We start from the raw sequence: 265324 nt of genomic DNA, 5'->3' as shown, positions 1-265324 counted from the left end.
CCAGGCAGTGAGGACCACTTTGAGCAGTACAGTAGTCCCACTGAAAACAATGAGACGTATTTGTGCCGCGTGATCAGGCTTATCAGTACAAAAAAACATTTTGTTTTTTTTAGCCCAAGGACAAGGATTTCGTACAAGCCAAAATGCTGGCTTAGTAGAAGTGTTATAAATGTAAGGGAACAACTGGAAAATGTATACAGAGATACTGACCTCATCACAGGACGTATATATCTTCTAATACTGACAAATCCCCAGGCTCAGGCAAGGTGAAACATCTATTCTAAGGCACACCCCAATAAAGCCATGGTCATAGGTATCAGGCATAAACTTTTTGTTCTGTGAAACTTAACTTTCCAGTTTTCTTTCTTCCTGGATTCACCCCTCCCCAACTTTGGATTTGTCTTTAATGACAATTTACATTTGGTCCTCAGTTATTCCTTCAAATGTTATCTACAAAATATATCCAGAAGATCTGATAGCATGAACATCTTTGGTATTTGATAAGTGTCTATTCTTGAACAAATTACATTCTTTTATGGGTACCCTTTACAAGACACATGGATGATATAGGAAGAAGGAGGCAGCAGAAACCCTTAAGATTGAAAGGTGATTTCTATCCCTCATATAAAGAAACTGCAATAAAAATAGGAGATTTATGATTCAATTTACTCCTTCATTAAGCAGCAGACATTGTAAGTGTCAGCCAATGGCTGTAAGAATTTCAGTATTGGTTTTGCCTAGTGTCTCATTAAAAACAGATAAAAACCAGCACTCTAGCTTAAGCTAAACCTGTTATTTTTAAAAATGAAGTATGCTGTCATATCCTTACAAATTAGAATACGTACCTACTTGGATGAATGTGCAACTACTGAGAATTGTAAAAATATCATAGTGAAAAACCTGTTAAGTCAGGTGTGTGTAATATGCAGTGAAGTACAATGCTTAATACTTTCATCACCTGGTGAACCTTTTCTCTCCTGAGAAAGGTGTGATATTTGACACATCTCTGGGGGCAGATTCAATGAAGTATGCATTGTCCTCTGCCATAGCCTCACAGCTGATTTCCACAGTCCATATTCTAATTTCTGAGTCACAAATGACTTTGCAGTCAATCTACTTTTATTATTTTGTCAGATAACTGGGCTGATGTATAACTCTGTTTCTATAAACAGGCTATTTCCTCATCAGGAATCTGAACTTTATCAAATGTATCATTTATCAAAGGAAGTTCTTCATACAGACGTGGCTTTTTTGTTTTGTTTTGTTTTGTTTTAAGAGCGGTTTGTACTTGAAAAAGAAGTTCACCATTGCGATTTTTTTCCCTGAAAATAGTATACATCATTGCATATAAATTCCTACATAATGCCACATTTTCATATGAACACACTCAAGTTGCATTTGTATTGCAAATGTATGCAGGCAAGATAGTCATTTGCACAAGTGAAGTAGATAAAGGATTGCACAAATTCATGTCTTTTGGCATAACTTATTTTGGTTCTCTGTATTTAAGCATCTAGCCTCACACATCCTAAATATAATGCAGTTTATGCTGACTTTAAAATCTGGGACACTTACTGTGAACCTTCTGTGCCATACAAAAGGAAAAAAAGAGATATATAGCCCCCAAAAGTTCACTTTTCAGACGGTCAAAAGGGCTTTGAAAATTTTGCACATCTTACCAGCGAAACGTGAGGATTTGGCATATACGTTGCCTCTGGGTACTTGCTGTGAGAGTCTAGGTACAGTAAACCCTTCTGACCTCTGTAGGACTTTACTGACACAGTTCTAAATTTCACAGAGACACAAGTGAAGAAGAATCAAGGGGTGTCTAATGAACAGCTAAGTTTTCAGTTGTCCAAATATCAATCTAACTACCATTGGCACTTTCTTTAGGGCATGCAATGAGATAAACATCAGCAGAAATAGTAAATGCAGTAACAATAATCAGTTGTTCATTCACATAATTGAGACTGGATAGAAAGAGTGTATGAAGATTTGCCAGTTATGCTTTTGAATAAAAGTACTGAAAAAAAATATATTCATCACAGTCAACCAGCTGAACCCCTTACTGAGAGTATTTAATAAAGAAAGCAGTTTCACCTTGCAAAGAAGCCTGAGTCTATGTACAATACTTCAGACAAACTAACCCCGAACCATACAGAACCATGAAGATTTCTTACTCCTGGAAACTTCCAGTAGCAGATATGGTCTATCAGTTTACCTCATACCTCTCTCTTTTAATACATTAACTTTCTGGCCCTGCAGTCCATGCTTTTGTCTTTTAATCCCAACAGAGGCCTGATTCTCTTTAAACTTTTCAGCATCTTGGCCCAATACTCAGGCAGCTTATTGCCAGATTACTGATGAGGAACTACCTAGGTCTCCCAGAGGCCATTGCTGAACTGCAGCCTTTAATGACAGTTGTTAATAGCCACTGATTTGGCTGAAACTAAGGTTACCACTCATATTCAAGATGGTTACTACACAGGTTTTCTGAATCCCTACCACGATCTCTGCAAGCGTCTCTGTTACAGCAATGGAAAACTAATACTGAATTAGTAATAAAGTCACGTTCAGTCAAATGTTGCTCCTTGCATTGGTGAATATGTATGTTATATATGTAAAACTGAATCGTGACAGATTATACCCACAGAAGAGAAAACAGCTCTTCAAATCAGAGCTTCTCTCCTCAAAAATAAATAATTGCATTGTGATAACAGGTTTTACCATCAGTAAGACACTGAGGCCACATGCTGTGCTGTCTTGATTTCTGGATAAATAAACCTGTGCCCTGTTGTTTTTTCGATGAATAAGCCTTTGGGACATGTGACAGTGTACGACTGGAACACAGTGATTCAACGTTCAGGCGTTTTTAATCAACACTTTGAAAATTAAAATAATTAATACTTGGTAAACATTATGTAATTGAACCTTACAGCACCTAGCTACTACTATGCATACTTCGCAGATACCAGCCCTGCAGTTAAACAAGCTGCTTGCTGCCACCAGTGGACTTGATATCAGAGCCACGATTAGCACTCCAAAGTTCGTGACTCACGGTGCAGTTTCATGTTACAGTGAAAGTAATCTAACAGCAAGCTGTGACTGAAAACAGAGGCCTGTCCACCAACTCCCCCGTGCCTCTGCTGCCCATCTTCAACTAGATTTAGCAGACTTGCAGCTACACGGCCATGCCACATGCTCAGCACCAGATGCCTCGAACCTACTGCAGTTATACGGGGATCCTACCTCTCAGGGAGACTAAATTCACCATACGTGCTATGTGGCTATCTCCATACGTCAGCAGCAAGTCCAACATGTTAGACCTGTTCATATGGGTGGAATAAGGAATGGGCAGATGTTGTGTCTAGAGCCTTGCCAGCCCTTAGGGAGGCCCTGCGGGAGAGCCACATTTTCCTTACCTAGAAAAGGTTCTGCTAGAAATCAGCCATCTCAAACATAAGGTGTGAAATGTCTGTAGGCTGACAGGATATCTTTAGCCCAGGGTTCTTAGTAACAGGTTTCCTTTCTGTCTTACTTTCGTTAAGATTTTTGAAAGAGTAATTATTATTTAGAATTGTTAATAATCTTTGTTTGATGAAACATAACTGTTTTTTTCCATTACTTTTTCAGAGTAAACATTTTAAAACATTTTATTGACTGAAGAATTCACTTATTTTCATTTGGTCATGACTTAGTAATATATTGATATATTGAAGTTAAATTTCATTGAGAACAGAGGAACAGTTTGTGTTCCAAAATTTAGCTCATATGTATATACTGGTAATTGCATATTTAATGGTCAGGCTGTAATTAGGATCATTCCCACAGTTCAGGTTATTTTTAGCTATTGTCATAAACATACGCAGTGACTCAACCAGCCATTGTAACTCTTAACCACTTGTTTGTCATTACTAGTTCTATTACTGGAAATAAGTTAATTAAATGAAGAGTATGTATACTTGGTCATCTGGATGCAACCAAGAGTCTCCATGTTCCTACATTAGTTACCTTTCCCTCTCTAAAACTATATGACTCTGGCTATCAATTTTAGCTTTTCTTGGGTCAGTAGATTTTCAGACCTTTCTGTGGCTATCTTTGGAGAAATTGCCTCATCTACACGGTGATCCCTTAGCCCAAGCAGCAGGCAGAGTTCTCCCACTCGTGGCCATCATGTAAACCAAAGAGAAAGCACTGAAGACCTGCTCAGACCTTTGGACTCCTAGCTCACAGAAAAAACTGATCCTGCTGATCTGTAGCTGCTCGTGTTTTCTGCTTTCCCCATCTCTGGGGAGATCTCTGGACCTGCAAGCCATCCACATTTCCAGATTTTCAGAAGGCCATTCCAGCTCTTTCACATTGGTTTCTGCTATTCATGGCAACTGCCCCTCTCATCATCATCCCTCCATGGTGTGCCCCATGAGCCTGCCATACCACCTTGCCTTTCTTCACTTCTTTTTGTTTCTCTTTCTCATACATCCTGACACATTTGAGCAACTCTGGAGCTACGTAATTAATAAATCGATGGTAATATTATCTGATACTTTTAACTACCTTAGAAAAATCCCTAGGCCAACACAACTTGTACAGGAACACAATGACTCTGCCATGGCAATTTTTCTCGTGTGTTGCGATTTCTAGAACTGTTACAGGTACGAGGAGCAAACAGAAAACTGGAGCATGGAGGAGCCAAGTTACGGCTGTGTGAGCAGTTTAACGGCACCGTCGGAATATTTTATAAACGGTGGAGTCGATCTTTAAGTTAACTCTGAACTTCCTGGCTCGGTGTTTTTGACAGCTGTGGTACTTAAGGCTTTGCGCTGGCGTTTCTTTGAGGCTGCGGGGCGCTCCGCTCCCCTCCGCTACCACAACGGCACCGCACTCCCCTCAGCCCGACGGCCGCCATCCCGGCCGCGCCGCCATTGCCCGCCCCCCCCGAAGCCCCGCCCCCGGCCGCCATCACGGCCGCCCCCGCCGCCGCGCAGCCCTGCCCCTCCCGCCGCGCCGCACCGCCCCCTGCCCCTGCCGCCCGCCATTGGCCGGTGCGGCGGGGGGGGAGGCGGGGCGGCACGGCCTTTGCGCCGCGTCCTGCCGCCGCCGCTTCCCGTTTGCGCCGCTCCGCTTCCGGGTCGGAGGGGGGGGGGCGGGGGGCAGCGTTCGGCAGCCTCCGTTGGGGCCGCGGCGCCGCCCGGGCGAGCGGCGGGGGGGCGCAGCGGGCGGGCGGGCGGCGGCGGCAGCCGGCGGGGCGGCATAGCGCGCCGGGGCGGCGGCAGGGCCGCGGGGAGGCGGCGGCGGCGGCCCCCGCCGAGGCCCGGTGCCGAGCCGGTCCTCCTAACCGTCCGCCGCCGCCGCCGCCTCTCGGCCGATGCGTTGGCGGCGTCCGCCATGGACAAGATCCTGGAGGGGCTGGTGAGCTCGGCGCACCCGCTGCCGCTGAAGCGGGTGATCGTGCAGCGGGTGGTGGAGCTGGCCGAGACGCCGCTGAGCCGGGCGCAGTGCCGCGCCATGTTCGCGCTGGGCACCCGGCTGGTGCTGCAGGGCCCCGACCGGTTCCAGCGGCAGGTGGGCCGGCAGGTGCTGGAGGCCTACGGCCGTTACCACCGCGCCGAGTTCGAGGCCTTCTTCGACCGCGGGCTCGTCCTCGGCCTCCTGCAGCGCGGCTACGGCGAGCTGAGCAACCGCGACCCGGCCATCCTGGACTACATCCAGGCCGGGCTGCGCCTCATCATGAGCTGCCCCTCGGTGCTGGAGCTCTTCGAGCTGCTGCAGGTGGAGGCGCTGCGCCTGGTGTGCGAGCGGCCGGCGCCGCCGCTCTGCGCCCGCCTCTGCCAGCTGCTGGGCGACTTCCCGCAGTGCCTGCCCCGCGGCAGGAAGCTCTCGCTCGCCTTCTGCCAGCAGCTGGTGCGCAGCATCGCCCACTTCCAGAGCCAGGGCAGCCGGGAGGCCGAGCTGCGCCTCTACGTCTCGCAGGTGACGCAGGTGAGCGGGCTGCTGCGCAGCGTCTGGAAGGCCGAGCCCGACACGCTGCTGCCCTCCCTGCAGGAGCTCTTCGCCGTCATCTCGGCCGCCGGTGAGCCCCGGGCCCGGGAGGGGCGGAGCGGAGGGAAGGGGCCGCGGAGGTCCCGCGGCGGGCGCCTCTGGCACCCAGAGAGCGCTAGGATGCGGTGTCTGGCCACAGGCACTCCGGCTAGCCAGGGGTTGCTGAGAAAGAGCATGCGAAATAGCTGTGCAGGGCTCACGTTAACATCCAGCACACCAAGCAGTCGTATGGCACCGCAGTTTGCAGCAAAATGCATCTCTCAGCCACGGAGGGAGAGGGGGAGGAAGTTGGCAGGTTGTCACTGTCTTGTGCAGATACTGAATGAACAAAGGGCGCTGTAATTCAGCGCTCTTCGTGTGCTTAACCCATTGAAACTTCTCTCATTCCACCCTGTGTCAATATAACATTAGGTTTAGGCTAGACTTGTTTCAAAACTTCACAGCTGCAGTCAAGCCGTTGCGAAAATCAAGTGTAGTTTTCCTGCGGGGATTTCTGTTCATTTCTTACAATATGGCCTGTTGAACTATTGCAGATACTTCATTTGAACCCTCGGTTGCACTGGCAAGTCTTGTGCAGCACATACCATTACAGATGATTACAGTACTCATCATGAGCCTTACTACAGATCCGAATGTGAAAGATGCAAGTATGACTCAAGCGCTATGCAGGTACCGTATTTCATTGGGAAGGGGGAACACTGTTGACATTGCCTTTTTTGAAGTTATTTCTTGCTTCAGTTTAAAAAAAAAAAACAAGGTATGAGGACACTTCTAAGATGGCATTCAAAGTTACACTGTTTGTCATGTTAAACTTGTTTATATTGCTGATACCATGGATGTTACCAGCAAGGTCTCAGTTTAAGGTTACTGCCTTCATTGCTAGTATGGCTTTTTTGTCACACTTTGCTAGGACAGAATGAAGAGGAAGTATGAGCAGAAACTAAGAGGAAGCCTCCTGTGTTGCTTTTAAATTATATATTCTTTTTAGATATCCCACTTGATGGGAGACAGCTTAAACTAGGAAACTTGACGGGTCTTACTGTCAAGCTGAGAAATAAGGCCTTGTTTTCTGAAGATTAGCCTTTCCACTTTTCCAAGATGTAGATTGTCTCTCACCTCTTCTCCATCTGTAAAGAGAGGAATCAGAAATGATATTTACTCATTTCTGCTTAGCTATCTTTATGACTTTTCAGTAGGATTTGTAGGTGACAGCCTGTTTACATCTTCGCTCAAGTCTCCGCAAGTTTGACTGTTGTCAAAATGATGGAAGAATGGCAATGATGTAAAAACAATTGCATAGTGTACTTCCTGTCAATAATATAGACATGATTGCACATCAAGCTTAATAGCACTGTGAACATTGATTCAGATTGTTGTCTTGGCTAGTATCTGTAGAAAGGTGACAACTAGAGAAAAATTAAGACCTTGGTGATATTTACTGTCTTCCTACAGTCTATGGAGGAAGCTTGTGTTGAGCCCAGACAGAAAGATGAGTAAAGCAGTGTAATAGGAAGCTTTTAGAAATTTGTATTGTATTGTCTTTTAATACTGTATAAGTATCCTGTTTTCAAACTACATCCATGTGAATGTAGTATAGCGCTTAGATTCCTACAGTATAGTACTTATGTGTATCTTACTGAAATACTGAGGTTGTTTCTGAAAATAGTCATTGTGTTGACTTGAAATTGGGAAGCTGTACGTCATTTGAAAGCATAATATTAATACTGGTATTTAGAGACTTTAAAAGAATCACCTTGACTGAACAGACTTGTACAAAGGCGCATGCCCAGTCTAAAATTCAAAGCTGAGAAATTCAGAAGGTTTTGTGTGTACTAATAACTTGCCAGTAATATACTGGTGATTGATTTTCATGTTTGTGTAATTTTAATACTTAGTGTTATTACCTGCTTCAGCACAATGGGATTGTATAATTGTACTTCTAGAATGGCTTCTCTGTATGCCTCTGCTTAGGGAAGTAAGGCAGTGCTGAGCTTAGGGTATAATAGGAGCTGTTATTATCAAGAAAGAGCTGCCTTGTAATACTAGCTCTGGTTTTCATCTTGCTTTTGAAAGGGCTGTGCAGTCTTACTTGCCTTATTCATGGAACAAATGCTTGACATTTAAGAGTCTCGTTCTACAATCACAGGACTGACTGTTTGGGAACCCCTTGTTACTGTTGGTTTTTAGATACTGTTGTGTCAATGTTGTATCCAGTTTTGTTTTCTACCTCTGGCTACCCTTTGCAGTAATTACTTGCTCCCTTCTGCTTTAAAGGAGTGCTCTTACAAAGGGGGTAATGCTGCTGGAATGTCTGGAGCACTGAATGGCCATGTTGTCATAAGGCTTGCATCATTCCCAGGAGGTGCAGAACTCCAGGCATCTCAAAGCCTGTGTTGAGAGTCACCAGGGCTTTGAGACTGCAAATTAGAGGCCTGTTTACTTGGTTCCTAAGGGTAACTTTCATGACACTGCATAGCCTGTCTAAAATTGAGTACAGATTAGTAAATAATGGGTAATCAGCAGATAAATTCAGTTGGGGTGAGGGGTGTTATATCATGTACAGATGAGTATAAGAAAGGGTGCTGTTTTTTGGCACTGAGGTGTTCATAATTGACTCAGCTGCCTCATTAAATCTTACCTGAAGCATCAGTGCAGAGAAGCAGGAAGTTGTTGAGTGTCCTCTGGGATGTATGACTGCTTTGAGGGTTTACTTCAGAGGTTTCAGAGGAAGTTTGTTAGCCACATTCAGAAGCATAACAAGAATCATGCTTCTTGTTTGCACTGTGCCCCAAATATCTTTAAGAGAAACTGAATTTTGTTAGAGTGAAAATGTCTAGGTATGACCAGGCCCTCTGTCCCATTGGTCAAGATGTAAGAGATGTAAAGGTTTTTTTTTTTTTTTGGGGGGGGGTGTGGGGAAGATGCCGAGTAATTTGAGCTTTGTTGTTTTGTGTTAATTGTTTTTTTCTAATGTGAGAGATTTGCATCATTGAGTGTTTGTCTGATAGTGCTAAGAAGATATCTTTGCAAAAAAAAAAGATACTGTTTAAGGATGCAGAGATCAACATTTTATTTTTTCCAGAGATATCAAATACTATTGTGGTTAGGCACACATGGGTAACAGGCCTGTTCCTCATAGGGTGGTATGAGGCAGAAGGATCTCTCAGGGCCTTTAGGATGTTCTTTTGGTCAAACAAAAAATCTTCCATGTTTATGCATGATCACCGTGTCCCATATTAGTATCTGCCTTTGTGTTAAAATGCAGTAGCAATTGAGGAAGTGCAGCAGAGACTATCTAGTAACCTGAGAGTGTATCATAATCTACCAGATCCCAGATTTTGTTTTTAAGGACAGTCCTAAGCATGTCTGCAGGCTTACCCATGTCCTCTTTTGGCTTTTGTTTCTTGTCTTAAGAACATCAGCTCAACTTTCAATAGCAGAAATAGATTTTAAGGATGGGAGTTGAATTTGTTCAAAATTGATGTCTATCAATTACATGGATAATGAGCCTTTTCTTTGCAAGGTTAGTCATACTCAAATGGTAGCTATCGACCTATTAGTAATAGTGGTGAATAGCTTAATAGTTAATTATACTGAATAGAGGTGACGCAACATGGCAAGTCTTGTGACCAGAGTGTTGGGATGAAACACAAGGAGCCCCAGCTTCTGCCCAAAAGCAGTGTCTTTCATTTGGAGTTTGAGAATAAGTGTGGCTGGAACTGCGTATATTAGCAGGATGGTAACCAGAATACATTATAACCACTGTTCTGAAGCAGGGCTCTATTGAAACACTCTTTAGTTACCTAAAAAGTTAATTAAGAAAATTGAATATACTGTCATTAGTCTAATCGACCTTGCAGGTCTTTGTGTCACCTACACAAAGTGTGTCACTTTGAAAAGTACCAAGTCTACAAATTGAAGGGTGGGTGCTGAAGAGCACGATGGTATGTGACGTAGTGATCTGGTTTTTAGGTGAATGTTAATTCTTTGCAAGCCAAAGGAGTTTTGGCCTACATTGGATTCCTCGTTTTATAAAGCATATGAAAAGGCTGCTCACAAAAAACATTTTAATATAACATCCTGAGGAAATGGGAGCTTTATGTAAATTCAGAGCAAAGAATACTGTTGGCATGTTTCTTCCGAGTGTTTTGTAGTGATATTGAAGAAATACAGGTAGATCTGTACTTGATTCTTAAAGTAAACAAAAAAAAAACACAAGACAGCCTTAATGATTATCTTAAAGAAGCCTTCCAATGTCATGTATATGAGTAGTTCCTAATTGCAAGATATATGGATTTTGGGATGTTTGTGTGCTACACGTTTTTCAGATCTAACTTACAAACTAGATGTAAAAGTTGTTTGTTTTTTTTATGGTAATACAGCATGCCTGCAATACACGTCTGGTATTGCTAAACACTACTCTTTTAGCTTGCGATCTTAGGACTGAAACCCTGATTTCAGTTTGGAGTACTTCATTTGCCAGGAAGACCATAGGATGTGACTGTTTTCTTTCAAATTGATCACCACAAGCCATGTGGCATGGGTAGCAGATGATTTTCAGACTCCTTGTGTTGATAAATTCTCTTAGAAAGCCTTGCATGCAATTCTTCACCATAAAATTCATCTGTCCGGGTTTCAGATGACTGAAACTGACTTGAAACTAAATGCTAGAAGTTCTAAGATCTTACGTAATTTGATATTGGTTCCCCTGTCAGTAGTTTACTTTGTCTGAGTTTGCTACAACTTTGTACTTGGAGCAAAAAAGAAAAGCAGCTTGTGCTCCCTTTCTGTGTAGTGCTTATGAGATACCTCTTATCCAAAAGAAGCTATGCAGCTGTGCCATGTTAGCATTCTTCTACATTGCAAATCAAAACAGGGAAGATAGGACTGCTTAAAACTATTAGATTATCTTTGTTCCTTTTGGCTGCTGATGACAGGAGACAGTAATATGTAAAACCTTTTGGATATGTAGTGTGTGGCAGGATACATTCATATAGTGTCCATGTCTTTTCAGTGCTTTCTTCATTCTGTTAAATAGGCTAGAAGCCTGCTAAATGAACCTATTCATAGTGATGCTGACTGCTAGACTGGTTACTTGTAATCTGTTCAGCTCTGCTTAGAACTTCAACTCCTAAAAAAATTAATATTTGAGGAGCTTTTTCTGTGAAAACAAAGAAATAGACTTGTAACTTCCCTTTTTCACTGAATTATAGAACAGAATTGTAGCCTTCTTTAGATTGAAAGCAGCCTTTGGAGGTAATCTCGTCCAATCCTGCTTCAGAGTCAGACTTTGTTGCTCAGGGCCCTTTTCCAGTTAAGAGCTTTCTGCACAGATGGAGGTGCTACAGCCTTGCTGCAGACCTTGCTTCAATGTCTGGCCACGCTCATGGTGAAAGAAATTTTTCCTACAAGTCTGTTAGTGCTACTTTTCTAGTCTGAAGAAGGAGATCTTGTGGAAAACTAAAGATAATCCAAAACTTTTTGGAGCTGAGTCTTTAGGGGAGGGGACTGGGGAAGAAACCAAGTTTTGGCTGGCATTGCATTATGATAGCGTCTGTGTCTTAGACTTGCTTCAAGTAACATGCCTGTCTGCCTTGAGTATCAGTGTAAATTGTCTGCTAATTTAAAAGGATAGGAGGAGGTTGTTTTCAGCCCTTTGTTGCATATGTTTCATTGTATTTCCTAGGCACAGCTAAATTCCTTTCACACTTGTTTCTTAGCTGTATCGAAATTCTTCCTTTTGGGGCATGTGTAGACCATAGGCTGCTGATCTGCTGATAGCTATTATAAGGTCTTTGTAACATCTGCAGTACTTAACGTTACTAGATTTTGCCTTTTTTAACTTAGTAGTCAGTTTTGTTCTGGTTTGTGTGGTAAATGCTGTAGGAGGGCTGGTTGCCAATTACAAGCACTTTGTCATTTTCAGTTGTTTCGGCCACAAAATAAAAATTTTATCTTAATGTCTGTAAAAACTGAGTTCATTTTTTTTTAAATACAAAAATATGTAATACTTAATTTTATGTTTATGTATTTTTAATTATCTATTTAATGTATTAGTTGTTTATATAGCAATAAATTTGTGGAAATGTAACCAAAATTATCTTACGACTTACTAATACCCTTCCGTTATTTCTTGTGAGCGTGTGTGTATAGAATGTTTTTGTTGAGGTCAAAATCAAGTGGCATATTGTTTGTTTTGTTGGTTTATTTTACTAAATCATTTTTCATTATCTTTCAGGATGATTGACTGGTTGTCTTGGCCTCTGGCTCAGCACGTAGAAACTTGGGTGATTGCACTGCTGAAAGGACTAGCTGCAGTCCAGAAATTTACTATCCTTATTGATGTCACTCTGCTAAAGATTGAGTTGGTATGTTGGAAAAGAACAAAACTGAAGGAGAAGGAAAGCAATTTGTAACAGAAGCAACAACAGGCAATTGCATAGCTGTTATACACTATTTTATTGTCCTGCATGGATTATGTAAACTTGTAACTTACGGTTACGTGTAACTTTGTTTCAAATGGTTGAGGATTTCCAAGTCTGTTTACATTTTTACTAGGATTTCGCTTTCTACATTTACTGAAAATAAATGTTTCGTTGTTTTTTTAGGTATTTAATCGACTTTGGTTTCCTCTAGTGAGGCCTGGTGCCCTTGCTGTCCTTTCCCACATGTTACTTAGTTTCCAACATTCTCCAGAAGCTTTTCATTTGGTAAGTTACTGATCAAATGATTTTCAGTTGTTTTGAAATGTAATTCATATGGGCTTTTTAAATTGGGTGCAAAGAGAAACAGAATTGAAGTGCTTGGATTTCATCTTTGTTTCAAGGTTCCGGAATCAGATTTCTGTGGGTTACAGGCCACTAGGCTTTCTAGCTGCCAGGTTCAGCAACTCAATCTGTAACTGGAAACAATGCTTTGTTCTTCCTTGTATGTACATATTTCTGGCAGTAGCATCTGGGGACCACATTCTGTCTTTGACTATGTACTTCTAGAATGACATTTCACATGGTGTGAAGTCTACAGGTAAAGCTGGGCTGTGGGTTGGTCTTTCAGGCACAACTGTTTGGAGAAAACAGATAACCAGTTACATTGCCTGCTATATATGACCTAGTTGCCCTGGATAGATGTGCAAGAGCAAGTAGTTCAGTTTAAGAAAGTTATGTGATTGTGACATAAGTGTGTACAACCTGAAGGGCGCTATTTTTAATGGCCACTTCTCAAAATACAAGTCACCAGTTAAAGCAGTATGTATTAGGTTATGACAATGACTGTTTACATTTGTACAGCAAGATGTGTAACACCTTCCCTCTCCTCAAATTCAGTGCCTAGCTGGAAGTTGCTTTTAAGTGAAATATAGGTCTTTCAGGTTTGATTATAACAACATCGTGGCACACAGTTTCTTTAAGCTGTCCCCAGGGCTCTTAGGCTTGAAGTGATCTCAAATGCTTCGCTTTCATTGGTGTCAGAGTAATTGTCTTAATGCCTGTTAAACTTGTTTTAATAACAAAAGTGGTGACTTGCTTTTGAAGTCCTCGAAGAATGTTCTCTTGTACTTAAAATATGTAACTCAACCACAGTTTGTTCTGGAGTATGACACTTTAGTTCAACTTCAGCCGAAAGTGGTGCTTCTGTATATATACCAAGTGTAACTTTGACTATTATGCAGTGTGCCATAAGAAAGACTTTGATTCTCAATTAGACCTTTGGACTTCTACATTCTGGTCTTCCCACATGGCTTGTCTGTACAAAATTATCACATCTTTGGTTTAATTTATGCAAGTCTCATTCTTGGAAGTTGACGCTTAGTCGTTGCTGTGTATGTGTGTTTGTGAAGTGAGAAACTTTTAATTGCAGCTTTCACTGGTGACTATGTGGTTGATACAATAATTTATCTTGGTATTTTTGTTTTCAAAGAGTAGATATCTTGCTTGCAAAAGGAGTAGAGTTTGTTTCTGAGATATAAAAATATTTATACTTACAGAACAACTGCTATTTGAGAAAGTGACAAATGAGTATTGTGTGCCTGGCCCCTCTTAGTTTGGTGTTTTCAAGTATACTGGTTCATGTAACTTATGTACTTGCCTAAAATGATGGCATTCTTACTTTTTTTGTATACTTTCCATCTTTACTGCAGAACAGTTTTAGCTGTTCGTGATGGGAAATGATTGCATCCATTTTTTTCCACAGTTAATCCCATTTGATCACTTAGAAACAAAAAAGTGTCCAAAATATTTCGGTTCAGTGGTAAGTCCCTACTCCTAGGGCCCACACTGAAATAACTTACTACTTCTTATGTTTGAAGACTAACAAATAAGACTTTTTACATTAAAAATACAGACAGGACTGTGTTGAAGAGGGGGAAAGAGTTAGATTAAACATTGTTTTTATAATGAATTTAAAGTAGTAATGAATTTGAACTAATTCCCAAATAGGTTACTACTCCTATGCTAGTTTTTTTAGCTTGTGATAAATTATTTTGGTTTGAGCCCAGTTCTATCACTAGGTGGAGCTGCAAACCAGTTTCCGTCTCCTTAAAATCAGATGAACACCTTACCTGCTTGAGATACCAAGCATTAGATTCTGTTAAAGAGAAATTGAGACTTTTTTTTTAAAAACTCTATGTATGAAATTAGGACAGGATACTGAGCTGTTAATGGTGGCACAAAAGCAAAATGTTTGTTCTATTATCATTAATAAAATGAGTACTTTGAACATGACTGTTTAAAAACTTGACATGCATCTTCTGAGTTCATGAAGTTCCAAAATTTGGTATATGAGCAGAAGGCAGCACTGAATGATTGTGCTGTTTGAAAATTGTCATGGGTAAAGAATCATGCATGCGTTTTTCTGGTCACTGTTTCTCAATCACTTGTAACCTTAAGAACAAAATGTTCCCTGCCATTTAGGGTGTGGAAACAGTAAAGTTGTCTGTAGGAAAAAATTTGAAAATTGAATTGCTGTTTAATACTTTCTTTTTCCGTCCTTTAGGTTGTGCCACACGTGGTCAGCTTGGTTCACTCCTTCAAAAGTGATGGTTTACCTTCCAGTACAGCATTTTTGATGCAGTTGACTGAGTTGATACACTGTATGATGTATCATTATTCAGGTTTTCCAGAGCTCTATGAACCCATTCTGGAAGCTATTAAGGTATATTAGGAATGCAAAGATGGTGGGATGTTCCTGTTTTGTTTTCCCAAACATGAAAGCTATAATCTGACAGATCTAAATTGTTTAGAACATTGACTAGGAAAAATGAATTAACCACATAATCTATTGTTGATTCTAACTACTTGAAATTAAAAAAAAGTCCTGATTGTCCAGGAGATGATTGTAACAACCTTTAAGAAAAGTCCGTAATTAGAGCCTTTATTAAAAACATAATCTAATTTCTTCAGCCTCGTGTACCTAACAATGTCTTTGCAAGGTTTATTCTAGACAATGCATTTCAACTCAAACTAGAAGCTGTAACTATTCAAATATAAGTTCAGGCTGAGGGGTACTTGGAATGGCATAATTCACTCACTATTTCCAAAACTCCAAGTAAACACTACATCTTAATAGTGCAGTCAGTATTGCATGCCTCTGTTGGTAAAGGATACTGGCCTATACTGTTTCAAAGCCAAGTTTTGCTTTTTTGAGACAATGTTTAATTTACATAATACATATTTTTAATTACTTAAGAGAAAAAGTCATAAACTAGGGTGTTACTGCTTGATTTTATAACAGTGGTATTTCACTTAAATGTTTTGAAGCCTAAAAAACCCCCTATCAACTTCACTTCAACTATTTCGGACTCTTTCATTCTTAATTTTTTTTCTGATTTGACAGCAGGAATGTATCTCCAGAAAAGGTTATGGATGTTTTGAGGTTCTATTAATGCATGGAATTTGCAAGGTAGTTTAGAGGGGCAGGAAGGATTGTGTGTATGCAGATCAAAGGTGTCTACCAGTCCCTTATTCGTGTCACTTGCTAGTTGACAAAAGAAGCCCTGAAGAAGAGGATTCAAGGATTTGGTTGTTGTTGTTTGTAATAGGACATTTTATTAGCTTTTGACTTGCCAGACATTTCTGCTGTCAGTATTTTCAAAGACAATAGCAGCATGTATACGCTAGGCTAGCAGAGGTGGCAAAAGCCTGAAGAAGAAGTTAAGAGCAAGGGAAGATAAAAAAAAAAAAAGACTGCTGGGTGGCAGTACCTACAATAAAAGCAAATATATGAGTCTATTAAATGTGTGTGTTTCTTTTGTAGGATATGCCCAAACCCAGTGAGGAGAAGATAAAGTTGATTCTCAGTCAGAGTGCCTGGACTTCTCAATCCAGTTCTTTGCCATCTTGTCTATCTAGACTTTCTGGAAAATCTGAAACTGGGAAGACAGGTCTAATTAATCTGGGAAATACTTGCTACATGAACAGTGTTATTCAGGCACTTTTTATGGCTACAGAGTAAGCCCTTTTTTACCAGCTCTTTTCATTGCAAATTGATTATTGCAGTTTTCTTGCCTTTCCTTGAATATAAACATGTCCTGGGTTAGTCAGCTGCCTAGGGCTGGGTGACTTTCTTTGCACTTAGATGCTTATTGCTTTTCTAAAATCCATCTCTGTGGAACTGCAGTTTTAGCTGTTAAAAATCCTCATCCTTTCTGTCCATTGTCAAAGATGTATATGCAATGAACTAACTAAAGCATTTTAACGCTGACTCAATGCGTTTCTTCAGTGTCTAAAATGAGAATTAAATGTCTGTCTTCCAGGTCCTTTCTTTTCTTTGCTTTCCTTAATATTTTAAAAGTTTCATGGTGATGCTTTTTTTACAATCTGGAAGCTGTTGGGGGGGAGGGTGTTGGGGAGTCCTATCTTACACACTTAAATATATGAAGAAATGACTTTGTGCAATGAGCTCCTACTGTACAGTAGCTTCACACTTCTGCACTAGAGCAGAATTCAGGGATTGAAGGGAAGTGTTAAAGTGTTGTATGTTTTGCTGTCTTTCAAACTGAAGTAATTTGAGATGGAATGATGCCTGCATTGCTGTTAGAAAGCTATGAGGGAAACTAACATCTACTTCTTATTTCAGTTTCAGAAGACATGTTTTATCTCTGAATCTAAATGGGTGTAATTCACTAATGAGAAAATTGCAGCATCTTTTTGCATTCTTGGCCCATACCCAGGTATGACAGCTTTCAATTTTTTTTAAGCTTAGATTTGTATACCAAAATTTAGGAAGTGGCATCATGCCATGGGAGTACACTACAGTACATAAAAAATAAAATGTGGTAGATTTGTAGGGGAATGAGTCTGCCTCCAAGTGTTTAGATGACATTAATGGAATTAGAGTAATCTATTTGATAAGTGGAACATCCACTTATGAACAACCAAATGACAAAGTAAGTTCTGTTTTTATAGATAGGTTGTAACGTGTTTCCTTTCACAAGGCAAAATGGAAAAAAAAATTAACTAAGACCTGAATTGATATACCAGTTGATTTTATGCAACTTCATGGGATAAAGTTTTATAGTGAATTCTACGTTAAATTTTAATGTCGTTCAACTTCTGATTTCACCTTTATTAAATGAAACACCCAAGTGTTTTCCTAGTAATAGGAAGACAAAAGACATGGATTAATACCAACAAACTCGTTGCAAAAGTCATGAGGATGGATCACCTTAAAAATAAATTGGTACTAATGAAATACTGGCGTTCTTCTGAAGTATGTTTTCTTCAAGCTTGCCAGCAAGAACATTAACTTGATCTTAAACTTAATGTCTGGCTTATGCTCCCTACACATAGAATATTTGCAGGAACCACTACTTTTCTGTGTATTAGCGGTGATTGCTACAAAACTAATGGCTAATAATTGTTTTTCTCCTCCTATGATTAAATTGTTTAAATGTACCATGTTTCATACAATTCCTTCAGCATAACGTGGTTCAGAGTCCAGCTGTTCATATCAAAATGGTATAACAAAATGTTCTAGTTTTTATTTCATTGTCTGTTTATTTCGTACACTAACAGAGGGAGGCATATGCTCCTAGAATTTTCTTTGAGGCTTCCAGGCCACCATGGTTCACTCCTCGATCCCAGCAGGATTGCTCAGAATATCTCCGGTTCCTTCTAGACAGGTACAGTTATCATGCCATTAATGAGTAGGAATCTACAGCCCTATCACATAATGCTGAGCTTCTTATTAGGAGCAGTCATCTCATAGTTCCATTGCATGAGTGAAAATTGGGAATTTTGGGTCTGTCTCCTGACTGTGTTTGTCATAAGTAGTCTCTGAAAAACTTTTCTTCATGAGTTTAATCCATGATAAAGTCCAAATACAGTCCTCTCTACACACCATTTAAAGCAGGTTGTGTTGGTGGTGATGATCTTTTTTTTAAACGTGAACTTAAAGTTGGGTGTTAGTTATGTTAGCTGTGGTCCCGTTGTAAAATTCATGTGGTTGCTGAAAGCTGTTTAGTCACAGATCTGGAATTTCATCTTAGTGTAGGCAGCTATACTCCGTATAGATTAGATAAGTAATAAAGAGTTGTACATGCCTTTATAACTAGTTGTTTATAAACAAGTGAATTAACTGTGACACAGATAACACCCACAATTTATTTGTAACTTTACTTAATTTCAGCATGCTGAGTATTTTTACTGAGTTTTGGCTTAAGCAATATGCTTAGACATGTGCTTCTGGAGAATTTTATCTCAGTTGTGAAAGTGTCCTTTTTTCCCTGTCTTGGATTACTTTTACTACAGTTTCTGACTTTCTTGGGTGGAAAATCGTGACCTTTTCTTTTCCTTAGAAGTAGTCTGGCACTATATAAATAGCTACTTCTTCTCTTACAAAACCTGACATGAAGAACAAGTCAAATGGAGACTTGATTTAGGATGATAAACTACTAAACAACATTTTTATTAAATGCATACTGGTTCTCACAGTGTATTCATTGTGTTCAGTTATGTATAAAATTTGCACAAAAATCTTTATGGTTTCACTTTATAGTTCACTTTATAGTCCACTGGGTAGTACTGAACTGTATGGTTTGGCTTGCTTATATGAACGATAACAGTTTTTTTAATGTTTCTATTCACTTAACCATTGATTTTTTTAGCATAACTTGAAAGAAGTCTCAGATGTTGCAGCTGTATTTCTTTGAACAACAGTACCACTACTTGGACTTTCTTCTTTGTCTTTAGGCTGCATGAAGAAGAGAAAACCTTGAAAGCATTGTCTTCAGCGAAGGCTCCTGAAAGTAGGAAGAATGATGAGTCCCAGACACAAGAAACTGTCCATAAAGCACAGGTATTTGCTGAAGCACCTTGTATGGGAAGTGAAGAAAGAACTCTCATAGAGAAAATGTTTGGAGGGAAACTGAAGACTACTATATGCTGTTTGAACTGCAAAAGCACATCTCAAAAGGAAGAAGCTTTCACAGATCTCTCTCTGGCTTTCTGTCCTCCAGCATCCTTGGAGAATGTTGGTTCAAAATGTGTGGACTGTTCTGAAATGAAAGATGACTGTGGGGTGGAAACAAGTACTTCAGCAACTACTCCTGCTGGAGAAACGCCTCTCAGTAGCTTGGAAATAAATGGTGGATGCGATGCAGTTACGATTGAAGGAACCACAAAAGATTTTTCTGCTGAGCCAAACTCTGAGACTAATTCTGAACTCAACAGAAGTCAAGAAAACAGGGACATGTCTCAGAGGCTAGTAGGGAAAAACACCCCATCAGTTACAGACTTACTGAATTATTTTCTGGCACCTGAGATCCTCAGTGGAGACAATAAATATTATTGTGAAAAGTGTGCCTCTCTACAGAATGCTGAGAAAACTATGCAAATCATTGAGGAACCTGAATACCTCATTCTCACTCTTCTGAGATTTTCATATGATCCAAAGTGTCATATAAGACGTAAGATCTTGGACAATGTTTCTCTGCCACTTGTTTTGGAACTGCCAGTCAAAAGAGCAACATCGCCTCTACCTGTAGTTTCAGGAGGTTGGTCTGTTGATGGTGAGGTTTCTGATATTGGAGAAAATCTTGCTAAAAAGCTTAAGCCCTCTGGTGCTGATGAAGTGTCCTGTCCACAGCCGGTGCCCTACACGCTAAGCTCTGTGGTGGTGCACTCTGGCGTATCCTCCGAAAGTGGACATTACTATTCATATGCTAGAAATGTTACTGGTTCAGGGCCTTCAGGACTGCGTCATCAGTCTAAAGCTCTCTCTTTAGTTTGTCCTCAAAATAAGTTGTTGGCAGAGGAGAGTCCTTGTACTGTTATAGAAAATGAGCTGGACACTGATATGTCAAAAGAATGGTTTCTGTTCAATGACAGCAGAGTGACATTTACCTCATTTCAGTCAGTCCAGAAAATTACCAGTAGATTTCCAAAGGACACTGCTTATGTTCTCTTTTACAAAAAACAAAATAACACCTGTGGCTTCAACACCAATTCAGCAAATGGACTCTGGGTAAATGGAGACCCTCCCCTGCAAAAAGACCTCATGGATGCAATTACGAAAGATAACAAACTATACTTGCAGGTAAGTTTCAAGTAGTATGCCAGGAGTGGTCTCCTTAATACTCACAAGAAGCAGCTTAAATAAAAAGAAAAAAGGTAGCTTCTGAGTATTCTGGTACGTGAACTTGGTAAATCACAAATCTGTCTTCCATCTTGACCTGTACTATGAAATCTGTCTAGCAACTTGATCAGCTGTCACCATTAGGCAGGAAGCACAAGGGAAAATAGTTTAAACTGGTCCATTAACCACTTGTAACAGTATGCAGGAAGAGCTTGTCAAACAGTACTAAGTTGCATTGCCTTTCATAAATTGCAAGAATGGCTGAAGTATATTAACTTTTAGTGTTCTTAAGCGTGTTTTCATTTCAAGTGACATTCATACAACTGCGATTGCCTAAATGCTCTAACAATTAAAATGAAGACCAAGTGCTAGTGACTAAATTCTGCTTTCCTTTTGCTTTTTTTTCCTCTGGGAACTCTCCCTTTTTGTAGTAGCTGTGTTTTAGATCGCTGTTATTTAAAAAATGCTGTGCTCCACATTAAAATGTGGTTTGTTTTGAGCACCACTGCTATGTGTAGGCTGTCTAGTAGTAAGTGTTTTATTTTGTGTTCCTTGGGTTAAGCTGTTCCTGGGAGTTATAGGCCTACTCAAATTAGAAAAATGAGTCAAGTTCAGATTGGGAAAGAACAGATGAATCTTGCTGTGAGAATCTTTTATAATAGTCACAGGTATTTGATAAACTTTCAGCAATTTTCAGCAATTGTGGTGCTATTTTCTGACTACTTAAAACATTTGTGTGCTAACCATCTTTGTTTATATGCTATCTCTCCTCTTGCCTATACAGGGTGGCGTAAGGCTTAGCTTCTTCAGCAGCAGTTCCAAATAATATTTTTGGTCAGAAATGCTTTCATTTCTTTCCATTTAAATATGGCTGTGTTCATCACCAAACTTCAAACTCAAAACTTCAATGGGGTTCTCTAAGTTAATATTTTAAAGACCATTTTGAGTCAATTTCTAGAACATAGTAAAAAGTTAAATTGGTCTTTTTGAATACTGCTGTACACTTGGAAGTGGAGGAAAATCAATGTGACTTTGTAAAACCTAGTCACTTGACAGACACAAATATTGTTCTGAATAGTCTTCCAGACTAAAGCTTTCTCTGTAGAGCATGTAGCTTAAATTACGTAAAGCATTGTCGTCATCTCATGTAAGCTGGCTTTAGGTTCTAAGCTATTAGTGTCCTGAAAACCTTTCCCTTAGAACTCAAGTGTCCTTAAATGGAAAAGAAGTTGTTATTTTCCTCATATATAGTGTTTTTTGTTACTTTTTAAAATTTAGTCTTTTACACACATTGAAGTGCTGAATTCTTCCATATTAGCTTCTTAGTTCTTGAGATCCTGTCCTTTTCTCAGTTTAAATGAGACTGTTTAAAAATGCTTAGTTAATTTCTTTCTCAAATTAGGTCTAGTGTTGTGATCCTCTGAATTAGGTTATTGTACTTTTGAGAAGTCTAATTTCAGTGTTTGAAGTTCCAAACAAGTATTCTGTTAAGAATATACTTTCCTATTGAGGAAGACTTCACTTTTTTGAAACATGGTGTTTTTTAAAATCCTCTACCCTAGTACTTTACTTTTATTATTGCATACCAGTTGACCACAAGATAAAATATTTTCATTTCAAATATTATAACCTGCAGTATGAGTAGCTCCCACTCCAATTAAAACAAATTAAAAATTGCTTTCTGAGAACAAGTGGAAGGTTTTTTGGGGGGGAGGAGGGGAATGCTCTGCATTGTTCTCAGTCCGCAGAACTATGGTGACCATTGAGATTTGCTTAACTGATCTGGGTCTTTTTCAGGAAAGAAATGTAATTGGTTTAAAAACATTAAGCATTTGCTTTGTATGGAAACAAGGATATTGTGGAAGCTGTAGTGGTGTTTGCTATACTTAGAACAGCTAATACAGGCTAATATTAAGTAAGCATATGCCTTGAGAAGGAAGAGATGGGCCCAGTTAGCACAAACTATTAAACACGAATAAAGCATGAAAGATCTTAAATTGGTAGACATTTAGACATAGTAGGCATCAGTTGTTTTAGCACTGAATGCAATGATAAGGTGTAGTTCTTAATACTGTCAAGAAGCTTTAATTGGTAATTTGATCACTGCTCTGTATTTCTCATGTGTATGCATGCATAGAGATGCCTCCTGTCTATAATAGGAAATGGTTTTATACACCCTAGCAAAGAATTTAGATCATGAGTGAAGCTTATCCTATTCTCAGTGCATTGTGGCTGCTTCTGCATGTTCTCTTAAGCAATTGATAAAAAGCTCTGCTTGTTGCTGGCTTGTGATCTGCAACCAGTGTGATGCAGTGATGTGGGGCTCCAGAGCTGGGAGTCATCCCTTGCACGTAAGTCATGTGCAAGATATGATGGTGTTGTTGTTAGTGACTGTCACTGCTGGTAGTAGTGAAAACAGGATTCATCTCCTCTGCAAGGAAGTCTCATAATAGATTGTTGTGATCTGTATTGTGAAAGGTGCATAATCCAAAATAAGCATGAAATAACCTAGTAACTGCAGAAAAGAAAGTTCCATTGCAGCTAAATCTGACAAAAAAAAAAACACTCAGATTTAAGATGTTTTGAAATTGGTAGCCAAAAATAACACTTTTATTTAATATCAGGTAATCTGCAGACCTATTGCTGATGCTTATATTCTTTTTTAATCCAGTTTGCTAGATAAAACTCAACTACCTTGTTTTAAGGAGTGTGAAGTTGCCATAAGAGTTCTGTGGAGGAGGGAGTAAGGAAAACTTTTTTTGGTTTGGTTCCTTGCTGCATTAAAACAAACATGTTACTAACATTTCAGCAAAAAAGAAAAACCAGCCAAGGTGCAGTGTAGCAGTTTTCCCACTGTTAGGCTTTGAGGAGACATTCTGTCTGAAGTTAAACAGCTTTTTTCAACTAACCAGGCAATTTACACAAATCCTGCTACTTAAATCAAAATTCCTGTTGGTTTCTGGTATGAAAAGTAAGTTTTGTATTCCGTAGGTATTCAGTAGTCTTTCTTTGGTATAGTTAACAGATGAATAAGAATCCACATACCGTTGGAGACTGCATAATACTGTCTTTCAAGGACAGTGGCCAGCATATCTGTTTTGACAGCTTTTTAAAAATCTTCTATATGGTTCTGGAAATTAGTATGGTTTTTGGTAGCGCAAAATAGTTTCATACTTAGGCTGTGTTTTTGTAAGAGGACAGAAAACTGTCCCACAGTTTAAATCTATACATGCTATTTTTAGCACTTACAAAAGTGCATGGATAAGTCTGTTCAGCGCTTTCATGGTAGTGTAACAGTCTTTTAGGTTCTTGGCTCCATTCCTTGCTTTCACCAGGAGGTGGTGGAGAAGAAAAGGAACAACTGAAGGTGATCATCGTGATTATGAAAATCCTGTGAGAATGGCTTGCTATTGCCTGAAGATGGTGGTGTGAAATGACCAGCTGTCACGTGAAGGCTGCCAGTGTGATCCTTAGCACCTAAATGCTCTCTTTTTGTTTCTGAAATAAGTAGAGCTTTTATTTTTAATCTTTATTGTTAGTCTTCAAGAACCCTACTCCTGACTTCCTTCCCTTGACTTTTGAGGCTCTTGGCCAATTTGAGAAAGGGATACTTAGCCACAAGCTACTGCAAGGTTTGTGAAACTAGCTGGAGAGAGAAAATGTATGTTATCTCTGAGGGAAGAGCCTATGCTAATCCTGTTATTAGACATCTCAGAAGCCATGGAGGTGCGCACCTGTAAAACAAGCTGGCAGGAGGCTATGCTTTCTTACCTCTCCTTCTAATGCAGGTACTTCTTCCTTGGGTTTTCCTGCAGCTGATTCTCATTCGTGTTCTGGAGTATTTAAGAGTTGTGGAGACCTACTCATGTTAATACAGGGTTAGCATCACAGTAACTGTTGGAAGTTAAAAGTCCACATGGAATGGAAACTGAACGCTTGTTGGTCTTGTTGCATTTTATCTGAGTATGTTGCTCATTGATGCAATTGATTAAGTGGAATGAAATTGTGGGCTTAAAATAAATAACATTGATTTAAAGGTTTTGCATTTCAGTTTGGCAACCGAGAACAAGGGCATCTTAAAAATTCTGGGATGAAAGTTCATGGGAAGTGTGTATCAATTTAATGTTCCGTTAGCTTTTGATCAGCAGTCTAATCCTTTAGAAGCATCCCGTGTAACTTTACAATGTTTCTAGCTTAAACTTAAATGGATTTAATTATGATTCACATACACTTAATCATGTTCAGCAAAATTGTACCTGTGGGAATGGCTGTGGATGTCGCCTTCAGCTTGGATTTCAACAAGGTAACCATTCAGCCTTTAGAGTCCAGGAGCTAGTGGATGTTGCTTTTAAAGCTGTTTTTACTAACTTACTAGAAATTAAATGCTTCTTGGATTTTTTATAGTCCATTTTCTTTCATTTCAGGAGCAAGAGCTTAGTGCTCGAACACAAGCACTTCAAGCTGCTTCAGCCTCGTGCTCTTTCCGTCCCAATGGATTTGATGACAACGATCCCCCGGGAAGCTGTGGACCAGCAGGTGGAGGAGGAGGGGGTGGGTTCAGTACTGTTGGTAGATTAGTCTTTTGACTACGAAGAAGACCTGGAATACACTGGTTCCGAAGCAGCCCGGTAATGCTGAGGACAATTAAAATTCTGGAACGTTGTCATATATTGTACCAAGTTTTGAGACTTGATTCTTGTTCAAAAGCAAATGTTGGGGTTTTTTTGCTTGTGTTTTATTTGAAATAAATAAGCGCATAATGGAAAAAAACTACCTCTTAAAAATTCAGTTGCTTTTATGGTAAGAAACACTTGCCCAAAAGTCTAAGTGGAGATTTTTAAGTAGTTTTTAATGACACTGCATTAAACTCAACAAGTGCATGTACATCATTTTCTATTATCCTTATCCACTGAATGAGCAAAGTTCCTTTTGACTCTGATGGTGTTGCTTTATGTGGAAATGATTTTGGATGGGTTATACTGCATACATAGTTTCCCACCCCACCTTATTAACAAATCTGATACCTTTATGATTTGTAAATATGATGCAATCTTATAATGAAGGCAATAACTTAAGATGTGACATGCTACAATACTTTAAAAAATACTCATTTCCAGCATAAATGTAAAGAAGAAAAACATATAAATATTTGTTAAGATGTTTTCCAAAAGTGCATGTTCTGTAGGAACAATGTTTTTAAATAGAAGTTAACTTTGTAGTGTTTCTAATTTTTTGAGAATTTTAAAATTATTTCAGGGAATATATCTGCTGTGTATTTGAAAGAAAGAGATTCTGTATGTGCCTTGCAGTACTGTAACTTAAAAACAACTTTCTGAGGCTGCAGAAAAGGGACAATATGTTAGTCAATTTTTTTCAGTATTAGAAATCAATCTGGGTTTAGAAAGTTATTAGGCTTCCAGAAATTTAAAAAAAAAAAAAAAAAAAATCTGGTAGTTTGAAATGCAGTAAGTTTTTTCCATTATTTTTGATTCAAAAGGCTAAACCTAGTGACTTAATTGGTTAAGATGGTCGTATTTATTGAGCTATACTTCTGAAATAGCAGGAATGCTACCTGTATTGATCCTTGCTGAGGATCTGTGCTTCTAAGAGTCCTTTCAAGTTTGGCCTTCTGATTTTGCTTATAGAGAAATTTCTGGTGAGTTCAGGTTTTAAGTGTATGCAGAAGACCAAAATGGCATTGTCTATGGAGCAATGTTTGCGGGCTTGTTCTGTTAGTCTTGGCAGAAACAGAAGCTTTGTTTTTAATGTGCAATGAGGATAACAGAAGTAATGGAATTACACTGAATATGGTGATAAATTCTTAACTTGAATAATCTTATAGTGAAGTGTAAATTTATTTAAAGTATTTTTACAAGATTCTGCACTGTTTTGCTGTGTTTTTATATTAAGTGACAAAGCGTATCCTTAAAAAGCATGCAAACCTGGCAGGTGTTAGCTTAACTGTATAATTTTTTTCAGAAAATGCCTTTAAAAAGCATTAAATGAGTTTAAAACAAATTGTTCATATAATATCGAATATTTGGATTTTAGTCCATAGTAAGGTATCTTAGCTTGCAAACTATTTTTATATTATCACTAAAACTGTGTTACTTGCTCTGCTATAGGTTCATGTTACTGCTCAAGAAGGCTAGGGCAGGTCACCTTAATTTTTTTAGTAGGTTTCAAGCTCTGACTGTAGTACCTCAGCTTTGACCTGTGCTTTCATTGCTGCCTCAGTTGTAGGTCTCTAAATCAGGGGATTCAGCTGCAGAAATGGGGGATGTTATGAGACCAGTGTGAGGAATGTTCTCATTCAGTTTGGGTGAGGTTGTCTTGAAAGCTCGCTCTGTCTTATAATTCTGTAGCTTTCAGTCCAAGAAGGTTTTTTTAATTTCCTTTTGGGTTTCTTTGCCGGTTGGCTCTGGCTTCAAAATGTTCTTATGACAGGTAAATTGTTTTGCTCTTCCAAATTATGGAAACGACACTATAAAAAGCTGTCTATTTGTGTTACAGTGGGAGCATTTTCTCTCTACTTATCACTTTACTGTTCATTTTAAGACACTAGAAGTTAAAAGCAGGAGCAAGTGTTTTTACTCTATATGAAATCAGTTTTGTAAAGGTCAATCTCGTTTTTACGTTCTCAAAGCAAAAATGCAAATTATGTATCCCACCTAAAAAAAAAGTGTGGTATGACTCTTGTATACCTATTGTACTATATCTACTTCATGAGCTCTTAGAAGGCTTTCTATGCTCTTGTTGGCCTATTCTAACTTAGATGTTAAATATGGCAACTTTGTCAGAGGAATGCCATAGGGTTGGATCTCCTTAAGTGTAAAATGATGGTGTCTGAAACTGAAAATCTCCTTTTTTACTTGACTTCTGTTGATGCAGTTACTTTGGTTTTACAGATAGATTTTTAAACTCAAAATACCTATTTGCAAGTCTGCCCGTTGACCTGACAACCCTCGTAGGCAGATGGATACCTTAATGTGGAAGGTTTCAATAAAGCTAGTGAAAGTGGAGTGTTTCTCACTTTGAACTGTACAGATTTTCATTGTTTACAGTAATGGCACTGCATGTTCTGGACATTGTTCTTTCATTCTATGTACATATGGTACTTCAGTTTGTCTGTGACTGAATGCTGGATGGTTTGTTTATTGACCTTTATGGCTCCATTCTTAATTTGCTTTCCATCTGAGATGAATAAGTAGAAAGATACAAAATACATAATGCTATTTCTGAAGCATACTTTTTGTTGTTTCCTTTCTTGAAGGATATACTATTGTACCAAACTCAAGGATGGTATGTCTTTTAAAAATCATATTTCCTTATACTAAGAGATTGTGTTTTGGTCTTTGTTTTAATGGTCAGTGAAGTTGTATCAACTTTCTTCCATGCAGTTCATTTTCTATAGTTTTTCATGTGGAACTTTATAGTGGATTCCTGTGAGTGTCACCAGCATAATAAGTGATTACAATATCTGTGAATCTGTTTATTCAGAATGAGGAGAGAAAAGCTTTATTTGGATAGCTAAAAGAATCACAACTTATGGCCAGCTCTTGTTATTTTTTTCCCCCCTTGTTTGCCTACTCAGGAAAGTTAGATATCTCGTGTCCTCTGGAAGTTTGATTTCATGGGTAAGCCTTTTCTTTTTTTAACTCTGTATCAGTAAAAATTGTTTATGAAGTAAGGATACTTGTTAATACAAATAATAAGCGAAGAGTAGAAGCACTGTGGACCAAATGTTTCTTAGAACAAAAGCAAGTATAGACTTTGTGTGAATAAGTCTTAGATTGGAAATTTCCTAATTGCTGGGACTAATTCTGGAACAGCCTTACAGGCAGAGACCTGCTTTGAAGGAAGAGCCAAGTATATCTGTGTAAGAAATGAAATGCAAAGCAGTGTCTGAATAGTAGGCAACTAGACTTGATAAACCAGAGGCCCCTAGAGCTTTTTTCTTCTCTTGGCCTTCCGGTCTTGATGTTACCAATTCTGCTTTTAAGGCTCAGAGTAGAGGCAAGTGTAAACTAAGGGAATACTGAAGCACAGCATAACAGTAGGAATGAAAAAGGTTGAGTGCTTAATGTTGGCTGTACTTGGTTTCTGATAAAGTGGAATGAGGCATAAAAGTGAAGTAATAGAAAGTGGAGTCTAGGCAGGCCTGTGATCCAGAGATGTGTTCAGTTTCTAATGCAAGATTGATTATCCTGGTAATAGCCTACAGTAGGATGTAATGGGTTGTAGCACTTGATGGCCTCAGTAGGCTGTGATCAAATGTAAAATTAGTAATATTATTGCACTTCTTCAATGAGTGAAGAAAAGATCTATGATATAAACAAGAAGTTGGAATAGATAAACTTTAAAGCTTTCGTGTTCTTTACAGATGGTTGTCATATGTACACCTTAAACTAAATTTGTAGCTAGAGTATAATGCTTTAAAAATCATATAGGTATCAGGTCAAATATAACAGTTAAGAACCAAAAATAGTGGGAAGCTACTTGGGGCTTCTGTAAAACGTGAAGCTTATTGGGACTTCAGAACTAATGAGTACCCATGTTTCAGCAAGTGATTCAAAGGGACTTGGCCCTTGAGCTGAGCTCCAGCTGTGACCTATGTGTCAGCTGTGATGTGATGCACCACTGGATTACCACACATAGCTTTATTTTTTTACAATGCGTGCTCCCTCCCATTTCACTCTTACTTTTGCTTGAATGAAAGTATCAAAGGGAAAACAAACTCAGCCAGAGTGAAGCACAGGTAATAAAGAACTCTTTTAAATACAAGCTCCTGCTTTCTTAGTTCAAACAGAATTATTTCTAAGTTTGGATTCTAAGCAAGTATGTGGGTTCAGGTTATGCAGTTCTTATTCGTTTTTTTTTCCCAGTGCAAGTAATAAGATGTAGTGGATTATTAGGAACCAGTTGTGCTGGAATCAGACGTGTCAAAACACACAGTCTGCTGCTGCTCTCTGGTTGAGCAGCACGCTACCACATGGTGTGAAACACTGGCCTGGCAGCTGGGTGTTTGCCTCAGACACCAAGGGGAAGAGCAGCTGCTCTTTGCCTTGCTGGTGGCCACTTGGGACCTTCACCGTCCTCTCTGCACTCTGAGCAGCCAGAGGCAGCCAGCCCTATGGCACTCCCTCAGTGTGCCTGAGGGGCTAGGCCTGTCCTCGGGCCTGCAGCAGGAGGAGCCTGAGGTGGGGCTGTACTGCGTGTCCTGTCCCCAGCCCCCTCAGGGACACCTCCACACATGGAGCAGGTAAATCAGGACCCTGTCCTTGCTGACAGGCTGGCACTTGCGGGGAGCAGCCCCCAGGGTTGGAGTAGCTGTACATGGAGGTGGCGTGTGGGAAGTGAGGCAGCAGCAGTGAGGGAGAAGTGTTTTAGCCTGGCCCCAGCACTACCACACTACCAAAAAGGAAGGATGGCTCCTAACTAATTTAGCAGTCGCATATGTTTTGATGACAGTTTCACAAGTATCTGCCATAACATTGTAACTTCAGTGTAATTTCACCAAAGGGTAGATACTGTCAATAGTGTGTTGTTATCTGAGCCTAATCCTTCTACAGTTTATATATAATGCTTATATATTCTGTGTGGACATTTTATTATGTATATAAGAACAGACACTGAAAAATGATTAAAGATGAAAAAATATTTTCAAGTACTTATCAATGGCACAAAACCCTTTTTCCTGCTCCCAGGTGGATTTTGTGCACCCCCTGAGCTGCATGCACCTGAACTTAGAGACTACAGCTCCAAGCTGTAGTCTTAAAATGTCTTTTAATTTGATGTGAACAGGCATCAAAATTGACCTGATCATAATAATTTCTTTTAGTCTGTGAGCATAGGCTCCTGTCATTACATTACACTGCTTGACCATGTTTTTGATTTGGCTTTATTCTGAGCTAAAAAATTTGATGCAAGGCCTGTTAACAGTTTCACAATCTATTTTCCTGCAGTGTGCATTAAATGACGTAAAAAGAGGTGTCAGTCTTAAGTGCTTTGCAGAGATGCCAAGCCATTCCAGTTCTGAGGAGAGGGCATCTCCCTCGCCAGACAAAGGACAGTGTTAGTACTTGGCTTTAAAGGTTAGTATCATTTTTCAACTGACTCATTCGTTTTCAAGTGTACTCTAAAGAATTGCAGTACTTAACGATTAACTTCATAAAAGAACGTTATTTAATTTTCTTGCTGTTTTTCGTGTTTTCCCTGCTGAACTGCAATGTATGTCTTGGGTTTATTTTCATAGTGTGCCTGTTCTTAAATTTTGTTGTAAATTGGCACAAATATTTAATGCTATTTCTTATCCATTTAAGAAATGGATGGGGCAAATGAAAGTTTTATTGTACATGTATTGGGTTGTGTAAACAAGTCAGAATGTTTTTTTAGTGTCTCAGAGGGTATCTCAAAGTATCTTAATTTTTCATGGGTTTCAATTGAGAGCAAAGATCGATGTTCTAGTAAATTTTAAGTGGCACTTTTTTCTAGAATGGTAAATCTATAAATCTCAGCTTGAAGAAGCACACAAATACGGAAAACAAGTAAAAAGTGGACAGGTCCTATTAATCCTATTTTTGGGTACACTTGTGTGATGCCAGGAGTTGGACTCGATGATCCTTATGGGTCCCTTCCAACTTGGGATATTATATGATTCTATGAAGCCAAACAGATCCGGAGAAACAGGTACTGGCATTAGCTGAATTTCACATGTATTTCAGTTGCAATGATATAACCATGTTTCATTTGAGTTGTCTTAATGCATGTTAGCAATGCATACTATGCTTGTCCTATTTGAGGAAAGGGTCAGCCTTTGTATTTTTTCAGGCGGTATCAACATGTAACACAAACCATTATTGTTAAGTACTTGTTGAATTGAGATCAAACATCACTTGTAGCTGAACTCCAACTGAGGACAAACTGTAGGTTGCACTGGTTTGTGTTCTTCATGGAGAGGAAGAACAAACTAAACTTGGGAGGAGGCTTTTTTGGCTTGTGGGTTTTTCATTAGGTGTCTGCCAGAATTGTTCATTGGGTCAAGAACATCATCTAAATCTGCAGATATGTTTAAATCATTTTCCACTTGAGCATTTACTGAAGAGCATTATTATTGGCTGAAATGCAGCAGTTCTCAATGAAGATCAAAACTACGGCACAAATGTTTAGGCTGCCTATAAAGACAAAGTTTAGAGACTGCTTTCAACTTCTTCTGTATTTCTCCTCAAGTTTCCTGAGACTGCAAGTTGAAAGCAAGTTTTGTTTTTTTTTTCTTAACTGAAAGAATACCTAGGAAACTCAAACAATTAACAGGCCAGTTAATAGTCTGTAAATTACTCCTGGGTGGTGAATTGTGTGGGAAGGAAGGGAAAGGTTTGGGCTACCCTTGCAATGCTTATTATGAAGCTGAGTCTCCTCTAGTTGGCTGCCCACACCTCCCTCTGGCATTAGAAACACATGCCTTTATGTGGTCTCAAGATGAAGCTTGGTACTGGTGTGTGAGGATAAAATCGTGGGAACCTCCCCTTCATGCAAGACCGATTCAGGCTAATTGAAGAATTATCCTTGACCTGAGCTGTCTCAGTTTTGCTTTGAGTAACTTGAATCTGCTACCTGCTAAGGTAAAGGACAGATCAAGCTTTAATGTAACAAAGGACCTAATTGTAATTTAAAAAAAAAATGGCTTCAGTAGGAATTGCTAGTTTTTCGCTGAGCTGCAAAATCCCGGGGCTCCAAGGTGTGTTGTATTGATGAAACAATGGAAACAGCAGCTACGCAGAATTCACTGGGGAAAGGAGTTGGCCATAGTATTGAGAGGAACTATGGGGATGATTTCATCATTTGGGTTTGTCATCTGTATTCCACATTTGGCAATTGATGTGAGTAAAGGCATGTGTGAGGATAATAAGCAATTTGAGGAAGTGGAATAGAAAGCAAACAGTAGTTAAGTTCTTCAAAGCAGTTATTAGCCTTTCTGAGGAAGTAAGATCTGTTCCTGAAATGGGGATCCAAGGTCCTGTCAGTATGACCCTACATGACAGCCTACAAGAGCACATGTACTGCTCCTATGGTCTCACAGGGTGTGTTAAGAGATGGAAGGCATATATGGAAAGACTGCAACATTTTTAGTACACTTGGTCTGAGATGTACCCTCTGTTCATGTGCCACAGACATTAGTGTACTCATAGGTAAAGATGATTTTCTTTGACCACAGGCTTGGAGGAACACTTTTTGGAACTTCGGATTTTCCTGGATATTAATCTAATACAGTTAATACATAGTGATCAGTCTTTCTTCTCCAGTTGTGAATGATTAATGAGGCTACAAGTTGAAACAAACATCAAGTAAGATTGTAACTGGTCATTTGACAAGGCTGCTTTGGAACTCAGCTCATCTCCTTAATCTCTCTCTCTTGGTGCTATGGATCTGTTGAGCTGGGTAGACCGGGACGAACTGAAGAGCCGCAACTCTTTCACATTCCCCAGCCCACGCTATGGGAATGGGCATAAATCTCCAGCTTTGGAGAGGATTTGATGAAAGGAAAACAACCAAATGATTTTTAAAAAGGGGAGGGAGAAGCTGGAAAGAAGCGTAAGCAAGAGTTTCAGAGAGTGTGGGTATGCAAAGTTGTGGATTTCCTACTCTTTGAGACCAAAGAGAAGATGTTTAAGCAAAAACTTAACAACTTCAGATGTCCTGTATACATTAAAAAAAAAAAAAACACGTGGGAAAAATGTGTAGCAGCCATTTGGTCAAGTTAATTGTGACCTTACTTGTACTTTCATCATTATTTGAGCCAAACTAATGCCTTGCCTTCTGTCCATCTGCACTCTGCATTCAAGCAAATTTGTTTGGATAAAAGTAAGTATTTTGGGGTTTGTCTTAATCTCTCTTGGAAATAGCTACAGATTTTTTTTCCAAGCAACTCTTCTGCCTGAATATGCTACCCATTTTTTAAAGGATGATGTGTACTCTTAAGTGGAAAGGTGTGTGTAATACAAATTACTCAAATCCAGTGTATTATATAAGAGGAAGGCTGACAAATGGTGAACAAAACACTGGTAGAAAGATTGAAATTTTGCCGAGAGGGTAAATGACCTTGTCTTCAAATCCTTCTGAATCCCAGCATTCTTCGGATGATTATTCAATCTTGTTAGGTCCTAGTGATCGGTTGTTGCTCTTTACTCCCTTACGCATTTAAGTACTGTCATGGAAAACTGAGGGAGTGCAGCCAGAGACTTCCTGCATAAGAGAAATGGCATAATCACCGAACGGTGATATTACGACAGCTTCATCAGTGGTGTTCGGTAATGTTTTTTTGTTTTTTAGCAGTTGGGCCATGTACGTCAGGTAACTCTAATCTTAATCTACCTCAAACAATATCTGGGTGAATAAGTTACAATACTTCAGAAATGCTTCCTGTTAGGATTCCATCAGTGATCACTTCACTCTTCCCATCCCCTCCTCGTTTCCCTTCCAGCTGCCTTGTCTTCTCCTATGCTAAACTCTGCAGGATGCAGACTATGCTGCATGTGTGTAGGTACAGGGCTGTGCATAATGGTGTTTCATTCTCGGTTAGCTTTTAAAGGTTATTGTAAGGAATAAACTTAATTCCTGAATGTATCTGAAACACGGGATAACAGAAATGGAATTAAAAGGAACTCGTGTATCTGTATAACCTGACGTGACTTTGTGTAAAACCTGTGTTTTGCATGTGAAAATTCAGGCAAGTGGCAGTGAAAGTAAGAACAGGTTTGTGTTTCTTTAGCCCTTTAAGAGCTCCTGCTAAAAAAAATCTGTAAGCCCACTGGTAGAAGGAAGTAATGTAGTGGTAGGTATGCTTTGGGTATTTGTAGGGAATTGCATTATTAAGAGGTTCTCACAAAGGCCAATCACTTCTCCCTTTTATGCAAAGTCTTGTGGTTGCAGGTGCTTGAACCATCAATGCTTTAGTGCCAAATTAAGTATTTTGTGTTTGGCTGTAAGTAATACTGAACCACAGGGCAGTGCAATTGTTCTACTGCTGGTGTGGCTAAGTGCTGGCTGTAGAGAATGCCAAATAATGGGTTGTCTTATTCAGAGGGAGCCATGGGCACCAGTGTGTAGGATAACAGAGAACTTAAATTAATTTTCTTCACCTGGAAGTCACAACGAACTATGTGATGCCACTTAACGTAGTGTCTGACCACCAAGTGAAGCTTGCTAAGTGTGTGCAGGGTATGAGAAGTGACGATGATAGCTATTCTGTGACTTCCAAATGTACCACTATACCACTATTTTTCAGGGCACAGGAGCTCTTGAAATCTAACTTCAGTTGTTAGTTGCACACAAACCTGTGCATACTGGTATAGTATGTGAAGAATAGGAAGGAGAACTTACAGTTAAAACTACCCTGATCTGAGTATTTGTGCAATTTTTTGCAGATGTTTCTACACCCCTTTGTAATTGGGATACATGATGCGATATTATTTTTGAAGTAATTATGTGTTTATCCAGTAGAGAGCACTAATGATACTACTATCTTTTAGATGACATTGCAATAAAAGTATTCAGTGTTCTGTGCTTTGGAGCACTTGCTGGGATTCAGACTGAAGCTTTTTCTAATGTAGTGCATGGCTGAAACTCTGCTAAGTAGTCACAGAGGAAGGCATGTAAAAACAGTCTGCTGGAACTCCTATACTATTAGGAACTATTACTGTTAACTATATACTATTACAGCTCAAAAATGTAGCAGTACTCAAGTGTCTCCTTTGCGTGAAGGTTAACTTCGAAGTCAGCCAGCATCCTCCTTTGGCTCACAGCAGACTGAGTCAGGATAAACAGGTGGTGGTTGATGTAGAAGGCATCTTAAAGGCCTTGGGGAAGTCAATGGTATAAACACGGTGGCCTTTATTGCCTCTTTGCAGGTGAGACCTTCTACACTGATGTGGCAAAAAAGGCTTTTTTTATTAATAATGTTTTGGTGGCTCATTTCATTCAGAGGCAGGACAGCTGAGCTGGACATGAGATAGCTTACTGAAGTTAAAATGTTGGTCTTGATGTGTGATGTAGCATGAGAAAGAGACCAAGTTATCTTAGAGATGTCAAATGGGGTTTGTGGCCAGAAGTTTAAAAATAACAATCCCTTTACTTAGTTTGTGAGAAGGCTAGATGGAGTCAGTGAGAGAATGTAAGCACAGACCCATAATAATGGCTTCAAAATAACTTTGGAAGAGTATCTTAAATTCATGTCTTGAGTAAAACCTCTCGCCATGCAGTGCAACTGAATTTGTTGTAATAGCTCAGTGCTTGTGTTACCTTAGTTTCAGAGCATGAAGATGCTGCCCAGAGGAGAAGGTGTAAGAATTTTCCCTTAGGGTAATAAAATAATTTTAATTACATAACCAGTATAAATTAATCTTCTTAAATGTACAGGCAATGTGAAACAATCATGCTGGGAGAAGTATGAGTTACAGGAGTTCATTCAGTCTTGAATGAATTTAAGAATAACTGTCTGGAGGCAATATCTTTATTACCTTATTTTTAAGGACTTACAGAAAAAAGCAACAGCCGTGCTATGGAGCTGCGCATGGAGTCTTAATGTTACCTCTGGGCTTGTTGTATTCACTGATGTGTGGTTTGAACTCTGAGACTGCAGTATTATCTCAGAAACAATTTCTAATTTTGTTTGCTGCTTCTAATAGAGGAGACTGTGTTGAACATATGGGGGAAAAGGATCTGAGCGTGACTAAGATACCATCTTCTGTAAATCAGGGCTAACGTGCGCATTTCATTGCTCAAGTGGGAAAAATTTGTTACAAAAGATTGATTCAAAATTCTTAATTGTAAGCCATTTCTAGCTATAGCTGGTATACTGCTCTTGGGAACTGGGCAGCTAGCATGTGTCATTCCAGTACACCTTCAACAAAACATGGGCTGATTGTTACACATTGAGAAAAACGACATGTTTCTATGTTAAAGTCAACTTGGTATGCGAAGTCTGCTCAGGTAAATCTGCTCAGAAGAATTTTAGAGTTCACTAAATGAAGTGTACTTTTAGGAAGGTGGTCATAGCTGTTGCTGAGATGGATTTGCTTTGTGTATTGCTTTTTGACAAAGTGAATGCGATTTAACACAGCTATCACACCAGTTAATGCTTTTTTTCTGCTTATATTTGTCCATTGGTCCTCAAATCTACCATCTGGTAACAATCTGCATTAAAATACTGGCCTGCCTGAAATTAATGGGAGTCCTGCCATGGACTTCAGTAAGTCCAGGATTTCACCCTGGTCTTCATCTTGCATGACTATTGCTATTTAGGGTGTGGCAAATAAGCTATATTCTGAACTTTGATTTATGTGAGCATTTGCTGAGCAGATGTTAGGGAGCTAAACTTGTTCGTTTCAATCCATCTCTCTTATAGCAAGTGAAAAAAGGAGGCCAAATTGGTCTCAGGTGTGGTTCTGTTCACATGGGATGCTTACAGTGGTTATGCTCTGTGATGAGTCAGAAACGTCAGGCTGCATTTAAGAAACCATAGCTATAAACTAAACAAGTATTTATTACTTGTGTTGGGAGCTAGTTGCCCAAGCCAACACTCATGCCATGTGAGTGGCTTGGGGAAGGGGTGGGCAGAGGCAGGGTTAACAGAGCGGGGGCTTCCTTTGTGTGCTCTGCTTCCAGGTCAGCTGCTGATGTGGTGGGCTTCCTTCTCCAAGTCTTGGCCTCTCTCTGAAGTGGGGTTACCGCCTCTGCACCTGTGGCAGGGACAAGGCTTTCATATGTACAAAGCACTTGAGTTTGTATTTCCCAGGAGAAGTGTTGGTCTGCAGATACAAAACATTAGCCCTTACTCATTAGCTTAAAAGCACAGTAAGGAAAAACCCCCTTGCCCATCTCTACTTCTATCAGCTGCAAAATACTTGTGCTCTTCGGTTCAGTAACTCTTCGGTTCAGTAACCCTGGGAGGAGGGGTTGGAAATCCAGCTTACGATGGAGATGAAATAAGAACACAACTGGCACATCTTTGCCAGAACCCACTGCAGCTCCCACAGTGGGAGTAACTCCCACAGTTATGTCTGGTGCTCACCACCTCCCACTGAGCCTGGTATTTTCCCACTGCATTGTTTTTACTGATAGCTTCTGTTGAATAATAACAAGAATCTCTGAAAGGGTGGAAGAGATTAACGCTCTTTATAATTGATTAAAGAAGTGTTAGCGTGCAGCCACTGAAGACTGTGTAGCCTGTATGATAAAGGCACCTCATGGTTTTATCTTTTCTTTACTAAAAATGCTGAGTATTTGATACCAGTGTTCAGATACAGGACCTTTCCTGTTTTCAATCTCTTTTGGGGAGGAGTGGTAAATGAGGGCAGAAGACTGCCAGAGATAATTACTAAAATACCCAGCTCATAGATGTAGTCACGAGACTAAGCTGTACAGGATTTCATGTATAAAAACACAGAATAATTAGCCGTAATAGCAAGGGAACAAAGCAGTTATAGATGAATAAGAATATCCTTTTTTCAAGGAAGCCTAGTATGTGACAAACATTGTTTAAATACTATTGCTGCTTAGCTGGGAATTGACATAACAGCAATGAACAAAAACCAAGATAGATTGCTTGCTGGAGAAGTGTGCTTGAGAGAGCTTGCCTGCTATGTTACATCTCCCACTGAAGAGATGCTGTCAGCCCACGGCGTTCAGACCCACGAGACCCCCCCGCACACTGTTCTGTGAGTGCAAAAGAGCCGCAATAATAAATGTTTCCATCTGCTTCTGGTTAGGAGTTTGTCTCATCCTATCCTCCACAGTGATCCATGCACTTGAGACAGCCAGGCATGATTATTTCCATTAGCAAGGACCAAGATCACACCCTGCACAGCCCCATCTGGTCCAAACCTGCTGCGGATCGCCTGCTGAGCAGCACAGGTCACTGTAAGATGATCACACTCACATCCCATATGCTGACCGGGTCCCTGTTGCGTACGTTGGCTGTCTTTCGAGCCCCAGCACTCTGAGGATGCTCGTCCTTCTGCGAGTGTGGTTTTCTGTAGCAGTTGTTTCACTCTGGCTGCTGAACTGTGCAGCAAACATGAGATTTGCGTATAGGAGCCAGAGCATGTGTGAAGATTGGACCTTGGCTTTGGAACTGTGTGTCAAAAGAAGAATGAATGACCAAGAGCCTTTGAACATTCAGTGTGAAACCTTAAACTCATCCAGTGAGCTTCCCTCAGTTGCCCTGTTTCTGTTTCCCTCCCCTCAAGCCTGATCACCTAAGTCAGGTAATTTACGCCTACCTACTGGAAGTAAGGGGAGATGATTGATGGTGTTGTTTTTAGCTCTTGCAAGGTGCTCGGAGGCTGTGGTGGTGGTTGCCAAGAGAACCGAAGCCTACAAACACCTGCAGAATTTGGTCATGCCTCAACTGTTTGTGAATTCTCTGGGAAGATTAAACACATGGGAATAAAGCTACTTGCTACATCATCTCATTCCTCAGTCTATTTAATATTTGATTAATGCACAGATAGGAAGTCGGTGAATGCTCAATTTAATAAGCAGTTTCAAATTTGGGGCTAAAAATGCACTTCACATAGTTGTTTGACTGGGGCTGGGGGAGTGCCTCGTGAGCTCCTTTTTTTCTTTTCATAAACTTGGCAGGACACGGACGCATACTGCAATGTCTGACCAATACAGTGTTAAATATAGATTTAAGTATATCTTTAGTTTTTGGTGTGTAAAATCATGGTACTGGCGAAGTCAGTAACAAATAGTTCTTAGCATTGTAGTAACTGTGTTTTTAAGTACAAACTTTTTTTTTAAGCAGGGAAAGTTTAGAGTAGCATGCTAGTACTTGTATTAAGTTTTCTAAATTCCACCATGTATCTTTTGGTATGTTCCTCAGTCCCTTTACTGTGGACTCGTGGAGATCATTTGGAAGGTATTTCTACACAGTCTTTATCTGTACCCTGTCTCTATCCCATCACATTCTCAGAAACAAACCATGAGGGGTAGGGTTTGCATGCTGTCGAGAACCCACTCCTGTTTCAGAAGAGATGAGTCTATCAGTACATAATAAAAAAAAAATAGTTCTTGCCACTTTAAAGATAATTCATATTTCAAGTATAAGTCTTTAAAATATGTTATCAGTACTAAATGTAATAAAAGGGACAACCCTTTCTGCAGCTTGAGTGTTGAGCGGCACAGTGGAGAGTAACTGTGTATAGGAACTGCTTAGACTAACCCCAGTTAAACATCTGACTAATTGATGCTGTTAATGATTCCTAAGCCCACAAATGTGTCCTAGAGTCTTAAGATTAAGTTGCAGAAATGCATGTGCCAAATAAGCAACTCGTAGCTATCAGAAGAGGGTGATCTCTTGCCTTTCTTACCTTGAGCTGCCTTTGGTGCTCATGATTGCATTTGAAGTCAATTTAAAGCACTCAAATGCCTTTATATTCTGCTGAATGTTCCCACAGATATTCTGGCTTTCTTTCAAAACAGTGTGGGGTGGGGTTTTGGCTTTTTTGCTGCTGTTTTCTTGTATTTTTTTATAACTTTTGCTGGGATCGTGAATTGCATCAACCTACTCTGCAACAGGACAAGTGCTGGTGTCAGCACAGGGAAGGGGATGAACTGCACATCTGGGGAGTGAAAAAAATGGGTTGAGAAAAAGGTATTGTGGAAGGGAAATGGGATGCCTTCTGTTCCTTCCAGGCTGGGCATATTAATTTGGCTCAAATTGTTATCACCATGTCCTTCTGCGGACTATAGACATTGCTTCCAGAAAGCTAAAGGTGTGTGTGGAAGAGTGGGGAAGTGTCCTGCCTGTTAAATGAAGGATACAAAATCCTGTTACCTCATTCAAAAAGGAGATTGGCATGTCTTCGTCTCATGCTAATGTGTGAAGATGTTAAAACTTGCACTAGCAGACAGAAGGTACTATGATAATATTAAGAATGGAGCTGCAGTGATCTTGATTTATTAATGTCACCGGTGGAATTCGAGCCGATTAATCAAGATGAGACTTCGTCATGCTTAGTACTTCTACACAAATAGGCCATAAATCAATCAGTCATCAATTACATCTCAGTGCAAGTTACGTTGTCTTCTCGAATCCCCCATGGGCATAAAATATTGTTTTGATCTGTGTTCTTTTTTAATAAGAAAAGTCACGTCTACCATTTAATTTCTTTTTTAGGACTTCTGTCAGAAGGGTAGGTATGATAATAGTTCTGTCTTGGGGGGGGGAGGGAAGTATTGGAACACCCTAGATAGTGTCCTAAGCCTTCCAGTATTCTTCCAGGAGCTGGAAGAAAAAAACACAAAAGGAGGTATTTTTCATGGTTGTCAGGTGAAGAATGCAAAATGGATGTCTGTTTGGCTAGCACAATGTGAGGAGCAACGTGACAAAGGGTGGCTTCGGATTTTCTTAATTTTTTTTCTGTGTAGAACAGGAACCACCATTTCTCTGCGCCTTGCGTTGCGGAAATAGCAAACAAAAGAGGAAGCACCCAGTTAGAAATGATTGGATCAAAATTTCCCTTCCCTATGTCAAACAGATACATGGGGGATGGGTTGGGACTAGAGGAAAAAGGCTGCAAGAAGACAGCTGCAGATTTACAAGAAGCTGTAGTCCAGTAATGCTATGGCTAAATGCATTGGCACTAATGAAAACAAAACTATACCTGGTAAGGGATAGAGGATGTGACAGTAGACTTAAAATTAGTTTATAAAAAGGCAAAAAAAAATGCAAGCTAACACTACCCCAAGGGAAAGATTGCCCAGGGGGCTTTTGTATCATAATTTTTAATACCTCAAGGCAAGTCAGTGAGAAAACTGTTCACATGAACGCATGAAGGGTGGATTGGCAGCGTTCTTTCCAAAATATTATTTTTGGGCTGCTCATCTCTTGTGCCTGGTGACGTGGCTTCAGGGAAGGAGAGCGTACATTTGTATAGCATGCACGTTCCTGAAACCGTACTGAGCACTGGAGGCTTCTTTATACAGTAACCCAATAACCACAAACAAACAAACCCCCCTATGCTGCTAATAAGGCCAGTGTCCTGTAGGCACTGGTGGTTTTTCTGTGAAAATCTGTGAGCATTACAAGCTCTTTAAGCTATTTCCTTTACTTGGGCACTTCAGTGTGCCTGGCTGTCAGCTATCTAGGTAGTAGAAATGCTTGGGTTGCTTGCTCATAGTTGGACTGAAATGCCTTACCGCACTCTGAATCAGCTCTGGAAAGTCAAGCCATTTTGCTGTGGTGCTCAGTCTTACTCCGTAGGGTCTACCTCAAGGCCTTTTGCAGCCCTTCAGCATTGTAGGCTTTTATACCACACATTCACCCTTGCCTGATTCCCAGCTTCTCACGGCATTTTTTAGAAACTGTGTGCTCAGAATATTTTTTGGGGTTTGTCATTTCCTCTTTTCCAAATACTTCAGGAGATGAGAATGAACATCTCACTATAATATATTTAAAGCTTAAAATGGGAGCAAGGCAACTGTAGCCAGGAGAGGTATAAAGCTAATGTAAAGATGGCAGCTTAGACTGTAAACTTGGTGTGGGAATTGAGTTCATCTGGGCTCCCAGGGAAAGGAGAAAAGACATGGTATGGATCAAATTAGAGAAGGAAGGAATTAACTGTTGAGAAGGAGGCTGGTTACATGGAGCTCCTGGAACAGAACCCAACGTCACCTTGCGTAAACTCCTTGGGAAAGCTGCCTGTGACAGTTGTACACCCCTGGCTATGCATGGTGAAGGCAGGAAGAATTACCAAAAAAAAAAAAAGGCCATAATATGTTAAGAGAACAAGCATATTTTGTAACTCTTATAAATTTCTTTTTTTTAACACTTCATAAAATAACTTGTGAGTGGTTAGTATGGGCTTAAAAAAAGCCTTTTGTCAACAGGACTGAGCTGATCCCCTTTTTATTTTGGGTGTTTACAGTAAGACTACACACAACAGTTTGAAATTACTGTAACCAGTAACCATAAAATAGAAAGTGGGAGCATGATGAGAATAAAATACTTTACCACCTCTGTAGCCACTGGAAGGGTTGTAGGGGGGGAGGGAGTGATGAATGGTCTTTTGAGAAGATCTAGAAACTGAAATGGCTACAATACGTTCCCAGGCTTGACCTTAGAGAAGAATGTAGGTGAACTATTTTTAGTGCCCATATCAAAGTAATTGCATGTCAGTGAGTAACACTGACTTAAAGAGTTGATTAGAAGTAGTTTCTGCGTACCTGGTAGTAATTTGGATCCGTTGTTTTTGCAGGACTGGATTATATATTGCCAAACAAAAATATGCTGTTAAGTAAGTTGTGTAAATGAAATGTGGCCCATTAAACAAGGCATAACATCTTCTACTTGGTGAAAACCCGGCCAATGAGCCATATAACAAAAGGCTCTAGGATTGCTTCAAGATAAGCATAGTCTACTGAGAGCACCAGTAAACACACTCTTTGATCATCTGGTTATCATAATTGTCTTATTGTCTGTTAGATGAGGAACTTAATAACAAATGGCTGAAGGTTTTCTTAGGCTTCCATAACAGGTTTTTTTAATTCTTTCTTTAGTGAGACATTCAAGAGAAAAGACTGGGGGGTGTGGGGAAAAAAAGAGTACCAGAAGTACAAAATTAGTCTTATCTTTCAGAAGTCTCCTACCTGTTTGGAACAATTTCTATTCTAAGACATGGCACCCATAACATTTAACTCAAAATCCATTCTCAGGGCAATGGCAGGGGGTGGTTAGGGCTGCACAGACCCCTCCCTTGGCAGCTCTGCTGGAAAGACCCATGCTGCTGGGGACCAGAAGAAAGGCACCTCCAACCGAGTACAGATACAGCTACAAAAAGCTGACTTTGTTTGCCTGAGAGCTGTAAAACCAAACATACTTACTTGTGTCTGCAGTTCTTACCGGGCAGCTAGAAGCAACACACAAGCGAGCATGCAAGTAGAAATCTAAAAGCTTTGCCAACGGTCGTGCCATTTCTCTACAAACCTCTGAGAAAAAACCATACTAAAGCCTCAGTGATCAATCTAAGCAAGGTAGGAGTTATTTGGCTGGAGCTGCTGAGTTAGACCTGAGGTCGATTGTGGTAAAGCCTACATCGCACGACGAAACAGGAGAGAAGTTACTGTACACACCCAATATCCCTGGGAAACTTAGATCAAGTGACCTGACCAAAATTGCGTAGCTGTTGGTTAAACTGGTAGTTGTGCTCTCAGCATTATGTCAACTGTCCCATGAAGAATAAAAGGGAAAGTGTAAATTGCCTATATAATGCCTAGTCGGTAATGAGTTATTTAGAAAAGAATTGCAATAAAAAGGGCCCTGGTGTGGGTGTAAAGGATGGACCTTTGAAGTCTGACTGCGATTGTAAGTTATGCATGCTTGTGGTCTGTGGAATCTTTTCTATCTAACATGTTTCCAAATTTCAATTTTTTAAAGACAGCTATATTTAATTTTAGAAGGAAGCTGTTCTGAATGCTTAAGTACTTATGTCACTCTCCTCATTCAAAATGGGATATTAAAGAAATAATAATGTAGGAGAGTCAGGTTGGACTGCTGGGCTTTTGGGTCCAGCCTTTGTGAACTTGAATCAAGTGACCACATGGTGAAGCAAGCTAGAAAGGTAGGATTCCAGCTAAGTCCTGAGCAAACCAGCTATCTACATATAAGCTGCTTTTCCTTCTCCTCAGTCTAGAACAGGGAATTGAATTTATTCCTGTATGACATATAAGTGCAGACAGATATGTATAGAACTTCATATCTAACCAGTTGGATTTACAGAAATTGAGAATTGAAATTATTTTAAAATCTTGATCTCCAAATGTTTTAACAAAACTTCACTACTGAAGTTACTAGATTTCTTTTGTCTATCTGGTAGATGCTCTGAGGGCTGAACTTCTGTTGAAAGCTTTGGGATTTTATGGTACTTACGCGTGTTGCAACCTCCAGAGTTGTTCTGCTATACAGGAGGAGGAGGAAATCTTGTCTGGTTCGGAGGGGAACTCACTGCCCTAGTGAGCTATTAAATAGTGAAGAAAATTTTATCTCATTACAGGGAGTTCTGTAAATCTACCAGTGATGGAAGTACTGTAGCGATGGCAAATAGATGGAGAAAAAATAGAGATGCGTTTCAGTAAACTTTTATTTATTGTAACAGCTTTGCTCACAGAAACACATTTGGCCAAGCCACAATTGTCCTGTTGACCTAAAACTCTAATATTTCTTATTATTAACCTTGTGTTCACTAGTTTACAATGTGACTAGTTACACTTTCCTTCTTTGGAGAAAAGAAAAATGCCTTTGAGAATGCCTCTTACCTAGGCTCGCATTTGTTGGATGCCATCGCTGAGAAGACCATTGCGAAATGGAGCATGGATGAGGAAGATCACTTCATTCAAGGTTAAAGTAAGGGGATAGCAAAAGGCATGCAACTATAGGTGTGCTTTGAGTTGTATTTCTGCTGTCTTCAGAAACCATAAATAGAAAGGAAGTTCAAGAAATGAGCATTTCTTACTAACAGAACTTCAAGACAGCATGTTTCTCTTATGTAAGCAACATGTTTTCCATAAATTGTTTCAAGCTGTACAAATGTGTTTGCCAATCCTCAAAGCAATCATTTGCAGCCAGTTTTTTTGGATGATAATAAGATTAATGATAAAATAACACTGAAAACAATTTTAAAATAACCTTGGGGATTTAACATAAATCCATAAAAACAAGGAAATTCTGAGGTAAGGCAGCCAGAGTGTATTTAACTTAGTCCTGTTTTGCTTCCCAACTGCAACACGTAGGTTTGTTCATTAGGAGTAAAGGGTTTAAGGCCACTTGATAAAAGTACAAACCATACATGCACTGAAAGAGCTGTAAGCACAGCAATATACAGAGGATGTTGGGTTTACCTTAATTATAAGTGGCTTTATCTGTGTGTTAGCATGGCTAAATAGTATTAAGGAAAATAGTATGTATTTTATTTCCTCTGCTTATTTTTTAATACTTCGTGACTAACATTTTATCTAGCGGTCATCCACTTTTTCTGATGCCCAAATTTATCATGTAATAGTGATTACTGTAGCTAGACTTCAGTTTTCCTGAAATGAAAGGTATTAATCGTTGTATAATACATCACATTGATAGGTTTAATCTTACCTTCAAACTATTATCTTTGTGTCGGTGTAACATCTTGATATACAAACATTTGCAATAATTACTGTGCTAGTAGTGGTTATACCTTTTCAAAATAAAGTATACTAATAATTTCAAACAACTTAGTTTATATAAAGGAACAAGAGAGAATGCCCACAGAAAAACTAAACTGATACTGAAATAAGTCTGTATAGTGGAGCTAATAATACTCACTTTGCATAGGCTTTGTACTGGTTGCTTTTGAAAACACAGGTTTTATGCTGAGTTTCTTAAGCTTATGAAAGATGTAAACAAGGAAAATTCAACTATGTAATTGTACTGACAATAAGAGGATTTATCAGCAGCCTAGAAACTTTAAATGTACTGCCTAGACCTGCAACTTGATCTGAAGGAGCAGTTATTAGCAGTACTAGGTTAAAAACCTTCCTGCTGCAGAAAAGCCTTTTGAGGGCTGGTGTGCTTGTTGCAGAGTGAGTCTCTGAAGAGTTGCATTATGAAGTTCTGGCAAGTCTCTACTGGACATGTGCAAAGTGCAGTTATTTCAGACGTTTGCTATAGCACTACAGCACTAAATTTTACTTGATTTTCAAAGGATAATCCCTTAACCATCACCTATATCCCTAACCCCAAATTTCTAGTCCTTGCTCAAAGCTACATCTAGGCTAGAGTTTTCATATGTGAGATTTAGAATCAGGACAACAGCATCTTTCTTCTCAGCTGTGTTCTTTGAAATTGGTAGGTTTTATGGTAGAAAAATTTATTTGTAAAAAGTCTGAAGCCTGATGGGATGAAAGAAGTCAAGTCAGAGAGTTCAAAGTGTAAGATTACAGACAATACAAAAAAACAGAGGATCTTCTAATGAGAAGGCTTGGGCAGCTAACATAATAATGATCCTACTATATTACTCTGTAATTAGGTAATTTCCTTCTGAGATGGCCAAGAAATAAATCCTATAAACACAAGCTTATATGACAGCAGTGACAAGATAATATCATATCTCACAGAAGTCATTGCCTGAAATCCAAAGATGTAAAATGTGTAGAAATACAAAATAACTTCACGGATATCGTAACCTTCTGAAGCAGGCAGCAGCTGAGGCAGAATCTCCTATCAGTAGACCAGCCAAAGCAAAATCCAGCATGACTGGATGACCATCAGGGGCTGGGTGTTTAAACACCTGAGTTACAGAAATGGGAGATGTATTCATCCTTTTCACGCTCCAAGGACACAGACATCTCTTGGAAACTATGGGCTGGAGCATGTTATTTCAGAAGAAAGTACTTACTAGCAGGGAGTAACCCTGCATTTTGATTGCCAAATGCTTTCCGCTGTAAAAAAAAAAAAAAAATGTCCTTTGACCTTTCTGGGAAAGCTGTGGTTCTCCCTTTGTGTATGGGAAGCCTTGGAAAGTTGTGCAGAGACAGCTCCTTGGAGCAAGAGAGGTGTCTTTTTCTGCCTGCTTCTGCTCAGCTCTGGCTGAGACATCGTTTCATGTAAGTTTCACTTGCATCCTTTCTAAAATGGTAGAATCAAAGGCTCAGTTTTAACCACGGAGGACAACCTGGCTGGGCAGTTCACAGCTGAGAAGGAGAAAGGTCTTTTGCCACCTCTCCCTTTCTTTCCACTACTGGCTATACTCGTCCGATGGTTCAGTTTGTGCCAACACTGGCGCCCTTATGCTGTGCCCAAATTCACTAATCTGGCAGAAACCTACTGCTCTGACAAGAGCATCACCAGGGAATGAGCTGATTCAGTTCAAGGCAAGATTCAGTATGGGGGAAAGCCAGTGTGAGGACAGGACTGGCGTCGTGTGGCTAGGAGGATGGAGGAGAAGGAGCAGCTATTCAGGGAAGAGCAAATCCTCCTTTTCAGTGCTGCCTTGGTTCAGCTCATCCATTTGGGAAGTGGTGATCCCAGGCTAGACCAAAACAAAAGCATTTATTCTGTTCTGAGCTGAGGAAATAAGCATCTTCTCAAGGGAGATGGGTAGAGAGAGCCAGCCTGGATGTCCTTGACAATTTATTCTCCTCCATCGCCTACATTAGTCCTGCTGTTCAATTATATTGCGGTGGTGCATATCAGAATCCACCCCTGTTCTTGATGGTGCCTTATTACTGGGTCTTCAAACATAAAACCAACAGGAAATAGCATTCAGAACTCAGATCATTAGATGAAATATATTTAGGAAGTGCTGAAATGCTTGAAAATGCAGCTCTCAGTGTTGTGAGCATCCTAATTTAGTCCTCTTCTCTTGTGTGCATTATGGTACCTTCAAGGGTGCGAGCTCATCATTATCTTTCCTGCCACTTCCCTTCATCTTGCAGTGAATGAAAATAGCAGAAAGTGTTATAAAGAAGAAATTAAAGATTCTGTGTAGGCTTTGGATGCTGGGTAATAAGTAGGTCAGTAGCCAAATTAAAAAACCTAAATATCTTACTGTTCAAAGAGCGTGCTATCTGTCATTTCTGTACTTAAATGCAGACTTTGGTGTAAAAAAAATAGCTTTTAACCATAAAACTAAAGATACTATCTCAATACTTACATGGAAGGCGGCTGGACAACAGTTGTACAGGCAACCTAAATTCTGGTAATACCTGACTTCAGCAGAGCTTGATTTTGCCATCTTAATTGTGTGCGTGGGGCCTGTCCAATTGTTTGTATGTCATTAACATTAAAGAAATGAATAACCATTCACAAGACCTTTCCTATGCGCATTGTGTTCTTTAGTCCATAAGGATTAACTTCTTTCTAGGCAAAGCTTCAAAAAGGAAAATTACGTACTATTAAAATAACTCATTTTAGAGCTTCATATTTTCACTTAGATCTTAATCAAGCTATTATTGTTATTAAAATATTCTGAAGTGAATTCAGATTTCATAAATATGGATTTTTTTTTGGAGCTGCTTTTGCGTGCAGAGCAAGTTAGAAATGAGCACACAGCCTCTAATGAGACTTATTAGTTCCCATAGCAGTTGCTTATAGTTTCTTCAGTGACTCAGCTGGAGACCCTGGTGCTCTCTGAAGCGTTTGCCACATTTATTTCCCCGACATCTCATAAAATCCTGATTGCAAGAGTCTCTTGCTAAGTCTTCTATGTACAATTTTATCAAGATCGTCAAAAAGGTACATTAGAAATCCAAATTAAATTGGCAAAGCAAAATGAAGTAGCTTGGGATAAAACTCCTAGTGCCTGCTTACGTCCCCTTTTGCTATGGTTAAGTATTGCAGCATTTTCTCTACAAGGGCAGATTTTTCCTTTCTTGCATATTTATTTTTGTTGTTAATTTAAAACCTTTTTATATGTTTACCTAGGTTTCTAGTACATCTGCTTCTTTTTAAACTGAGCTCTGTAATAGCCATCACCTGTGTCCTTATAAATGCAGAAATTCTCTGCTCTTTGCTTGCTTTCCTCCTTCAGTGCGTTGCTGAGTCTGTCCCATTTGGCTTTTCTCTGTTCTGCACTGACTGCCTTCCATTTTTCTTCTCCTTTAACCAGTCTTTTTTGGTTAGTACAGTGAGTAAAACGCGCGCGATCCTGACCTCTTCCCTCTAGGAGACTGCAGCGAGTCTGTAAGCTGCAGCAGCGTTAGAAAGATGCGATCGAAGAGCGATGTGACGTGGCTTTGGGATGTTTGGTAGCTTGTGGCTGCCCGCAGAGCAGTGTCTGGTGCCAGTGCAAAGCAGGGAAGCCTAAAGCTGTTTTTGGTTTTCCCATACACCCTCTGAACCTGAAGTAAGTGACTCCTGATTTATAGGGACGTGAAGAGGAATGGAAATGGGCCAGCAGCTGAGAGCTCCTCTTGCTGAGATGGGTACGTGTGCGCCAGTTGGCTATGGGGTTTCTTTTGGCAAGGACTCCTGCAACTGCAGAGTTGCTGAATACATCTTATGCACTGAAATAAGGTCTTTTAAAAAACTGTGGAACTAGCTTGTTGGAATTGCTGTCATGTTTAAAAACGCCAGGGATAACGACAGGATCTATGCAATACCAGTTTTGCTGCCTGAACATAAAGTAACCATAGAGGATAGTTGAGGAAAAGGATCGCTATGCTAATAAAAAATGCTGATTTTGGCTGGAAGGGAGTTTGTGTTCTTCATAGCAGCTGGCATGGCACTATGTTTTGGGTTTGTGACCAAAACAGTGTTGATAATGCATCTAGCTGATACTGGAGGGTGCTGATGGTATGTGGAGGCTATCTGTTTCTCACCCTGCCCCACCAGTGAGGAGCTGGGGGTGGTCAGGAGGCTGGGAGGGGATGTTCTCCAGACACTGCTTAAAACAGGACGGGATGACTTGCAGGATCACAGAGCCACTGAGGCTGGAAGTCACCTCTGGAGGTGGTCTAGTCCAACCCCAGGGCTGTGCCCAGTGGTTTTTGGTATCTCCAGGGATGGAGGTGCCACAACCCCTCTACCATTTTGTTTGGGAATGGCTTATAATGAGAGCTGCACAGTACACGCACAAACGTATAGTTTTGCCAAGAATTCAGGCAATATTAATTAATATATTTTTAAACAAAATCCCAACCTTAAACTTGCCTCAGATGCCCTATTTCAGCTTTTTGACTAATTACAGCTGGCTTTGTAATGGTAAGTGAAATGGACGGCAAAGTTGCTTCCCTATTCCCTTGCTCTAGCTGAGCTCCTCTAGGATAATTGTCTCCATTTTCTCTATCTGCCGTCTTTAGTGACCTTGCTTTAATGACCTGGGAAGTACGATGGGCCAAAGTCAGTGCTGTCATGCATGGGATCGGTGCCACTAGTAACAGGTCTTTTTTGCAGTGATCTTAACAGAGGCTTTGATCCGGTGTTTCTCAGCAATGCTGCAGAAGTTATGCACCTGCTCCCATCTTCAGTTCGTCACAGGCTCAGGCTTAAATGATGTATGGAGTGCAGAAGTACAGTTTTTTGGATAATTAAAACAAACAAAAAGAAGCATTTCCTCTCTTTGACAGATAAATGGCTAAGTAGATTAAAACACGGTTGAAAAAGCTTTTCTTGTAAACTAGAAATATGATTGTGGAGTATTTTGCCTATGAGTAATGGATTGGAATCTGTAACTATTGGCCACAATGTTGTTTTTGCTAATTTCAAAAAAAAAACACAAAACGTTATGATGGGGGTCCTGTTATGCCATCACCAGAGGAAGACAACTAGTTCCCCTCGCATCCCTCCCAAAAATCTGTTACAGTCTATAAATTAGCAGAGGGAGCCACATGGGGATATAAAATAAAGATTTTTAAAAAGATATAGGTCTTGTCAAGGCCCATGAGATTTGGATGGAGATTTTCCAATGTTCAGAATTGTTTTAGAGCTGAGCACCTACTTCAGAGCCACTCCTGTTTTGAAAATTTTCTTCCTTTTTTTTTTTTTCCCAAAGATCTTGCTAAATGTCATTAGTAAATTAAAACTAAATATTGCCAGATATACAAACAACTTTGTCTTTATGGATATTCCATGAATAACCTTTACTTAACTGAATAAAGCAGAAAAGCAGTAAGTTCAACCTTTCTTTCTCCCTCTGAGCAGTCCACTCCCTTGCGCAAAGTTCAGCTCTCAGTCCAGACCACCCACATCATGAATGAACGCTCTGATCTTGCCCTCCAACCACCTGGAACTGGATAACTGCCTTCCAAAATAGACTACACCCTCTTTTACTTCCTAGTGGCACAGGTATAGTTTTCAGTACTTAAGCACTTTACGGACAAGGGTGATATCCATTCTACTTCTATAATTATTACTAAAACTTTTACTCTCCAAGGAAAAGGAAAAATACGGGACAAAAGATACCAGCACACAAATTTTTCAGTGTACTAATATTACACCTCTGTCCATTTCTGTCCACTTTGAAAGTCAAGTTTGCAATAGGGAACCTGAGGAATCAGACTTGTAAAACCTATAATTCCTGTGACTCCAGAGCCTGGAGAAATTTGGGGGTACACAACCTCTTGTTTCAGACTTGGTGTTACCACTTGGTGCTTTAGGAGAAACTGTTTTTTTGAATCTGCACGGTGCCCTGGTGATTTGGGACTCTCAAATATGCAAATAAATGTTTTGGAGAACTTACATCTTTCAGGGGTTGTTCTCACTCACAGCACTGCTGGATGTTGGATGAGAAGCTTAAGTGGGCTGTAGGTGGGCCTCAGGCTGGGCGCATCGTTCTTAGGATCCCTGCTCTGGCAGAGGTAATACTGAAGGGAACGTCCAAGCTTGATGAGGAGAGGCAGGATGAGAGACCTGGGAAGGGCCACGAACTGTCAATGGAAGGATCAGTGAGATCTTCCTCTGTCTCACAGATCTGTGGGGGACTTTATCTTCCTAACTCCTCAGCATACCCACCAAGAACAGAAAACAGGATAGAACGATGTAACCACGATACAGTTATCAAAAGATAACTAAATGGCTCCTTCCCACCTGCCTAGTAGCTCCAGAGATGAGTTTTGGGAGGACAGTTACCATCTGCATCCTGGGAAAGCACGAACTTCAGTTCACATTTGCTGAAAGCATATCTGGCTGCTGGAAGGGCCAGAGGGAAGGGTCCTGCTGAAGAAGCCACAGGGACGAACTAGTGCAAACCAGCAGTTATGCAGAGGAATGCCATAAGATTCTGCCTAAGAGCCTCCATTTCTAGACACTGTCCCAGCATCTGCATCAGGAAATCAGCCCACTATTTATTTCCAACCTTTGTTGGGTTCACAGAAAACAGATTTTTTTGGAAGAAAATTTCTTCTAGTGGTATGCAGTGCAGAAAAGAAAGAATTAGGAAAAGAAACTGCTGATAAAGACTGCATCGAAAGCAGAATAGTGATCAACATCTAACTGCAGAAACAAAAGCTCATTTACTGTAAATGATGCACTTTGATCTTTGAGTGAAATTCAACCGTAGTGTAACGGCATTAATTGACCCTAAGGGTTTGTTTGGCTTTTCCTTTTTAAATGTTCTCATCTTGTTTCTGGAAAAAAATATGTGATAACAGATTTGCAATGCGCCTGATTTACATTCTTAACATTTATTATGGCCCAACCTAGCCCGCATTCACATTCCAGTGTCTCCTCCTGAATAAACCGAAGCACCTTCCAGATGTGGTTGATACGCTGATTATGTTTCTGTGCTGCAAAAGTTATACGAAGATTTCTTAACGACAGGCACAAGTTTTTATTTAATTTAGGATTTTGCCTTCCAGTAAACTCGTCTTTTCATAAGGACAAAGCCAGTTCTGCAAGGTTCAAACTGGAAGCCCTTGGTGGTTAATTTTCTGCCAGGATGGGAGGAGTCAACCACTGCTGTGTGAGCATCACTACGAGATATGGGCTGGGACACTTGCAGACCACCGTCAAGCCAAAGAAAGAGTGGAGGGAGACACCCAAGCAAACAGAATTTTCTGAATTAGTCCTTGTATCCTGGCTTGTCTGCTTTGTCTTTTAGATGAAAAACTCCGTGGGATAAAACTGCATTTCCTACATTTGGGGATTTGTGTAGCATCAAGCACGGTATCATCAAATGTAGTATAATTCATCACTGATGAGACAATGCCAGCTATGAATGATTTAGAAAGATTTTTTTCTTAATGCATCAGTACCTGTTTGAATGTATTTTAGATGAAATTCAGTTCCCTTCACAGTCAGGGCTTTAGAAAAATCTGTTAGCTATTCATAGGCCTAATATTTAATTTTTTCCTCTCATTGTTCATGCAGGAGGCTAAATAATATTTAAAAATGGGTTAAATAAATAAAGTTTTTGCTAGCATGTCTAAAAACATAACCTGTTGTCCTGGACTAGATAGACATTTATTGCAACACTGCATTTTCAGCCACATTCCACTGGTTGGAAAAGATCTCTAAGAAGTGAGAAATTCAAAAATGCTAGCTTCATCAATTTGTATAGCCAGTACGTTTCCCTTTGCTTCATGGCTGCCAAGAACTTTTATCCATTAAGGATATTCTGGCTCACATATATTCAGTTCTCTTACACAGATACATGCGTTCTGAGATAGCCAGCAGTTACCAGACTCCAGGATTTACCTACACAAAATGCTACTGAAATGAAAATATAAGTAATGAAATAAATAAAAGCTAACATATTGTTAGGCAAGCATGGTTAGATTAACTGTCTACTAAATGAAAAAAATATATATAAACATTAATTTAGCACGCGATGTAAATTTGACAGCCTGTGGTGTCTATATGTCAACCGCAGATGAGTCTGCTGATAAAATATCGTGATCTGATAAAATATCCTTTCTAATAACTGCAAGTCATTATATTCTTTACATTCCCATTTTCCTAGTGGATTGGTTTTCCTTTCATGTCACTCAAACATTCCCTATGCTCTTTCAGGAGTACTTTGCTATGCGAGCTGCACAAATATTTCGGATAACACTTATCGAGTTAATTGCTTTCACCTCTCTACTGATTGTCTCCTCATACCTTGCTGTGATCAGCTTCCCACAGTTACTTCCCTGGCTATGTCTAACGTAATCCAAGTGTATGTCCAGGGCTGCTCAGTGCTGGAAAACAGAGCCTACCTTTCCCTAGCAGTGTTCCTAACATTGTCGCTCTCCTCCCCTACCCAGCAGTCACACAAGGATATTTGCCAGCACCACGTTTCAGATTATTCAGTTCTCTTCCTTCCAACAACATTAACCTCTCGCAATTTGCATTTACAAAGCCCTGTGGGAAAAGAAAGCCTTTTGGTCAGACATTTTGAGATGTCATGTTTTTATTTTAACTCAGGGAAATTTTCATCAGGGAAAGTAGCTGAACATGCTGTTCCCAGTTTTTCCCCAGTTTCTCTGGAATGTCCTCCTTGGCTGCTTCGATGGGATTCCGAGCTGGCTGAGTCTGCTCCTAAGAGTGGCTTTTTGCTCACCTACTTTTAGTTAGAATAAATAGTTTGGCTTTTGTTTTTACCACAATCAGTGACGGTTCCTTGCCATCTGTTTTTATGGGCTCCAAGTTTTGTTGGGCTGTGCCAGTGACTGACAGACAGAATGATGCGCTGCTTTAATCCTGTAGCTTGCCCCTTTGCTGTCACCAGGCATTGCCTACACCGTGGTCAGCTGCTGGTAGTGGAGGCCTGTGATGAGCACAGTGAGACGCTTTCCAATTGCATCTGCCGGTGTTCTCCGCAGACAGCACAGCTTCCTTCAGACCTGCCAGTGAAACATCCCATCGGCTGCACTTCCTGCGATTTCCAGCAACATGATGAACATCTGTGATTTCCTAAGATGCACTTGAGCATGTCTCCTGATGGCGTTTGGGGTTCTGTTGGTCACTTCATGGTCTCTTGCGTGCAGTTCACTCTGCTGAACAGAAATGATATGCCTTCAGTATCAAGGAAATCATGCACTTACTACAGCTCCACTGTGTGTACCTCCTCAGGGAGAGCAACTCTTTTCATTCAGCCAATTTCCAGACACCTAGACAGCCAGCTGCACAAGACCAGAAGAGACCAATGTTTTGTTTGCCAAGAGCTATTAACAACAGCCTCTCTGGTGTATCCTCTGTGCCTGGTGCTTTCCCAGGCTTCCTTCTCAGCAGAGAACATACCACTTCCTCCCCCCAGATTTCGGGCTCATGAGGCTGCATCCAGCCCTGCTCTTGCTGGGGACCGAGCAGCCACAAGCAGGCCATGCTATCGATGGGGTGTAACGTACATCAGGCGATGCTAACGGTGAGCTCGCAACCCCCAGGCTTCCTCCCTCTCTCCTTCAGGAGATAGGTGTCTGGGCTGCACGTTCATGCTTCTCTTCCGACCTCCTATAGTATGAACAGTTCTGCTGAGATGGTCAAAAGGGCATCTCTGCACTATCTCCAAATCTCCCACTGAAGTCTCCAAAATAGTCTTTAAGCACTTGGAAAACCTTCAATTGTGGCACAGTGTTTGGTAAGAAACCGGACTGCTACATTTGCACAATTTCTTGCTTTAGGACGCCCTAGGTTATGCCCCTTCCCTTAACGTCTCCTCTAGTCTGCTGCTGGATCTGCATTATCCCTGTTTTGAAACTCTCCTATGTTCCTCAGTTTCCAAACCATTCTCTTTTTCTTTACTATTTTCTGCCTGCTCCAGCACCTTCTCATTTAGCCACGGTGAGGTCCAATGCTAACTTAACGGAAAGTGTGTGGAGACGGTTTGGAACAGTAAAGGGCTCTCTTTGTTCCTAAGTTTGCCTGGGTTTGTCTCTGTGCTCACCTCTGACAATGCCTCAGCCCTTTTTTGCCCAGAAACCAAATATTTCAGCTGATTCTAGAAAAAGTCAGCCAAAGCTGACATCCTCAACATCTTGTCTTTTCAACTTTCAATTTTGAGCTAGGAATTGACTCACCCAGAGCCTGCATTGTTCATTTAACATCTGATCTCTGGGGTTTTTATGTCATAACGTAAATGATTTAATTCTTTGCTCTGCTGTGGGGAAAATTCTGTACGCTGCGTAGTCTGGGAAACTCCCTAGGATATTGAATGAAAATGTAAAGAGTGGGTAAATCTGGCAATATGAACTCCACCAAAGGAAAGAAGGAGTGATTCCTTTAGGGGCTCTTCTGCTGGACACTGCCTGAGCTATTCTTCTCCTCTCGCTGTGATCGCTGGCTGATTTGACCACTCTCTTGGGAAACTTTAACAGACAAAAATTTGTCTGGTTTTTTTTTTTTTTTTCTGGAAATTTGATATAAAAACAGTGCACTGCCACCGTGCAAAATATAGGTGCTAGCTCCTAACGGCTATAGTACGTATACATTGTACTGAGGTTTACTATTTAAACACAGACCGCATCTGGAATTATATATACCTTGAACCTTATATGTCTGAAATGTTGACTGTTACTCACAGGCATCAGAAATCTGTATCTGCTTAATGTCACGGGTTTTCTAGCAAAACGTACTGAGTGAGTACAGTGAGTGGCCATGATTCCCAGTGGGACTGGACAGTAATATGAGCATTGCAGGGTTTGTGCCTACCTTCTTCAAGTTCTTCTCCTATTCATAATTAAATGTTGCACACAGCAGCTATAGGGCACATGAAACCACAGTGTACCTTCTTGCCTACCTCTCAACAGCCATATTTAAGCAAGATTTGCTAGAAGGATGCTAACGTTGTTTTGTTCACCCCACGGAAGAAACATGAAGGGCTTCTGAAACTTGAAAAAGCATGTGAGTCGCAGGGTCTGTTACATAAGGAGATTAGGAATGAAATAAGGACGTACTGTGTACTAGCCAAGCTACTCTTTATCGTTCAAAGAGACGTAATGAAATTCCCGAGTTTTGTAACCAAAATAAGGTCTCTCTGTCTCATGAAAAGGATAGATTAAAATGCTTTAGAGGAGTCAAAATATGAAATTGGGTTTCTACATTTCTGCTTAAAAAAATCAACAGGATGATGGAAGAGATATTTTTCTTTACTGGATTTCATAGCTGTGCTATTCGGATTGATCCAACTTTAGAAAATGTTCTTCCTTTAGAGAAAGCATTCTTGGCAATAAAATGTTTGTGCAAGCACCAATAAGAGAACATTTTCAGGTGTAAAAACTACAGACCTATTAGGCAACACAATGAAATCTAGAAATATGAGGATAATAAAAAGCAAACCTGTTGAAAATTTATATTCACATCAGAAAGATATCTTGCAGGAAAACTCTGGATACTAGATCCAGTAAAGAAAAGCCAGCATTAAGCAAAGCATTGGTGAGAGGAATGAAGAGATCCATAAAATCTTAGCCATGGCAATGCTAGAGGAATCAGGGTTGTTTATATATCTCCTATTGTGGCTTCAGAAAAAAGTGAATATGTTCTGTAATCTTGAATCTCTGTTTTACAGTATATAATAGACATCTTTATATAGCTATATATTCTGTTGGTTGTGTCTCAGTGACTCAGAATGCAAGCCTGCAAGATGGCAGATCAGAAATAAAAACATTATAGAAAGTCTTACAGCTTTTAATAAAAAAATGAAGACTATCTGATAGAGAACTGAATCCCTGAAATGGCGCACGATGGCGGTTACATCCAGATCACAAGCTTTTCCTTACTGAGAGCCACATGGGACTTCTGGCAGGTCATATTTTAAAATACACCTTGGTATTATCAAATATTAAGGCAGAAATATTTAGGGCTCACCTTCGGCCCACCAGAGTGATGTTTGAACCTCCAGATAAAATGTAACCCTTCTAAAACACTGAGTTGGTGCTACTAAGTAGGCTGAAGCTCTTGAAGGATTGGGATGGTAGGTTCCTGTGATTCCCAACAGAGGGAGGATCTACTGGTCCCCAGCAGCCTCTCTGGAAAGCTTGCAAGGAATTGTTCCACCTCATAACTTACCCTGGTACTGACTGCACAGGCTGGATGGAAATTTCCACCTATGCTTGGAGCAAGGGACCAAGAAATCTCTTTTGACTGCAGTTTAAGATGTGCCAAGAAACATCTCTCTGTCTCTGTAGGCCCTGTGTATATCTGCCTATTCCACAGAAGAAATAAAAACATGAACTTCCCCTGCCGTTTCCTCATGGGTCAACCTAGGAAGTCATCTTTGCCCTGATGCAAGGGCAGAGGTAGGACAGCACGGGACTGCACGTCTCCACCCTGTGGAAGAGGGCTGGGTCTCCCTCTCTGCACCCCAAATCGGCATGACTGAGACCCACTCTCGTTCTGCGAGGAGCACAGACAGCACGAGAAGTGGTAGAGGAGGAGAACTTGGACCAGAGGGGTGGCTCTTCCTTGGGCATTCCTGCTGCAATGCCAGCAGGCTCAGTTCACAGTTCTCCTTGCTTCGCCTCTTCCTAGTACAAAGCAGACTTCGAAGCACAGCATAATTAACCACAATAAGTAATGAAAATGGCCTAGTTTGGATGTGATCACAGTGTTTCCAACTTGGTGTGCTGGCTGTCCTTTCCTGGGGGGAAAACTCCTGCAAAAATAGCCTCCCTTGGGAAGACACCATTCGTCCAGATGACATACCCACTGAAAAATAGGAAATCCTCTCTCTCATGTAGTACAAAACCCAGATGGAGGAAATTAAAATATTTCCCACATTGTTGAGTGCGTCTGAAAGGAAAGATTTAACCTGCACCTGTCAGTCAACCAAAGAGGAAATCAGATCGCAATCTGGTCAGGTCACGAGTGCTTCTGGGCAGAGCTACCAAGTGCAGAGACAGATAAGGTGGCACCTGGGATCCATCAGCCCCAGGGTTCACACCAAGACTTACCACCCCATTCTGGAGTGGGACTCTCTCCTCAGTGCCAGGGCTGGGTGCGTTTCCGATGATCTTCCAAAACTGCCGGGACACAGTCCTGGGCAACCTGCTGGAGGTGGCCCTGCTAGAGCAGGGGGCTGGACCAGGTGGCCTCCAGAGGTCCCTTCCCACCTCAACCATTCCGTAATTCTGTGAAGAGGGTAAAGAGTGGAGACTGAAAGTGAAATAAAATGTGTAATAGGGCAGATGAACAAGCGAGGAGTTAATATGCAAGGAAGAGAACTGGTGAGAGAAAACAGGAAGACAAAGGGAGGGGTAAAAAAAAGGCTGCACCAGAAGGAAATTTATCCTATAGAGAATAAAAAAGAGTACGTTGGACCCCTGGATCCAGAAATTATTTTCATAGCCCTAGGGCAATGAAGAGAGTCAGTACATAAGAGTAGTGAACTGAAAAATGAACAAGGAGAAGTAATGGTAGTCTGAAAGTCTTAGGGAACCTCTGAAGTCTTTGAAATACTGGTACATTAAGTTACAGCTGCTCCAAACACGCAGGGCAGAAATCTTCCTTTGAGGTAACAGCCCTGATGTTGCTGCTCATTTCTTGAAAAATACCAGAAAGCAGAAAGGCTTTCTAGAAAGAGTTTTCTTCTATTTCATAGATAGCTGTACATTTAAGAAGAATTTAACATTTTGTAAAAAAAAAAAAAAAAAAAAAGAAGAAAATATATAGCCCTTATTTTTTTTTACTTTTTGAAGGGTCAGTTTTCTCTGAAATGAGTTAATCGGAGTCCAGCCTAAATACCATATGCTCACTCTTTAGCCCAAAAGTGAGAGGAGAAATACGTTTAGTTTTTGTTTGTTTGAACTTTAATGTAAGGGGTTCGGGGAGCCCTCTACAATGTCCCTTGGTGAAATGTTTACTCTGCCATTTTTCCACGGGGACAACTGTACACAGCTCATCTTTCCCTTCTAGGGAAAGGGTTTATTTTGAGGTTAAGGGAGACAGCTACTGGAAAAGAATCTTATTTAATAAAGAAATGAACAATTCATCTGGCAGAGCTGACAAAAAAGGCCTGACAAAGGAGCAATAATAGCGTTAACCTCAGACTCTGTGTGTGGTCCACAGATGAAGTGTTTTGAAGGCCATGGTTTGCCTGTCCTCTTTAAGAGAGAGAGAGAGAAAAACAAATCTGTGCCATTGCTGCCTGTGATTTTTTTTTGTTGTTGTTGTCTTGTTACAGGAAAAGCAAAGGCAACTGTGAGGCCAACTTACTCTCTGCTTGTGATTGAACATCCTATTCTTGTGGTCATGGCAAAACTAAGCAGTGGTTTGGACTTCCAATAGCCCCCACCCCAAGTTCTGGATTTCACTGAAAATACCCGGAGTTTGACAAACCACTTTGTTCCTTAAATCATTGTTTTTCAAGGGAAATTTAATTTGAAAGATGTATTTTTAACTAAGTGAAACCCTATGCTATGCAAACAAAAAGATTATTGTTTGAAATAATTCCCGTCTTGTTGGGACCATGTCCAGAACTCATATTTTCTCAGAGCCAAACTGAAATGGGACTACAGACATTCGGCTCCAAATCTGGTAATCCACGACTTCAGGGGCCAAATCCTGCTTTCAGCTCCATTGCTGTAAGTTCAAAGTTACTCCACTGACTTCACATTTGGCCCCATATGTGGAAAACAAGATTTCACCTCCGTGTCATGCTTTGCTCAATTTCTTCTTGGATTTCTCTTTGTCCATTTTCCTCTCAAATTTAAAAACAAGAATTTAATCCAGCCAGCAGATTAACTTGAGCAATAAAGAGCCAATGTAAAGTGGGCCAAAAAAAAAAAAAAGTAGAAACTGGAAGGTGCTGGTGCCTGAAACTGAGGTCCAAAGGCATGAAGTACCTTTTGCTCTGGCTGACAGGAAGCTGCTCCTAATATCTGTGTATTTTTGAGGAAGGGAGAGCATTCTAGTTCATGCTATTGCATGAACAAAAGTATATTTTAATTAATTCCAAACATCAGGCATTGTCAGCTTTAAGGATCTTATTACATCATGTTTTTCAGTAAATTGCTACCGTGATTGGTTCTGCCTGGGAGCCAAACTGAGCATGGCCCTTATGTGTGTCAGGGTAATGAGGAGGAAGGAATCTAAGTAACCAGCCTTTCCCTCGCACAGCTCACATAGGAATAAAAAGTTCAGTCCGTGGATTCCTCTCTTTCTTCCTTTCCTCCCTGTTGTGAAAAAGTAGACAAATAAATGTGTGGGAAAATAATTTTGATAACTTGAGGTATTCCAAAATCTTGAGATTGATTGAACAATAAATTGTAGATCCGTATAGGCTTTAGTATTCATCTTTCCAAATCTTTGTCTGCAACCGGGAAATCTCAGACCTTTTTAAAGAAAAGCAGAAGCTGGCAGTCTCAAACGTTCTCATGTTGACACGTCCCTGGAAGCACGAGCTGTGTAAAGACACAGTCAGTGTGAGATTAGGCAACAAAGACTGTTTTTCAGCTCCATGATAATTACTGGAACCAGGCAGACTTGCATGTGCAGGGAAAGAAAAGGAAAGTAATCCCACCCTAGGAAAGTCATTCCTTACATATGCGTGTGAACTCGGATCTAGGCAGAAACCTATGACATGGTTTATGGTTTCCTTAATATAAATTAAAACCATCGAACAAATTATTGCAAACATTTCTTATAGACAATAAAAGTAGATGTGTAGAAGAAACTGCAAAGGATTATCAGTGGTCAATATATTTAGTCTTTGAGAGTTACCTAAGCAAAATATGGTTTCATATAAGCACATTACCTCAGGGTTTACACCCTAACTTTAGTTTATATTGGGAGTGAAGATATGGTTGACCAAAAATGTATCAAGTCTGCGTTCCCATATCAAAAATATATTCCTCTCTGTTAACCACATGCCCATCTGCTTTTTATCCTGTCCCTGGTTTTGTTCTGTCCTATACAGCTTTAGCTTGCTTTGTGTAATTTCACAGGTCTGTTTATGAATGAGTTTCTATTTACTGTTATTATTACTCTTGTTGTTAGGTATATCTGATTAGGCTTTACTAGTCCTAAGGAATCCAGCACCAGGATGGAATTAAATGTACTTAAAACCTGTAGGCTACCCAGGCATCTGAATAGAAAAAAGGCTGAAATGTCCTCAGCAGCTGATGGCTTCACCATGACACTGCCCCATCCCCTCCCAGGGGCTCCACCTCACCCTTCACAGGCACCTGGCTCTCTGACCACAAGTGGGAAGCAAAATGGCAAAGTAATTTGTTCCTTTGCAGCTTTCCTGCAGCACAATCTGTACTGCTTCTTCCCACCTCTCCTCAAGAGCAAGGAGTCAAAGAGTTTGTTGTATCCCAAGGAGATGCCACAGGTGACAGCAAGCTACTGCTCCAGGTTTTGTCTGATGCACAAGTCTCTGAACATTACCTTCCCCCTGATGGCTTCCAAAAGCAAAGCATTCAAATATAAATAGCTGACTAGAGAAACGGAAAAACTTTGGGACAAGTAAACTGCAGCTGACACAGTTTTATGATCATTCTGCAGAATCTTGGATTGTTTGACTAGAAAAAAACTATTATTTTTAAAGCATCTTCTGCTGAAATTTTCTTTGCAACATATTTGTCACTGCCACTGCTTGCTCTCACATACAAAAGAGACAAGGACCCAACACCTTCCATTTCTCTGTGATCTATGAGATTTTTTATTCATTAGGGCATGCAGTACTGGTGTGATGCACAAGACAAGCCTGCATAAATGGACTTCATGTTAGCTTAGGGGTAGGAGGTAGACTGGTCCCTGGTTAACTGGGGAGACAGAGCATTGTATTTCAGTACATCTATAAGGGGAGAATGTGCCTAAAATGCTCATACAAAGCTCACCACTATGTGATTTTTGAAATGAGAAGTAGGTGATAGAAGTAGTAGAGAAATGTCAGGTAAGGTTTTAGAAGGAATTACTACTTCTTTAGATGTTTGTTTTAAATAAATAAAATTAACTAAATCCCTAAATACACACTTGCTAGGATGGTCTGGGATATTCTCTAATGATCTTCTATCAGGACCACTTGCTAATTATGCTACATTGTAGTACTAAGCAGGCATATCTTAGAAGGGCCTGAAAAAGTGTCTCCCTCTCCCAGTAAATAAATTCTTGCAGTGCCTTCTCTGGGCTGTAATAAATGAAGAAAGGAACTGGGAAGCCATTAGGTACTGCCTGGTACATTTCAGGACGAAACAAGACAGCATTATTTTTTCATTTCCAATACTAGCCTAAAATGAAAACTCAGGATAGAAAATGATACTACAAACATTCAATGATAAGACTATTCAAGCTAGATTTTCAGTCAGTTTAAGAGCCATGCCATAAATTGTTATAGAGCTTATCAAAAGAAATAGTCATGATGATTTAGACAAAATAATTGCCTTTGACCTTTCCTTTCCTAGTGAACAGTCCTCCTTCTGAAAAAGCAGGCTTCTTAATGCTGGCAGTTCTCCAAAATGGTATAGAAGTACTTATTCATTAATGACATGGAGTGGTTATCATTGGAAAATTCGTATTAGGTTGGATTCTTGCTATTTTAAATAAATTACAAAAAGCCTATTCCTGACTTCTTTCACATAAAAGAACAGTTGACTTGAATGAGAAAAAAAAAAAAAAGAATAAATCTATCTCATCAGAGTGCAATATGCACATTTCATGGATACAGCGCTCAGTGCTATAGCTGTGTTCAAGGCAGGTGCTCTTGTAGGAATGTCCCGTCCCTGGTCTCCCAGGCAGGAGACCTGCAGGGGCATGATGTGGCTCCTGTGCAGCTCAGGTGGATTTCCCTTCATGCACAACACAGCCTCGTGTCCTCACACAGATTAGGGATGTGACCAAGCTGTGTAATAGGAGCTGGAAAACAGAAAACACCACATATATACACAACTGTGTCTTTAGCAAGCTGAATACAATTACAGTGTTTTTCTTACTGCTCTGTTCTTACTGTAATTTGCACAACAAGAACCAAATGCTACTTTGGTGCACCAGGTGTTACAACATTATTGCCATGCCTAGAAGCCTTGTCACATCCCTAACTGGGGCATTGCTGCAGTTCAAATAGCAACAAATTACAGTGGTCTAAATAGCGAGTCAAGATAATGAGTCCAAATTGACTTCACTGCCATTGCATCAGTGCAACACTGGGTAAAATCTAGCCTTTGGGTGGAGGTAGCTCCTCTGGTGGAAGGTAGGTCAGTGTGCCTTGCCCTGCTCCTTCCCTCTTGCCAGAGGAGACAGCAGCTAGAGCCAGGGGAAGGTGCAACTTCATCCTCTTTTTGCTCTGGAAATTTTGGCCGTTGGGTGTTCCCTGTTTTCCTGCTCATGTTCTTCACTCGAGCTCAGAGGACAGATTTGCAGCTTGAACTGTCTGATTCCTCAAAAAGACATTCCTCTTCGGGCATTTTCCCCAAATTTGAGACTTCGTTTGTGAAGCCTTCTGTCCACAGGGGATTCCTCTGTGTGTAAATGCGTTGCCAGTGTGCACACTGAAATCTGTGTAATTAGTGTAACAAGGTTGTTTGTTTTTAAGCCTTCAGCTGATGAAACAGTGTATGATAGTGATAATTTTTGATGTACAGATAGTGTTATTGTCCACTGTCAATACGCGGTTCATTTGTGTAAAGCAAAGATATTTTTTCTTGAAAGGAAAGGAAAAGAGGAGAAGATTCAGATCAAAGCTGGTATGAGCCTCAGTACATAAATATTCTATAACATGTAATTGTAGAACTACCTATTATATGATATATGATACAGCTTATTGCTGGCTTTACAGAAAAGGTATAGCTCATGAGATAATCTTGAGCAGCACTTCAGGCTTGCCTTACTGTTTGGGAAGCTTAGTGATGACAGATACCTGAATCTGTCATAATACTAAATCAAAAGCTGTTATGGTATGGCTAAGGTTCATGATACAACTAGTGTGACATGGGATCAGCGAGATTCAGGGTCTGCATTTGGGACTGTCTTCCTTGGCTTCCTATTGTCTTTGGGTTTGATGGATCCAACCTGGGAATCTTGGTCTCATGAATGCTGTGAAAGCTGTGGCACAAGCTTGTGCTGGAGCACCTGCAGCTCCCCGCAGCCTCTGGAGAAGGTTGCTAGCCTCTTCTTTCATCAACTTGCCTCCTAGGTCCTATATGTCACTGTAGACCCCAGGGTGCAGGGAAATCAGTGGGACAGAGGGAGGAGGCCTGAAATTTGGGTGCAAAGGTAGCATGACCTCTATTCCCACTGCACAAGCAGAGAGGCTGTGTAGTTACCACCACCTCTCTTCTGTGCAGAGGGATCTACACTTAAAAAAAAAAAAGCAATGCAGAGCAATGCACAAAGCATGTCTGCATCAGCAGTAGCGAGTCTTGACAATTGTGGCAATGTTCCCACAAAGGCTTTGCAAATATTTATTAATTGTTTTAGTGTATGAGAAAAATATAAACAAAGAGTATTGATTATTTCAGTCTTCTAAGCTCATTATATCTGTGGATACTGCAAATGCTTTTAAGCACAGGAGATTATGCAGGGCAACGCTCCTTCTGCAATGCATTTGAAGATTACGGGAACGTTATTGATACACTCACACATGCACAGTGGTGCACCATACAGGCTTATAAAGCGAAGTGATATTTGCCTTACTTGATCTCTCAGAAAGTTGCTGACCTCCTAAACAGAGTTGTTTTGCTAAAGCTGTTTTGCTGATTCTTATGACATATGGTCTTTCCTGATGTGGGAGGTCTGCTTTGGCTGATGGTGGGCTATGAAAACTACGGTCACAAGAAGTTGGGCTGTAATTATATCATATGTACGCATACCCCTGCGCTCTGCAGAAAGGAATGTCAAACCACTTCAGTGTTTATCAGTTCCCTATCTACGGGTGAGCTAGGAGAGCTGCTCTTCTTATCTTACCAAGCCCATGTTTCTGGAGCTGAAGGTCACAAATTCCAAAAAGCTAGATCACAAGTTGGTGCGAGCTTGTGTTTGTGTCTGTGGCCTCTTACCAGTGGCATCTCATGTTTAAACTGAATTCCTGTCAGCATATATTTGCTGCTTTGAAGTGAAAAACATTTTCACCTCACTCAGAAAACTACCGTGACTGAAGCATTACACAGTTACTCGCTGCTCCCTGGTTCCTGTGCTTTCTGCTTTCTACATACATGCAGTAAATGAGAGAGGTCCACTTAACAACTGTCATATACCACGTTTATTATGGACTGCAGCTGTTGACAGTTATGCAACTGGGATGAAATGCATCCCCATAAAAAGCACTCATATGAGGCCTGTGCCACCACATAGATTCTGCCTGAACCCTCAAAATAGACCTCAGGTAGGCCCAGCAGCAGCTAGGGGTCTAAGTGGATGACAGCAATCTGAGGCACTTTGACTGCTCTCTATAATATTTTTAATGCATAATCCATCTACCCCAAGTTATTTCACTTCCCCATTTCTGGTGCTGTCTAGGCACTTTGACTGGAAAACAGCAAGCACAGCATGTTTCTCGATTTGCTCTTTTCCCTCAGAGAAACTTAGGAAATCACATTTAAAAAAAAAAACAAAAAACTGACTTACAGCTTGTTTACACCAAATATTAAAGTTGCACCGTGATATGGTCTCTTATTCAAATTTACACTTTCTTTTCCTGTAGCTTTGAAGAACATATCACACACTTTCCTCACATGGTGTATGTAGTAAACTGCAGAATTACTTCAATTCCCACTGGCTTCAGCAAGTTGCAGGACTTTTTTTTTTTTTTTTTAGCTGAGGTTTTGGCAGGGGCTTTGGGGAAACAGCAGTACAGATGTATGGTCATGTAAGAGCAGATTTATGATTGCACATGAACTCTTTAGTATTTCAACAACATAATGTTCCTTTACATTTAGGCCTTTTACAGTGTGTTATGGAGAATAAATCCATATACTTGCAAGCACATCTCTTTCAGTCACTTATGCAAATACAAAGCTGGCACAAGTTAACATCTGCTGCTGTTACAAATGGGCCTGTGTGCATACTGTTTGCTATGCACATATTCAGTGCAGTCCCCAGTCCTGCAAGACACACTGTGCTCCCCTCAAATCACTCAGATTACACCAGTAGAAGTCTGCCCATCTGGAGAAGTGGGACAGAGCAATGCATATCTGTGTGCCATACTAAATCTTTAATTAGGTTTGGAAAGGTCAAAAAGAAGATTCAACAACGTTTCTGAACTCAACAAAGCCTAGTTGTGGAACCTACCTGTCTTATCTTTAAGCATTGCCTGAGTTTTTTTCCAAAAATGTTACTATTCTAAGGACTTCGAAATCAGAGGCCACATTGCTATTGATTATTATTTGCATGCTTGTAGTGACAAGGACCAGCTCTTTACGGAGCTGGACAAACATGAGCAGTGTGAGAGCAGGCATGGGAAAACTTGGCAGTTAATTATGGCAAGAGGCTGATCTGGATGCAAAACAGACATGGTTTTATAGCGTGTTTTCTCTCTACCAGATCTCCGTAACACTATAATGAGCGTTGCTGTCATACTAAATTCCTGCTGTGAGTCAGAAAGGGGGTGAAGTGGAAGAGCCTCCAACACTAGCCCCAGTACTGTTTGCCAGGAGGCGCAGTGAGTACAAGCCCGCAAGGATTTTGCCCATGTCTCTTTATCCTAACATCCCTTCCATCCCCTTGGGAGGAAGTGAACAAAACTGGGTTTAACACCTGACAAGTCCTGGAATTAGAGCTCAAGACAAACTCTGATGAAAAAAAAAAAAAAACAATCTAAGATAATAAAAACAAACAAGCAAACAAAACAAAATGAAACAAAGACCCTGTGGGATATAGGCACTGCATACCCTGTTGAATTCCCCGCATCTTTACATCTTTACTTTTCATTTTTGATTTTTATTCTTCTTTGTCTCTGCTTGAGCAATAACATCATCCACTTGTCTTACACTAAATACAGCTTCCTTACTTGTCAGCAATGTCATATATCTCGATTGCTACAGAAAAAAATGTTAGAGGAAAATCATCATTGCCCATTAATATCAATAGACTTTAAAATTGATTTCTTTCATGCTTTCATGCTCTGTTTTTATTAGATGTTTAAGTTGCTGTGTTCTTATTAAATATTACAGGATGTTGCAACAAATGGAAATAGGCCATTGCAACAACATTGACATTACTAGTCAGTAGCAGTTCCCATTTCATAAACTTGTTTTATGGGAGCCTGTAATTATACATTCATAATAAAATATGAACTTTATACAGTTTGTACATTTATTTTCAGTATTCAGACAGAAAATTTTAAGAGTAGAAGCTAGATCATTTTCAAAGGGAAGAAAAGTGTATCGTGCTATATTGAACCAAGATACTCTGTTACACTGAAAGAGAATAACTGCACACCAAGAACAGAACAATTTCTTCTCACAAGTAAACCTTTATTGAACAAAACATCATGGGGCAGATTTTGTACTTTTGCATTGAAGAACCTGATTGCACCATGGAGTTGGAGACATATAACTACTGACTGACATAAAAGTGATCAAGGTCATAAAATACAGCTGAGATTATGCTACTTCTCCTCACCTTATCATGTGAAGGGATTTCAAACCACTTTTAACCTTTGGTTAGGTCCTAGATAGGCTTTTATCAAATCCGTACAGGCGTGCAACAAATTAGACTTTAGCTTATTATCACTATTCCTCTATCTGGCTTTGGTCAATTAGGTGTGTTGGGCATTTTTCAAATGGCATTAGGTACCTCATTTTTTACTACAGTAAACTGACAAACAGCTGTGCCAGGAAGAGAGAAAATATAATATTGCTTCTGACGGGACTGCTGCGATGCACTTTGTCCCACTGAGCACAGAGAAGGAACACTGTGAGTATTGGGAAAGGCACACAGAGCCACTTGGTTCCTGGAAGAGTCTTGGTACTGCTGAGTAAAAGTTGTGGGCTCACCTCCAAAAAAATAAAAATAAAAAATAAGAAAATTATCTTGCTCTCTTGAAGTATGTAGTTATCCAAAATTCTGACAGCTTGAGTTTTTTGGTTTTGTTTTTGTATTTTTGTGGTGTTACCTATCCTCTCTCACTATCAAAGATGTTTGCAGAAAGTGCGCTCTGACTTCCTGCCTGTTTGATCACAACACTTTATTACTTCTAATTTGCTGTATGTGGGAGGCCAAGGATTAGCACAGAACTAAGCATTGCAAACTCAGATCTTCCTGCTATCTGACTGCGGTATTACATACCAACTACATCCAGCTCCAGTTTACTGTGTTTGAACAGAGATGTTACCCTCATGGCAAGGCTCACATTCTGTGTTTATACAACAGGTTAAAATATGAGGGGCAGAACACGTTGGCTACACACAAGCGGTTGCCTCGAACAAAGGGTTGCTCCTTCCACGTCTGTATGCCTGGCTCCAACCCCCTCTTTTATCAGTTCGTGGCTAATCCTGCACGCCTGGCCTCGCCACACTCCTGCTGTCCACCCAAGCTCAGGACACCCCTCTGTCACTGTAACAATCTGAAATTTTTCTCTTACTCTCCAGAGGGGAGTGAGCTGAGGTGCCGCTCTCATTTCACACCCCTGGCAAAGCATGACCTTTTGATGGGATCATGAGTACCCTGTCATGCACTGCCTCCGACACTCAGTGCTGGAATTGTGTGGCTGATCAAGTAAGCAACAGTTTCATTTCTTACCATGCTGGATGACCTCAAATTTGTGGAAAAGGTGACGGCTTAGTTGGTGAGTTGGGGTTTTGCTTCCCTCAAACTCTACCTTGGTAGATGAGATGGGAAGTGTCTCATCCAGGGGAGAGACACAGAGCCCCTTCCCACACACAGTAATGCTCTCCAACCTCCTCAAACTTCTCACTGATCCTTCCCAACCTCCCGTCCTCATTTTGGGAAACCGTGCCACCCCTCCCACTAAAACAAAAGTTGTTACTCCTGAGGATGAAGATAATGTCTACAGGCAAGTCTCGAGCTGCTGGTTTGCGCCATTTTGATCCTACTACAGCAGCCTCCCAGCTCCCTGTTCCCAGGTAGGCCCACGTCACTGAAACACAGCTTGTCAGACACTCTCCAAGAATACTTTCTCCTCAGAAAATATTGATTCACGTTAAATATATTCCTCAGTTCTAAAATAGAGCTTCTGAACAACGTACAGGCATGATAAAAGGGTAAAAATACCCAGGAAAAAATAGCTAAGCAGTTCAGGTACTCACTCAGAAAGCAGAGGCAGATTCAAGTTCTCCTCCGTGTCAGAAAATGCAGGGATCAAAACGCACCCTTCCCACCCTTGCAGGAAGTGAGTTAACCACAGGTTACGCCATACTTTGCTGTTTGTAACCTTCTCTCCGTTTTTCATGACTTTTTTGGTTGGTTCACCAATTTCTCCCCCTTACAAAGAAAACAGCCAGCTTCCAGAGGAACGGGAATACTTAGAGGAAGGCTTCAAGCAATCTAAAAACATTAGGAGGAAGAAGCATTAAAAAATTGACATTTCAATTTTTAAAGAGAACACTATTATGCACTACCTTTGTATAAAGAAAAACTAAATCAGTACCCAGAAAAATTAAAGCTTTTTGACGTTCAAATGCTAAAAGTTGTATCTTTTCTCAGGAGAAAAACAAACAAACAAACAAACAAAAACAAACTAATAGTGGAACACTGTGAAATTTTCAGTGCCTGTGACGAAACACCTTAATGATATCTGAGGCCCACACCAATGGCCCCAGCATGAACCTCAGCAGAGTGCCTTTTTCCTACAGTGTTCGTGTGACAGATAATGAATGACAGGAATGTCTGCGACCGCCTGCCTGCCCCAATGATTGTTCTGGAACAGGCTTCAGTCCTCAGCAAATGAAGCAAACAAATCAAAATTATGCCACAGTAGTTATACCATACAATGAATCCATGAAGATAAGTATTCCGTTCCTGAAATACCAAATGCTTTACTAAAGACTTGAATCTCGAAAACCACAAAAAGCTATCTGTGAAAGCCCACAGTACATACAAATAACTTACAGTAGAGCACAAAATTTATATTTCAGAAAAAAATGGTGAAATTAATTCCTTTAAAATTTGACGTAATAGTCTCCAGTAGAGGAAGATGAATCAATAAGCAGAAAATATTTGTTTTGGTGTCAAATGTAGCTCTTCCACCTGGTCATGAGTTTTCTGTGAGCGGTTTAATTCATGGTTTTTGCAAACTGTGGCTTGCTAATGACTTGTGACTATCCACACATTATCAATAATCAATATCTGAGTTGTGTGGCTTGTCAAGTGAGCAACAGTTTTAGTTCTTACAATGTTGGATGACCTAGATTTTGTGGACAGGGTGATGGCCTAATCAGTGAACTAAGATACTGTTGCCCTCAAGGACACAGGGGCAGGTGGAGGGATAGAAATAGAAGACAATGTATGGTGATTTTGGGGAAATTTACATTTTTTTATTTAAATGCAAGTAGAACATTAAATACATTCACCCATAACGTGGAAATATCTTTTTCCTGTGCTTTGACTTCTTTAATTGAAAAACACGTTTGTGCCTGGAAGAAGCAGGGAAAGTGTGGTATTTCTGGTACATCACTGAGAAGCCGTAGAAGGGACAAAGACTTGTAACACTCAAGCTACACTGAAAAAATGTCAAAGAGGCATCATTTTGTGGCAAGGAGAAGAAGGAAAGAGTTTTAATCTTAGTGAATCTGACTGAGTTCCTCAGTTTTGATCTAAATTTTGCAGTGTTGGCAAGAATGAGTCCATAATCATCTTGAACTGTTCCCCTCACTGTCCCTCATACCCACTTCATTTTTCATTACTGAGAACTCTGATTGTTCTCCAGAAGTGCTGGAAATTATACAAGAGTAAACGAACAATCTCTCTAAATTGTGATCTGATCATTATTGCCACTTGTAAAGTTACTTGAAATTGTCTCATCTTCCTGTTCTTTATAGACTTAGCTTGGGACATCCTGAAAAAGCAGCTGTGACTCCACTGCCCTCCTGCTGCACTGTTTCTCTAATATGTTTTCACGTTGTCTCGGACACTGCATAACCTCAGGGCTAGGCATTTCTCTTCCCCTGACGGTGTCATTACACATGCTATAGCCTGTCAGTTTCAATCTGATTTTTCCTTTCTGGTTTGAGGGGTACAGAAACATTTGGAAGATGTAATTCAAACTCAGGCCATATGATACAGTCCACTCACTTAGCTGAGAACATCTGCTTTACTCTACTGCTGTGCACTCCTGACTAGGTAATAATTCTAGACAGAAAAGATCAGACTGAGCCTGAAAGAGTTCAGACCTATGGAAAAGAATCTTCTGATGAAGCCTGAGTCCAGTGGAAACTCTTAGCATTAAAGTAAAATAATGAAGATCTTGCAAAGAAAAAATGCATGTTTCCCTGTTTGAAAAGGCAAAAAATAAGTATACGTTCCTTCTCCACATTTTGGCATTTTTAAACATTTTAGAGATGTTAGATGTTGTGGTAAAGAGTAGAGGTTGATAAAGTAAAAATAATGGTAGCAACACGTTTCTATTTCCTTGGAGGCAGGCTGTGGGAATCTCAGGCCAAAGCACTGAAGGTTTTATAAGTAAATACAGAAAGACCATGTCTCTCCTTTTTGCTCTGCCTGGACAAGACTGTTCTGGCTTCAGTACAAAGTGTTTGACCCTGGAACTCAAATCTTTTTATCTAATTTGTAGATTTGGTAGTCTACCTATTCCTGCTATTGATAAAGGCTGAGGATCTTAAAAATTCTCAAAAAGGCTTAACTGAAATTAAAATAATGTAATGACTGAATAATAATAACTAAATAATAATGGGAAAAAATATATATATCCGTTCAGGACTGTCATTTACCTCCAAGAGTATGGTTACTTTCCTGACTCACATGCTAGGGTTTCATTTTACCTAACTTTACACATCACAAGCATGGCTATGTACTTCTGTGCTACTTGTCTAGACTCTTTTTATAGTCAATGGAGATAAACAAGCACTTCAAGAAGGCAATTCACCCAATCACCTTAACCATCTGTCTTTGGAAGGGATGAAATGCGTCCTAGTTGGTTATATCTCACCACGGACTATAAAGAAGTGTAGATGACTAGCTCATATGCAAACGACCATGCTGTAGATGACTACAGTGAGATGCACCCCAGCCTAGATGACTTGCACTGCTAGTTGGCTTAATGTAGTAGGACTCCTCTTTGGCTGATGCTGTAGGCAATTGCCAGGACTATCCCTGAAACTGTCCTTACTCCAGTAGAAAGTATTAGGGATGTGGAAGGCATACATTTCTTATTCTTCTAGTGAGTTAAAAGAGGCGTAAACATGGCTGTCTCGAGAGCTATTGTTTAGCATTTCTGAAGGAGGGGCCCCTAAGTCTGTAGATAAGCTACTTCATAGTGGTGATTTCTCTGCAAAGCAGCAGGTTCCAAACAACGTGAATTTGGGTCCTAATGTGTGACCCTGTAGTCTGAGAACATGTTGGAGAGGCATCTTGTAGCTGTTGTCTCTATCTTGCGGTGGTAGGTCCTCTTCTGTGACATCTTCTTACGCTGTCACTGAAACCACCATCCTGAAATGCTTTCTTATTTGCTGTCTCTTAGCCTTTAGCTGCTCCCCCAGTACTCTACATAGCAATAAATTTATTTTGGAGGGAGAAGTTCAAAACATCTTCCGCCTTGTGTATTTGGAGGACAAACCACAGCCAACCAAAACAGGTTGGGTGATGCATTCTTGACTATGCACAACATAGTTTGGTCTCTTATATGACCATGCATTACAATTTATCCTGAAAACACGGTCATCTCTATAGTAATTCATATTTCTATTACAGGGTCAAATCAAACTTGTCTGAACTGTTAAGTTTCCATTGTGTGGAACTTGTAAACTGCTTCCTGATTTTTATATAAAAAATTCCACTGATTTTCAGCACACTAGGATAGGTGCAAAGGTATCATCCTTATGGGGGGAAAATCTTGCTGATTCATTTTTAAGCAGTATAGACCTGAGGAAGTTTCTGCATGGCTGGCCAACCAGCTCGCCTGCTCCTTCTTTCTTGCTCAGTCTAGAGAGAAAAGGGAAATTCCCTTGCATGAAGTAGGGCATATAACTTATCCCATGGCAAAAAAAAAAAAAAAAAAAGGACAAATGGACAAACATTTACCAGTGAACTTCCATTCCAGGAGTGTGAAGGAGAATTTTCTACAAAAATCACAAAGGAGATCTCAATGTATTACAAAAACTGTTCCTTTTTTTTGTGTGCAAGTTCTGCAGTATACCCTTTTCTGTGTTTGCCTGCATCAATATTGAAAGGAAAAATAGAAAAAAGACAAGAGGTAGTTTAATGACCAGTAAACAACTCTAAAGTGTTTGGACATCAAGTCATCTCATTTAATTATGACTATTTTGTATTGCTCTTTCCTAAATCTCTTTTCCAAATAATATATATAACTACAAACTGAAAGAAAGAAATACTAAATAATGTAATCCATGGACTGCCAGAAGAATTCTGTAGGTTAATTTACCTAGGAATATTTCTGAATCAGAAGGAGAAATACCTCAGATGAAAACAAATTTCAACTTCATTTTTTTTCAAGCTTAAAAGAATTTTTTGCACCGGTTCATTGCTGCACAAATACCTAAAAATGTTTTGGGATGTAGTTCAACATGCAAAATGTATGTTTTTTTATTTGTGTTTTAAGTTTCTTGTGCCACAACAAAGTGCAAATTTTGTTTTAAAATGTATGGAAAAGGCACAGAAGAGTTTAGGCATCACTGTCAGGAGCCACAGCTGAATGAGGCTGCAATGTGAAACTACAGTGGAATAAACACACAGTTTTTCACATCACACAATACAAAGTCAAGAGCTGTAGTGAGCAGCGTCTTTTTATGCAAGTCCAGAATTTCTAAGCTATTTGCATGAGAAATTAGTATCATTTATATTTTTAAAAACAAATCCATATGAATTTAATCTCCTCATCTATCAGCTCCTGTTTCCTTTGTCAAGAGGGTTTGGCAGGCAAACCAGAGGCAAATGGATTTACACATGACCTACTTTATGTGGTGAATTATATAAATAGTCTACTCCAAAATTTTGGAGAAGCCATTTAGAACACTTCGGAAGGCACGCACAAAGGAACACAAAGTCAGTGGAGGAATGAAAGCATCTTTCACATGCTCGCAGGATGAAGGTAGCAATTGAGATGAAACAAGTCAGAGGAGCCTGACGTCCAAGGCAGTTAGCCAGCCTGTGGCAAAAGCCCCATGACTGTGCGTGTGGCAGTCACACACCAGGGCACAGTGTCACCTTGCCACTGGAAGTGCCTTTTGTTCACAGTTTTGCACAACACAGTTCATCGCGGTATCTGATCACAAAATGGATACTGCCTTGGACGACAACAGCTATACGGGATTCATAAATAGTAACACATGCAACTGTGCAGGAGCTGGGCCTGGAATTATGTTGGCATTAAAGCCGGCGGGAATTCTAGCCGAGCTCCGCTCGCTAGCGGCTCAGCTGGGCACATCCGCTCCTTGGCTGCACACAAGTGCCAATTGTAAGCTTCTTTTTTAGAAATGGAGAAAGCCTCCACCAACTGCAAAATGACTGGTAGCAGTTGTTTGTTTTCTTAACGCTAGTAAAAAAAAAAAAAAAGTCAGGATAAAGCAAGGGAAACTCGTGGAAAATAAGGCAGCGGTTCCTCGGGCATATTATGATTCGCAGAACAAAAGAGTAAGACGGATCTTAGTGAGCACAGTGAAACCCCTTTGGCTTTTTAGGCCATCACTGGTATGCTAGCAAGGCAGAGAAAATCCTTTTTTCCTCCAGGATTGCCCTTGAACAAAAACAGAGAAGACCTCCATAGTGTAATTAATTGACCTGAAAGGATCTTTATTCTCTGAGCTTCCTGAATAAGAGCACACTTGTATGGAAATAACCTGCGGGGTCAAAGTGAGGGGAGAGGGTGGCCTTACCCCGACATAAAGCCCCAGCGGTCAGTTAACCCAGCGGCAGCGTGAGCCAGCACCTCCACCATGAGCCCTCCCCAGCACGCTGAGACCGGGGGGAGCCTGCGCCCCCCAGTACAAGACGTGTGTCAGGAGAGTGACAAAATGGACTGTGCTTAACCTTGTTTAAGGTCTCAGAACCAAGACACAGCAGGAAAACTACCTGAAATGTTCATTCTTGGCAGAGGCTTTGTGATTCATAGGCCAATTTCAGAAAATTATGCCCTACCCTGACTTAGCTGAACGTAAGGAATTTTCTGCATGGCATAAGTTATTTCACTTGTGCCCACTAACCTCTCTTCAGAGACATGTTTACAGCTCTAACTGTGCAGATCCTAACAGTCAGACCTAAGTATTGCACTGTTTATGCATTTCATTAGAGTTCTTAATTGCTTTGGTTTCCTTTACTATGAGATATCTAAATTATGAACTGTGGAACCTTGCTGGTTATGCTTGGAAATCCACTATATTAATAGTCTTGGTTTTGCTAGATGTTAACTTACTTTGAAGGAGAAGTACTGCTTCATGCAGCCCTTTCTTGACATTACTAGTGAAAGTGCAGGTGGAACTGTGAATGGGTAATTCAAATAGCTGAGAGCAGGAAGGGAAATCCACTGTCATGATTAGAAAAGGAGCAGTCCAATAGACAAGATCTTAATTAGTCACTTGGAAATCTTTCTTTGATGTATTTTCATAAACTGAACAATTTTATAAGATTCAGCAACAAGATATGGTCTAAAAGAAAGTTTTTATTGTGTTCTAATTATTTATCATTATTGTTGACATTAACTCGTTTTCCCTAACTTGTGATTTATCATTATATGGCAGGGATGACACCTACACATAGAATTTGTCTCTGGACAGCTATTTTCAGGCAAGTAGATTCTTACCGAAGCTATATGGCAAACTAATGCTGGACTCCAGGCTAACATTGGTTTCAGGGTATTTTAAAATGCAAATGTAGTGTTTTGAAATTCGAACTCAGGGGCAATTTTGTGTCTTTGGGCCAGAAAGCTTGTTTGGTTGGTGCTTCCATAGCGTTTAAGCCAAAAGACTGTCTTTCTTTGATTAGCCCTCAGGATTGGGATTAATTAATGGGATTTAAATGAATGATTGGATCATACTTTAACATGCTAATGACAATGGTATTTTTAGTATGTTTACACCCATTCTACGTGATCGTGCTCTGATAATACTAAATAATACTAAATTGTCTCCAGGTTTCTAAAGAAAACTGGACAATTTCGTGGTCTTATCTGACATTTGGAAGTAAACTCAAATTTCAAGATTCTCAAAAAACTGCATTAGCGACTTAAGTGAGGTATAGTGAAACCTGGCTTGAAATCTAAACCTAACACTACAATTTCAAGTTATGCTACCAACTGCATGCATCAAATCACTTTCCTTATTATTCCTGTCAATAGCCCAATGAGGCAGTTGCAAGGATGTTGTGTAGAAATGTCAGTGAGGATGTTTTGTATGCTAGGATGTGTGCACTTCTTAACATTGACAAAACACATAATTAACCTATTTTCTCTTTTTAAATGTTTTTGGCAAAAAAAAAAAATTTGCTCGTTGATGACCTTTCTTTTACCACTGAATAGCATTTCACCTGTCATAACACTTCAAGAATTAATGAAAATAATTATGTGTGAAGATTTACAGTGAATTGATGTACTGGTTTTAAAGGCTTCAGGCTTTCACCTTTAATTTTCCTGTTATTTCTGCAAATGACCCCATTAAAACGATACAGACGCTGTTTTGCAACTCTTTAATGCGAAATACCTTGATGGATCACAGCAAGTGGAACAACACGCTTCCTTCAACAAAGGCACACTAGGGGGACTAGCTCTCTGTGGTGGAAGAGCACTGTGGCTAGCAAACAACAGAGCAGTCCCATCCCAGAAGGCTGCAATTAAATAATCTGTAAAATAATAAAGTAATAATCATAATAAAAGACTTTTTATTAGGAGATACTTGTCGGTGGAGTGCAAAAGACGGAGAGCACTATCAGCAGAGACTCGCTCTGGAAAGGAGCAGCTCTGCCGTTTGCCTTTTCTGCCCTCACAGACCACCTTTGTACGTGGGGATTTTTTTTATATAATTATTATTTTTTTCCGCCAAGGCAGTTTGAAACTTGCTACGAGGAGTTTACTCCTGCTGAAGTGCTTTTAATGCACTTTTCGTAGTTTTTTTTTTTTTTACTGAGGTGTTTTTTATGCCATTTTATAGGGTTTTTGTTTTTTTCCTCATCTCAAACGAACGATTTAGCGGTGCGTTTCAAAGAATTAACCAACACTTCGGCGGCAGCTTTAACATTTCTTATCCAAACTGCCGCTCGCCTCAGCGACCCGGCCGTCGCAGCCAGGACCCCCTCACCGACCCGCCGCTCCCCACGCCCCAAACCGGTCCTAAAAGCGGGCCGGCTGGGCTGGGGGCGGCGAGGCTGTGTTTGCTGGTGTATTAATGTGTTGGTTTATTGATTTCTCCCCTCAGCGAAGGGCCCGCGCCCCCCTCACGGCCGCTCCCGGCGGCGCCTACAGCTCCCAGGATCCCTCAGGGAGCTGCCGGTCCCGCCTCTCCCCTGCCGGCCCTTGTTGTTGGGAATGGCGGGGGGAGGGGGGGGGTGCCGTGCCCGGCCCCCTAATGGCCGGCAGGGGGAGGACCCGGCCCCGCCGTGCGCTCGGGCCGCTCCCCTCGGAGGAGGAGGAGGAAGGGGAAGGGGCGAGCCCGCGGAGCCGCTGAGGGAGGGGAGTGGAAGGAGAGGGGGAGCCCCCGGCGGGAGGGTCTCGGGGGCGGCGCCGCCAAGGCGGGGCGGCGGCTGGATCCTGCCCCGGGACGGCGGAGCCGAAGTTGTGGCGGGGCGGCGGCCGTCCCTGTCTGCCTGCCGCTGTTGGTGCGAGGAGGAGGAGGAGGAAGGGGGGAGCCTCCCGCCTCAGCCCCGCTGCCCCTCCGCTTGTTGTGCGTGAGAGACAGACACACACACGCCGCTCCCCGTCCCTCCCTCCCCCCTTCCCTCCCTCCCCTTCCCTCGCCCCGCACAGCCCCAGGAGGCCGGAGCGGGCGCGGCGCTGCCGCCGCGTCTCGGGGCTCCCTCGGCCCGGCTCGGCCCGGCCCGGCTGCCGCCGGAGGAGGAGGAGGACGAGGAGGAGGAAGAGGAGGAGGAGGACGAGGAGCGCCCCGACGGGCGGGCGGCCCAGCCATGAGCGGCGGGGAGGTGGTCTGCTCGGGCTGGCTCCGAAAGTCCCCACCGGAGAAGAAGTTGAAGCGCTACGTGAGTGCCCTCGCTTTCCCTTCTCTTCTTTTCCCTTCCCTTCTTTCCCTTCCCTTCTCTCCCCTTCCCCGTCCCCCGCGGGTCCCCCCTCGCCCTGCCCGGCCTCCGCCGCCCCGTCCCTCCCGGCTGGGCCCGGCGGCCAAGCCGCCCTTCGCCCGATCCCCCAGCCCGCCGGGCTCCCCCCTGTCCCTCTCCCTTTCCTCCCTTTCCCTTTCTTCTTCTTTCTCAACTCCCTTCTGCTTGTCCTCTCGAAACGCCGAGCGGTCAGATATTCCCTGCCGCGGCTTTATCGCCTTTCCCAGCAGAGTGGGGAGAGGGGCGGAGTTTTTCCGCCTTCCCCGGGGATCCGGGCTCGGGATATATCGGGGTTTTGCGTGTAAACGCTGCTGCTGCTGCCCCGGCTCGGCCCCGGGGGGCGGCCGGCCCCAAGGGGCCCCCCCAGGCGGGGATGCCCCGGGAGCGCTCCCCGCAGGGCCGGGGGAGCCTTTGCCCTTGGGACCGGAGCCCTGCAGGTCGGGTGGAGGAGGGAGCTGCAAGAAAAGTGCCTTTTCCTCGTGTTAACAGCTGCCCGCTGGTGCTCAGAAGGAAATATTTTAGCGGAGCTGCCACTGCGTTCGCAGGAAAATGGAGCGTGTTTGCTGAGAGGGCAGATTTCGTGACAGGGCAGCAGCGAGGCTGCTGGTGCTCCTCGGAGCTGGCGGAGACGCTGCTGTCAAGTCACGTAGGAGGCACGGGTGATGCCAGAAGTCATCTCTGCTCAGCCCTTTCCCATTGGCACCGAAGCCGCCTCATGGTATCTGTGTAATTGGTACAAAATGTTGGGGCTTTTTTTTTTTCTCTTTCTGTCTTTGTTTAGCTTGTTGGGTGGTATTTAAATAGAAACGGCCTTCACAGCTCGATGTCATTTTGAGGCAGCTAAACCTTTACTTGAGAATTCAATCTTAACGTAAGCGTGCTATTTTCCGTCAGTTAGCGATTAACGACTGCTTCTCGGGAAGGAACTGTTGCTGTTGTGGGCAACTTTTTAAATGGCAGGGAATTGATGAAATTGGCTCTTAAAATCAAGTATATTAAAAAAAAAAAAAAAAGAATAGTCCGTTCACCAGTTCCCAGTGACAAAAATCCTGTTCACGCCAAGGGCACAGGATCAGACTTGCAGAGAATGACCTGATGGGTCACGGGAGGGCTGTGTTTCCCCGGTGAATTGGACGCGGGCTGTATTTTTGGCTGAGCCTCTGTGTGTATGCGTAGGTTCACAGGATGCCATTTCACCAGTGTGCGAGAATTGGGAAAACTATTAATGTTTTTAAAGTTCGAATTAATTTCCCACTCAAGCCCTAAATCGTGTACAGTTACACTGTTAATGGAAGAAAGTGTGAGAGTTGGCTGCCCTAAATTAATAGCATAAATCAGTCCCTAATATGTTAGCTTTTTTCCTTGTAACTTTCTGTTCAGTGTATTTCTAGCTCTGCTTCTGTATCAGAATAGCATCAGAACCTTTGAAGGTAAAAGTGGCTGTAGCGTTGGTCAGGTGGATCCTTGTCCTAACAGAGCAGTTCCTTTATTTTCACTTAAAACAGGGATCTGCTTTTTGAGGAGGCAGACTATCAGTGATAGTATGGTCGGCCTGCGTTGGCAGGGCTTCGTTTAACATCTGTGTGCACCCAAGGCCATAAGGTCATAAGTTTAAATCCTGCACGCTGTTGCAGACGACTTTCTGCTTGTACTCTCATGTGTAAGAGAAAAGAGAGATTGTGTTTAAAGGAGGACTTGAAGTAAAATTCCTCTTTCTCCTCTGTGGTGCCTGATCAGTTGTAGGCTAAAGGGTCACGCTCGTTTTTAAAGGCATAAAAATGACCTTGACGTCGTGATCGCAATCTTTAAGCAAAGAAAAAGTTGACAAATAAATTGGAACTGAGTGCGCTGATTGAAGCATTGGCTTCTGCTCTCTGTAATTCTAAACTTATGCTAGGGCACAGAAAAGCTATGTTTTTAAAGCCATATTTTATCCTGGTGATATTTCAAGAGACTGCACCAGGAGAAAAGATGGGAAAGTGATTTCAATAGGAAACTGCTTTTCTGCAACGCATACTTTTCACATATATATATGGAAAATTGTAACTTCACGCCCTATTAGATTTTGCATGCGAGTGTTGGGGCAAATCCAGGTTACCATCTGGGAAGGGAGATAAAAAGTCTGAAATTGCAGTTAAATGTGGTTTCAGTTCTTAGGAAGGGTGAAAAGGAGCACTTTGAAGCTAGTGCATAGACATGTGTTTCACAGCGACTTCAATTTTTAGTTTGAAACAGTTGGACACAGTATTAAAGCTAGCTTACAATCATTTGGAGGCTAAAAAAAGAAAGTAAACTGTCCTACAGGTGGAAAAAACAGATTGACTTGGATATGTGCCTTAATGCCATGTATATTTTCTCCCCCTCAGAGCAGTTATATTTTGATGTCATGTTCATGTGTTTCAGGTGTGGAAGTAACTTTCCAATAACCATTTGCACCTGTTGTTCGTTCCCTGGAGCTGGTGTTCAGAACAGTTTCTTTGCTGGAATAGGCTGGTGGTTTTCAGCAGCAGATTTTGGGGGAGAACACTGTTGCTCCAAGATCAGGATGTGGATTTAGGAGACAAGCAGGGAAAGGGAATTGGGGCTAAATCCTGCACAGGTCTCTACAGCCTGTGCAATGCTTTCACGAGTAGCATGAATGGACTTGTCTCTGCATAGGGATGCAGGACCGCTATATTTCATGGCTTCTGTTACCTTCTGCATTGTTTCCTTTTCCAACTTCTTCTGTTGCCTTCAACTTTGGGAACTTCTATGCCCTTGTTCTAACCCGCTGTCACCAACTTGCACTTTTACTGCTCTTGTTCCCTTATTTTTAAACACGTAATTGGAAATCCACTTTATCCCAATTTGTACTTCAAAAATCACTTGCAAACCCTGGCTTCGTAGTTCTCTGCTACATTGCACATGCCAGCTAAAATAGCTCATTCTTTGTGGTAGCAGTATAGAGAATTTTCTACTGTCATTGTGTTAAGAAGCAACCAGATATTTAAACACAGCTGTCCTTGGTAAAGCAAGGAAGGAAAAAATGAAGTGAATGGGAGTAATCCTTCGCAATTCTCTCCTAGGACAGCTATGCTTTCATTTGGGTGGTGTCTGGGGCTCAGTAGGACAACCGAATATGCTTATAACCAGGATCTTAGCGTTGATGCTTGGTTGTAGCATCTACTGAGGTAAAGAGCAGCTAGGTGTCTTTGTGATTTTTTAACTCTAAGTGTGGCGTAGCTGAAGCTAAGCATTTTTTTTTCCATACCTGTACTTAAGACAGTATAGGTATGGAAGTAATAACAGTGGAATATTTTACTGTGGTTTTGCTTGGCGTTTACTCTTTGGCACTAATCACATAGGTACCTTTTTGCTCTTGAGTAATACTTAAGTGTGCTAAGATATGTAATGGTGTTAAGAAATGTTTTATTCAGCAGAACAGTTGTAATCTGGTAGAAGCTGAAGTGCATGACAAAAGCCCATTTTCTGGAAGGCACCTGTTTGTGTTAAAACCTTCTGTGATCTTGCATCAGCATAGTGAGCAAATCTAAGAAGCCAGTTGATTTACATGCATGAACACACACACAGAAAACACAACAAGATGAGCTTGTTTGACATCGAGTGCTGTCCCTGTAACGCTGGGTGGTCAAGTTAACTCACGGTAGGTGAGTGTAATCAGGTAATGTTCTGTGACACCTTAGTATTCTGAACTCAATTGTACTTGTGCCTCCTGCAGAAGTTGGTGAAGGTCTTGCAGGAACCAGTGCAGAAGTGTTAGTGCAGAAGCCTTATGTTCTGGACAGAAGTCGGTCCTTTCTCTTCTTCGGCGCGCAGTGTAGGAACCAGTATCTTGACTTGTGATATTTATAAACATAAGTTAGTGAACCCTAAACCACGAATTCGAAAGCACAAGTAAACATAATGCTTGCTTTGCTGATAGAAGGAAGCTGCATTGTTTTGTTTGCCGACTGAAGGTGCTAAAATGGATTCGGTTATAACTTTGGGGGTATACCTACCTTGCAAGCTCGATCTTTGGGCATAAATCTCACTTCTGCAGCATGGAACTCAATCTGCAAGTATTTATCCTGTACAGATGTGCGAAGAAAGATGATTTTCTTCCACTAGCTAGTCTGATTTTTTATGTAATATACCATACTGATATACACTGTGAATTTAAATGTTTCATATCGTGGATGGTCAGACAGCTAGTACCTGAACTGTTTGAGCACTTGTTTTCCTGGGGAAAGCATGTAGGAAAGTCAGACTGAAGTTACAGAAATTGTGCTGTTCCTCTTGAAGTGCGGGTGAACTGCTGGACATGGCAAAAAAGCCATATATTCCTAAAGATGTTTCTTGTTGAGAACAGTTTTTCTTAATGCTGTTAGATAGTAACATTTATTTTGAGACCAGAACATCTGAGAGAAGATGAAATACTCAAATTCTGACTTCGTGTTATTGAAGATCATTCTCAGTTGGATCTATAGCGGGCTGTGGATACCCTTTCATCATGGTTCTCTCTTTTGGTAGATGTGTTAATAAGATTTGGTGCAGCTAATCGCAAAGGATTACAATTCAATGAAGACTAACAGGGAGCAGGGGGAGGAAGTGGAAAAGCAAATTAATGTCTCCAGCTTTTTGTGATGCTGCAGAACATCTGCTATTCCACGTAAGCACAAAATCTTGCGGTGCTGAACATTGAGTTTAAGCAACGTATATATTAAAGTCAAAGGAAATCATGAAATACCATAAATTTAACTTCCAGTTTTATGCAGGTGACCTTGTTTTGCCTGTCTTTCAGTCGACTGTAAGCCAAAATGCTAGAGAAAGCAGCTATCTTAAATAAATGTGAATTGGATATCTTGAGAAAAAGAATGTTTTTACTGGACAGTTTAGTTTTAAAAAGTCTAGGCCGTGACTGTCAAAATGAGCATATATTTTGGAGGCCTCTGGAGTGCTTTATTACTCCCCAGTGTGTGCATAGCAGTGGTGTTATTTTTGGTTGATGAGGACACCTTTCAGATGGGATATAATCCTTCCATTTTCCTTCTGTTTTGGTATCGAACAGTCTGCTATTTAGAAAGGGGAGAGTGCTAGTCAGAAAACTGTTTCCAGTGTCCTTTTTTTCTCTGAAAATTATAAAATCTTGGAATGATGGCTTAGAAATTCTGGGGTGTGTGTGTTTTTTTTTTTTTAACTTTGCCAGCCTTTTCTTGACATGGCTTTTGGATCATACAGCTAGAATCAAATGTAATCTCATGTAAACATTTAAAACATTTATTTCTCGTTAAATTTGGCTCTTGGCTTTGACGGAAGTCTCACTTAAAAAGTGAAAGGAGCATCAGTGATTCAAGATGTAGCAGTCTTAATTAAGACTAATTTCATGTATTGTAGATAGCTTTCGTTTGGGTATTTCACATGTCTTTAGTTTTGCTATCCTTCTTTTCTAGTCTAAAAGTAGACTTAACCAAACTATATTAGGTAAATTGTTTTCTTAGATCAAGAAGGGGAGTACAACTGATGGGATGCAAGTTTTGTTTTTACACAGAGCAAATCAAATAAAGATACTATTTTATATTACCTTATAGTTTCATCCCAAAATCTATTTTTACCTTGTTTTCATCCAGACTTCTTCTGTAGTGTTGCATTGACAATGTCTTGGGACTTTTCTTAAACTGACCTTAAAATTTTCCATGCTTCAATGACTAAACATTTTATTGCCAATAGAAGCAATTTAATCTGTTGCAATTTAATTGCAGTATTTCATTAGGAGGGACAGACCTTGTGTCATGCAAATTACTTGAGCAAGGCAGGCAGAAAGATCAGACAGAAAGGGATAATCTTGTCAAGGCAGGTATGTTGTGTACAGGTGAACATGGTCAGTCCAATATAATTTGCTGCTGTTCTAGGGGCTCTAATGTGAATTAAGAGTCTTATATGTACAAACAAGTATTTCTAAGGCAGTACTACATTTCTCTTTTTGGGGGGACGGGGGAAGAACAAATTCTGCTATCTCCAGATCAAAAGGAAAGCGCTGTTTATTCGTAATTCCTGCTTTACCAATTCTTGAATAGGCTATTGCAGTTCTTTTTTATGGATTTCTGGCTTGTTTACTTTAGAAAGTGTTTGTAGTTGTACAAATAGTATTAGCTTCATGCTGGTTGTATTTTTTCAAAACTGGCTTCTAATAAAATTACGTAGTCTGTTTTTTGTGCTTGTGTTTGGTCTTGCTTCCAGCTGTTAACAAAAGTTTTGTTTCTCATGATTAACATCTGAAGCTTTTTGGAACATTCTGCACGCTTTCAGTTGTAGAAAATAATCTCACTTTATAGTGTTTGCCTTCTTAGTGGTATACATGAGGGAAGTGTTCGTAAGGTAACTTTAACTGAGATGAAAGAGACTGAATTAACTGCTGAACTCTCTAACCATCTTTTTTTTTATTACTTTTTTTAACTGAAGCCTCGTAGAGGAAGGACTGTATTTAACTGCATTTCTTTGCACCAAAATTACAACTTGAGGATCAAAATACCTGAGGCTACGGTGACGTATTTTCCTTCCTTTTTGCAGGTAAATGGCAGCAATTTTGGATAAATGACAACATGATAGTTGTCTGTCTTGGAGCTGGTGGTATTACAACATATAATTAAAAGTCAGGCATTTGTGTCCGTATGGCTTGTGTATTATTAAATATAATATCTGTTCATAATAATACAAGTAATTCTGTGTAAAAACATACCTTTAAGAAGTGCCACCTCTAGGAGAATGTGCCAAGATAGTATACTAGTCTGTCACTTCTGGACAAAGCTGAGTTTAGGCCCCATGTCAAAAATTGAATTAAGCGAGAAGGTTTTGCTGTTCGTAGTTTGTACAGCAATTTATTGGCAGAATGACTTTCTTTAAAAAAAAAAAAAAAGATTCATTTTTCAGGAGCTACCTTCTTTGAGAATTTTGGGCAAGCCTCAAGCTTTGACTTCTCTGCTTTCTCTAGAACAGGTAACTTTGGTCTTCTGCCAAACGCTGGTAAGCTTGGATTAGGGATTCTGGTGTTTGCAGATGGGGCCCTGTAGTTTTACCCCGTCTCTGCAGGTAGAGGTGGGTGGGAATGGCGGTAGGGTATGTGGATGACCTTGCCTAGCAGGAGGAAAGCAACCTTGTCTCTTTGCCTGTTTTCCACACTAGAGTTTCCCAGCAAGCTAGTTGGTCACATGTTGACTGTCCTGCTCTTTTATAAGTGAAAACAACAACAGATAAACCCTTCGTGGCAGTGGAGATAGTGGCTGTCACAAACTGAATCTGCTTCTCCACCCATTTTCCAGCACAGCCAGCCTTGGGGCAGGGTGATGGCAGATCTTCTGCCTGCCTTCCTTGAGGGTAAATCTGTCTCCACCCCAAAAGGAATGTGATGGGTTTCAGAGGTGCAGGCAAGCACGTTCCTCTCCTCTGGGGTTACAGCTACTTCCAGGCTCTTCAGTATTTTTGCCTCAGAAGAAAAGCAAAAAGAAAAACAACACAAAAATAGACAGACTTCAGTTTATTTTTCTGTGTTGTCTGGGGCTTGGGATTCAAAAGCAAAATAAACCTGTAGGTGTTTATTGCTGACAGTAGGAGTTCATGGGATTAGTCTTGGGGTATGGAATACAGGAAGCTATTCAAACACAGTTAATACCCCTGCCTTCAAATAGACTTTTGATATGACCAACACAAAAGAATTACGTTGCACTTGGAAGAGTTACTATAAGTGTAGATATGTACATGGTATCAAATGAAAAACAGGTTTTGAATTTTAAGATTTAAAGTAGAATGATAGCAGTTTATAAAAAAAAAAAATCTGAAAATAGTGTCAGTTTGTCGTCATCTCTTTGTATGAAGAACTGCACTGAGTCACGTAATGTGCTAGACAAATGTTCCCATTCACACTTAATGCATGTTTCTTTTACTGTTTTCTGACGCTTGTGTTTCCATGTAGATTCTTAAACAGGATCAGATGTAGTAAAGAAGCTGGGCTTGATTTTTTGGGGGGGATGGTGCAAAAAGAGGATTGACACTTTTGAAGGATTGCTTGTTGGAACAGCTAGATTTAGAGCGTGCGAGCCGTAGTTAATCAAGTCGGAGGCCATATGCAGAATTTGACAAACAGTTACAATTAAAAAAAAGCATATAAATTCTTAGAAATGTAGTGAAATACTGACAGTAAGTCTGCACTTTCCCAGCAAGCACTAAGAAGAAAAAAATGTATTAGGCAAGATCGTTGGGATAATTTATCAGATGCTTGTAGTGGATATTGTACAGATCGGTATTGTGTGTTAGTCAAGAAACAGCTGAGAGAGGATATCGGAGTCATGTGCGGACTTAAGGAAATGAATAGGCAATTTGTCTTTGCATGGTTCAATAAAAAAAAAAATGGAGGGGGGAGTAAGAATGAAGAGGGGAGGGTACTCAGTGCAGTTTGAGTCTGAAGAGGCTTGCCCTACCTGGAACGGGTTAGGCAGTGGAGCGCTCTGCCACACGGAAGTTTCAGAGGTAGGCTAGGGGTGGGATCCAGTCTGGCAATTCGGCTTTCCTAGAAAGTAGTGATCTGTATGAACTTGATTTGAGATTTAAGCCACAAACTAATAGAACTTTATCCCCTTTGATTATTTCACTTGTTACATAACTCCACGGGGTTTTTGGATTTTTTTTTTTGTGATGCTATGTTTCTTTCAGTTATATGCTATACTGAGTGATGTTCTCATGGTGGCATTAGTGAAAGTTTTTATTTACAAAATCCTTTTCTGTTGCTACGGAGATAACTTTCTTTAAAGAAGGAAGTGCGAGGGTAAGTATGAAGAGCAACAGTATCTTCTGGTTCTTGCACGTGCAAATGTCTTCTCAGGTATGGTATGCAGTTATTACTGAAAGTTTGATCGTGCTATGTTTTTTGCAGTCTAACGACTTGTTTCTTATCCAGTGAGAAATAACATCCTGAAAGCTCAAAGCTGAGGTTATGTCACGTTCTGAGTTGTGACCTAGAAGTTGTCTGTGTGCACAATTAAAGTTAAAATGCATCAACTTGTCAGCACTGTGAAAAGTAACTGAAGCTGCTGTTCGCTATTAAAGGTCCATCAGCAGACAGGACGCTTACACAGACTCCACAGTTGGTTCTTTCTAAGGTGGCACCTGTCTTCTCCTTTCTGGGGCTTTGGGAAGGGAAGAGAGATGTTTTGGGGTGTGGGTGGGAAGGGGAGAGAGATAAAGTAAAGAGTAGCATTTAAATGAGTTATTAGCGTAAATTGGGAAACATAGCCTTGGTTTCATCCCAGAGTAATTTTGTCCCAGGACAAGTAACTACAGAGTTTTCTGCTGTGGTGTGTACTTCAATGCTAAGTTAATTGTCTTTTCACACTCCTTTGCATTTTTCCTTGACCTGACATCTCTGTTTGTGAATCTCTACTGCTGTGGGATCAAATAAAAAGAAAAAGACAGGAATTTGTCTGATTTATAAAGAGTGGCAGGGATGTCTTTACTGATTATATAAATGAGGCACCATCATCATTACCTAAACTTGCTAGTGTTTTTTTGGTGGTGTTTTCTTGTCATACAGCGATAGCCGACTGCAATTCAAATCTTCCAGTTCGCTGTTTGAGCCTTGGAATGGGCACATGTTTAAATTGCAGTAATAGTCCACATAATTACACGTTTTTGCTGGACATGTACTGTTGGGAGTAGATCTAAAACTCTGTGGAGAGGAGGTGCGAAGTCATTAGCAACACTGGTGAGATGCCCGATAGCTTCCGAGGACTGCTGGCAAGGCAGAAGTGTTCCCTTTGGGGGTGCTTCTGCTCTCTGCTTACGGGAAGAGGTTTTCCTGTCAGCCTCTGTTACCGGTGTCCAAGAAGGCTGAAGCATGTTCCTGCCTCCCTTAGGTGGCTGGAATATAAGCCTCCTTTCTGGCGACCTTTTTCCCATGTCCTGTTGTTTGACTCCCGGCAAGTTGTTTCGTCTGCCTTACGTTTCCTCCAGTCCAGTGCTCCCTTCTTCTGCACTTGTTGCTTCCCACTGCGGGCAGCGTGGTATGGGCTGAGAAGGTGGCAGAGGCCTTTCTGGTGACCTGCTTCGTGGTGGTTTCTGTTACTTCAGGATGCCCAGTGGCAGCAGAGCGAACCCGAGTGTCGTGGCTGCTGCTCACATTCATGATGTGGTTGGTGTGGAGGGGAGAAAATGTTCACTTGAGAGTGGTTTGAATCCTTTGCTGCTGGTAGCTGTTGTTTAGAGGGAGGGCGGGATGGAGCGTTCCCCTCTGAAGTGGAACTGCTTAAAAGAACTAGGGAACAGGGAAGACTGTGATCCATCCTTTCCAGCTGGGCGACCGAGCTGGACAGATGTTTCTTACTCAGTGCTAGGGAGGAAAGTCCCTGGCCAGCAGCTCTAGGGTAAGGGTTGAAAGGTGAAGAAATCCTGTGGGGGGCCTCCTGCTATGATGATCGCTTCAGCCCTGCACAAGCGAGAGAAGATCCAAAACTTGTCTCTCGTGTCCTTTCCTCCTCCCTCCCCTTATTGCAACTATTTTGTGTTTATTTTCCTACTTGTAAATTGCATAATTTAGTCCTTCCTGTCACTTCCTAATGTCTGAATCATAGGTAGCTCTTCCTGCCTGCAGTAAACAAACATTTTACTCCTGGCGCTTTTCCAGAAGTTGAAATTGTATTTATGGAGGTGGGGGGGGTCCCCCGGCAATGTGCTTGGGAAGCTAATTCACTTGTGTACAGATGGGAAAAACAAAGAAATCAGCTGGCTGCAGAAGGGTGAAGTAAGCAGCTTACCCAGTCTTCTAAACTGATGTAGCTGTTCAGCTGATCAGGACAAGCAGGTGAATGGTAGCAGATAATAACAGGGAATAAACAGTGGGTTACAAGCTTCTTAAGTTAGTAACGTTATCAGCTAGGGAGAACTGCATCAAGGCTTCCTGCTGCTGCTGCTATGTCTTCTATCCAGTCACAAACCTTGCGTGTAGGTACAGTGCTGAGATGCAGGGTGTCGTGTCATTTAACCAGTGACTTTTGAGCATGTCTGGTCTAACAGTAGGGCTTTGCTCACTTTTTTTTTTTTTTTGGAGTATTTTAACGCAGGCCAAGAAGATAACACAGGGCACTTGGGGACACAAGGTCTGCCTCCATTAGCTTGCTGGACCTCTTAGGTCAAATAGCTAAAAGCTGCAAAACAGATGTCAACCTTGCTTTTCCTGTTATTCCTATTATTTTTAAGCTGTGAAAAGCCTTCATTTGATTTTAATTTTTAGATTGGCTGTGAGTCCACAACGAAGCACGGAAGCTAAAACTAACCTGTGGGGGCCTCCCACCTCCTTCTCTCTTGCTCTCTCCCTCTCACTCCCTGTGTTGGTCTGTCTTGAATCTTTGTAGACCAGCCTCGTGGTATAGTGTGCTGAACAGTACAGCTCCCTACATTTCAACTATATGTGGAACTGTTAAATGGGTTTAAAATGGTAAACAGAGACAGCAGAGGAAAGATGCAGTTCTTGTTATGGCAACTTGGCATTTGTACTTTCCCATCAGTCTCTGCATCCTCACTTCCCTGATTGCTCCTGCTAAAATGAGAAGAAGGTGTGAATAAGTCAAACGTATTAAGGACAGACTAGATGAGGTAAGAACACTCTGAATGTTATACTGATGTCCTCATGGTTTTCTTGAAAAAGAGATTCTCTTGGTTTTGAATGTTACAACCTACCTTAATTTTTAAATGCTTTTCATATAGCATGGGAAGCAGATGACTTTAAAAATAAATACATAAATGTAAGATTGTGCCAATCAAAGCAACAGAATATTGCTCCAGCTAGGTTTTATACCAATTTCAGAAAAGATGGTTGAAGCAAAACCAAAAACCAACATCTACCCGCACCCCCTACCCAAAAAACCCCACTGCTGTCATATGCCATAGACATATCTCATGTTCCAGTTTCTCCTGGCTGAGATTATATACGCACAGGACTAGAAGGTTTTTCATGAGCCATTTGTTCTCTTCCAGTCAGCAAAAGAAAGGATGGATTTCCTCACAAAGAGAAATTTTGGAACTGTTAGTTCATCTTGGAAGTTGTGAATGAGTTAGATACTCTTTCTGTCATCATCTTCTATTTGCACCATTTCCCTACGTGTAATGAAAGAATCTAGATTTTTTTCACAATGATGGGAGGAGTTCCTGATTTCTGTGACGGCTTGAATTCAATTTTCTGTATTTGGAGCATAAAAATAATTTTGGGGATGCAGTTTGGGTAATGAATAATGGTTGGGAACTGAGAAGAATGGAAGTGTGATAGAAGACAGTATCCTGTTTATAACACTGCACTAGTATGATGGCAAGCTAGTTCTTAAAAAACACTAGGCCATGCGGGAACTGAATATGGAAGCAACCATATTTAAGGTGTTTTCATTACTATCCTTTTGCTACATGCCAAGTAAATGGCATGTTACATAACGTAGAAAATACTTGTGTGTCCTTTGTATACTGCATGGTGGAAGTTTTGCTGAATCAGAAGCAAAAATGCAAGGGTTGGGTCCTGTAATTAAAGTATTACAGGACCTGTCTACTATTGCCTTTTAATTTATGTTTGTAGTACGAAGTTTTTCTGGTTAGAATAAAGATAACACTGAGCAAAGAATAATGAATCCTGATTTTTCAATCTTTTGCATTACTTTAAGTTGTCTTGTAGTGTTCCATGGTAGTATTTTGTCAGTTCTAGTCAATAAATTATCGCATTGGTTTGTGAATCTTTTAATTTGAACTTGAAGCTTTAAAATTATAATCTTGCAATAAATTGCAGTGATCGTTACTGGCACTCATTTAAGAAGATGACAGTCTTGCCTTCTCAAAGGGTGTTGGGTGTTTTTCTTGAAGAAGGCATAAGTAATATTGAAGTCAAATCTGTTGGAGAGTTGTGATTTTTTTTTAGCAAATAGTTAAAGCAGTGCTTCTATGAGTTGCTTATGAAATTGCAGTAAGTCTCAATTTAGAATGCAAATATTTCTCTAGGTAATTGAACTATATAGCCTTTAGTTGCTATAAAACACCTTTATAGCATTAAGAAAGAAGTCATGCTAAGCTCTACACCAAAACTTTTAACTCTGAGAGCAGGCATAAGCCAAGAAAATGGCTGGGACTGTAGTGGAAACATACTTTCCCACGAAATAAAATCCAAGGATGTAGCCACCATAATTGTGCAATAAATTATCATAAATGTGATGTCATAGTCTCTGCAACCTACTGAAGGGGTAGTCTGATTTTGAAATCAACCAAGGAGTGAATAACAAGTCTCTGAATTGGCCCAGACAACAGCAGACATGTCTGCATCGTTTGGGGAAAGCAGTCATCTCCGTAGAGAATTAAACTATTTCAAAATAGAATTTGTTGACTTAATGTGTTAATCTTGGCTTTCCATGAAGAAGTGCAGCATCCCGCACATATTAATTATTTTGAACAGATCCCTAAACTACTACTGGCTACGTAGGTAAAAGACTGATTGAAAGAAGGTTCATTGAGGCCATTAGATGTAGTTCCTCTGAACTGCAATTACTGTCCAGTAGGATTTAAACAACTTGTTACTCTCGCATGGAGAAGGGTCCCAGATACAGAGGTGTGATTGCAGGGTTGTAGCTTTTGATTTACAGGGATAAATCCACAGGTTTGCCCAAGGGTGTATTTTGAGGATCAGGCAGAACCAACAACCATTAAGGTACGAATAGTACAATTTAGAAACTTTCTGTTAATTATCGTATGTGATAAGAAAAATACATTGCTTGAACCCCAGCTCTGTTAGGCATGCATTATCTTACTGTAAAACAACCAAGTGAATGAGTCCTTTGTTTGTCACAGTTTTGGATTAAAAATTAAGTATTGTTCATGATATTATTAGAACAAGTTGAACTTACATGAAGTGTAGTAAATACTTGTCTCATTGTCCAAATGAGTATATATTCTAAATATAACAAAGCACAGTATGCATTTTTAATCTTTTACTATAACTTCTTGGTGTGGTTATGTAATAACTAAAACAAACAACTTATAAACTAGTAATGTGCCAACAAAAGATCTCTTTGGTTTCTTAGCAGAAAAATCTTTACACCCATGCCCATGTCCTTCAGGCAGAAACCTGGGTAAATAAACAGGCCTTGCAGTATGCCCAGAAGGTTATCTGTAAGGGGGAGGCGGGAGCAAAACCGAGAGCCAAGAGCCTTCCCAGAAAACTATCTGCTGGTACATCCCATGTTTGGGAAACCTTGGCTTCCGCATGGTTCAGTCTTTGCTCATGACTGTTGCAGATGCATACAGGTGACCTTTTTCAAGCTAGTTTCTCGTGTCAGTGGTTTGTTCGTTCGTTCTTTTTATATACGTGTTTTTTCCTTCCATCTTTATTCACGTTAGAAGCAGTCAAAACCTGCTTGCCTGAGCTCTTACGTATAGCCTTGTTATGCTATAGCAAGCTATTCTGGTAACCTGATTAGTGTTTCCACTAACGGATAGTAGGTTTTGCTTCTTTTTTTGACTTTGGTCTCACTTTCCCTTGGGGACGTGCAACTTCTGTATTACTGTGTATCTCTTTGTCCCTGCTCTTTGTTGGTATTGACCTGTCCATGGATGAGTATCCATGCTCATTTTACTTAGGTTTTACATCAATGGCACTTTCTTCATTCTCTCTGTTCCTAAATCTTGCCTCTTCTCTGAATTGTTTTCTGTATGTTGCTATCATTAATGTTTCACTAACAAATGGAGTATATGTTCTATTTTCTTGTAAGCAGTCTCTGCAGTTCACGTTCTCCATTACTTTAAATTATACCCGTGTTTTCCTAACAATCAAGTCTCTTGCACACTAGAGTTGCCCATTCCAGGAATATGTAGATGACATGGCCTACACTTGTCATTGGATTAGGCATGTAGACTTTTTCCAGACAATACAAACTATAGTTGCTGTCATTTTTTGTCAGCCCTGCTAATCATATTGTACATTTCTAAATGCAACAACTAATTTTGTCATAAATGCATGAAATCCACATGATGTGAAGGTGGTATCCAAAGCCTTTTGTAACTGCAGTGTATCCTTATAGAGACTTGTATCATTATTTTACCTGTCTGCTCCAGCAAATGGATTTATTTAACTCCATGCTAAGTTTAAGCATTTCACCCCGAAGTCCTCTCTGGATTATTAGAACTTGAGTTTTCTCATTCAGTTCTTACTTAAGGCTGACCTATGATGCATACAGATGAACTGCGGGTTATATTTATCACATACCTGTATGAAATACTCCTATCTAGAAGGGTAAGGTTCAGTTTTGGACAACAAGAACACTTGTTACTCTGGGTGTGTTATTTAGCATGTTATTTGTCATGTTTAAAAATGAAAATAAATGTATTATAATTTTTTCACAAATATGCTAAATGGCCGCAAATCCCTTGAAGAGCAACTGACTTAAGTAACCACTTCCCCATTTTTCTTCTGTCTCCCGTCTTTCTGAGATTGTACGCTACTGAGAGAAGGAGCTTGTGGACTATGCTGTGAGGAGAGTTTACACTGAAAATGGTCTTGTCTCTCTGCTTGGAAAGCATGTTGTAGGCTTTAAAAGAAATTATTCTTTTTTAGTAATAATATGGGTAGAGTGAGAAATCTTTGACTGTGTAGAGATCCATAAGGCTGAAACGGATTGAATTAGTGCATAGGAACAATTGACAGAATACCGAGTGGAGAGCATGGGAATTATCTGCGCTCTGTTAGGAGCGCTGCCAAGATAAGCTGCTGTCTTCTGTATCAGCTGCAAAGTTTCTTTGTGGTCATCCCTCAGTAAAGCCCCAAATAGTGCACGTGGTTTGAATTCCATTGAGATATGAAAGCAAACACAAATATGAAATCCGACTCCTGAAAGAATGAAACATTTTTTAATTGTAAAGCCAAATTTTCTTTCACTTGATGATCTCACTGTTCTAAGGAGAAAAAAAAAAGTGAAGCCAGCAGAGTTCCCTCATCTGAGGGGGCTGAAAAGCTTCTTCTCAGTCTTCAAATACTTCCTTCAGTGTCCGCACTGCCTCTCCCGGGCTGAGCCTCTGTCAGGTACGCGTCTCCCGGCCTGTGGCGCACCAGGCCCAGATGGGCTGTGTGGGGCTGGGAGCTGCGCTTACAGCAGTGATCGGACTTCGGGGGCTACTTGCTGTTTTCACAGATCTTAAAAATGTTCTGGAAGTCAATTATTGGAAAACGGAACTGATAGCTCTGCCAAGAAGAGAATCTCTGTATCCCAAATACTGCACTATGTCCAAGCCCCTCGCTCTGGGAGAGGAAGCAGTTGTGGAGCTGTGCGTGTACCGAGGGAGGTCAAGGCACCAGAGGTGCCTGCTGCTAGCGTTAGAACTAACCAGCCTGTGCATTTCGGTTTTGCCATGACCAGTGGTAGATGCCTGGGGGGAAATAGATAGAGCTGTCTGCATGTAGACGTAAAAGTCACCTGGAAGTGATCCAGAAATATTGCTTACTCTTGCAGTTGTTCTCCTACACCTCTCCGTGCAGGAGATTCCTGGAACGGAGGGATGGAGATGATGACTTGTTATTTTCTGATCTTGCTAACCTGCAGTGTTCTTAATGGGAATAACTGGAAATGAAGAGGCTACTCAGGTGTAATGAGGTTTAACTAATGTAACCAATGTTTCAACTTGTTCTACTGCATGTTTGCTCTAAGGCTTGTTTACGTATTGTATAAGCCAAACTCGCCTGTCTCGTTAGGTGAGTGTGGTTAAAAGTCTGCAGAGCTAAGTGAAGTACTGTAATATCTTACATAGCATTAACAAAATATGCCCCTGTGGTATGACACATGGCATATGAAATCTATATGCTTTTGAGACACGCCTCATAATGGTGATAGGCTTTTTTTTTTCAGATGGTGGGAAATCAAGCTTACTCAAAATGTATTGTAACTATCTTTAGCTAATCAAAGAAAAAAAAAAATCAAAGGCAGAGGGGCAGGGATCAGAGGCCCAAAGGAAAGTAAATGGAAACTGAAAACTCTAACCACTGGTCCTTGGGCTTGTTATGAAATGAATTGGAAATGCTTGCATTGATGGACAGTTTGTATCCTGTGAGGTGATTTTTTTTTTTCTCCCCCAACTTCCCAAGTACAATGCCTTCTTGGGCTTTTGGTTAGCTTTTTGGGGTTCATCACACATCACAGGAGTATTTATGGTATTTTATATATTATCACTTCTGTGGTCAGCTTCTTTCACTGAAAAGATCTAGTGTAAGAAGAATGTAGTAGTCACTCAGATAACACTTTCAATACCAAGTAAAACTGTACCAGTCCACATTTCTTCCTCTAGGACTAAACTTAATGAGTTAATACTAAGCTAAACTTAGTAAAGAATTTTTCAAGTAAGCCACTTATTCAGAGCTACTGTAACTTGATCAGTATTTTGCTAAATACTTTTTGCTAATATGAAGTAAGTCTGGTTTTGAACCAAGTTCTGTAGTTAATCTTTTTTGCCAGTTTTGCTCATGAGAGCTGCTTCAGCTGTAGGATCTGGTCTGTTGTAAAAGCCTTTTGTGCTTAGAATTGCTTTTTGTGGTCCCTTGTTAATGCTAGCATGTAACATCTGCATTTCTGTAAGAACCTGAAGAGTCTCCAACTTTCCAGGGTCCTATCAGAAGTGCTATCTAATGGAAATATTTCCTTATAACACATTGACATAAGGAACTTTCATAGAAAAGTTTATTTTGATAAAAATATTTCATTTTAATGTCACAGTAAAAGTATTTTAACAAGAAAACAGATAAATTCTTCATAAGTCTAAAAATAAAGCTATACTGAAGCAAAAAACTTTCACGTTATTTTTTCCCTTATACATTCCACACTCTCCCAAAAAGTTGGAATGAAATGCAGCTCCATAATCTCAGGGTTTCCTGGTTTTTCTCTTTTGATGGTCTTCCTAATATATGCGGCATGGTTTGCTTAGTACTGACTGTCTGAAGTTTTCTAGGGTAATGTAGATAGTAAGCATGTACTCATGTAAAGATGTGTTGTGGTTTGTATCTCAGTTCTTCAGTGTAGTTCTCTGACCTTAATCTGTGTTACTGGAAAGAGGTTTGTGCAAAATGCTGGCTCCTAAGGCCATACAGGTGATTTTCATCTAGAAACGGTGGCTACAAGGGAAGATGTTGCCTTGTGTGAAGCTTCCCAGTAGTTTTTTCACTATATCCATTTTCAGTCCGAGTGTTTTGAGTGTCAGGCAAGAAACTGCAGTCTCCAGACTGCACTGGCATTAGCGTGCTGAGTTGCGTAGTAATGAGGGTCTGGCTTTTCCCCTGAGATCCAGATGTGAAAGTGAAGCCAATGAGGGTTTTGAAGCACTGCAAAGATGCTAGACATAGCATTTCTTTATTGTGATGTGAAATTTCTTTATGGCTCAAAAATTTTTGCATGGTAGGGAAAGTTCCAGGTGGTAAATCAGTCTTGAAATTAAGGAGGTTGTAACTGGTAAACTTTTCTGCGGAATAGAACAGATGTGTTTATCCAGCAAATGGGAGGTAGTAGAAGAATGCCTTGCTGTTCTTACTGCCTTAAATTGAGAAGGAGAAAAGAATCCAATAGTGTGAGCTGAGTGCACCATGGGTGAGTGGATGGCTTTGTATATTTACATTTGACTTATTATAGTGTAGTCATTCTTCTTCGTCTTCTAAAATTAGCAGAGCACAGCATAATTATAATACTTTCATGCTTCAGGATAACCTTTGCATTTCATTAGTTCATTGGTTCTTATTTATGCTACGTCAGTTCAGGAAGAAAAATGCTAAACTGGAATAACTTGTTTTGAAAGTTCAGTACAAGTGTGTGCTTTCTTCATCTCTAATTTTGTATCTCCCACCTCTTCTCTGAATGAGAAAGTCTGTTTGCCTTGTCCTCTATAGTAAATTGGAGACTTCACTGTGAAGCAGCATCAAAGCAGTTTATTTGCCTTCAAATACATGTATGTATTTGATTAGAAGTTGAGTTGACACCCCTTAAATCCTCCTTTCTTCCTCCTCCCCCACGCAAATATTTTTAGGACAAGATTTACTGGTAAAAATAGTAACAGGTTTGAGGCATCTTGCTTTTTCTTAGCTCTGCTTTCCACTCTGCACTCAGGTTTGTGCATCTCAGTGAGGTACAGGGGTGTTTGGACCCTGCCAGCTGATGTAGGGTCAGCAACATGGTGCTGTGCTGCGAGTAGCTGCTGGCCAACAGGCAGCTTGTCTTCACGTACGCCAGTGCAGGTTTTTCCCATAAGAGGTCGTGGCTTTCGGTGACTGTGTAGTACAGGGGTTTCTAACTATTTTGGGAGCTTTTCTGGAGGGACAAGTAGGCAATCTGGGGGCAGGTTCTTTTTCTCTCCCCTAGCCCTATCCAGTGTGGGACTGACGGCTGCTCCCTCCCTCCCTCCCCCTGTCCAGGGCCTCTGTGGGGCCACATCTTACCCTGGATATCATCACTTGAGCATTTGGCCCTACAGCCACTGTGTGTAGCAGCATGTGGCCAGCTGTCCAGGCCCACCCGGGTGTCCCTGCTTGGTGCTGGCATGATTTGCTTCCACGCCTTGCTGGGTCTCACCTGCAGCAGGCTTGTGCTTTGCTGCTTGGGAACCGCAGGCGTGAAAGATGCCCGTGTTCCTATGGGAAGGGAGGCTTTGGTGTTTATCTGCCTGGAACACCACTTGAAAGGTAGCCGGCAAGGAATGCGCACTCTTTAAAGATCACAGTCTTGTAGTATTTTATGGATACTTTGAAAGGCAAAAGAGTGTTTGACGGGGTTAGCGGGCAAATAAATGTATGTGGCCCTGGGGCTTTTCACCCTGTTGTGCTAACATACCTTTCAGACAAAACCAGAAGGATGAGCTAGTCATATTCTCTTCCTTCTGTGACTTGTTGCAGAGACTGGAGTGAAAAATGAAACATTTGCGCTTCAGACCACTCTCAAGTGCACGACGAGTACTTCATCTTAGCGTCTTTCCTTTCCGTTGATGTTAATGGAAGTAACCTTTTTCGCCACCCATTTTTCTTGTTCACAGTCTTTTATGTGACCTTGCAGTGAAGTCATAAAAGCTTGAATCTTTGCTATCGCAATCCTTGCCATAGCAACATGCGTCATAGCCGTATAATTATTTATTTAATGGGTTTAATTATGAAAACTGGAAAAGGCACTTATGAAAACTGGATCAGGTAGGAAAAAAAGTAGTACTTTTTTTTAAAGGAAAAAGTACTTTCAAGGTAACTTGAGACAGGAATAAGTTAAGTTCTGGAGCGTTTGTTTTAAACTTTCTTCCCTTGCCTACCTTTTCCTCCTTTTTCATTGTTTTTTTTTGTCCGCTGTGCAAGAACTATGCAGCTGCTTCAGTGACTTTTTTCCCCTTTGCCGACCTATAAATACACTTCCTTTGTCATCTTGTTTCCTAAGAGCTTTGCTTCCAGATAGCTTTACTATTTAGAATTTTTCTTCATTGAATTTCATGTTCTCATGCAAGGAAAAGTAATTGGAAATCCTAAAAAACAAATGCTCTTTATTGCTCTTTAGATTTCAGATTGTCTGCAGCTTCCACTTCTCACGTTGTGAAGTCAGCTTTGCTACTGACAATCATTCTCACAATAATCTACAGGAATAAAATTTGAAGTTTTTAAGACCATATGGACACTTGCGTACTCACAGAGTAGAGACGTTTTTTATAACTCAGTGCTGTGCTTTGGAAGTTCTCTTCATTTGTTTATTCACAGCATATATACACCAAAAGTTATGCAATCAGCAGTGTCTTGCTGGAGTGCGCAGGTCATCGGTTCTGATTAACAGCTGAAAGCAATGGGTCCTTTTCCTTAATTCGTGAGGGAAGAATGAAATGCGACAGCTGTATTGATTCCTCTTCAGACTCACTGACATGTTGTGAATCTTTTGATTTAAATCAATAGACAGCTCTGATGCAGTAGCAGAAAAATACCTGATGTTCTGGCAGAGTTGCCCTTTCCTGTATCTCTGCCTTCAGGCTGGGCTGGAGTCATGAATGAGAGTGGGAGCCAGTGGAGTGGTAGCATCAGAGCAGGTCTTGGCAGCTTAAGATTTTATAGACATTCTTGCTACAACTACATTACAGGCTGGTTGCGAAATAAGACTTGGTGACAGAGCAGTGAATTGTTAATCCAGGATGGGGCTAGAATTTCAAATTTGTGAACTTTTTGGCATGGAGGTAAGGGTGGGGTTTTGGAAGGAATTTCATGAGTTGGTTTGTGATATAAAACGCGAAGACTTTAAACTGCATAACTCAAAAACTAACTTGGAAAAATTTTATTTCTCTTCTGTTGAAGTTATTACTTGACTCAGAAGCCTTCATTAGTGAATGTTCCTGCTCAGGCTCAATGCATGGAAGCAGAATTTTCTTTTTTTGTTGTGTGTTTGGGCAATGCTGAAATGTGAAACCTTTCCCGTTAGCACGTTGGCTGCCTTAATCACTTCTTTGGTACTTTCTTCCTCTCTATGTAGGAAGAGGGGACATCCACTCTCCTGTTATATGTAGAGAGCTTGATGGGACACGATAGTTTTTCCTTGGGAAATTCCATTTTGTATTCCCCAGATGTGATGCAAAGCTGTGTATGCGACCAGCAGATTGATAACTATGTTGGGAGAGAAGTCTTGAGCTAGTTTTTCCATCTCTTTCATTCCTGTTGTATTTTTGTCTGCCTGTGAAATTCTGTCTTTTGGAACTGCAATGCTTAGGAAAGAGTTGCTTAGTCTTGTGGCATCACTGTTCATTAGAGGAATCAGCACCACCCTTTTCGGTTAAAGAACGACAACAAAAAAAGTAGCTGTACAAGTAGACCATGGGTTGGTGAGCACTTGTTGCTGAAAATGCCATGTCAGTGGCATACTGCTTTATGTGCCTCTGCAAACCATCCTGGGACCACTGTGCTCGTCTCCTGGATTGCAATAGAGGAGACGCAGAAGTACAGTTACAGAGCTTTGTGAGATGGCAGTCTAGACTTAGCAGTGGTCCAATCAAGTTGACAATATTATCATAAAATCACAGAATGGTTTGGGTTGGAAGGGACCTTACAACCCACCCAGTTCCAACCCCCTGCCATGGGCAGGGACACCTCCCACCAGACCAGGTTGCCCAAAGCCCCATCCAGCATGGCCTTGAACACCTGCGGGGATGGGGCATCCACAGCTTCTCTGGGCATAATTGTGCAAGTGCCTTCAAAGAAAAAGCAATATGAAATTAAAAGTGCTAATGCAACGGTGCACAGAAGTATGCACAGACTTGACATCTCTCTGTGTCTGTTTTGACTTAAACTAATAGTATTTCCCTTAGTCAAGCATCTGAAACGTGGAGGAAAAGTTGAAGTGGAAAGTCATCAATTAAAAGTGACAGGAGAACTCGTGTTTGAAGTCACTACACTGTCTTGTCAAATTAGATATGCAAGAACTATATAAAGTCTTCTGCAGCACTTTGTAGGTTTTGTCACAGTTGCTGAGGAACTGTTGACGTCTTGGTGGTGGCTGGCAAGCATCTTCAGATGCATCTCTGTTTGGTTGAACTTTGAGGGCTCAAAAAATTGTAATTTGAGTCCAATGTAGTGTTTGCATTTGGAAAGGCAGATGGAGTGTACGTTCTTCCGAAGTTTCTCTTCCCTTTTCTGGAACAAAGTGGTCCTTCCATAAGTCTGCCACCACCTGGAGTTTGTGGTTGCTATGGGTGCGTTTGTGTTTGTGAATTTTTGTCTGCAGCAGCAGCGTGGCTCGTCCACGGTGGAGCTCTTTGCTGTCTTACTGAGTGACACTTTAAGAAAAATGGTTTTGTACGACATGAATTGCTACATCTTTACAGACTGTCTACTTTCTCTGCTGCTGCTTATCTCTGCTGGGTGCCTTCTCTCCTGACTTGATGAATGTGTCTCATTTAAGTAGCAGCTTTTCTTCTTTCTTTTTTTTTTGGGGGGGGGGGGGGGGGGGAGGAGCTCAGGGAATACAGAAACTTGGAGAGTAGCTGACCTGTAACAGCAGAACGGGCTGCATTGGAGTGCAGAGGTGGTTTACTGGGAGCTTTACAAGTGAACCTACACCTGGTGAGAAGGGAGTGGCGGGAATAACTTGCACCTAAGAAAACAAACAAACAAAAAGGAATAGGAGAATTCTGTAATGGTACGATCTCTTCCACTTGCCTAAGGCAAGGTCACTAAATTAACCTTTCGCTTCTGGAAAGCTTTCACTTGTGTTATAGGGCTTCCCACACCAGTAGCTACTGAAAAATTCCCATTTATTCTTTCATGTTCTTTTTTTACTTGCCTGTATTTTGACAATTCAACCTTGTTTCTTCTGAGGAGGATCAGATGTTCTTTTAACATTGCAGCAAAACTGTACCACTTAACCATGTTTTGATGCATAATGTAATCAGCTTGATTGCTTTTTAATATGTCATTCAGACCTACAGTTACTGTCAGCTGGGCTGAATAGATTCTCTTGGGGAATTTCTGTAATGTGTTCTGGTGGATCACAGCACCTGATGGTATTTTTTTTTTTTTTGAGGCTAAATCTGTGTCCCAGGAGTAAATGGTGATGTTACTGTGGAAAGCTGAAGTGAGTTGTGGAAGAGTTGCTGGATTCTTTGTCTTCCCTTACTGCAGTGGGGAGGGAAGGGCTAAAAAGAGCCAAGGTCCTCTGTTCCTCATGTACCGGACAGCCTAGCTGCACTGGCATACGACAGGCGTGACTTAGGCTGTGCCCATCCCTGGTGCAGTCTTTCATCGGGTGGAAGAGCTGAGGGGAGGTCAAGTGGCAGCTTGGAGCTGTGCTACTAGGAAGTCTTCCTCCTTGGTTATCAGTTCTGCACGGCTCATGGTTTGATCACTGAAAATCTAGTACTCAGTCTGTAACAGCTTTAAATGCTGTCCTGTTCGTTTTGCAAATCATAGTGCCAGGCTGCATTAAGAGACAGTTTACTTTTTCAAGTGTTCTGTTCTTAAAAACCTTTGAGTGTATGAGGTGTGAAAATAACGCAAGCATGTGTTTGTGCTTTTTCTTCCCTACCTGATTGTGGTGGTGTATCAGCTTGAATGTGAATATGATCTCACTAAAGGATCAGCTGGTTGAATGTGGGACCACTTAATGTTATGCATTCCTGATTACTCAAACCTGTCTAGTTTGTAACTAATTAAGTTTTTTTCAATTTTATTATTGGTATGTGGTGGTCCTAGAAGATACTGGTGCCTCCTTTTTTCTTCATTAAAAGGAAGCATAAAAAAATCCACGTGGGCTCATTGTATGTTTGGAAAGTACATAGATAAGAATTTACACTTGGCTTTTTCATGTGTTTGCTTACTTAAGCACACTGCTATTCAGTGATCATTCTCTTAACAGCAGTGTGCTTTACTTTGAACTTCTGAGTAGTGATGCTCAGCTGCAGCTTGCATTAGTGGAAAATGGTGGGTAGCCATTTTGTGTATACTGTAAGAATTTTTCCTGAGATAATGAGGTACCCGTGAAGTGTCCTTAAGGAAAACAAGTTCTCTGCATGGGAGTATGAGGAAGGATTAAAAGTGAGACAGTCAGTTGATCCCCCTTTACTCTTTCTGAAGAAAGAAGGCTTTCCAAGTAACACTGACTAAATTATTAGAAAGGGTTCAAGATAGGAGAATATTGGTGAAAACAAGACTGATAGCTCACCTCTTCAGGTTGATTTTGCACTGCAGGCAGCTTTTTATTTTGTGTAACACAGAAGATAGTGATTTCTTATTGTCACATCTGCTTCTCTGTTCTTTCAACCTCCCCTCTTTTTTTCTTCAGAAAATTTCTTGGCGAGGCTATCGATGCAAATTTGACCTTTAAGTTTTTGACTGAGCAGCTCGTGTTTCAGGAAATAGTTGAGAATGTGCTAGATAATTTATTGCAGGAATTCGGTGCGTTTTTATCATGCTTTGAAGCTGTCAAGGCCATGTAACAAAATCCATGCCTTTCATCTTACCGTACGCTATGGAGGCATAGGTCCTGCTCACAGCTCACTCATGGGGGGTGCTCATTGCTGTGGCCGCTGCACCTTGACGTGCTTCAGTCATTGGGCTGTGGTGGTGCCTGGACAGTGAGAACCACCTGGTGGGCAGGGGGCATGTACATGGCCGTGGATTTCGTTCTGAGCCAGGTTGAGGCCTGCCTCAGGTGGCACACCAGTGCTGGTAAAGCTCCAGGGCTGACGCTGTGTGAGGCTGGGGGCTTCCAGCTCTCTGCTAGTGGCAGTGGCAGGCCCGAGTTGACCCCGTGGCCCACTCCATGCTCTCCCGCTGTCCCCTGTGCGTTGCTGCCGTGAACATGGAGCAGCTGAAGACACTGAGCTGGCTGTGGGCCAGCCTGAGCTGTGTATGTAGCGTGTGTGGAGAGCACCCCAACCAGCAGTGGAGGTAAGTCGGAGGGAGAGGGGCAGCGACAGGGGAGGTGCGTTGGGTCCTTTTGTCCTGCCTGCCTCAGCATAGCCAAGTCCCGCTCGTGCACTTGCTGTCTCCTTCTCCTGACTAGCCTTGCTTTCTATCCCACTGGGGTAATTTTACTTTCTTTCTGGTTAGACAAACCGACGCTGTTTTGTAAGCTAATGGTCTGTCTCCATTAAGTCATTAAGTAACCGTGTTTCATTGATGCAAGTCTAGTTCAACAGACTTGGCGTTTAAGGTCAGTAGACTATCTGTGTAATAAGTGCAGGTGTGCAGTCATGAGTGTACCATGCAAGCCAGTTTTAAATCATATGTTCTTTTGCACATGATAATTACTGGTAGAATAGAAATACCAGCAAGGTTCATCTTGAAAGCTTCTGTATTTACCTTCCATTTCTTTTCAAATGCTGCAGCCAAGTGTTTTGTCTAAATTACAGAAGTTAGTTAAGTAATAGTGAAAAACCATGTGAAAACTGAGATCATCTTGACAGAAATTCTGTCATAATTTGATAATCCATTTTACATACTTATTACTTGCTATTTCTTTCTGCTTGTCATCTCAGGTTTTTATTTGGATGTCCAGACGTTAAATGTGGTGAGGAGGAAACCCTAACTGGATTTATTATGTTCAATATGCTTTTCCTTGAAAGAGTGTTGGTCAATTTTGAAAGAGCTGTTTTTCATAATCTTGTATGAGCTCTCCTCAAGTGTGTAATAATAACAAAAGGGAGAATGTTTGAAAACATACCACAGAAAGTTAGGAAAAAAAAACAAACAAACAATGAGTTGTACCTCTTCAAAACATGAAGGGGGAAAAAAAGAAATCCTGTTAGGGTTTTGCTAATAATCAAGGTTCTCATAACTATCGGAAAAAAACGAATAAACAGTTGAAAGACAGTACTTGCTGCTAAGGTATCTTCTAAATCTCTGTGATAGTGCAGCAATCTGTGTGTTTGTTTAAATTTGTGACTACTCGTTTACTAAGGCTGTTGCAAAACTTTTTGTTTATTGTTAGTGCATTAGATAGAAGTATCTGATAAGTGATTCACTCCATGCTTTTAAGAAAAAACTCTGGGATACGCAAAGAGAAAAGAAGGAAAGTGTGTTTCGGAGATATGTATTACCTCTTCCGTGAAGAGCAAGCTTTTTGTTTCCCTCATGCTGTACTGCTGCACCTGTGCTAAAGAAACCATTCGGAGTTAATGTGTTGTCCAAAGATACCTGGTTTGAAAGATCTCTTAAAGAATAAAAGTAAAACTAACCTTACCTGCTGTCACATTCTAGTTACTGGTATTCCCATTCTGAAAATAAGTGCAGCTATTGCAATGTGTCTGCTTTTAGGAGTGCTCATACTGATTTTGCTTTAAAGCAGGAACTTCTCTCTGACTACACCTTCAAATTCACTGAAAAAATTACATAGCAATAACACTCATGCAAAAGGCTAGCTGATTTTTGTAGAAATTGCAGACCTTTGGGTATGTGATCATCAGGCTGGGGCCTGAGATATAGTGTGGTTTGTGTGAATTCCTGTATTTTATATTTGCAGTCTTCACCTGTAACTGTCTGCTTTCCTGTAAGGTATGAAAAAAACTACTTTACTTTGGCTGCATTTAACTATCCAGTCAAAAGCGTAGGAGAGGAATTTGAAGGTATGTTCTGAGCAGCAGAATTCCATCAAGGTTGGTGTGAAATACAACGAGGCTTTCTCATTCAAGTGTAAGGATCTGATATTAAGATTAAATGAGAACATCTGCAGAGAGGTGAAATAGTTTCCAGTCACTTATTTCAGTGTGAGTTATTCAGACTTTCTGTATGCTTTTAAAAGGGAAATAGAGTATTAAGTGTCAAAGCAGAGAGGGAACTGGGGAGATAGCAAGGCATTTCTTCACCTGCTGTCAAATCAGATAGCATAAAATTGAGTGAGCTCTCTTGTGGTTTTAAACATTTTCTGTGTGCCCATTTCTCCTTGTGTATATGTATTTTGTTAATACAGTAGTTCTAGGAGTGCCAGAAGTGTCCCTTAAGCTTCATTACAGGTAGTGTATGTATTCTTGGTGTAAATCCCAACCTTAAACCTTCACCCCAATATGGATTTGTCATGAACAAAAAATTGTTTATACTCTGTTCTTATCCATAGTTTTTAGGTGATTTATTTTTAGTTCTCAGATTATAATTTCCTGTTAACATTTACATAATTCCTATTGAACCATTGCTTCTTATTCTATAATGATCTAAGGACAAAGTAAAAATGGGGTGTGACAGGAATCGGTGCTTTCTCTTCACAGATCAGTGCTTTCTCCTTATATTGACTCCTTTAAATTGTTTGTTCTACAAACTTGGTTTTATTCCACTTAAATAGTGTTAGAGTGATGAGATGGATTCTGTCTCCCCTAATGTACCCCTGGTAAATAAGATAGATGTGTGTTTCCTGGCGATTGAAGTGAGGCAATTAGCTAATACCGTGATAGTAGGGAAATATCTATCCAAATGCTGGAGTTGTTTGTTTGGACTGTGTGTGACCTTCTGTCATCACTGTTGATATTCAACATAGGCAAAACCTAAAACCAATATGGTACCTGAGATTTTGCTTGGCAATTTTGGGGGATTTCTGAGAAGCTCAGTGCTTAGTTCGTTCTTGGAGCTACTGCTGCTTTTGCGGGGCTGTTGGTTGTCTGAAAATGGACCAAGTTCATGGTGTAAGTAGTTGCTTATCACCAGAAAATTAGAATTTGCAGGTGTGGGCAACATGTTTTTGAAATTTCCATGCTACTTTTTGGACCTGCAGATGGTAGCAAGAATAGTCTTGCATTCAGAGGATATTTCAGGAAAATTTCTTGCATGTGACAAACAGGAAAGAGCAGTGTATAAAACAGTTGTTAGCAAGTTTTTGCATATGCGATGCTCCACAAAAAGCTATCTGTATTAAATGTAAGAAACTTATCCAAAAAGAAGCTTTACTATCTGGGACAATCCATTTAGGGAACTGCTTGTTGTCCCGCACAGAAGGGGGGAGAGATTTTAAAAACTGACAAGGCAAAAAATGACATTTTTCAAAAAAATGACATTTAAAAAGGAGTTGGTTAATTGAGTATCGTAACAGGAAGTGTGTTCTGTTCTTGCTCAGAAGAGAATCCGTAACTTTGTACCTGGCTCTATTTTTCCATTTGAACTACTCTTCATTTTGTCAAGACCCAGACTAACTGGAAAAAAGAAATTGCGCTCTACTCTCACTAGTTACACTAACATCCTCAGCAGCATTGTGAATCAGTCAGTGTAGCTCTGTTTTAATTAGTTCTTCACTAATACTAGAGGACAACCCCCAGGAACTGCTTCAAATCAATAACCATACAGTTAAAGGTCATCAGCTTTAGTCCATGAAACTTGTTCTGATCGTTTTTTTCTGGATAGTTGGGACTGTGTGATCAATTTTTTCCTGTGGCATAGCATTCAGGTAATAATGGTCTTAATGAGGGGATCATGAACTGAGGCAGTTGCTAGAAGTAAATAATTTTCTTCTGTAAATGACAGTCACAGTACCAAAGCACACCAAGAGCAGTTGTAATCCAAAAGAAACACATCTAACAGTTGAAAATCAGAGCATCACATCTTGATGACATCTTTTACTTTCTTTATGGAAGAAATGTCATCAGCATCTTCTTGAACTTAACTTATTCACTTGTTTTTGCAAATTGGTAGCAGAAGACTTCTAAGATTCCTTTGACTTCAAGATGTAGGCCACAGCTAATTTGCAAGCTCCTTCATTTGAAGCTTCTTCATTAGAGATAATGCATAATCATGGTTAATGACAGTATTTATTATAATAATGTATAGTCTGGAGCAGCTTCAAGTAGTGATTTGTTACTCAATTCTGCTAAATAATGAAGTTGTTCCAGCAATCACCCTGTCCATCACTGTTTCTTACAAGAACACCCTGTATTGGAATATGCTTGTCTGCCTTTACGTACATGCAGTGGTATATCTATAACTTGATCCTTTCTTCAGCACACAAGATGCCTGCATGATCCAAGCTGTCATCCCATTCCCTGACTACTCCTAGAAACAATTCAACTGCTGAATGTTCTCTGAAGCCTGCCAGAGAATAGGAGAGTTCTTAGAAAGACTGCAGTGGTTCAGTCTTCCAGGACCTGTAAATCTGAGGCAACATTTTCGGCGTATTTTCCTTTACAAAACATAGTACTTGTCTGCAAGTAAGACTAACCTTAGGCTTCTGTGACTCTGTAATGTCAAAACTTACTGCACAGAATTTAGGCACCTCTCTTACTGCACACACCCCAAGCATTACTAGTGTTTTGTTCAGTTTACATCATTATCTTATGTAGATAAAACAAATTACTTTTTATAAGTATAATTTAATAAGCATTTACACAATGTAGTTTAGCGTGGATGACCCTTAATCACTTGTGATTCAACTTATTGCATGAGCAAATTTTACAGTAGCTATTTTATCAAAAACACAGAAATGCAACTTTTTAAATTAGAGCATGTGTTAGCACAACTGAATAATTCAGACAACTGTGCGTCATATTGAGCAATGCTGGGAGGACAGTTGATTGCAGGAAGTCTAAAAATACTTTGTATAAGTTCATTGCCTCATGCACACTTGAAGTGGCTAGAAACTCAAATGTGTGCTTGTTAATGTCCTACAGCTTGAAATTCCAGGACTTGGATGGAACATAGAGCCCCTGTAGAAAAACTAGTGAAATCTTGAATTTGTGTGTGCAGAATAATGTGCTTATGCAGTCAGCTTTCTCGTCCTGTGCAAAATTATTATGGGTTGTCCTTCCCCCCTTGTAAACATCTGGAATTGTGATAATTCTCTACATCACCTTGGGGGGGAGGGAGGACGGACAAATAAACAGGGCGTTACATTTTCAGGAAATCAGTTGTTGTTCTACTTCTTTCAAAATACATCTGCAAGCTGATGTGCACCCATGCACAACTTGTACGAGATTCTTGAAGGATGAGCAAGCATTGTTTTCCTGAAGGTCTTAAGCCATGCCTCTGATGTATAAATGAGAGCAAAAGAAATACACTGGCGTTCCTTTCTAAGGCAATTATGACAACAAAGTAGCCAAGATAGATGTACAGAGAGCTTTTGTAAAATGGCCTTTGAAAACTGCGGCACTGGATGGGTGTTTAGGACACGGTGCAGTGTGTGGAGTGCAGTGTGTCTCCCACCAGAGCTGGAATGGGCACCAAGCTCATCATGTGCAGGCAGGGCTTTGCACCGACGTGCATCATGTCTTGCTGCTTGCTGATGCATTGGGTCTTACTTGGGGCTGATTGAGTATCCTCCTTCTTCCAGATCAGGTTTTTCCGTAATACTTTGCACCTGGAGGAGCTAGCCAGTACTTCCTTCTCTTCCACAAAACCCACTGTGCTTCGTGAGGTGTTTCACGTGTGCTTCTAGTCCAGTTAAATTGAAACTGCTCAGTTTTGCTTTTTGACTGCAAATTTTTACTGTAAGATCTCACGTAGCTTCAGGAATGGCCTAATGCAGTGACTACTTGATAGTCTTGAAACAGTGACTGAAATCACTTTACCAAATGTCAGTCACGTATAATTATACAATCATGTAATTTCTGATGTGTGCATATCATATCACTGTGTGATAACGTAGAACAGAAATTAGGGGCAGGAGGCAGAGTCCAGAAAAGATACTATCCTTTACTTTCAGACCTAAATCCCCACTACAGAGATTGGAAGATAGCACCGGTCGCTTATTAGCAACATCTTGGGCCTAGGGTTCATTCTGCTCGAGCTCTGCTGCCTCTGCAGACTTGTCTAGGCCAGCTTTTTATTTTGACTGTTAGTAAGACAACGCCCTGGAGCTGGTTACCCTTCAGATGGTCTGTCCTCTGATAAAAATTGTTCACCGCTCTCCTGTCTGAAAGGCCGTCGGGAGCAGTATCAGTGGAAGCCATCGGGCTTACCTTGTCCTGAGCTTTTTGGATACAGTGCATTTATCAGCCTCTGTATGGATGTATATCTTGTCTAGCACTGCTCACTTGGGTTTTTCAGTATATTAGACAGGAACAGCCAGGGCAGGCTGAGATATGCCTTTTTACAGACGTGGTCTCGGCGGTGCCATACAGCACATATGTTGAGGTTTGTGGTTCTGAGCTATATCCATTGTAAATCCTGTAGGTGAGGTTTGAAAGCACGTTGGCCTAAGGAGCACCTGCACTTTCCCAGGACAGACTCTTTTAAATATGCAAAAATACAAAAACACCCAAACAACCCCAATCCCATATGCAGTGTGGTCAAATGTCCATCTCCAGAAGCATTTTCTCATCTTTAAAGTTTTCTGTGGGTGTAAATGCCAGTACAGCTTCACACTCTGCTTCATCATAATGGAGTCAGAAAGAAATTACTGTCAGGTGGGAAGATCTTTCTTAAAACCTTCTTTCAACATTTGTGTCTATTGCAATGTGTTGGTTAGAAGTGTGGAGCAATCTGTAGATTTTGACCAACAAGAAATGTGTCAGAAATTGCATGTTTTTATGACCCAAAATAACTTGTCAGACATTAAGCATTATTATAGTCGTATATAGTAAGCTTGAGATGATAATTTCTTGGTATATGGCAGTAATTGCAAAATCTTTCTGAAACTGCAGTTCAGTCTGCATGTTTCTATTTCCTGTGATCATGTGCTGCAAATCAGTTTCTTCCTGTCTTTTGCTCTTTCTCATTCATTGGTCACTTACATGCTTGCGGAGTTTCAATATGCTTGTAGAATACCTCACACTAGGAAAAATACTCAGGGAACTAGGAGTTCGATAAAAACTAACATAGAAATTGGATGAATGTTACCTTTTTTCCTATGAAAAAGGTGACTGGTAGTTTCGTCTTAGTCTATTTCTGAATGGTAAGTTGAGTGCATAAGTTCTTATCTACAGATTTCTTCCTCTAATTCCACACACTCAAGAAAAATGAACAGAAAAGTGAGTAATGGCACCTCTCTTGAATGATACAATCTTGTGCTAATGTCTAAAAATATCTTAAAATGTAAATGAACAGGAAGGATTGCTAAATGGCAGTCTAAATCTTGCCTATCTTTAGAAAGTGGTGACTTAAAAAATAGGTGTGTGGGGGGGGAAATCCCACCCCTGAACTCAAGTTCAATAAACCTCTTCCTATTTTCTTTTCCTCTTTTTTCCAGAGCAATGTATTTTTCTACTCTTTTATCCTCTGAGCACTCTTGGTGATTCACCATTGTATTACCTATAGGAACAAGTGCCTGAGCACCTGTGTGACGCTTGGACTCGGTTTAGTCAGCAAGTACTCATTTGAAAGCGTGTGCCTTTTGACTGTGAATAACAAATATTGTGGGAAAATAATGGTACTGCTGATATGATAACTGAATTGCAGAAACCCGTTGAAGTTTTCTGTTATTAGAAATGAAGTCTCACATCATTACGTGGCTGTGCTTCCCTAAGCTTTATGTGACTTTTCTACCTGGGCTTTGAATTCTGTTTATCTGAATGATAGTTTTACAGAATATCAGCCAGAGGCATAGAGCAAACTTGGGATGCATGGGGAAACAAATGTAATAAGAATTTGATCGCTCTGTGGTACTTCTTCCATGCTGAGGGTGCAACTTTTACTTTTCTTACTTTTCATTTAATTAGCATTTCAGATCTCTGTGGAAATTAACGTAATAACCTCAGTTACCTTATTACAGATAGACCAGACCGTCCAAGTTCTAGGTTGCCTATGGTATTATTATAGTACTTATTATTATAGATATATAATACTTATTATAGATATAGATATATAATACTTATTATTATAGAGTCTTAATTTACTCACGTTTAAGCTGGTTGTGCTTATGATCTATCTAATCTGGACATCTGTTGTAAGTTGAGTGTGTGTGAGAAAAGGACTGAAAAGGAGACAGTTACTGGATCATGTTTAAGGAAGATGTCCTCCCCCGTGGTTCAACTCTTTTAGTAGCTACACTGAGAAACCCTTAAAATACTTCAGTATTTTTCAATAGGAAGTGTATATGAGGGATGGGAAGGAACATCTTGGTTTCAGAAGGTTGCTAGCAGACTTGTTGAATATTGTTCAGATTTGGAAGCAATATTAAGTTGCTGAGTGGGACAATTAAATATTTAGATCTAATAAAAAAAAAAAAAGACACTTGTGCATTGCCAGTGTTCCACTTACCAGTGCTGTGATTAGTGTCATGAACTTCATGTTCAAGTGTATAAAGTTGTCTTAGAATAGTTTGGTTCTTACAAAGAGTACGTTGCTCTTTCTAGGTAGATTTCAGTGCTGTGCTTAGGAAAACAAAACAAAAGCAGAAAAGAGAAAAAAAGCTGTCAAAATGGCTAGTGGCAGAATAACAATGCTGTTTTTAAGGTCAATATTTGTTGTTTTTAAGTGGAGTAAAACATTTGGTATTTTTTTTCTTACTCCTTTGAAGCTGATAGAAGTCAAATGAATTTCCCCTTGCTGCTGTCTTGTCTCCTTATTGTCATTGAAGTTATTTTGATGGGATGGTGGAGTAAGCGATTCTGATTTGTAGTTAGACAACTATTTGCAAAGTTACACTGCTTCACAGGGAGAGATCAGGCTGTGTAGCAGCTTGTCTACCTACCTTGCTATTTCAACTGTATTCCTTGTTAGGGGAGGTTCACAGATTATTGAAAATAGCTTCTTAAAGAGTAAATTACTTTATTGTTTTCAGAATGCTCTTGCTCAATAGCTGTTGTTTCAAATCACAGAGGATTCTAAGGTCTTTGCTTATGCAAACTGTCCTTTGGCTGTGCAGTTGTGGGGAAAAATAAATTTCAAACAGTCAACAAAACACAGTGCTTGACAGCTGCTTGATTATATATTCACAGAATTACTGAGATGGGAAGGGACCTCTGGAGATGTAGTCCAACCCCCCTGCTCAGAGCAGGGTCAAGCTAGAGCAAGTTGTTCATGGCCATGCCCAGTTGGTTGAGCATCTCCAAGGACAGAGTCCTCTGTGCAACCTGATTCAGTGTTCAGTCAACCTCACAATGAAGTTTTTTCTTATGTTTACAAGGAATTACTTGTACTTCAGTTTGTGCCCGTGGCCTCTTGTTGGACTCCGCTGTCTTTGCTTCCAACCACCAGGTATTTATTACACCTTGATAATATCGCTTTCTTCTCTAGGCTAAACAGGCTTCTGGGAGCCTTCCCTGGAGAGCTGCTTTTGGGCTGGCTGGCCCCCATCATTGATGCCTGGCTTATTCCTCCCAGGTATGGGACTTTGTATTTCCCGTAGCTGAGCTCCATGAGATTCTCCTTGGCCCATTTTTCCAGCCTGTTGAGGTCCTCTGAGTGGCAGCATGGTCTTCTGGTATATCAGTTGCTCCTCTTGGTTTTGTATTGTCTGTGAACCTGCTGAGGGTGCGTTCTGTCCCATCATTAGTGAAGGTACGGAACTGTATTGGCCCCAGTATTGACCCTTGGGGTACTCCACCAGTAACTGACCTCCACCTTGACTTTGTGCTGCTGACCACAAGCCTGGAAGTACAGCCACTGTAGTCCACCTCGCTGTCCACTTATTTAGCCGATGTTTCACTGTGTTCCTCTCTGAGGATGCCATGGGATATAGTGCTGAAAGCATTCCTGAAGTCAAAATAAGGGAAATCCACTGCTCTTTCATCCACCAAACCGTTTATTTCATCAGGCTAGTGAGGCATGTTTTTTCCTTTCACAAATCCATGCTGTCTACTCTCAGTTACTGTCTTGGCCTTATTTGTTTGGAAGTGGTTTCCAGGGTTATTTGCTTCATCAAGGTAAGGCTGACCCATCTGTAGTTCACCACATCCACCTCCTTACCCTTCTCGAAGACAGCAGTGACTTGCTTTCTGGAGGTGTTCAACATCAGGTTGGATGAGACGCTGGGCAACCTGGTCCAGTGGGAGGTGTCTCTGCCTGTGGCAGGGGGATTGGAATTAGATGATCTTTAATGTCCCTTGCAACCCAAACCATTTTATGATTCTATGAATATGGTTATGTAAAACCAGAGGAGAAAATCTGGATGCTTTTAACAATGAGGTGTTTTATAAGGAATGTCAAATGTGACTAGGTTACCTTTTTGTAGTATATCCTTCATTTTAAAAAACAAAACAAAACAAAAACAAAAAAACAAAAACAAACAAACAAAAACACACAAAAAAACCAAGTTGTTCAGTAGGGGAAGAGTCCTGAGACAAATCCTTGCTTCAGTTGGCGCGGGTGAATGAGTAGTCTTTTGATCTTGTTATCCAGTCATTCTGCTGACTTTACTTTTTTATGTTCGTGTTTTAAATGAGTATCGTGGCAGTGCATTGAGAAGCTTTCAGAATTGAGGGATTTTACTTGGTCCAGCCAAGTGGGCTGATAGCAACATGTTTGTAAAGGCTTAAGGCTGCTTCACACTAGCTCTTCAGCAGTTTCTTCGTTACTGTTGAGATTGTTGCTTTTTACAGTTGTCAAGTTTTAGGAGGTTCTGTGTATTTCTAGCCTAACTACTGTAAGATCATAGCCTTGTGTACTGTCCGGTCTCCTTTATTTCACTTCATTCCTTTGCCCTTACTGAAAGTAGCTAATAGCAAAATGGTACTTTAGGGAAGGTGCTTTGTGGTCTAGGGAGCTGTGCATTAGAGGCCCCAGTCAAGTCTAGATATGTCAGTTGCCTTCAGGAAAGGAAATCACATTGTTAACTGTGTCTTAATATCTGTGCTTACGCTTGTGTGTTTTTTCTTGCATTGAATAAAGATGTGTATAAATTGTGGTAATGCTGATATTTTGAAGTATTTTGGGGAAAAAGAAAGGGGGTGATGCCAGTGTGATAAGGTAGCACTGTGTAATTTAAAACATATGTCTTAGATTTCTGCCCATGAATCTTGTGGTTCTTTGGACAAGGTGCTTAATCTCTCTTGTATGAAATGCAGTTACTAGAGGGGCTTGTTTTGTTTGTCTTGCAAGCTATGTAGTGTGGCTAGCTTTTTTTTTTTTAACTGCATGAGCAACAACTGGATCACCTTGTTGTCTAGAAAGACATTAGAACTCAGGGCTATTTTTTCCCATGCAACTGAAGAACAAAATATAGGCTAAGCTTAGTTTTAATAATTAAATCTTGTCATTAGCCTCATCTGTGAAATAGAACAAGTTTAATTTGTTCATATGTTACGTTACTTAGAGGTTGGCTGTTTGTTGATTTGGTAAGTGAATGGCATTAATTACTGTACCATTTTCATAGTGGTAGTAGTAGAACAGCCAGTGTATTGGGCTGTCTGGTGTCCATTTGATGTGTTGAAGCTTGCATTTGGGGGAAATATAGCTACTGATACCATTCTATCAAGCTCGATAAATTTCACATTAGAAAATTATAAGCTGTGAACATATAAACTGCTACATCTGAGCTTAATGTTCTCTATATAGGAGCTGTTGTACTTGGCTATGATTGAGTCTAGAATATACATAAAATTTCAAACTGGACCATAGCTCATAACCTGTTGAATATAAATGGCATTAATGTTATGATTTGAGCTACCGGTGTTTTCTGATAGCTCGGGTAAAACCTGGATCACAGTTTTTTAATCCTCTGGGTGTTGCTGCAGTGAGGTAGAAACTTCACAGTTCTGGTTTCTGTGCATGGCAGTCATCTAGTTATAGGGGTGATATCAGAGTAAGCTGATTAGCATGATTGATACTGCATGTCAGGGCACTGGCGTAATGGGCTACCATTGAGACTGCTTTGTGAAACCACACGCAGATGAGGTAATCTCATTAGATGATTAAAACCTTCATTGAGTCTGCAAGATTGCAGAGCTTTCAGTTGTATTGCAGTTGGGAGCTGATGCTAAGTGAGCATAGCGCTCTCCTCGAGTGATGCTGAGATGGAGATCTTCCTGGGTTTTTCTCCTGGATGAGTCGCCGCAGCCTGGATAAAAGCCGATGCGGGATCTGGCTGTGTTTTAAAGTAAGATTTGGGGTGATAGAATTATTTTTCTTTCATAGTCAGCATCTGCCTTGTTAGTTGACTTTTTATCATGCTTTGCTGTTCTTTGTGAAATTCTGTAGCATTAGTGTTAAAATTATGTGTTTCTCCTTTATGTAGCTTCCTATGCCCGTATACCAAGGGGGAATATTAAGGGTTATGTTGCTGGCAGCAGCAGTTACGGCTTTTATCAAGTAACTTTTTTTTTGTTTAGTTTTCCCTGAAGGTTGACTTTGACTTGGCCCAGGAAGAGATTGGGTGTAAATGGCACTCCTTGTCCTGTTTACAAATAGTATGGCAGGTAGCACATGCATGTGCTAGAACAGGTGCTATACAGAAATCCCATTTGACTGGGTCATATGCTGTGTGTCAAGGAGCTCACCGAAGGACATTGGATTTAAAGTGCAAAGTAGTGTATTTGATTGGTCATATACTTAAGCTTCCTTTTTGCTAGCAAGCTAAAAGGGAAAAACAAAAGCTTCCAATTCTGGGACTCCATTGTTACAGTATTCATAATGCAGGTCTTCAGGAAGACAGATTACTGGCACTGGCAATAACTGCTCTAGCTGTACGGCTGAATTATTCTATATTAAAGATTAGCCCAGTAATCTGCTTGGGGAGGCGGGGGAGCAACAGCATTTCAAACTGGCATTGCATGTTGTGAGCAGTTGGTCCATTCTGTTGCCTAGAGAAAATACTGTGTGACACTAATATGCATGCATGCACATCTAGTGAGACGACAACAAGCACAAATTCTATTTTGGCAAGGGAACCCCTGTGATGTAATCTCTTCTGAACTCCGTTTTCAAATGTGCTCTATTTATTCAGCAATCCTGCAAGGAAGTGATCTTTGTCTAAGAGCTATTGAAGATACAGTGTCAAAAAACACCTCACCAGAACCCCATGAGGACCTGTTCCAGCATGTCAAAAAGTGGGAAATATGCACACTGTGACAGGAATGTTCTTTCATGTGCATTTGAAAGAATATAAAAATACAGATCTGTGCAAGTTACTAAGGGTTCATAGACAATGATGTGCTGTGAAATACGATCAGTACAGTAAGTACACACAGCAAGTTTTCGGTTTTAATTTTCTTTGTTTAGTAATAATGGCATAACTTGATAGTATCAGATCATCTCATTGATTTTAAAACTCAAGGTCATGCTGGATATCAATAATAAGCAAATAAGAGGCAGGCCCACAATTTATGTGCAAAGTCAAGTTAATAGGCTGAAATGAATTGCTTGACAGTTTCAATCTCTGCTGTATATAGGTATGGAAACATTTTCCCTATCATCTTTAACTTGCTCTCTAAATGTACTGGCGGTGTTGAGGAGTCTCAAGTTCTCTAATTCAGAGACCTTGGTCAAGCCCTGGTGTTGCCTGAGCTGCTGGAAGGGACTCAGTTGAACTTGTTTGTACCTACTTGTTACTTAATGGGCAAAGCAAGCTTCATACATACACAGCTGCATGTTGTCTGCAAAGGATCTGTTGCTCTGAATAGAATTTAAAATTATAGAGTATTTTCAGTGAAATGAGGCAACTGTTTTGATTACAAAAATAGAAATGTCTTTTGTTGGTATGAGTGCAAACCAGCTTATTCTTTCCGAGTGTCTGCCTTGAAGAGAAGAGAACAAATCATAAATGAGAACTGTCACAAGATCCTTTTCAATGGGAGACCTGGTGTTTTCACTTCTGCTGTCTGCATCTTGTGTCCACTGGAGATGCCTGAAGAAACAGATCAGCAGGAATTATATTGTTCGAACAGTTCAGTGATTCCAGGTTCACTGAGGCAGAGTTGAAGACAGGGAGATTAATCCATGAATTGAGTTTGTTACTCTGCCATTCTTATTTAAATGTTGGAACTTTTTTTCCTCATTACACAGGCTGGTTGTAATATTTGGGAAATCTGTAGTCTGTTGGTTCATACATACTTGCTTTCAACTCGATCTGTACGCTGAGTGCCCTGGTAAACAACTGTAAACAGCCTGTCTTAAAACACTTACGCTTTCAAGTGTGTGTGTGGAAATATCTTCTTAAATGTCTCTTTGATATCTTTGTTTTAATGTTGTTTCTCACAGAAAGGGGAATTAAGGCCAGGTGTCAGAGCAATCCCAGAAGAGTGGGATTAAGACTGAGCCCTTATCCGTAGAGGCTAACTGGGAGATCTGGACTATGCAGAAATTATTTTTGTCCTTACTCGTAGCTCATAAAGAAACAAATAAGTTTTTCTGTACCAAGTAAAATTTTGCTGATGGCAATTTGTGTTTTGAGTGCTAATTTAACTTTAATTGTAAGAAATCTATACTTCCAGTGTTTCTTTGCCTTGAGTAAAGCATGCTGATTAGAAATTGCTCGATGTGTGGATCTCTCTATGAAATATTCAGAAGTTATTTTGCTGCATATGAACCAACTATTGAGCCTGTTTTTTTTTTCCAGAAAACTTTCTAATCTTCTTAAAATAGTGATCACAAAATATTTTGCTCCGTTGTTGTGTTGTGTTTTCTTCCTTCCCACCCGCTGCTCCCTCTCCATAACAACATGGTGTGTGAGCCCAAGAAGAAGCTAATGTTCTACCTCTGAACTGTTTCTTTTGTACTATGTTTGTTGAGCTAGCTGGCCTGCTTCCAGAAGTGCATGAGCATGTTTATACATCTAGCCTAACAATAGTATCATAACACCAATTTGTTTAACCTGGGCTGGAAATAACAACCTAAATGTTGTGAATCAATGAGAAAGCAGTCCTTTGTGTATGCTTCTCTACTGTGTCAGCTCGTTTGTGTTACCTGATAAAAATCACTGGAACTTAGTTTCTTTCTGTTCTGTGGGCAATGTGTCAGTTCTGTGAGTGCGATGTGATACCTCTCTTAAAAGCTTAGAGAAGCTCAGCCGTAGCTTTTCCTTCAAACACTATCACACGCTGTCATCAGCTTGCTCGGGCAGAAGGTGTTGAATTTTTATGTCCAGTTCAAGCACGTATTACTGCAGAAAATAAGCTGTCCCCAACACATTGGAGAGGGTGTTTTTAGTATAATAGACTATTAAATAGTTTGCCTAAGTTATTTTTACTACAGCATTTGAGCCGAGTTGTGAGGAGGTGGAAAGCATGTGATTAATGCTGGTTATGCTTATTTATTGCTCACAAAGCAACTAACTGATTGATTGGCGTATTTTACTTAAAGTGCCAAGAATTCGGGATAAATGCTTTTTATTGTTGCTTTGATTCAGCGACTTTGCCAAAATAATTTTTCTCTGGATTTAAGCAATTTGGACAGTGTTTATTAGCAACTGCCGTTAGGAGTCCTGTCAGTGTTTAGACTCTTAATATGCCATGGGGCCTCGCGTTTTAGAAGTTAATGGGAAAAAAAAAAAAGCAGTGCACTTGTTTTGAACCAAAATGAAGTGATACTAAGGTTTTAAACATTTGTACTTCATCATCTCATCCTCAGTCTTCTGATCTTTGCTGTGTAATAATTTAGTTTTAATCTAGCAAAATCTGAGCTGACTTGTCTCATCTGCTGAAGTCTTACTTTTTATGAGAAATTTTAAAATTGAGAGTAAGAATGGGTATTCCTGCCACCCTAGCAAGTGAGCATATTTTCAAAAGTGAGAGTATATTTGTTTCCATTTTATTCAGTCTTCTGCCCTCCCTTACCGAGAAAAATGAGTGCTCACAAATTATGTAGTAGCTTGGGTGAAGTGGCACCTGTTTAATAGGGGACTGGCTGCAGCAGTACAATAATGTGACGTTTGTAGGTGTCTTATCTTCACAGTCGGTGACAGGAAGATATAATCATTCTGCATCAGCAGCTTCTAAAATTATGGCTTGGCGTTGTTGTTGGTCTTCCAGTTCTTCTGTCACGATTCACGTAGTGAATAAGCAGCTTCAGCTCTGCAGCTCTGTAGAAGAAAGACACTTGTGACAGAGGCAGAACTAACCTGCTCAGATGTGAAGGTCAGCTGAGTATTGCTTAGAGGAGCTGTTTACGTTTTTTTTTCAGCACTTTTGCTGGCCTTTAGGTCTGGGAGGGAGGGTAGATGATTGTACAAGTATGGGAGCCATTCACTTGGAGACTTGAATATAAGCCTTAAATCTGTTTAGCACTGAGGGTAAATGACAGCTTAGAAAGCCTGTGTGAGACCTAATGTTGGATGTGGAAGGCAAGCGCCCTACCAGGCCACATATCACCGATTAGAAATGGAGCACTGCACTCCTTCCCGTCGGGCACTGCTGGCAGTGCTGCCAGCCTGTAAAGCAGGAGGGAGGCCCTGGAGACATGATGTGCAGGGGGCTTGCTGAAGGGTCCTGTGCAAGAACCAGCCAGACTAGCAGTGTCCCTCCCAGCCGGCTGTGCCCGATGGACAACTGGACAACTTGTCACACGCCATGACATACGTGGCACTGGTGGTTCCTTGGGGGGAAAAGGCTTTGGGTGCCCCTGTAAGTGAGGGGAAAATGAGAAGTTTCCTTTGCTTCAAGTTTGGGATGTTGTTATGGTGGTATATCTTTATATATATATATACACACACACACATATATGTATTCTTTTAAAAGCTAACTGAAATCAGTCATCTAAGTTCATACAAATGATGTGATATTTTCTTAAGAGTTGGAAGATAGAAGCAAGATTTAAAATCTTGTATAAGAACTTGCACTGTTCTGCTGCTCCAGAACACTTTCCATCACTTTCCAATCTGAAGGATTAAGTAATGGTTGTATTGAAAATACAGAATAAACCCTTTCAAAGTCATCATAATACTAGATAATAATAGATACTAGGGAAAAAAAAAAAGTTTTGTAGGTATCTAGCAATTGCTAGTACTCACAGTTCCAGAATGAAAAGGGTTAAGTTAGGAGTTGAAACAAAGTACCTGCTGAGGTAGTTTGTTTTTTCCATCTACCAGCAATTAAAAATATTTTCAGCCTGCTGCATGTGTACCTTATAATTCTGTTAGAAGACAAAAAAAAAAAATTTAGAAAAACATGTTTTCCCCTTTCCACAGTTACATTGTTCCTGTGCTGGCAGTAGTAAGAGCTTCCAGAGTGTAAACAAAGTAGATACCGTTTAAATGTATAGAGAGCCAATACAGTAAGTAACAGGGCATCCACTTTTAGAGTTCCTTTGCTGCCTGTAAGTTAAAAATTAAACAATTTTTATAGTAAGTGAAACTCTCACAAAAAGGCGTAAAAAGCAGTTGGATAATGCAGTGCTTGCTTTTCACGTCAAAGAGCAAAGCTTAAAAATGTGGAGTGCTTTGCAAACCAGCTGAAGTAAGGGGGTTCTAACACTCAAATGTTCAAAATTTAAGAAGAAATACAAAAAATAAAACCCTGACATTTAATTTCTCATAGCAGTGTTGGTGGTTTAATGATTAGTTATTTCATTTTATCTATTTTTAATGTTTTTCTGTGCTTTGTGATGTGATCTGATACAAATGAAGACATGAACAGTCTCACTGTACTGAGCAAACAGCAGGCTAATTGTTCACTTTATCTAGTGCACAGAGGAGGAGGGGAATGAAGTTTGTGGTGAGATCAGAAATTCTATGCAATTCTTATTCCCTTAGCAGTTATTCATCAGAAGGATGCTGTGCTTAAAAAGAACAACAACAAAAAATATCCAGAAGGCTAGACATCTTTTTTTAATATAAGCAACAACAACAAAAAAAACACCAAATCCTTCTTAGAACTTAAAGGGAGAGATGAATGATGATATTTGATATTAAGCATGTCTGGGTTTGGGGCATTTTTTAGATGAGAAAGTTGATACTAAAGTGCATTTTGCTTTATCTTGTTGTTTATCCTATGAAATATTTGGCATAAGGATTGCATTTTCTGTGCATTTAATGTTGAAAACAGTGTCATTTGAATTTTATATCCTTAGATGATACTGGAGATGTTTGCATTCGTGTACTAACCAGATGCACGAAGTGCCATTTTTTGTATCATGTTTGGATGAAGTCTTAGATGTCAAATGCTTTTAACTGAGTGAGATGCGAACTGTTGGCTGTTTGGTAGACTCAATGCCCTTTGTCGGGTGGTGCCACGTCGGGAGCTGTTCAGCTGGGAGCTCGGCCCATGTAGCAGAGAGCTCTGCTGCAGCACAGCTGTGGTGGCTGGCCTCTGAAATTCAGGCTGAGAAACAAGCTCCTTCTTTCATGATACAGCTACATAAAGATATTCTTATTATTCTGCATTTACTTACTTTTTGTCATATGATGCTTACAGTGAAAGAGTATTAGTCAAAATGACCAGAGCTGTGCAGTTGGGTTTCTCACAGCAGTTCTCAAAGGAAATGCTGCGTTTTAAGAGAAAACAACCTAACGCTTCCTATCTTTCCACTTATTTAAACTAAGCATGCAGACTTGATTCAAGGTGAGTCTGGGAAGAAGTGTGATTTTCTTGTACCTTGTAGTTCACTTCTTTTCTCTCAAATATGCTTACCTCCTTAATATTTTTTGAAGTGAAGTATTTGTGGGCCCTGGAGGTTGGCCATTAATTTTAGGCCATTGTGTGAATGCTAACTACTTAAAAATAGTCATGGAGCCAACCTTGCTTCCTCTCAGAGTTTATCAGTTGGAAGCATCTTCTTTTTATCCCATGTGTAAGCAGAGACCTCTCTGGATTGATGATTTGATCTGTATAGTGGAAAATCTAGGCAGGATATCCTTTCTCTGTTATTCCTTGGTGTGATGGCATCAGGGTCTGTCTTAACATGGGGGAAGGGAAAGGAGTATCCTATTAACAGGCAGAGTGGTTTCAAGGGACTCTTAAACTGTGAACTCGCAGGGAACCTCACATTTACTCTCCTTGTTGAACCATTTGTGCTTTGAGCTACGATGACGCTGTGTGGCTTCTGCTGCTGTGCTGAAAAGCTTGCTCGTGTGCAGTACAGCCATCTTGCATTTGGAAGTGGTTGTGGGTATTGTGCTGAAATATATCATCAGGAGCTCCTCTGTGGTTAGCGTGAGTGCTTGCAGGCCTTAATGAAATACCGCATTGATGGGCTAGATCCAGCCTTATACTGCAGAAAGGCAGTGCCCGAGCTTCCCCTGCTAAGGAAAGAGTATTTCAAGTGCATTTCTATGACTGAAATGCCTCTAAAACTCCATGCAGTCAGTGCCTGATGTACGGTAGAGGTTCAGTGAATGCACGATCAAGTGTGTCTGCAGGGCAGCAAGCATGCTCGGAGTTGTGTTGGGATATTATTAGGACCTTGTGTTTTGGCATGCTTGTAATTATTCTTCAGTAATACCCCTAGCCTGAAATTTCTTCGCACTTCCAAGGCAGAGGGATGTTATCAGCTTCAGTGATTGAAGAAGAACCCTTGATCTAGTAGCCTTAAGCTCCCGACAAGGAGTCCATATAAAAAAGGCACTGATTATTTTCCCCCACCCCGTTCCCCTCTTCAGGAGATGCAGTAGGGCTCTCTACAAGAGGGGTGAATCCCTTTCAGAGTCAGCTCATTCTGCTCTTATCTTGGTGACCTGGTTGTGTTGCAGTGTAACCGCAGAGGAGGAACCTGAAGCCTTTGGGGAGGGATGACAAAAACAGGACGTGATTGTGGGTTTGCAAGACAGCAATCAACCGGTACTTGGAATGCAAGAAGAAATCATTAAAACTAATGAAAAGAAATGCTTTAATTGCCTGTCTAGACTTCGGAATCTATAACTCTGGAGCGTTCATGCCAAGATGTTAGTAAAATTTAAAGCACATGACTTTTATATTGGTAATGAAAATGTCTGCGGTGTCATTGCATGGGCTTTTACATCAGGGGAGGATAAAGACCTTTCCCTCTGTAACACGAAGTTCTCTTTGACTACTTCAAACTAGGAAGGTCCTTCTCATTAGCAGACTGTTCAGTGACTTTTGATCATAAGACTCTTTTTATTCTTTCAACTGCAGTGTTTAAATGGACTACTGGTTACATTTCATACTAGGATGTAATAATGATTTGGAAAACAAGATACCATGCTGCAAGAAACTTCTATTGCCTTTTACTGCTTACACTATCGTAAAATTGAGTTGGTTTTATGAAACAGTCTAATGACTGACTTCAATGCAGAACCTCAATATATGCAAGAATTTGTACCTATGTACACTGAATGATGTTGCACTGTTTTTAACCTAGTTCAGCCTTGAATCTGTAACAAACATCGTGAGTCTATGCAGGTAGCATGCTTTTAAAGCAACGTTTTGAAAACCGAAGCGAGGGAAGGTTTTTCAAGTCTTAAACCCACCCCTCATGTATTAAATCATTCGAAATCTTACAATTGCTGTTATTTTCAGGCCATTGTGTCTACTTCCTGTTGGTCAAAGGTTATGAGGATAGGGTGGTGTATAGTGAGATGGAAAGCCGACAGGAAAAAGAAAGCCTTGCTTATTTTGGGGTAGACACAACTACAGAAATGGCCAGGACATTGCTTAAGTTTTCTGAAGACTTAAAGAGGTAAACTAGAAAAAACTGCTCTTGTTGTTTATTTTTCTGCTTTTTAATTCATGTGTACGGAAAATGATTTGGATTAAGTAAACAAGGGCTTCCTTACAGAACGGTATCCTTCTGCTTGAAATATGTTTTTTTTTAAATGGTTTAGCTTTTGTTTTGTTTTAGAAGTGGACTTGATAAAACTTTGTGAAGCACCGGTCAAAACCTCCACCCGTTTGTTCACTTGCATTGCTAACTCATTTAAAAAAAAAAAAAAAGAAAAAAAGGAAGTTTTATGCCACAAAGTGCAAGTAGGAGTTCCGTGATGTATTGCTTCAGTGCATTACAGGCATATGTGGGCATACGTAGGTGTGTTAATACAGTCCTCTAAAACACTTAGCTTATCTTAATATTTGTATCATTATTCAAGAAGCATATGTTATTTCTTGGCTGTTAAAACAGTAGTGCGAGTCCTTCAGTTTTGTCAACACGCAGGCTTGCAGCGAGCTGTTGGGAGCAGATGCTGGCTGGCTGGGGCTTGGCGTGCCGGCGCTCAGGTTCCTCCGGCAGGGCGCCTCGGCTCTTGTGGTAAGCAATTGTGGCAAAGTGATTCCAAGGATTTGGTTTCTGAACAAATCTGGATTCATAAGGTTGCTTTGGGGTGGGAAGAAAAGAGATAAATTAGTTGGTCGTGGTGGTTAAATTCTACAAAACTGTTGATCTAATAATAAGTTGTGTGATGGTACTGTTAGAAGCTAGGAAACAAAAAACTTTTTTACTGGAGCTGATGAGAGTGAGTAGCTTTTTGTAAGCTACTCAGAGTTGTTATACTGAAGCTTTTTAATTTTCAAGTATGCTGGTATATAGTTAAGTATGCAATGTAGCTGATTTTTCATCTTAACCCTTTTGTAACTACTACTGACTTATTTGAACCTTAAGAAGTATATTGTTTGCCATCTAGGTAGGAAAAACGGTTTTTTTATTATACTAGAATCTCAGCGTAGTATAAGAATTTATGTTATAATGTATTGGTAGTTTTGACTGTGCTGGTTTATTTAGAAATCTTTTCTTTCTCTGGAGTTCTTCAGGTCAGCTGTGAAAATGCTCTGAGCACAGTTTCGAAGTGGTTCTCAGTGATCAAGGGTGGATGTATGTATCGGACACAATGCTGACTTTTGTTGTACTTTTGAATTTTCTTACCAGCTCTTTTTCCATCTCTGCCCACTTGATTCATGCACATTGCAGACCTGATGATTTGTAGTGGGAAGGCTGATAATTTTGCTCCTAAAATAATGTAAACAACGCTGAGCATGCCCATCCTATTTCTCCCCCTTCCCTGCAATAAGGAATTCCTTGCAATGTCTTACAGTATTTAAAATATAGTGTGTTGATTTTCCTTGTAATACCTTGGCAGAACAATAGCTTTCCCTTCAGCATGCCCGAAGTGGCCCAACAAAGTGTGAGCCTTCTCATTGCTGTAATAGTGGCTGACTCACTCACAGAAGAGGCTCCAGCTTCAGACTGCAGATGCTTGACTTGCAAAAATGTCAGCTAGCACACAGAGCATACAGTCTTGGTTTCACAAGGAATGGATAAGGATGGAGTGTCAACATGTCCTAAATTTAATTTGTAAAGATTATTTAAATAGTCTGGAATTTCCTTTGGAGACTTTTCCATGAGTGTTAATAGATGTCTAGCGGCTTCTTTCAGTAGGCAAGCAACTAGTAGCTTAAGCTACACTAGCTAGATGGGGAGGCTATTTGTAGAAATTACGGAGTAACTTTGCACTGTCCTCAACTCTGCCTTAATTCATCATCCCTTGTTGAATTCGGTGAAAATGTTGCTTCCGTAGCCCAAATCCCCTTTCTTTTATGGGGAATACAAAACACAGCATTTAAGCCAATGAATATTTTGACTGAGATGACACGCGGAATGCTTGGCCTGTGTGGTCATCTGTAGAATTGTCTGTCTTGTATGCAGCATGAGCACACTTGAGTGATCCAAACATGAAACAGAGAAGCAATTTCAGTGTCCTTTAAAGGGTCCAAAATAGTGATGGAGTTTTTACACAGTTCTAATGTCTTGCTTTTCTTTGTATCTAAGGCTTTCTCAGATTATGGAGACAGATATCTGCACAGGCAAGTAAGGAAAAAAATGAAAAATGAATCTGTACAAAATAAAAAAAAACACACTGGGTTTGTCAACTGGAAGACTGGCATTTTTTCACACCCTGTTATAAGCACCACTTCAAAATGACTACCCAGCTAGGGAATGAAAAATGAGTAGACAAAAATAAATGGTAGAATATTTCATCCCCTGCCACTGGTGGGAAAGCAGCTGGTAATATCCATGGAGTATAGGCTTGACATTTCAGCTTTAGATTAATTGTGTCTTTATAAGTACTGATTTTTTTTGGTTTTCTATGCATTGTTCTCATGCGACTTGTCACGATGTGTACTCCTGAGCTCAGGACAGTGGAGCCGGAGTCGAACACAGTGCGGCTTGCTTCTTGCCTGGGTTGTTGTGTGCAGGGAGTCTCGTCAGTGCTGCAGTAATCCTTGTAATAAGAAGTGTACAGTCATTTAATAATAATAATAATAAAAAAGCAGAACCTACCCTGAATGTTTTGCTTTCCTAGATTAAGACTGGGAGGGGGAAGGGACTTTTAATTAAGAGTTGATGAAAAGACTCAAGTAACTTGTTTTTTTAAAAAAAGGCAAAAACCCCACCAACTACACCACCTTCGTCTGATAAATACACAAAAACATGACTGTATATATGTATGGGAAAGATGAGAGGAAGGTGCCCAGGATGTGGTTGTGATGAGAGAGGAAAAGATGAAATGTGGGAGATGTTCTGAGAACAAGGGCAGCAAGCCAAAGGTGCCATGCAGATAAGTGGGTAAGGGACCTGCAACAGATACACTTCTCTGTATGCCATGAAAAGTGGTTGTCCAGGTTTCAGCTAGGATAGAGTTAACTTTGCTCCTAGTAGCTGATACAGTGTTACGTTTTCATTGCTGACAAAACAGTGAGAGGAGATGGCGAAGCTCATTTTTGTCATAGGGAGCACGTTGTTGGCAAGACTGGTATGAAGCTGTGTGTTAGCCACCCAGGGTGGGTGTTGTGTAGCAGAACAAAGCAAAAAGGTAAGCTTGCAAGAGATAAGAAACAGCAGAATGTAGGTGTTAAGGGGTGGGTGAGATGATGTAGGAAGCTGGAAGGATGGTCTGGTCACTGGTTCTAGCTTGGAGACGTGATGGCCCAGTTCCTGGCTCCACTGGAGACCTGCTTCGTTGCATTACCTCGGTGAGTCAGTTCGCCTTTGGTGAAGATGCAGCGATAGTTCTCTGGTGTGCAGGAGTATTGCAGAGAAACTAGTGCTTGCCATTACAAAATTTCTGACATAGTGCAGAAAAGTGTTGAAGTGGCTGATGCTACCAGTCATGATAAGGATCAGTGTGATATGGAGAAGATGATACAGATTTGGCTGTATAATTACACTGGGAATAGGCACAAGACTTTAATAATAAAAAAAAAGAATAAAAAATTGTGAAGGATTATGAAAACATTCAATTAGTTTCAGATTGACAAAACAGCAGTTAGAGTGCTAAAATTATCGTCTGAGTTGTATTTTGTCCTGTTTTTAATGCTTTAATTAGCTGCGTAATGCTGGGAGACTAGTTAGTTCACATGCTGAACCATCACTTATGAAACAGTGCTCACAGCAAATCTGTGTGCAAGTATTGTTCTGCTGTATTTGCAGTGTTTTCTTTTGTTTATTTAACAAGCTAAAGTTAGAATCGACAGCACAAGACTAGAAAATGGTGACAATAGTTTGAAAACAGGAAATTTTGGCCTTGTGTGTATTCGGAACAGATGATCAGGATGATGGCCAGGAGAGTGGAAACTTCCACTGAGACTGTTTTTTCCTTATTTTGCTTAGTGAGAAAAGATGGTGCTTCCTGGAAAACAAGTCTTAAGTATTTAAAGAAAGTAATAATATATCCAGTGTTTTCCTCATATCACGTTTGTTTGTTTTGCAGCAATCTGTTTACACTCCTTGGTGTTTAATGCTACTAAAAGTAGAACACTTGGACTGTTATGAAATCTTGGAAATGAAGTTTCTGCTCTTAGAGTTAAGATACTAACATGCTTTATTTTGTGCTGAGTTTATTCAGTATGTTTTATTTTTTTTAAAGGCATCACTTTTTCAGGAAGTGTGTGGCTGCTCCCAGTAGGTGTTACAGCACTGATTTTAAAAAGTAACTAATAATTTTGTGTCCTTGAGTTGTGATGCTTTTAGTAGGGCCATTTATTAAAGGCTTCCTAAAAATGCTTTCCGAAAAACATCCCTTAATCTATTTCCATGTAGAAATATACAAGTGCTAATTTCTCAGGGAAAACGTCAGCCAAACTTTTAATTTCGCCATTTAGGATTTCTGCAAGTGGAAACAGTGAAGTACTGTGTTTGAACTAACATTACTTAAGGTGACCTATTTTAGCTGCTTCCCGGCCGTCCTCCCAGGTACATGCCTTGTGGTAACGAAGCTCAGTGGTGACAGCTGTCACTGCCCTGTGCCCAACACAAACAGGACCTAAAAAGAAGCCTAGTGCAAAGGAGCGCTGTGGTTATGGCGTTTGGGCTTCTGAAGGGATGCAGAGCTGAGGTCCAACGCGTGAGTCAGCGAGGCAGCGTCGGAGGTGTTTGGCTCCTGCGATGGATGGAACACCTGGGAACTAGAAATGGGGAGGGAAAGGGGAGAAGAAATATTTAGCTTCTGGTTGCCATCCTTCTTCCTGTTTGTCCAAGACTTCAAGTCTTCAAGTGACTTCAGCACTGGAAAAAAGGTAGAGATATGGGTGAAATGGAGCACAAGCATAAAGAAAATAAAACCTCAATGCAGCAGATGAGTCAAGCGACCTCAACAGTATGTTCAAGACTGAAACAAAAGTTCAAAAGAGGGTTCTGAAGTGACGAGGGCCGTCTTCCCCCTTCCCTTACTTCTCTCTAGTTCACATTCTGCTTCTTTTCTCCTTACTTGAGAAGTTCTTTTGGAGCAAAGCAGTGTTTTATCACATGTTTGTAAAATATGAAGTGTTCTCTTGGATCCTTCCCTGTGGCCCTGGGTCAGTTGCTTCTTTCTTCCAAGCTTTAGTTTACTTCGCTGGGAAAGAAAAATGGCAAATACTGCCCTTTTGAAGTACTTTGCACAATACTAAGATGAAAAACTGAGCATGTGCCTACTGGAGAGATGAGAAGGAAGGTCTGAGACCTGTAATTTTATTCTTGGTTCTACTGGTCAATCATGGGCAAAGATTTATTAGTGAATTTGCTGGAGAGGAGCGGGAGCAATACTTCCTTGGAGCTGGACAGTGCTTAACAATTCTGGAGATTTTTTTTCAGTGGGTTCTACCTGAGAGAAAAGCAGACCTTATCTAGAAGGGGAAAAGCAACTTTAAATGATGTGAGGATTATGGGTCATAATACTTAGCAAACCAGACAAGGACAATTGACAGTCTGTCAGGAAGCAAAGTTACTTGACCACGTGAGAACTGTAAGAAAGATTGGCCAGAACAAGTTGTTTTCGATTTATTTAGCAGCTCTAAGCTTTTAAACACTTCATGCAACTATTTTGGCCTCTTGAGCAGCAGCTTGAGGGGATCTAAATGGAACGTTAAGTCCTTTTTAAAATAAAAAGGCAAATTATCTATTCTTTCCGGGCCCCTTCCTCCTTCCTTTCCCCCTCCACTTAGACACACATCCACTATTTCCTACATCTTTGAACTAGTGCCAGCAGCTGAACGAGGTACATCTCAGATACATGCGACAAGAAGAGAAATAAATAAATCCATAAAAATTTAAGGGAAGTATAGCTAAAGTGTGGTTGACATCTTCAGCAGATACACCTCACGTAAGGAGATATTGCATATAGTCTTAGCTACAAGCTTTTAAAAACAACAACAAAAAAACAAAACCACCACTGTGCTAAATGATGCTTTCTATGAGTATCCTAGCTGATTTACTCTTTTCTAAATCAAAATTTTACATATGAGTGAGTGGGAAAAATTAATAAGAATTTCTTATTTCTGTTTTATAATCTACTCAAAATGCTGCTTGAAAATTACTGGATTTCAGTATTACCCTGATCATTTGATGCTCTGTGGGTGAGCAGCTTGTCACATTTTAGCCTACTTCAAAACCAAGCAAACAAGCTTGTTTCTATAGTTGTGATGGTCTCATGATACGGTGGTCTCATGATGTAAACAGGACAATGTTTGGCAAGAGTAGTGGAGTCCTATGTTAGACCAGCTGATACGCTTTGCGGCTCTAGCAGAAAAAAAGCTGAGAGGCACACAAGTCCTTTCTTAGTCTGAAACAAAAGCAGCAAACCTTGTTTTGCAGTAAATTATGTTAGAAGCCTCCATGGGCTTCTGGTGAGCTTGAGTCGCGTGACATTTGCCTTGTTACCCTTTCAAAACCATCAGTTTTACTTCAGAATTAGGGGTTTGATCTGCATGCAGTTCTGTAGCTAGTAGTTAGTATAAGTATATATTTTAGAATTCCATTTATTAATAACGTTTTCTTATATGTCTATCTATCACTTCAAACACGCAACTTTTCCTGCATTAAACACTGGTTTTCTGTGCTAGAAATCAGCTAGATTAAGCTTGAGAAGTTAAAAATATACTCAGTAGGTTATGGGATTTGAACATTGTTCCAATACCAATATCGTTTAAGCCTGGAAAAATATTTGAGCAAATAATGTATGGTTGGTAGCTGTAAGTGACATGACAGATAATTGGTACTTATAATATTCCTGTGGCTTAAACCAGTTGCTTTTTTCTTTTTTTTGGTGATTAAAAGAAATAGCTGTATGCAAAATTTTCAGACAATGTCAAAAAGGATTAAAAAAATTAAATATACATAAATACATCTTTGCACATGTGCCTGCTGTCTTTTAGAGAACTCTTTTTGGAAAGCAGTTACTGAAGAAGCTCCTTCATTACATAGATAGCACAGGATTTCGTACTTCAGTGAGGCAGTATACAGCTTTCATTACAACGACAAATACTGAAATGTTAAAAATAGATCAAGCTTTAAGAATCCCAGATATTTTCAAAAAACAAAGAGTGATTTGTGTGGGCTCATTTTGCACTTTGACAAAATATAGAGGCGCTTTTGTACTATGATTAGCAAGGGTGCTGATGTCAGTTCTCTTGTCTAGCTTTAAGCTTTATTCTGCTGCTAAATTGTGCTTTGTACTGTAATCCAGAGAACCTTTGTATCTGCCTTATTAGTGTGTAGTTTATGGAATTGCTTTTGTTTTTGAATATAATCTGTGCCAGTTCCAGTGAGCGTGACTCATTATCTGACTGAAATAAACATTCACATATGCACTATGTGAAAACTCTTCAAAAATAGTAGCAGGTGCTGCTGGGCTGAATTCGATGTTTTAAGTACTTCATAGTTGCTTTTTTGTAGCCTGAAGGGCTCAAAACAAATTCTGTTTAGCTGGTTGATTTTTCTGAATTTAAGAGTGCTGTTTACTCATTAGTTCTCAACAAAGACTGGTGGGATTGATAATATGAATTTTTCACTTGTTACCACAGTATTGGAACTGAGCTCTCATGAGAGGCATGCTTGGTTGGTACAGAGTTAATTTTTATTCCGTGAATCGTGAGACAAATGCATCTTGTAGCTTTCTTCCTCTAATCTTTCCTTCTCATTTAAGCATCGACCAAGTCCTCTGACTGACTGAAGGAGCGGTTCAAGATAAGTCCAGTTTGTGAAGTATGAGTTTTGCAGTTCATTCAGAAGTTATCTGTGGTCAGTCTTGTCTGAAGAGAATGCCTCTGATACTGACGTTTCCTGTTATCCCAGAATCGAAGTTGTCACTTGGCTTGGAAACAGGAAACCGAAACAAATCTTACCAGTGTTTCTGGGTCACTGTTACGCGATGCTTAGCAGGTGTGCTACTAGAAGATGCTCCTTCAGGAAATCAAAGTTAAGGTGTTTGGTTTGCCCCATCTGCCACTGCAGTGTTTTCTGCTTACCCAGTTGAACTTGGTGGTGCTGTGTACATCATTGCTTGAGGCCCTGACTCAATCCATGTGGTTCCACATTTTGAGGCAGATGCTGTGTTCACAGCTACAATAAGTATACTTATTTTACCAAGTATAGAAGTTGCCTTAAAATCGAATAACTTCTTGCAGCTTAGTAGCTGGAGAATGGATTTCAAACCTTACTTAAAGTGTCTGGCATTCTTCCCTTTCTTCCATTTTCTGTATTATCTTTTCATAACAGCCTCCTGGGCTTGATACCCAAAACAGCACGTGTGCTTGACAATGAGCGGTTTGTGAGTCTCCAGTGCAGAGCTGATGGCAGTGGATTGGAGCTGAGAGATGGTGGTACAGTTCTGACTGTTCCCGATGTCTTCCTCCATTGGTTTGTTCAAAGGTTATAGCTTCATAAAAGTGAAATAGACCTGTTTTCTCAGGAAGTAAGAGAGTTTGAGTCTTTTTTCCTAATGTATTGTCAGAAACTCTTGATTTCAAAGCTACATTGCAGTATGTAAAGGATATTGCGTCTTGACTTCCTCTGGAACCATCCCTGCTGATTCTTTCTTTCCTTTAGCCTTTTGTTCTGCCATGGCTAGCGTACAGGCAGGGTTAGCTGATACTCACCTGCATATTTTTGGGGTTTGTTCTCTTGCTTTTTGTCCTTAAAAAGGACTTGCTTGTAACTTTGCGTGAATATCTGAAGGAAGTTTTTAAACAAGTAACTTGTTGCCCTGCAGTCTTGTACTCTGCCCTATGCATGGTTTGGCTACTGTGTTGACATGCCTTGGTTGCCAACTTTGCTGAAAAGTGTGTGTGGGGGGGGGGGACACAAAAAAAACACCATGTGATGGCTCTCCATTGAATCCAGGCTCCACTCAAAATTGTGAGAACGCAATGCACCTCTTCTAGTGGGCTGTAACAGTACGTCTGGTTTCTTCTACCGTGCCCTTTATCCTAGCATGTGTGCATATAAGGGAGCTTACGGTGTAGGATGCTGTGCTGTTGGTAGGGCTGAGGTACCAAAAAAAAAACAAAATGCAGTGAAGTGGGGCAACAAGAATGCTGTTGGTAACAAGACAGATGTATGCAAACCTTGCTCTCTTGGTTTGAGTTAGCATCTTTGGAGTGACAGAGCATGTTTTATGATAAGTGATGGAGGCCCCCAGCGATGAAAGGCAGCTGAGGATTAGTTGGAAGATGAGGCAATTTAGTTCTGTTCTTATCCTTGGCCAGCTTCTCTCTATCTGTAGCAGCAGGGAGGTTGGTATAACAAGTGCAGTAATTGCATTTTTTTTTTCCTGTGGATGTACCTTATGCAGGGACTTTTCATGTGGTGAAACTAGACAATTTGGTCATTTTTCCCCTTCCTCCTCTAACTTTTTCTGAAATAATAATGTAGGTCCTTCTCTGTAACTACAACTGTGAAATGTTAAGAGGTTCTGAGGGCAGAGATTGCTTAACATCAAGAGGAATGTGTGGTGTGAACAGTGTGCTCTTGAACTATCAGGTTGCTATCATTGAATATCAGTTTAAAAAAAAAAAGCTAGAATCCATCAGTCTGAAGTGGCCAATACTGGGGGAAAAAAAACACAATGGAGGGCTTAGACATATTTCGCTTCTGCTTCCTTCAGAAGTTTTTTATGCTTTTTGCCCTTCTCCTGGCCTCCTCCCCACCTTTTTCTCTTTACTAAATTCATCCTTTCTCCTTTTTTAAATAGTGACTTAATTATATGTTCTCTTTTTTAAAAACAAAGCTTGAATACAGAAGAAATAAACCTTGAAATACAAACTCACTAATCCTCTAGTCCGTTGCTGTAATAAGTATATGGATTGTGTTAAATTCAGCTGTTGAATTATAATATAACTTTCTATTAATACTCAGTTCTACCCAGAGTGAAACCATATGCAAAATGTAACAATTTTAAAGTATTCCTACTTCTAATTTTTTCCCTTTTTCTCACTAATTTTCAGGCATGGAAGAGGAGATGGTTTGTGCTTCGCAGCGGCCGTTTAACAGGAGATCCAGATGTATTGGAGTACTACAAAAATGACCATGCCAAGAAGCCTATCCGAATTATTGACTTAAATTTATGTCAGCAAGTGGATGCTGGATTAACATTCAACAAAAAAGAGTTTGAAAACAGTTATATTTTTGATATCAACACTATAGACAGAGTTTTCTATCTGGTGGCAGACAGCGAGGAGGAGATGAATAAGTGGGTCCGATGCATCTGTGATATCTGTGGGTTCAACCCTACAGATGAGGGTAAGTTCTGTTGTTTTTTTTTTCCTAAGAAAGTGGTCTATCTACATGCAAAGACTGTTCCAAAGATCAAATGACTATTTTTAGCTAGTATGTTTTAAAACTCATATGCATTAACTGTGAAATTTCCTTGTTACCTTGAAAAAATGTAAGCAGAACAGAGGGAGATATTAAGAATTCATTACAAATTAAGTGTGCTGTAGAAATGGAATGATGCTCTTCTGCTTTGCATGATGTTAGGTCTTGAGAATATAGGGAAAATCAAAGTAAAATCATGCAAAACAGAAGATAATCATCAAAGGAATCCTGTGTGGTATAAAGCACATGGCTGTGCAAGCAGAAATGGGTGCAAAATGTCCGGTTTCTAATATTGCCATTTCTCCATCTGCTTTGCAACTTGGAAAAAATGTCCTCTCCTTACTGGCTGAAACAAACAAAAAATAACTTGTAGCTCTCCACTCTCTAGCTCAAATCCTACCAAAATAGACGTTGTGTGAAAGCAGCATGTAGGAAACAAGATGGTGTTAAATACCTACAAACAGCTCATTGCCATTGCTTCTCCTGAAGCTAGCCTTATTTATTTGCTTATTAGTGGGTTGCATGAATAGCTGTAGCCATGTGCACAGTCACATAGAGGTCACAAGAGGCTTGCCTGACTGAAGGGGGGGCTGTAATTAAATCCTTTTTTGGGGGGGGAGGGTTGTGGGTTGAGGTAGGGCTTTTATCTCTCTTTCTACTCCAGCCAAATGGCCAAAAATGACTGGAAAACATTCTTGCTTTCCGAAGAGGGGTTCTTCTCTTTCTCCTTAATGCAGTTTTGAACTAAAACTTTGTCATGAAAACTCCATCTATAGATTACCACTCTAATAGTAAACTCAGTGAAGGGCACTTATTTTGACAGTTACAGCATGTTTTTATGACATCCTTAATATAACTGAGACCACCCACAACACATTTCTAAAAGCAATTGCCATATGAATCAGTGTTCAGTCTGCCAGGCATCTGTTACGTACAGGAGAGAGGCAGGCAGGTGATTGCTTTCTGATGGATAATGCACCAGTGCAGCTGTGGGCAGGAGATGCTCAGAAATCATTGGTTCTGGGGATAAACCAGGAATCTGGGAAGTAAAGAGGAAATGTGCTTATCTGCCTGCTGCGCTGTACGTGAGAGCGCATGTCCACTGTGTGTAATGGAAAAGTAGGGTCACCTCAAAACCACGAGGCCTTCTCTTGCTTGAGGGCTGATGTGTTAATTAGTCCTTAATTTTCTGTTGATGAAATTCTCTATGAACGCAGAGAGCTAACAATGGCCTGTTTTGATCTGATCTTTTTTTGTTTGTTTGAATCATTTTTATTAATAAAACTTCTCCCCATTATGCTCTCATTGTGTTTTATCTTCAGAATTTTAGTGTTGTCTGAATTATCCTAACCCCATCGCTTCATATAATTGAAAGCTGGCAGTTCTGTCTGCTTCATGGAATTAGTGAGCTCTTGCACTACGTAGGGGAAGAATTAAAAAAGGGAAATGAGAAAAATCAGTTGCTGAGGTCTGTGTATTGCCAAATTCTTATTTTATAGGATATATCTACCTGTGAATGGAAGACTTAAAGTCATAGGCATACTTAGAAAATTCCTGTTAATGTACAGTTTATTTGGAAGTTAAAGAACAGGTGAAATTTACCACAGGCAATAAATAAACTCTATTACTTCAGTTTGGATCTAGACAACGAGACAATGTATGGGCCATAACCAACCTTCCCTTTAGCCTATGGAAATGGAAGATGGTTTTCTCTGGAGCTGGACAATGTCTCTTGCCAGACTGGTTGCAGGTCTTGTTGTGAGAGGACTGTCATTAGCCACCTTTACTAGATCAAGGACTGGGGCTCCCCACCAGCCCACAGCTCCTGCTGCTGTTTGTCTGGAAGCCCAGTCCAGTTGTCTCCTTAGAATCATGAAGAGAAGTTCAGAGAAGGTGGCACTTAACACTGTTAGAAACGGAATATGGAGTTGCTGTTTGGGTTTGGGAGAAATAAGGGAGAAAGAGAGACAGTCAAAACTGTGCAGAGATGGAAAAAAAAAGGTTGCTTCAGTCTAGTACTGAACTGTTCCTCCCGTACTTAGTGAAAATTCAGAGATTCATGTAGTACTAAGCCTGTGTTTTCTTCCTGTTCCTCTTCTAAAATCAATTTTCACAGTGATTTATGATTAATGCTCCATTGTGACCTTCCAACTAGAAATTGATTTTTGCATGTGAAATCTATTCATTCTGGAGATCTGCAAGGTTATATTTGTATTTGGAGAGTAAGAGTAACTTACATTCCTTTGTTACTGTTACAAGTCATTGAGTCTCCAGCTTTCTGATTGCATTGACTTGTGTGATCTGTAACAATTACATTATAATGTAATATAATATAATGTAATTGTATTGTTTTTTATAGGAATTTGCTTTAACTTAGGCTTTACAATTACTTAGATTATCTCTTAAGATTGCAATGAGCCCAAAACCTCAAGGAAATGTTTATTTTTTAATAACCTCGATAATTCCTCTACTTCTGTATGGAAAATTGTGAGCGCATTTTACAACTTCTTCATTAAATGCTTTTTGTTTTCAAGTGGAATCTTTTTAAAATGTATATGCAAAGGGGGGGGGGGGGGCTACACGTGAGCATGAATCTCAGTTGTTTTACCACCAATTTTCATACTGTACTTTTAGAATTCATATTTTTTGTGTAAGGTCAAAATATAAGGTAGGTATGGTTTAGTCATGTAGAGGTTAAACTGTAACTATAAGTGAAAACATGCTGCCAGTAATTTGTGTGCTTGGAACTCCAGTGAGACCTTCTGGGATGGAGAAGCAAAACAGACATGGGAAATGACCATTCTCTTCTCCTTGGCGCTGTGGAGACCTCAGCTGAAATACTGTGGTCTGAGTTTCCAGGAGGATGAGGATAAATGTTTAAAGAACAATAGGAGTAGAGGAAATGGATTTTTAAGTGATCGATGAGGAGAACAGTTGAAACAGTTTATTTTCTTCCCAGAAAGAAAATACTTTGGAAATAGTTGGCTTTAAAAGTATAAAAACTTGTGATAAGCAGGATATGGATCAATTGTTATCTAAAGAGAAGCAATTTGTTTTGTTTTTGGTGAGAGATGCAACGATAAGGGAAAACTTTCCAAGAATATTTAAGCACAGGTCCTGAAAGAAGGCTGTGAAGGTCCTTCCCTAGAATTCAGTAGACATTTGTGATCAATGTTTTATACGTGATCGAGCTCTGTGTTTCTGTAATTCAGTGAATTGCGTATTTGGCAGTGCAAGGGAAGGAGGAAATGATCTTACTGTATGCAAACATGTTACTTGCATGTAGTCTTTTGAATAAAGACAGCAATGATGAAGTGAAACAGGAGGGGAAAAAAGGAAAAAAAGATGTTGAAAGCTATACTTACATTTACACAAATAACTTACATGTGCTAAAGAAAATTTCCCTTGTCATAAGGAGTGTAGCATAGATCTTGCTGTGAAAAAACTACAGCTTGCTTCACACAACATTTTCAAATTTTGCAGAATTCCTGTTCAGGCAATTGCTGTCTGGTATTTGCCTCTCATGCCTTCTCCATTTTGAACAGTAAAATTGTCAACTAACTTTTTTTTTAACCATGTACTGATAATACATGTGTTATATTTGGGCACTTCATCATAGCATGTGTGTAAGAGCAATGACTGGCAGGATGAACATAACTCTACTGCTTGCTTGTATTTTCTCCAGTAAGGAACCATGCTGCATGGCCAGGTATCACTGCTACTGTACTTTGCTTGGGTTCTCTGTATCAGAGCAGGATACCATTGTGTTGCCTGTAACACAAGTGTGGAACAGAAAACGGTCTTGTGATCATCTACCTTATCATATATATATACACACACACACACCTTGTGTACCTTGTCATATACTACCTTATCTGTGGTAGGAGGCATCAGCATGTAAACAGAGGAGTAGAAAGTTAGAGCAAATAAGGCAGTTTTGATTATGGTGACAGCTAAGTTCACTTAGTCCTTCAGTTATCTGACTGTGTTGAACTCTGGGATTACTGAGAAGAAATTATCAAGGGGACTTAGATAAGTAAAGTTGGATATTAGACATATTTAGGATGCCCTTCCTACATGAAGGGGCAGCCTGTAAGAGACACAAACTGTTCTTATTGAATGGATGATAGAGGCTGGCTTGTTTGGCAGATCAAAATCATTGTCAATAACATGATGAATATTGGGTACTTTGGTCATGAAAGGTCTCAAAAGTGAGAAATAGATGGAGGAATGCTAAGAAAAATGCATTGTCAGAGTAATAAACTTTTAAATAAGTTTTCTCAATGGATATGAGTGGAGTAGTAAAAAGGGAATGGAAATTTGTTACTCTTAGACATGAGGTGGAAACAGACTGAGAAGGCTGGTTTATTTTAATAGGCATGATAATAGGACGTTGCGCTGTAGAGATGATGTATGTAATGACAGTCTGTGACTTTTGACACTTCTTGGATGTGACTAATTAAAAGGAAAGTGATCTTAAAGATGATATGCCAGGAGGATGAGTGACTGGTGGCACTGAATTGAGTTAAGAATAATGTGGAAGGATGGAGTTAAGCATTAGGAGAGAGACCCTCCAGATAAGGATTGTGGATCAGTTATCTCAGAAGTAAGGCAATAATTTTAGAGGTAGCAGTGGTGCAGAGGCATCTATTGTGGGGGCTTTTTTGGATGATTACTTTAAGTAAAGGAAATGGCTGGTGAGATGGAGAAATGTGATTTCTCGGTGACAATGTCATTGCTAAGAGTGAAGTCAGAATAGACTGTGGAGGAAGTTGTCACAGTCCCCAGATACCATCTAGAGAAACTGCAGAGTGGTAGTAAAATTTGAAGTGGGTCCAGAGAAAGACCTGAAATTTGGCATTGTAGATTTTGTAGAGGTAGCTGATGGCTAAAGACCTGAGTTGGAAGGTGGCAAAGCTGAGATAATCATTGCTCACTTTCAAAGGAGAAAAGGAATACAGGACAAAACAGGAAGCTGTCTTCAACTTCAGATGATGTGTTTAAGGAGGGTGGCTAACAGCAAATGACAAGTAGAGCACAAAATTTGTGGTGGTACATCTTCTCTTGTAAGTATATGATGAAAAACTACTTACATAAAAAACATACAATCAGGAGTGCAGTTAGAACCTTCATCTTGAGTGTTTGGGGTTCTTATGTTAAACTGCTAGCTGCCTTCAACAGAAAATCCTGTGGAAGATTGATTTTTCTTTTCCGTGAGAAAAATAGTGTGAATCTAATTTGCATAGGTAATTAAGTTATTTTTTCCCCTCTGGTTCCTGCTGGACATCTTTTGTGGCATTAAAATTGCCTGACGAGCTGCTTGGAGAAGGGGATTGCAGGAGGGTGGCTTGGAAGATGCTTGCAGATTGCTAGTTATTGAGTCGGGAGGTGCTGTTCACCATTATGCTGAGTGCTAAAAAACATCTTTTTGGAAGCCTGTAGATGTCTGTGGTTGCAGCCAGTGTGATGCAGCTGCAGCTGGGTAAACTCGCCATGTGACGAGAGCAGCCTGTTCTAGGAGGAGAGCTCTAGACCTTTATAGTGAAGGAAAAAGCTTTTTAATGTGGTGAGCTGCACTGTTTCTCTTCACAAGCACCTACAGAAGTTACTCTGTAACAGTACTTGTTGATTATTTTTCCTGCGTCACCCAGCCTGCGTACCATCTGAAGATGGGGAGAACGGGCTACATATGTTTTTTTCCTTTTTTCCCCCTTTTGAAAGAACAGCCTTCAAAAGAAAATTGCAGGTGGAGAGGGGGAAGAAATTCTGAGTGGAAATGCTTTTGGTGTTTTTGAATTTTAAATGGATAACCAAAAGGGCAGCTTAAGATAACATATGAACTGCAGGCATTAAGTACTAAATTGTACAATTGAGCTCTGAAAGCTAGAAATGTTAGCATGCGATAGAAACTTAGAACAGTTGGTCATGTTTCTGGTTTGTATGCAGGAGCCAGGGCTGTCCTGAACAGAAAATACAGTAAGCAACTGCTGAATTCTTTGTTACCTTCTTTAAAAAGGATATTGTTATCCTCAGGAAAAGAGGGAAGAGATACTTGAGATGATATTAAGTTAACAAAACACTTCCAAAATGCACAAGGACTTTTAAAGAACTTACAAGGGTTTGATCCCTGTATAGCAGCAAGGTTCAGAACGGAGGCTCGCTGCATAGGTTTCATATTGATTGTAAGCTGATCACTTCTGCTGAAAACCTCTCTTAGGAAAGTTTGGTGTGCTGCCAAACCCAGGCTAACGTGTCCGTGCATCTTCTGGGCTGGATCTGGCTTGCATCTATTGAGTTAAATATGTGAACAGAGCAAGTGCTTGTTTGTTTGCACCCATCAGTGTACGCATGCTTGTGCTGTGTGCGTGCACACACACATGTGGCCCTTTGATTCCAGGATCTTTCATCTGAGACCGTGTAGAAGCTGAAACGAGAGGAAGCTCGAGCAGTGTATTTTGGGATGTATGGTACTACGTTAAGCAGCAGAGATAATGACTTAACAGACTAACTTAAAAAAGTCCTTGTAAGGATTAAAGTATTTAATCACATGTACCATGTATTTGATATTTTACATACGTGCAACTTGCATAGTGGATAGATGTAGAAAAACGAGTAATATAAGAGCAGAAGTTATTAGTGAATTTTCTGTACGATAGTATTTTTTTATGGCCAACACTGTTGTATCTGAAAAATTCTGTACAAGGGTATCACTAATATTTTCTTGCCCACTGATTGTTTTAATAAGAACATCTGCACCATGGTAAATAGACTGAGTGAGACATAGAGTAGTAGAATCATGTGGTTGCATATCTGTTGCTGATTCATTAGTACAACGGGAAAATCCCACTTCTATTTTTGTCTTCCTACCTATGTTGCACAAAGAGTGCATTTTTCTTACTCTTTGATAGCGATTTTGGTATGTAACGAAGTGATGATTCTTGTAATGAAACTGTGTACGTTGCTCACTTTGAGAGTATTTTAAATGTTTACTTTATCAGAATATTGAGCAGAGAATGTATATCACTACATGTCACAGTGCAGAAAGACTTAATTTCTGACTTAAAACAAAACAAAAAACAACAAAACAAACAACCTGAAGTGTAAACTCCTACACTCAAATCTTCTAGGTTATTCGTAGTATTCTTGTTCATAAAATTTTCCTTTTTACCACCTTGATTTTTTTATTGTTTTAATATTGAGGTAAATATAAGTATAGCTGTGAGAAAAAAAGCGTAAATTGTAGAAAAGGTGATGCCATTAACTGCTTTTAGCAAATGAAATGACAAAAGGTATCTTCTGAGAAAGCTGCTTATTCTAGCTGTACCAAATGCAAGAATTATAAAAACAAAACAGGATTCTTTTTACACTCGTTTGCATGTTAAATATTCTGGATGATTTTCCAGCTCCCAGTTGTTTCAAAGCAGTTCTAGTGCCTGAGCTCTGGGAACAAACCAAATGACTTACAAGGCTCTTTGGTGTGCAGATGACCCCTTCCCTAAAAATCTGCTGGTTCAGAATGAAGCGAGCTGATTATTGTACTCTTTGAAATCATAATAGGCTGCTGGGATAAACCCTCTTCTTCATATCAGCTTGTGAAGTAAGTGGCTAAAGAGAATGTTCTTGAGGGTACAGATAGGCAAACAGCACTCGTTTGATCAGTGATAAGTCGTTAACATTTCTGTTTTCTTGGTAGTCAAATTTGAAATAGCTTGAATGCATAAGGTGAGTAAGAAGTGGCCCCGCGGTGAAGAACTTGAGACTGAATTAAAGCAGGCAATAGCCTACACCATTTAACACCTATAAAATACCTGGAAAAAAAAAAGCACACCACCAACAAAAAAAATCTGTAGGAGGACTCAGGGATCTTGTCAAATGGTGTCCCTCAAAGTAAACGAGACAGCCTGTCATAAGGGAAGCGCTGCTAATGATCCCTTAATGCTAATTGGCTCCAAATCCTTGCTTAGAAAAGAGATCATGAGCACCTTCTGGGCATTTTGACAGTGTCACCTTTAATAATCAGTAATAATCGAAAGCCAAATGGTTGGAGTAGGAAGAGTGAAATATCGTTATGTCTTTGTAAATCAATAAGTGTGATCAAATTTTGTGCGTTCTATGCAACAGTTAGTTTCCCTCTTCAGGAAAGAATTAATAGAGCTAGGAAAGGTGGGAGTGAAGGAAAACAAGCTCTGCAATGAGATGGTTTCTGTACCACGAAAAAATAGGCAGCACAAAGTCAGTGAAGCTGTGACGAAGTTCCATAAAGTTGAGAATATCCCCATTGAATGGGGGAACAATGAATTGGGAACAAATGTTCATAATTTTTCTTAGGAGTGGAGCTGAAGGATATCACTTGAAGTGATCAAGCTGAAGGTTTGAATCAATAGGAAGTAGTTTTTCATACCACACATAGTATTTTGTGGAACTGCTGTCACGGGATATTGTGGAAGTCAAAAATAAATAAATAAAGGTACTCAAAAGAGGTAAGAGATTCAGCGAGAAGTCTGTCAGAGGCTGGCAAGCACGAACTCTGGATGCAGCCTCTGCACTGGGATGTCCCAAAGCCGTAAAGCCCCAGAAGCTGGGGGCAGGATGCCAGGCTTGCCTTGCTGCTTGTGCTCAGCCTGTTTGCAACAGGCCGCTATCAGAGGTGGCATCATGGGCTTAGAAACTTCACATCTGAGCCAGTATATTTAGCCTCATGGCCTTCATCACCTTACCCCGTCACCATTTACAAGATAGAGCAAGCCTTCAACTTCTATTTTTTTCTCACTCTTTTTGTTTTAAGGAAGTAATTTTTCTTTCTCCAAGCATGCTGTATTGGTCCTCTATGCTGCTTATTCCTCCTTCAAGCTTCTTGATTTTGTTTTTCCCCTGGAAAGTTGCTATTGAATCTGTTATTCTTCCTGGGAATGCCAACGCATGATTTTGTTTAAATGCCTCAGCCTTATGTAGACAGGCATCTTACTATGTACCTGCTAAGCTCTCCTGACTACCTACAGTCTAATTGACATACCCATCTTCCCCGAAAGCTTCAGGGACATCCTGTTTGATTTCTTTCTTTTTTTTCCTTTGTGTGTACTCAGCACCAACCAGTTCTAATGATGTGAAGGTCGTGTAGTCAAAGACGTGGAACAGGGGCTGGTGACTTGGGCACTCTGAAGCCCTTGTAGATCTTGCTTCTCTGTAAACATGGCTAGAGAATGTAGTATATCTGTCAGGAAAGCTTTCTCTTGCTCTCTTAGTCATGCGTAAACTTTGTGCATGGTTCCCAGTTCTGGAAGGCTCAGAGAGCTGCCTGTCCCTTCTCCTAGGGGACAGGAGCCCTTCTCTCCCTTCTTTTCCAGGAGCAAGAAGGTACGTTTCTGATAAGGCCATTCAGACACCTCTCTGTTTCTGCTATTGAACCCCCAATATTAGGGGGAAAGAAGAAATCAGTTGTATTATTTAATGCAGATGCCTCAGATGTGCTCCTACAAGCTCTTGAAATTCCTAAATAATAGAACATTGTTCATATTTTCATATTTTAGCATGTAGCAAAGAAACCATTTTACTGTTGTGTGTGTGATCACTGGGTGCAGTCTGGTATTGCCTTTGTTCTGCTGACGAGTTTGATGGATAGGTCAGGTCCAGCCTTCTATAAAAGCTTCTCGTAGGTTATCCTATCTTTTCAGGTCGGCTGAGTTGAGAAACTTTGGTACATGTAGACTTGTTCCACCCACATGGGTGTGGTGGGATTTAATTTCTGAGTCTGTGTAAGTGCTAGGGGAGTTCAAAGCAAATACTGCTATTCCTATTTCCACATTTAAATCACTTGTACCTTGTGTACACAGAACTAGGAGCAGATGGGCGATATTCTGGTCTGTTCATCTGGTGTCTACCAGGATAGTGCTGGGGAGCAGAAGCTGGATGAAGTTATTATGCAGTCCATACCTGGCCCGTGAGCTTTAAAGGAGCAGCTTTGCTTGGATAATATGTTCATTTAAACACTGTTCATAATCAGTGTCTGTTCGTGGGATGCACAAATTGGAAAGGACGATGAGTTGCAAGTATGCGGGAGCCTTGTTAATTAAGGAATAGTTTGTTTAATTACGTTGTTCTTAGTCTATGAATCATTGAAACAATGCAAAAAATGAAACAAGTGTTTGATAATGTCAATATTTTCCAGTATCCCAGGTAATTTAATAGTCAGGAGAGGGAAAAAAAAAAAAAAGGCTAGTATATATATGAATAGGAATATATAAAAATTACAATGCCTTAAAAAAAAAAAAGGCATAACCACATTTACTGCACTAAAATATAAAGTTGGTGTATGTAATGAGGGGTGCCTAGAGGAACAGGGTAGCTATTGTGTCTCTATTTTAGACATAAGGAATCTTCCATTGCAAAAGCAGCATCTTTTCCTGTTGCTTTTCAGCTATTGAGAGAGGCCAGTTCTCGAAGGGTGACTAGTCTGAAATGAAGTGACCTTGGCTGCTAAGGGGTGAAAAAAAAAATCTCTATATATATGTATATGCAAGTGCTGACTCAGGTTTTGAAATTCAAGTAATAAGCTATGGGCCTGTGTCTGCTCTTGATTAAAACAATAGAATTGTGTTCTTAGCTGTTTTAGTGCAGCTGTCAGCATCTTTGTTTTTTCTGTGACTCAAAAACAGGTTAAATAAGTCATACAGCCAAGGCATAACCTTTATTACCAAGGCAAACTTAAGAGTTTGATTACAGTTTGAAAGAATATGAAGAGATTACAGGGATTTAAAGATAAATACAACTGTTGGTATCCAGGACTAAGGTTTTCTTATGTCCACTGACTTTACAATGTTGAATTTAAAAACGATACAAACTTATGTTGTGTTAATAAATGCTTTTGTAGTGTTGTAAGACCATTTCTTCATTGTACCAAGTGCTATGCTTTTGTGTTGGCAGATGCCGTGAAGCCACCGGTCAGTTCTTTACAAGCATCTGCTGAGTTACCCTTGCCCGTCAACACTTCACCGCCTTCCATGCAAGCAGAATCTTCCCTACCTCCTCCTTATCAGCTTATTAATATCCCCCCACTAGAGTCTTCCTCTGGTCAAGAAGATCCTCAAGACTACCTACTGCTAATAAACTGCCAGAGTAAAAAACCTGAACCTGTGAGGTAAGTTACGTTGTTTTTCTAATAACACTTATTTGTACAGACCAAGGATATTTGTGCTAAAAACCACTTTTTTCTTGTTGAGTCGCCACAGATTTGGATGCCTGTGAACTGTGGGGGAATTTGCCGATAACTTTTGCTTCTCCTCTTTTTCTGCTTCAACTTCTTGTAGCAATACTAAGTTGTTTGAGCACTAGGCCCATGTTGCGTTCTTGAAAAGAAATCACCGATCTGAGGCATCAAATGAATGCAGTGGCTCCAAGCTGAATTAAATGCACATATATTTCTAACTGCTACTTCTAACTTAAATAGATGTGCAGCACCTTCTGCATAGGAGGATGTGATATTTACAGTAACTACCTGGGAAATGTCACTGTGTCTTTTCCAGAATGGATTATGGTGGCAACCCCAAGGAGTTAGTGAAATCTATATCCTTTGAGTTTTAAAAGCAAACAAGCAAGCAAAAAACTTGACTGGGTGAGGAGGCCCTGGGGAGCCTCACCTGACTTTGAAGTTGGCTCTATTTAGAGGTATCGGAAGAGCTGGACCAGATAATCTCCAGAAGTCCTTCAAACCTCGAATATTATCTGGGAGAAAGTTATAAGTCTCTTGAAAGCTGCTTTTCTGCAGTAATTTAATATAAAATATGCTGAGGGTATTTGCAGTTTAAGAAACAAAATAGCATATTCTTTTTGTGATAGCAAGAAAACATTGAAGGCTGAGGAAGGCTTCCTTTGAAAAGTGTTTTTGCGAGCATTTCGCATACTCCCTTAGGGCCATACCTTTTAGTGGCGGTGCCTTCTTCCTCAGCACCTTGATGCTCTGCCAGTTTTACCTGTGCCATGTGCTCTCTGCTCCCTTGGCATTTTTAACTTGCTCTGTTGTGCCTGAGGAGTTTCCTGCTCCGTTCACCAATGATTGCATGGTAGGCAAGTATGCACCCTTCACAGTCTTCATTATAAAACGGAGGAATGAGCCTACGGTTCCCCCGGTGTATGGAATGTGCAGCTTACAGGCAGCACGGCATGCCCCAAAGCATCCTGTAGAGAAAGGGAAACACAGAGTCTGACTTGAGTGGTGGTTACATGCTTAGTGATGTTTAGAAGCTGATGGTGCCTGAGAGGTATGTAGTTTTCCCCCCAAAAAATTATCAAAAAGTTTGGTTCTGTTTCCATAATGGCTTGGCAAAGCAGTCTCTGCTCATTTCAGAGCCCTGACTCATCAGAAATGTCTGAGTGCCCATTTGTTTCTGCAAGGGATGGGCACAGAGTGGATTTCCAGCACCAAATGAAGAGGTGTGGTTGTTTTTTTTTTTTTTGAGTTATCAAGGCTGGCATATGAAATTGATCTGACTTCAGCAGTTGTACGGCTTGTGGGTTAAGTAGAGACAGTGAAGTCTAAGACCATAGATGAGGGCACAAAATGGGGCAAGGTATAGAGTCCATGGATAGCCTCCAAAATTGCTTGAGAAAGACATTGGTAATACAGGAGAAGAAGGTATTTGGGTGTTTGGGGAAGGTACAATGTCCAGTGGAGATAAAAATGAAAAGACAAATTATTAAGATCTGAATGAAGTAATTGGGACTGTAGAGATGGTTTAAATGTGTTTAAAAAACACATGTGATACGGGCTTTCTGAATTATGTTTAAGTAAATTCACTACAGAGCTATGTCCTTTTATTAATAAGGCTTTAATAATGAAAATTCAGAACAGTAGTTACGCTGGAGTTTGTTCAACTGTAAAAAGATTGTGTGTGTCTCATGTCTGGTACAGGTATTGTGATGGATTTGGGCCAACATATACAGGATATATAATTCCTATGGACTTAGAGCTTTATGTATTGTTGTAGCATGTTACTTAGATGGTATGTTAGAGGACACTCTGTTCGTTACCCCAATCCACCTCCTTGCAGGTGAAGAAGAAATACAAGTCTGCATCATTCTGCGTCATTTTCCTATTGATTCCAAATTTGGAACAATTCATTTGTGTGTTTCAGGCAACCTTTATTTTAATGGGGAAGAATAGTATGCAAACATCCGTTAAAAGCAAATCTTAATAAATAGGTACTGTTTACATTAAAATAATAGGTAGGTGGTGTTACTTGAGTGGTTTATTTCTGTAGTGTTTTATATTTGGATTTTCAAGTTGCCAGTATGCAAAGAGAATGTTTTCTGCTCTAATTTTGCACGTTGTTTTATAGATAAGCTGGGAACGACTGAATTGGCTTTTAAAACTTTGGGGTTCTTTTACAGGTGAGGTGGGTAACTGAGAAACACAGATTGTGGCCAACCTGCCTGTTCAGATTTTTTTTGGAGTTCTTGTGTTTCAGAACAAATAATTTCAAAATGCTTCCTTATGGTGTCATGCAACACACCACATAGTGTTGTGAGATGATTTTGGACACAGTACTTGCAGTTATAATTATCATGCTGTATTTTGTCTAAAATAGTTTTATGCTCTGATCACTGTTGGCTTGAGGAAGGAGTATTGTTTAACTGTAGCATTTAGTGTGATTGTGACGTTCATATTTGGATCATAAATTAGAAAATTAAGCCAAACACTGTTTCCGAAACCCTTATTGTTCTGGCTCATTCAAGATGTATATGGAAATAATGCTGTCTTCCTCATCTTTCTTATGTTTATGAACCAGCCAAGGGTCACCCTTTATCTCTGAAGAAGGGCAGGAATACCTTCTCTTAGAAGATTTTGAAAGTAAAAAGATTCCACTGCAGTGAGTGAACAGTAGCTGTTCTCGGAACGTGTGTGAGAATTTAATCACAGAGCCGTTAACTTGCCTGAAAATATTTGTTTCAGATACGTCTTGCATGGTGTTCTGTGAGTTTTAATAGAAGAAACTATGTAACCTTGGCTTCCATTTTCTGAAAATAGCTGTAATCACCATAGAGATGTTTTATCCACATTTTTTACTATGCTTGCTGTTTCTGTCCCAGATTGCTGGCACACAAGAGTGTTTTTGCTGCCACTTGGTTTATAGTATTCTATTTATCTATTGTGTTGATTCCTGATCAAGCTGATGCAAAAAGAATCAGCTTGAAAGGATGACCGGCCAAGCCTGATCATACCCAGCATATTCCAAAATGGGAGATTGCTCCTCAGACTAAAACATTTTGAAATCTTTTCTCCTCAGTCTCTGTCAACAATTAGTTTTTAGTACATGGCGATGGACTTGTTTGTTTTGCCCCCAGTATGCCACCTCTGTTCTGGGAGTCTTAATGCACAGTCCTTGTGGACCAGCTGGCTACACAATTATCTCTTCTTAGTACTGAGTAAGGAATAGTTTGGCCACTTAGCATAATCTGTAGATGCGATGCACACATCTGCAAACACTGAGTTCATTAGTCGTCCTCTGCTTATAAAGAGGGTTAGTAGTTTTTGTTGTTATATCAGATTTTGCCTTTATTTTAATCTGAAGTGCAAAGAAACCTTAATACTTACCTTATTAACCAAAAGTTAGTGGAGTGTTTAAGCCAACTGATTATTTTTTTGGTGTTTTTCAAAACAAAGCAGAAGTCATCAAGCATCCTGTATCAGAAGTTCTTAAAATAAAATAAAATCTGTCGTGGATCTGTGGTCCTAATCTAACTTTCCTTGAGCTAACATGAATCAAATATAGAGTTAGATTTTCAAAATGGTATATGTTCTTCTTGTCATGATCAGTAGTTAATACTGACTTGTGAAATCTATTTAAACCTCAAAGGCTGAATTCCATCTTCATTTTGGCATAAACTGCTTTCTCAGACTGTCTTCAAATTTTTGGTCTTGCAAAATCAGATTGGTTGCAACACATTCATATTTTGAAAACTATTTCAATAGACTAGGAATTTGATTCCAAAAAATTTCATTTCAAAATCTGAAGTAAATCAGAAAAGCCCTCTTGTAATGAGCAATGTGTACTGCTGCCATCAGCTAAGCAATTGACTGGTCTGGCTGCTTTGTGTCAGTTTTTGAAAGTCTTATGTTTTCACAACTTCTTGTGGTCAAGAAGGAAGCAGCAGCATTTACGGAGACCCAGAAGAACTCCTAAATGTTGCTTCCACATGATGGGTAATGCTTAAGCGATGGCATCGTACGTGTGCTGTAGTTGCATCTTGAGCTTTGGATATATACCCCTGCATGTTGTGCTTATTTAGAATCAAATATAACTTGGCATCATTATAATATGTCTTCATGTCTGTAAAACCACCATAGTGCCTAGAACTGATAAGATTTTTAAGGACACGTGCTCTGCTTTTGTGTGTGAAAATGTTTTATAGGTTGCTTGAGTTCTGGTGCATGGCTAAATGGGTGGAAGTGATCCCAGTACACGTACAAGCCAAGAATTGAAAAATAAGACGGAGTCAACCCTTTTTTTGATTAAGTGCACTTCTGTACTCCTTTTGTAAGATATATGGTAGTATTTATGTTATTTCTGTAGTTTTGGGAATTCTTTCATATAAAAATATATCATGGTCAACTAGAATTAAAATTCTGGTTCTACAATTAATTGTCAATGTCCAGCTTCTCTAGACTGCCCACTTTATTTTTGTAACATATAAAATACAGATCACAATCCATCCTGTATTTGCTCAAGTACAATGCATGTGAATTTTGCTGTGAGTTTGGCCCAGATGAATACCACAGAACTAGAAGAGTGTCTTGAAAGTGAGGAGCTATTGAATTAATCCTTAAAATAGAGAGCAAGGACTGCATCAGAGGCGAAGCACAGAGTGTTACTACTCACTATGCTCACAATTTGTAAAGCGCTCTGTAACCTTATGTACGTCCTTCAGTCCTATGTGCTGTATTTTTTTGCAGTGGTGTTAAATTTCCAGTGGTTCATTACTTAACTTTTGAAGCTCTGAGGCAAAGGAAGTAAACTGTTAGCAAAGAAGAGATGCATGTTTTTGATGGTTGGCAATGTAAGGAATATAAGGCTCACTTCCTTGGTTTTGCCAAGGGTAAATACTTAATGAGAACATTTTTTTGGGGGTGCCTATTAAACTAAATGCAGATTAATGTTCAGAGACAGAAACCAATTCTGACCATTGAGCGAGAATTTAAACTACATTAAAAATAGTAACCAGAGCAAAATTAGTATATTAAAAAATAAAAAAATAAGAAGTGCAAAAACCAAGCTAATAGAAATAAATGTCATAATTAAAGCCAGAGAAAACATCTCATAGGCTATTCAGGCTGATGGAAGATAGCATCTCTGCTATTAAATACAGTAAAAAAATGTGCTAGATGACTGGCCTTTTTTTTGACTGCAAATGTCCACTCTAAGCTAATTGCATCAGTTCCCTTGATAGCTGGTGGAGAGAGGCACTTTAAGAGTGTTTCATCATTTTGGAGTAGATATTAAAGTATGGGTTGTTTCATGCTATATCCATTTCTCTGATGACTGCAGAGGAAACGTAAGTGAATAGTTAAACTTGGATTCCTTTCTTCTCAGGTTAGTAGAATCCTGTGAGATAAATCACAGCTGTCCCTTAAGTTAAAAAAAAAAAAGTGTGATCTTACTGACAATTTGAAATTTGAATGTTAAGTTCTAGTTGTGGTCACTTTTAGAATTTCTAGGATGAGAGTCTTTTAAGGGAAAAAATGCTTCTGGTGGTACTCATACTGTTGACTTCTGTATTTTGTTCCTCAGAAGCTTTGCAAACTGCATGGTCCAGTTGCTTAATATGAGTAGTAATATGAGTAGTATAGCAGCTATTCCTTGATGCATACACATGCTGAAATATTTACATACGTATGTATAAACAAGCACAATCATATAGTCCTGTGGTAATTAAAAAGGGAATTAAGATAAAATAAACTGTATGGACTGCATTAACTTCACCTCTGTATTTTTGCTATTGTCTTGACTTGGATTTAAGCAAGGAGTAAGACTTGGAATTTCTCTGCCATGTGGAGCAATGTAACTGGGGAGGCTTACATACCATCCCACCTCCTCTTCCCACCAGAAAAAAAGAAATCGCAGGTTTTGGCTTTCCATGTTGGTTAGTACCAGTATTAATGAGTACAATTCTCATTGAAGATTGAAGTTGCTAAGAAATCAAAGGCAAACCACTGTGCAGTTTTACCTAACAGCACTGCTTTGTGTTCAAGACAAAACACTCTGTTGCACACATTGTATGGATTTGTTGCCCCAAAGAGCAGTCTGTCTTCCTCTTATTTCAGTTTTTCTTTCTTCCTTTCCTGATTATGTATTTTGAATCAGTGTTATGTGGTCAGTACATAACTTGAGGCACAAACTTTAGGGCATTGCAAGCAGTCATATTCGATCCTATTTTTCATGCTGGTTAGAACTGGCAAGTATTGTGAACCCAAGGATTGAGTACATTTTCACCTTAAGCACATCGAAGTGCTCCTAGTTCACAGGATGGGTTAAAATAAAAATCCTTCAACCCCTAAACAACCTCTGCTTTAGTTTGGCTTGGTATCTTTCTGGAAATCACTTGCTTTATGAAACATCAACTTGTTGAGCTGCTACTAAAGCTGCACACTTGTGTTGTTACCTGTTTCACGTGCATGGGTTTGTATACATGTAATCACTTAGGATTCTGCTTAAATACTACTGTTTGTTTAATAATTAGGTTCCTGCATCTCATTTTGAAAAAGTTGGAAGAGGCTGCTATACTTATCAGTTGTTTATATGTTGTGTTTATTATGTGTAATGTTTGTTTTCTTTGTATGTTCATCAATGTTTTAATCTCTTCATCTCCTGTGTAGATCTCATGCTGACTCTGCAAAATCCAGCTCTTCTGAAACAGACTGCAATGATAACGTGCCCTCCCACAAAAATCCTGCTCCATCAGTGAGCAAGCATGCTGTGAATGGCTTTTTTCAGCAGCAAGGTGTCTATGACTCTCCTCCTTCTCGTACTGGACTGGCATTGGCAGATTCCAGCCTTTATAACCTGCCTAGGAGTTATTCACAGGATGTTCTACCGAAGGCAGCATCTCCAACTGGGACTGATGCAGAAGGAGAGCAGCATGTTTTCAACACGCCATCAGCAACATCTTTGTTAGATGCACAGTTGAGACACATCTCCATTAGTTATGACATTCCCCCCACACCTGGAGGTACTTACCAGATTCCACGAACTTTTCCGGAAGGAACAATGTCTCAGACATCAAAACTAGAGACTATTCCAGATATTCCTCCACCTCGGCCACCAAAACCTCACCACGCTGCAGATCGATCTCCTGTGGAAACATGTAGCATTACTCGTACTGCTTCAGATACTGATAGTAGTTATTGCATCCCTACAGCAGGAATGCCACCCTCACGCAGTAATACCATTTCAACTGTAGATTTGAATATCTTTCGTAAAGGTCAGTATTCCATGCTTTACTTTGCTTTTCCAGATTTTGTGTTAAACAATACTAATCTTGTGAAGAAAGAGATGTGGTATGAATGGGTTGAATAATATGGGGGTTTGTTTTGTCCTTTAAAAGCAAGTGTGTGACATTTTACAAAGCACTCCATGATAGTGAGGCTTAAAACATGTAAGAAAGCAGAGAAAGAAGATTATTCAAGGAAACTGTCAAAATAGCAAAGCACAGAACATTGATACAGGCTGTATATTGCACTGTGGTGTTCAGCCTTAGCTAAAACTATTGGAAGCCCTAGACATCTTCATGGTGCTACTAGTTTTTAGAAAACAGCAGTGAAGAATTTATAATTTTCTTTGCTACTAAGGTCATATAGCTGAGTTCAAAAGTGCTGCTATCTGTCCATCAGAACAGCCAAGGTAAGGTTAGCATGTAGTGGTCCAAATTTGCAGAAGCTGAAAGTGTTTCGCTAAGTTCAGTAGGATTTGGTGTGCATCCAGAGCTTTGAGATCAACCCTGATCTGTTTACTGGTGCCGCAGAACTTTCTCTCCTTGTGGTGGATATGCATACTGACATTTTAAAGCAAAATTGAAATTGTTCCTTATAGACACTTAAACGTTGGCATTTCAGACTTGCTAATGCATTTCTGTTATTGTTTTTTCCTTCAGCAGCTGGATATATTTTTGGGTACTAGCAAATCTGGTGGAGCTACTTTTACTTAAAGACTTTGGCGTATCTTGTTTTTCTGCCTGTTTGTTTGTTCCCATTCTTGTTTTCTCAGAGAACTTGGTGTTACAGAGAGCAGTTGTAGTTGTATTAATAACTCTTGGGATAAGAGTTTGATTTCTTTCAGGTTCTCAAGACAAGTGGGCCTAAAGCTGTTATTTTTAAAGAAATGGTCAAATGGTTAGAGCTGATGCTAATGTTTGAGGGGATTTTAAAGAATTGAGTTGTACTACCTGTGGGATGGGAGGCAGAAATGAGGAAGGAGACAAGCACAAGGCTTTTGCAGGAGGCAATATACAGAAGGGGCATGGTTGTACAGGCACTCAGATATTATTCAATTTGTCGTTCTTTTTTTTAGGCTAGGTGCAGTGGTATTGGTGGACTCCTGCTCTACTTTGCTTTAAATGAGCAAAATGAAAGACGATAAATAATATTGCTTTAAAACTGAGATTATTGAAGTGGAGATTATTAGCCTCAGGAAAAGTAGCCTTCCTGAAAATGTTATTTTAATTTGACACTCAATAGTAGAAGTGTTTATTTTTCCTTCCAAGTAAAAATCTTTTTTAAAAAAAAAAATAAAAAATCCTCCTCTTCTTCTTAATGTGGGCTGTCAAGAGCCAGGACCCTGAAAAGCATGACATCTTTGTTTCTGTAGATGTTCATTCAAACTGAAAAACCCTGGAGACCCTAACAGGGGAACTGGGAGGAGGGGGGCGGGGGATACATGAGAGAAATTTACCTGTTATTGCACTGGATTAAATTCTGTTGAATCAGCACTTTCCAAGGGAAGGGTATTCGGTCAGAAAACTTCTCTCTAGACCTTAAATTACATCTGTTGTTCATTTATTTTAGAATAGGTTTCTCGTGAGGGCCCTGTATCTCAAAACCTGCTCTTATGTTAAATTCTTAATGCCTGTCTATTTGAAAGGAAGAATTAGCTGGTTCTTTAAGAGGAAAAATTACTGTTGCTTTTTCTGCCATGGAAAACATCACTATAAGATTTTCAAGTTGACTGGTAAGTGCTAAGTTTGTTTATGAACATAGTCATCTCAAGTATATAGATAAAATCTGTTGGCCACAACTTCAGGAGTTGTGTTTGCACGGTCTCAGAAGCAGACAGTAAATAACAGGCTCTGGATGCCTGGTGCCAAGTGACAGGAACAGGGATGATAAATAGCCACTTTCTCTTCTTGTTTCTTTAGAAATTAGTTCTCAAGACTGTTATGATATTCCACGAACGTTTCCGAATGACAGATCTAATTCACTGGAGGGCTTTCATAACCACTTCGTAAGTATGACTTGATCTTATGAGAGATGGCAGTGACAGTGCTTGAATGCTTTTTGTTCCCATGTAAGAAGGCAAGCTGTACAGTGTTTGTGTTTTTCAGTTTCAAAAGAATATATTAATCTGAGTAGATTAGGTTAAGAGATTCATATGATTCACAGCTGATTGCATAACTTATTTTGTTAAAGGAAATATATGTTAATTCTAGAAAAACAGAAGCATGTTGACAGTGGGAAGTGTTTCAAGTGAAGAACTAGATGAAAATTATGTCCCAATGAATCCCAACTCTCCTCCACGACAGCATTCCAGCAGCTTCACTGAACCCATCCAGGAAACAAATTATGTACCAATGACACCAGGCACGTTTGATTTTCCGTTATTTGGAAAGCAAGTTCCTCCTCCTGCTCACATGGGTTTCAGGTCCAGTCCAAAGACCCCTCCCAGACGGTCAGTGCCTGTTGCAGAATGTGAGCCACCGCCAGTGGATCGGAACCTCAAACCAGACAGAAAAGGTGAGGAAAATGTCCAATAGAAGTTTACTCTTATCATCTAATAAAATAGCTCTTGCAACTTCTGATCAGTGGAAAATGATCACTTTCAGATATTCCAACAATTTTTATCCTATTAGGTATCCATACAATAAAAGAGTTCTAGATTGTTTCTTAAGGATGTTAAAACATTACAGTAACAATACCAAATCCAAGCATAGGTTTAAATTTAATTTCTGTAGTTATTAATCAAAAATTAGCATAGAATTGCCAACACTCAGAAGTATGAGTTTAGTCCTTGTGCAGAGAGGACAGCCAACTCACTATGAAGAGAGTACACAAGGAACTATATAGAATACGAATATATAGGCATAATAATGCTTGGTACAGGAGCAGCACACATTTCCATTATATGATGTAAAAATTAATAACTATTTTGGGTATTTGCTTTTGATGTCAACATTGTTAGCAATTATATAAGAGAAGATTTGTATATTGTGTGCTTTATAGCCCTATTTAAAGTATGTAGTAGTCATAGAATAATTCTTACAAATGCGTTCGAGTGAAGGAAAAAATAGATTGAAGGAAGTGTTAACCAGTAAGTATATAATGTTAAACCTTCATTTCAGTTTGTAAAAGCAAGGAAAATCACTTGATGTTAGGGCTGCCCAGTGCTTAAGTGGTAGCAGCCACACAGGCCAGTCGCAGGAAGATGTTTAACATGGGCTACGAGGTTACCATATAGGTTTTCCTTGGGATCCAAATGGGAGAAGGAAACTGCTAATTCAAGCCAATTGTTAAGGTATGTTCGCTGTATTGCACAAGCTCGATGCCATGCTTGCATTGCTATTTGTATAAACTGCAGTAAGTGAAAGCATATGAGCCTAGATTTTGAATTTTGTTGCCTTTATAGACTGTGATAGATTAAACAGTCATAAATCAAAAATAAGTGGTTTTGTGGGAATATTTTAAAGAGCTGAATGTGTGAGAGAGAACCGTTAGACGTTTGAGGGTGCTGCAACAACTTCAATGACAAAACTGAAAAAAAAAAAAAAATCGTAGATGCCCCACCAAAGCTATCCTTAAAACAAAACAAAACCACTCTTAAACATAGTGCACTGGGTTTACTTTGCCTTAAAATATGGATTATTTAGGTGACTGGTGGTATTAACCAACAGATACTATGTGTTCAGATGAAGTTATTTGTGTAGAGTATCACTGATAAATGGTTTAGACTTCCCAGTCAATCTGAAATGTTTTATCAGCCTATCAGAAATGCCTAAATTGTGGAAGAGGAAACTCAAGAAATTTAGGTCAGATGTCTGCACTACTTTGTATTTGAGTAAGTTCTCTTTGTAGAATTATGTTTAGGAAAAGAAAAAGTATTTAGATTTAGAGTGGCTGGTTTGAATTTGGAGAAAAATTAATGTCATAATCAGATGATCCAAAATATTAACCAAATAAAACTTTATATGGACTTTTTTTCCATTAAGTGAAAACAGCCTGTAAATAAGTGCATTGGACAGTATCATTATGATATAGATGATCTCAGTGTAAAATGCGAAGTGCCACGTCTCATTCTGACTGTCCATGTTCAGAAAATGAAATATGTCCTTTTTCAAAACCTTGGCAACCTTCTTGTGCCTAATTGTTTCAGTGTTAGCAGACAGTAGATCTGTTTTATTTTTTAAGAAATACTGGACAGTAACAGATTGAAACACGATACTGGAAAATATTCTCAAAATAAACACTGAGCTGCTTGAAAATATTTTCCCTGACTGGCTGGTTTGTGTATTTTACTGATAAAATGCTTGACCTTCAAAACTATTTAATTTTTATGTTGAAAAGCTTGGTTGGTGATGCAAAGCGGTCACATTGGTGTCTGCTGAGGAAGCGTTGCTATTCTTGCATCTCTCTTCTTGAAACTAAGTTAGTGTTTTACCTTTTAAAAGTGGTGTGTAAGACTTCTGCTTTGCTCCTGTCCACCAATGCTTTACAGATAAGACAGACCTAGCCAACAACAGGGAACAGGATGTTTAGATATGCTAACACATCTCTTAATGAGTATAGAGGTGCCCAGTGTAGCTTCTATTGGCCATATTTTTGCCTGCTGACTTTTAGAAGCTGAATCACCGTAAAAGAGCATGATTATTTTATGCAGTGTAAAAGATAGCATCACTTTGAGGCTAGCCATGAAAGTACATATTTTGTAGTGAATGCCTAGGGTCTGAAAAAAAACACAACTCTGTGAAGATCTTGAGCTACCAAGAACGATAATGATTCTGATTTATCACCAAGGGTTTTATCTTAGTAACACATGCACTGGCTCACTCAAGTTTTATCAAGCGCACTACTGTGAGACTTCCATTGTTGTGAAGAGCAGATACAATGATGCATCGGGATGATAACATTCCCATTTTAGTAGCTGCTCTATGTGCAAATCACTTCTTTCAGAAATACTTTTGGGAAAATAAAACTGCAGTTACTTTTGAACTAAAATAGGATAAAACTTCTGTTTTAGTTGGATCCTTACCTAATGAAAGCAAGTATATGCTTCATGTCCAGCTATGTTGCTGTTTTAGCTTTCAAGTTCTTGTAGCAACTTCTATTATAAGGTTGTTTCTGGTCATATAAATGTTTTGCAATGATGCTATGCCACATATTAGTGCGTAACAAGTAAAAAGTGGGCCAGTATGTTTAGTAATGTCTAGGTAGACATAGGGATGAAATGGTACACAAAATAGTTAAGCTCATTAGTTAAGCCTTTTTAATTTTTTTTTAATATGATTGGTTCAAGAATTTCTGTTGGAAACCACCACTGCTTCTCTAGATATGATGTTACTGCCCTTACTGAGATCTGGTGTATGAGGGCTGTATTGTGCTCTGTCTGAAGAAGCTGATGTACTTTTTTCATTGGTTACAGACATTACTGCAAAAATTGTATTTTGCACGGCCTACAAGTAGCTATTCCTTCTTTGTAGGCATATTGAGAAATATCATCACCTTTAGCTTACTGAGCCAGAGCTAATGCTTCATGTTTTAATGTGGGCCAGGGAAGTTTGTCAAATGCAATTTTAGCACTGAATGTCACGAAGAAATAATGCAGTGAAACTAGCACAAGAGGAAGGCACTGCTTTTTATTGTCAAATGTACATGCTTATGCATCTCCTCTATTCTACACTTGTAAGTTTACAGACAGTGTAGTTTGGCAATGGTAGCAAATGGGTACGGTAACGATTGTCATGCTTGATCATTTCTGTTCTGCTGTCTTTGGAGAATCATGGACTAGGCAACAAAGATCTGGCAATTTGTCTATCAGCAGCAGTGACTGTGTATGTCTTCACAGCTCTGATATAAGCACCTAAAGTTCTAGAGAAGTTGTTAAAATTTTCCCAGTTGTGACTGAGGAATGAATGATAAAAATCAGTGACGTTGATAAACTAAATGTCAGCAAAACATGTTTCTAAAAGTCGCTAAGCTACATGCACAGTGTGTGGGCACTTCTTCAGTTTTTGAAAGCCAGAAGTTCTTCAGCCTTCCCAGTGGGAGTAGCCTGAGCAGGAGGGCATGGTGCTATGAGATGTTCTGTGTTGTTTTCGTCTGTTTTCTAGAATGGATTTGTTCTAGAGCATGGGGGGTTGGAGGGGTGAGAGAGAAAATGCAGTGCAATCTCAAGTCTTTTATGTAGTTTCACTCTTCTGGCTCACAGCTGCTTCTGTAAGTAGGGAGGGCTTCCAGTACTTTCTGGAAGTCTTGAAAGTAATTTCAAAACATGGTGTTGGCTTATGGCCCCAGTAGCTGGAATCAAAGCACTTTACTATTTCTTTAGAGAAGCATACCAAAAGGTAAGTGATATATTACTTGGGACAAAATTGAGAGCATTTGGCCAGATGCTTTTCTGCAGTCATCTGTAACTGAATGAAAAAAAAATCTTTCCTTAAAAATGTGTTTTTTCAGGGTGCTGTTTTTTAATAGTATATTATTATAATATGTTGTCTGCAGTGATTTTGTATTTCTGCTTTTTGGCTCTTTGGCTTGCTATGGTTGCATGTAGTCATGATGCTAAATTGGAAGCACTGTTGCTAGCAAAAGGCTTCAACCGGCATCAATGTTGCATCCATTCTTGCAATTGGGTATGTTCTCTGAGTTGTTAAAAGGCTCTGTGACTGGTTCTGCTGCAGAATGGTGCTTTGGCATTTTACTTTGGGGCACTCACATGTTCCTTCTTCAAAATGCTGCTTATCAAAGAAGGAGCAGTAGAATTAAAAGTACCCAAGTGCAGTGAGGCAAGCTAAGGAAAGCTAAGGCTGCAGAGAACAAACAGTCAGGTTTTCTTCTGCTTCACCTTGTGCTTTCCTAGGGCTCTTCAAAATATCTAAAAAAGGTTGTGATATGAGGCAGGGGATCCTGTGATCCTAGCCTGCTGACAGCTTGTAGGACCATAACAAACATTTTGCCACTCCACAAGGAACAATTCTGTATAGCAAAATGTCTTGAACAGGGAGGTGCTGGTTGGCTGTGCTGGCAGTCTGTGAGAAAGCTTTAAGGCCTGACAGAAATCTGTGAGTTCAGGCAACCTTAATCTTCAATACAAATGTGGTATTTATTTGTAGATCAAGGGAAGCACATGGACAAAAACACAAAGGGTAGGGGTTTTGAATTAGGTTTTGTTGGTCAGGAGATGGCTGGAGCAGGAGTGGGCCTCTACTCCAGCTGCTGTGAAAACTCGCCTAGCTCAGCGGAGACAGTGTTTGAATGAGATGGGGTGTCTGTGTGCATGGTAATGACACCCCCAGTTGTAATTTTTCTAAGTTATTATTTTTTCAAGTTGTAATTTTTCCAACTTGAATCAAACAATTTTGTGATGGAATTTGTAGCAGAGTTGTCTCCTTTAGAGTCTTAGTCTGGTGCTCTGCTTAGGGTAATGTGGTAACTTCCACTTTCTAAAGGGTAGCATGCCTTCGTACAAAAGCGGATTTTTTTTAAGGTTCTAAAAAAGAAAAATATGAACTGTGAGCATATTGCTTAATTAACAAGTCATTCCCACTATGGAATGAAAATCAAAAGTTAAAACTCACTTGATTACAAAAATAGTAGCATTACACTCTAATGTTGATCCATAGTATTTAAAAAAACACTTTACAGAAGAAGTCAAATTTGTGCAGATACCAGTTCAGGGTCGTTGGGAGCTGTGATGGAATGATGTATTCAGGATCAGTAAGCAAACTGCTAATGGTCAAGAACTCATGATTCCCTGTTCCTTAGATAAAACAGTGTACTGGATTTTGTTCCTTGTGTCTTCACTGGCAGTTATATTTATCTGAATGTCATTAGAGTTGAATTACGTTCAAGATGATTTTTAAGATTTTAATTCTTAGTCTTGGATTGAATTTCACAGCTTATTTTGCTGATGGCAAGAATAACAAATAGCTAGTCTAGTGCCTTTTCACCTTTTTTTCCCCCCCAAAAAAGATTTGTCTTTCAACAAAAATAAATCAGAATTTTGTGTAGAGATGCTTCTTGCAACTTCAGTCCACATGATTATCTTGAAAAGAAACTGCTGCTGGCCCTGGTAATTTTAAGCCCAGCAAACAGTAAACTAGGATTTAGAGAGAGTTAGTGATGTACTCATTTCTCTTCATGCAAATAAAATACCCAGTTGCACATTAAAAGAAACAAAGGGAGAAGGGGAGAAAATTATCAGAGTTGGTACTTGTGACTGTTTTAAAAATATTGCTACTTCTTGTTGAGTTCACTTAATCCGGTTGGTTTTCTTAGAGTTTTTTATCATTTAAGATGTTACATGACATAATTTGTGATCAAACCACACAAGTGGACTGCTTATAAAAATCTGACTGTCTTTTCCGTAAGTATTCGTGAGCATCTCCCAAACAGATTAACGTCATAAATTTTGTTTTCCAAAGTACATTTAAAAGTGTAGGCCGGCTTTGAAGAGGGAGCTATGCACAGAACTTCCACACGTGACAGGAAGCATCTGCCCTATTCTGGCCACCATACGACCCACTGTGATGCTTCTGGATGACAGTCATAATCACCCCTTGCAGTAATTCAGTATGATCCTTTAAAAATCTCAGGCAAAATTGTTACTTGTTAAGGAAACTAAGAACCCTCATTAATAATGAAGTTGAGTTATAAATAGCCTAGTGAACAGTTGCCTTGTTAAATATTTACATGTGTTGAGTTGGACGAAGTGAACATAGTATACATCCTGATATAGCAGGAGCACCACACCAGCATCCTGAAATAAAACTTCAGAGAAACAATTGAAACATTTGTGACAACAGGAGGTAAGACTTACTTTAAAAATGATGGAAAAAGAGGAGGAAAAAAAGGGGAGAGGTCTAAAAGAAGTTGGCAACACTACAGAGTTCCACACTATTATGATAGTTGCATATTCTTAAATGAAATATCACTTAGGCTCCAGGACAAGTAGGCAATGAAAAATTATGAATGATGGTTTTAATCCATAGGAAGAACTAAAATGAAGATCTGATGAATAAGCAACTAATTTTCACTATGACTTTTCAGAGCAGAAGTACTCTTCATTTTGTTTTAAGAAATCCAAGCACTTAATTGTTCTATTTAGTCTTGGAAGCTACACTTAGTATTTGTTCCGTTTAAGAATTTTAAAAAAATAACACTTTGGAGGATGTTTTGATGTTTTCTCAGAGTCCCTAAAGCAGGATGAATACAAATTTACTGATTCTTCCCCCAAGCTCCAAAGCCTTCCTCCACATATAGTACTTCAAGAGTATTATACTTCCTCCATGGCAGTACTAAATTACTTCTATGAGGTTAGTTTTTGGTTACAAGCTTTAAATGAACTTAATAATGTCTTGCTATGGTCCACCAATCCTTAACTTGCAGCTGTGATTGGTCTCAGAAAATGTTGAAACAGCAAATAATTCCAAGACTTTCTTGGATAGCTACATTACAGCTGTAAATGAAGCTATAACTTATTGGATGTAATGGTTTTAAAACATTTAACATGTTTTCTAAAGACAAACTGCAAGAATTACTCTGGTACCAGTTGTAGAGATGGTATTGTAGAACTTCAGAGATCCTAGGGAGAGCAGGAGCAGGAGAATACTGGTGATAACCCACTATATTTTTCCTCTCCTCATTTCTTTCTTTCCTGTATTTTAATGCCTGTTTAAGCAAACATTTTTTATATACATAGTCCTACTATCCCTTTAGCATTTTTTTATAGGTTTAACATTAGGCTTGATTTTTTCAAGGAACAAGTTGCTCCGTTTTTCAGTTTTCATTAAAAAAAAGTGAAAGCAATCTTAAGTAGTGTCCCTTGGACTTCATACATCTTAGTACAGCTTTAAGCTCCTAATCAATAAACACATCAGAACTCTGTACTTTGGTCTTAAACCACTACCTTTGGTATTGAAGGCTTTTAGTTGATCATGCGTTGGGGGATTGTTAAATATAGACATGTAGAATTACTTTCGAATTAGAGCAGTCAAATAGTATTTGGGTGATTAATAGCTTTGGTATTCTCTGAATAGTTTTTGTGGCATTTGGCAAGTATTTTATGAATACCAGTGAACCTTAACTATCAGATACATTTTGCCTTTATAATCAGATGTTTTTTCTAATTCATTCTTAATTTCTGGAGTATCCAAAGTACCAGTGCTCTGAGAGAAATTATTTGGAGAATATAAAGGTGTTTAAGGAAACTGGAGAGTATCTCTTTAGATGACGGATTTTAATTCATAATTTTGAAAGACTGAGCTGGTTCCACTTTGTTTTTACTGTCGTAAAGAGACTAGTCATCGTCTTCTGTGTGGAATCACTGACCAGAACTAAACACGGTATCGATACTCCTATTTGTTGCAGGATACTAGTATGGAAATGGATATGAATCTTGTGCAACTAAATACATGTTTCTAATTAGAAGTACCTTGGCAGGAAAAAGTCTTAATAAAAACAGAGATGAAAAAGCAAATTCAGGATATTTGTAGAGCTCCATGTTGAAGACCATGTACTCAGGAATCAGAGTTCGCTGGGGTGAGGAAGAGAAGGAAAGGGGGAGGTTATTCTGCATAATTGAAAGTCAAATAATAAACCCTGTGGGATTGAGACTGAGCTTCAGCCTTGTTTTTTTAAGGAAAAGGACACAGCAGTTCTGAGTACTGGAATTCTTGGACCTCTGCAAATTTCAGTTTCTCTAAAAAAAATAAATAAAATAAATGCAGCATCTTTATGTATTTAATGGAAACTGAAAAATGCTTTTAGTTATGTTGCTCTCCAAGTACTTCTATTGATGCAGGACACTCGTGGATTTTTTTCCCTCTTGCTCTCCCCTTTCTATTCCAAGTAAAGCACTGCTTTAGCATTCCTGTGTCTGATCTCCTTGTCTCGTGAGGATTAGAGTCCTGTTGGCCAGGAAACAGCATTAGCAGATCACACATTTCTGAAATTTTATGTCACATTAGTAGATTTACTTTAAAATTTTAAGCTCTAAATACCTGGCGTTTAAAGAGTGTGTTGGCCTCATTCATGAGGATGTTTGCAATTTCCTGATGTAAAATCCATTGCCAGCAAGCTATGGAGAGCAAGCAACCACTCAAAAAACAAGCTTCTTTTTAACAGAAGTCTTGTTAGTACTAGTGCTTCAAGGCTATAGCCTGAAAACAAAATGAGACTATTCACTGGGTGCCTTGTGTTCTCAAAACCACAACTGGACCTACCTACTCTGATGCAGGACTTCACTGCAGTGGGAACCCTTCCTCTCTGCTTCCCCCTCGCCCTCCCCACATCATATTTCAAGGTGTTTTGGCAAACAAGAGAATACGTTAGGTAATGGGGAAAAAACAGCAACAAAACAAAAACGTTTTTCAATTATACCATTATTTGAAACAAAATCAAACAAGTGAAATGGACTCTTCTCCTGATGAGTTGCAAGACAAAGGCAGCATTGACACACACCGAAAGGCCAGGAGCAGAATTCATGCCATCTGACTGCACTTTAATGCTGGATCCATAATCACTTGTTCTACTTGGCAGTTTTTACAAGCAGCCATTTGTTAGAAAAATAGACTTCGTTAGTGATGTTTCAGCTCAGATTGCCCTTGCACAGTATTTGTATCACTGAGTGTGTAGAAACTGAGTTTTTCTGGCTGTAGCGTTTTGCATTTTACAGGTGGTGACTTGACTGAACAATGAAAACATCTAATTTTCACTTCTTGTTTGGTTGGTTTCACTTGCTGTAACTTATTTGGTGTTTTGGCTTTTTTTTCTTCTGTGGGTTCCTTTCCAGCTGTGTTTTAACATCACGTTTCCTTTTAGTTCAAAAAAAAAGAAAAAAAAAAGATATAAACTGTATTTTAACCCAGATTTTTTCGTTCCCGGAATAGGTTTGTAAATTAAAAGCGTTGCCTCATATAAGTGCCTAAACATTAGCTGAGGTAAACGAGGGCGAGTGGGCCTAAACCATAGGAAATGCATTCCTTAGTGTCACTGGTGTTGGAATACCAGATGGAGCTGGGAGCTTCACAGACACCTCGCATCACCTTTAGTACACTAATTAGAGGAATGGTCCTATCATCCTTCTTGGGAGGTTATTTTGGAGAATAAACATTGGAGACCAGTCCGTTGTACAGGTCTGATGCATTTTCTCTGTTATATCCAGCTCTTTACTCTGAGAGCACTTTGCTTCCCGCAGGCTTGGAGGAGCAAAGTAGAGAGGTTACATTAGGTTAGCATCAGGAATTTCAATTGTAGTATTTAAGCTTTTTCAGTCCTAAAAATTTGTTCTTCTGTTTGTAGATATGACTAATAGAGTAGCAGAACTGCTGATATTTAGATAAGGAATGGTAGTTTGAAATTCTTTGATGGATTTATTTAAAACATGCCTTTTGAGGGAGTTAGATATTATCAAGGGCTTTTCTGTGCCATAGCCTTACGTTATTCTTTTCTTAAATGAACAAAAATGGAGTAGAGGAATTCTGTAATACAGACCCAAAAATAAGAAACATCAGTCTCATGATTGTGATTTCCCCCCAACTCCTTTTCCTTTGCCTGGTGTCAGATTTTTCCTACTGCAATGTAAGCTCCTCAAAAGAGGTTAGGCCTTTTGTTTTTTCATTTTGTAGAGGGAAAACTTGCACAAGTATTTTAACTCCCTGTGACAAACTAACTAGGGGAACTGCGTTATCCTGGCTATCTGGTAGCAGCAAGCTGTTTTGCCACTAAATTTATTTTAGGTTGAACAGTCTTTCAGGAGGAAGAGATGAAAACTCAGTCTATTTTATGCTGGAACATTTTGTATGTTCTTGTCTGATGCACAAGAGAAATATTATAGGGACCTGTACTTATTTAAATAGCTCTTCAGAAAGCCTCAGAACAGTTTCGAAGTGCTAAATTAAGTATGAGGCAGGCAATTACATAATGCCCATATTTTACAAACAGGGATAATCACATAGTTCAGGAAGGTTAGCTGTATGAGACCACATAGAATCATTAACAAAAGCAGAAATAATGAGTCACAGCCCTGACTTCCATGTGCTTCTCTCCCATACTGTTGGTTTCAGTTGCTTCAGCCTACATTTGGCTGTAAGAGGAGAGGTTATAAAGTACATGCTGGTTAAATAATTTCATTAACCCTATTACGTGTGCTAGATTTCTCACTATACTTAAGATCTATGCTCATGTGTAAGTACGTTGATTGGCATTTTAAATTGAGTTGTATTGGCCTGAGTTTCTTTTAAATCAGATTATAAAACTGAAACAGAATTAATATGACTAGGTAAGGATATTGAGCATCAAATTGTTCTTATTAGAAAACATTGGAATTTGAACGTCTAAATCTGTTCAATTGAGCTTGAGATCTTGGCCTTCTGTATAGGCAAGCTTTTATCATTGAGTTGTAGGCAAGGTACTTAGGAATATTGAATCAGCTCAGAATAAACTTGGCAGCGTGTTGGGTCATGCTTTTGATCTAGGTCCAGTCAACAGCATACTTTACGGAAATACCATGTGTACCACTTGACAGTCCAAGTCTTTGGTCAGCATTGCCCAGCCACTTGGTCTGTTCATCAGCACTTCTAGCCATTTAAGGGATCATCTGTTTTTGAAATTAGAAAAGAAGCCTTTGTGTGAAAATAATTTCATGTTCTTTTGTTTTAAAGCTGCTGTGTGGCAATATTAGTAAATAAATAGTCTTACCTGCATGGTCTCTTGGAAGTGCTGTGTAAAATTTAAGACACAGTAAAAAAAAAATAAAAAAAATCTGTTTACCTTTCTTATTTGATTATTCCCAATACTTAGCGATAACAGTAATAGAGCACTTCATATGCAAAACCCTTGGGGTAGGGATTTGCAAACTCCTGGTGTTCATTGCCAAATTTATTTTTTACAAAGCGTTCTCACTCATTGCTGGTAGAACCAGCCCACATCTGAGTCTGTGCCAGTCCTTTTCCCTTTTGTGCTGTAGGGCAACTTTTGAACATAATCAGCCTTAAACTTATTTGGTTTATTGTATATCTTTACCTTTCATATGGCTTCTTGGTGTACCACTTGAAGGCACTCACTTTTTGTAATATTAAACAAACCCTTTGTCAGGTAGACTTTCATGACAAGTTAGTTATCATGCATTATTGATCGTACTTATTTAAAATACACAATGTGACCAGGACTGCTTGCAGAGTTTTGTTAGGTTGGCTAAGAGGTTCCTTACTGAGAAGGGGGTTATATTACTACTGCCTGGAGGGAGCATGTTGAATCTAAAATGTGTTCTTATTTTGTACTCATCTTGTTACCAGGTTCATTTAAAAGGTTGCGTTGTATGATAGCATAGAATATTAGGGAATGATTAGTGCATCCACTGCACTTGTACATGTTCATATACAATGGGAAAAAGAATTAGATATCATTTTCTGATAGGGCTGTTTGTGGTGAGGGCTGGAATGCTCTGTGCTGTATGCAGGCTGGGAGCTTCGAAAGAAAGTCACCCTGCTTCTGCAAGGTCAGGGAGGGGGTTTTGATGCAGATCGATACAGATCTCTCGGTAGCAAGTTTAACTACAGTGTGGAGTTCTTGGTGGCTTCTCAGCTAAGGGGGTATGTAGTGGGTAGGACGTTTCCCTAGACCATCCCTATTTCCAATGTAATACTGGAGCTAAAGAGGACTTAATTTCTTTGAGGGTAGCTTGACTTATGTCTGAAAGGTGACTATTCTCCTGTCATGCTAGGTATTCCTCAAATATGGAATTTATGTAATACAACTTGAACATAGTGGTCAGTTACAAAATTTGTTGATACATGTTTTAGCCTTTTTGTATAGCTTTTATGCTTGCCTCCAGCAAATGACTTGCATGCAGTGTTTTCTTTGTTTCAAGTTTGGTGCTTAAGCCTTTAGCGTGAGACCTAACTAGACTGTAAAACTCTTCCTTCAGCAGCTTGCTTGTGCTTGTGGTGTTAACCTTTCTGCAGGGGGTTGTGCTGTTTATTTACAAAATTCCATTTTCCAGTTATAAAAAGAATATTATATTAAGAGAGTCTTCTTTTTACCAATTAGGTCAAAGTCCTAAAATTTTAAGACCTAAACCACATGGTTTAGAGCGAACTGATTCACAAACCATAGGTGACTTTACTACAAGAAGAAAGGGTATGTACTTGAGCACTGTATGTATATGGAGCTTTATAAAAATAAATAAAAATTAAGCGAACTGTTACTTTATAACTCTCCTCTAGTCTTCTTACTTCTATTATAATCTAAGATCATAGACGCGTATCCAATGCCAAGCAAAAAACTATGTTAGAAATTAAAGCCTTTCTGTTGTGAACAGCAGATGAATACATTACCTTGACATTAACATCGATGCTAAATCTCTTAAATTTTAGCTGTTCATATTTTGGATTTACTTTTTTGTTTGTTTAGAAACAAGTATGTGTGACTCACATGTAAGTTGCTTGAACTGTCTTTTGTTAGGTGATAAACCTGAAGTCACCATTTACTTGGGTCTTCTGTTGTAGGTTAAATGCTGAAGCAAGGCAAAATATCAATCCTGTGACCATTTAATAATAATGCGATTTATGTAGGTAACTTCATGAACGTTGCAATTAGTCTGGGCTTAAATCAAGATGCTGAGGTGGTGCTTGATGTTGTCACGTGAAGTACAGCAAATTACAGATAACATCAAAAATCTCACAGAAGTGTTGCTGTTCAGTACCTTTGGTCATTAAAGCCCATTGCAACCAGATGAAATATTCTGTTGATGAAGTCCTTACTCTTTCTGCTGGAGTAGTACCTTGGCCACTGATTGTACCTGCCATTTAGCCTCAGGCCTTGACAGAGGACTGGAGCTGAGCTGATAATTTTTGTCACTCAATCTTCAGGATCATCTTGCCTATGTAAAGTTCAGTTCTGCCACCCTATCTCGTATGATACCTTATACCTTGACATAGATGAGTTGTAGGTCCTCCTCTGAGGCTGTGGTGACAGCTTTTTATGAGCAAGTGAGTTAAAGTGGCACAATTACTGAAGCAGGCTTGATATGCTTTGAGTAATTATGACTTTTTAATTAAAGGAGAAAATTGTTTGGGATGCTAAAGACTCGTGCTTATCCAGAAAATGTGAATCATAAGTCTTTGTTTGATATGTAAGATAGCTGACTCTTCAGTAAACTCTATCTGAAGAGTGAGTATAATGAAAGTATGATGAGTACAGTTCTGTTTTTTCCCTTGCAAGACAACCACGCTGATTAAGCAACTGATTTCTGTCAGTTCCTCATGTGGTCGCTTATGACAGCTTTTATTCTACATGAACTAGTTCTGCATGCCTGATACTTGATCTTGGTGAATTTAACATGCAGCAAACAGATAATTTGGGGGATGGGTGGGGCTGGATGTTATTTCAGTGGCTTTGCTTTTTATCTTCTTAAAACAGTTTTAGGGAGAATGAAGTTGAGATTTGAACTGTGGCAACAGTTTGACCATATGTAATTTTGTTCCCTATGAGTCCCATGATCCTTCTTGAATTTTTTTAAATGCTTAGGAAGGACGAAACAAAAGTTCGAGGGAGAGATGATGATTCTCACTAACAATCAACTTGTGTTTCTGTTCTGAAAATGGAATTAAAAAATGGCACCTTTTCTAGCACATTAGCTGTCACTGATGGCACAAACACGCTGCTCTGCTCTCCAGTTGGTGAGCACTGAAGCAAGCCAAACACCTTTTGGAACTTAGGTATTGGCTCATCTCTCCGTTTTGCAAACTTAGTTGCAGATTCTGCCCACACTTTGAGCTGTGAAACCTAATCTGTAGGGGCATATGCATACAGTGAGAGCAGAGTTTGCATAATAATCATTGTCCATGAGCCAGGAAAAGTATACGGAGTTGGCTTTGCTGGCATTTTAAGCTGAAACTGTCAACCCTATCTGCACTTGTCAGTTCAGCAAGTCATTGTGCCACTGTAAACACAGAACATGATGCTGCCATTTTCAGTCTCTTTGAAATGGAAATTGTATGTATGAGTGTATCTTGCAAATTCTTAATTCGTGTTTTTTTCTAAATACTGTTGCTTTTTAGTAACTGGAAAATTTAAACTACAGGTTAATGTATCATAGCCTTATAGGAATTTCCTAACTAGTTTTCATTATTTGAAAAACAGTATTTCTTTTTGACATTTACACATTGAAAAGCTATTAAATTTAAGTTTGTTTGGGAATGTTCTGTGCTTTAAGGTTGTCTGTTTCTTATATAGCAAAACCAGCTCCACTAGAAATAAAACCGCTGCCTGAATGGGAAGAATTACAAGCCCCGGTTAGATCTCCTATCACCAGAAGCTTTGCACGAGAGTAAGTTCCTAGCTTTTCTTCATTTGGATTAACTGTTTTTGTTGACTAGTGTTAATATGTGTATACACATCTGTGTTATATTCTCAGCCTGTGTAATACAGATTGAGGTTTCCTTTGGAAGTGTGTGTGTATATGCACGCATGCGTTAAGACAAAGTATGTCACTAATTTTTTCTTTTGTAATATCATATGTAAAAGACAATGTAACCAAAAAAATGCAACACTCTAGTAATCTTGAATGAAAGTTTCATCTCTAATGTGCTTATTTTTGTTGTTTACCAGGAGGTTTAAGATATTCAAGATGTATTGTTTGTAAAATAATTCCTGGTAATTAGCTCCTCCAGGTTTCCCATGTCTCCCAGACCGGATTCAGTTCATAGCACAACTTCCAGCAGTGACTCGCATGACAGTGAAGAGAATTATGTTTCCATGAATCCAAATCAGTCCACTGAAGACCCAGTATGTAAAATCTACATCTTAACTACTCTCTTCCTGTGCAGTCCTTACTTTTAAATCATACAAACACAACACAAATCCTTCCACTCAACATCATCTTCCTTTATATTTCTAGATCAAAAATCTTAATAATAAATCTGTGTAATAGAACTGTAATTTCGTTAGGATTTCACTGAGGAAGTTAAGAGTATAGTAATTTATAGAGGCTATGGTTAGTATATATGTCTGTTGTACAAAACAGGTCAACATGTGACTTTCTCTTTTCCCTAGAAACCATCTCCTCTTGTCTGCCATTGTTAGTTCTAGACTATGTAGCAGTTCAGTATCAGGGCATCAAGGGAAATAAATTATTCATAAAACTTCTAAGACAGGCTTAAAAACCTTTACTAAAAGGAGATCTTCCAAGAAATGTGGAAAGAATGGGGGAAAAAAAGGATCGATATGTTTGTATTCTGTTGAAAACAACAACAAAAAAGAACTGAGCTACCTCTGCTTTTATTAGGCTTTTTTTTTTTTAAAAAAAAAAAGGTCGAATGGGGCTTTGTATACTAAATATCTATTTTTTTTCCCTTTTGGGGAGGGTTAATTCAGATGGTAGAGTTTCAGATATTTAGCTTGCAGTGCTGTCAGCTAGTTAAGAAAAATTAGTGATGTGTATTGTGTGGTGGTTTGTTTTTGTTTGTTTTAATTGGGGAGAGAGAAAATGCAATAGCATTTTCAAGTAAAAGAACAGCTGTAGGCCTAGTCCTGGAATGAAACGTGGTCCAGAATATCCTTAAAGCAGTGGGGGGGATACCTGCATCTTTGCCCCAGGTTTTGGGTCAGGGTAGTTTCAATGCAATTACAACGTTTTTGATGCTTGGATTCTCTTTTAGTGGGGAATACATTTTTCACCTTTAAAGCCTTAGGAAGCTATGGTTTCCAAACCTTCTCTGGGGTAGAGCCTGCCTGCTGCCACCTTTTTCTGTGCTATTCATTTGTCTGCCTTCCTATATGGCATGTGCTATCCCGTTTCACTACGCCCTGGACTCTTCTCACAGTGCTGCTTGCTACCCCACCCCCTGTTGTCCCACATACCCACCCCAGTCCCCTCCAGTCTTCTACCTCTTGTGCTCCATGGCTGCCTGTGGATACCACCTCTTAGGTCCCCCTGAGCAAGCCCCTCCTGCTGACTTCTCTGCGGCAGCTCGGACTCTGTGCAAGCTTATGAGCCCGCAGAAAGTCTGGCTCATGTTTTGTGCGGTGTCCAACCTGTTGGCAGTGCAAGCGCGCTTCTCAGGTGAAGCGTGGTTCAGCAGTGGGATGCCAATGATGTAAAAACCTAGCCCATCTCTTACAAGAGCGCTGTGCAAGAGGCACTGGTAAGTAATTGGTCACGTCCTATTTTACAGATGCAAGAAACATCCCGTTTTGCACAAATGTTTGGAGTCGCCTCTGCCCATAAGTAGATATGCAGAATCGCAATTAGAAGTGGAGATTTCTGTTGATTCTTACAATGCCGTTTCAGGGGGTTTAACTTCAGTGCTAAGACGGTGTATTTAATATTGCAGCCAAAATGGCCTGTCATTAGTATCTTCTGTTTGCTTGCACCATTCTTTCTTCAAGGTTGTTCTACAGATATCCTTCCATTTTCATTTAAGTATATTTTAAGCTTGTTTTCTAATGCTTATGTTCTGCCTGTCTAGTTTGTGTGAAATAACATATCCTTTTCAGTTTAATGAGTAAGAGCTTTTTAAATTTATGCTGGAAACCTTTATACAGATCCCAATTTTTGTTAAATATGCAGAAATATGTTTAGAGAGTTTGGGCAACAAAAATGAGCCGTTATCACAGTTGTTTGTGTTTGTCCTTGTTTACCACTTAATGAGTTGGACGATACAGGTGCAATGGATAACATGAATTGAAAAAACCCAGCCCGTTAAGATTTAACCAATAAAATACTTTATTTCCTAGAGAACCTGAATGTTTCCAGATATGTCAAGGCCTTTGTTTTAATGTGTGCTAATTAATTACATAGTCTTTTCAAAAGTTTTGATTTGTTCCAACAACATCTTAGAAAGGAGTCCAGACTTTTTTCATCCTTTTCTGTCATCAGCTTTGAACCATCTTGTTTGGACATGTTGCACTTCTGTTTTATTTAATAAAATCAGCAATATTCTGCTTTCTTTCGAGTTGCTGTCAGCCTTACCCTTCTGTCTTTCCTTCTGCCTTCCTCTTCATTTTTTGCTGACTGCTGCCCTCTGTCTTCCTTTTTTTTCTTTATCTTTTAGAGAAGAGTCCTTCTATTGTACTGTTCCTATAACACCTGTTAAGAGGGAGGGATCAGGCTGGGAGAGGACAGAGGAGGTGAGGTTGTAAAAGTATGGGCTAATTTAAATTTAGGTATATGCAATACAACTTCAGTTCAGGCAGCTCTGCACAAATTTCCCGAAGTTTTAATATTTTAGTTTTATTAATTGAATAATACCTTTTGATTTTAAGCTTAATTATGATAGCTTTTGAGTGACGTGCAAAAGTTTCCTTTGGAGCTTTGCCACTATTTTAAGGCTGAAATTCTCCTAATGTATTTAATGGCAATTATTTTTTATAATTTTAATTAAGAAATGTTAGATTTGAGATGTAACAAATTCTTTAAGAAATAAATAAATGAAGGAAACACCAAAACCACTCCATTCTTATATTGTGATATGAAAGGGGTATTAGGTGGAGGACAGATTGATTAAGGTTGCAACCAAACTTTGGGGGTTGGTTTTTGGGTTCCATTACCCAACCCCCTTTGGCTTTCGACTCTGTCCCAAGCTCAACATTGTTCCATTTCCACTTAAATTTGAATATACTTGTTGCACAATGTCAGTAAAACTTGCATGGTTTAACTGATTGTAAGAGCTCAGCCAGTTGTTTAACCTTGAATATTTTGGCAGTTGATAATAAGCATATTTGATAATTTCAACTATTAGCATGTACATTTGCAGCTGAAATTACTTGTATTATAATTTCAGAATTTGTTCGGTAGCAACAGTCTCGATGGAGGAAGCAGCCCCATGGTAAAACCTAAAGGAGATAAACAAGTAGAATATTTAGATCTGGACCTAGATTCAGGAAAATCTACCCCACCTCGTAAGGTGAGCAAATTTTGAACTTGTGCATTTCTGCCATGAGGTGCTTAGAATTTCTTCATGAGTAGTTGCTGGGAAAGAACTTCCAGCAAGATCACCCTAATTAGTTTGTCAGAAGGTCAATTGGAGAGGTTCTGTTGGACCTGTCATTGAACGGTACCTGTTCTATATCTGTTTGAGACATACATTTGATTTTCTAATAAGTAGTTTGTTTTAACTGTTTTTTTGTCCCCCTTGTCTTTATCCAGAAAAAGAGCAGTGGTTCAGGCAGCAGTGTGGCAGATGAAAGAGTTGATTATGTTGTGGTTGACCAGCAGAAAACACTAGCACTGAAGAGCACACGGGAAGCATGGACTGATGGGAGACAGTCTACAGAATCTGAAACACCAACGAAAAGCGTGAAGTGAATATACTGCCTTTTCTTTAGAGAACAGAAAGGAGTGAATTTTGAAGAATTACAGGACCACAATGGCAGCATGGCTTGATTGTACAGTATTCACTGGTGCGTGAATAGGTTCTTGACCGAACAGGATGGAAGCCAAATGACACTTCAAATGTATCAAAAGAATTGTAAGATCATAAATCAGCTATGTGGTCTCTGGAAAATTTGCAACCTGTAAATAACATGTAAAATAGTATTGCTTAGCTTTCAGAAAACTTTTTGTTCTGTAGTTAACACATCTGTAGTATTACCATGTTTATGCACTTTTTCAGTTACAATGTTGGTTCAGGTATTCCCAGTTAGTGTACCTTAACGCCTAATTTGTCTGGAGATTTTTTTTCTTTACACTACTATTTCTTACAAGTTTAGGTTAATTAAGCTACATGTAGATACGGAAATTAATATTTGAACTTCATTTAACAACTTAAAATTGATTTTTGCGGAAATACTTTCACAATTGAATAATCTACTTGAAATGTCAAGAGATGACCGTTAGTTACCTACTTGTTTATATTTAATACATGCGGAAGATTATTTGGAAGTCTACAGGTTACCTTCCTAACAAAAATTGCTGTGAGTTAATAATGAACTATACTGGGTTTAGACCTACAATCCTGGCTTATATGTTAGTTGTTAGTGGTGGAACTTCTATTGTATTTTATTAATGACAGTGTTCTGTGTTCGATGGGTGAAGATTCTGCAGGGTGGGATCTTACACTTTTAAAGACTGAATAATTAAATATCAAGTAAGCCTGCAAACCACTGATGGCATGCAGTAATATTGTGATCTCACACTTATTAACAAGAAATAACCTTTATATTATTTACAGAAGGTAGAGTATATAAATCAGGTACGTACCAAGCACTGTTGTGCTAATACACTGATCAGGTTTAGACAATGAGCTTTAGTTTTGTACTATTTAGAAGTTCTAATGTCAGTTTTCAGTTCAAGATTAATGGGACAGTTTGACATTCACTGTTTGTAGTACTAGCAAAATACTGTGATTTTGAATTAGACATAATTCAAACGGAAATACTATGTTTTGACACCATAGTGCCCTTCTTATGATCTTTATTTTACTTTAATCTCCTGCTTGGCCTTATATTTAAATCCCTATGCAACTGATATTTTGTATCTCTGTTTTTAAAAATTAGGTAATATTCTTAAATGATCCCCTTGTAAACCACTTGTCGCTCTTTCCTGGTACAGGATTTTAAGCTCTGTATACTGTGATCCTTTATTTTACTATGCCAGTTCCAAATAATAATCTGCCTTGGTTTAGAAACATGTTGTTGTTGTTATCTGGAAGAAAATAGAGCTCTTTAAATACATGAATGAGTTAGGTCTAGATAGAAAATTTACTAATGCTTTTTTTTACACAAATGCCCATAAGTAAGCAGTTGGTTTTATTTTCCCACCCAATTGTTTTATTTTGTCCAAGTCATTTAAAAGTTGAGTATAAAGCTGTGTTGTTTTCCAGCATGTTGGCCTTAGTACTGTGCCTATTCTACCATTGGTTGTTTCTTTCCCCTCACAGCCACAATCTACCATATGTAAATTATGTTATTTTTAACAAAGGTTCTTTTTAAATTAGTAATATTTTGATGCTTTGAATGTTCATTTAAAAAAAAAAAAACTAAACACAATGCATTTTGAGGTGGATTTTAAATAAATCAAGTTGTTCAGTTTTGATGTGTAAATTCTGTCCTGTGAAACAGTGAACGGGTATTAATATGTGTGTAAAGGTGCCTAGATACAAACCACTTTTTTCCCAAATTGTACATTATCTCTTAGTACCTTTCAAACAAAAAAAAAACGGCTAGAAGAGTTTTCAAAACAAACCTCTGATGTAAAACCCAGCCGCAAGCAACTAAATTAATCAGAGTCCCAGCCTTCTGGGAGCCAGGAAAAGTGATGCGAGTCAGGGGACCTCGATGGCTTAATCAAAAGTAGTTGAAATCCTTAAAGACCCTGGAGCTATAACTCAACTCTGCTTTGAAGGTTTTATCCAATACTGAACTGCTCCTCACTGATGCTACAGCTGACAAAGCCACAGGCATGGTGAATAATTGGTAAGTCTAATGTTTGGTTTAGGACATACTGGTTTTAATCATTTTATTGGTACAATTGCAACTGTGTACCTCCACTGATGAGTTGCCTCTAATTTGTTAGCAGAAGTGATTAGATAATCACTGCTCCTGTTTACGCACTGTAGTTACTTTGCTTAACGTTGTGGGAAAGAGTCATGCTGTGTACTCCTGCAATCACACATATGCCCAAGGAGTAATTATGATCTTAGAATATTTCAAAGCTGTAGTTGTTTATTTTCTCAGCAAACAAACAAATCTGGGGGAGAAAGTTTGGAAGGGCTGCTAATCCTTCACACGTACCTAACCCCTCCTTCCTTGAAACATTTACTGACTACACAACTACATGTGTCTATATATAAGTATATATATTTACAACTGTTTTTTTTGTAGTTGAGCACTGACACTTTAGATATCAAATAGTGTTTTTTCAGATGTTTTGAGCATCTCTGGTAGTGAAGTATAAATGCCTGAAAAAATCAGTTTCTTAGGCTGGCCTCTCTTCTTGAGCTAGTGACACAAGGTGTTTTTGCTCTGTTTGCTGACATCAGTACTTGGTTTACAGATTATGCTTATTTTTTCTTCATTTTAAATTTGACAGCGTTCATAGCATTATTATGATTGATAATAAACTCTATTTTGAGGCTCTTTTCCTTGTTAAGGCAAATAAGTTTTCAGCCCGTATAGGTAGTAGAATACAAAGTAGTCATCTAGAACTTTTCTTTATTAGATTTCTTAGCTGTTTTCTCCCCTTAATTCAAGTGTTTTTTCTACTTCCATGTTGACCAAAGAATGCTCAGAATCAGAGACATGACAGTAAGTTTGATATTTCACCTAGAAAGCTAGAGTGGGACTTCATGTTGCAGGTTTGTCAGAGGTCTGGAAATTCCTAAGAATGTGAATATTACATTAAAAATGAGTTCTAAAATTGGAAGTGGTAGAAAGAAAGCTAGACTGTTGTTAGATGTGCAATTTTCAATTACCAGCTTCCAGAGAACACTCTGGTAACAGGGATGGATGCTGATGGAAACTCCAGTAGAGATCAGTGCAGAAGCACTTTGTCAAGTGTTCCTTTTCAAACAGGTAAGGTCTTGTTTCACTAAAACACTGTTTTCATTTGTAAATAGTTTTAATTGCTGTGTCATAGATGAGTAATTTTAAACTGCAAATGTGTGTGTAAATCTTGCTCACAAAAATCAGAAGAAAAACTTAATGCCTTGTACAGTAAGATCAACTATGAAAATGTTTTGGCATCCCCTTACCCTATGATCTGAGCAATTGCTTTCCTGGTAAGTACTGCTGGCCACACTTACATACTGACTTAGTCATTATAGCCTCGTAAAGCACAGATGCAGAAACAGAGCTGTTATGTTCTGCTAGAAATACGTGAAGTGACCTTGAAAAAAGATGACAATATAAACATGGCTGTTAGTCTTTTTTTTGATACTTTTATTGATATGAAAGAAAAATCTTGCAATCCATTCATGTATGGTAGTTGACATAGTGCCACACACAGGTCATGCAGACAAATTACAATCTTGCCATTTTAATTATGTAATTTAGAATTCATTGCTCCATATAGCTAAATGGGGAGAGATGAGCAGCTCTTTAGCTTTCAAATTCCATTATGAGCTAAGCAAGATCTTTATCACAATGACATTTAAGCTTAGTTATTAATGATTGCAGCAGTCTATATATATATATATATATGTCTTGCAAAACTACTTTGGAAACTTACCAGTCCTGAATGAACCCTCCATTCCCTCCTTAACCATTGAGGTTTTAACCATTGAGGCTTGTATCATAAAGAGCCAGAGGATATACATATTTTTTTCAAGAAAAAGCTTTTGCTGTGCAATGTCAGTGTATTTTAGAAAGCAATAACACCATGTAATGTTTGGATTTTTTTTACACTTACAACTCTTAAGAGGCAGAGTGCTGTCCACAGGCAGACTTAAATTTGGAGACTGTCCTCTATATTTCTTGTATTTGGTTGGGGTTTCTGTGTATTGCACCAAACACTTCTTGACATTCATTTCCTCTTGTCTTACTACATGTAAATACTAAGGTGATCCATGACAACAAAAACGAGTGCTTGTCCAGCAATTAGTGTAATAAATGTTCCACAAAAATGTGGCGATTTGCTCTGGATGAACTCAAGACCAAGATGTGATTCTTTTTGTTAAACTTCTATTTTAACTTAACAAGGTATAGTTAAGTCTGGTTCTCAGCCTCATGAAGTACAGAGTGGGACAAAACGAGAAGGTGCTTGATATACTTACAAACATATATTTGGCATTAAAAGTTTCCCAGTGTATGTTTAAGGTTTAGCATCCTTGGTATTAATTTTCAGTAAAAAAAAAAAAATGGGAGAATAGGTACTGGATGCTTAACTAGTTGAGAAGCTTGATGTCTTATTAGAACAATCCAGCTGTTTAATGCCAGTGGATTTCATTTCACAATTTTTTAAAATGAAAATTCCTATATTTTAGAGGATTTGAAAAGGTTGATGTTTGCTTCGACTTTTTTTTACAAGAAACAAATTACCTGAAATGTAGAGATATGTAACCTGTGGTGCCCATGCATAAATTAAGAAACATTAAAAGCACCAAACACTTCAGTAAAATTGACTTTCAATGGAAGCATCTCACTATGATGCAGAATTTAGTAAGACAAAAGAAATTTTCTCCTGTTTTTAAACCATGAGGCACATGGCAGTGCCTTTAATTCTGTTAATTTTTTTAATACTTTTTGTTTTTATTTCTTAATTTAGAAATATTTTAGCCCACTGTGTTAAAATGGAATAGAAACAATCCTATGCAGTTTAGAACATAAAACACCAAAGTTGTTAAAATGAGATACTCAGTTTTCTTTCAGTTATAAAAGCAATATTAGTAATAATCCATGTTTGAATATTCTTACAGGATTCATGACTGATCCCAAGCCTTTTCCTAGTAAGGTGGATCTGCAATGAAACAAGAAGAAAATGCGTGTCACGTGAATTTTGAGAAAAGCCAATAAGAATTTGGGTCCTATTACAAGATTTGATTAAATGCTGTTTGAAGTTCTCTTCAGCTGTTGTTGGGTGTTAGTGTATGTGGGACTAGCACGGTGTGCCCAGATGACCTGATTTGTGTTTTGGAAGGTGGTATGGAAATCCAGTCTTATGAAGATATTTAAAAGGTGTAATACTACCTAGTAAAACTATTCTTAGCGTTACTTTTGGAATTGACTGAGCATTTTCAAGTATGAAATAGTGCTTTTGACTGAGGAAAAAATGAAAGGCTTACAGTAGGACAACTTGATATTTTATTCAAGTTTAGCTGTTGTCACTTCATTGCAGGAGAGTTGAGCTGTTCTTGGATTAGCTGTAACTAGCTAGTGACTAGCAGTGTAACCTAGCAGTGCAGAGCCCAGTGCGTGCCCAAGAAACAACAATTAAAGGATGCTGCAGGTAAAGTACATATTTCTATTTTAAAATCCCTTTTACAGACAATAGGTTCCTATCTGCATCATTGTTAGTGAATGTGAATAAATGCAGCTGAGCAGCTGAAAGTTGCCTTTACTACTTTTTCTTAATCAGCTCACCAGAATGGGAGAAAATATAATTACTACCTTATTTCTGATCAGTTCCTATCAGATTTTAAGTTATATAAGACATGGTATTTGTAGGCTGTTTTCAGGGAGTAGACTTAGATGAAGTAATCAGTACTTGTTTTTGTGCAGTTGTTGTGGATTTACATGCACACATTATGCAGGTTAATAGAAATGGTTTAGGATTTTTTCCCCTTACCTGTCAGCGGTGAAAGATTCTGTCTAGGGAGTTGTGGAAATGCCTCAGACTGGCCTGCTGGAGTACCTCAGCTTGTGTCTGGAGTTAATTGCATCCAAATGGTGTTTCAGCCCTCTGCTGATGTCTTCATAGTAACTCAGATAAATCATATTGTACTTATTTATTAAATTAATTGTAGTTGAGGCCAGAAGGTTAAAACAAATGATGTTCAGTAATCTGTAGTTAGGCCTGGAGCAGCATTTTTGAAAAGTATTGAGTGTAATAGGGTTGCAAGTTCCCCAGGCACATAAACCCAGTCCGTGATCTTTTGAGGAGCAGATGTTGATAGTCACAGAATCACAGAATTGTAGGGGTTGGAAGGGACCTCAAGAGATCATTGGGTCCAACCCTCCTGCCAAAGCAGGTTCCATACAGCAGGTTGCCCAGGTAGGCGTCCAGATGGGCCTTGAATATCTCCAGAGAAGGAGACTCCACAACCTCCCTGGGCAGCCTGTTCCAGTGCTCTGTCACCCTCACTGTGAAGAAGTTATTTCGCACATTGGTGCGGAACTTCCTGTGATCCATTTTGTGGCCATTGCCCCTTGTCCTGTCCCCTCAAACCACTGAAAAGAGGTTGGCCAAACCCCTCTGTCTCCCACACTTAAGATAACTGTAAACATTAATAAGATCCCCTCCCAGTCTTCTTTTCTCAAGGCTGAACAGACCCAGGTTTGTCAGCCTTTCCTCATAAAATAGCCAGGCACTGGTGATATGGTCTGATCACTAATAACGATATTGCACTTTCGCAGTGATAGAAGGTCCATGACAATTTCGAGTAATACTGAATAATGAAATTATGGATGAATTAGTGTTAAAAGCTTCATTGAGAAGTAAATCACGTATTCAGAAGCCTTTGGGTCTCTGACACTATTTCATTGTTATCCTGTTAGGGTTAGCAAAAAATACTCATATGATGTTGCCAGTTCTATACAGCCGCAAAACTGATTTTTAGTTCAGTCAGTGCCTGTGGATGTAGTAATGGACTTTTGTGAGGGAGCGGCTCTGCTTACATTGTCTTGTTCTCATTGCCATGCCATTTGGTGAGAAGTGAACTTCATGACTGTGAGAAAACATTGTCCGTGAAGAAGCTGACCACTGGCAGGGATGAGAATCTGAAGCTTTGAAGAAGGAAGGATGTGTATTCATAATGAATTGTGTATGAGCATATTATGTTATTTTGTGTTATTTTTATATGTAAAAATACATAATTGTGTATTTTGTTTGAGCCTTTTTAGTCACAGTGGCTTCCAAAAAATAAAAGCATTATCTATTGTGGATTTCTTCTGTGAGAGTGCTACTTGTTACAGGATCTCCTTTCTTTGAGGATTACTATAACAAGTATAAACAGTTGACACTTTTTATGGGTAAATTTAACTGATCACAGGTCTTGCTCTAAATCGGACACAAGTGGAGACTGACATGCTCTGTGGATGTACATTACAGCTGTTGTGGTTTAACCCGGCTGGCAGCTAAACACCACACAGCCGTTCGCTCACCCTCCCCCCTCCCTCTCTGGGATGGGGGAGAGAAACGGGAAAGTGAAGCCTGTGAGTTGAGATAAAGACAGTTTATTAAGACAGGAAAATAATAATAACAATAATAATAATAATAGTGATAATGGTAATAGTATTAACAATAATAATGTGTAAGAAAAAAGTGATGCACAATGCAATTGCTCACCACCCGCTGACCGACGCCCAGCCTATCCCCGAGCAGCCGGCCCCCCACCCCGGCCAGCCACCCCTATATATTGTTTAGCATGACGTCAGGTGGTATGGAATACCCCTTTGGCCAGTTTGGGTCAGCTGTCCTGGGTCTGTCCCCTCCCAGCTCCTGCTGCACCCCCAGCCTGCTCGCTGGCAGGACAGAGCGAGAAGCCGAAAAGTCCTTGGCCTGGTGTAAACACTGCTCTGCAACAATTAAAACATCAGCATGTTATCAGTGCTCTTCTCATCCTAATCCAAAACATAGCACCCTACCAGCTACTATGAGCTACTTAACTCTGTCCTAACTGGAACCAGGACAACAGCTTAAGCACTGTGGATGAACTCAGCGCCATTTGTTTTCTATGAAACACAGTGTTAGCATGGTTACTCTGTAATTTGAATAACTTCAATGTCATCTTCCCAGTAAAGGCTACATGGATAGATATTTATACACTGAAGTGGTAAATACTTAAACTTTGTTTCCATTGCATTAAGGAATCTATTGAAATTAATGTATGGTATCTTTTGTGTATGTTTTTTTTTAACAGTGAAAGTCAATGCATCATCAGTTATGATGCAGCTGCACCTCTGTTATTGGGCAGAATCTTCCATCTGTCTAACTTCTTTTGTGTAGCATTTTACTTTTGCATTTTAAACTATACTTAAACCAAAAGCAACTAATATCTTAATGCAAACCAGATTCTTTCCCTTTTCGTAGCTTCTTGAATTCAAATGGCCTGCATGTGTCTGATCTTGTGACCACAAACAGTTCTGTTTCATTCCTTTCCTTTTCCAAACTTTGAGAAGATTTAGTGTTTAATGCATGTGCAGCAACGCCTGTTAACATAATTGCTGCACAGCTAATGGTATCATTTTGAGTTGCTCTTACTTGTGGTGTTTTCGTTTAAATTTAACAAGAAGTCATCTCAAGAATATTAGTTATGATTACACAACTGAGCAACAAAATTGAAAGATGTCACCCGAGAGATTTGACAAAAATCTGTAATTAAAGTGCTCTTTACTAACTTTATAAGCAAGTTAATAATTAGTTGTCTCTACAGTTTGGTACTGGCTGAGGGAGGATTTTTATGCCTTATTGTGTATTTGAGCACATGTTGGTGTTTAACACATCAGTAACCTCTGTCATGAGCTTCTTTATGTTCCTGGTTGCTTTTAATTTAAGGTCTCTATTTTTGGGCTTTGTATGGACTGTTATGATTTTGTGCATTTATGAACACATTCATGTTAACTTTGGAGGTCCTTGTTTCTTTTTGTTCTTGCTTGGTCTTCTACACTTTTAGAGCTTTTAGAAATTTCAAACCTTTGGATTTATTTTTTTTATTATGCCTGCCTTCTGTACTTCTTCGAAGTCTAAGAGTTTGCTTTATTTTTGTCTGTAGTTCAGCCTTTTCTTCTATGAGATTTTGTAACTGTCTTGGTGTTGGCTGGGATAGAGTTAGTTTTCTTCCTAGTAGCTGTTATGATTCTGTGTTTTGGATTTAGGATGAGAATAACGCTGATAGCACACACAGTTTCAGTTGCTGCAGAGCAATGCTTACACAGAGCCAAGGACTCTCCTGCTTTTCATACTGCCCTGCCAGCACGGAGACTGGGGCGTGCACCAGGAGCTGGGAGGGGACAGAACCAGGACAGCTGGCTCAGGTGGATGGCAGGGATGTCCCTTGCCTTACGATGCCATGCTCAGCAGTACAGCGGGGGGGGGAGTTGGCAAGGGAGGCTGCCATTGCTTGGGGACTGGCTGGGCATCTGTCACCTGGTGGTGAGCAATAGTTTTGTTCATCAGTTGCATTTTTTTTCTTTCACTCATCTTTTTCTTATTAAGCTGTCTTTTCCTCAAACCATGAGTTCTTGCACTTACACCTTTTTCAATTCTATCCCCCATCTTGCTGTAGGGAAGGGCATGATTCAACAGCTGTGTGGTGCTTAGCTGCCTGCTGGGTTAAGCCACAACAGTAACTCCTACTGCTGCTTCACAGCATGGCTCTCTTTGCTTGGAAATAGTTTGTCTAAAATTTGGATTTAAGAGTTGACTCCTAGTGATATTGCAGTCTTGCAGTGATACAGCGTCCATGACAACTTAATGTAAGTAATACTGAATAATGAAATTATGGATGAATTAGAGGTAAGAGTTTTTTTTTTTTGTGGCATACTAAATCATATTCAGAAGCCTTTGGGTATATGAAACTATTTCAGTGTTACCCTATTAGGGTTATCAAAAAATACTCATACAATGTTGCAAGTTCTGTGCAGCTGCAAGACTGATTTTTATTTCTTGCCTCTGCAGAGAGGAAAAAAAATACAAAGATTTTCTGGCTTTATTGTGGAATTCAGGTTTTGGCTAGGATTTTTTTTTTTTACAATATTTCACTGTATTTGAACAAAATACTTGAGGCTGGTGCTTTATTCAATGTTAACTTAGATATTTAAGCGAAAAGTGTTGTTCCTTTATCATAAAGGTAGAGTTTCTTGAAAGTGAGGAAAATGGAGAAGCTAAAGCAGTAGCCAGGAAGAGAGAAGAAGCAAGTCTGAAGTAAAGATGAAAGATATATTAATCTTTTCTGAGGCCCAAAAGTATCTCAGCATCTCTCACTGACTTGCTGGGTGGCCAAGATTCAATGAGGTTTGAATGGAGATAGTAGGAAAAGGGAGAAAAATACTAACAATTCTCTCTCCTCTCCTACCAACCTTTATGATCTTACCTGGCAATTTTACACCGACAAATGATGATGGTGAAGGTGCTGAAACATCACCCTCTTCCCAAATACCTGATTACTTCCTGAATGCCCCACTTGTCTTCACCAGGGATCTTCCACATGTGGTTTTGTTTGAGTGCTTTTCTGGGGAAACAGAAGAGTGAAAAATCAGGAAGGGGAAAATCCTGCTTCCTAGCCTCACCTACTGCCCACATGACGCGGATAGTACTGTGTCATCAGAAGCAGCTCTAGAAGAGGAGAGGAGAAGGGGCAGGAGCTAAGGCAGAGCAGATTAAAACTGGAGACAAGTCTAATGGTGGATAAGTCAGTAAACTTAGTGTAATTTGCTACTGCTTATTTTGAGAAGTTAAAGCTGTCTCACTGAATGTAGAGAAGAACCTTCAGCAAAGCCCTGGGACTGGATTTTCATCTATGATGAGAAATCATAACAAACAGTGGCTAAATGTGTCAGGAAATTTGTTACTAGTTGAGAAATCCTGTTCTAGGAAAACGGAAAATTTCTGAGAAGTTACTACTACTCTTCTGAGTAGTTAGGGAGAAATGAATTGACACAATTGTTTGGAAATGTCAAAGCAAACTATTTTAACTTCAAAAAAATGTTAAAGTCTCTGAAAAAAAAAGAAAAATGAATTGTAATAATCATAGCAGTGATTTTTCTTACTGTCTTCAGTGTTACCCCTCCCTGTGTGGGACACACAGCTTTGCAAACCTGCAGCCTATGCTCAGGGGATGTCCCTCCATTAACACTGCTTGTTAATGCAGGTGCATCCACAGCTGAACACTTTCTAGTTTTAATTGCAGAGCAGTTCAGCTGGAGTACCCACTATCCAGCTGTACCTATGAACAAAAGGTGAGGGAGCTTCAGCCTGGCTTGGGTTGGCTCCTTTGGACTCAGCCTCTGTCAGCAGTTGGAGTACACCAGTGGTGCTCACAAAATTGTCCTTCCCAGTCAAGCTTCACCTGGTTCGTGCAGTCTCAATTTCTCCTGTGGTACCTGTCAGGGTGAGTGGGGTGGCTGTGGGAGCGTGTGCCTCAGCTGTGTCAAGGTAACAAAGGCTGGTGTAGAGCAGCTCCCTTGTCTAATACAGCAGGGATATGCAGCACATGAGGGTTTTAGGACAGCAGCTGGCACTAGGCTTTATTCCATTGTCTAATTAAACAATACCCCCAACCTTTGTCTGGATCCTAGGTTCCCCAGATACTATTTTACGGGTTGGCAAGAGATGAGAGAGAAGGGGGCTTGTGTGGTTAGCTCTGCCACCTGTTTCAGTGACTAATCAACTCCTTTTACTCCAGCTGGAGCTGCCTCAAAAAAAGAAAGCACAGTTATTGTGTTCGGTCTGGTATCATACTCGTGTTTTCCTTGCCTTTACTTTTGGAAAAGGGCATAGAGCCAACCCTTACCCTCCCTTCTCTTGCCCTGCGGGCAGCGTGCTAATGTTACGTTAACTGTGAGTGTTAAAAGTGAAAGCCGGGCCCTTGGTGCGCGGTGCCCCCCTTCATGACGGATAACACCCCCACCCCGGCGCACGCGGCGCGGCCGTTAACGGCCCCAACGCTCGGGCGGGCGCGCGAGGCAGCCCCGCCCCGCCCCTCCGGCGGCCGTCGCGCGCTCCCCGCAGCGCCCCCCTCCCGCGGGGCCGGAGCGCCGCCACTCAGCGGCTGGGAGGAGGAGGAGGAGGAGGAGGAAGGAGGCGGAGGAGGGACCGCGCGTGGCCGCGCTCGCTCCCGCGGCGGCCGGGCTCTCGCGAGAGCGGGGAGCCGGCTCGGTTCCTGGTTGGTGGGAGCCCGCCGAGAAAGCCGGGGCGGCAGCGGGGACGGGCCTCCGCCGGCGGCCGCGCACCGGGCTCCGCGCCGCCGACCCCCGCCGCCAGGCCGCCCCCGGCCCCGCTGCGCTCAGCCAGGCACCCACCCAGCCACCCAGCCACCCGGCCCCGTCCGCCCCGGGATCATGTCCGCCGGGCAGCAGGGACCAGCGCCGCCACAGCCGCAACCGGACGAGCCGCCCGCGCCGCCGCCGCAGCCGCCCGCCCCGCCGGGCGCCGCCAGCAGCGAGGCCGCGGGGACGGCTCCCCCCGCCGCCGGCCCGGCCGGAGGCGACGCCGCGATGGAGGTCAGGCGCGCTCCGCCCGCGGCGCCCCCCCCCCCCCTCCCCCCCAGCGCGCCGCGCACCTTGCCGGGGCGGCGGCAGGTGCCCGCCACGAGGCCGGCGGGGCGGCCCCGGGCCGCGTGGGGCCGCGGCAGACAATGGAGGGGCGGGCGGGGCGGGCGCGGCGCCGCCGGGACCGGGGCCCTCGGGGGCCGCCCTCTGCCCCCCGGAACGCTCCGCGCCCGGCCGGGCCGCGCCGCACCGCGCGGGGCCGTGGGGCCGTGTTCCTCCGCCGCGCCGCGTGTGTGAGGGGAGGCGGGGGGCGACGGGACTCGGGTCGTTACTTTTCCGGTTTTTGTTGTTTTTTTTTTTTATTTTTTTTTGGCAACAGGTGCTTATTCCAGAAATTTCAGGGGGGTTGAACGTGTGCCTGGAGATGCTAATTTTATCGCAGCTTTGTTCCTGCGGTGATAGGAGGAAACTGGTCGGTCCTGCTCGCGGTGCTCTGAGTCACGCCGCGCAGTCCGACCCCCCCGCTCTGAGCGCGGTTGCGAGCGCCGTGTGTTTGGGATGAGCGAGTGGCCAGAGCACTGTGGGTAATAGGTGCCGCTTGAACCTGCGCAAGGCTCCTCTCGCTGCTTGCAAAGTCAGTGCCTCTCCGCGTAGGGAACGGGTAACCTTACAGACAGAGAAGTGCCTAAGTACCTTCCCGATAGCCCCAGTCACCTCAGGAGATCAGTTTTCTTACTCTCCAGCGAAATCGCAAAGCTTCGCTGTGTTTGTGAGGAGGTCAGACGGCGTGCTGCTGCGTTGCTGTGCTTCACCCGGCAAGTGTGTCAGGAGAAACGGGAGCGTTGTACACGAGTTCAAACAGCCCTATCCCCGTGCTCCCTGGTAGATGGGTATCAGCCAAATCCAGCGGGAGACGAGCAAGAAGATCTGGTGTAAGGCTAGAAGACCTTTAGCTGTAGTTTTTCATACTCTGCTCTTTAATTTTGACTTTTGAATGAGACGTCTGTTAGGTTGCTTCCGTTGCCACAGGCTTTACCTGCCAGAGTTACGTGAGGAGACGCCCGCCCACAAACATCCCATGTTTTGCCTTCCTTTGTTTCACATTCTTTCTTATTTTCACATTCCTTGGGTCTGTGTTGGCTAGGAAAGACTTAATTTAGCTCTTACTTTGCTCAGCTAAACAGCTGATCATTAATAATTTTGAGGATATCTCATTTGTTTCCATTTCATAGCCTTTCAAGGGTTGTTTTGTGATGTACTTTCTTAGCCTGATGTAGCAGAGAAGGGTTGTCCTGTTGGGTTTGGTTTTAAGAACAGAAGGTGAAATTACACATGGGGGACGATGGGGGAAGAATTAACCTAATAAGGGGAGATGAGGACAAAATAAACCCGATCTGAAAGAACAGTTGAAAGCAGTATGGCAAGGACTTGGCAGGAAGGGGGGATGAGGGAGGACTGCCCCCTCCTGCCTGCCTGCTTTTCTGTTACGAGCAGTACTGTTGGTGGTAACAACAATTATGTGATTTAGTAAACCAAACGGGAGAAATACAGTTTCTCTTAAATTCCTACTCTGCTTCCAGGACAGAACTGCAGTCCAGGTTTTTTATTTAGATTTATTCCCTTGATACAGAACGGTGAGGAATTGGGGTAACCTGGAAAAGGAAAAAACTTGAAACGACTCTTATTTCAGGATTGGTTCTTTCCTGGTGCTCTCCAGAGTCAGCTTTAGAAGGTTTGGGCTCAGCACCCTTGAAGTGGCGTGCTGAGCTTCTGGACAACAGCTGGCTCTCTCATCCACCTTGATGTGATGCTTTAATGGTGGAGCTAAATTAGATTATAGAGAGCTAGCTCTGTCCGTCACCCTGTGGCAGGGATCTTTGATCCATCTCCAGGTAATTTTACAGTAAGTAATAGAGAGCTGACTATATCAAAGCAGCGAAAGATGCATGTGCCATCTGATGTGGATAGAGGGTAATTTGCAGGGAGCTTATACTCTTCTACATGGCTATATTCTCCTCTTCAGATAATAAGTTCTAATTCTTTTTCATCTCAGGAATCTTTTGATGATGCGTCACCAGGAAAACAAAAAGAAATCCAGGAAGCAGATCCTACATACGAAGAGAAAATGGTATGTAACGTTTGGGAACATGTACAGTTATCCAGTGTTTAGGCCTTGCTTACAGTAGACTTAGTATTCTGCTCTTTTGAAGTCTCATAACTGGCTTTATAAGACTTTGTCTAGTCATTCAAAAATAAAATTTAAGTAATTTGAAACAAATAAACAAAAACAACGTATAGACCCTTTTCATTTTTAGCATTTTGTTCTCTCTTTCTTCTGTGTTTCCACTGTGGTATTCTGTGGGAACAACTGTTAACGTGTTTTGCTGTTCCTAGGAAGTCTAGTCTGAGCAGCTTTGAAGTGCTTTATGTTTAGAAGAATCGTATAATGGGAAGTATTCAAATTTAAGTGGAAAAAAAAATGAAAAAAATTGTAATGTTGCTTTTGAAGTTGGCTGCAGAGTTGTCCTGCAGACAAGGAGGGTAATGAAGATTTGGGTATTCACTGTCTCAAAAGAAGAAAGATTCTCTAGGAAAGCATCCATTAATTTCTAAATGGCTGCTACCTTACTTTCTGAACGTATGGAATCAGTTGAAGTCTAGGATCTTTTTTATATCACTGTCGAATACAGGAAAATAATTCCAAAATAATTATTTTTGAACTGCAGGATTAGTAGTCCTTTGTAGGAAAAGCGTAAGGCTTAAGGTTTTGAGTAGACACTGTGTACTATAATGCACTATAATGTACACTGTACACTATAGAAATATACTCTGGCAGGGGGACTTCATAATAAGCAAGTTCTTTCAAGCAGTACAGTGCATGGGGCAAAGTAAAAAGCTTTCAAAAGCTGTTTCACAGGAGGCTGAGAAAATGTGTGCTGTTCAGTACAAGTGCTAACTGTAAGCCTTGTTAAACTTCCCAGCGCTTTCACTTTGTCAAGACTGAAAGGGATTGTGTTAGCTTTTCTGAAGTTTAATTTGTTCATCATGAAGCTCTAGTTAAGACTGCTCAAGCATGAAGATGGCTAATTCTGTGCTTCATGTGTTAGATAAGAGAAAACGTACTTTATTTCCTTATTTTTTAGCTTTTATGGTATCCAGAGAATAGGAGATGGAGTCACCCGCTCCTCACCATTCCATCACGTTTCCTTGCTCTGTTCTTTCTGTTTTTCCTTTCTTCCTGTTCATAGTTCCAGTGTCTGTGACTGCATGTGGAATTTCTTCATAGCAAAGTGAAACTGATTCTTATAAATTGCTGCTTCCTGTGTTTCTTCTTACCACTGAAAATAACCCAGTCTTCTGCTGATTTCTTTGTGCTACTTCCTAGAAGAAAGTGAACTTGGATTTGTCTCCTCTAGTCTCTAAATAGGCACAATTACAAGAAAGACTGTATTTTATTGTCAAAATTGTCAGAAGATGCACTGCAAAAGAAAACAGGGAAAGTGTCTCTGTTGGTATGAGGAAAGCTCAAGGTTGTGTAGTACAGCCTGTTCTTGTCTGTGTCCTATCTAAAAGATACAGACAGTGTTTGTTAGTCTCTTAAAGGAATATCCTGAAGCGCATTGAAAATGGGTTGTGGCGTGTGTATGCAGTGCCAAAACCTACGGAAAGTTCCCTGCTAACGTTTTTGAACAAGGAAACTTGTGCAACGCAGTTTTTATTTCTCATCTTTTGTACAGCTGGTGAAAAGTACTTAGAAATAAGGATTACTGATGTGGATAGTAATAAGGTCTTACCTAGTTTAAATGTCAGAAGCTGTTAGGAAGCAAACCAAAACAGTCTGAGGGATAGACAGGAAAGCTGCAATTCGGGGGCTGTGGATTGTAGCTGTGTTAATCAAGCTTGAACTATGGCTAGAGTCAGTCAGACTCTTGTGGTACGTACGGGGTTTGCTGCTTTCTTGGTCTCCTCTCACCCGTCTTTCATGCCGAGCAGGATCTGCTTAAAGAGGAAAATACTCACAGGTCTGGCATTGCCCTTGCAGAAGTCTGGAACATATGTTCCTTTTTACTAAGAAAACTGACTTCCTGTAACTGTGCAAGTTGCTAAATACCAGGTTATGTTGTGGCAGCTGGCAGAATGTCAGGGTGGTTGCTGGTAAACTTGGAGCTGTCTTCGGAAGTTCCTGTAAGCTCGGGATACTTGGAGTGGCGCTGGGAAGGTGTGTTGATTCCAAACGGAACCTCTCAAAGGAGCTAAACTTTTGGATATTGTCTCCTGTAATCTTTTTTGTGCAGCACAAATGGCGACTCGTATCAAAGGGTGCACTCTAAGTCCAGCTTAGGCTGAGCATATCTAACAGCTCTTTGCCACTAAAATAGTTTTTCTGGCTTCAAGCTATGGGCTCTTCTGCTGTCCCCCACGCCTTTCATGCCAGCCCTTTTGCTTATCTGACACCTCAGTGACATGGTTTATCTCACTAAGCAGTCGGGACACTCCTGTGGAAGAAAAGAGAATAGTTGTTGCCAGGTGGGCAAGACGAACAAGTTCACTGATGAATCCTGTGCATCCCGGGTGGGAGTCAATTTCTGGGAATGGGACCATCATTTTTGATAGGAGAAGGTTGTTAAAGGGACTCTGCTGCCTTGTTTAGTGACACTTGGGCAACCTTTGTGCCCAACTCAGATGTCAGTCTTAATGCAGATCTGTCTTGAAACTTTGATCTTACTGTTTAGCAGTGGTTAGCTTTGACCCAATGAAAGAATACTGAATCTGTCAGCTCCAGTTACATCATTGATGTTAATCATCTCTTTTTTGCTATTGTAGGTATGTATGTGAAGGGATGTGAATCTGCATTGTTTAAAAAGCATTTGTTAGCTTTGTCTTTTAAACGAATGCATATTGTAATGTCTCACACTTGTTCCACTTAATTTCCCTTGTCAACAGCAAACAGACAGAGCAAACAGATTTGAGTATCTGTTGAAGCAGACTGAGCTGTTTGCTCACTTCATTCAGCCTGCTGCTCAGAAAACTCCAACTTCACCTTTGAAAATGAAACCAGGACGTCCACGAATAAAGAAGGATGAGAAACAGAATTTACTGTCAGTTGGCGAGTGAGTGATGACATGTAGGCCACCTTGTACTGTAATTAAGGATTTTATTATACTTTAGAAGCGTAAGTTAAACTTGCTAGCCTTTTGTCCTGTTTGGGTGTGTGTTTTACACTGTACAATTGTGTTTTTTTCAACTGCCCACTTGTAAGTGGAGGGTTGTCTAAGAATTCTAGGAGTTAGAAGAATTTTGTGGTGGTGGTAAAGCACTATCACAATTAAAAGTATTCCAGCATGAAGAAAAGCGGGGGCAGAAAAGTAGAGCATTCATGGCTGTAAGTTGTAAGAGTTCACGGAGAACATAATGCATCTTACAGGCACCTTGAAAATCCCAAGTCTAGAAATTTGGATTGCCTTCATTGCAGCTTGTATGTCTGCACTATTTCTGGAACTTCTGGCAGATGTTGCAGAGCTCTTAAACACAGCGTCATTCCCTGTCCTGTAGTTAAAGGCCGGGACTGATGCACCCCGACTGTGTGGTTTATCCCTTTCCAGTCACACTGCTCTAACATTTGAGCCTCCAGTGTGAGCCAGAATGTAGTGGACATCTTATCATTAAGAAGCTACTGGTTCTAAAGAGTCAAAAAGCATTTCATGAGCTTAACTTCAGAGTTAATTTAAAGAAAACTGCAAGAAGCTTCTTTGTGTATTTGTGATCTGTATGTACTGCAGTGCCATTAAAGTTTGGAACAGTTTAGTGTCTTTTCAGTTTAGCAAGAAACTTACTTCTTTCTTCCACTTTTTCAGCTACCGACACCGTAGAACAGAACAGGAAGAAGACGAGGAGCTGTTAACAGAAAGCTCCAAGACAACAAATGTCTGCACTCGATTTGAAGAATCTCCATCATGTGTGTTTCCTCTCTCCCTTTTTTTCCCCTTGAAAGTTATTTTCCTTCAAAAGTCAAACCTTTAGAGTTTAAAAGAGTTTATTTTTACCCTTCCCAAAGAAAATGAGTCAATTTTTGGGTGGCAAGAGAGAAAGAAAACAATAACCGGCCCTAGTCTCATGGAACAAAATACATTAGGGACTGTTTATATTCTGGCAGGGTAGAAGGAGGGTCCAGTCAATCCTGTCCTTTAGAAATCCAGTTGCCATACCTTAGTTACTGGGAAAGAGCTAGCTTTTAAGTTGGTCATCTTAAAATTTTTAGGTGTAACCCATTTTCTGATTCAATTTAAAGTACATAATGGCTTCCAGTCAATTTAACAGAGAACTTAATATTCTGTTGATTTACTGTTGTACTGTGTTCTGATTTTGGGAGGGATTATAGGGTTAGAATTTCTATATAACTTGTGTTCTTGCAGAAATCAAAGTTGTTGAAGCAGCTCACAGAAACAAAATGAGTGTATCACTTGTGTCCAGTCTGCTTCATCCTTGGAATTTACTGCGTAGGGTGTACTACTTGATTTTGTTCTGTAGTGTAGATAATCAGTGTCAATTAGCAGGAAAGGAATGGCTCTTTGGCAAGTCTTTACAGATCTTTAAGTCTGTTCTTTCATGTCTTGTAGATGTTAAATGGGGAAAGCTGCGTGATTATCAGGTCCGAGGACTGAACTGGCTCATTTCTTTGTATGAAAATGGCATCAATGGTATCCTAGCAGATGAAATGGTATGCGTGTAGCCCGTATTTCTACTGGGGGGCTTGGTACCATGTGTAATGCAATAGAATTTTAGATCAGCAATGTACTTTTTTTACATAGCACAAAATGCAATATATGATTTCCCAAATTTTATTTTTCTAGTTTGTTTTTAGGACACTAATGTTAAAACAGTTTCGCATGTATGTTAATTTAAATAAACTCTACAGGCAGTTTTAGAAACAGGCATGAAAAGGGAATCTGTTAAACTTTAGAAAAATATAATTGAGGGGGGAGGCGTTTTATAGAACAACGTGTCCTGTATATTTTCTCAAAACCACAGCTATTTTGCTAGGGTATTCTGAAGCTGCCCTTGTGAAGAGAGTGTCATACATGAAAAGAGCAACAAATGTGGGAACGCTTCCTGTTATTAGGATATAAAATACAGATAGCACGATACGAGTGTCCTTTGTGGATTGATGTTCTCAGCAGGAAGAACTGCAACAGTGGGAAACTTTCCAGGAAAAATGATGCTAAGTTGTAGCCAGAGAGCCGTGTTAACATTTCATTTGCACCATGACCATGGGCATTTCAGTCAGTGCTAGCCATAGCATCTTTTGTTTGTGCTTTTGTTCTTTTTCCCTTGATGACAAAGGATGAAGGCAAAAGAAATCGAAGTAGCTGGAGAGGCAGATAGGTTTTTGTCCTCCTTTAATTGCATCTGATTTTTAACAGGAGCAGATAAGAAAAAACAAAAGTTGAATTATATATTGATATGATGCATTTCTCATATCTTACTGATAGTTGGTTTTATGTATAAAACTTCAAGATAAATTAGAGACAAATAACTTTATTGTTTAGGAGCACATTTGATTTTGAGATAGATCAAGGATTTTCTTCAACATACAAGTTTATGAATAGAGGATTTTATTTGGCAAGTAGAGTTCTAAGTGGAGTAGGCTTGTGTTAACAAAGAAGTTTGGGAAACTTCCGAAGTCTGTGGATTCGTGGTCTTCCAAAATTTGTTTTGGACTGAGGAGTTTAAATGCTTGCTATTAAGTATTTTTGGATTTATTCTTAAATATTTATCCTTTTGAATTTATCTATGCCTTTCACACAGCCTGTAAACACTTTTCCACATCTTACACCAGGTGGAATGTGGTCATTTTGAAGACAAAGACTTGAATTTTGGAAACAAAAATAACTTGCATTGATTTTTTTTTTTTAAATCCTATGCAGTTGAGTCTTTTGAATTACGGAAATTATACACAGGGTCTGGGGTTTGTGTATTTTCCTGTTTTGTTTTAATTAAAACTATGCGGTAAAGATACATGACTTTTTAATACTTCTGCTGAATAGTGAACAGTGCTTTAGAAAGTACTTCTAAAGCAGCTCAGTATTTGTTTTCTTTTTTGATATATGCAGCCGTTTATATTTACTTACGCTTGGCTTTATTCTCATGAGAACTGACGACATGTTGTGGCCTGCAAACGTCATCTTATAGGGTTCCTAATTTATTCACTTAATTTCAAGTTTAAGATAATGAATACGTCAGTTTGTAAAGTTCATTGACCTTTAAATAATCTGAGTACATCCTATCCTACGAAAGTAATTTTTTTTAATAACGTTTTCTTGCACTTCTAAGAATTTCTTACTTGAGGGATAAGGCAAAGTTCTAACTTCATAATCCCGTGTTTGAAAATGTTACTCTATTACTTTTTTTTTTAATTGTGCAATGCTATATAAGCTTTTTGTAACTAAAATGTTGATGCCTTTTAGTGTACCTTAGCCACTTGTTAGGCTGCTGTGGCTTCTATGATGTACTCAGAGCTCACTGTTGAGCTTTTTAAAGGTGTTTGCTGAGAGATTTTTTTCTGACACGTTAATGCCTTTCACAGGGTCTCGGGAAGACACTGCAAACAATTTCTCTTCTTGGATATATGAAACACTACAGAAATATTCCTGGTCCTCACATGGTGTTAGTTCCAAAGTCCACTCTACATAACTGGATGAATGAATTCAAGAGATGGGTACCTACACTTCGAGCGGTGTGTTTGATAGGTGACAAAGACCAGCGAGTAAGTTTTGATATCATTTTTTTTCCTGCGTTTGCACATGTTAAATCCAGCATGTGATAGTGCTGTTTGGCAGCAGGTTTTCTGATTATTCTTCTAAGGATACCTAGCTCTACTTTAAAAGTTTGTTATGTTAGAAATTACAGAAATACTGGTTAAACTTTTAAATAATTCCGGAAGTCATTGATCCAGGTATGATACCTTGTGATTTTTTTAGTGTGTCTTTTTAGAATTCAAAAGTCCATGCTCTTTTTTGTTAACATGTTTCTCGCTTACATTAGTTAACCTCTTATTATCTGTATACCTCTATAATTTAAATTCTTAGTAATTGCTGTGTCCTCTCTTAATCCTTGGATGCCGGCATTCTAGAAATCAAGTTGCCAAATAAAGCTGTTTGGGATTACTTTTCAATTAAAAAAATATTTGTCTAAACTAGGACTCAAAATGTATTTTCTGTGTGTTTGATTTTTTTAAATTTATTTTTACTTCTTAAATTTTAATGTTACAGTTTAGCTATTGAAAACCTTATTTGAAGTTAGAACTGAAATTCCTTCTCTGCTCTGCCCCAAGGGTTTTAGCAGCTTCAGCACTGACAAGTCTTACAGCCCTTAAGTCTTACAGTGGCTGTATGTTATATTGACTCTGTAATTAATCTTACCTTTATTTTCAAATTCAGCAGCCTTGTTTTAAAATCTTAGCAGCTCTAGTGTGTTCTTTTTGTTTTAGTTTTGACAAAGCCTCAATAAAGAACTGTCACCTTGCTGTCTAGGCTGCCTTTGTCAGAGATGTGTTGTTGCCAGGAGAATGGGATGTCTGCGTCACATCGTATGAAATGCTTATCAAAGAAAAATCAGTGTTCAAGAAGTTTAACTGGAGATACCTAGTTATAGATGAAGCCCACAGGATTAAGAATGAAAAATCAAAGGTAATTTTTACTTTCACTGAAAGAGATATTGTTCTGAGTTGCTAGGTGGTGGTACTAGTAGTAGATTTATATTCATTTATGTCTCAATCTCCTTCAGTTATCAGAAATTGTGAGGGAATTCAAGACTACAAATCGGCTGCTATTAACTGGAACTCCACTTCAGAACAACCTACATGAACTCTGGGCACTTCTTAACTTCCTTTTGCCAGATGTCTTTAACTCATCTGAAGTAAGTCTTAATTTCCATTAATAAGTGAACATTGGTGGTCTTCCAGACTTGGAAAGGCCTGGAATATAGGCCTTATTTGTGTGTGTTTGTTGATATATATGTGTGTGTGTGTGTATATATATATATGTAGATAGAGATACATAGTCAGACGTATCCGTTGCTTCTAACTATAGACTGACAGTCAGTGCATGTTTCCAATGTTGTATGTCGTAAGTATAGTATATAAACTAATTTCCCCAGCTTGACCATTCTTAAGGGCTATTGTGAGCTTAGGAGATACGAGAGGTGTTTCAGGTCACAGTGTGGAGGTGATCTCTACTGCATTTCAAAATAGGATTAAACATTGCAGTTGGTAAAACAACTTTATTCTTACATTTAACTATAAGTTACCTTACTGTTTATCTAAACTTGTTTACTGTGAGTTGGGAGATACTATGTAATTAGCAACAGACTTCACTAAGTGGCACCTCCGCTGAGCAAGCCCAGTGCATCATAGCATGGTTTCAGGAAGATACTTATTATTGTTATTTTTTGCCTTTTTCAAGCATGTGTTTAACTGGTTTTAAGCGTAACTGAATTGGGAGGTTAACATCTATAGAAGTGGAAATCTTGTGATGTATTATACCAGAATTTTACTTCTTCCTTTTCATTTTTCATCAAATGCTGCAGTGGTACACGTCTTCCAGCTGGAATTCATCCACTGGAACGATAGGATTTCAAGAAAAAATAACGATTTAATTTTTATCTTTTTTTTTAACCCCAGTGGTATGTTGTTGTTGTTGTTGTTTTAAAGATGTAGTGATACAGATCTTTCCAAGAAAATAGACCAAAAGGGATGATTTGTTCTTTTATTTACTCTGTGTGTAAGAGAATCACTTGAGTTGCATTTTTTCACCACTGTAATGCTACTGCATCTTGAAAGAAAAGTTCTTACATGCCAATTATTTTGTTACAGGATTTTGATTCATGGTTTGATACAAACAACTGTCTAGGGGATCAAAAGTTGGTGGAACGTCTCCATATGGTAAGTCTTTCTGCTTTTTGTGTGCTTTCAAAACATCTACATTAGGTTATAAATAATTCTTTTAATATTTCTTGTGACGAGATATTAGGGTAAGATAGCTTATTCCAGAAACCATGGTGGGCTTTCAGAAAAGGTTGGTGAAGTGCAGAATGTGTCTATGTCTTGAAAAGAAAGTTGTTTTGGAGGGGAGGAAAAGAAAATTGTTTTGGGGGAGAGAGAAGGGTAGACAGTTCTGGCTTTCAAGGTTTTCAGATACTTGCATTTAGAATATAGGCTATGAAGACACTACAAAGATTTCAGTCAAGCAAAGTTTTATTTTTTTTTTTCACTTGAAAGATCAGGAGTGTTCTACAGGAAAAAATGGAAGACTTTTAAGAATCTTCTGTTAAAAAACTTGTCCTAGAAGATGTAGAGTCTTCCAAAGAAAGCTCATGTAAAAATAACCTGGCGATATTGATTGCTTTTTCAGATGATCTGGTAATAGGTCTAGTGGTTGAGCATTTATACGAGTATGCCTGCACTAGTGTTGTTGACCCCTTCAGTATTTCAGTTTCCAAAATACAGTTAATAATGCAATCTCTTTCAGGTGCTACGCCCGTTCCTCCTACGTCGCATTAAGGCTGATGTAGAGAAAAGTTTGCCTCCAAAGAAGGAAGTTAAAATTTATGTGGGTCTCAGCAAAATGCAGCGAGAATGGTAATTGAGATAGTTGTGTGTGCTGTGGTTAAGGTTCAGAAGGAATGTGCTGCTTGTGGCTCAACTGTTGTGTAGAACATGATTTAATTCCTTCTGCTATACTGAATTTCTGTGTATGTATTTCCTTGTGACACTTTTATGATGACAAAACTGTGCAGATCAGTGCAAGTTACCTGCTGGGGGGGGGGGGGAGCTTTTGACTATACTGTATTATCTTTTTCAAGGAGTGTAGCGATAGGGCAAGGAGTAATGGTTTGAAACTAAAAAAAAAAAAAAGGTAGCTTTAGATTAAATATGAGGAAGAAATTCTTCACTCGGAGGGTGGTAAGACCCTGGCACTGGTTGCCCAGAGAAGCTGTGGATGCCCCATCCCTGGAGGTGTTTGAGGCCAGGCTGGATGGGGCTTTGGGCAACGTGGTCTGGTGGGAGGTGTCCCTGCCCATGGCAGGGGGGTGGAACTGGGTGGGCTTTAAGGTCCCTTCCAACCCAAACCATTCTGTGATTAGTTAAATAAAGGGCAACTTTGTTTTATAGTTACAAAGGTTTTTTCTTTGATATAGGTATACAAGAATCTTAATGAAGGATATAGATATATTGAATTCTGCTGGGAAGTTGGACAAAATGAGACTGTTGAATATCCTTATGCAACTACGAAAATGTTGCAATCATCCGTATCTCTTTGATGGAGCAGAACCTGGTCCACCTTACACAACAGATATGCATTTGGTCACCAACAGTGGCAAAATGGTAGTACTGGACAAATTACTGCCAAAGTTGAAAGAGCAAGGTACACATCTTTTTGTTGTATTGTTGCTTGAGAGCTGTTTGGTTTAATGATAAAAACTGAAGTCAGTACTTCATAATGTTTTCATATCTCCTGAGCAAAAATCAGCGCATGTTATGTAGGATCATAGTTGATTCCTAGCATGATACTGACTTCTCAAGCACTGCATATTAAATGCTTGATACAGGAAGACTTGTGAAGGGCCTTTATAAGTAACTGTTTTTTTTTTGTGACTGCAAAGGGGTTTGTTTTCCAGCTGAGACCACAGAAGCATCAGTTGGTCTGTGCTTTAGGCTTCTCAGCAATATGAGTTGTTTGAAACCTAATCGTGTAATATTTTAACCACTGCTTTGGTTTGCCATGAAATACCGGCTTAGATTCAAAGTCTTCATGTAGGGTTAAAGTCCAGTCATTTGTGAAATGGTTTTTGTTCTTTCTGGATATGATTTTGAACAGCACTTGAGTTTTTTTTTAGTCAAAACTGGGGGCACACCCAGTTATTTAATTTTTTTTTTTATATTTTATATTTTCAACATTACTGTAACTTCACTGAAGTGAAGGAAAGCTTGTGACTGGGGAGATGTTATGGATTAAAAAAATCAATCCTTAGTCTTAGGTAATATAAAAGTAACCTGTACCCAGTATCTGGATAGTATTTGAACAGCTGTGGAGATATGCGTTGTTGTAAGACTGGAAAAAAGTTCACTGGTTACTGTGCTTTTTTAATTTTCATTTCTTTCTGCTGTGAGACTCATTGTTGGGACATGACAAATAAAATCGGTATGGTTTTAAATCAACTGCTGATATTAACCAAAAGAGAGCATTTAATTATTAGACCTTGAGTCCAAAGAACAAAAGTCATACTGGGAGCGTGTAGGGGGAAGCAGAAACTTTCTAACATTCTTTATTTTACTTAAATCCCTCAAGTACATTTGAAACATTTGGTTGTGTCTATATATATACATATACATTAATATATATTTACATTTTTTGAATGTTGTTCTTAGCAGGTAAGTAAGCTGCCTGACCAAGTCTTTAAGAAGAATTTAATTTCTAATTATCCTAAATCCAAAACACTTTAACATTTTCTTCTTTTTACTTCTTGATGTTTTTATATTTGAAAGAGAAATTTTCTTCTACATCACTTGTCCCAAGAAATTTTCATTTGCACAATAAATAAACATAGGCATTTAAAGAATATGGAAATATATATGTAAAATAATAGAAATTCATTACAGTACTTAATAGCAACATCTGCAGACCTGTGTTATATATTAGGCTCTGTAATTCATAGACATCCGAGATGACATCAGACCTTTCTAATTCTTTCACATTCTAATGGCTGTTCAATAAAAATACTAGGTATCGTTTTAAATATATGTATATATATTTAGCCCTGAAAACTTAGCTTCATTATATTACTTAAATCAGTCTTTTTATTTATAACTACTCTTACATGCAACTGCCCTCCTTCCCTTTCTGATTGGCAAACTTTTGTGAAGTTTAATGAATCTTACGTTTTGATGAAAACATAAAACCTTTTTACCCCAAACAGATTCAAGAGTCTTAATCTTCAGCCAGATGACCAGAGTCCTGGATATCTTGGAAGATTATTGTATGTGGCGAAATTATGAATATTGTAGATTGGATGGACAAACACCTCATGATGAGCGACAGGTATTTAAAATTTAAAGTATTTCACTTAAGTAAAAATAGTATTTATAAAACATTTAGTTCAACTGATCACGTTCTCTTTATTTATTTAGGCTTCCATTAACGCATATAATGAACCTGGTAGCTCAAAATTTGTGTTCATGTTGAGTACACGGGCAGGAGGTCTTGGAATCAATTTGGCTACTGCTGATGTTGTAATTTTGTATGATTCAGACTGGAATCCGCAAGTAGATCTTCAAGCTATGGTAAGAATCCAGATGGAAATGTCCTTTTTTTCCTCATATAACTGTCCTAGAAATGTGTGTGCTGTATGACATAGTATTTTCAAATTTAAATGACATTTTTCCAGTTTTAGCTTAATATTAATAGTATTTTTAAGACTGATTTTTCAGTTGCAGTGCAGCTTGCACTTTGTGGAACATGTAGTCACATTTGGACTTTGCAGGAGGGAATGCTGTGGTATATGCTACAGTACCCTTAGTAGTGTTTAATGAAAATAACCTTTTTTAGTTTTAAAAACTAATGGTATGTGTTAACTCCAAAATTATAAAACCTTCCTTCTCTGGAAAGTAGACCTTACTGTATTTATACTGTCTTCAGTGAGATTTTGGAAAAGAGGCAAATAAAATTTGAATTAAAGTTTATAAAAATTGCTTTTAGGGTGGTGATAAATGAGCAAGCTCCTGTTAGCAACTTTATTTATTTATTTTAAAGTAGATTTGTATGCATTTTCAGCCATGGTACCTATCAAGAACACTACTGATAGCATAAGAAAGTAAAGCTGCTATTTAAAAATCTACCAGTGTTACCATTGGCAAATGAGGCCTTTCAGTGACAAAACTTGTAAATTTAAGCTGTACATTCTCAAGTATTCTAACAAAAATTAGTTCAAAAGAATGACAGAACCAGTACCTGGAAGCTAAATCAAGATAATTCCAGTTACCGCTAAAAGCGTATGTTCAGAATACTAATTCTCACAGTGGTTAATGATTTGCCAGTCAGGTGAGGTGTGGTACATTGTATTTTTCTTCAAATATTCATAGCATGACTGAATGATTTGGGGATAGGTAGCTTCTGATCAGTACAGAGAGAATTTCTTAAATATTTTGATTTTACAGAAGGTTACCTAATGCCAGAAGCATCCATTCTTTTCCCATGAGGTAATGCACACGTGCGCACACACACACATAAACACAAAACAAAAAAGAAAAGCTATTTTTAGGTATGAAATTTAGAAACATACTTATTGTTGATGTTGCTTAACAACAAACAACTTGAACTGCAAATGTGATATCGTGGGTAGTCATGTTAAATTGATTTCTGTAAAGATTAACTAACCTACACTATTCTGCTTTACAACTTAGTTTGCTGAAACCAGTGAAAATTGAAGATAATTATATATTCACACTAGAAAGCAAGTGTTGATTTACTTGTTTTGTTGTTTGCTTTTTTTTGCCTAGGATCGAGCACACAGAATTGGCCAAACGAAGACTGTTAGAGTGTTCAGATTTATCACAGACAATACAGTGGAAGAAAGAATAGTGGAACGTGCAGAAATGAAACTCCGGCTAGATTCCATCGTCATCCAGCAAGGCAAGTATTTGGAGGCAATTTTTTTTTTTTTAACAGCACTGCAGACAAATTATGTAGTAAGAATTAATGGGAACGTTGCTTTTGCCTCAGCTGTATTCTGAATATAGAGTGCAAAGACCCGAAAATTTTACAGCAGGGATAGGCTTTTCCTCATTAACTTTTTAATTATTTCCCCAATGGTAAGTATGCAGACAAGGGGGTATAGACAAACTTGTTTTAAAGCACTCAACTTCCACTCTTAAATGGAGAAATTAATGCCTTGGCCTTTTTTTAATAGATGGGGAGAAGTGATGAGGATGGTACCTTGGTTGGTTTGGAGTCAGTAACTATTATGCAAAAAGGATTCAGCGAGGTTTGGTTTTGAAATTATGAAAATATGCACACCATAACATAAAGCTTGTATATAAGGTCTCGCATCCAAAATTGTTCAAACACAAATAAAGTACAGTAAAGAGAATGCATGTTGTCTCTGGCTAGATTTTGCGGGATTTTATTTTATTTTACTATTTTTTTCATGTGGAGTTTCCCTGAGTGAAAATGAGATAGCTTTAACTTGAAAATGTAAGGGAAGGGGGAAATCATATGTTGTTCCTTCAGTAATATGAAATTTTTAATTGCTGCCTTTCAATGCTTTTATCTTCAGGAAGACTGGTGGATCAAAACTTGAATAAACTTGGGAAGGATGAAATGCTGCAAATGATTAGACACGGAGCAACACATGTGTTTGCCTCAAAGGAAAGCGAGATTACAGATGAAGATATTGATCATATTTTGGAAAGAGGTGCAAAGAAGGTGAGATCAAGTTTAAAAGAAAAAAAAAGAAAAACTCCCTGTAGACTTAAATTGTGTGGTAAGATAGTGTGTCGCTGGACTATAGCTTCATTATAAGCTGGAGAAAATAGAGTGGTTGTTATTGAGAAGCTTCGTATTGCTCAAATGTGTTATTTTTTTAATGCTGTTATAACTGCGATGTTTTATAATGAAGTACCTTCCAAAAAGGTTACTGCTCTTTTCTCTCTTTCCTGCCCCCAGACTGCAGAAATGAACGAAAAACTTTCAAAGATGGGTGAAAGCTCCCTCAGAAATTTCACAATGGATACAGAGTCCAGCGTGTATAATTTTGAAGGGGAGGACTACAGAGAAAAACAGAAGGTAACATTTAAGTTTTTTTTGGAGGGAAGCACTGATTTGTATGATTAAACCATACTTTTAAGATACATTGGTTAAATAAAATACAATGCAGCTATAAAAATAATTTGTAAGTTTAGTTACTTAATGAAGTATATGTAGGCTTTTTTATATCAAACTCATAGCTGGTCTGAATGTTTTGCAAGACTTAGTCTTATTACTTCTTGGGGGTGGTGGGATTTGTTTTTATAGATGGCATTTACAGAGTGGATTGAACCACCTAAACGAGAAAGAAAAGCCAATTATGCTGTGGATGCTTACTTTAGAGAAGCTCTTCGAGTCAGTGAGCCAAAAGCACCCAAGGTGAGTTGACTAATTAAAAAATAAACTGTTCAAATACACATGAAAAGTAGTCAAAGCTGAAAGCAAGAAATTGCTAATTCATTTTGTTTCATAAATTGAGGAGGCACTTGAAGGATTTAAATTTAGAAAAATCCAAAGGATTTAAGACAAATTTCTCTGAGGAAAAAGTAAGAGCAGTATGAAACTTATAAGATTTTAGGATGGTAAGGATATAAGGTATTTCATATTTTATTTTTACTTTCTTTAAGCAGTAGAAGTTTTTTTCTTACCTATGGAACATACCCTTACTGCTACTCAAATACATGAGCTTTGTTCAAGGGAATGCATGTGCAAATCTTTCCCCACCATTCTCTTTCCAAAAGACCCTGTCTGCTTTTCTCACATACCTGTTACTTCTGTAAGCCTTCATGGTTGTACCTGACTTGCACGCTGTTTTAGGGTAATTTTTGTAAAAACGGAGGGTTTTTTTGCTCGCAGACAGGACTCAGTTACTAGCAAACAGATTCTGGATGTGAACAGGAGTCAAATACGAGCATTTTTATGTATCTCAGGCACCGCGGCCTCCAAAGCAGCCAAATGTACAGGACTTTCAGTTCTTTCCTCCACGGCTCTTCGAACTATTGGAAAAAGAGATTCTCTACTACAGGAAAACAATCGGGTACAAGGTAACAGAATTCATTCATTACATTAGTGTATTTTATTGCAGCAGTTACTGGTAGGAGAATATATACTTGTCCTGCCTTTCACGCTGATTTAAATGAAATCATGTTAATCTGAACAAATGATTAGGTTGTATTAATGGAGAAGCTACACCAAGCACTGGTGAAAAGTCTTCAGATTTTACAAAATGTATAATCTTTCAGGTACCTCGTAATCCTGATCTGCCCAATGCAGCCCAAGCACAAAAGGAAGAGCAGCTTAAGATTGACGAGGCTGAACCTCTTAATGATGAAGAACTAGAAGAGAAAGAGAAGCTTCTAACCCAGGTATCGTTGGTTCTGTAGTGAGACTGACATCATCTGAAGCTTGGTTTGTGTTTTACAGTGTTACATGAACAATTCTTAGTCAGTGATTTACAAATGCTGTATTTAAATTAACATGGCTGTAAATCTTGGTTCATGCTGAAAAAAAGGTTAGCATTGGGTTTGTTACGGGCTTAGATACCTCTGAAGGATACTTTGAAATTAGTGTATTTAGGTTCTACTGAACCTGATCTACATAGTCCGTATATTTTTAAGTAAGAGCTATGTCCAGAGTCTGACTTGGCAAGTTCGCGTTGACTGTAGCCTGTGACATCTTTTCTCAGTTGGGGGACCACGCAGACTAGCTGCAGAGCTGCATGTGCGACCTTCCATGTAATTTAAAGCATAGCCTTTGCCAAAGTGTCACATCCACATGTACTAACTATACACTGCAGGGTGAAGGGGCAGATTTCTTAAACTAGGACTAGAAGTGATAACATCCCCCTCTTAAAGAAGATATAAGCAGATATAAGCTGAATAGGTACATAATTAGGTAGCTTGTACATTTAAATAATTCAAGGCAGGTTATTACCTGTTACTCCTTGTCTGTGTATTATATTTTCACGTGTATTTTGTGGGTAATTTTAGGAGAAGAGCTCTTATTTGAGTAGTAGTGTATTGGAGCAGTTCACTATTAAAAGCCAGTACAATCAAATAAGCTCTGGTTAAATCATAATGTGTCTGGCTGAATATTTTTGTACTTTTTCTTTTAAAAGTTAATACAAACATGCAGTTAGTCTGGCTTGGCAGCTGGTAACTTCAGCATTGCTTTTCCTGTCCCTGCTGCGTAACATCACACAAAATACCTCCAGACTTTGGGGGAGAGAGACCAGGGAAGATGCAGAAGGCTGATGGTATCTGCAAGGCACTTGGTGGTCCTCTGTGACTGAACAAAACCATTACAGAGACCACTTGCCTCTCTTGAGGGACCTTTTTCCTTAAAAAGTGATCCCATGTTGTCTCTCAGAGAATAATGGGTAAGACGGGTTAATTTATGAGCTGAAGTAGTAATTAAAGAAGCAGTGCTAATTAGGTAGTTTTTAGATGGAGAGAGTCTACAGTGACCACACTATAAAACCAGTTTTTCTACTACCATCAAACTGCAGGAAAGCACAGGTTTAATATTGTTGGAATTACAGAAGTGTTACTCAGTCATTTTAAATTATCTGTTGAAAGAAATGTGGAGATGGACAAATCCTGAACTTTTGTGCCATGTTTGCTTTTAATTGCTGTAAAGGGATTTACTAACTGGAATAAGAGAGATTTTAACCAGTTCATCAAAGCTAATGAAAAGTGGGGCCGTGATGATATCGAAAATATAGCACGAGAAGTAGAAGGAAAAACCCCAGAGGAAGTCATCGAGTATTCAGGTAACTTACTTTTCAAGTAGTCAATTCTGTATCTACTGCTGCTTTCCTAGTTTGAAATGCCTGTGAACAAGCTGACCATCTTACTTGGGTGAACTCTCTGTATGACCCTTTAAGGGTGAGATTGTGCTAATGGATTTGAGGTCTACTGATACAGATTGTAGTAGGTTTAGCCCCTGCATAGTTAAAACTGTACTAAAATGTGCACATGCTCTATTGATAACACACTTTCATATATTCTAACTGGTGTTAGATATATTCTGGACAGTGCTGGTTTCAATTCTTGTTAATTTCTGCAAAAAGGAAATGATGAAAAAAATGCTTAGATGGAGAATTCTCTTTTCCTTAGATTTACCAACCAATAACTGTGTTGACTCTTTACCTCTTTATTATTTCACACTGTTAAAGCTAGGGATACTGTAAACATTCTGTGACTGAATAATGAACGTTGTTTTTTGTAACTGAAGACCAGTTGATTACTTTAACTGCTGATGTTTCAGAGAAGGGTCTTCTCCTGTAGTGCAGCTGCAAGGTTCTGGGACTTTGTTTTTTATGGTATTAAGCTGCTTACTTACAGATGTGACATTTTACTTAAACACCTAATTGTCTTTTAGACACTTGCTCCTGTCTTTGGCTACTAACTTAGTGGCAATCCCACTTCCTTCTGTATTACTGTTTTATCAGTTTGCATTTTAAGACTTTCTCTTTGAGAAAGAAATTGGCTGACCAAATCACACCTCATTTAAAATGAGGGCTCCTGTATCTACTCTCTTCAAAATAGCATTTGTAATATTCCCAACACAATTTCAGGAAGTGAAGGTCTCTTATCAGGTAAAGGCATATCTATTTTTATACAGCAGTAAGGCCTGGTAAAAGGAAATAACATATAACATCTTCTAAGGCAAAAACCTAATTCCGTGATGAGAAACTAACCATTTGTTCTTTTCTTAGCTGTGTTCTGGGAAAGGTGCAACGAACTCCAAGATATTGAGAAGATCATGGCTCAAATAGAAAGAGGAGAAGCCAGAATTCAGAGACGAATTAGCATAAAAAAAGCACTTGATACAAAGGTATCTTTGCTGTGTTTCTTGCTTCCTTTATTTCCCTGTGCCAGTGAGGTGAGGTCCCATGCTGTATGCCTAGCCAATGTTATAGTACGTTAAGAAGACACGTTAGGCCTAATATTCCTCTCTTACCTGTTCCTCAGCGGTTTCTACCGTCTGCTTTTCTATTCTATAGAACTGCTGTCCTTTGCAGTTTCTACTCTTGAATTTAATTGCAGTTGGTAGGTTTAAACTTCCTATTTTGGCTGATAGCTATGGTGATAACTTCAGGTGTGGCCTAATATCTTGTTTGTAACAATCGTCATTATATAGCACTATGAACTGTGTACTGTGATCAACTCCCAGTAACTACGTGCTTTTTGGAAAAACACAATTTCCGTTTGTTGGACCCACATAGCTGAAAATACTATATATATTTTTAGAGGACTTAAAAAGAGAAGACTTACCAGTCAGTGGAGTTTTCTTTGATCCTGCGCATTTCACCAGCCAGGGCTTGGAAACAGATTTGTAATAAATTAAGACACTTGTAATAAATACCAGACATTTTTCCCCACCTTAGGCTTGACTAGCTCCTCTTCTAAGGAAGTCAGGGGAAGAACAGCGTCTCACTCTATTAACCAAAATGCAGCTGAGCCATGTACCTTTTTCTTTTCCTTTGCTTTTGACCATTTCTGAGGATTTTTTTGTTAAAAAGAATCATTGCCAGTTGCAGGCTGGCAGATCGTGACTATTTTCAAATGTAGTGTCAGGCCTGCACTGCACAATCAAAAATCAAAAGATTATTTGTCAAACAGGCAAGCAAACAAACATGTCAAACCTGGCTGCTTAGATGGTATTAGTAAATTCAGTATCTAGAATCTACAGTTCCTTAAACACGGTGACTTTCAGGACCAGAGATTATAGAAAACTAGAGCTTTTAACTTGGTATATTGTTCATCTGCCTGTCATGTCATTTTTTTGCTTTCAGAGAAAACAGTTCCATGTTTCTAAAGGATTTCTTAGTTATGTGTGATCTTGTTTTGTTTAGATTGGCAGATACAAAGCCCCCTTCCACCAGCTAAGAATATCATATGGTACCAATAAGGGGAAGAATTATACTGAAGAGGAGGATCGCTTTCTAATCTGTATGCTTCACAAGCTAGGATTTGATAAGGAAAACGTCTATGACGAATTAAGACAGTGTATCCGAAACTCGCCACAGTTCAGATTTGATTGGTTTCTCAAGTCCAGAACTGCAATGGTATGTATTAATCTGTCGTGCTCTTTGGCTCATGAACACCCACGACAGCACACCACAGTTACATAGCAAGCTTACTAAATCACTTCTGAAATAGTCAGGTATGTGCATGTGGTCGCTATATTAATTTTTTAAAGACTTTCCACAGCAACTGTAATGGATGACAAATGCAGTAAACTAAAAAGTCTCATGAGACAAGAAATGTAACTTCCAAGCTACTGTTTCAAAATCAACGTGAATTTGAATTAAATACAAATCTGTTTTAAAAACAAACATCTGTGATCAAATCCATTCCTATGAAGCCAGCCAGTAACTACCATAAAAATTCTGTTTCATTCCTTTTTCACTCTGCCAAGGTTTTGCATGATGAAAAACAAACAAACTTGTTACTTACTGGCATTTCTCGTATTCTAACACGATGCTTTTTACATGAACTGGCTGCCTAAAGTAGTGAGTGACTGACTATGTTTTGCAATTTAGGAGCTGCAAAGGAGATGCAATACTTTAATCACCCTGATTGAAAGAGAAAACATGGAACTGGAAGAAAAGGAAAAGGCAGAAAAGAAGAAACGTGGACCAAAACCATCTTCGGTAGGATTTAAAAAAGCATTTTTGTAGAAAACCTCACTTGAAGACAGCGTGCTTTTCTAATTGTCTAGGCCAAGTGATGTCTAAAAGTTATTTAAAGATAACAATACAACAAAAAACCTTACAGGGCAGTGCTAAGCGCTGCTTAAAGTTTACTAATGTCATTCAGCTAAGTACCGTTGTGGATGGAAAATAAGTTCAGGTTCTAAACTGCAGCTCACATGCTTTGGAGCTTGTTACGTTTTTGATCCCTGAGTTGTGGGCTATACCAGTTTACCTTGATAAAATGCAACTAAGATTTACTTAGCCTTTTTACTAATTTTTATCCATAAAGAAATGATGTCTGCCACTGAGGGGTGGTATGTAGGTGATGCAGACCATTCCTTCCCCTCTGAGAATGCTATAGATCTGTTTACAAATGTCCCCGTGTAGACATTGTTGCCTGCCATCACGAGCCTTATTTTGGGTGGTGGGGGTCATGAAGTGGGCTCTAGAGCTAGATTTGGGAAAGCAAGCACATATGCATGACAGTACTCTGCTAGCTGAAGTACTGCTAAACAGGCAGAGCTTTTTTTGTAAAGGAAACTACAACTTCTACCCATTTTCTTACCTAGATTTTGTTTTTAAAGTTGTTACTTAGAACTGTTCCCAAAATACTTAAACAGGCGTTCAGAAATACCATTCCTTAAGTAAGGAAGCTTTATTTATAAGCTCCTTATTTGTCTCTATACATTTTTTTCCTCTGTGAAATGGTACTATTCCAGGATTGGAGAGTACAAGACCGCTACTGTCCTGAGTGGGATGTGCATATTCGCCACACTGCATTTGTGATTTATCACATTTTAAGCTGCCAGGGTTACACTGTGATCTCTAGCAGTTTTGACTTGAAATGCACTACTAAAAATTTTTCTCTGTCACAACAACTTACTTTAAAAACTTACCTTACAGGCACAGAAGCGCAAAATGGATGGTACTCCTGATGGTCGTGGAAGAAAAAAGAAGCTAAAGCTGTGAATGCAGAATTTTTGTAATCACTAAGTTTAAAAAGTAGTTCTTTAATTTACGGGTCTTCATAAGATGTACTGTATAATGCTCAACTATTATGTCATTAAAGGACATCGGGTTCATCTGTTTACTGAACTAGAAACATAGTACTTACTGTAGGTTCACTTTTTTAAATGCAACAGCTGTGCTGAATTTTTTTTACCATTAACACTTGAAGTAATAAATAGGCTTCATTTATTAATAAGGTTTCACTTGACTTTTTTTTTTTATTAATGTTTCTACTTCAATACCTATTTATTTAGTCACTCCAAAATTGTCTTTGTTTTTGTTTTAACCGCTAAGGGTGTTGCAAACAGTGCTGTTATGTTATGAAAAACAGACTTACTTAGGTGAGGTTTTTTTTTTTTTTGCTAAAAGCCACGACCCATCAAGTTCCCCCTTTCTGGAAATTCCGTGGCTTGGATTTTAACTTAATTAAACTTAATTGTACTACACAAATATACATTGTTCTTTGACCTTAGTGGTCAGGCCAGGTATTTAACTCACGAACTAATGATGAAGATGTATATAGGAACAAAATCATAACATTGTTCTACTTACAGTGGCAGCAGAAAGGGAAGTGACACTGAAGTTTGTACTTAATTAGAATGGCCTAAAAATGGTAGCATTATTTTTATTGGAAAACAGCAGCAAGTCAGAACATAAAACTTAACAGTATGTTAACAACCCACACGTCTCTATAAAACAGCTGTGGAAAAATGCAGCTATGGTCTTGATTCCTGTGAAAAGAACTGATGCTGACGGCAAGTGTGCAGGATTCTGTGTTGTCGTTAAACCGCAATCCACACTGTTCGACTGCTCTAGTCAAACAAATGGTACCATTCAGGAGTGTTTCCTATGCTGACCTGAGTCTCTGGCACATTATGACCAAGATTAAATCGTGCATTTCCCAATGCAATCACCTAGTTTAACATAATTTTGAAATTCACTAGAGAAAAAAAGGAGAAATTCTCAATTCGCATTGAGTAACCTTAAGCCAATCCACTAAAAAAAAATCTGAACTCTGTAATGTCATGACAGCCCTAGAAAATGTTACTCAAAATGCAACTTAACTTATGCTTAGTGTACTCTAAACAAAAAAGCTTTACTGCTGAAAACATCTATAAAATCATCCCATTGCAAAGCATCCATCTTTGCAAAAAAGAGTAAACCCACAACAACCCAACAGCAGAAAACAAAAACCCCAGACCAATCAAATAAGCCACGATAGTTTGTTTACAACTAGCCTAAATAAAATTCTTGAGAGGAAGGATGTATTAAATAGCTGAGCAGCAATTCCTTTGTGCTAGTACTTTGCAAGCGCCAGTTTGCAGAATGAAGTGAACTAAACTTTAACATCCTAAATGGCATGCCTACAAGTTGTATGAAGTCAGTTTTCTTTCTTTCTTTCAGGTAGACGTTAAAGCAAGATATTTGCTCTAGATGATACAAGTGCATTCCCCCAATGCTATCTATCTGGCAAAACAAATACTCAAGCAAAGGAAGATAAGCAATTACTGTCCGATATAGGAAAGCTGTAATACTGGTTTGAAATGCTAGAATCTGTTTAAGCATGTTTGAAAACATTTAATGCTAGTACCTGAAAATTAATATATTATTTATCTAGTGTGGCTTTATAACAGAGTTCTAATTCTTGTTGCTCCTACATAAACGTTCTCCTCATAGGTAATAACAACAGAGCTGCACTTGCAGCCTTACCTGTGTTGAGTCTTCCACTGCTGTCCATAGGTCCGAAGTTCTCATTACTGAGACAAACCCACTGGTATCAATCACTGCGAAGAACGCTCTGCTACTTAGCGTCCATTCTACTGCTACCACCACCACCTTCCTCCCCACAAATAATTACCAATAAAAAAGCAAAACACAGTTATATGAAAACTAGGATAATATACTTGTAACTAAAAGCAGCATCTCTTTAAGAACCAGGCTTCCTTGATGGATGTTAGGCACACTTATGAGCTCCAATGTCCTGCATCAAGACTGGGGCGTCTGGGTTGGCTCTTTTGCTTCATCTAGAGGCTGTGGTGCTAACTTCCACTAGCAGAGGACAACACATGGTGGTAGTCGAGACTTCTTTTGCGGTTCTGCCTGTGTGTGTTTTCCTTTAATCAGACTGTAGTGTGAATGTACCATTCTCGGCCTGCTGCCACCTTCAGAAAAACAAACAAAACCAAGAAGCCCCCCACGCACATTTACTGTGAACTAGAAGATGCCAGACATGAGATTAATGCAGCTAGAGGTCCAAGTTCACTGCAATTATGTCTATTAAAGCCAATGACAGAAATACACATTTGGTGATAAGATTAATCTTTTTTTAACAGATCCTTCTGAAGTAGGCCAGGTAAAACATGCTTTAATAGGCTCTATTTATTCCTAGTGTTAACATTAAGAGGCTATCGCAACTACCTAACACACACTAGTCTTTTACTAGAGGAAAAAAAATCTGCGTGGTCGGCTCCTTAATGTAGCATGAAACTTCAGGTTTCCAAATGCTCTTGCTTGTGTCTCAGGTTGAGCTTTATCCTAAAGGAGGCAAATTTTTTATTTACAGGTTCACTTGGAAGTCAAGGATCTAAAAATGCCCACCACCATGTCTATTTACATACCAGGATCTTGAATCTGTACACGAGTGAGGGTGAGTCAGCCAGACACCTGTGATCCCGACTGTCTGGGCTGTACTTGGGCAAGCACCCATCGGCACCAGTGCCCAGGAACACCTCGATGGCGCAGCTGAAGGAGTCACCGAGGTTCTGAACAGGATCCACTGTCACTCAGCCACAGATTTCAGATCCTAGCAAAACAGATCAATGCATTTCACATTTTGCTAGTCAATTTAAAATTATTAAAGCAAGTTATTGCCAAGCCATTGTGACTGTGGTTCTCAGGACAGAAATTACCTTGGTTTAAGAGTATTTCCCTTTGCACTTGAAGACAATGCACTCCATGACTGCTACTATTAATTTATCATAGGCTTCAGTCTCTTCTGTTACAATTCATACTGATGGGGTTCTTACAGTGCAGCTCCTTTCTGAGTAAGCTTTTCCCTTCTCTTCACTAGAGGGCAACCCATATTCACATATAAGAAGCTACACACTGATAGCAATGTATCAAGCAAAATAAAGTTAACAAACTTACTGGGTTCTCATTGGGTTTCAGACCAATAGCTCAAATAAGGGACCAACTGAAGACAAAGTTATTTCTGATCTAATACTGCCTTTACCAGGAGTTTCCTTAGAAGCTGTTAACAGCTTCAGTTGGTGAGTGCTGTATGTGAGAGCACTGTACCCTGGGCCAGAACTCAAAAAAAAAAACTCAAGACAGAGTGAGCAGCTTGGTTGAAACCAGATGCAGGTATTGTGCATCTAGTCTGCATTGGGAATAGCTGCAGGATTGAGTCCTGAGGAGTCTCAGGTGTACAACACATCTGACTAGAACAACCCAAGGAAAGGACTGAAATTACTCATCCCTCCCAAAAGAGGACAACAAGTTCTAGAGTAGGCAGCTTTAAAGCAAAACCACCAGAGTGAAGGGAATGTGTGATTACATAATAGCTGAGCAACAGTTTTCAGAACTGTGGTTTCATTTATAGGCACCTGAATTCTGCACCTCCCTTTGGAAAGCTTTTCCTCTTAAAGCCCATAAACAGAACCAAAGTCTGTTGCCGTTACACTAAATTAAATCATATTTCAGTGTTTCTGTATTTTACTTTTCTGCCATGGAAATACATAGACACAAAAACGTTGCTAAAAGAGGTACAGAACTAGTAAAATATGTATTCATCTCTTGTTAAATGCTCTTCTCTTCTTACCTTTCATAACATGCTGAATGTGCAAGTGACTCATTACCTTCTGTAAAAGCTTCATCAGCTCCTTCTCCAAATCCCATTGACCCATCAGATACCCAAAGCTCCTTCTTAGACAGCAGAAACATCTGAGTATTTAGACTGAACTCTGCGGCCACTGGGTCACTGACCTGTGGGGAAAAGGAACTGAATAACAAAATCACCTTAGCTTTAGCATTATGACGATCATTATTCATCATTGCCATAATAGTGATGTGCTGATCGAGACTTTCAGCAGTACACAGTGATTGTACACAGGGAAGCGTGCAGTTAATTCAAACATGCAAGTGCCCCCACTGCCATGGCTATTTCCTTCATCCCCCAATCCTTTTCCTGTGTAGCATTAATTTCCTGTGTTACAAGGTAGCAGCGAAGACTATTACTGAAGCGGTATCTTTAAATTGAAATAATAACATTTCAGTTCACTTACAATTGTTTTGAGCGAACCAGATTGAGACATTCATTTAATTTGTATGCAGTACAGTTGTCTCTACAATTGTCAAGGCATTCAAAAACTGGATAATGAAGCAGAAAGATAAAGAGCAGCTCTAACGTTCAAAAAGGTTAAATAGCTCTGACACATGGGCTTTGAAATATCCAGTACTTCGGGGGAAAAAAGTAGGTCCTTTTCATATACTGGCTTAGGGATGCAATGTTATTCTAAGAGATTTTTAACAAGTCTTGTATGTCCATTGAAAGTCTCTATAATAGTCTACAACAGTAAGTTAGAGCTACTTGGTGCACTGCATTTTTTCTTTAATATAAACAGGAAAATTGTCAGAAAACCAGACTCACACTTAATGAAGTGTTTTACCACTTCTTTGAGAAATAACTCTACTGATTCAATTCTATTACAATGATTCCCAGTTTAAAAAAATCAGTCTCAAAACAGGTTAATTTTGAAAACAATCTTGCTTAAAACTAAACCAACACTACTCCCTGCCCATTTCCCCACCTTGCTGAAAGAAAAAAAAAAAGCAGCAAAGTACTTAGGAATAGGTTGGACTATGAGGTAAATAAATGGAAAAAGAAGATTTTAATTACAAGAAAAAAGAATCATTTAGTTCACTTTTATCTCACCAGAGATGATGACATCTACAGCAATCTGAAAGCACTGTAAAAGTCTCCACCTGAAAACATTTCATTTTCTCCTGACAACTGCTACCGGATGGCCTATACCAGACCACCTGTTTCAGCGGTTACAGAACACCTGCCACCCAACCTTCATTTGCTTTTGGCCAGTTTTGCCCATTAGGCCTCAAGAAAAAAATTGTAAGTCCTAAGCAAAAGGCTGTACCTGTTGGAACCCGATGTCCGTATCAGACACAATTGCAGCAGGAGCTGCAGGATCACGGTCTCCTGCACAACACCGAGGGTGACAACGTTAAGGCAAATTCTTCAAGACTGCCCACAGCTCTAGCACTGGCCTGCTCAATGGAAGGTGCTCACTAGGATTCAGGCCTCCAGACTTGAGATCCAGGGACACCAGGGACTTACGACTGTTCGTTATGCAATGAAAGCGTCTGACTGCATCCAAATGAGTTGATGCTTACTGATCTTATACTGCTGATGACTGTGTGGAAAATATGTTAAAAAAAAAAAAAAAAAAGGCAATTCCCTTTGCTTCTCTAGATTGAAGTCAGAGTGCAAACTCACAGCAAAATCAGAGAGAAAACTCCATTCCTGCACAGGCTGCTGGAGGGTCAGCTCGCTTCGTAACTGTAAATGCGAGGCCAGGGTGGTCAGCAGACATCACCACTGATGACAGAGCAGAACACTGATATTCCTGAAAGAAAAAAAAGGGCAAACTGTAATTTGCCAAATTACTATTAGTAATTGGCATGGTATAAAATCAGCATGCAAAAGCAAAGAAATGAGAGTGGAAAATAAATTAACTGATGAGAGGCAAGGAATGCTTATTTGCATAGAAGCCACCTACCATAATGCAGCTCTGTGCATTGTGAAGAACAACAATTCTTGCACAGGTTTTGTTCTTTTCTTAATCAAATACCATGTGCATAGTTATTTCACATACAACCATATTAAGATTTTTTTGTGTCCACAAAACTCTATAAATACATGAAATCAGGAAAAGATCTAGTGAAGGGGATATTTTTTGTAAAAGCCTAGTTATAAGATTATGAAAAATGATTTTTAATTATAAATATACAGTTAGAAATGCAACATTACTTCACTACCTTACACACAACAAAGAAAATCCTGTAGGACCAATGTAATTTCTTCACCTGAATAGCAAGTGAATCATTTACCATGTCTATTTTGTTAGCCACTTACCTGTTCTTCAGTAACTGTAGTTAAATTCCATTTCCATATACCCGCTCGTTAATTAACTTCCATGATACATGCTGCAGTACTAGTTACTACAATTCTTTGCTATTTTGGCAGCAAATCTGATCATCTATCACATACATACTCAAAAAGAAAATTTTGCCTTCAGCTTGATTAACATGAGTATCTCTGAAGACTTATCTGTCTCTTGCCAGTGTGTCATCAATTTTCAGGGCTGAACAGAGAAACTCTCATCAATGCAACTGATTTCCTTGACATCCAGCAGCTATAACTGCTCCTTAAATTTAATTTAGCAGCAAGCAAGTTGATCAACATATTTAAGCAGCACTGCAAAACTGCAGGCAGCCAAAATATTCCCAAAGGCTGATAAGGAAAATGTCTTTTCATTGGGACTAAGGAATGAAAAGGTTTTACAGACAGTCACCAGATCTTGGGTATTTTGGAGCAATGTTAGAAAATTCTTGGAAGGTCACACTGGTGGTGCCTTCCCAGAAGTTCTCTCCGCAGTAACTGAGAGACCCTAGAATCTCACATACATCAGTTCTCATAGATAAACAAAGGTTCCTTGGCTACTGTACTGATAGAATCGCTGCAGGGCAACTGGGGGATTTAAATTCAGTTTTATTGCAGGGTAACAAAGTGCTCTAAAGAAAATACTCTCACGTCTGTTTCTCCTAGTTCCTGCCGTCAGTTAAGGTGCAAGTAAATTACCCACAGCCATCCTGCAGTCTCCATCAGCAAGTCAGTGAACTTAGCTGAACTGCCCTTGTCCCACACACCTGGTGTTTTCCACCTGATAAATCCACATCCAATATCCTTTACTTAACTTTTCCACCCCATAGGTACACTGGAGATAAATAAGAGTGAATACCAGATACCCCATTTTTTTGCTCACATACTCTAAAAAAAAAAAAAAAACGAGCAACATTTTTACGAGAAACTCACCCTCTGCCGATATTGGTTCTGTTTTTCTGGAGCGCACAGTGACAGAAGCTGCTTCGGACAGATCTGTTCCAGTCCTCCAGACACGAATAAGCACATAACCTGCACTTCCATCCGCTCGATACTCAGTGTTACCGAAGTACTAAGCAGGTTCTAAATACAGACAGAAATGAATATATTTTTAAAGGAGCCTCTTTTTGCCTGTTCTTGTGCACATTTACACGTACTGCTCAAACTCTGCAGTCTGACTTTTAATCCATTAATGGCTACAAGAAAAATAAATGTTACCAATTTCCACTGCAAATCCCAATGATATCGACTGCCCACCTACAGAAACATTATTATGCACCTGCTTACCACATAATGTAAGCTTTTTATATCCTTTAAAAACAAACAAAACACTCACCGAATTAAATAAATGAAGTGTTATATATGTTTTTCACCTTATCTGCAACTGACAAAGATCTTGCACAGCTGGCTGTTTAGCTTACCATTTGAAGTAAAACAGCAATTTCAAAAACTTTGTCCATGTAGTCCAGCACAGATATAAGATGTGAGGCAGTTCTTCCATTATATTTCTGTTATGTAGAACAATGTAGATTTTTTTTATTGCTTACTATTAAAGGAAATATATACACATTCCTCCCTCTCCACAAGATAAAGGCAGGATTTCAGTTTTCAGAGTTTAGACATTTATGATTTTAAATTATTGTCAAAGCATACATTTGACACAGATGGGGCAGATTAAAGGGTTACAAGCTGGTTTTTTTCCTGCAGCGTGACAAACTGACTTCAGTTATTCATAGGAAATGCAAAAAGTTATTCAATACAGGTCATGGAAAAGGTCAGTATTAAACTGGGTTTAGGCAGACTGTTGTTTAGCATAAGAGATCAAACATCACAAGTCTGTCTCAAGGAGCACCAGTTTAGCAGCCCTTCTGAATACTAATCAAGAAGAATGAAGAAGTGCACACTGGAGTCAAGTCATACCTGTTGCTTTTACTAAGTAACAGATAAAGTCTCCAAAATTCAATACATGGTCTCCTTTACTTCTGTCACCTAAGCAATAGCTGCCTTTATCTTTGCCAGAAGTGTTAATAGAACCTGACACATTTTTCCTGTGTTGCGTATTATTGTTCATCTATACTAACACAATGTAAATAATCTCTCCAGTGTCACTGCAACATTATTTTAGCACAACAGCCAGCATCTTCTCTAGCAGAATTGCTACAGTTACACAACCTGGCAGTCACCTAATACTCTTCATTTCTATGGTATCTCTTGGGGAAATCCAACTCCAAAAAGCTCTAGGAGGTACAACTGTTGTCTCCTACAGCTGGGGTGATGGAAGCTTAGAGAAAAACACTGAAGTCCATAAGGAGTTTTAATTTTTGGCTATCTGTTGCTTTCTGGAGCTCAGCTGATTACTGAGCTTAGAGCCAGTCTTACAGCAGTGCCAGGCAGCTTCTCGTAACTCACTCTGCCAAGTACAGCAGAGAAAAACAGACAGGCTTTTCTGTAGAAAATAAAGCAACTCAATGATACAAGTCCCTTGTTCTAGAAATCATGTTTTACATTTTGGACCTGACCTGACCTAGATAAATGCTTTTGCAGACGTTCTATACCATCTATACCAATTCATACCATCTATACCATTCATACCAAGTTCTCCTCTGAACAGGGACAGCACTGCTTAGCTGACTGAGAATTTTATATTTGCCTCGAGGTACTGCTTCCTACATACTATATATACACACGTATATACATATACAAACACATGCATACACACATATTTAAAAATATATGTATGTATTTTATATACGAACTTAAATGCTCGCTACAATGATCCAAAAGGGAGTTTCTCAATCTTATTGTATTGTTAGTGAAAACTACTAAGCAAATACTTTTATTTCCAACATATGCACGTGAAAATAAGATTAAAAAAGCATCTAATTCTTTTTTTTATCACTCAAATGAACGTTTTCCATGTAAATATAGTACAACTCAAGAGAACTTTCCCTTAGACAACTGCGACTAGTCAAATGTTCAATAGCATTTTCTGTGTCTTCAGAGTTCTTAGTGTCCAATTTAGATACATCTACTCTTCAAGAAATAGGAAAAAAGCCATCATCCATGGGCTATTAAAAGCACACATTCAGCCCTCAAGGATGATGCTACTTGGCACTTCATAAGTCTGAAATTTAATCCGTTTGTATTATGTGAGCCCAAATATGACTTCAGTACCCTTCACATTCTACCTAGGAAATATTTTTAAAATATGTAACTTATTTTGGGTTTCAAAACCTAACTCAAATAAATAAATAAAATAAAAGGAAGCAGCCCAAACTTCTTTTTGAAGCTTGCAAATTAAAAACGAAAAGCAGATCATTTACGTATTTACTACTTCTCTTTCTCTTTTAGGACAGTTAGTAAAGAAATCATTATGTTAATTACCAAAGATTTAACTAAGAAAGCAGAATGGCATCTGACCTGAATGATAAATTTTAGTGAACAATAGAGAGTTCAGTCATGAAATGCCATTAACTATTCATTTAAAATCAGTTTTTCTTCATTAAAAATAAAAGGCTCTGTCTTGTTTCACCTGCAAATCTCTCCCCCCATTATTTTTTTTTAATTTCTTTTTACCTGTGGACCTGAAACCTGTTCTTACCGTGATGTCACTTAAACACACAGGCAAAGAGATAATATGCATTTCCGCTTGCTTGTAAAAATCACAAGCTTTTTGCACGTCTCTCTTTAAAGCCTCTTACTGAACAACTGGACCCTTTGTTCAGCCAGACACAGACAGCATGCTCCCATGCTCCCATGTTACAGGCAAACGATACACAACTCAGTTTACTGGTTTAGGATCAAGGGTGTGCTACAAAACCTTCAGTGTTCTCATTTGGAGAGCCCCTAGATCAATGGATACCCATTATGTCTTGAATGTTAACTTGGTGTTTTTTTCCCATCTAATTCTTGAATACTTCATTTATGTCACTGCGGTGCTATGAGAATGAGTGTAAAAATTAGTTTCAAACATATTTAAGCTTTAAACCTTTTCATCCCCCAAGTTTTATGAAACTGGCACCTCTGGAGACTCTTGAGACCTAATAATTAGTTATTTCTGTTTTTTACACAATATGACTCTATGAGGAGCTACGGATCTTCACCTGAGGCAGTCTGTGGCAGGCCTCTGCTTATGACAGCAACAACAAAATCTTAGGACCCTTTTTCTGTATGAAGTCTGTTCATTTTAAATAATCCCCAGGCATATGTTTCCCAAACCATACTTGATCATACATTTTGGTCAGTGACTTCCTCCTTATGCACAAATCACATCAAACTCTAGTAGAGGTGGTGGAAATGTGAATCTTTCAGATGTAAAATGGGGATAATTTTTTTATGACTGTAATTTGAGAGATGAAAAACAAGCCTGTGTACAGACTTAACACTGAAATTTTTCATGCATTTCACTGAAAAAAAGTCACTGTATCATGTGCTTTATTTTCCAGTATAAGGACATTATGCAGAACCATTTGTTTAAAAAAGCAGTAATATAGGGCCCTTCTCAGAGGGATACCGAAATACATGAAAAACCAAACAACAACCTTGAACCAGTAAAACTAGAAAACTGCTTTCCCCTCCATCGCCACACACACAGAGCACATACCAGTGATCTCACCAGCTTTATGAAACTCTCATGAGACATCTTAACAGAACAGCTAGCAAGACAAAAATATTTCCATTCCCAACTCTGCTCTGGTATCTGACTTTCAGAATGGGAATAGTGATTAAAATAATGTAAAATTTGAATATCTGTATTTATCTCACCTTACCGTACATTATTTTTACTGACTGAATGGATTTTCTGAATTATGCATGACTTGTGAACCACTCTGTGTAAATATTGAAATTACACCAACAGAAAATCTGACAACATACCAGACCGCTTTCTTGGATGACACTTTAAATGGCTTTCCTTCTTGCTGTAAAGCTTAATGCAAGTAAAAACTGTCTCTACATTTCTTTCTTTGTCTACTCAGAGTTTTCTCCTCTCGTTGTTAGAGGCATCACAGTATACTTCATTAAGACTAGTTTGACCAAGACTGTGCAAATACTGTTAAGTCACATCCTATATCAGAACTGTGCTCAGCCTCTTTTCAGTTGAAAAGAGGCGCTGTTAGGCTTACTATTGCCTTATTTCTTTGCTGAGACTAGCAATTAATTCAAGTTTTGTATATATACTTTGACTGTTAGCATACTGCACTTAAAAGAGCTTTAATCTTGACATATTGAGAATCAATGTACATGTCAAATTAGCCTCTAGTAACTCTACTTTTCAGCTTTACCTGATGGTTTCCAAATTATTTCATCTATAGTATTGTCACAAAACTAATACCATACCTGCGGAAACTACTGTAATCACAGGCTGTGCTGCAGTAATGTAAATCTAGTCCTTGCAAATCTACTTCAGAGTAACAAAGCTAATTCTGTATCTGGAATAAAAATAAAATCTAATCCTCAACCCCTACTGCAGCAACAAAACAGTGAAAGCCAAAATGACTAATTCATATTTACACTGTATCTTAAAAATAGTTCATGCCTGTCCCATCAGTTGTTGTAAGGAATAAGTGAATCCTAGACCCACAGTTTCAGATATTTAAAAAACAAAACCACGAAGAGAATATTTATCAGTAAAAGTTCTAAAGAGGAAAGTCCCAGCAAAACAAACGTGCTTCTTTGTACTCACCATCATCTACATCAGCCAAGATTATTACTTTAGTGCTCGGGAATTCAGTGCCAACTTGGCCTCCTAGTGGCATGCTCAGAGAAATATTGAAGGTCTCATCTTCCTCATAAAGGGAGTCATCAATAATGATAATATGACAGGTTTTCTCAGTCTCATTCTTATTAAAATTAACACTGGAATGACCTTTAGGACGTGAGATGCAGTCAGAAAAAGACAAGACAGTAGATGGTACTGTACCAGTAGCTGAACCTATGAGGAGAGAAATTAAATGACTTACAGGGAGTCATGACATTAAAGAAGCAGAAGAAAAACAGCCTTTTAAATTACACAAATTGAAAAGAATGTTTTATGCTGGAAGTGACTAACAAATATGCATTAATAACAAGTTAAACACAAGCAATTCTTCCTTTTCATTTATGGTTACATTTTTTCCAGTAGGAAAGTGACTTAGGGAATTCTTACTATCATCTGGAACCCTCATGAAACCTGTCCTGCTCCTGATTTCCTTTTCTCTCCAGTTATCCTGACTCATCTTTTCTGTAGGGCTTTACTTCAATCATGTTAGTGAAATGAGTCAAATAACTAAAAAAAAGCTCTCAAAAATATGCTTTGATCTAAATCATTTAGAGTACAGTCCCACTAGCAGTTCAGCAGTCACAATGTAAGGCAATTTTGTGCAGGAAGAAGGAAAGAATGCAAGAACAGCTTTTCCTTTTCATTTCTACGCGCCATCCTTTCATGGACCAGAATGCATAGGAAAGTCTCTGTGACTTTAGGATGAGCTCATCCTGCAATAACAAATGTGAATTTGAACTTCACTTTTACCTCATTGCGCAATTCCTACAAGGAATAAATAAATAAATAAATTACTCCATCTTACTTATGCTGCATTTGTTTGAAATACTTGTAATGTAAGGCTAAGACACAATATAAACCTAGGTCAAAAGGGCTATAAGGACAAAAAGCTTGAGCTAACTTGGTAAGATTTTCTGTGCCTCAATATACAACAAAGAAAGGGAAAATGTTGCTGAGCCCTTGTAAGTCACTGATGAATGAACAAATGACAGAATCCCTGACTGAGGATTCCTGCTAGCCACTCAGGCTGACTCTTATAGGTAAAGGTAAAATAGAAACAAAAGACATCAGAAGGCTTTTTTTTCAACCAGAAGTTTAAGTAAGTCACAGAACTAAGGATGATTTCCCATTATCCTTGCCCATGAAGCATACATAATGTTCGTATCCTCTAAACAGACTTTTTTCCTCCTCTAAACAATCACTGCAGGGACAGGCACTTTCTCTTCTACAAGAAAAAGCTGCAGGCAATAAAATGGCGTCTCTTCCAAAAATACACATACATGCATGCGTGTGCACACACGCACTTACATTTCAGTCTTTAAAATATTCTTTAAGCAGAGAACTAGACAAATTAAAACATGCAAGTTGCCTGCAAAAATCATTTGTTCCAACCACTGAAGTTACTGGAAATACCTGCTAACAGGTGGATGTTTCCCAGCTAGATAACATACCTTGGAGTGCAGAACAAATGACCATCAATTTTTGACTGACATCACCAGATCTTCTAAGAGGAATTAGCAGTCCACCTACATCTTCCTCTACTCTGTATTGCAGCTGAGGAATATATGCTGTAGATACTGAGAAGAAAAACAAGCTGAGAAAAGGGGGGATACAGGCTGAACACCTGCATGACATTACATACAGAGTAAGAAGGTAGCCAGAGAAGTGCTTCAATAAAGAATACAAATTCCTTGTGCAGCTAGCTGAAGCTTTAAGACAGGATAGAACAACAGAACAAAGACAGATGAGGTACTTACAGGGCTTGCAAATGATCAGTACTGCACTTAATCACAAATTTTCAGGGAACAAGAAGTGATATATACCATCACCAGGATCCACAATTTCAACTATTACTAATGCTGGAATCTCAAAGGCAGCCATAAATGGGTCAGACAAAACAATCTGGAATGTTTCAGACGCTTCATATTCATTGTCTACAAATACCCTCACTCGCCAGGTAGCAGAAGCCTGTCCTGGATTGAACTGGACCTGTTTCTGCCGTTTCCCCTTGAAGTCTTTACCTTAACTGCTACCATCTTTGGTTCCAATACCTGAGTAAAAATTCAGAGGAATTACTCTCCATATATTTTGAAAAAATTAAAACAATGACAACAAACAATTTTTAAATGCTCATTTGGTAGTTAGTAACCTTGAAAAAATAAAAAGACAGTTACACAACACTTTTCACTAACACTGTTGTATAGCTCATTAAAAATAAATAAATTAGGGTAGGTTCCTGCTAACATGTGCATAAGGAATTGTATTTACATTAATAATTCCATTGACTTCACCTGCTGAGCACTTGAAAACTATACAAACATCAAAAAAGTTAACACATGAGGATAGTTATCAAATATAATTTAAGAGAACTATTCAACAGAACCAATTTTCCCATTTGTATAAAAATATGTGGATTGAGTTTTCCAGTTATGCCTTCAGAAAAGCTGTAACAGCCTTTTAAGACAATTATTCATGTCACTTAGGGTGTTCAAGGCTCCACTGAAAGTGTAACTTAGTCGTGTACATTTAAAAACAAACAAACATCACACCATTATATTTACTACTTTGTGCTGAAAGTTTCAGTTACTGCTCTGTATCTGTGCCGTGCTCATACACACTTAAAGTTTGTGAAGTTCTTTTGTCACTGTTACCTATGCACTAAATAAACCCTAAAGACTTGTCTCATCTGTCCAAATCTTGCTTGGATGCTCTCTTGCTAGATTAGTAAATAACTGGACATTTGACATGGAATTGCAGCTCAATGAGACAGAATAATGTTCTCAGGGTTTACTGTGTCCACTATGCTATGCAAATTTGCTTTTTCTCTCCCATCCCCACTTTTTCTTCCTCATTTAACTCTAAAATGCAGTAACTTGTCAGATTTCTATCATCTCTGCTGGGATATTATCCAAGCAGAATCTTTTCACTGTCCAGGTTTACAAGACTCCATGTTCTCACCTTAACAAAAATCAGAGAGGTTTGTGTCACAGATTCTAGAGCCAGAGATGAATCCATTTAGTTCAAAGCAGCAGATGATGATTTAACTCAAAGTAGGCTTTTCTTGCTATTCAGATCAGAAGGCTTTTGTTGTAGCATGAGTTCATAAAATAATGTTAAAGCATGAAGGTTTTGTAGAGCAAAAACATAATACTCAGAAACTGGGAAATCCTTTATCGTGAACTTGCATGCAGGATGCTACAACTGATGCAAGGTTTCATTCGGCTTTTGTTACTTAATGCAGTAAAAACACTCAATGTTATGATTATTTTAATTTTTTTTAAAGTGAAGCTGTATAATACTTGCAAAAAATGTCATGTAAAGGACTCAGTAAAAGATTTTTTTTAATGCGAAGTGTTTTTACAAAATTTTAAGCCTGCATAGCTTTATATCTAGGCTTCTTGTTCGTTTTAATCAAAGGTGCACACATACTGGCAGAATCCAACTGTGGATGTAAAGAAGCAAAGATCTGTAACTCACCATGGGGTTTTGAAATCCATTACCACCTCTGGGTTTCAATCCAGCATTAGTTCACATATACGAGCATTTTTTTTTTATTGAGGTTCAACAGCAGCAATTATGACACGCTTTATTTACCTCCCCAAGTGAGAATAATTAATCCCTCTCAAGTCAATGGCCTACATGATTGGGGGAGAATCTGATGGCTTGTGAAGAGCTTCTCAAGGCAGTGGAGTATGAAATCATTCCTAAAATAGAACTTGCAGTTTCTCTAGTATAAAACTACTTAGGCTTTAAATGTGTGATTTAATATGCAGATAATATCCTGATATATTTGTGTTGAGCAAAGCAAATATTGTGAAGTGTGGGTTTAAATTATAAAACACTTAAAACCTTAAACCTTTTTTTTTTTTGTTAACTTGTTTTTAAAACAGGGAGAAAAAAAACTTTCTGCTCAGTGCTTCTCAAATTCCTCGATGCAAAGAAGATTTCTCTGATTTCTATTTCACTTTGCAGAGCTGTCACAAGTGGGTACTCTGCTATCCCATGACAGCACACTCATAACTTGTGTACTTCACACCTGACACATCTCTTAGCAGATAACCCTTTGAGAATATCTAGCAGCTTTCAGATTTTCTTGTCACTCTAAGGCCAGCATAACACTGCCCTTGTAAAATGTGAAGTTGTAACTCACTTCACAAGTTGGTTTTGCAAGCAGAGACCGACTACTTCAAGATATCTAGGACAAATAACTTATTTATCAACTAAAGTTAATATGAAATGTATCTTCCTGCCAAAATAAAACAATATGTTATTTTCCAGGACTGAACAGGCACAGATCAGGAGACAGAGCATCCTGATTTCTGTTGTTTCACAATTGACTTCAGGAAAAAAGCACTGGATAAATAGCAGGAAGAGCACTGGATAAACAGCAGAAGCTTATTTACTGATTTGTTCTTATTTCTACTGATACAAACTCACTTAGATTTCTGGGTGGCAGCATTGGAAAATGAAACACAGAGACACACCTGAGCAATAACTATCTATACTATTGTTATTATTTTGCATTTATTATATATAAACAGAGGAACAAGCAACTGTGGAACAGCTCCTTAGCAGCTGCCTTTCCTGTTGCAAGAAATTTCGAACATTAAAGATTTACTTAGTGATAAAAGAGGTTTATCCCAGATATCCTCTGCATCTTATGGTCACTTCCAGAAATTTCTAGTTCTCATCCACGACGTAGCACTCCCTCTCCAGCGAAATCCAAGCCCAGTTCAGTCAAAATGGCTGACTATTTAACACATCCCCCCCTGTGTAAAAGAAAAAGTGTCCTGAATATTACTTACTTACAGTTAGCAAAATGCAACTAAAATTTCCTTAGATCGCAGCTTAAATACATTTATATTTACCTCAGGACAAAACCAATCTCCTTTTTCACCTGTGGATACGAGAGCAAGAGGTGCATCACATGAACCACAATGCCTCAATTCTCCCAGAACTTCCATAGGCAACTGGCACACATCTTCCACATGATGGGGGCTAGCTCAGGGGTCACAGCCTCTGCCTTAGCACACCAGCTCCCTAACTGAGCTACCTATTAGCTCTCAGAGATTACTTTTTCAAAGATTACTTCTGTCAGGAGCAGGATTAAGCTGGGAAAATAACTCTTTGGGAGGTCTTTCATGGGTGATGTTGCAGTCTTACATTACTGACTCTCTTTAACAATGCTAGCATGTGCCTATCAACATCAAACATAAGCACAAGCCGAATTCGGCATCTTTTTTTGTTGTTGTTAATGTTAACTAACATTAATTTTATTCTTCCAGTCTATAATTATGCACTTTTGTTACAGAAGGGTCACAATCAAGATCAACCAACCAATTCAAGCACTCAATGTAACAAGCACCGGAAATGTTGGATTAAAGGACTTCATTCTCTACTAGTGCCCAGCTGGCATGTAATCAAAATCACCCCACAATTCCGATTTGCTTCAACATCGCAAATTCTTAGACTAACATCTCTACAGGAGTTGCCTCAGGCCTTTCAAATGTGTAGGGCAAAGTCCAGCATAGGATTCTCCTGCTAACTGGAAGCTATTCTAGATTATTCGTTGCATGTAATTTCAGTAAAAAATAGAGAGGTTATGGCTGTGTAACACCTGTCAGCCTGGAGTCAGTTTTAAGATGTTTTAAGTAGTTACAATTATTAAATAATTGTGCCTTTGATGAAAAAGTACAAGGCATTCAGCAGTGTTGTGAAAACACCATTGACATAAATAGATTTCTGAAATCACCTTAGCTGTAAGATGAAGTTTAAACTTATATACCAGCGGAAATATATATATATTAAAAAAAAACGATTTAGCTGATACTATATTACTATATATAGGCTAGAAAAAGACTAGTGAAAGTATCATTCATGTGCTTCTTGGTGACCACTTCATTACAGAAAATATTCTACTTATCTTCAGAAACATCCCAGTGGATGACATTTTTGCTGCCAACAAAAAATGCTTTTCAGTGTGATCATTATATTTCTGCTAGATATCTTTACTGAGCCTTTATCTCTTGACAGACTCCGTTTTGTTTTTATATTTTAAAATAAGACCAAACACAGTGGTTAACGTGGTGCTCCAAATTAACAAAGATTCATCAGCTTAGAAACAAAGGGAATCTCTGACTTCAGGCTAGATTAAAAAGCAACACACACACAAAAAAACTTAAATTCAAGAATAAATTAATGATCAACCAGCAAATTTCCGATCAGTCTACAACTGCAGTCAAAAGCTCAAGCGTGAAGTTACTGACAAACTGCCGTATGGCCCTTTACAGAGCCAAAACCCACACGTAATGGGACCACCCATACACTTGTTTCCAGTCACAAGCACTGACATCTCTGAGGTCAGAGTTTGCACTGGAAAGCCCTCCTATGTACATACAAAACATACAGCTTCCTCTTCCACACACATGAAGCACACTTAAACGCGCAGGTAAACACACTATGGTATGTGGTTGTTTGGCAAAGACGTTCATCATTCCTCAGATATTCTCTACTTATTTTCTCCTGGAAATGTCTGTCAGGACAGGAAGGTTTTTGAGAGGGCCAGTCTGCAATATAACCATCTCCAGACTATTGAGCCATGACATAACATTGCTGAAAAAAAAAAAAAAAAAGTAAAAAGCCCCCTACACCATTATCGTTACTGTGCAGCACACACACACACGCACAACCCCTGCATACTGTAGGGAAACAAACCCATATTGCATATGTTCAACTATAGCATTAGCAATCTCGGCACAGCGTGTATCACAGAACCTGATGACTGACTGCTGGAGCTGACAATACAGAGCAGCTGCCATGAATCCTCAGAAGATGTCTTTTGCTTTCATCATCACTAGGAGAGATATGAGAGCAAGAGCTCAGAAACTGATACTATGCACAATACCAAGGCTCAACACTTGTTTACCATTACAACTTCTTCACCCATTCCTTATATCAGAATTAAGACAAGGCCAGAGTAGGAAGCAGTTAGATTTAAGGAATGTATTTTCTGTAGTTTTTAATAAATAAAGTGTAATCTAAGGAATCTATGTTGAGGATTTAGTACGACTTCTACTTTAAAAATAACAGGAGAATTTTATTCTGTAAACTATGTTACAAATATATACTTAAATCTCTGTATTTTCTTATTTAAACACAAACTTGTTAGATTATTTGCACATGCATCAAAATGCATAAAATTTTTTGGCCTCCCAGTTTTGCAATTTTTAGGAAGAATATATTTGCAGGGTCAATTGCCAGAAAATTTATACATTTGTGTTAAATATTTTATATTTGCATTTTTCAGAGAAACAGAGAACACCGAAAATGACAACAAAACATATCTTGCAAACTGGCCAGTATGAAGCATTCAAATCAGATGGTTGCCAGCTCTACAGCTGTGATAAACAGAGGTACTCCATCAAGGTATTATAATTAATAAGGCCCATAACTCTTTCACTACACAGCCCACCAACCTTTTCCTTCCCGAAGAGGGAAGCCTTCAAGGGACGTCTCATACAATCAGCTTCATCAATCTATCAAAGCCAGCACTGTTTTCCTCCTGTCAGAAGAAACTTCATAAAAATCTCCTGACTTTCATAAAAGAAAACATTCCATGTTCAGTGCTTTCCTAAAAATACTATCCTTGGTTTTATTAACCCTATGCTAGTATTGATGTCATGCCAAGTATTATTAGATTTGGGGGAAAAGACTAGATGAACACAGGGAGGTAAAAGCTGGTCATGTGCTTGGCACATGGGGCCTGCATGCTATGAAACATCAATTTTGTTGGTGTAGCCCTCACAGAGGGACCAAAAATATATTCAGCAGTTTTAAATTAGTAAAGAATAGTACATTAATAAGCCAAATGGCAGAACACTTTCTTTCTTTTTGCTCTGGTGAAAAGTACATCTGACCACCATCTCAGACCTTGTTTTAGCTTGGGTGGTTGGCAGGGTTTCTATCAATTCCATCAAGTGGAATTATGTCTCTTTACAACAGCTGCTCTGTGGATGCATGCATATTTGCACTTGATTTTGATTTGCAGATAACTAAGATTTACTGAAAGGGATCAGAAAGGGAGAAAACAGTTCAGATAAATAAACGGTGAAGGAAATAAACGGAATGAGAAGTTTGAGAAGCACAGAAGGAAGAAAGAACAAAAACAATCAGCTCAGAAGAAGTACATATATATAACTATGAAAAGGAAATAGTTCCAAAAGTTGGAAAACTTACAAAGGGAGATGAGAGGGAACAGAAAACTTAAATTCATTTGTAACTTTAGCTAAAGCATTAAGGTGCAGCAAAGTCACAAATGAGCAACTCTCCTCCCATTGTACAAAAATCTTCACAAATTCTTGGGCAAGGGAAAGATGGTGGGTCAGAAAACAGAGTTTGTTGGCAGTTTGTCGTTGTCTTTACCTGGAACAAAATGAATCTCACACTACGGCTCAAGCAGTCATTTTTTCAGAGACGTAATTTCCAAGAAACTAAAAAATGAAGCAAAACACAACGCTGTCCCCTGCCCCAGATAGCACCTTTCCCTGTATTTACACAGATGTACAGGTTTAAATGTTTTTTGGTGGTGGTGGAGGTGGTTGGTTTTTGCTCTTGTATACCACAATATCAGGCTGTGTTGTAATGAGTGAGTATTCTCAGGCTGCTATCTGCAATGACCAAACATTCTGGCTCAGAAGGAGCAAGTGGCAGTCCTGAGCGGACCAGCTAAACAGCTGCCATTAATCCCTGATCTTGTTTCATCTTCCTGCTTTGCTGGCACGCACATTAAGATCTAGCAAGCTACCTGGACAAGCAGCAGGCATACATGCTATTAGGTTTAGGGAAACTTTGTTTTGACAGAAATAACCAACTAACTAACTAAATAGCCTACAATAACCACAGACTGAAAATTCATAAATGGACTTAGATGTTCCTAAAAATACACTTTTAATTCTAGAAATAGTTTCTATAAAATTAACAGTAATTACAAACTGCAAAATGAAGATGTTTTAAAAAATGACTAGTTCTTTGTCTTCACTTTTGACACAATAAGTAGATTTTTCCCTCCTGAATGTCTCAATAGTTGAAATAACAGCATAGGCTAACAACCTATCAACCACTTTTTTCAGGAATAAGTCATCATCCTTGGCCTGTTCCAAGCCCTCTCATTCTTCATTTTAATAGCCATTTTGTATCTCAGCAAAAGAAAAATCTGGAGAAATGCTGGATTACTGGTGGAATTATTTCTAAATAAATGAGTCACTCTGGTCTCCTAAACACCTTAAGTCTGATTATAACATAAATTCCATTTTAAGAACATGCCAGCATTTGAAAAAACCTTAGAGTTGACTTGGCAGAACAAACAAGTAAAAAGAGAGTCAGCAAGTTATAAAATTACTTTTTTTTTTTTAATATCTAAATGCAGAATACATGTCAAAAGTGGTTGCTGAACAGTACTGCACTTCTTCTTTAAGTGTCTACAAGTAAAAATAGGGGAAAAATGTAGGTTTTGGAAAAGAGGACTAACTTCCAAAAGAGTAAAAATTAGCTGACAAAAAAATGCACCTGATCATTTTCAGTGCTCAAATCTCAAATAGTGGCACTGCCTCTTAGTAAAGCCTTTCACATGGCCTTTAAATCAGTATTTAATAGGTCTTTCACAATTCATGCCTAATTTCACTTATTGTCAGGAAATTTTGAGACCTTAATCAAACTGCATAAAGCTGCTTATACTCACAATTTTTTTTTTCCTGTTTGATGTCGTTAGAGAGGGCGTTAAAGGAACAATCACGTTGCTGTTCACATTTCACTGGAGCCAATTCCATTACTGCAGCTTGTGGTGGAGGGCTGGCATGCACAGGTTAGATTACCTCGTCTTCCGTTTTTAAATCCAACCTAATTATGAGGATTTCATCTTTTCATCCTTCTGAATTCCAAGAGACCTGGAAGTTGACAGAAAAAATTGTCATTTGAGAATGATAAGTCAGTGCCTACAGTGAAACATTAACCGAGCTTGTGCAGCAGGAGACCAAAAGTCATACCCTTTCTCTGCCTTTGCTTGCCCACCCTTCCCCACTCATGCTCTGGGCTTATATTATTACAGAGATACAACCAAATTTGTTAGAAGTCATTCACACACGCAGTCTTAGATGCTTTGCTTCTTATGAGTTAAGTCTAGCTCCTACTCCTCAGTTAAGAGCAAACTGATTGTCTTCATCTACTCAGGTAGCTCAAACAATTGACCATGAAATCAGGCCTATAGTCCAACAAAGATATATACAAAACAGATGGGAAATAGGAGTTTGCCAGCTATTACTTCACAAAAGGCTTTGTCTGGACAGACCAGGAGACAAAAAGGAGGGAGAGAAATGGCAGAACAAAGGAACATCAGAACAGTAGAGATTAAAATATGACAAAATAAAATAAAAACAAAATAAAAATAAAATACTGGAACATGTTCCTGAGGGAAGCTAAGAGTGAGCTTGTTATGACTTGATAAGAAAGACAGCAGAAATACAAGCAGAGATGCTGAGTCTTGTTTTAATTTGTAGTGCTTCAAGTAACAACATTTTGTACAGTGTCTGGAAAAATGCTCATTAGTCACTTTACACATCAATTAGAACAAGCACAAAACTGAATTTTTGGCTAACCAGTTCTCGGACAGAATAAAACCTCTTTTTCAAAAATAAACTCAGAAACTTGTCAGTTGTTTGTTCTAGATGGTGCTCAGATTTTTATTATGCAGAAGACTATTAAGGAAGTGAATTGTCTGCAGAAAGTGCTGAGTGTTCCTTGAAAAATATGTACAAGTAAAGGTAATGCTAAAGTTACTGCTTTTCTGTACTATACCTGGCCTGAAAGAAGCCATGGTAACTGAAATTTATTCTTTTATCACCATCCTTTTTTTGTATTAATTATATCCAAAACTGTATTCCAAGGAATCACCTTAATTTCCACACTTAGGCTAATTACAGAAACTATCTGTCACTGCAGCAGCAGCAATATCAACCAATTCATTTAATTAGACAGTCTAAATCACGCACTACTGAATTTACGAACAATCTGTACGCTGAAAATGATTTGACCAGTGAATTCCGTTTGATCTTCACAACAACAAATACACTGAAGAATTCTGCAAGCCATCTGTACCGATAAACTGGCAAAATCTGTGTGATAAATTCTTCATTAGAAATTTCCTTCCCCAGTCAGTCATCATCTTACATATATTTATGGCCTATCTGGGCTTTGATCTTAATCCAGGCTAATTCATCTGATCTAATTTAGGCTTCCTCACAGTATCAGTTGTTTCAAACAGCTATCAATCCATTTGCAAGCTGCCACCTCTGGTTACCTATAGAAATTATTTGCCAAAACTCTAAAATATTAATACACAGAATATGATTTGTAACAAAGATCCTTTTATCACCAGAATATAAATGTCTTCCAGACTCTACTACAAGCCTATGAAAGGGCAGCATGATAAACGTGCTTCATGGATACTGTACAGTGGCCAAGGAACAAGAACATACAAGATAACAAACCATAAACGAAACTAGAAATGCTGATCACCAGTCTCCATTGACTCCTGTCTAAATTCCGGAGAAGCAGCAAGAGGTACCACAGAAATATAAGATCTGTTTCTTCCGTGCTTCAGTCCATGGAGCTCATTCTTCTGATCTCATCTTTTCCCTTTTAATCCTGAAGAAATGCCAATTCAGTCTCAAAGATCCCTGCCACACTGCCATTTTACAGAGCCATAGCAAGAGCAGCACAAGAGGACAGATGACGACAATAAGGTTTCCGAAACTCTCCAACCACTTGACGCTGGCTGAAGTTCCACAACAGAGCAGTGACCTGCAGCCTCTCTGGGAATGTTACAGAGATCACCATTTGTCTGACAAGTATCAGCATTACAGGAAGCGATGACTGCCTCTGCCTCCCTTTCTCTTGATTTTCTGCCCCTGTAACTCTGTGACAGCCTTGATTTCTTCACGCATGAAAGCTGCCTGCCCATACATCCTGTCCTTTGACACCCTCACAAGGGAGTGCTGGCTGGGTTGTTTGAAGAAGCATGCTCGGTCTGTTTCAAGACAGTGATCGCTTTTTGTTTAACTATATCTCGCAGACAATCTAAAAAGAAACACTACAGCACCGTGAAAGGTGCTTGTGCTATCATACTTAGCCACGACATTCTCTAGGCAAGCCTGTGTAAAAGAGAAAAAGAGAAGCAGAAAGAAATAGAAATGAAAGCTTCTGAATACAACTTTGCTCACTTTTACTGACAGAGCTCATGAAGCAGGAAAGTTGTTGCTACATAAGAGCTTCAACATCACTTACATACTGTGTTGCAGTGAAGAAAGCTTGGCAGCAACTTCATGACAGGGCAAGTGAGTGATGCCAATGCCATTTACTCACAGAGCAGATACTTTGGTTGAAATTAGGAAATAACTGTTGCAAACCTAAAAGGAGCCAAACTCCACAAGTAAGTACACTGCCCCTGAAGAAAAACTGATGATTGAATTATCAAATGTGGTACGAAAAAGAGAAGAAAGATATCTTCTAAGTATGGATGTACTGATTTGGCAAGCATTTCTTTATGCTAATCCTGAATCTGAAAAATAAATAAATACATAAAAAGATCACAACCTAGTTAATCAGCTCTGCAAACAAATTAACTAGTGCACGTTTACTTTTCAAAAATACTCTTCAAACTTCTGTCCTAGAAAATACTCAGCAGAGAAAGTCTTTGGATCTGGTCCCAAATCATCCCCTAGCCCTTCTGATAACTGAATCTAAAAAGAATCTCTATTTGACCTGTCAGTGACAGATAAACTGTTACCAGCTGCACTTGTGGTCCCCTTCCCAACAGCTTTGTCGATGCCTATGACTACATCAGTGCATGACAACAATAAAAAAATAAATTAAAAAAAAGTTATCTGGTACCTCACATTGACTGAATTTAATAGAAGGTATAGCAACGTGTTCCATTCACGGTAACTATGATGACTATGAACTATGAACACATATGACTGTGCAATGTAATCTTAAAGAATACAAGAATTCAAAATGCATCACCTGAATTGGACAAGAACTCCACAAATCTTTCAAGTGCATCAGAGGCCTGATTTTGAGGTAGACTATTATTGTTTGAGCAGCCTGATTAAGAAGCCAAATTTGTTCACTGTGTTAGAATAAAGTCAAAGTGATGTAGGTAGATTTATACATCAGACTGGATATACATGACAAATACCTTAAAAAAAAGGTAAAAGAGTATTCTTTGTATGTTCTTTAAGTGGTATTCAACATACAGTTATAAATGCAATCCTTGTCTCGGAGACCAACAATTCTGTGATTCACTGGCTACTTTTGGGGAAAGTAGAAGGAAAGATCAAAGGATGAATTCATACTGCGCTCTTGCACGCAACACCCTGAAAAAATATAATTTCAGTTTTGCTGTTAAATGGCCAGTGCCAAAATGCACTAAATTTCATAACCGTCAAATTAAGTAGGGAAGAAAGATGTATTATGAAGTTTGTCATTCTCCGTGCAAAGATAACATCATGACTGACAACATGCGTTTTCAAAGAACAAAGCACGCGATTATTTTACACTAATCATAACTCAGAAATGCAGAGATTTTATTATAAACAAAACACCTCTACATTTTTCAAAATGTGAATTCCATGTGTGTTAGCACAAGACAAAACTGTCTGTTGACAATGCAAATGGCAGCTTTAGTTACAAATGAAATTCCTACCCTGAATCACTGCTTTTTTGCAACACACTTGAATACATTTGGCATTTCAGGTCCCTGCCTGAAGAAGTTGAGGCCTTAGAGATGTTGTAAATCAGTGCAAGAGATTTATGTTCCAATTTGACCTTAGAGTATTCCAAGAAGAAGAAGCTCAATTAACCACATTTTGAATCAGCAGGGTTCATAAACATAATGGTTGTCTTGGAAAGTTATGGCCTGCATAATTCCCCAAATTACATCAACATGTTGAAACTTGGCAACACAGTTGATACTACAGGTGGTCAGAAGGAAATGGTTCTTATAGTGGCATACTGGGTAGAGACTGAGGCTGAAAAACTGACAGCACCTCTGAGAAGTGAGAAATTAATAACATTCTCAGAGAGCAAAGTTATTTCTTATCTGCTATCACAAAGAAACATCATAAACCTGTACGGTGTCAGAAAAAGCACCTGACTGATGTCAGAGAAAGGCTGATGCAATTGTGATTGCTGCTGATCTGTGGAGCCATTTCCTGCGTAACAAAGCAAAACGCACTCTGGGTGATGAGGGCACAAGCCAGAGTAATTCACGGGAACACAGCTGACCTTGGAAAGTCATCTCATCACTAGTGCCATCTAGAATCAAATGGCATGTGAGAAGTCAAATGCCTTAAGAAGTATTTTCCTAGACACAGCATTGTACAGAGAAAATCCTGCGCTCTTCTACCACATCCCATACTGTGGCGGAGCCAACCTGGAAAAGGCAGAGAAGGCCCTGCCTTACAAAGAGCACAGGAGCACTCTGTCTACATGGGAGATGGATCTAACAAGCTGAGACCAGCTTCATCAACATGAGCGCTATAAATGCAGCTACTGTGCCCCTCAAGAGTTTTAGAAACTCAGTGTCTTGACTCTTGATAACAAACCCTTCCTAGGCTCCTTTGAAAGACAGCACTTTAGTGCAATGTCTGGTCTACACATTCTGTCTATTAAAGTACGCTCAATTTTTTCCAGATGAGTAACAATACTTAAATGCATTTTCTAGTATTTCAGAATAGCTGACTTCTAAGAACTAGTAACAGGCTAAAACAAATGGAAAGTATTAGACTCAGATATCAAAGAGGTTATTGTTAAGAAGCTTTTTACTGATACTGACAATGCAGTTCAAGGAAATTTAGGTGGAACCAGAAAAGAAGTTTGCAACTGGTTGCTATTTTAATTTCCATATTGCAAAACTCGAGTTCCAAACACCTGAAACTGAATCCCATAGTATCCCCAAACCATTTTGGCTACTATAGGAGACGCATGTTGAACAGAACAGATGAATTTGCATTCAGATTGTGAGAGGCATGTATGGAACAGGTTTATATGTTCTTTTCTATTCCTCTAATTTCTGGATAGTGACAGAGGAAGTAATAACCACGTCGTCCTGAATGTACCACATGTGTAAATGGCATGACCAATACCCAACAGAAAAGCACATAGAAAGACATTTTAAAGTTAATTAGGTCTATATAATTTATAAATGACCTCTGGATTAATATTTTGCACTTTGAAGCTATATTTCATTTCCTAATTATCCGTCTGTCTATTCAGACAATTCACCAGATATGAACAGAATTACAGCGGAATTTCTGCCCCTCTAAATTACAAGAGGTTAAACTAGAAGCCACTTAGTACCATTTTGAATGTGCATTTAATCCTCATGCTGAAATACCCCTCACTGGAAAAGCTTAGGGAATGCAAATATTTTCCTTTTAATAATACTTTAAAGAAAATTACCTACTTATGCTATCAAAGACTTTAGAAAAGCAAGTAACAGGCCCATGAATCCACTAGCGGAAACACCCATAGCAAACCCATGCAGACTTAAACTCCATCTCCTGAAAATAATGACTGCATTGTAACTTCAAGAGTGATGGACAAATGTTAGCATGAACTCCCTAAATATTCCTTTGAGGTAAGTTATTCTTTAAAACTTAAAGAGCTCAGAAACAAAAAAAAAAAAACAAACAAACAGGAAAGACAATGCAGCAGGATCATTTTTCTGAAAGATTTAGTTTGGGCTTAGATGTAAGTAAATAATGTCAGAGAGGACAACCTAGAACTTGACATTGAACCACTGGTAGGGAGAAAATGCTATCAGGAAAGATATGTGAGCAGTGACAAGGATGAAGACTCCATGCTAAGTTACATCTGATGGTTAGATAATACTTGAGGTGAAGTATAGCTACATGAGGTATGCGTGTGTTGACTCAGATTTTATGGACTCCAAGAGAATTCGCAGCTAGGATAGATACACGTACCCTGAACACAGAGACAGTAGACGAATTTAGTCTTGCAGAGCCTACTGATATATAACGCGGGAAAAAAAAGGAATGAAGGATTGCTAGAAGATATGTGGAAGAAAAAAATCTAAGATTCAAAAGAACCAAAGGAGAACAGAAAACTACCTAAGGTGTATTGGGTCTTCAGGAAGAAGAACATAGACTATCAAGTCGCTGATTTCATCAGGACTAGAACATTGCACTCCTTAATTAAGTATGCCCTGTTCTGGAAAACTATCCTCTCTAAGTGACAGCTGTAAGAAATATTTACTTGGCATACTCACAGGGGAACAAAAGTCCAACATTGCCAAAGATGTCAGGTAAGCAGACAGAAAGAAACTAGCTTTATCTGTTGACCAAGGGGTTAATCTACATCATTTCTCCTAGTAAGAAAAACCTTACAATGCCGGCCAGGATGACAGGATGAAGGCACCCACATTCACAACACAGTATCAGCTGACTGTGGTAACTGTGTTTTGTTTTAGTTTCCATTCCACTTCTGTTACTGTTCTGAAGCAATGACAAATATGTCAGTGCCTGATCTACAAAAACCTGATATGTTCTACATATCTCATAACTGAACAAGCGTATCTGTTTACCTGTATACATTCAATCAGAAACTGAAGAATTCTGTAATTTCATGCTACAGTTATGACAAAACCAAAATGGAACGTATTATCCATAGTGGGAAAGGAAGTCAAATATATTAATTCCATAAAAAATAGTTGTCTAAAAATAGGTTAATTTCAACATTAAGTCATAAAAGTCCTTAACTGACCACGTCTGTTAATGCTACATGTACATTGTCAAAGGAAGATGTAAACAGACTGAGATATGAAGAAATTCTAATCAGTGTCCACAGATGAATTGCGCAAGACGGTCATGCCATGGATGACTCCTTTCATATCATTTTCTTTCTCTCTCACTCCTGCTCTCACTTGCACACTCTCTCTCACACTCTGAAATTTTGTCTTATGGCTACAAGGGCAGAGAACAAGCCTTGTAGTAAAATCAGAGAACAAAGGATAATTATGTTCTGGTGCTTTAAGGCTTTCATCATTCTTGGTGAACTGTTATGCTGCGAGCTCTGAACCAACCCACTAATGAAAAAAATACAATAGAACAGTTGAACTTTCTGTAGGAACTGCCAAAATGTCCAAGCCCACCAAAGAATTACGATGGGGATAGGCAGACAGATCTGAGGGCTTCAACACTTGAGCAAATTATGGCAGTAACATACAAGACTTTGTCTGTAATAACTCCGTTTGCATTCTCTGAGACTGCAAACAATGAAAAAAGTAAATTACTGAAGTCCCATTTCCTTTAGTTTATGTAGGTCTTGAGAGAAACATATGCAGAGCACATGAATCCATGATACTCCTGAAGCCACGCTTTAAACAAGTGTATAAAAACATTTTGAGTGTGATTGTATTTGTATAACTCACATCCTTCTTACATTCTTGGGTGGCCATCAAGAAAACAATCTATTAGAACTTCAGGCTTCAAAAGTAATCTCTGCAAGAAGTACAGAAATTGATCTGATATTTTATTTGACACAAGAACACTATATAAACTAGCAGAAACGTGTTAACTGGAAAAAACAGTAATGATATTTTTATCAAGTATTTTGCTTGCTCTCAAAAGTGTAAGAGAAATACTTCGTTACATTTTGTAGTTGCTTTCCTTAATCTTACCCAGATGCAAGAAACAGTAACCTATATGTTATCTTCTACCATTAGGATACAGAACCAAAACCATGAAGACAAAATGTCTGCATAACATTCAGCTCTGGTTTTGTTTGTTTTTCACCTGCAGCATGTACTGTAGTAAAAGAGATGCCCCAAGAGACTGAATTAATCTTCAGATTTCCTACAACAAGTTAAAGGGAAAACACAGTCTCTAGTCCACTCCGTTCACTCCACAGCAACATCAGCGGTTGTTTTACCAACAAGGTGCTCTAAAAAAAGTATTCTATGAAAATGAAGTTTAATTCACCTATTAGAAGAAGATCAAAGCACAAAACTCAATGATAATGTCTTTTACTGCTACTACCATTTAACCATATTCTTACTATAGACTGTTTGGTGTCTTTTTTTTTTTTAAAAAAAAAAAAAAACTCATCCAAGAAGGTGCCACCATGGTAGTTGACATCTTAGGTTTACCAATTAAGCAACTTTCCAGACGCTTTGCACTGTCTAAGCAGCTTTGTGTAAATGGAAGCAGCTTTCTGAGGACATGTGCTGTTGCTCCTGCCTAGAAAAGGCTTTGCTCTAAGGCCTAAGCAAAGCTCAATGGATTTTTTGGAAAGACCTCCATTTACTTCAAAAGCATTTTATCAGGCTCCTAGATGAGAAAGGACATGAAGACAAAGATGGCAAAAAAATGAAGGATTAATATAAAATTATACATCCCACTGTACAGCAAAATACATAGCTTTAACTTATTTTTTTTAAGATGTATTTAAAATTTACGATGTTCACCTTTAGTTTTTAGTTTAAAATGAACTAGGCTAAATGAAAAACATACTTGTGGATGGTTCAAAGACAGCAATTAAATCTACACACAGTTGACCGGAAAGGCAATTAAGCTACCACAGGTGGTAGAGGTATTTGATAAGGACAGATGAGAAACATCTCTTTTTTGCAGTAGTCTCCTTAGAGAAAGTACAAGAGATATCACAATAGCTTTGGAAAGGCTAGAAGATGCAGGTTCCAACGCAACCACCACATGAATGTTAAGGCAGCCAAATTTTTGTTTGAAGAACTCATTTTATTTCAAGCTTTAGTCCAATAAAAAGATACTGGCGAGGAATTATTTAATATACATGATTTTGAAAAGTTAGAATAGGTTTCTCTGTACTCTGTTTGGTATGATCAAATACAAGTACTCAGCCATGAAATATTCTGCACATAAAGAAAGGGGCATTAAACCTTGCCAATTTCCTGTGTTTAGTTTTTTTATACTGTACTTGTAAGACGTTTTCAAATGACTACAGCTTCCTTTGCTATTACCATCTCTCTTCACAACTGCATATGCTGGCATTAATGTTTAAATATGGGATTTAAACAAGCATTTTTTTTAAATAAAATTAGAATCAGAATAGTTCAGTTGGAAGGGACCTATAAAGACCACCTATTCCAAATGTCTGATCACTTCAGGGCCAAACAAAAGTTAAAGCGTGTCATTGAGGGCATTGTCCAAACGCCTCTTGAACACTGACAGGCCTCATCTACTCAGGGGCACCAACCACCTCCCTAGGAAGCCTGATCCAGTGTTTGACCACACTCACAGTAAAGAAATGTTCCCTTATGTCCAGTATGTACCTCCCCTGGGGCAGCTCTGTACCATTCCCATGTGTCCTGTCATGGGAGACCAAGGGGCAGAGACCGGCACCTCGCTCTGCGCATCCCCTCAGGAGCTGCAGAGGGCAGGGAGGCTGCCTCTCGGCCTCCTTTGCGCCAGACTGGGCAACCCACGTGTCCTCAGCCTCTCCTCACAGGACGTGCCTTCCAGCCCTTCCACCTCCTTAGCTGCCTTCCTCTGGATGCTTTCAAGTACCTTAACATCCTTCTTATACCGTGAAGCCCAGAACTACACAGAATACTCACGACAAGGCTGCACCAATACTAAATATAGCAGGGCAATCACCTCTATGACCGGCTGGCCATGCTGTGTTTAATGCACCCCAAAATGCAGTTTGCCTTCTTGGCTGCCAGGGCACATCACTGACTCATATTGAGCCTGCTGTTGACCAGCACCACCACATCCCTTTCTGCTGAGTTACTCTCCAGCCACTTGGCTCCCAGTATCTGTATCTCTGTCTGGCATTACTCCATCCCAGGTGCAGAACTGGCATTTCACTGTGCTGAATGTCATGCTATTGATGATTGCCCAGTGCTCCAGTCTATCTAGATCCCTCTGCAAGCCCATATGTCCCTTGAGAGAGTCAACAGTGCCTCCCAGTTTAGTACTGTCACCAAACTTGCTAGGGATGTATTCTGCTCCTGCATCCCAATCATTGATAAAAATGTTGAACAGGACTGGCCCTAGAAGAGAGCCCAGGGGAACAGCACTAGTGCCTGGCTGCCAGCCAGATGCAGCCCCATCTCAACGGCCCTTGGAGAACCACCATCAAGCTGGTTCATCACCCAGCGTAGCATGCTCCTGTTCATCTCACAGCTGGACAATTCGTCCAGGATAGGGTGAGAGACGGTATCAAAAGCCTTACTATAATCCAGAAAGACTACATCCACTGCTTTCCCTTCCTCCACCAAGCAGGTGACCTTATTGTTCTACAATAAGGAGATCAAACTACTACAGTAGGACTTTTCCTCCATGAACCCAGGTAAACTATGCCTGACAATAGCTTTGCTCTTCAAATTCTTTTCAATAGCACCCAGGATAATCACCGTAGCTTTTCCAGGTATTGAGGTAAAACCAACAGGTGTGTATTTTCCTGGTTCTTCTTTTGTGCCCTTCTTGTAGATCAGTATAATGTTGGCTAGCTTCCAGTCAGTGGGGACTTTCCCCAGGCTCCCGAGACCTTTGGTAAACTGTAAAGCAGTTCTCAGTGTGTGTCTTTGAGTATGCATAACAGGGTGGTCTGAGATGAAGACTGATGAAGGCAAAAACATAGCTGCTCTGCTTGCCCCGGCAATCATCCCAGGCACTATGAGAACAGATCTGTGCAGCAGATCCCAGCTACTTAACAAATTCAAGATTTAGCACCATTCACTACGTTCAATGCAAACACTCTGGGGGATTTTTTTTTAATTTGAATCCCAATATGCAATACTACAATAATCACTGCACTGATAAGAAACCATTGTTAAAAAGTCTATGCTCAGCCTGCAAAAATCCCTTTCTCTCCTTTTAAACTGCTTCAATATGCTCAAATCATGATAAACCCCAGTAATAGTAATACATTACAGATCAGCTTTCACCATTAAGGTTTTGAAAGCTTTCAGTGGAATATCAAAGATCACACTCCAAAATGAATCTGACCTCAGATATAACTAGACACGTGTGGATTCACAGATAAAGCACATAGGACTTTCAAGAAAGGAATGAAATGAAAGAAAAAAATCAAGTGCTTTTTCCCTAAAGGTCAATATTACTGTTTGAACCTAGCAAACCCTTAGGACTGAAAAGTAAGTTCTAAAGAGACACAATAATGGTTAAAGCCCCCTTCCAGATATCTTCTAAAGGAGGTCTTGTGACATTGAGAATGAATAAGTTCTACTTGAGTGAATTTTCAGGATCCAGAGTCCCCTGGTTTTAATTTCATTCACACTGAAGCAATGCTAGAATTACTTCTGTAGCATGTATATTGCATTTCTTAAAATTCTTTGCATTTCAACAACAGTTCTTCAATCTGATCTAAAACCTAGGCCTCACATGCAGTTACTTCTTTTTTTCTTTTGCTGAGAAAGTTCTCAAAACCCAAACAAAACATACAATTTTCTTATATCCACGGCAGGTGAGTGAGTAGCTCTCAATACTGGCACCTTTGCTACTTTTTCTGTGCCTTAGAAGATCCAAGACAAAAAAAGGTTCTAATATAAAGGCAAAACAGATAGCAGCACCTTCACAATACTTGTTTCACATACATGCAGCTTACAATGTTAAGTACTAGTACTCTGGGTGTATGCTCACACTTCAGATACTCATCCTCTTTGCTGCACACACATAAAAGGTACAGATTTGAACCCCAAGGACACTGACTAGAGAAGAATCTCACTCTGCTAGGACAGGAGTTGCACATAGCAGAAAATAATGAGGCCTTTACAAACATGACCTTCCAGCTCTAAAGTACCAAAAAGTCACAATGAAGGAGATGACAACTCTGCAAATATCTAGCATGCCTCAGTGAAAACATGAAAGCAGCAATTCGGAAAACAGCAATACATAAGCTAATGAGAAACAGAGCAATCAGTAAGAAATAGAAAACAACAAGTGCCAAATATCAGGGTTATGCTTTTGAATAGGTATCTGTTCAATGGTGATGATGTTCTCTAAATATTGTGTCTTTGGTAGCCCTTGCTGTTGATGTTGCCAGAACAGAACTGGTTAGCTAGTAGAGCTCAGCTTCTTCAAGCTGTTAGCTGTTAAACCCTTAACATTCTACATTCCTGTCTCTTGTTCTGGGCTTGCTGTGGCACTGAGTAATGATACAGGAAAAAAAAATAAATAAAGTTAGCACTTTTAAATCAAAGAATCATTCTTTCCACTCCAGAGATTCAAAATCTAGAGAGCATTTTTTTTTTTTTTTAAATACAAAGAAATTTTGAAATTATCGATTTTGGAATGACAGAACTGTTCACTAGAGATTTCTGTTCTTTTGACAGAAGCAGACTGATCGCCTCGCAGTATATGAGAATCAACTATTTCTAAAGCAACATAAACCACCATTTTCTCAAGCGCCACCAGAAAGAACTGAACACTAGCTACTTATGGTACATATTTTTAGAAATAACCAAAGTCCTGTATGAAAGTATCAAACAGCTCTGATCCACATCAGGTCCTCATTCCCAATGTTATTGCATTTTGACAGTGAACCACTACCCAGTGCAGACCTCCAGCCAGACTTTGCACTTTTCTAATGGCTGGTCTGCCTGAACAATTGGTTGCCAAATTGCTTGAAAATTTTTGGCCTTATTGTATAATCTTACCCACTCTACTCCTTCTGTCCCCCTCGCTTGTCAGGCCACAGCTGACCCCAGCTGGCTGTCATCCCTTCAGGATCACAGAAAAAAGAGCTGGCTGCCATCACCGCAGGTATCAGTACCACTGACTTCGCTGTTGAGGAACTAAGCTTCTTCTACACCAATTTTTCATTTCCTTTTCATAATTACTGCTAATTAAAATATTCTTCTGACTTTTTCTATCCTTACAGGATCCTTTGAGCTTCCATATGATATATTTGAGAGTTGCAGCTTCTACTTTAACATTAACCTGAACGAGGTTTCCTTAAACTTCACTTGAAATTGTACCACAAGAGATGCTGCACAAACTGTACAGCACCTCTCAACTCCCCATGTGCAGCCAGTGCCCCTTGCCTTCCTTTAGCACGTAGTCTCCAAGTTACCTTCTACATGTTTAAAAACATCCTATTCCTACACACTTCAAAGCAGCTTATTTGAAATCACCTAACTTTTCTAAATATATTCTCATGTATTTACCTGATCGATTTCCTGATGTACCCATTTCCTTGTTACACATTTAACACTGAACTGCAAAGGAAGCTGGTAAGAGTCCTCTATTATACAGTAGTAAAAATAAAAGCCTTGCGTCTGCAGAAATGGTATCCAACAACTTTTTTTCTCTTAAATAATCTGCTTTTGTATCCAAAAAAGTGGTAAAACAATACTTGCAATGTCTGCAAGCTATTTTCAGATTTGTGGATATGAGGAGATAAATGCAAAATCTCTGCTAAAAGGGGGCATTTTTTAGCAAAAGGAAGGTGCACTGATTTGCATGCAGTAATACAATGCTGATTTGTAAAATTATTAATAAAATTATAGGAGGTCTTACACATAGAAGTAGATAGATAAATATAGTCATTAACACACAAACCTCATGAGATACGAAGTTTAAGGAGTAACTAAATTCTGCCAGTTTAGGTGATAAAATTCAAACCAAGGATCGCTAAAAAGCTGCCCAAATTGCGATATTTCAGATGGTATTAGAAAAGGAACCACCACCACCATGTAATTCTGCTTTGGGGTTATTTTTTACTTGCACAAGAATACCTATTCTAAAGTGATTGGATATGGTAACGTTTATAGATTTTTTTAGGTAAGCATATGACTTACTGTGATACTCCATTAGAATCTGTGAGAACTCTGCAATTTACAGAATTACACAAGTCTGTACTCTTGTACTGTCTTAGGTGCCAGCTTCAATCAAAACTCTGAGAGGTTTTTCAAAATGAAGGAGTCACGCTCCTTGTCTAGAAAAAAGTTTTACAAGCTTAAAGATAAAAAGCTGAGGCTCCTTGTATCAGCCTCAGGGAAGCCTGGGTCAGCCCTGGAACAATTATTAATATGCATAGTATAAAGTCTTTGAAACACAACAGCTAAGTAAAAAGGTGGAAAAATGACATACTTCCTGCAAAGTTTTCCTCAGGGCTCTCACCCATCCCCACCTCCCCCATACAATTTATTTGCAGTAGCATCAATCAATTATGGGTGAGAAGGCCCCTGAGTGAAATCCCTGGCCAACTAAAATGAATAAATAGCAAGGCCCACGTTAACTGTAGCTTGGTCAGATTTTCACACCTGGAACTGCATCAAACAAAACACGCAGAACAAATTCACACTTTAAATCACGTTCTAAATTTTTCTTTCTCCAGAGCTACTTATGGGTAGCTAGGTGTACATAATACAATATTTTCCTTGATATTTCATGGTTTGCAAATACACCTTAGAGCATTTCAGTAGGATTCCTTTACCCAAAGGGAATTCTAAGTTTTAAAACCACATTCCACAGAACATCTGAAAGAAGCCTGAACTAGTCCCACAAAGCTCACATTAGCAAAACCTTGTAGCTGTCAGTATCAGCAGCCTCTCATTACTCTTTTGTCAACAGTAATTGAAAAAAAAGGTCTGGAGGGCAGCAATGGCAGGAGTGTCAAAAGGTTAAGTGTACTGAAAACTAAAAAATAAACAAGGTGAACGCCATAGGTAAATAAAAGAGTTACTCATACAAAACATTACTGGATACGAAACAGGTGGAGATGCATCGGACTAAACAGTTAACTAAGAAGATCTTTGCAGGAAAATCAACGAAAAACAACACATGCTTCCAAAATCAGATATTGTAAAGTCAAACGTAACCACTCTGGGTTTACGGCTTGTCATTGCTCTATTATAAATCTTTGAACAACTGTCCTGGTTCCAGTTAGGACAGAGTTAAGTAGCTCATAGTAGCTGGTAGGGTGCTATGTTTTGGATTAGGATGAGAAGAGCGCTGATAACATGCTGATGTTTTAATTGTTGCAGAGCAGTGTTTACACCAGGCCAAGGACTTTTCGGCTTCTTGCTCTGTCCTGCCAGCGAGCAGGCTGGGGGTGCAGCAGGAGCTGGGAGGGGACAGACCCAGGACAGCTGACCCAAACTGGCCAAAGGGGTATTCCATACCATCTGACGTCATGCTAAACAATATATAGGGGTGGCTGGCCGGGGTGGGGGGGCCGGCTGCTCGGGAATAGGCTGGGCATCGGTCAGCGGGTGGTGAGCAATTGCATTGTGCATCACTTGTTTTCTTACACATTATTATTGTTAATACTATTACCATTATCACTATTATTATTATTATTGTTATTATTATTTTCCTGTCTTAATAAACCGTCTTTATCTCAACTCACAGGCTTCACTTTCCCGTTTCTCTCCCCCCATCCCAGAGAGGGAGGGGGGAGGGTGAGCGAACGGCTGTGTGGTGTTTAGCTGCCAGCCGGGTTAAACCACAACAACAACCTTAACATTATGCTATCTGTATACTCAGCTCAAGAGTAAAACATTAAGAACAGCTGAAACCTACCTACTTCAGACTCAATTTATACCGACTGTGAAATGAACTGTAGATCTGTAGCTTCAACACTGGACACTCATAGTTCAGAGTTGCCAGTAGATTAAAATTCTGGTATTTCTGTCCAAACCTTCAGTTTAATGGTGGGAATTAGAACAGTTTCCTACAATGATAGGGATCATCTTTTCTGAAAACGTACTGCCAGGCACTATTTCTCACACGTATCACCAACAGAGGTTTCCCAACAATTCTCTTAAATAGCATAACAAATAGTTATCCAGATCAAGAATCTAAAGGAATCTTTCCTACCCTCAGGTTGGACAAAATATTCAGAAGGTATACTCTCACATTAAAGGTTAACACTTCTGTCTGAAACAACTTGAGTGTGCTTGTGCAAGGGAAGTGACAGGAAAGAAAAATAGACATTTTCTCCTCACATTCATTTTCTACATTTAACAACAACAGTACACACACTGTTTTCATTGCTCATTTTCCGTTGAACTGATGCAATATTAAATAGTTTTAAGAAGATTTTCCTCACATTCCTCACACAGATAGAACATAAAAACGTGGAAAACATCAGACTTTTTCATGTGTTTTGCTGAACCAGTTGTAAATTGTACTAAAGCAGTATAAGCTCTCTTCTCCTGATATGCCTTTAGATATTTTTTCCTGAGTTGTACAACAGCTATTACACTTGTGCCTTTTTTAGGCACTCCTTTGGGAGGTAAACACCCCCAGGGAAATATGTCTAATGTACTTCTAAGCACCAAAGCCATCAAAAGCCTAATCCAGATAGAATTTCTTTTAAAAGCATTTCCCTGTGCTAAAACAGTAATGACAGCATTGACTTTTCAACCTTCTTTCCCACACCAAGCAAGTTTTAAGTGAACTTCCAGATGTTACTCACTCAGCACACTTTCCTGAAGCCACGCACTCCTCCTGTAGTTGTGCCAGTCACATCAGTATACAAAAACTCTTCAGTCAGTACATACTTTCATTGTAAGCATAGCTGCACGCATTTCTTGCCACATCTTTTCTTACTCTCTTTTTTGATATCTGGAGCAGATAGATGATCAAGTGATCTAGCTGAAAGAATCACTCCATTTAGCACAGATACAAAGTGCTGTTAATGAAAACATCTAGCAACTGACACCCTTGTGTCCCTGAGAGCACAAGGGATAAGAATTACCATCTGTTTGGTCATATAATTCTTTTTTTTATTTTCCCTCATTGTTTCTCATCATTATTACTCCATTTAGTCATGCCATGGCTGGTGAAAGACTCATATATCTGTCAACTAGCAAAAATATAATGTAAGAAACACAAGCGGCAAGTTCCCAGCACCTTCGCCTGTATGCTAAATTAAATGTAAGCAAAAACAGACAGGGAATGCATCTTCCATTTTCTTAAATGAATAGCCCTATTTGATTTTAACTGCATCAGTTACACACTACTACAAAAAGAGCTAGAAAATAATTGGTCTATGAAATTTAGCTTGTTTTATCCACCCCCCCTTAGCTGGCCAATGTCCAACCTTTTCTTTCAGCATAACCCAAGGAAGCACAAAGCCAGAGCCATTTTCAGTCTGTCATAGCTTTGTCACAGTATTACTCTACCGACTCCTAAACAGAAAGATCTTTCCAGCTGTAAAGTTGCCAAGGATGCAAAGTGCCAGCCATGGAATATGGGTTGGTACATTCTTTGATTATGAAACAGAGGTTTACCGATTTCCTGAAGCCTGGTACAACCACAGCTGAATGAAGTGACTTGCTTACCCAAACCTTAACTAGAAAGGAACTTCACACTATGAATATCGTGCGTTTCCCACTGCCTACTATTCCATCTTCATCTGTAAACATCAAAAACTTATCCTTGACAGGATCTCAGTGAACCAGAGCCAAGGTTGACCTAATATTGAAAAGCTTTTTAAAGTCCCTTAAAAGCTATATAACCTTTCATATACAAACGAAGTGACAATAACAAATGACTGGTTCCAAATGCTCAATTACTTGTTGGACAATTGAAAATAAACAAGTCACATTTCCTTGTTTTGCTATCTGATGCCTTCAGTGCACTGTCTGAAAACAATGTATGTTGCCCTACAAACACTATAAAGAAAATAGCGGAAGCCATATCCAAGGCACTCATATTCAAGTCATAAAACAAACGGGTTCAGCTAATCAAAATGTCTCAGCTAAACAGAATGCAAGATAATTAGTAACCCATAATCGAATGCTTATTTGTCAGCCACATGCTTACCTGTGGTGGGATTGGTTTATAACAAACGGTGGAGTATTGTTAGTTTACATTATTAGTAGTATAGGACAAAATAGTTTAATATGATAGCTAGCAAAAATCTCCTGATTAAGATCTAGGCTGATTAAGGCAAATCTAGTAATTCTGAAGTACCTCTGTCATGACCAAGAGCATCTTCCTCTCTTCATATTTGAGATACCATTAGAAGAGGAAACCTACTGTACATATTCAAGAAAGCCACTGATGGAGGGAAGGTGTACAACCATGGTACAGTACAGGACCACACATACTAATGGGAGAGGCCAAGAACAGTATGTATCCTCTCTGAACTATGCTGAGCTTCTGTATGACCCCTAAGCCAAAATTCCTACAACCCTGTTAAAGTTTGATGTCTTGAAGATAGTTCATCTTTTGCAATCTTTCATCTTACCTCTGGAGAAAGATGATAAGCTTGCAGATGAAACAGTGATCTTCAGAGTCCGGTTGGTTTTAACTTAAAACCAGTTAAGTCTCTAACTTACAACAATTTATACTGCTACAAGAACAGAAACAGACTGATTACAGACAGAATATAGTAACTGGTTTTCAAGAGACCAAGATACATATTTTCTGGTTTGCAGTAACTAGAACAGGAAGCCTTAGCAAGCTCAAATAACCTATTGCTTTTCAGTGACTATGCACACCTGACCAATATGGATTTCTTTTTACTGAGTCTACCAACTTTGGACAAAATATTTTAACGGTGTTTCAAACTTGTTTTGAGGCCTGTTAGGAAATGCTCACAAATTCAGCTTTCTGTCAAATGTTATTCCGATACCTTCTGTGCTCTCAGGATTACATCAAAGTAGTCAGAAAGTTTACAGAGCTTACTGAGAAGGCAGATCCTTACATATGTTATTCAAGTGAATTGAGAACTTATTTTATGAACCTTCCTGTCCCTCCATAATTAAGAAGAGCTAGTGTAAAATTCTGAATCAAGTTCACTAAGAAGCCTTCATGTAGATGATTGGGGAAAAATATTGCAGCCTACATGAAAAAAATAGCCAACACACACGCAGAACAAAACAGATATTTAAATAAGAGACATCAAAGGAACGTGCAAAAAATGCAATGTAGACTTATCAGTTGATATAAATAATCATTGGTCCACTAAAGCTTTTGGAATACCAACAACATATGCGAGACACAGATGCGCTTCTGTATAAATGAGCAAAATGGACTTAACCAGCCTATCTTACCATTTCACCAGGCTCTCACCCATGATCTAGAGGAACTGAACTTTCCTTATTTTCAAAAAGTCAGTATTAATTTTCTAGTTTGATTCAGTAGTTGGCCTCGATTCCAAAACCATCAATGCTCCACACTGCATGGTTGAAGTTTTGTAATACACACCGCTGACCATGAAGAACTGACTGTCACTGGCCTCCATAAAGGCCACTGAACAAACAGTACCATGACAACTTTCAGGAACTGGTGACCTGGCATGTGATCTAAAGTTACAGCGATGAACATTTTATCTCATTAGGAGCTCATAGTTTGTCACAGCAGTTTGCATTAATTGTGGCATTATATGCTAAAACGAACAAAATATCCTGATTTGATGTGTTCATGACGCTTTTACATATTACTTATAGAAAAATATCTTACGTATTACTTAAAGAAATAATATCTTCCAGATGGTGTAGTTTTAAGACACGCATAGTAAAGCATCTTAGTCTTACCACTGTCTTCAAAGGAGAAATAGAAGGTGTCATTGGCAGCATTATCACCTTCCTTCAGGAAGAAGAAATACATATGAGAGATAATATGAGAGAAATACACTGAACGAATCACCGTAACGTTTTACCGCAGAATACAGGAATAGTTTATTCATATAATATATGAATACATACAGAAGTCTTCTACTTTTATTACTGTTAAATAAACACCAATTTAATACAAACACATTCAGGGTATCTCTAAGTGTTCTTTACGCTCCACTCAGCATTAAGCTGTTCTAGACCTCATTCTGATCTACCAAAATACTTGCTTCCCTGGGGTTACCAGTTGCTCTTGTTCTGGCACTGCAGATCTGCGTGCTTTCTGTCAACTGAAAAACGTACGAAACATTCTTGAATGAACCGCAAATTTTCACAACGCTGTAGCTTGAGAGATGAACCGCAGACTTTTCGGCCGGGTTTCCAAGCGCTCAGCAGCCAGCAAGTCCGGAGTGAGCGCGAACCGGCCCACCTGCAGCACGAACAGCGCCAGAAGCCCGGCTCGGGCAGGGCAGCCGGCGGGCAGGGGCCGGCCCCGGGCCTCCAGCAGCCGCCCGTAGGCGGGCAGGGGGCAGCGGGGTGGGGCGGCAGCGACATCCCCGCGCTCTGCGCCGGCCCCGCCGCGGCTCCTCAAGGGCCGGGGAGGTGGCACCGCCGCCCCCGGTGGGGCTGGGCCGGCCCCGGCGAGCTGAGGGAAGGGGGACAAGGAGGGGTGGGGGCGCGGAGGGCTGCTGTAGCCTGCCCCTCGGCGACAGCTCCTCCCCGCCTCCGATGTACGCTTCGTGGGATGTGCAGGCAGGAAAAGGGCTTTAAAACACAACAACAGAAGTTGTGGGGATCGCTACCGCCCTTTTTAGTATTTTGAAAATATACCCTGTTATTTCATTAAATGGACATGTTGCTTAAAGTTTTATTTACTCTATGGTTTTTCCAGCTTCTTCAGACAAATAGCAGCAGCTTTGTCCCATTCTGCATTGAGATTAATTGCTTTCCCACTCCTAACTACAATAAAATAGGATCGGGCTTTTCATTCTTCAGTTTTTTTGCTTGTGCTCTGGTATCTTTATTTGTAAAGATGTGCTCATTACTAATGAAGTGCACAGGGAGACAAACTGTGTTTGTGTTTCAGTGAACAACTCAATAAACCGTGTACTGTTGGTTTATCAACGACTAAACAGGAGGACTTCTCGTATGCATACAGTACATATACACACAGGCGTGCAAAGTTCAGAAACATCTTTATTTCCCCCCACGCATTTAACCAGTCTAGGCATTTCTTCTATGGTAAGGAACTGTGGCAGTACACAAGGTGTGCATAAAACTCTATGGTTGTATGCTGCTTCCCTCTTTTTTTTTTTTTTTGAATGCAAGAAATTCTCATCAAATGAAATGATAAATCTATTCAATTGTAAGTTTTCTAAGGAGAAAGTGAAGAATTGTTTTCCTGTACATGTGCTCAGCCTACTGCTCAATTTCACAGCTTGGTGTGAAGTAATATTTATCAGAAGTATGAAGACACGTCATTAGATGAATTCAGAAAACTGCAGACAGCGCATTAGGAAGCTACACAAAGCTGGTAGTACTTTAAAGCACTGCCAAACTCCATTCAAACAGTATTCAATAGCTGGGCCTGTCTTGCTTCTACCCATTGACTTTGTGCACAGTACAAGAACTTTTATCCTCTTTGTTTCACTGGCTTTTAAATTATTTCATCTTGCTTATATCACTGAAGCCCATCCTAAAAGTATTTAAACATAGATGCTGCTATTACATACCAGTAGTCTTGTTAAAACTGTGAATACATATGAAAGCATTCCCATCAAAAAAGGAGCATTTCCTTCAGTTCTCAGAAACTAATTCAGAGCCCTCTAACTTTTGCAATCACCTTTCAAGTTGACTTTGATGGGCTTTGGATCAATGTTATAGAAGATATTTAGAATCAAGTTCAAAGAACCGTTGAAGTAAACTTCAAAGTACTTTCTCTTCACTGGGCCTCAAATAAGCCAAGTAGTTTCCTTCCTAAAGGAATATTCCAGATTTTAAAAAATACAACCACAGTATTCCAATATTAAAACAAGCAATGTCTAACAGTACAGACCAGTCTATAAAAACACGGATGCTCGATATCAGTGAACGTTTCTAGGTATCTTGATTTACCACCTTGTTACTCCAGCATTACGGTAGTGTAACTACAAAGAGATGGAAGTTGCCCATTTTTCCTCTATATTCTACATATTTTTATTAATACTCCAGGGTTCCAAACTAGGCTCAAGAACATTTCTTCTCAACATTTACTGGAGAACATAAGGCAACCAGAGGTATGAGGTAGTCCAAACCTTGGTGCAGCACAGTGTAAGCAGCTAGATCCTCAAAGGTCACACAGAGCTAGCAGATGTCAGACCTGCCTATTTAGAGGCTGCAAGTAGTGCACCAACCCCTGGCACTGCACAGCCAGGGATTCTTTGCACCAAACAGAGGAGAAGCCGTCCTTTTCCATGGAGAAGAGTTTACCTTTCCTCCCTGTACCTACACTGCTGAGACCTGCAGTCATCTCTAGAATTCACCACAGTATGGCATAACGTGCCAGGGGAAAATTGGGATTCTTCTTCCCCCAGCTGTAACATTGGAGCAAGCGAAAACTTGCAAAGTCTTCCCAGGGGACAGGCCCCGGGTGAATGTGCAGATGCCAAAGTCTGTTGCAGAATGGCTGGCTAGCCTGCACTCGGACCTTCCCTCCCAAGGCCAAAGAGTGAAGGCTGTCTGTGGTGCATCAGCTTAGAAAGTCAACTAGTGACTCAGCATAGAAAATGTCATTCCTCCAGACTTCTAGCTGATCACTGGAATAGCAGATAATATCTGCCTTTATCCTCTAACCTGTTGGATGACCATCTTTTCCTACAGAGATTTTTAACATCATGCTCACTTTTAACCTATTACCAAAATCTCAATACCAGCATGAACTAGGCAAGTAACTGGTCAGCAAAGCAAACTAAGTCCTTTAAGGGTTTGTGCCTAAAAGCTGTTAGGACATTCACAGATACTTCTGAGCAAAAATGAAGGGGGGGGAAAAAGAAAGAAACCATTCACAGTTCCAAACAAATTTCCACTTGATATCTGCACTGGCTATGATATGTCAGCATACAGGGGAATAGCTGGGTATTGTTAGAAACTATAGCACAAAGCTAGAGCTATCTACTTCTGCACTTTTTCATACGCTACAAATATCTCTAAGACTACATGTATAACTGGAATATGAAAAATATCCATGGTGAGTAAAAAGATCTACTTACAGTAGGGAAAGGAAAAAGGTTGGAAAGTAAAATCAAGTTAGTTTATATACTGCTGGGCTAGTTTTATTACATTTCACTTCAAATAAGCATTCCACAGCTGGAGATGCTTAAATAGAGTTTTACTGGGTCAGCATCATGACACCTCACCTTTAAATAATTAGAGGACAACAAAAAGTATCCAAGAGACTATTTAAGTAGAGATAGGAATAACATTAATATCTTCAATTCAAAACCAGCCTTATATTGAAGAATACTAAAATCTTGCATCCACCCACTCACTACATAAATCAACAATAATATAAAGGTTGAGATAAGAATCATTAGGTATGTTTTTATCTTCAAAGAAAGAGGAGGCCATTCGTATTCAAGAGTCCATGAAATGTACTCTTTCCTACTTAAGCTGATGCTACTAATCTCACCAGATGCAGGGATATTCAAAGCCTCCTTCTCCAAGTTCAGGAGGCTGTTATGGAATCTGAAGTGATTATTCATGCATCCCCTGCACGCTCCCCTCCAAGTGACACAAACACTGACTTAGGTATTTCAAGTTAAAGCATGGGGCCCCTTGCAGTCTGAATGAACAGTTATGATAAACGAGAGTAAGCAAACACCAATTAGAAACTTTCCATGTAAAATAATCCTGGAGTTAAACACATCATTATGAGCACGCAAGCTATTTAAATCACTATGTAGAGTGAGAGAGCTCCCTCTGAGGTTTATTAAAGTAAATTTATGAATAGTCAGGCTTGACTTAAAATTGAGAATCTTCCACCATTGCACAAGTGCATACGATGGCTTCAAGATGCTTATAAAACAATTTTGCATATTATTGTAAAAATGCAGTTATTAATGAAGATCCTGGTAATTAGTCCAAAACAGTCATTGTGACAGTTTCCTAAGCAAATGGAAACCAGCTAATATATATATATGAAGGAATCTGTACATACACACTGAAAATATAAATAGTAACTAGTCAATCTATAATATTCTTTCCTTACAGATTTGTTAGCTCTTAGAAATTTTATATTGAAATTACATGTGTTCCGCAAGCGATTAGGTACTATTAAACTTTTAGAAAGGTTTATTCCATTTAAACAGGGGAAAAACTTGTGCTGCAGCTGCCATCCTCAGGACCTCTTTCGACCCTCTGTCTCAGAGCTGCAGAGCACAAATGAAGTTCGGGAGCTCCCACATGGAATGCTCCCATGCACATTTTATACCACAACTCTCCTCCCAATGGAGCGAGAGGCTTCACTGAGTTTGACTGACAAGGTGGAACAATTGGGCAGCGACACACACAAACATCAAGAAGCTCCGCTGTGCATAAGGCTCCCAAACTTTGCTGTCCATTTCAGGGGCTTTGCTGGTTCACAATACCATTCTGGGGTACATAAACAAGGCTTACAGATAATTACGGATTTTGAGAAGACCGGCATTTTCCTTGCTTAAACTAACGTCAGACTGAAAGCATTGTGCCCAGACAAAATATTTTTCTACTCTTGTGGTAGAATACAAACTTGTCATAGATCAGTGTCTGGCTACAGGCTCCATATACAGCCCTGTATGAGGGGCAGTTACATGCATTCCCCACACAGAAACAGGTTCTGCAGAATGCAGAGGGAAAACTAAAAGCACATGCTCCTGCACACACAACTGTCCTACCCTGTACAGTGAGTAGGAGTTGTGCCTTTGAGCACATTCCCAGACTGCATTAATACAAGCATGTAACAGCAACAAAAAAGAAAACAGAAGTCCTCTTCTCTCCCAGAAAGAGATCTCACATACTTCTTGATAACTGCTTCAGAAGTTATCAGCACAGAGAGAAAACTAGACAGTTAAATTGGAGAGACATATTGTGAATCAAATAAGCTTTCTGAATCAACTTTAAATTGTTAGAAGCCAATGAGGATAGCCAGTGACAATCCATGAAAGTAAAATCAGGAGTTCTCTGTTTCTGTTCTGGACTATCATGTGGATTCACATACTGTAGTGTAACGTATTTAATGGAGAGGAAATAGTTAAGACCATGACCAAAGACTTGGATAAGACACTGCTATTTCACACATTCATTTCTATTAACACTTGTGACATTCTGACAAGCATACCATGCCCACCTTCTAAAACTTCACTTGTATACAAGTATAGTGACAGCCCAATGGTTGTGTGCTTTTGCAGAAGTATAGAAAAAAAGTTTTATACTTATGCTCAGTTGAGTTCCAAAACCATTTCAGTCTCCTGTATGCACACTTCATACATTTGATTTCTGGCAGCCAAATAGCTACCCAGTCACATTTACCAAGTGCACAGCATGGGTTTCCTTCCATCCTTCATGCTGCTATGTTCCTTGTGTGACATTTCCCAATTTAAAAACAAACAAACAGCAATAAAATCATACAGATTTCTGCCCAGGTAAGCCAGATTGCTAATTTATCTAATGGTCTGCTGCCCATGATCTCCATTTCCATCTTAAATAAAATCCTAAGCCACACACTGGGTTCTCTGAAATGAATAGGCTAGTCCTTCTCTCCTCAATACCTCTGAGCACTCTTTATCATACAAAGTAAATGCCAGTGAGGTTGTTCACATAAACACTACCCAACATCAGAGAGGACTACAGAACTGACAGCTGTCCTCAGATCTGCTCAGGCAGGCTAGTGAGCACTTCATGCAGAAAGCCTGGGGATTTGAGATCCACTGTGAAGCACACATATTTATTTGAAAGGTGTGTGATCCTTTAGCTGTCTCCCCCTTGAAGAAGAAACCATCCAATTTTAGGCTAGATCTTACCACCTACCAAAGTTAGCAGGAATGAAAAAGGACATGAAAGCAAGTCAATGGAAGATAAACAACAAAAAAACCACGCTAAGATAAAGCATCTGCCACGTATTTTATCACAATACAGAAATACAGCAATATATTATAGCCATTAAGTATTTACAGATGTTAAAGGATCTTTTTTAGCCAATCATTTACAAACAACTCAAAGTACTGACACATCTTTCCAGATTTCATCACAGTAAATTCTGTCATGCAAAATGAAAGTGGCTGATATATAGTTTCCTTCATATCTTTGCTCCAATTTGTTCTCGGTAAGGATGGCTTACTTCAGTTTAGGCTTCCACAGTGATTTGGTGCATTTTATCAATTGGTTTAGTTTTCATCAAATCTCTAACCTAGCAACTTCACTACAAAAATAGCATTTTTTTTCCTTAGATCCATTCTTCAGCAGAGTATGATTTGATAGATTTTCACTTGCCCATAATTATTACAAGCTATTGCCACTCTGGAGATTTGCTCCCTATATTTACAAACTAAAAGCAGTTTGGTGGCTCTAAGAGTCAGCTGCTTTTCATATTTTAAAAGAGAAAATTGTATGATTTTTTTAACATTTGATGACTCATTAATTACAAGAAGATAACGTACAGCAGTTGGATTAGTCAGAAGTTTCAGAAAACTGAAATTAAGTTAATTCCCAGTTTCATTTGTAAAAGCCAAAGTTTTCCACTCTGTACTGTTTTAATGCTATTAGTCTTTCCCTAAGTGTAACCCAGATACAGGAAATCTAAGCTGAATCTGTCCCTGACGACTCTCAGACCTTGTAGCAACTATTCAATTTGTTCTTTGAGGAAGAAACGTGGTAGAAACCTTCACGAGTTAAAACCAAACACTTCAATATTCTACTAGAGATGGACTTGAAGTTGTCCTCTATTTGTATCAGGGTTTTTCCACATGGATTTATCTTTAACAACATGCTGAGGATTTCTGGCATATGATGCATTACATTGATGCAGTGATATCTTTGGGAAAGACCCGTTAAACCAGATGCTACCCATGCTGTCTGCACCATCTGCTCTGACACAGATCCTCTGGTATCTAAGTTCAAATTCTAGGTATTTCATGTTAAATATAAAGAGGATTTAGTTGTCTCCTAGTCAGTGATGCCATTCTGCTTTAGGAGGGAGTCATCTCATATGCACACTCCAATATTCAGGGGATCTAATCCATCTCTTACTGTGACTACAACAGGAGAAAGATTTTTGTGTTTTGGGAAAAAAGCAAAGATCCATTGCTAGATCCCTGCAGCAGCTGAACTTTTCCAAGATTCCTTTCCTTTAAAATAAGAAATAGTTCCTGCTTGTTCAGCTTCCCTGTACAGCAGAAGAATAAGAGTACTCTACTATTGATGCTAAACATTTGAAAAAAATTCCCCTTCTCCACCACATAAAGATATATCTAGTCATATGTATTCTTTAAAAGATTCTAATACTAGTTTTCTCCCTCTTACTCCATTGCTTCTATTTACTGCTAAATAGAAAGCCATTCAGATTTCTGGAATAAAAGAGAGAATTTAGGTGTATGTAATAAACCAAGTTACTCAAAACAGCCCACAGGGGAAGAGACTAAAAGCAATGAAACCACTTCTCAGCATTTGTATGTCAAGTAGTAAAGATTAGACTAGGGCTCACCCAGAGGTTTTGCTTGTTTTCCTTTTCTCCCACTCCCCACCCCCCTTTTTTGAAGAAAAGGCCCTTTCCCAAAGGAAAACATCAGTTTCACAGGGGAAGGGAGCGGGAGCTTTTGAATACCAGCACCTACTTGAGTGGTATCAAGTAGAGACTTATGAAGAGGCGAGCACTCATTAAAGCAGCAGAACCAGCTGACTGCAGTCAGGACTCACAAACTCAGGCTGCAGGCAACAGGGCTACATAGGAGTGTGGTGCCATAAAGAAATATTGTGGCACGCCCCCTGGACAGCCTGGGGAAATAGTCAAAGTGCGTACTTGAGTAGTCTTCCACAGCCCAAATTAATAACTAGACTAGATCTGGTGAATCCACCTGCTTGGAGGATCTCACATGATCCTTAACACAGTATGATAAAACACCTTTTTGAGGCTTCTGACATCTCAGCATGCAGCTTCTTGTCTATTCTTTTTGCCACACTGCCATAAAAAAAATAAAAATTGAATCAAGAATTTTGAGAAATTCATCTGCTGCATGTCCCAACTTTGAGAAAACAGTTTATAACTAAAACTTTTAGAAAACCAAACCTAGAAAGCCTACAGAAAACAAATATAGAATATGTATGTCAACACAAACGTTGATAGTAGTATGGTCATGCACTATACACGCGCACCCAAATAAGCTGCTGCACAGCATTTCATCCTGATTCAGTTGATGCACTAAAAATGCTGATAAAGGACTATAGGATGAGTGTTGCAAACAGCACTAGGAAGATGCTGCTCTGTGAGAGCACATAGGCAAGAAGCCATTGATGCCATGTCTTCTTTTGTTTCTTCCCCCTGCCTTCTCAATACAAGAGTCACTTGGCCTTTTAAGGAATACATTCTACTTTCTTCCCCAACTTCTTTTATACTATTATTCTTCTGTGAACAAGAATTGGCACAATTAAAAGACCAGGCAGCTTTGTGAAAAGGAAGAACCCTCACAGTAACGTTAACAAACAGCAAGCTAGAAACAGTCGTAGTGACAGAGAGAGAGAGCGCGCACATGCTTTTCTTGAAGCAAGAAACCTCTTTCAAGGAGTTTTGCTTAGGTGGGGATGCCACAACTCATTGAGTCATCACAAGCAAGACACTATGCACAGAACCTTTCTCAATCACCACAATTTTTCTCCCAGGATCCCCAGCTGTGCAGGGAAAGTAGACAGCTATGCCTCCAGCAGAGGTAGAGGAGATTTATCAACCCATCTCTTAGCCCCTATATTGCTACAACTTCAGAGCCAGTAATAAAGCAAGAGCTACAGAGATGAATCAGACACCATAGACGTTGTACAAGCCTTCCGTAACAGTCCTACTTCCCTCCAAGTCCCCTGTCAATAACTAGACACCATCACTAGAGCAGCAACAGCTTATGCTTACCAGCAGTCCCTCAGCAACAGGTGCTGCTACACAGCATTGTATCAAATCTAACTCTTGTTGACTGCTTGGTCTCAAAAAAAAAAAAGTTAGAGAATAAAGGTAACAACCTTTTCAATTGATTCTTATTGATTGGTTTTTAACATTTCAGCAATATCACTGAGGCTAGTATTTGGCAGTTAAATTTCCTAATGCAGATATTATCACGTTTGCTCTCTCTAGGAAGAGTCTCAAATACATGCTCCAAGTTCAACTGTGTACAGGAAGAGCAATCCCTTCTCAATGACTTTTTCCTCTTCCTAGTATTTAAAAAAAAAAAAACAACTTGCATTTGAGATTGAAGTTTGATAGTTCTATGGACTGTAAGCCAACAAAGGTGCTTTATTGTAGAATATACACGTGGAAAATTGCATTGAAAACTGCCTCTAGATTCCTGTGTTTTTTTAGAGCCCTGCATAAGGTTGTAACTCTTTTCAACTCAAACTCTGAAGTATTAGAAAAGCCCAAGACAGTGTTAAATTTCATATTCAATTATTATGCCACAATGTAGTATAAGTAGTAAATATCAGGAAATGCAAAGCTCTAAGCAACAAAGGAAATTTCTCATGCTAGGAACTTCAGAGAGTTCTACAACTAAGTGCTTCTCTGAGCTTTAGAAAAGGATCTGAAAGTCTGCTAGACTAATATTAAAAACCTCATTAGCAGCACTTTGCAGTAGCTCAGGATGCAGATATGGTGTAGTCTGATAACAACCAGGAAGCTCATAAGAACTCCAGCAGCAACAAGAACACCTCTGTTCCAACTGAAGAGCTTACTTTAAATTTAGAACACTTTTTCAAGACTAATTGGTACAGTTCGGTGTAGGCACTATCAAGTTTAAGCTGAAGAGCATTCACTAATACAATACTTTACATCACCAGTGCAAACCAAAAGACAAATACCAACCCTGAACAACACCACAAATTTATAATCATCTCATATGATTTGGCTATTGACACACAAGCACTCATTACTTTGTTCTGTGCTACTGAGCTCTTTTCTCTATTGATTCTATACCTAAGTAAGGAGATTGTTTAAATGCAGCATCAACAGACTGAAACTATCATCAGACATCTTCAGAATCCACATCTTTGGATAGGGACAACAAGTTTATAGACCATACTTGAAAACAACTGCAAAGTCTGCAACACAGCGCAGGAGCTCATAGACAGTTTGAACACCTGTAAGCAATTACAGGCTTAAAGAGAACCAGCTGTACACAGGTACAGACACAAACACGAGTAATCAGATATATAAGCAAGGTTAACACTGGTAAGAGAATCTCACGAGTATAGAGTATTATCACTGCACTGAATTGTAAATAAAGTTACATCCAACTAAGAAACTATCCTCCTGCTTCTCTCCTCTAGAGAGCCTCACATACTCTCAGTTGGTTGGGTCTGAGTGCCCAAGATAGTTGTTTGTATGATCCTACAGACACCAAAGCCAACTAGAAGCAATTCTCCCACCTGCCCAGTAATGAAGTTTGAAAAAAAGTTGTCATTCACAGATTGAGACTTTAAAAGCTGATACTGTCCTCCATTACCTCAAATGCCAAGAAATGTTCCCTTTCGTTCATGTTCACACATTTGATTCTAAGTAAATACAAATTAGAGAGCCTGTGACACACCTGGAAGGACATTAACATGCTTACAGTTACAGTGCTATATCACCATGACCTCTCACGTACGGCAGCTGCTGTTGGTAAGCTAAGGCAGTACCAACATTATTCTTACCTAGTTTTATTTCATACCTTCCTGAGCAACTTAGTGACTGGAATGCAGTTCACAAATCAGAGTGGTAGCAAGCTTTTCCCAAGGTCATAAATTGGGACTCTCAAGATGTCCTCTCAAGGCTCAGCATCTGGAAAGGTCCCAGTGCCATACCACAGGCCAAGAACATCCTGTACCATGCCATGATCATGGCACGCTCTAGCTAGGAGCATAGCCTAGCTATGGCAGGAGCTCTAGCTGAAACAAACTTGGCTTTCCTATCAGAAACACAGTCTCCTGAAAAAGTTCTGTAGCGTTTCTGTTCTTTCACCCTTTCCCTTGATTAAGTGGGGTCACATCATCTGAGCCTCGAACTCCTCTGCAGCAGGATCACAAAAATTTCAGCTAACCACTTTGTAAAAGCAAGCAAATCAAAAAGACACAAGCACACACAACCCAGCCAGAAAACAACGCCCATTTTTAATACAAAATAAAAGCTAAACAAGGAACAATATTTTTAAAAAGACTGATTGAAGAGCCATTCTAGTTGGATTTTCAGTAAGACAAACATTTCCACATTTAGAAATGCAAACAAACCAAAAACAGACTTATTAATTCATTCAAACCTATAAAGAGAAAAGCTGCCTACCTCTACAGCTAGTAGTAGTGTTCTCTGAGAACTTCTACACTCCAAGGTCTGCTTCTCCTTTTAGGTGTTATGAGCAGGTGTTGCTGGGCTGGCCTGAGTAGCACCAGCCTTCCTTTGCACCTGGGGAAGGTGCTGCCCAGCCCCGCTGAGCAGCTGAGACCCACGGAGTCACCATGCACAGGGAACTCTTGCTCTCAGTTTGCAAGACCGGAGGTTAAACAAAAGAAGAAATGCACTTCAGATCTAAAGCATATAATTTCTTTGTTTTGTAAAAAGCTTACAGCCTTTGAGAGGAAGAGACTTCAGAATGAAATCTTCTTCTATAATTTGTAGCTGCTTTGAAGGCAGGGAGGGAGGTTTTAGATCACAGAATCATCGCGTTATCACAAAGAGCTCACTACAAAGAGAGTACTGTAAGCCTCACATTACAAACACTGATGTCCTTTATTTAAAAAAAAAAAAAAGACAGCCACCCCCCAACACTCTAAAGTGACTCCCTCATCAAAGCTCCTTCCTCCACCCTAATAATGTGTTTGGAAACACTGAACAAGGACAGCATTTCATCTCAGGCTGCGGTATGTGTACAAGCCCTCATCATAGCTTCTATTTGGAAGTTATTGGTTATTCTCCATTTCCAGCACTGAGCTTCACAACAGGCAGATTTGTTTGTTAACTTCTGTCCTTTGATGAGCCTAGATGCAAGCTATTTTGACTTAGCTCCTCTGGTGGTTAGTTAAGTTTTTTATTTGAACAACCCCTCAGAGGTTATGGGCACAAAAGCTATGGTCTGAAGAACACCACTATTGCATTATATATGTACTTATATTTTTCTAACTACTTAGTTAACCC

At 39.5% G+C, this 265324-nt stretch overlaps 4 protein-coding genes and 2 long non-coding RNA genes across 20 annotated transcripts; 3 read left to right on the top strand and 3 right to left on the bottom strand.

Annotated features, from left to right (window-relative positions):
- The first annotated feature begins 5213 nt into the window (after positions 1–5213).
- Positions 5214–49824, top strand: USP38 (ubiquitin specific peptidase 38). Its single transcript, XM_083833637.1, has 10 exons — positions 5214–6070; positions 6573–6708; positions 12278–12407; positions 12648–12749; positions 15028–15186; positions 16288–16481; positions 17110–17203; positions 18048–18154; positions 19224–20568; positions 25032–49824. The coding sequence occupies exons 1-10, from the start codon at positions 5386–5388 to the stop codon at positions 25191–25193; spliced, it is 3114 nt and encodes a 1037-aa protein (XP_083689763.1). The 5' UTR covers positions 5214–5385; the 3' UTR covers positions 25194–49824.
- A 28790-nt stretch (positions 49825–78614) lies between these two features.
- Positions 78615–177093, top strand: GAB1 (GRB2 associated binding protein 1). 12 transcript variants are annotated; one of them, XM_083834679.1, is made up of 11 exons: positions 78615–79261; positions 135221–135515; positions 146511–146724; positions 153457–154061; positions 155991–156076; positions 156282–156585; positions 169111–169200; positions 171298–171391; positions 171726–171849; positions 174846–174968; positions 175211–177093. In XM_083834679.1, exons 1-11 carry the CDS (start codon positions 79190–79192, stop codon positions 175367–175369), a joined length of 2166 nt encoding a protein of 721 aa, XP_083690805.1. In that variant the 5' UTR covers positions 78615–79189; the 3' UTR covers positions 175370–177093. The 12 variants fall into 12 exon arrangements, with proteins under 12 accessions (XP_083690805.1, XP_083690799.1, XP_083690808.1 ...); XM_083834677.1 differs by lacking the exon at positions 78615–79261 and adding an exon at positions 79327–80054 and having other exon boundaries at positions 156375–156585; XM_083834672.1 differs by lacking the exon at positions 78615–79261 and adding an exon at positions 79329–80054.
- Positions 172127–192802, bottom strand: LOC310898939. The gene is made up of 3 exons (XR_014583865.1): positions 187938–192802; positions 185751–185888; positions 172127–174151 (listed from the first exon to the last, which is right to left on the bottom strand). It is a non-coding gene; the product is annotated as an uncharacterized lncRNA (long non-coding RNA).
- SMARCA5 (SNF2 related chromatin remodeling ATPase 5) lies at positions 187252–211567 on the top strand. Of its 2 annotated transcripts, none has more exons than XM_083834662.1 (24): positions 187252–187878; positions 189920–189994; positions 192811–192977; positions 193722–193822; positions 194484–194584; positions 196451–196630; positions 197397–197552; positions 197650–197781; positions 198737–198805; positions 199392–199501; positions 200062–200288; positions 201841–201962; positions 202052–202204; positions 203420–203552; positions 204196–204344; positions 204585–204704; positions 204933–205043; positions 205595–205708; positions 205907–206029; positions 207303–207435; positions 208384–208502; positions 209524–209736; positions 210214–210324; positions 211270–211567. In XM_083834662.1, the coding sequence occupies exons 1-24, from the start codon at positions 187267–187269 to the stop codon at positions 211333–211335; spliced, it is 3597 nt and encodes a 1198-aa protein (XP_083690788.1). In that variant the 5' UTR covers positions 187252–187266; the 3' UTR covers positions 211336–211567. The 2 variants fall into 2 exon arrangements, with proteins under 2 accessions (XP_083690788.1, XP_083690789.1); XM_083834663.1 differs by having other exon boundaries at positions 203420–203556; positions 204200–204344.
- A 198-nt stretch (positions 211568–211765) lies between these two features.
- On the bottom strand, positions 211766–219113 carry LOC310898931 (uncharacterized protein). Its single transcript, XM_083834728.1, has 5 exons — positions 218971–219113; positions 218483–218632; positions 216884–217013; positions 215195–215358; positions 211766–214440 (listed from the first exon to the last, which is right to left on the bottom strand). The coding sequence occupies exons 1-3, from the start codon at positions 219007–219009 to the stop codon at positions 216891–216893; spliced, it is 312 nt and encodes a 103-aa protein (XP_083690854.1). The 5' UTR covers positions 219010–219113; the 3' UTR covers positions 211766–214440; positions 215195–215358; positions 216884–216890.
- Positions 219114–230081: 10968 nt separating this feature from the next.
- Positions 230082–265015, bottom strand: LOC310898934. 3 transcript variants are annotated; one of them, XR_014583858.1, is made up of 5 exons: positions 264476–264500; positions 234848–235510; positions 233044–233248; positions 230783–230868; positions 230082–230160 (listed from the first exon to the last, which is right to left on the bottom strand). It is a non-coding gene; the product is annotated as an uncharacterized lncRNA (long non-coding RNA). The 3 variants fall into 3 exon arrangements; XR_014583857.1 differs by lacking the exon at positions 234848–235510 and having other exon boundaries at positions 264476–265015; XR_014583859.1 differs by lacking the exons at positions 234848–235510; positions 264476–264500 and adding an exon at positions 249804–249916.
- Between the last annotated feature and the right edge of the window lie 309 nt (positions 265016–265324).

Source organism: Anser anser (assembly GCF_964211835.1).
Source record: "Anser anser genome assembly, chromosome: 4".
NCBI classification, from domain to species: Eukaryota; Metazoa; Chordata; class Aves; order Anseriformes; family Anatidae; genus Anser; species Anser anser.
Note: the sequence above shows the minus strand (reverse complement) of the source record. Positions and strands in the feature narration are given on the sequence as shown.

Bases quoted from the DNA above. Each gene is read 5' to 3' on its own strand.
- SMARCA5 (XM_083834662.1), top strand. From the start codon at position 187,267: ATGACGGATAACACCCCCACCCCGGCGCACGCGGCGCGGCCGTTAACG. The intron at 196,631-197,396 runs GTAAGTTTTGAT...CTTGCTGTCTAG, and splicing joins TAGGTGACAAAGACCAGCGA to GCTGCCTTTGTCAGAGATGT. The intron at 202,205-203,419 runs GTAAGAATCCAG...TTTTTTGCCTAG, and splicing joins AAGTAGATCTTCAAGCTATG to GATCGAGCACACAGAATTGG.
- GAB1 (XM_083834672.1), top strand. From the start codon at position 79,710: ATGCCCCGGGAGCGCTCCCCGCAGGGCCGGGGGAGCCTTTGCCCTTGG. The intron at 146,725-153,456 runs GTAAGTTACGTT...TCTCCTGTGTAG, and splicing joins AAAAAACCTGAACCTGTGAG to ATCTCATGCTGACTCTGCAA. The intron at 171,850-174,845 runs GTATGTAAAATC...TTATAATTTCAG, and splicing joins ATCAGTCCACTGAAGACCCA to AATTTGTTCGGTAGCAACAG.
- USP38 (XM_083833637.1), top strand. From the start codon at position 5,386: ATGGACAAGATCCTGGAGGGGCTGGTGAGCTCGGCGCACCCGCTGCCG. The intron at 6,071-6,572 runs GTGAGCCCCGGG...GAACTATTGCAG, and splicing joins CGCCGTCATCTCGGCCGCCG to ATACTTCATTTGAACCCTCG. The intron at 17,204-18,047 runs GTATGACAGCTT...GTACACTAACAG, and splicing joins CATTCTTGGCCCATACCCAG to AGGGAGGCATATGCTCCTAG.
- LOC310898931 (XM_083834728.1), bottom strand. From the start codon at position 219,009: ATGGACAAAGTTTTTGAAATTGCTGTTTTACTTCAAATG. The intron at 218,633-218,970 runs GTAAGCTAAACA...GTCTGTATTTAG, and splicing joins TTGCTGTTTTACTTCAAATG to AACCTGCTTAGTACTTCGGT. The intron at 217,014-218,482 runs GTGAGTTTCTCG...TTTTTCTTTCAG, and splicing joins AGAACCAATATCGGCAGAGG to GAATATCAGTGTTCTGCTCT.